This window comes from Calypte anna, chromosome 2 (assembly GCF_003957555.1).
Source record: "Calypte anna isolate BGI_N300 chromosome 2, bCalAnn1_v1.p, whole genome shotgun sequence".
In the NCBI taxonomy this organism is placed as follows: Eukaryota; Metazoa; Chordata; class Aves; order Apodiformes; family Trochilidae; genus Calypte; species Calypte anna.
Window position 1 is genome coordinate 116,261,685 of NC_044245.1, and position 247,437 is coordinate 116,509,121.

The following is a 247,437-nucleotide window of genomic DNA, read 5'->3' on the forward strand; positions in this document are numbered from 1 at the left end:
CGTTAATCACTCTCTCTACCGTATGCCACCTGAATAATCAACAAACCCCAATGATACATGTTCCTAGATCTTGTAGAGGGCCATTTATCACTGATGCACAGCCTGTTTATTCTTGACATGTCTTATTTGTGCAGAATAAGCAGGGGATTTACTGCATAAATAATGCTAGGTGGGTATCGTTTAAACCAAAATAGAAGGCTATCATGTAGAAGTTTGACCCTATTCAGAACCACGTATGTCTGAGAGAGGTAGAAAAGGTGCTAAAGTGGTAATGCTACAAATACATAGAAAAACAGAAAGAAATTATCATAGAAATACATTTCATTTACTTACAACTTTTAAGAATATTCTGGTGAACTCTTCAGGGTGGGTCCTACTACTCATGTTGGTCATCAAAGTTCTGATGTTGATAATCTCAGCTGTAGCTTGGGAGAAAGCCTCAGCCTCAGTGTTTGTGGGTTTGTTTGTTTTCTGTAATGCCATTTGCATATCTTCACCCAAGTGTTTAAAGATGTTTTTCTCTTCACACAGTTTTAGATGGTGTCAGGTGCCAAATGACAGGACAGGGGCTGAAGTGACAGTGACACTGCTCCCCAAGCTGAGCGTGCAGCCATACAGCCCCAGTGCTGGCCACATCTCCAGCCTCCTCCAACATACATCACAGCAGATGCAGGATCTTACACACTGCAGGTTGTGTCATTTCTTAATCTCCTGTTGGGTTTATGTTCCAGCCTGCAAACTGGTAACAGCAGTGACAACCTAGCTCCAATCTCCTAAAGATTTAAAATTGCATTTCAAGAAGAAATGAGCCAAGAGGTAACAGTGTCTGTCTTAATACTGAAAACCAGCAAGAGAGAATTATGAAGCTCTAGCAAAGTAGCACAAATCAGGTACATTTAGCCAGTTTTACATGCAAGACTGGAATCAACCTGTCCAGTAACACGGACTATTTGATTATACAAAGGTGACCCATCACACAAAGATGTGACAAAGGCACAAAATGGCAAAACACAGACAAATATTGAATAACACATGTCACCAAAACACCTCTAAGCAGTCTCACTCAGGCACTGCCATGCTTGAGACAAAAATTAAATATCTGGTAATCCCTCAGGGACAGTCTAGCAGCTGTGACTCTCACACTTCTCTATGTCATGTATTTTCTGAGGTGAAATCTTGATCAAAACATCAACCTTTTTGTGTCTGAATCATGATGTAAACCTACTAAGGTTACATGCAGTTACCAAAAAGACAGAACTATGGGAAGATAACCAGCATTTAGAGGACAGCACAGTACTTCAGAGTTTTGCTGGAAATGTCCTTCAAATGGTCTTGAAGAAGTCTTTCCACAAGCTCTGTAGCTCAGCCTGGGACAAAGTAGTTCATCCTGCCACAGATAAACAACTTTATTTAGAAATTTGAGGGCTATTAAACAAGGTGAATTTCCCCAGTGAATCAGCACAAATTTATTAATCCAGGTGTTACTCTAATTGTGATTCATTGGGGATAGGAACTCTGTTCAATGGTCCTCAAACTTACACTTCCATTTAGTGCTGTGCTGCAAACACAGGACTGGGAGTTGCAAGCTGGCTTAAAACCCTGTATATTTCCTTATATTCTGCCATTATTTGTACTTAACTGTGTTAGCAATTATGTTTCTATTTTTCCAGTTATAAAGAGGCAGTTCACAGGCAGGTTTGCCTCTCTACTCTCTTATACCTGCAGTATTATACTTTTTTCCATCCCTAAAACATTACTTATAAGGAGGAAAATCAGCACCTGATTACAAAACGGTATTGGGAGAGACCTCAGCCAGTCAGTGCAGATTTTACTATCATAGACAAATGTGTAACTTTAAGCTTTCACAAACTAATCCCACTCCACTCAAAAAACACATTTAGTGGAAGATGAAAAAAAACCAACAGCTTTGCACTAAGTAATTTGCCCAAGTTTCCATATACATCTTTCTCCCCCAGCGTTACCTCATTCTAATCTTCATCTTCTTCTTTTCAACAGTCTTTTTCTCCCTACACTTTTCTGCCATTCCACAGGAGATGGACCACAGGGTAGCTTCTTTCAAAATCTTCTTAAAATGCCACTCTAGATCAATGAACCTGCACAGACACAGCCACCACACCCCATAGAGTGGGACCAGATAACACAGAACATGGTTGCTCAGTGTGACATTGCTGCATATCTGTGCAATGCCAAGTGATTGTCTTATTTTCCACATGAAGTTGTGCATGTAGAAGCAGCAATGATGCTCAAGGTAAAAGTGAGTGGATCTGTCCCTGCATACACACACTGAGTCTCCTCTGGAGACATTCAAAACCCACCTGGACATGTTCATTTGTGACACACACAAAGTGGTCCTGCTCCAGCAAGAGGGTTGGACTCAACAGTCTCTTAAGGTCCTTTCCAACCCCTAACACTCTGTGATTTCTCTGATTTCCATTATTTCTGTGAGTGATATTTAAACTGAATTAAAAACAGTGGAGAGTAAGATGTATGTGACAGTTGTGCTCCATTTCCATCATCTATAAAATGCTACAGAGAGCTACAGCACCATGGCAGTGTCAAGTTATCACCCAGTGGGACACAAGAATTTACCTAATGGGCTGCAGGTATCTGTCCACTGAATAAACAGATATAGTCATGCAAGTGGCCTCTCAGTCATCCACCATCCATTTACTACCCAAGCTCCGTGTGGCTATGGGGTTAATTTTGTTTTCTGAAATCTTTAAACAAGGAAACAACTGTGTCTGGAACAAGTGTGAATTAAAGAGAGACAGAGATTTAACATCAGTGTGTTAAGGATAACAGACTATCCCGTTTTCTAATGCCACCTTTTACTCTACACAAATCTGTTCAGTGTAATTGTAACGTGCTTCTGGATATTGAGACTATGCTTCCAGATGCAGAGGTTTTGGCTTCCCAGTCCAAATTCCCCTGGTTGAGACGGGAAGTTTATTTCAGTATTATACCTGTCAGTCTCAATGACTCATCTATATTGCTTAAATGAGACGCCTGGGAAGTTTATTCAGAGTAGAGATACACCTATACAGTTTCAAGTCTACAAACAAGGCAAGGAAAACTAGTGATCTCTGATGAAATAACCACATGATTCTAAACTGAAGAAAATTCCATATTGATGTGCTGAGCTCAGTATGCAATGAGGGACTTGCAGCTCTCTGCATTTTCAAGCAGGTTAACACTTTCAGATTGTAGCTTTCCTTGTACTTGCTTTCAAGCTGCTATCCCACATCATGAATATAGTGAACTTTATCTTCTCCTTGCTAGAATCTTCTCCAAAGATATAAACCCTCACTTAAACTCTCCAGTTTACAAAAAAACCCAGAAAAACCCAAACAAACAAAAACGAACAAAAACAAGCAAACAAAACATCCAAACAAAAAACCCTAGCTGGTATGAATTATCAGATTGAAACTGACACACTTTGAAAATTATTATAAATCATATTTAATATAGTTCATTATTTATCATCAAAAAAAGTAAAAATCATGGAATTGTTTCTTTCCTTTAATGGCACCAAAGATCACAAGTGATAAGGATTCATTCCACATCTTTTCAGAGGACAAAGAATAATCCATTACATTCTGCTGCTGTGATTAGAGAGTGACAAAAGCACCCGGGCTAGAATGAGAAACACAAAATATTCACCAAAGTTGACCACAACCTCCCAAAAACAAGCACAGAAGTGAAGCCAGCTACCCACCACCTGCTCTGAATTTTGTCCAGCTGTAAGGCACCGGTTGTCTGCCCACCCATACCAGCCGTATAAGGATGAAACAAGAAAAGCCAAAGTTGGGGAAAAATTGGGGAGGAAGCTGCATGGTGGGACAGGAGATCTGTGTGTTTGAGCACATGCTGTTAACCACTGACCCAAAGCATTTCTGTGGTCATCGTTGTCATCTCTCAGTCAGCCATCTCCCCTTTGCCAGAAGATTGGTGGCTTCAGGCTCCTGCTGATAACCACTTCATATCTCATGCTTAGCCAAAAAAAAAAAAAAAAAAGGTCCTCAAGGTCCTCTCTTACCTCCTGGAAGAGTTTTGGGTTTTGGTTTTGATTTGGTAGACCCCACCCAGATTTGCAAAACAGGACTACAGAAGTCCAGCCCACAGTCATAGCCTCACTGATTCCATCAGATTAAAAAAAAAAAAAAAGATCATAGTGATGATGATGACTTATGATAAAGAATAAGAAAAATGGCAGCTTGGAGTTTTATACATCAATGGACGACATTTGAAGTGTAGTCTCCAAGCTCATATATAAAATTAAAAGCCAGAGGGCCTAAACAGAGAAAAAGACATATGATTTATCTATAATGCAAGGTTACTTTTTTGTTTTCATACAAAATCCCCAAAATCCTCATTGTAGATTTTTTAAAAAGTGGCAGTTTCTGCTGATATAATTTTCTGTGCATGGGGAAATGAATAGGACTTCATCTGAAGTTGTTTTTTAGTTGTATCTTTTTATGAATTTGTGTGGAACAGCCCACAGACAGAATTGGTTGTATGTTCATAGGATACTGCAAGTTTGTCTATCAGTGAAACTCTAATTGAAAATTCTTTATATGATATTAACTACTAAAGAAACTCTCATTTAGCTTCTTCCACTTTCTGTCATGAAAAGAAATTCCAGAAATGTTTCATGCACCTATGCCATTCTTTTATAGTATTAGTATAAATATTGGAAATTAAGGAAAAACTCGGTAGTTTTCCTTGTCACATGCCCTGTAATCTACTGGATAATAAGTGAATGAGGATATTCACTTCCATTTTGAACAAAAGCCAGATTCTAATCACACATTCCTGCAAAATTTTGGAAGTATTTCCCTTTTCTTAGCCACATAGTTCCTTTAGCAAGTTAAGCTAGTTTTACAACATTTTAGGTTGCTCCTAAGGATTAGTGTCAGACCAAGAGTGGAAAAGCCCTGCTTTCCCTTAGGTGTAAAGAAAAGAAAGTGGAAGAAATTCATGTTATTTTGAACATTTTCACCACAGCTAAGGTAGAAAGTTTGATGCCACTGTGATTGCTGTATTACTAATGACTCACAGCAACTCACAATTTTTTTGTTATGCTACTTAAAGTTAAAAAAGGTTTCATTTCCTAATCAAACTCACTATCACTGCAGAAGCTGAACAGCAACAGCTCTGTTGAAATATCAGGCAAATAAGGTTTAACATCCTAAAACTTGAGAACTTCATTAAGTGTTAATTTAATATGTGGGTTGGATTTTTTTCCAGATTAATTTCAGAGTACTTTGCATATAGGTATTTGTGCAATTCAAGTACTATCTTTCCTTTCTGTCAGTTCTATTATCTGATGGACAGTGGAAAGAAGAAAATGTATAGGGAAGATGTACAGTGATAAAGTAAGCTGAGGAAGATTTAATTACAGACTATTATTACATATTTTGCCCCTGCAAGCATGAAAAGGCATAAAAGTAACATAAATTTGCTAATGCTTAGAGTGATGGAAGATACTGGAACATCTTAGATAAATAAAGTGGGCCATTTGAAGTGGCAGAGCAAGGCACGTGGCTGTTATTAATGCTCCTGCACTCGCCGCTTAAGTTTAAAAATGGTTTGACAATGGAGCATACTTTATGCACATCTAATGAATTGAATATTTCTACTAGCACAGTTAAAAATACATAAGAAATTTCAGAAAGTGGGTTTATGGGTGTCTGAGGGAAATCACCACAGATGGGTATGGGAATTCTGAACTGCTGTGAAAATTGCTAGCACTTGCAAAATGCTAGCTGAAGGAAAACAGAAGAATATTCTTGCTGCTCCCAGCATAATCATTTATTTATCAGGGACGTGCCATTTATGTTTGGAACTTCTTCATATGTTTCCAGTAGAGTATGTTTACTGGGAGAAGTTAGCATGAAGCAAGTCAGGGATAAATATATAATACAGTAAGGTTCAGATCCACAGTCGTACTAATTATTTGTTTTGGGGATCTGTAAGTCTGACCTCTGTATTGTGGCTTGGATTTCCATTGGTAGCAATAAAAACCCCAATTATTGGAAGGTTGTCTTCCAATATACATCACATACCTCCTTGCATGTTCATAAAATGCTACCCATTATATTACTGCCAGATATTGTTGGCCTTCTGGAACTCATTCAGCACTTCATATCCCATAACAAGTAAATGACATGTTACTGACATATGTCACAGAAATGCTAAATGGACAAAACCTACAAAATTAGTGCTACACTGTACCCACTGGAGGTGTCAAGTATGGTCATCCTGCTCTCCTGAGCTTTCAAGAAGAATCTGGGTGTGATGGTGATCCCCCATGCTTGGATGTCACCACTCAGTTCTTCTCCAGAATCTTCTAGACCAGAGCATGAGAGAGCACAGCAGTGGCAGCCCAGAGAGCCATGCCATCACTTCTATGTCAGGATTCTTCAGATGTAGTCCCTAGGGCACAAGGAAGAGCTCTGTGAAGAGAAGAGAGACAATATGGTTTGCCCCTTAAGAGGAGCCAGCCATGTGTGATGGGGACAATGGCTTAAGTCACTGACTGCCAAAAAAACATTGTTTTGCTTGGAGGCCACAGGAGAGAAGCATAAAGCAAAAATCATTAAATAGCTAAAGCAAGGCAGTAGCTACCACAAAACAATCTGCAGAAAATGGCAATTCACAATAAATCATTCTTATCATCACACCCTAAGTGCTATCTCATCATAGCTCACAAAATAAAACATTTTCAGCCTGAGTAATAATAAAACAAACAGTGAAATCATACCACAATATTGACAAAATGTAAGATAATCAACAAACTATTAGAATGGGCCTGTTGACTCAAGCAAATGGAATGTAGTAGAACAGCTGTTCACTTTATCCTGCCCATAAAGGAAAACCTTGGTGACTCACTGAGGGCTTTATGAATTACCAGCCTTTTTTTCACCCTCCCTGGTATAAGTAGAATTTTGTATCCCTGTCTCTTGTGTTGGGCTTAACACCCATCTCAGCTCTGCTGCCATAGCAAGTGCTATGAAACACTCACCACCTTCAACAAGGAAACAAGATTAGAAAATCACTAATCTATTTTCAAAATTGTTAACAACAAGGTAAGTGATTTAGTTTCCACCAATGGGCAGAAAAGAGCCCAAGAGCTTTTGGGGGCCTTTTCAGTTTCCACATCAAAATGTAAAGAGATCCAATGGGAGCAGAAATGACATTCCATTGACTGATGCCAGAAAATATTCTTATTTGGGCTTTCAGGAAGATGCTATGGTAAGAAGCATGACTTAGAGGAAACTATAGTCAACTCTAGATCATTGCAGTTATCTCAATCATCTCAATCATATTATTTCACTCTTCAGGAACTTGAAATTATAGAGATGTAGAGCAAAAAAAAAAAAAGAGTAAGGGCACTCCCTAGGAACTGAAAACTTTCTAGAGCTTTTTAGTGTTGAGTCATGGCATGGTGCAAAGATATGTATTATTTTTTAAAAATAAATAAATTTTAAAAAGTTGTTTTTATGATTGGTTTCACTACTAAAATGACATTTATTATGCTGTGCATGAAAGCACTCAAATAATCTCTAAGACGTTGCATAGTAAAATAGAATATATCTAAATTGCTCCATCATTGCAATTATAAAAAACTACTCAAGGCTGGAAAGTTAAAATAGGGGAATACATTTACATAAGCATGACTGAATTTGGTTTTGGTGGCTGATACTGGATAACACAGCAAAGATCAAGCCCCAGAAAAGACAAGGACCTAGCCCTACCTTTTGAGACTGCTGCTTTAAAATGTAGCCCAACAGCTCTCATGGGGAGCTGTGAAGCTGAATTTAGCATTTTAAAAATAAAGGGAGAAGGTAAGAGACAAAAAGGAACAAAACTCATAAAAAAAGAGTGACTGTAGAGGGAGAAAATTCTGCTGGTATAGGAGGGACCAAAAGATCCTGAAAACCCAATGAGAACAAAAAAGCTCAAACAATTAACAAATACGAAAAGGAAAATATTTTGTAAGTATTTTTAATAACAAATGTAACATTTATAAATTTCCTTGTTCAACATGTGCAAACAACACACTGATGAGCAGCAGCACTTATGCTAAGCTTCTGTAAAAGTGAGGTGAGACCGGGTGGGATGCTATGTCCTCTCCAGAGCCACACCACTGTGACCATGGCTGTGATCTGTCTGCTTCCAAAACCACCTCTAAATAGCCAGTCTGAGCTAACAAAACTTATTTCTCTGGAAAACAGAGGTTCATTTCCAAGAGGTGATTCCCAAGAGGTGGGGAGGCCAGGCAGAGCTCCACCACCACTGGAGCCGGGTGGCCGATGGGGACACCACCGGTGGCTGTCCGGGAGCATCCGTCTGACAGTTGCTAAGAGACAGCCCATGCCAGCATGGCTTGAACAGGAGCCAGCCAAAACGGCAGGGATGCAGGAGGGAACGGCTCACACCCAGAAAACCAGCTCCTGGCATCTTTTTCCTCAGCTCCCACCGGCTCCTTAGAGTGGTGAGAGTCGCTTCGGATTGGGGAGGACTTTGGGAGAGTGACGGCTGCTTTGCCAGCTCTCCCCGGTCCTGCTTTATGGCATTTATTGATAATAGCAATGTGTTAACTACAGGAGGCTCGCTGGTGGATTGTGAATCCATCAGGAAGGAACACACTGTGGTACAAAATGTTCCCCTCGCACCAACGTGTCCCCACCCACCTATTTTCCTCCCGTTTGAATTACTTTCCATTTCTCTCCCAATATTGCCTCTTCTCATTCATGTTTGACAGGGAACCAGAGCTGGTCAGACAGCAGAATGGATCCTCCAGACAAAAGCTTCAAGTTCAGGTCCCCACTAGCTCTCTCATGAGAGAGCACTAGGAAACAGTCAGGCAGCTCTGAAAATAACCATGAAACTCCAGAAATCTTTGGAGTTTCAGCTCAAAGCTGGTCCCAAAAGATAAACTAGAAACTTTTAACTTCAACAGTTTCAGGCATGCCAACAGTGAGAACTCTGCTTTGTCCACTTTGTTCAGCAGACACATCCACATAGCCCTGATTAGTTACAGGAGAAGCATTAACATCGGTCCCTTGCAAAGACCTTTCCAATTGCTGCAGTCAGAGATTGTATCTGAGTGTTTTTTACACTCTTAAAAAAGAATTTTTAAACTCAGAGTCAGATTTCTGCCCCAGACTAGAAGACAAAAGACTCTTCCTTCATTGAATACAAATCCTTGAGCAGCTTTTTAGAAGCAGCTTTTTAGAAGCAACAATGGCCTCTACAAGGTGCGCAGAAAAGAGGATTTAAAAACAGGATAAAAGCAGAATTAAAAGTGTTACACAAAACTGATATATTTTTTTTCCTGAACAACCGTTCTGTTTTCTGAACACCCTTTTCCTACCCAGATGTTACCAGCAGTGATGGCTCTGCAAAAGACTCAGGTACAGCCCACCATGCCACATCCTAGCAGCTAGGAAACAGGGTGGAAGGAAAGGTCTCCTCCCACCCTGGATTCAACAAAAGCACAGTGAAATTTCACATCTTTCCATTTTCCACTGGGAACAGTATTAGATGTAGTCAACTTGCATTGATGACTGGGGAAACAAAAGGTTTCAGCACTCAGAAGTCAAATGTGAGTTGATTTCTGAATGCTGCCCTAAAGCTGCTGGCAGGATACTGAACTTCTTGCTTCCATCTTTTGTCAGGTCTCTTCTAAACAGTATTGGAGTCACCCTGGAAGAACACAGATGAGGCACTCCATAGGAGTGCTTATGTTCAATTGCATCAGTCTGCCTCTCAAAAACCAGCAAACAAAACATTTAAACATTTAGCCTCCTACTTGAATTAAAAAAAAAAAAAAAAAAAAAGGACACTTAAAGCACACTTGCAGAGTGCCTACAGCAAAATACCTGTTTGGAAGACAAATTATAAAAGAGCAAAAGGAGATTTTCCCTTTATTTATAGTAAAAGAAATCTTTTTAAATTTTTGTCTACCATTCAATAAATTTTTTGCTGTTGATCAAATAACGTCTTTGGGATTTTCCCCCACCATTATTAAATATTCTGCAATAACTACATTCTTCTAGGATGTTATATGCTCAAATGCAGCACACAAAACGTAACACAGAGAGTCTTAAAACAAAAAATAATAGATATTCCATTAACAAAGCTCAATTAACATATCTGTATAATCATACACCATTCATATGAGACTATCCAAAGTAAGGCTTCCTAGGAAACTCATCTTTCACTCACATACATCATCAATTTTTAGACTGCTTAAAACCCTGCAAAATAGAAGTTGTAAGAGCCTTAATAGGTATTTTTAGTAGTTTAATAAAATGTATTTTGAGGGTCACATACCATCTTATAAAATCAAATCTTAAGAACATAAACTAGAGGTCCATGCCTGCAATCTTTTGTAATAGCAGTCCCACTGAGATAAATGAAATGTTACAGTGACAGTAAGAAGACAGAACAAACTGCTCATATACTATGAAGTCTTGTCCTGAACACACATTATTTTCTAGCTTTATAGGGACACAATCCTTAATTCACTCTTGGTTTGGCAACTTTCACCAGTGAGGAGAGTTCCTGACAAAAACACAGTGGCAGGCTTATTTCTGAATTCACTGGTTTTTGTCAGTTTTTGTTACAATATTAAAATTATTCAAATCTGGGGGTAGTTTTCCTATGAAGCAGACAGGCTATTGACACTGTGTGACATGGGTGACTGGGGGAGATTTTGCATGTCACAACCTATTTGTGCTTTGATTGTTCTACCTATGGATAGATCTGTTTTTAAAAGCTTCAGTTTATACTGTGTTCCTGCAGGCCATCTCTTTTAGTTGATGAAGCAAATAATGGGTTTTTTTGTTTTGTTTTAACACAGCTTTTAAGGGATTCTCAGCGAGTGAGTGATGAGGGGTTCAGAGTTTCTTTTTGAAGTTGTACAGAATTACCAACTAATGAGTTGATTTCTTTGATGAGTCTTTTATAGTTGGTTGCAGCTGGACAAGAATCAACCACAAAGGGATCTTGATTTTGTTCATTGTTAATTCCAGCTCAACAGATGAAGCCTGGCTATCATTGTAACCTTCACAGTTTGCCTTTGTATTATGTGAAGGATATGTGTATTATGTGTACTCAATTAACAACCTGATTAGCAAGTTCCTGCATTCTTCAAGTAGTTTTCTTTATTGCTGCCAACGTATCAGGTCCTTCAAGCAGAATTATAAAACCTTATGGCAATGCCATGATTTAGAATGATAATATTTAAGATACTGAAGCACACAGGCCAGCAGAGGAAGTTAGCAGTGAACTTTAGAAAGACATTAAGAATCACAAAGATATGGAAAGAATTATTTAATTCCAAGTTCCATCAGAATTCATCATTTTTTCCTCTTTTGTAGAAAAGTGGTGTGAAATGAGGAGGTTTTTAGTTTTGCCAATTTCATTCAAATTCTCAAAATCTTACAGAAATAAGCCAGACAAGATACAGCTTGGCAAAAGGCCCAGGTGTCCTGGACTATGGTGCAAGTTTAAATCCTGCTCTGGACTTGAAACTGGTATTGCTGGCTGCTTCACCACAAAGAGAGGTCACAACCATTTTGAGCCCTCTTCTCCTGTCTGAAGCCTGGAAGCAGGAAGTCGGACCAAATGAGGAATGATGCAGCAGTGGCTGATCTCAACATGGTTTAGAGCTTTACTTCATATTTATTTGTTTGTCTGTTTGTTTTTAAATAAGAGTAAACATCAGAATAATGAATAACATTTGGTTGATGATTAAAAATGTTGTCAGATTTGTGCCTAGAGGAGGTACACTTGTTTTTAGTCAGATTGGATATGCATGAAAATATCCTGTTCCATCTTATAATTGCATCTAGCCCCAGATAAAAGCAGAACCAAATGGTGATTATGACTTTTTAAAACATAGTTTTTAGTAGTAGTTATCCTGTTACAAAGAGAGGAAGATAAAAAAGACAAAGCATGGGGGTGAAATCCATTGCATTTACAACTACATTTAGAATGATGTTTATTGACATTGTTTGGTTTTTTTCTATATCATATGTAGCAGGTACAAACCATTCCATTTCACCCTCCAGATTATCTGAAAGGGAAAGTCTTGCATTCATTTAACTCTACAAATATTCAGAAGCTCACTTCCATAAAATAACACATAAGTATGAAACTTTTCCCAATTCCCCTTATAGCATCCTGTCATGTTCCCATAGCACATTATGAGACACCCCTGCTACCTAAAAGTACAAAATTTGCAAAATTTTAAATACAGCACAATGAAAGCAGCCTCTCCCTCCTTTCTGTCCTATGGAACAGGTCCTTGAGATATGACACTAGACTGGACCCTGCTTGCTTCAGAGGATGCTGTATTCCCTGGAGAAACATGAAATGACAGTCTTTCTAGAAATATAAAGGTGAAAAGAAATCATAGTTTCTCAAGGAATCGCTAGCACTTTTATTACTCCTTCTAAAGGTTTATATAATGCTTTGCACTTGAATAGCACTCTACTCAGTGATCCCAAAATACTTTGTAGTAGTAGATTTCACTTTTTGACAGCCCAACGAGATAGGCAAATAACACCATCTCCTTTTATATAAATTGGTCAGTGAATCTGAGAAAGTTAAGCACCTAATTCAAAGCCCATTAAGGCAAATGAAAAGACTCCCAGCAGGCTTTTGGTCAGTTGTTAATGAGACATCTCAGGTCATACAAAACATTTGTGACAGAGAGCAGAACTCATGTCCTTATTCCAATTCATGTGTCTTAGGTAGACATCATCCACCTTCCATATAAAAAAAAGATCTTTCAAAGGGCACATTTGTGTCTGTCATCCTCATAGAGGAGTGTCAAACCTGTAAGGTGATATTACATGGATTAAAGAAATAGCTACACAGCAGAAGATCCCAGGTGGGCAGAGGGAGGTCTGGCAATGAACAGCACAGTTCCAGGAAATTAAGGCCATATTTCAGACCAAAGTGACCCAAGTGTGTGCTACCATTTTTATAAGCACAGGAAATTTTCACCAACTGAAGCATGGAGAACTAAGAGGAGGAATAAGAGGAGGAATAATAACCTGATGGGAGGGGGCAAAGAAGACATAGCCAGACACTTCTCAGAGACTTCCAGTAATAGGACATGAGGAGATGAACACAAACTGAAATACAATAAATTCTGTTTAAACACAAGAAAAAAATGTTTTGGGTTTTTTTGGTTGGTTGGTTGGTTGGTTTTGTTTTTCCTGTAAGGATGGCCTAACACTGGAACAGGTTGCTCAGAGAGGCTCTGGAGTCTCCATTCTTGGAGATGTTTGACACCCTATTGGACACCATCCTGGGCAACCTGCTCAGGCTGACCAGACTTGTGCAAGGTGATCAGACTAGATGGACTCCATAACTAAAATTACTGTCAGAGGATACAGTGGTAGCTGAGACAGGAGAAAGCCTCCTGGGCTGCTCAGAATGTCAGTACTCTCTGCAATAGCAGAAAGCCTCACTATCAATTTATGACCACAGGAAGTTGTAAAGAAAATGCTTTGTCTTCTGCTGGCCTCTAAGCTCCCTCTGCACCTGATATTGCTCCTCCAGGTCTCATTCCAGTATCCAGGACACTGCTGGGACTGCTGGGGAGCAGTGGGCATGCAGAGGTACCAGAGTACTGCAGTTTAGAAATGCTGTAGTTTAGAGATCCACCATACCTTGAGCAATAAATGCATTGCTCACATCCAGCAACAGTGAAATAACTCTTCATTCAGCACCTTTTAAAAAAGCATTAAAAATGGACAGAATGGACAGCTCTATTTTAAAGAATCATTTAAGAGACAGGTAAAGAGCTGGGTAAAGAGACAGGCACAGAGACACTGGTCACTGTAATGATTCTTAAGACACATATCTGACACAAGCATGTACATCAGTTCAATTCCTACCTCTGTTATCTCTTGGCTGGTACCAAACACAAGGGCTGCTGGCTTTACAGGAAACACAACAGGGCTTGAGGTAATTGACCCCATCAGAGGACAACTGCAGTAATGACAATTCGGGATTTCATGCCCAGTGTGTCTATGCCCCTCTCTTGAAGCTTAAGTCTTCTTCCTAGATGTATCCCTTAATTTCCTGAACCAAACATATGTGCTCAGTAGAAGAAGAATCTTTCATTTTCTTCAGTGTCTGATTAAAGTTTATGTTCATCAGCATATAGGTTAACAAACATAATCTACATTTATAATTCTCTATCCAACATAATACAACAAGAAAACATCAATGTTGTGTTTTATTTGTGGAGAGATTTACAAAGCATATATTTATAAAGAATAAACTCTGAAAAAGAACAAATTCTCCTGACATAGTATCTCCTCAGCTTTTAGATATATTCTTAAGCTTAGGAGAAATAACTTACTAAAAATATAACTAATTGATATACTTGTCTATATAAAACTAACTAAAGCCGTCCTACAGAAGCCAGGTCTTTGAAAGTCATGCCCCCACCCCTTACACGCATTTTAGTCACCACAATCCCATACTGAGTGCAAAAGGTAGAGTTAAGCAACACATTTTCCTGAAATGGCAATGAAGTGCAGCCAAAATAGAGATAATTATTTTAATTAATGGTAATGATTTTAACGGTTGAACATTTTAACTAATTAATTATGATTGATTGCTTGTTACTAATCAGGAATGTGATTCAAAGTTCTAATTGAAAACCTGAGAGCAACGGGCACTAAACTATGATATACTTGTGCTGAGAGAACAGGCATTTATTTTTGATACGAAACCCTTCAAACTAAAATTTATTCTGACATTTAAGATGGCCAGAAAATAACATACATCTCCTTCACAAGAAGCTTTTCACCCACAGACACAGGAATCTGAAAATACCCAGATAACCAACTTGAACATAAACAGTGTGGTCTTTCTGGTCTTGCTTAAAATCTGCTCAACCCTCCTGTGCTACATTCCTTGTATCAGGCTTGCAGACTTAGTACACGAGGGAGAAGCCAACTGCACAACATTTATTCAGGGTATGAACTCACTGAAGGAGGTCATAGATGTGAAGCTGTTCTAAGGATCTCCGTGAGGCATATATTGAATTAAATAGCCCCATGGTCTTTTCACATAAATACAATCCCTCACCAACACCCAGCATCCTAGTCCTGACATCTGCAAGCCTTCACTGGGGAGGACATTAGTAGACTAGCATAGAATCATAGAATCATTTATGTTGGAAAAGACCTTTAAGATCATTGAGTCCAACCATAAACCTAATACTACCAAGTGCACCAATAAGCCAGGTCCCTAACACCTTCAGTAAATATTCCATATCTCTCTGCAAAAGGAATTTCCATTAAAATAAAAAAATATGCTGAATGAAATAATGAGCTGGCCTCTCTCTTCTGCCCATAACTCTTCTTCTAACTCACAGTAGGCACTATGGGCTAGCAAAGGTTTGCATCTTTCCTACCAGAAAAAACTTCCAGTGCATCCATACACCAGCTGCAGCCCTGGAACTGTGAAGGGACCACACTCCCCAGAGCTGTAGGGCTGAAACCCAGGGGCCAGAGGCTGTGGCTCACCCACCCACCAGGACTCTGGGACAACTCTAGTTTCCCAGCCACAGCTCTCTGCCCCATCACTGCTCACCAGAAGGCTGGGATGCTCTCAGAGCAGCTGCTGGACCACTGCAAACAGCAGCAGGGTGTATGGAGGAATGGCAGCCCTGGTGCCAGGATGCTCTGGGATGCCAGGGGTGGCTTACCAGCTGCAGCATGGCTGAGCCATCTGTCCCACAGGCTGGGTACCTCCATGAGGATGGCTGAAGGAGGACCGAGAGCCCCCCATTTAAATTCTTAGACTGGAAGAAGTGGAAATCAGTGTCACAGAGGAAATCCTGGCATTGTCCTTTCATCCAGGTAAAGGCAGGTTACCTCTGAAAGGGGCAGTACACTTATTCTAGCCCCATTTTCTGTCCCCTTCTCCCAGCCCTGCCATCCCATTGCAGCAGGGCAAGTCAGTTCAGCAAGCTGATCCAGCAGATAAGTTATCTTCTGGGGAAAAGGAGGCTAAAAATGCCAATCAACAGCAGTCCATTGTCAATGGCTTAGGTGGCTCAGCCAAACACTGGCACAGAGAGTGATTCACAAGAATCAATCAGCCCCAGGAATGAGCCATCTCAGGCTGAAAGAGCCATCCCAGGCCACAGGCAGGAAATGCTGCAGAATAGGAAAGTTTGGAGGTCCCTTCCAACCCAGTCTATTCTATGATTCTATGATTGGAGTTGTCCCCTTTCCAGGAGAAGACCATCAAACTCAGTGCTGAAAGCAGAGCCTCTCTGAAAAATATATAGCCAGAAATATTCCCCTGCTACTGCTGTCTCCTTGCAGTGCAAGTTTTTGTAATAATAAAAAAAGAAACTAGGCTGGCTTAGGAAGAAGGGCATAAAGCAGAGCTGTAGTGCCACCAAAATGTTTATAGAAGAACCATGAAGCTGTTTCACAGTTTTGATAGAGGATTTGCTCTCTCGTTAGCTGATTCAAAAAAAAAGGAGAATCTTGAAAGTACCATTTGGCAACTATTATAAATAAATGTTGCAAACATAATATTGCGTTCTTCTTCCAAAAAAGCATTAATTTTCATAATAAATGCATGGGTTAGAAACATATAGAGCTGGATTAAGAGAAAGTGACATTGTTAACACATCTTTGATATTGCTGGTACCAATGACACCACCAGGGGTGGGCAGTGCCCACTCTGAGCTTGTGCTGGCTGTGGGGAGCTGAGATCCAGCCCCACATCAGTCAGTGCTGTGGGACTGCATGGCAAGTGCTTACAAGGGTGCTGCACATTAGGAAAGGATTAAGAACAGCATAGAAATCATCATCCCTCTGCTTCACAAACCCTGCATCTAGATTGGAGGAAGTTCTAGGCAGGGAATGGAAACTTGAGGACTCTGGACATCTTCATCATGTAGCTCAGCCCCCCAGGTCTGATGATGCCTGCCTCCCACTTCAGAAAAACCACTGCAGTGATTGACCCTGGTATATTTTTAAGATTGTTTTTTAAAGCTGAATGTTTTTTCAATCTAAACTGTTATTTTCATCATAGATTTTTAATGAACTGTGTTGAGGGGATCAAGGTGAAGCAATTTGCCCAAATTTCTAGATGTTTATATTCATTATATTCATTTGTTTCACATCTATTTCATTTCTTTATATTCATTAAAGACCTGAGAATCCTTGGGCACGTAAATCTAATCCCATACACATGACCTCAAAAAAGGCATGTCACCAAGTACTTTGTCATGATCCAGACTTAAGCAGCCATCCCACCTGAGGTCCCCTTAAATCTTCCCAAAGCCCAACTGTGGTCAGGCCTCTGCTTAATTATGACAGGAATTATCCCTGAGTTCAGCAGCTCCACTGCTGGCATCTGCAATGGGCATCCCATGCCCATGGTGCTGTGCTCACAGTGGGACATTGAATTCCCACTCCAGAACCAGGCAGGAACAGCAGCTCCCAAATTTATACATGAGTGGACCAGGCACCCCTGGTTTAGCCATTGCAATGCCCATTGAAGGAATGAGGGCAGGGAAAAATTAATTCACATTTATTTTCCATCAAATCAGTGCCCCTATTTCAGCCCTTAAAACAGTGGCTGAATTAGGGGCACTGAATTTCACCCCTGATCAATACTTATTTAGCTGCTGTTTTAAACTATTAGGTTGGTACTCGAGAAAAAGGAAAAAAGAAAAAAGAAAAAAAAAGGAAAAAGAAAAAAGGAAAACAAAAATAGAAAAAAGAAAAAAGGAAAAAGAAAATAGAAAAAAGGAAAAAGAAAAAACAAAAAAGAAAAAAGGAAAACAAAAAGAAAAAAGGAAAAGGGAAAAAAAGAGAAAAAAGCCAAAAAAAAAGGAAAGGGAAAGGGAAAGGGAAAGGGAAAGGGAAAGGGAAAGGGAAAGGGAAAGGGAAAGGGAAAGGGAAAGGGAAAGGGAAGGGAAAGGGAAAGGGAAAGGGAAAGGGAAAGGGAAAGGGAAAGGGAAAGGGAAAGGGAAAGGGAAAGGGAAAGGGAAAGGAAGCAGAGAGATTTACTGATCAGAAGAATGTTATAAGGAGTCAGTCTCAAAGCTGAAACTTCCATCTACCTCTTTTCACATCAGGCAGAGAATTTAACAACTCAGTCATTGATGCAAACACTTTAAAAATACAAAATATGTCTCTTGAATAATTTTTTTTTTCTTCCTGCTCTTTTTGCAACACGCTGTCAACTAACATATCTTTACTTCACCATATGCCTGACAGACACCTAAAAGATAAGAATGCTTATCAGGTCGTCTCCTCGAGGAGACAAAGACAATGAAATTAGCAGGACACCAAAAGACTGGAAGGTAAGGATAACTCATCTCCGGGAAGTCTGTGTGTATCAGTGACTTATGCCAAAAAGAGACCTCTCTTTTTTTTGCTGTATAAAAAAACCCCAGGAGAAAAGGAGAAGTTGCAGTTTTCCCTCTAGACCCCCCCTTCTTTCAGCACTTTGGTTTCCAGCTAAGGGGCAGCAACAGCGGAGAATCAGAAAAGCGGAGAACCCCAAACAAGCAGGAGCGATGGATCCTGCGCCCCGGGCCAGTGGACAGTGATAAAACTCCTTTGTTCTTTTCTTTTTTCTTTTCTTTTTTCCTTTTCTTTTCTTTTCTTTTCTTTTCTTTCTTTTCTTTTCTTTTCTTTTCTTTTCTTTTCTTTTCTTTTCTTTTCTTTTCTTTTCTTTTCTTTTCTTTTCTTTCTTTTCTTTTCTTTTCTTTTCCTTTCCTTTCCTTTCCTTTCCTTTCCTTTCCTTTCCTTTCCTTTCCTTTCCTTTCCTTTCCTTTCTTTTCTTCTCTTTTCTTCTCTTTTCTTCTCTTTTCTTCTCTTTTCTTCCTTTTCTTTTCTTTTCTTTCTTTTTTCTTTTCTTAACGACTCTCTCTCCAAGATGACTAACTGGTGCAAAAGCTCTCTTCTTGCATACTTGTTTTTCCTTTTTAAAGGTGCCATTCTTGTCTCCTCCCCTAAAATAAATCTTTGTAATTTGTTTAAATCATAAAGCTTGTTATTTTTGTAAATTCGGGCAACGTCTGTGAGTAGTGGCTGGTTTTTCCTCACAATCAAAATATAAAATAATAGCTCGGATCGTGATAGTCATGCAAACAGCTTTAAAGATTTTAGCATCCTTCTTCCTTCATTATTTGCATCATGATGTAGGTATAAATTCCCTTCCACAGCACTCCTACTGTATCAGCTCATTGATAGAGCTGATAAGCAAACACTGATACATTATCAAGCACTTGCAATTTTACTTCCCAGAAGAGACAAATCACAAGAGACTCTTTGCTGACATTACCCCACTTTACCTCCAAACAGTGAGCTGGGAGAACCACAGCTTCGGGGAGTATGTCTGCCAGCCTGAAAAACAGGACAAACTGGGGCTGCAGTGTGGAAGGGACTGTGCCCTTAAGTATATTGAGTTATTTAGCTGAGGGAGGGGGGGGAAAGAGGAATATTCATTTTTGCTGGTTGCATAAATAAGCCCCAAAGCTGCAGGCCTATGCCTTCTGGTCCCTTGCAGGACTGCCGTATCATATTAGCAGTCATCAGAGGGAACCATGCCTAGAAACTTCCCTGAAAAGCTGCAGCACTTCAAGAAGGATGAGAAAGAAACGTCACCAGGCAATATTTCCCTCTTGCTCCTTTAGTATAATGGCTCAGGAGAGGGAGACTACAACAGGTTTTCATCAAGAATATCTTGTGTTTGAGCAAGGAGCAATTTTCTGACAGTTTTGATTCCAAATTTCAACATTATGTCACTTGCTGAAGTATCAGACACATCATTAACCAGCTCTAGCAGGTTTTGTTATGATATGATGAGTCAATATCTGCCTAGAAAATTTAACCCATTTTTCTCTCACACATGTTTTGAACGAGCTCTATCCTGGAAGTAGCTGCCTTCCTGAACAACATTTTATCTGAATTAGAAAATACCCTTTGATGCCTTAGAAGTTACCCACGCCAGTGCTTTATTCTCCAGCATTGCCATGAAGTAGCTCTACACAGGTGCTATCTAGATTTAGCTTTAATTCTATCCCCCTGTTTAGGAACCTAAGCATTACCCTCCCCACTCCCTGTTTCAGGAAAAGTGAGAGAGCTGCAACATCTCACTGACTTCTGCTGGAGGGCTGTGGGGTCAGGCTTCCCAAATAGCTGTCTGTCTGCTGGGATGCAGAACAAGCTCAGACACCCTTGCTAGGCTGCTGTCTTTGGACTACCCTTTCTTTCTCACCGCACACTTTCTGTGCACCACCTCAAACAAAAAGAGAGCCACTAGTTTGACAAAAAGTGTCATTACATAGTGGACTTGAAGGATGGTTCAGATAGGCTATTAATTTATATGCATCATATTATGGACAGTGCTTTGCAAGACAAGGATCTGAAAGAGGGGTTTTTTATAAACTTTGATGTAAGTGATTTAAGTATGAAAAGGGGTATCTAAAAGCCAAGCACTACTCAAGCCAGAAGAAAAGATACATCATTGTAGCATTAATTCTCCCTAACCTTTGCATCAAGGGCAGAGCTGCACAGATGTTTAAAACCTGGTGGAGTTAAGGGGCAAATTAGACACTTCCCAAGTGTGCCAAAATCTGTCGCCTTTGAAACCAGCAGAGGCAGGTCAGACATCACCTGCCACTTGGTTCAGCTGAGTTGAAAACAACCAAATTATATCCAAGATTTGGAAATTATGTTGCAACATTTGAGAAAAGGAGTGTAAACTCATTACAAAACAGCTGCTCCTGAACTGCAGCAGCATGCTTGGGAAATATGTAGAGGACTGATAAGAAAGACTGATGTATGAAAAATCAGGAACTGCTGTTGTGCTGTGCACGTTACCAAACCAAACCCAGACCCATTCATACCTGACTGAGAAAAAACAGCTTAACCTGGAGAGAGAAACTTAAGAGACTCTTCAGTTACCCATAGTCTTCAAAATTCAGCTCCAGCCAAGCTTTCCCACTCATCTCTGCTTGATCCAGGAGCAGGGAGGGCCAAACCAGGCATGACTTGGAAGTTCCACACTGTGTGCATTTTGCTCATCCTTTCTCCAGAGCTACAACATGAAACAGTTTCATCAAAATATGTTTGTTTAAATGTTTTGGAATACACTTAAAGCAAGACACTTGGGTTTGTGAAGCTGTCAGCCCAATTTATTGTCATCAGGTTTGGACTATCTGGAGGACTGCTTCCTCCTTTCAAAGAAGGTTTGGGGAAGGAAAACCCATGAGGATCTTCTCCTGGGAATCTCTCTTACATGCTGTCTTCTAGACCACCATAGCAGGGGTATGTGCTGAGTTCATGTCATGGGTTTTGATCAGAGAGCAGGGTCAGCTCTGGACCAGTAGTTGTGAACTTTAATGCTAAATGTTTTTTCATAAGAATGTACATATTTTTTAATGAAACTGCCTGAAATCTGAATTAGATATGAATTTTGCTTCAGGTTCTCCTTGCTATTTCTTCTGCTACTTCTGAACAACTCGTTTATTCCTAAAATGTACCCAAATAGAAGATTTCTTAGCTTGTAGGATGAAATGTCAGTTCAACAAGCCAGGACTTGGGCAAATATTTTTCAAGGTGTTCATACATGTTTTCCTGGCTCCCAGTTAAACTGTTTTTCACTAGCACTGTGTGTTCTGTATTTATGAACTTGTTTGCCCTTTCTGCAGAAATACCAATCAGAAAAATATTCAGAGGCAGTAAAGCCACAAAGCTACTTGTAAGCTGAAACATCAGCTTTGCCAGTGTAGCATGTCCCACGTTTCTCAACACTCGGAGAAAAAGTGAGTAGGAAGTTAAAGGTACAGTGAAGGCTCTAGTTCAAAATTCATTCTTGCAAGGTGACACCTGCTTCTGCTCTGCCTGTTAATGATTAATTAATATCTCTAGAAACAGTTACCTACGTTAATATTATAGTTAGAAATATTATTGTGTAGACTCCTTTTAAAGTTGTCATTCAAGCCATCAAGATGTTACAGAAGAATAAAAATAGGTCAAGGTTCAACCTTTCAGGCTTGCAAAGCTACTTTGAAATGTGTTTGTTTCATATGAGAGCAGCTCAGGCCTCAGTTTCCTATTGCAAACTACCTTGGAAAGGAAGGTCAGACTGTAAAACCTTGGGGGGGAAAGGTGGAATCGAAACAGAGAAAAATCTCTGCATTCATTTGAGCATCAAACAGACACCAGTTCCTCAGACCAGAACATGAAGTGTTGTTATTTCAGCAAATGACTGTCTACTGAAACAGAAAACAACAACTGCTTGTTGGTAGCCCCAACAGAAACACTGAGTATTCAGCAGGATAAAGCTGCCTTTCAGCCTTACTGGGGACTCGTCAGGGGAAAACAGAGGTGGGAGGCTGGTTTTGCTGTCACTGCCTGCCCCAGTAAGAAAAAGCCTTTCCCAGGCAGTTGGTCTGACTCCTTCCAACACAACACTGGGTATTTCCATCCCTATTGCAGCTGCCCACCCCTCCAGGAGTGGAAGCAGCTCCAGCTGGTACCCAGGCTGCCACCCATTAGCTGAAAACAGATCCCAAAGGTGCAGTGGTACAAGTCCATGAGTGTGAACAGAAAGACATGTCCATTTTATGAAGCTTAAACTGTGAACTTGTTCCAATAGCTCAGATTTTTGGTTTGTTTTCATTGCAGGATGAAACAACATTGAGAAGCTTCTTAATTTCTGCGTAATTTGAAAATCATCTAGATCAGTCAAGGCTGTGATAACTGCATTATTAACTCAGTAGGATGCCACTGGCTTGGTTCATCTCTTCTGAAATATTCCAGTAAGAAAGGGAGGAAAGCAACACAAAGAAGGTGAGTTGGAAGGAGAGAGAACTTACTAAGAAGAATGCAGAAGTCTCTTTGACTGTTTAATAGATAAGAATGAATGCTGCTGTTTAACTAGATCCAGCCGCTGAAATACCTAATTAAAACTGATGTGCTTATTTAGTTTCCAATTCATCACAGGTGGGCCCACATTAATGTGAAAATGAAAGTAAATTACTAGCATTTGGCAATCTCACTGAATGTCATTCACATTATTAGCTCAAATCTCAGAATGCATTTTAAAATATGGTTCATAGGTAATAATGTGCCTGAGAATAAGTGAAACCTTGAATCTCTGACTTTTAAGCGTTTTCCCTGCAAGTGTGAATTCAAACTTCACTGGGAAGATGCTGATGAATGCATTTACTGTTCCGTAGAAAAGTGCCTTTATACAGAAGGTTCTGGGGGAGTTTCACCCACTTTCCTACCACTAATATCACTTGGGAATGGTTGTTTATATTGGCCCCATTCCTTCCTGCCCCCCTCCAAACAGAAGCTCATAATAACTTCAAGCCATTTAATTGTAACCAGATTTTAGGCTCACACTCAGATGACAAAGTGCCCCTGTAAGTCAATCACAATGTGTTCAGCTTTATAAAGGCACAATAGAAAGGGACAACCAAATGTGAAAATTCAGTGTCTTCCAAAAGTATTTGAATTTTTTTTTTTTTTGGTGAATATTATATTTATAAATTTTATCTGCTATACATGTCTTGAGGTAGTCTGAATAAGAAAAGTAAAATTCATTTCATTTGAGTTTAACTTAGAAAATCTATTAAAATCTTGCAAAATACGTAAGGATGCATTTAAACCACAGGTTACTAAGAGCTGAATGTTTACCCAGTGCTGAGTGGGAGACTAGATTTTATTGTCAAGAAAAATGCAGTTTGCAGGATTCTACTAAAATGAAACATTTTCCCATCTCAATTCTTGCTTGGGTGAATGTAACCAACATCTCATAAAATGAAATGCTGTACTCAGGAGCTTATCTCAGGTGCTTAGTGTGAAAGTCTACAAAACACAGTGATGCCAACCTTTGGATCAAATTTCTCAGGTTCAGACAATTATTTTCTTTCACACTTACAGCACTGTCTTAAATATTACTGGTAACTTAGAACTGTAACACATGGTTACTATAGTGAAAAGGGCAATTTGGGTTTCAAGACTGCAAAATAATTTTTCCTCTGCTGCTTTCAGAAACATTTTTCTTTTTTAAAAATCAACATATTCTTGGTGGATTTAAAAAATTACTGTGTTTTAACACTCCTACCTGTTTGCCAGTTAAAAAGAGGAAGAAAAAGTAGAGTGAGAAATCAACAAATTTTTCAATCTTGTAAGTAAAAAAAAAAAACACGCCAGAAAAAATAGCGAATTTATAACTATTATTGTTATTATTATTTTTAGTTCATATTCTGTTTCTGAAAACATAATTTTGTCTCCAGAAAGATGTTGATATTAAAAAAGAAAGAAAAGAGGTATTTTTCTCCAAGAAATTACTTAAAATAATTTATTAAAATCTGGAGTGACATATAGATAGAACAAAATGTAATTTCTTCCCTAATTACACAGACACTGCAGTCCTTTTTTTTACTAGAAAAAATGTTTTTCCCTTGCTCAAAAAACTCTGTCAAGGCACTGCAGTTCCATGCAAGCACCGTTTTCAGCTTAGTGTCACATTATCAACCACAACAAGCATTCTCAAGAGCTGCTTTAAGAAGCTGAGCAGGCTACAGAATCTTGTCTTCTTTATAAAAAGACAGTGAAGAAATATTGGCAGATGAGCCAGAGCAACCAAAAGGAGAGGAAGGGAAAGGAGAGAAGGAAAAGTGCTAAACATAAAAATACTGTGCCAAAAAGAAAACAAATTAGGCTGAAATTTATTTTTAGGAAAGAAAGACAGAAACATAGAAACAAGGGTGCTAAATCACCTAAACAGTCTGCAATTTAAAAAAATAAAATAAAATAAAAAATAAAAAATTATGTGACATGAAAAGCAAAGAAAATGAGGGAAATTAGAGGGTGGATTGCTTGTCCAAGGATGTGGTGGACAACCCTCCTGTGTTTAGGCAACCTAAAACTGACTGCAAGGTCAGGTGTTGCCAGCTGAGCCTTTCAGATCGTGGGCCCCTCCAGCCCTGAGGGGGTGAGAGCATCCTCCAGCCCCATCTTGGAGAGCTGTCCAGGTGCCACCAACCCTACATCAGGCCAAGGAGAGGACACTAAGAACCCAAGGAGCCCAGATAGGAATCATGGTTTCTGCCCCTATGCCACTGCAGAGCATCCTTTTGGAGACTCCTTTGCAGCACATGGAGAGCAAAGAGGTAGAAGGCTGAGAAACTGGTAGGAAATAATAGGAAAGAAGTGCTGTGGTTTGATGAGGGTAATAACCTTTCTAACTGGTGTCCTATCACATTAGGTTCCCCATGAAATTATTTAAAACAGCAGGGAATCAAACATCCCCACATTATTAACCTCTAGCTCGTGCTTATTGAAGAAAATCTGGCAGCTATTTTATGGGTCCTGCACAGCCAGTGAACCTGGCTTCCCAGACACTGCCACACAGCGAGGTGGGACCATGGGACCAGGGATTCCTGCTGAGGAAGGAACAACCCCATCACTGTGCCCCAGTTCCAGCAGCCTGGCCACCAACCCCAGGCTGTCCCATGGCCACCATCACCATTCTCTGCGCCCTCCGCCCTCCTTCCCTGTGTCTGGGGGTCTCCAGGCTTCCCCACCTGAGCTGGGAAGGCAAATATCAGAAAGTGAGAGTGTGCATTTCCAGTCACAGCACAGCACCAGAATGCTTGTCACCCCCCAGAAACTACGGTGGCTTCCGCACTATCGATGCAGCTGCTAATGAAGTATTTGAATATGGCTATTTTTGTACAAAAATTTGCCTAGATTTGCTAAACATTGCAGAGGAAATATTTTTCAAGGTGAATGAAGGCCTTCTCACACAGAAAAAAAAAATAAAAATCAAAAGCTGCAACCCAGAAACTGGCAAAACTGGAAAACCAAAGCATTGCATCATCTTCCTTACGTCACTTGCACATTTTGTAATGCATGAAAAAATACTGTACCACAGAAAACCAGGCAGCAACATTCAAAATCAGTTATTAGAGAAGCACATGAATTGATAGCATCTAAAGACAGAGCTGAATCATATGACTGGTGCCTGTGTTTAGGCTCTTCCCACCTATTCACAAATTGTTTTCGGGAATAATTTTAAGCGTTTCTTTTTAAATCATGATCATCCATCAGAGTGGTATGTTTGGCTGGGGCTTCACTGATGATATTTGGGTTTAAACATTCTATTTTGCTTAAATTCTTTGTGGGAAACATGGTGGGGCTTTTTCTGCTGCCAACAAATATCTTCTTTACTCCCAGCAAAACTCAAACAAATATATTTTTCAAATGCTTGTGCTTATTGGGTAAACCCCTACTTATATAAAACATTAAGGAATTTAGGACAACAGAAAGTCATTTAAATGCTATATTGAAATATTTAAACCTTTGGAGGGCAGGTTCAGATTTTTAAGGGTTTATTTTTGACATTTGTGATGATATACACACATAAATTATTGGTAATGCTGAATTCCAGCGCTGGAAATGCAGCGAAGGACCTTGGCGGCACCACAGCCAACAGCTGCTTGTGAAAAGCCTTCCTTCCTTCCCAAACACCCAGAGGAAGGTGGGGAGCTCTGAAGTGCTGACTGAATATTCAAAAACACTGCAAAGAATAGACCTCACCAAAAAAAAACATGTGAGGAACATACTTCTGCTTCCACGGCCCCCTTGGGCAACACTGCAGCAAGGGCCTGGCTGTACAGTTTGCACCTCTGCTGTGTGCTCATACATATATAAGTCTTAAAAAAAAAAGAAAAAAAAAAAAGGCAAACCAAACCAACCAACCCCCAAACAAAATAGCCTTATTGCCATTTCAGTGTCTTTGATTAAGTTCTTTATGAAAAGAAGTATTTCTTGGTACAATATTAGCTTGCTTCATGTTAGGAGGTATTTTCCATCTCCTGAACAATCACTTTTTAGCCCTGGTGGGCCCATGACTGGCAAAACAAAAATCAGGTCTGACCAACCAAGTAGTTTGAAGGAGCTGGGAGGAGATGAGCAGGCACCTTCTGCAAGTTCAGCATTTGAATGAGAAGGACAGGAGTGCTTTCTGGTGTGGTAGGGTAATTCCTGAGAGATGCATTATTGATTGTCTACTCACCTTTGTGCAAAGATGCTCTTGTCAAGATCAAGGACTACTGTGACGCTGGGGGCTGTGTTCACAAGCCATAATAAAGACAGATTCCTCCATCAAGAGTTTACAAGCCAGGTTTATGACCAGACAACATACAGATGTAATACACAAGCACAGGGGAAGAGACGAAAGCCAGTAACAGCAAAATGAACATGCATATTTCATAATAGGCAGTAATTTCATGGCTTAATTTAATCAATGGTCTAGCTATGTGCACTACCTTGCTTTTCTCCTGTACTCATAAGTTGTAAGGCCTCATTAACATAGGATGCATGTGGAATATTTTATGGGGACCTATCCCTTTTAAGTAGTGGCCCTTATGAATAGTAAATATTTACCAGCCACCATTACAAAAGGTAGGTGAGGTGTCCTGCATCAAATTACATTTCCTGTACTAGGAGCAATGAGTGACTGCCAAGTTTGGGGCTCTGCTGTGTGGGAAATGCAAGCCACAGCTCTTAAGGGTGTTCCCAGTGCTGTATTATCTGACTCCTACTTACCACTGTGTTACATTTGTAAAGGGCTCTGGGATCCACTGGCAAAAGAAGAGGTTTCAGCACTGTAAGTTGTGAGGTCTTGCTGAACTAAAACCATTTTCATGGAGAAGAGGGAAGGGCTATGTCTGTTTAAATGGTAAAGTTAAGTTTGGTCCAGAGTTTAAGCTGGAGAAGAGGGGAAGAGGGCTCAGAGTGCTTCCCTAGAAAAACAGGCTTGTACATGGCTTGGCAACAAGGTATTAACATGAATATATGCTAATGATAATTATAATGACCTTTTACCTTTGTATGCTGCCACTATTCCTCTTTTTACCTTCCATGTAAAGATGTCATTCCTTACAATGTAGTCTCAGGAATATCTGCACAGATTTGGCCAAGAAACTGGCTATTAATATATATGACTGCAAGGGTTTAATTGCACTTCAAAAGGTCACATAAGGCAGGAGGCAATTTTTAGTAGGTTTCCTGGTAGGCCTACAAGGCCCTTAAATATCAAAGGAAGAACAATCATCCTCCTACCTGTATTGAGACCAAAATACACACTGGTGCTGCCAGAACTGATTTGGGTATAATTGCAATTCGTCTTGCAGGTTCAAGTTTCAAAGAAATTGGAGCAAACTCAAAACTGGTGCCAGCTGAACAAGGCAGCAGTGTTAAAGGAGAAACTAACTTGGCCCAATTATTTTAATGTGAATTTATTGCTCTTGAAAGACACTGTATTCATGAAATCCTCTCATTTATCCAAAGAGGCACAACGTGAGTGACAGGGGCATTCCTCACCAACACAATTTAGCCTGCCTCTGGGGAGAGGCTCCAGGGAAAGTGTTTGTATCCCATGTATCACATCCACTGGCATCTCTGGGCTTCTTGGACTTGCTGGCAGAGCTATCATCATTTGTAACTGCTTTTCTTTTCAAGTGCAACCAGGCTCCCAGAAATGAAATGAGATTGACTGTTTCATAAGAGCTGCTGAAACATGGCTAGAGGATGAAGGCTCCCTTACAAGAGATCATAAAACTTCAGAGATAAACTCGAGGCACAGTTCTCTGCAGGCTCCCACTGTCAGCTGATTGTGTGACTCTATCTGCTACACCTTGCCATTAGTGAGACCTACAGCCTCGTGGCAACTTTCTGCAGAACAGCCTAAACTTCTAGAAGCTTCAGTCCAAACCAGATCAATGAGACTATAGTGGCAGGTCCTTCAACAAAAAGAATAATGTAGGTATTCCATCAGTCTGCAATGCAGCTTTTGGTAGAAACTAATTGAGTTCATTAAGTTTCATTTTTGTAGGAGATAGCACCACAAGATTCCTTACAGACAAGTCTATACACCTGACACTGGGTGTGCTTGATGTTTACATCCATGGTATAGTGCCACAGAAAAATGTGCATGTGTTTGTGCAAGAGCTCATGCAGTTGAGATCAGGAGAAAACCTTCTTATTGCAAGAAGCAATAAATCTGACCTGGCATTTGGGTATGAAGTTCAGCAAACTTTTTTGCACCTGTGACAGAGGAAAAAAATCCCAAATGCCAAGGGAGGCTTCCAGCCACTCGGCTTTTTACCATGGAGAACAATTCACCATCACTCAATGCTCAAAACTTTTGTTTCTGTGGGAAGTTGTGTTTTCTCTAAACATTTTCACTCAGCATTCAGCTCCAGCAGTGATGAGATTGCTTGCTGTTCAGTGAAGTGCTGAACAGTACAGACTGGGGTTTTTTTATATTGATAAATTTCCAGAAAGAACAAGAAGACTAAAGAAACCCAGAAGTGTTTGTCTTACGTTAACACTTCTGATGTTTAGTCATATCTTCCCGGAGGATAAAGTCCATTATGTAACCTTTAAATTTTCCTCCTTATTGAAAACATGAGATAGGATATATTTTTCACACTTACTATGAAAATAAAGTCTGGGATTATTACAATTTTGGCAGAGAAACCCAGATCATAGAATTTATAGAGAATCCTACATATTCTCAGTCTGTGCTTTCTGAAGTTTCACTCCAGATACTTCCCCAAGTATCTATACTGGTATTTTGTACCTATTCAGCATTCATTATCAGTTTTCATTGGTGAGCTACCATTATTATTATTATACAACTATAATAGTACTCATCAGCTGGAGCAATAGGCTTATGAGAACACTGTTTAGCTATAGGATTTTAACCTAATTTTTAATCAAACTTTGAATTTTTTGCCCTCCTTTTCAATCAGAAGGGTGCTATGTGTTTTGATTATGTACCAAGTAGGGTAGACATGGCAAAAATGGCAAGCACAGAATGTTTGTCTTTCTTATTTCAGCCACACATTTCCTCCCTCTTTTCACCTTACTCATTCACCACCATGGGGTGGAGCCCAGCGCAATGTATTTTCAATTAACACACACAAAAATGCACCATCAATAGCATCATCATTAACAATCTGCAATTACCACCTAGTTACTGTGCTTGTTCTTGCTTTGGGGTGGCTTTCACCCCCATGCTGATGATGGTGATGATTACAATAGGAAAGATCAGGCTTGCAGCCTCTCTGAAGCCATTCATCCAGACGATTACCATCATTGACAGTTTTTGCCAGAAGCATGCTCATTGTGAATGCCACAAGGACTGTGTATAAAAATAGAGGGAAATTGTCTGCAGTCTTCCCTCATCTCCTGGTTGCCAATTGTAATTAGATCTTTGTAATCAGCCATCAATTCCGCTGTATAAAGACCTCTGCAGCAGAATATGCACTGTACGTCTTTATCAGCAGAGTCCTTCAGTCACTCAAACAGTTTCCATTATAAATATCTTTTCCATATACCTTAGAACATCTAGAAGAAAAAAAAAAAAGTAAAATGAGTATACTAGATCTTCTTCTAGGAGGAACTGGAAAACAGTATTGATTGCAATAGCTGTGAAGCATTTCCCAATTCAAACCTATACTACAAGAGGTGCTGAAATATTGCCAAAAAAGAATCTTCATTTATACATGTAAAGCCCCACATCTTTTTACATTTTTTAATATATAGGTTTATAGCTTCTCATACAATGTACTGACTATCTCTAATTTAGTATTCTTACTATGTGCTTTAAGCAGTTCAGGCTCAATTTTGTTCTACTGATATAAACAAAACTATACAAATGAGCTCTAAGATCATATTCACCTACATGTTACATGATATTTCTGCATTATTTTCTCTCAAACAAGAAAGTTTTTTCATAACTATTTGGCAGTTGTTTTGAAAAATTGTATTAAAGTTGTATTAATTTATAAATAGGTATGTTCAGAATTAATTTTTGCTGTAGCAAGTTGTTAGAAGAGTGTCCAACTTACTGAGCTTAAATATATCCCCTTTGTATTAATTTCCCATTTAAGTATTCTGCATGGGAAAAGACTCTCATTTGCACCAGTTTCCTGTGTTTCATCATAAAGTATATTGAATAAACACTTTTTTTAAGTATTGAAAAGTTGAAAAGAAAAAGCCCCTCTCATCCAAATGCATTTTAAAATTCATTTAATATGGCAGAATTCTCTCAGCTATATGTATTCCACTAAACGACGACAGAATTTACAGTAAGCCATTATTTTCCTGTCTTTGAAAATGCTGCTCCATACTTCTCTTTGGAGGAACTTAATGTGAGCATTGAAAGAACAAGGAACAATTGTGAGTCGTAAAGCTGTAGACTAAAAGTCCAAGGTTTCAAGACCAGGTCTCAAAGGGTTCACAGTTCAAGAAGTTTTTCATCAGCAGACGACTTCAGGGTGCAGAGGAAAATTGTCTGTGTCAGCTGGACCTTGTGTCAGCAGGTCCCATCTTCATTCTTTTCCACACCCATCCATGTAGATGGAGTCAGAGAATCCTTACAGTAAGGACAGTTCTGGTGAATCTAGAAATAGGAGCCCACTGCAATTTTGAAATCTGCTTATTCCCCGAATAGGGATAATAATGACTCCAAGGAATTTTTTCTGGGATAGAAGTTCATGCAAAAAATGCATTGCCAAGAAAGCACAAGTGCTATATTCCCTAGATCTCACCCTGTCTCTCTAGATGAAGAATCAATCTCAAGTGAAGAGATGGGGGCAAAAGTTAAAAATGAGACATTTAAATAACGTTCTATGAACCTTAACGAATGTCATGCTGAGGTCCTCAGGTGGAAATTCAGTTTCTGTGTGTTCCAATCTTCTTTCAGCGTGCCCATCTGACTCTCCAGATTCATTAACTGAGCAGCCACATTTTCTAACAGGTTTCCTATAGTGATTGAAGTTTGCAACACATCTATTTCTGCATATAGCAATTCCAACACTTCTCACAATGATCCCTTAAAGTCCAGACTTGTGGCAGATTGTCTTTCCAGCAGGACAGCACAAGATGTGCTCTGCTATGCATCTTGGGATGTAATGGTAATGTACATTGAAATAAATTAACTATTTCTACAGAGCATTTAATCACAGAATCGTGGGAGCTATCTGCCTCCCAGACCATGTGTAAAAGCATCATCCTCCAGAGTCAGACAAGGGAGTTTATGCAGGTCAGAACTTGAGGTGCTGAACACACACCATGCTCAGGAACCCTGATGAACTTATGTGGTTCTGCTTATAACAACTCTGTTGTTCAGGTAACTAAATGTTGTGCAAATCAGTTCCCTGAATCAGGGAGCAATGTTTCAATTTAGTCAATGAAATGCAATTTTTTTTATATCGGTGCAGAATGGCCTTTCGGAAAGACAGCAATATTCTGCTTTTGTTTGTTAACAACAGTTTTACACAGCATGGATTTCAACATTCACAGAATTAATTAGAAAAGGTCTCAAAATTTTCAAAGTTCTCCTATCTTCTTTCATTCCTTTTATCTATCTTGCTGCCTGCTGCAACAGAATTATGAAAAATAGCTAGCTAGCAAATGTACTGAATAACATAAAGTGATAAGATTTTAATGGTTTTGTTATACCGTGATATCTACAAGCCCCATCTTGTGGGAAATGGACATAATTTGGCTTCAGTTTTCCACCTACCTTCTTTCACACTTACCAGCTAACTTTATGTTGAGATCAGATTTGTCTCTTGTCTAACTCCAGCCAACTGAACCCAAGTGGCCTTCAGACACATGAAATTCAGAGCAATAATGTGTGCAATTTCTTTTCAATTCTTGTGTTTCTGATATGAGAAAAGCAAAGCTAAGCAAGCTGTGATACAGATTTAGTGCTGTGCAGCACAAAAGTGATGGCACAAGCTGTGCTCTCAGAGAACTTCATGTAAATTGAACATCCAGTTCCACTTCTTCTTTGCTCTTTTTGTTGGGATTAAGATCATGAGCTAAGGCTATCATCAGCACTGCAGTCCACAAAACACGGTGCCAATTTACCAACTTTTTTTTATGGGAAATGACATTATAGCAGCAGCTTCTATATCTCTGGTAAGCTCCACATATTGTACAGACAGCTCCAGAGTTGCCTTTAGATCTGTCATATGGTGCAAACAGCTGCTGATGAGCCATGTGAACTGCTTTGACCTCCTGTATGCCATTTTCCTCTGGCTTCCCTTTGACTTTGAGTGTGCAGCCTCTTTTCTACAGCTCACAGGATTGCAATGCAGGGGTTCTTTTCCCTTTTGAAAGGATCAGTGATTTTTCTTGGACAATACAAATACAAATCAATAGTTTCTCATTTTGACATAAGGGAAATGCTTACTTTGAAATTAACTTGCTTTTCACCCCTGAGAATAGTACAAAGCAACAAGAAGAGGCTTCATTAAAGCTACACCAGGGATTTCAAGAATCTGCTAAAGTTGTCCCCATTTCACAATGTCAAAACATGTTAAAGAAAAGGATTTCATTTCACTTACAAAAGACATTTCAATAAGTGTACAACTTCAAAGTTCAATTATATGGTGTATTCACAGGTGACAAAGTGCTAGCACTGTATGTACAAAAACTACCTGAGCAAGCTTTCAGATGGATTTTTCCTCCAACACAGAAAAATTAGGGCTGCAATCTCTTACTCAATCTATTTAAGGTCAAGAACTCCACTCAGGTGAGTACCCAGTGCCTTAGAGTGGCTGAACTGGCAGCAGAATATATGCAGAGTATGTCCTTTGAACTGCACATTTCCTCTCTCCTCGTGGACATCATGGTGTTGGGTTTATGATGAATAATTTTTATAGATTCATGTTATCTATTTGATACTTGGCTGACGTAGCTAGGGAGTAAAGTCATCATTAAGTAAAATCCCTCAAAACCAAGTAGTCTGCTAAGCAGAAATTTCATCAGATGCCTCTATCCTTTAAAATCAGAAAAGACTTTAAAAAAAGAGGCAGCATGAAACCATGGGAATATAGTGGAGAGCTGTTCTGGGGAGACTTAACCAAGCTGTGCCCCTAACTACAGCTGGAATCCAAACATCTCCCCACAGGCACTTGGCATCATTACAGGGTAAACACTACATGCCCCAGCCCAGCTCCATCTTCTTCCATGAGGGGAAACACCCAAAAAAATTCCACTGCCAGAGTGCCCGAGAATTATCCTAAGCTCAAGGCATTACTGAGCAGGATATGAGAGCAGAGGCAGCTCTGGAACCTGAATTTGCTCCAGTACCTGGATGGCTTCTGAAATCCTGCAAGCCTTACACAGGGCTGTGCTACCTAAAACCAAAGGCAAAATTTGCTGTCTTGTGCTTAGACTGAACAAAGTTACTTTTCAGTTCACGTTCCTTATATGCACAGCAAAGAAGCAGATTGATATTTCAAAACCTTTTCCAAATGTTTATTTTAAGCAGTGACACAGGAACTCTGTATTTTTACATATGGTTAGTGATGCTGTTCACAAGTTACCACTCATTAGTTCAACTTATAATCAAAAATTTTAAAAGGTTTATGTATATTTGGAAGTTTCACATATTTAGTGGAAGCTTGGCAAGCAGCAATTTTTTTAATGAACAGGTATCCAGGGATGGAGGCAGACTTTCCTGAGACCCTTCAGGGCTACTGCTGGGGAGCAAGATACTGTGTGGCTGAGAAGGACAGGGAGCTGAGAGTAGGTGAGCTGACAATGCACATTCTTGAGTGCAAAATCTGTAAGGAAAAAACAAAACAAAACAAAAACAAAACAAGCAAGAAAATAAAAATAATAATATTTTTAAAAAAAAACAACAACAAAACAATAAACAATCAAAACATAACAATACTAAACAAAAGACAAAAAAAACAAACAAAAAAACCAAACAAAAACCAAACAAACAAAAAAACAAAACAAAAAAAACCCCACAACAAACCAAAAAGCAAAAAACAAAAACCAAAACCATCCCCCAGGAAGGGAGGACAGACTTTGCTGAGCATAAAGGTCACAATGATAATCCTTCAGGTACAGTTACATACTACCCATATTACATAAGTTTTATAAAGACTGTATATTTCTAACATTACAATTCTTTTTTATTCTATTATAGAAATCTTTATACATTCAAGTTCCCTGATTCTTTGTTTTATTATTGCTACCTTCATATGATTTTATTTGGTTATATTGCCTTGCTTAGATGACTGCTTATTCTTCTGCTGCATGAAACAGCAGAGAAGGATGCAAAAAAAATGCAGGGAAATAGTCTAAGGACGAGGGGTCTAAGAACAGAACCATTATTTCTGATTCCTGCTTTTACTTCTCTCCATTTTGGGGCACATATATAACACATAGGTACATGTAGCACACAGTCTTAGACACTTTATTCTTATTAATTAGAATATTGTAGATTTGCATGCATACAGATTACACATCAAGAGAGGTAGGAACTGGTACTATAAGTTCACAGATCATCACAGAAATAAAGTTTTAATTACATAAGAAGCTTTGAAGCCTTTGAATTGATATATACATACATGCACGTTCATACACTGAAGTGCAAAGTGGTATTAATACAGTATATCACACCATCCCAGCCAAGGTTCACAAGGATTATTTCCTAAGTGGCAGTTTTAAATAAGCATATGTCTGTTGTATTCAAAAGAGAGAATTCAGATCCTTTTAACAAGTTAAAATATAAATATCTAAAAAATAGAACCAAGCAACAGATTAAACACAGAAAAAATTTAAGAAAACTTCACAAAAATCAAACGTATAAAAGCAGATCTAATTATTTAAAAGTTTTTAAATATGTATAAAATTCTAAACTATTAATAAATATATCTGATAAATAATGATGATGGTCTCCATATTTCTTTGTTTAATTCTCAGTTTTCTTGCAAGACCTTCTTGAAGTTTGGTTGTAATGGATCATTACGTCCGTAATGTGCTCAATGTTGGAGTGAATTTTGAACAGTTTTTAGGCTGCATACTGTTTTCTTCCAGATAATTTACTGGATTAAAATTAGCAGTGTGAAAAGCTGTAGAGAAATCTAAATGCCTGCCAAATCAAAGAAATAATCACATTTTTATGAATATTTAATATCATAGTCATGGCAAATAAGGCAAGTAATTAGTACTTACCATAAATTTGCAAAGTATTATTTTATGTAAATGTTACATTCTACTAGTTTGATATGAATTATTCATTGTATTAGCAGACGCTGACACAAACCAGCAAACACTAAAATCTATGTGTTATTAGTTTACTTACCTTTAATGAAATTGTTTAGAGTGTATTTTTGTGAGATTACTATTTTTTCCCAAATGGGATGGAAACTAGAAAAAAAAGTCATTTAAAGTCACCTATTGCACATTCCAATATTGGAGAATCTTAAGATGCAAATACACAAAATGCAAGTTCTTTCATGTGTACAGATGAAGAGCTCTCAGCTATGCATCCAATTGCAAAGGCAGCACAGGGGATTACTGTTAATGAAGTATGGTAAAAGATGTTCATAAAAATAATCGATGTGGGAGAAAAATGAACACCTTTAAAGGTACCCCTCACAGTCAAGAGGCAGAGGCCTTAGGTCAGGGAAAGAAATGATGGAAAGAGAATCTAGACTTGACCATAGCACACAATATTCAAATAGCACTTCAGGACAAAAAAGCCCCTGTAGATTATCTCTGGAAGTTGGGTTGTCACCTGCCTTTCAAGGCTTGACTACTGACATTTCTTGATTCTTACAAAAATCAGTTCCTTTCCCTGATTTGTGATTGGCAACTGCTTACCCCTGAAAACATTAATCCTCTTCATGCTTCCAATACTACACTATATTAAATTACCAAACCCACTTTCAACTCTTGTTCCACCTCCCCTTGTTATTAGTAAGATCTCACAGAGAATCACAGAATATCATTTATTGTAACTGGCAAATTTTCACATTCTACTGGTATTTCTTCTTTGAAGGTACCAGTCTAGTGAGTGACTCAACACTAATTCCCCTAACACTCCCCTCTGCAATTACCTCATGATGTGAAAAATAAGCATTTACCTCCCTCATCTATCTTCCCCCTAACAAACTGTTTATAGTGAATGTTTCAAGAATAGCATCTGACTTTTTGATCATAGAAAATGAAACTTCTCCAAACAGTAAGTCTTTAGGTCTTGATAAATAACATACACTGCTGTATACTTCTCAGCTTGCTCTATTACAAACACAAGAAAATTAAAAGCTGCTTACTGTATACATCCTCTCCTTTGGTAAACCCATGTAAATTTTCTGCAGACAATTTTGATCTATTTTAATGCTCATCTATCCTAGTAAAAAATTATTTTATTGCTCAGGAGGCTTTCAGGCTAGCTGGTTTTGGAACCAAATCCTTGCAAAACTTAAGTTCTGGTATTTCATGCATAATAAAAAACCTGCTTTGGTCCTTTTGGATCATGGGTCAATTTTCAGGCACCACAAATTACACTTGAGGTTTACCAAGAGCTACTATAACCTTCAATGCCTACCTCACACTTCTGCTGTTTGGTAGCATCTTAGGGCAATGGGTTTCATGGTATACAGACAAAAGTACTATGTTCTGGTTTATTTTTTCAAATATGATCAAAGAAACAAATAGTTTCCATGGCCTAACAGAACTCTGAATGGTGAAAATGGGAACTATGTACAGTGAAAAGTAGACAGAGCTCAGAGCAGCTGCAGTAGTTGTTTTACTTGTGGTCAGTACATCAGTCTCAGATTCCAGGCTGTTAGAAATAGTTTTCTCTGAGCCATTGGCATCTCTGAATCAGGAATTTGCAAACACAAACAAACATTGGTCTACATTTAATTTATTTGACATAAACAGAGCTTTCCCCATGAAGCCTTAATTCCAAGTTACTGATGCTTTTCACTGGTGGCTTCCTTAATATTGTACCTGAAGTTTTCTAAAGAAAAGGCAAACTTTAGCTTTACCTGATACCACTACAATGCAGGTGTGATTTTGAATCACATCATGCTAAGGCACACAGACACCAAAATATCTCTCTACTTTCTGCTCATTATGAGAACCATCCCATACCCAGAGAACTGAAATGTGATGATTTTAGCTGGGGGAGAAGAGCAGGGTTTAAGGTGCCTATCAGAGTACAGGGAACAGGTTGAAACTAGAGCTCTGGGTGCTCTTATCATACCTCCTCACTTCGAGTCCTGTTTGCATATGTCTTGTGTGAGTGAGGTGGTGTTTTGGAAGCAGGGGAGACATAGAGATGGCTCCTGTAGGAACCTGTTGGAAGCTTCCCCAGCTCTAATCCTGGCCCCGGGGGAAAAAAAAAAGACCTGCAGAGCAGAGGAGAAGTGAGCGATGCCAGAGTGAAGACACCAAGGTCGGTGAGGAAGGAGGAGTAAAGGTGCCCGAGCAGAGATTCCCCCACAGCCCATGTTGAGATGGCAGCTGTACCCCTGCAGCCCATGGAGAAGCACAGTGGAGCAGGCCCTGAAGGAGCACAGTGGGGTAGACGTGGATTTGCAGCCCCTGAAGGATCACGGTGGGCCAACGTGGAGCTGCAGCCTGTGCAGAATCACGGAGAGGGGCAGACATGGAGTTGCAGCCCTGTGTGGAATCACAGAGAGGGTCAGATGTGGGTCTGCAGCCACGTAGGACCCCGTGGCAGAGGAGGTGACTGCTCCCGCAGCAGCCGTGACTCTGTGTGCAGCCCGGGCTGGAGCAGTCTGTGCCTGAGGGACTGCACCTGTGGGAGGGACTCATGTCCCAGGGGTTCCTGAAGGACTCTCCCCCATGAGAGGGACCCCGCGATGGAGCAGGGGAAGAATGTGTGGAGTCCTCCCCCTGAGGAAGAAGGAGCGGCAGAAACACGTGTGGGGAACTGACCCTGGACCCCCCATGCCCCTCTCTGTGCCCTGAGGGGGAGGCGGGGGTGAAGGGATCCAGGACTGGGGAGGAGGGAGGGATGGGGAAAAGTGTTAAGATCTGGTCATGTTTCCTCTTTCTTTTGATAGATTAAATTAATTTTTAATTTTTTTTTTTCATACGAAGTTGGATCCATCTGTTTTGCTTGTACCATAACTGTGGAGTGAAGCCCTCCCTTATCCTTGTCTCAATTCACGAGCCTTTAGGTGGATTTTCTGCCCCTTGTCCCAGGTAGGGGTTAGGGGTGAGTGAGCAGAAACCTGGTTGGTATCAGCTGGGCCTAAAAGTAACATCCCAAGTACTTGGGAAAGTCCATTAAGGTACTGGCAGCCAAGGAACTGGGAGCAAGTGTCAGAAGCACTTACACAGACAACAGTCAGAAGGCATTTTACAGACCACAACTCAGTATCTCCCATTTTAAATAAAAGTTTGCCAGCTGGCAAGTGGGAGAGAAGGAAAGTTCCTGTCCTTGTGGGTGGTTTGGATTTTGCACCACCAAACCTTCAATCTTTACCCTAACAAAACTCTTACCAGCCTTTGGGAGCTGCATGTTTTCCTTTGAAATTACCCTTGTGTAACCCAGCTTCAAATTTATTTCCACCTCCAAGTAAGCAAGTTAGCAAGGTCAGTAGAAAAACAGAAAGGAGCAAATTTAATGAGTAAAGGAGCATGCTCAAGAAAGCCTTCAATCCCTCATGACTTCACCCTTCCTCCTGTTTAGTGTAGGAGTATAGGCTCTCCCTTCCTCCTCTACCTCCCCCTGGCCTTCTCTGCCCTGACCATACCACTGGCACATTTAAAGTGATGGTACAGAAGATACAAGAACACAGCGCAATGGACAGCAAAAATGTGGTTCACATAAATGTTTGTTTTTAGCTTTAATATTTTAAACAAACATTTCCTTCCACTTAGACTCATCCGAATCTGCAATCTCCACCTGGTGTTTTTCAAACCAGATGGAAATGTAAATTATTTAAAATCATGAAATTCCATTAGCAGTTGGGCTTAAGTGCTTAAAAAAAAAAAAAAAAAAAAAAAAAAGTGGAAGGAGGAGAACTTTTCAGGGTGCCAGAAGGCGACTGTGCCACCCCTTCTGTGTGGCTGTGATGATGGCAGACCAGGGCCTGGGAGTGCTCTGCTCCCTGCGTGCCCTGGCTGGGCTCCGAGCAGTGGAGAAGAAGCACTGGATCCAGGCAGCAGCTGAGATTTGCACTGAGCAACACCTGCAGCTCACTCATTCCCACAGCAGAAAAAGTGAGACCCCCGGAGTGCCTGCAAAGCAGAAATCCATCTCACCTTCCAAACTGCTCTAAGCAATACTAACAGCTTTGCTTCTGCTCAATGGGGAGAAAGGATTTTCCCAAAACTTTTTTTTTTTCCTTTGCCTGTAATGAAACTGATAATAATATATATTGAAACTGAATAACTATAATGAAACTGAATAACTGATGCCTATAATGATGTCCATTCCTTCCTTCTTGTAGCATAAAAACCTGGGAGCAAACACCATACAAAGAACACACCTGCATGAACAAATACAGCAAAAAAAAATTAAAAGGACAATGCAGAAGAAAATACAAATTAAATTCATCTTTCTATATGCAGGGTTTTGTGACAATCATTAATAAGAGAAATTACATTTTTAGTCACTTCACACTTTTATTTTGCCTCTTTACTGAGGCTTTGTACATGAGGTAATAAGCAAGCAGCAAGTAGAGACATTGTTTCAGGGTACTCCCAGCTCTCGGGCACATCACAAGGCAGCAGCCTAAGGCCACAAGGAACAAAGGGGCTGGGACATGATGCTCCCGTCTCCCTTCCTGAAGTGAGGTGCATTCTGCCCCCCTCAATACCCTCTGCTGGGCTCCTGATCACCTCATGTAGCAAGAAATCAAGGAGAGACAGCTTCATCATTGGCTGGAGGGCTCTATTCATGCATCCTCAGTATAATTTATTTTTTTTTTTAGTTCTGAATTCTCTATTATTTGCTTGGTTTTCTTTAGTATTTGGCTACGTATATTACGAAAAATCTCTCTATGCTCCACTTTATCACTTAAATTACAATAATCTTAAACTCAGCAGAGGTACAGAGATAATCTACTCACACTCAGTGGCCATCTGTATAGATGCAGTTACAAAATCCTTCATACCCATTCTGCCTCCATTATTGATGCCCAGCTATTCACTAGCATAGTATTCTTACCCAATTATTAACCTCCCAATTTCAGCTGGACAGTAACCACACCTCCAGCTTCAATCACCGTTTCATCGAGCAAAGCAGAGTAGGTAGATTTAAGCTTCATGAACCAAACCCTTCAAAGGAGAGTTTGGTTCTGTAATTCCAAAACTCTATGAGCAATGCTTGGGTGGCAAAGCATGAGAAGAGTTTGGTCCTTCTGAAGGGAATTCACAACTATCAGCACACAGAGTGGGTGATAATGCCTCTCTTAGGTAATGCTTCAGGTCCACTGGAGCACTGACCTAGTGGTAGTGTTCCCCTGAGCTGGCTCAGGTCCCTCCAACAGCTGATTTGGAGAAGAGATCTGAATCTTGGTCTAGTCTACTCTTCTAGTCCAGTCTTAAAAGTATGGAATTTTGTATATCTAATGCCATATGATCAGAGGATACAGCAGATAATTCAGGCTATGGGTGCCAAGTGAGCAGGGACCCAGAGTCCCAAGTTTGGGCTTAGGTTCTGTTGTAGAAGATGGTGGCAATCTCTATCCTTATGGCAATCTGTCCTTATTTACCATTACCTAGTCCAGTATGTGTGTTCTCTGCTGCAAATTTGTACTCTCTGAAATTCAGTGAAACTGTGATTAACACTGACCAGCTCCTAAGTCACATTCAAAGAGTTACTTTTATTTATACATTATGCTTAATGATCACGATGGACATTTTTCTTGCTTAGTTCTTTCACACCAACATTTCTGCAAATCTTTTCATGCTTTTGGTGCTTGGGACAAAGTAACAGAAAAACTTTCCTAGGAAATCTTGTACCTTCCTCTTATCTCTACAATAATGACATTATGCCTAAGGAAAACACACCTGTGAGTCACAGATGTAACTCCCTACAGAGCACTGCCTACCTACAATTCCTAATATTTCATACTATTAGAAAAGGAAGCTCTGTTCATAGGGAAAAATCTTATCAAATGTTATAGCACTAAAAGCACCCAGAAGTGGCAATGTAAGTAACAATCCCAATTTCAGCATCTCCAAGTGAATTTCAGCATTCTGAGCAGCTGCCTCATGGAAAGGAGAAGGCTTGTTGCTTCTCACAGCTCTGCTCTTTTCCTCTCTCTCATTACATCATTTAAATTCTGGCACGTCTTGGCTTTTTCTTTCTCTGTTTCCAAAGAAAGAAGCTAGGGCTTCTGATTAGGATGGAGAAGCAAAGATACAAAAAAATGCATTTTTATAGCAAAGGGAAACCTTTGTGTCAAATCATATTTTAAAAGAAACAGTGTTTTAGGATATAGCTATACTGCATTTGTTGCAGTTTGGTCAAAGAGAACTGCATTCACTGTATGTGTCCTGGGGACAGGATAGCTCTTTTGGTACAGAAAACAGTGGAAATAAATGCCCCAGTGTTTGCTGAGTTCCTCAGAAATGCTTTACAGTCTGCATGGAGCTCTCTTGTTTATGTCTCTAGGAGCATCCAGGCGAGCTAGTCTTAGTCCAGCTAGGATGTGTCTGTCCAATACTGCAGTCAGCTCAGTTGCAGAGGAACTGCAGTGTTGTGTCCTCTCCCTTGCTTCTTCAAGGGACTCTTTGCTGTTAATTTTTCATAAGCTGGCATACCCCACAGGTAGTCCAAAATTATCCTACCTCATGGAAAGAAGACAACAGCCATCTGCACCACAGCAAATAGCATTCAGCATGATAAAGGTCCTAGTTGAGAGCAAGTCTTCCTCTTGATATCACCTAGGACTTTCCCTCTTCCCTTAACAAACCCCAGAGAAGCCATCAGAATAATTCTGAAACTTTCATAACTTTATATCCAGACAAAGCTTCTTTTGTGCTCCCTGTGCAGAACAGGTTGCAGGTTCTGGGTGTACACCCCTTTTGGGGGTAGGAGCTCCAGAAGTGCAGACACTTTTGGCCACAGCCTGGTGAGACAAACTCTACTATGGTTCCTTAGAACATCATCCTGCAGTCTCCTGGGAATAAAAGCAAAAAAGGAGGTCCAGCTGGGTTCATCTGTCTATCTGTGCCATCTTGGACTCAGACCTGCAGAAAAAAAAGACTTCACTGCTTTACGGACATCAGAATAAGGTAGAGATTCACCTCTATCCAGAAAAAATCAGAGGGCAGCTCAAGCTGGACAGGTATTCCTTCTTAAAAAGGTTCAGTTATCAGATCAGATGATGATGTTCAAAATTTCATCCGGACAGATCCTGTAAATCACCAAGAGAAGACATAGCACTCCCTCTCTGTGCACCTTCTTCCATTGCTTCATTGTTCTCATGGTGAAACAGTTTTTCTTTGTGTAGTCTTGGACATAACCTTCCTTGTTTCAGTTTCTGTCCATTGTCCTTGTCCTTCCAGCACACACTGCTGTAAAAGCCTGGCTCCATCTTTTTGATACCCTCCTCATTTGTTCTGGCACATTTTTGTTAGTTTCCACTGAAACCATCTCCTCTCAAGACTGAATAAGCCCACTTCCCTCTGCCTCTCTTCACAGGACAGCTGATCCATCCCTGACAATTTTAGTGGTCCTCTGCTGAATCTTGTCTAGTTTATTTGGTGTCCTACTTGTGTTGGGGAGTGCAAAACCAATTGCTTATCAGAGCCACAAGACAGGTGAGAAGACACCAAAGCAGGCAGACATTCCAAGAACATTCTGTGGTTTTGATTAGGCATTTCCCAGTCCCATTTTGCTTGTTCCAATATTAAATAATAAACAATTGAACTCTGAGGATGTAATACATTACTGCTTGCTGGCTCTCACAAGTATCAATAGCATGTACACTCCTGAGGTATCACAAAGGCAAAATGCAGCAAAACCATTCAGCCCTCCCCTCCTTGTGGCCAATTAGGAACATGCCCATAGCAGTTCCCACCAGTTGGCTGACCACTAAAGCCCATGAACCTCCTGGTCAGCTTTGCTTATCTGACCAATGAATGCAAATTTCCATTTTTTTACCCTGTCTTCTTTTAGCCTTTTCTGTTTGAGGTCTACCAGGTCCTTCCCTTCTCTGTTCCTCTCAGCTGGCCAAACTTTTCATCACCCTTCCTCTCCCATCTTCCATCCTGAGGGTATGGAGTTCCTATGGTAATTCCCATGGTAATTGTAAGCATACTCTTATTCCAGCAGTGATCTTTCTGGATCTGGGGCCACTAGCCACTTTAATTTTGACCAAAAAGCTAATGTTAGGGAGTTCTGTTCTTGACTGGCTCTTGACTATCTCCATTAATAAAAGAGATCACAAATTAAGTGTATACATTCCTAATATAGGTTATATTTTTAAGATAGGTTCAGCACAAGGACACTATGGGTGGATTCGTATTGAGATTAAGACACCTGAATTCAGGTGCTTACAAGTGCAACATTTGGGTTTTTGGGTATTTACCTGCTCTAGGTGATCCTGCTTTGGCAGGGGTGTTGGACTCAATGATCTCTCAAGGTCCCTTCCAACCCCTAGGATTCAATGATTCTATGAATTCTATGATTCTATGAATCACTGACCTAAACTCTCATGACAAAAAAAGGAGATGTAGTTAAGATCATGATCTGCCCACATACAGCTGCTCTGCTTAATAACTCTTCAGGCTCCACTGGCTGTAATGGCATCTGAGACACAAAGCTTTAATGTAGACACTTATATTTATGTGTTTTAGTCACATATCAAATCCTGCCTGAAGGATTCAAAACCAGCTTTATATAACTTGCAGACTTAAGGTCCTGCTGAAGACAGAGGAAAGAAGGACCTACATGAAGTAATTACATTAAGATTTGTGCCAATGCAGGGTCTGAATACCAGACTTTGCTTCCTTAAGATACTCAATGCAACAGCTCAGCTCCATTTAAAAATAATTCTCATAGTTCCCACATGTTTCGCATTGTGCCACAGGGAAACTGAGGCACAGGGTTGCAAAAACCTACCAAGCCTCTCAGGAGATCAGGTTCCCTGCTCCCAAGAGTACACCAGTGAACACAGATCCCAGCCTGGGAGGGGATCAGATTCCTAGTGGAGCAGTGAGTGAGTGACCCCTTCCACCAGGAGTTGTCCAGGAAATGGAGGGAGAAGAGAGCTCCCAGATGGAGGGGCCTGGCTGATGCAGTTGGCTGGGACACTACACCAAGGGAGAGAGGATGGATCCCTTTCAGTAGCCAGTGTGTCATCTCTTTTTGTTTCCCTCTTTGTTTGGATTCAGGACAGTGCAGATCCAGATGAGACTGGGTTCAGAGCCAGTGGACTGCAGCAGTTTCCAGTTAAACAGAAACTGATAAAGTTAGTAAGCAAATCTCTGCAAATGAGAAGAAAAATATTCATGCAATAAAGCTGCATTAAGAAAGAGGAAAGACAAAAAAAAATTCTCTCTGTCTACCACAACCTTTAACTAACTGGAGCCTATTTGAAAAGAAATGCTGCAGCCCCCAGTGCAGGGGTGGAAGAGGCAGGAAAGTTACGTGGGGAGAAGAAGAAATCACTTTATTTCTACTGCGATGCAGTAAGATATAAATACAATCAAAAGGGGTTAATCCAATCCTTTTGTGAAGCACTGAGTCAGAGAACAAGACAAAAACAAATCTGTGATCTGGAACTTCCTGAGCACCCACTCAGGGTGGATTAATGAGGAGTACATGGCTGTGAAATTACGTGCCCTCTGAGTCAGGAAAATGGTCCTAGTGGTGCATGACCTTGAAATGAGGGGAAGCAAACTTCACCTGATCCACAATTATAAAGACCTAAAAGGAGGGGGACTAAGAAGGAGGGAGAACACATTAAGAGCTGGGAAAATGTTTCTGAATATGAAACTAACAAAATACTAAACAAACTCAAGGCCTGAAAGACAAATTAAATGTAGCGTAAAAAATCCAGAAGCTTTAAAGGATACTGGCATTAGTGTTGGAGCATTATAAGGAAAGCTTGTCCTCTTTATTTAGAGGAAGTGGATATTTTGTTGCTGTTGTTATGGACTTAGCGATGTTTGTCTGCCTTCAATTTTCTCTTTGCAATGAAAAATTGTTGTGAGATGATTTCTAGTCTTAGCTGCTTTACATGACAGTATTATCAAGGATTCATCAAGACGCCATCTGTCGAATTTATGAAAAAAAAATGCAAAAACAAAACAGATGAAAAGGAAAGAGCAAGACAGAGACTGGTCCAGGGGACGATAGATGTGGCAGCATGTGCCTCAGTGTGAAAATTACAGCATTTAAATACTGTAGAATAAATTACCGCACAGAAAAATTAGTGATGCTCTCCCACTTCAGATTCTCCCCTTATGATGAGAACATAATGAAATAAATCACAGACCAAATCATTTTTTCCTATGGCTATTATTATATACTAATGAAAAATTAAAATTGGGTAAAGACATAAAACCTGCAATGTAAACTACTGAGTCATTTCTTAGGTACCCCCAGAATGTATGGATGATGTGGAAAGAATAAATTCCTGTCTTTTGTGTATGCAATTGACTGATCTGTTTTTCGTATCTTCTTGCATTGTTATAGCTGGCCTGTGTAGGCTCACATGCGTGCCTGTGACATAGGAAAGATAATGGAAGGGAAAAAAAAAATCTCTGTCTTCATTACAAGGTAGTTGAATTGCATAGCAAAGCAGAGTCAAAGATAAACATATATGCCTAACTAATATGCATTATATACAAAATTCACTGAGTAGCTACTGTTTGCTAAAGAGGTTGACACTTATGTTTACATCTTGTGTATGAAAAATAAATCTGATCAAGTATGTGCTTATTGAAATCAAGCTGTTTGGATTAAATTGGAATCTAAGAGATGAAATACAGTTTGTACTATATGTTAATGCTACAAGTCTAGTTCTTTCCTAGCCTCTCCCTTCCTCTGGCCTTCATCAGGAATGCATTTGAAGTTCTGTGCAAACTTGTGGCAAGCTAGCAGATAAAATATCCCATCAATAGTTTTACAAATCAGCAGATTTTCAACTGGCTTTCCTCAAAAGAAATTTGCCTTTCTCTTTCACTGACTATGTCAAAAGTTATGGAAAGCCAGCCACCAGGCTTTCCCTACAAAAGGAAAAAAAATCAGAGCGTGTTATGTTGTATCTTTTCAAAAATAACTGTATTACTTAATGAAACATTTGAGATCTTTGTGTCCTGAGTCTTAACTGGGAGAAAAAGTATGACAAAGGAAGGCTGGTACTGCTTTTATACCACATTTAGGAAGACATTCACAAGAGTTAACTCTGACTGGCTCCACCAAAACCTCCCACAAAAGTGAATGGCCTACAAGTGGTGACAGATCCAATCATGACTTTTTGCACCTGAGAGAAAGAGCTGGGGAAACTGCCCCTGGGCTCCTTTAAAGACCTCCCTAAACTATTCTGCTTTGCAGGACAGCTGATAACCATTTTCCACTAATTGCACTCATTTCCACCAGTCCCAATTTCTAAACTAACAAGTAGAGAAAGACCATATCTAGCAGTCCATCAAAGAGTCCTCAAGCACACTGTCCTTCAATTCAGATGACTGTATGTGATGCATGGAGAAGGCAACCTACCAAAATCGTCAGCTGACTTGAAAAGAACCCAGAATAACCATTAATTTTAATTTAATTGAATAGGGATGATCATCCTGATGCACTGCTAATTAAATGACACCAAACCTGATAAAAGCAAACTGTGTATATATCTTAATGGCACAGAGCAAAGCCGAACTACTTACAAGGTCTAAATTCTATGTCCTTCCAAATCTACAGAAGGGTTTCTAGCTAAAGATCATTGTATCATGCACTGTAGTCTAAGAGACTGCACTGGGGAGAGTTTATAGGTTTTGTTCTGAAAATACATGCCCACTTATTTAAATTTACTCACGAGACTGAGCTCACCATTTGCTGTTGTGCTTGACCCAGCTGTAAGGGCAAGCATATACTGATTCCTCTGAAAGATAGACCATAAAATTTACATTCTGCAAACTTAAAAAAAAAAATAAACTATGCAAATATTGCTATAATGATACCATGCTTTAATGACCAATTATTTAATTACATGAGTATCAGTATTTGGTTGACAACTGTGATGTAACTAAAAGCAAAAGAAGAGGTAGATATATTTTTGGGGGGAGCTTAGTAAAAGTCTTCTCTGAAGTCTTTTCTTTTGAATATATTAAAGTATCTGAACATTAAAAGAAGTCAGGAGAATGATTTTCAGACAAAAACTGTATAAATCTGCAGGACTTTGCTCCTGGCTTAAAATAAGATTGGTATGTGAGTAACAGACCTGGTGCCCTTTATGTAGGAGACTTCATGTAAATGCAGCAATCTGTAATCTTGCTTGTGAATATCAACAGAGAATACACCCACAGCATTCAAGTATAGTCCATTAACCTCTATGATATGACCAAACATTTAGATAACAATTGCACCATAGTAAATGGAAAACAAAAATACTTGTTGAGAGAGATTTTTGATCCTCACTTCACTGCACCTCCAGAAACTGTTCAGAAGCAAAACTGGCACCAACAAACCACCACTGTCCCCTGCAATTGGTTTTTAAGAATCTGACTGCCTTGTTTGGAAACCTGGCCATTTCTTCTGCTCTTTATTTTCTCAGATGCCAGGGAAAAAACCTATGCAAGGACTCCTTCACACTGAAATAACTTCTTTGAGTTTCAAGGGAGTGGGATTTTTCACACAGGTGCAGAGCTCTGCACCAAAGGGATGTCCAGCCTGATTCCTGCTATCACTGCATCATTTAAGTATTTCACCTATGCCAAACCATTGTTGCTGCATTGTTTAACAAAAAGCAACAGTCACAAGCTGTAATAATCAGAGACAACAAAAATTGTCAGGCAAGTATGGGAGGTCTCGTTGCATCAGGAGCAGTGAATTCTTTGTAACTCAATTTAATTTACTGGGTTCAGAGGCAGTTGTTTTGCTGGCAGCAGATTTACCACGGGAGCTGGCTCTGCTTGAGCCTCTGGCCCCATCTTTGAGAAATCAAGAGCCCTTTTGCCACTCTTCACCTGTCCTGAATTGCTGGGGCCCTGAGAGGAGAATTATGCCAGGGCAGGGCTGTGTGGGAGAACAGAAAAACACATTCCATTAAATTAGTTACTCAAGTGTGTAACACCACCGCACACGGGAGTCAATTACCCTGATAGCCTGGCTCTGCCCCACTCCCTATAACCATATGACTGAAGATCCATTGTGTAATAATAGCCTGCAATAAGGTGTCAAGAAAGGACATTAGGGGTCTCTGAAGCAATGAGCATTAACTGGGTGCAATATTTTCCCAGGTTCATTTTCCTGGGATAATCTTTGAACTATTCAAATACATGAACTCTCACATGAAGTGGATATCCCTCCATTTGCACAGGCTTGGGTGCTGACAATAGGCTGGAAATACATGGGAAGCTGCTTTATTTTAAATAACTGTTCCATAAAATAAATAGTAAGCACACAGCTCAGCATTTCAAGAGCCATAAAATAAATCATCATCAAAAAAACCTTATTTTATGAACCCATAAATCTCCTGAAAATAAACGTTTTCTTCATCTTCCCGTGTTTTAATAAAAAATTCCTTTTTTTACCCACTCAATTACAATATCACTATCAGTTCAAATTACAGGTCAAAGATACGGGGCTTAATGTATGTACAGCCAGTTCTCTTCTCCTAATAACCTGTCATTCCCAGGATTTGAATGTCAGAAGAGAGCCTGCTGCAGTAATGCTACTCGGCAGCACGGTGATGAAAACTTTGGACAAATCATGAAGAACATTCCAGATCCAAATCATCAGAAGGTTACTGGGGAGAGCCTTTCATCCCGTTCTGACCCCTTGATCTGACAAGTGACACCTACAAAATGAACAGCTCTCCAGCTTAAATTGTTTAACTGTAGCCTGATCAGTTTTATTATCTTGCTAATCCGGATATCAGCCGTTTCATCAGAATGGAAGATATGCATATCATGAATTATTTTGACACCAAGACCTTTTAATTTTTGCCAGCAATATTTCACTACACCAATCAGGGCCTGCAGTCAGTGATGCTGCTCGCCTCCTGGGATGTCAGAGGACAGTGCACTCCTGACAGCACCAAATCATCTGGGAGCTGTAACGAGCTATTGCTGCAATTATTATTATCTCCTGTAGTCATGCATTTCATTACGATGCGGGCAGACAGAGGTTTCAGTTTGGGGCCAGTCTTATTTAGGAATCTCTGCCATTTTATGGGCTGGAGGGCTCTGCAGGGTAATTTCTTTTCTCCTCAGTAGACAAGGATAGGTGAATTTCTAATAAAAACAAAACACTAGCCTAGGTACTGTAGGAAGAGGGAGCACAATACAGTACATTAACCAGCAGTGAAACAGCTTAAATGGACCACTTGTAGTTTATGAAAGCAGTGGTTAATCAGCAATATGGTTTGCTGCAGAGAGAAATAAAGAACAGTTTATCTTTAAATACATATATATTATCCTTTTTCCAAACTACCCACTGCTAAGCTTTTTTTGTAGGCTAGCACTAAATTCTAAGTTCTATGGTTGTTACAGAATTTTTTTTCTGCTGCTTCATAAAAGTAGTTAAGAAGAGATGAAGAAAAATGCCTGTTTTGTATCCCTAACCAACTCAGGGGATGATACTGCAAAACCTGTGTGTGCAAACAAACATGCTGGAAAAAAAGAGGAAAGGAGGACTCCCAACTAAAAGCCAGTACTGATAAACATTGAAAGATGGACACTCACAGGCAGAGTATGCCACAAACCCTTCCTGGAGAAACAACCAACAGTCACCATTTTACCTCTTCTTTTACATCCAAGGTTAAATGGTGGCCCAAAAGAGGTTGTCCTGCCAGCCATGTGTTGAATGGCCTTGGAGGGTATTGCCAGCTTTCACAAGCACTATAAAAGATAACAAAATGCTCATCATTAAAGATGTACATTGATGCAAACGCAATATTGTGCAAAATACCCAACACTTTCTCCCCCTGTTTTCCATCTCTCCTTGCTGTTCAGTTTTATTCTGAACATTGTTCATGTGCTAACATGTCCCTCATACCATATTTTCATTCTTAGCCTTCTCTTGCCACACTCAGTTGATTTCAAGGCATTTTCTACTTTCTTTCTCTTCAGGATTTACTTTCTTCCTTGGCTCCCTCTCTCCTTTGCAAGCTTGCTCCTCTTTTTCTCAACATTTAATCTACAAACTACTTGATTTCATAATAGAAAAATAAGCACTATCAAAAACCAGGGATAGAATCCTCCAGTTTCCATTCTCCTGTGTTTCCAGCAATGCTATGTAATACAAGGAGTTAAAAAAAAAAAGAAAAGTTTTTACTAAATATGAGGGGGAAAGACAAGCATTTGACTATCTGTGTACACATAATGAAACACAGGAAAGTCAACCGCACATTAAGAGTGTCTAAAATTAAGTTCCTACTGATAGAACAACAAATTGCTAAGATGTATCTATATATACATATAAAACATTTGAGGAGGATAATTTAAATGTCAGCAATGAAAGAACCACTTCACAACACTTTTCCCTCTGAAAACCATATTACGTCTTCTTCTATCTTGAAGTATTAAATTATGCACTTTCTACAGTCAGCAATCCCCTCCACATGTATACAATTTTGACAGCAAGACAGACTAAGTTCTGAATATTAAAATTAAAGTAACATATCCTGCCTCATCACTTGTGTAAAGACAGCTGATATTGCCTGAGAGTTTGGCACCAGAGGCCAAGCACCATATTTTCAACCACCCACACAAAAACCCTTTCAGTACAATCACTAGAACTTGACTGTGAAATTTCCAGACATTGATGGCTAGCAAAGACTAATAGCAATGCTCCTGTGATGGACTCCTGTCATGAAAAAGCAGCTCTTCAGCTTTTTTTTATCCCATCTGTGTGATGCAAAGAGAGCAGGAAGGCTTTGCCTCAGCAAAGATAGGACAGTGTGTCCAAAAAGGAGCAGAGCAGCACACCAGGGTCTGTGGTGTTGTATTTATTTACAGGTGCCATTCAGTTTTACACAGCTTCCATGTTAATTAAGGGCTGATGATCATAGAATCATAGAATCATAGAATTGGCTGGGTTGGAAGGGACTTCAGAGATCATTGAGTCCAACCCATGAACCACCGTTGCGGTTGCTAGACCATGGCACTGAGTGCCACATCCAGTCTCTTTTTAAATATCTCTAGGGACGGAGAATCCACCACTTCAGTGGGCAGCCCATTCCAATGCTTGATCACTCTCTCTGTAAAGAAATTCTTTCTAATATCTAACCCAAACTTCCCCTGGCACAACTTAAGACCATGCCCTCTTGTCTTGTTGAAAGTCATTTGGCGAAAGAGCCCAACCCCCCCCGGCTACACCCTCCTTTCAGGTAGTTGTAGAGAGCGATGAGGTTTCCCCTGAGCCGCCTCTTCTTTAGGCTGAACAACCCCAGCTCTCTCAGCCTCTCCTCATAGGGTCTGTGCTTGAGTCCCTTCACCAGCCTGGCTGCCCTCCTTTGGACCTGCTCCAGGACCTCGATATCTTTCCTGAACTGATCCTGATCCTGCAGACTCTTACACATGTGACCAGTTCCATCAGAGTCACAGGGACGTGCATGAATTAAGATTCCTCTAACACCACAGTCAACTACTAAACCATGTCCTTCAGGACCAGGTCCAAAAGCTTTTTAAATACCTCCAAGGATGGTGACTCCACCACAGTCCTGGGCCATCCCAATGCCTGATAACCCTCTCAGTGAAAAAATATTTCCTAACATCCAGCCTAAGGGACTAACATCTAACTCCTAGCCTAACATCTAACTCCAAGGGACTCAATCTGGCAATCCACTCTCGTGGTATGCAGCTGTGGAGTAGGAGGTCTGGGTCACATCTCCAAGCTGGTTAACATGGTTTAACACAGAATAGCACCAGTTTAAGGTGCTGACATGAAGTCACTGCAGGTTGCCTCATTGCCTGAGGATCATGGTGCTCCCTGCCCTGAAGAAGGTGGCACATGGGTGACTTGGAGCTGTGGGTATTAGTGCTGTGGGTCAAGATCAGTAACCACTAGCTAGGAATTTTAAATGGCAGGGATCCCTGCCCTGCTTCTCTCTTCAATCACAAGTTCCACTAGAGACTTCAGAAAACAGCTATAGTTACTGCTCTTTTTGCCTGTCTTTAACACCTGAGTTTAACACTAACTGTGGCTGTTGCAAGGAACAGGTGAAGACATTTATCAAGAGAGCTTAGCTCAAAATCAGGCTGGAATTTTCTGGATGTTCACAACTTTTTCTGAGCTTCCATGGAAGCTGTTGCTGGTGAGAGGAAAAACTCCTGCCAGGTCCTTGAGCCTGGAGCAGGCTACCTGCTCCACAAGCCTTCTGGAGTCAGGGAAGATGACAGGGGGCCAAGTGACAACATTCTGGAGTTACTCTGCTGAGGATCACACCAGACATGGCTCTGCTGACCTGAAGCTTGGAGTGAGGTGGCTTTGTCAGGCTGCTCCTGTTTGAGAATGGGAGGGAAGGCACAAGATTTACTTCAAATAACTGTAAAATTTTAATGCAAAAGAAACAAAATTTTGGAGAATTACTAATTTAGAAAAGTTTAAAAGGCTCCCCCACTCTCACCTTACACCCTAATACTGCTTTCAATGCCCCTTATTTTATTTATTTTATAATTATTTTTATTCTCTTTGGGCCAATGCATGTTTTCCTTAGTGTCTGTGAAATCCCTTTGGAAAATCAGATGAAAACTACTGTCATAGAATAATAAAATGGTTAGGACTGGAGGGGATCTTAAAGATCATCCAGTTCCAAACCCTCTGCCATAAGCAGGGACATCTCGACCAGACCAGCTTGCTCAAAGCCCCATCCAACCTGGCCTTGAACACTTCCAGGGAGGGCACAGCCCCAGCTCCTCTGGGCAGCCTGTGCCAGTGTCTCACCCATACAGGGTTACAGATTTCAACTGGCACCTTCCTTAAGATGCTTTTGAGTTCTACCTTATTGTCATTAAAAAATTCAGGCAATGTGCAAGACATATTCAGACAATATGCAATGATAATGTCAATGTAATATTATGCAATCATAATATCAAAATATTATGTAATGATAACATGAAAACCACTTGTATTTCTAGTGTGCAAAGGGTGCTTTTTTCCTTTACAGACACAAATACCTGACTATGAGCAAGTTAGACAACAGACTATAATCACTTGAGTTGATCCCTGTAATATTTTCAGACAATCAGTCCCAGAAATTTCAGAATCATCTTGGGCCATATTTGACAACATCCACCCAAATGGAACAGTGTTGCTAACTGATCTAACCCAGATCAGATTTCTTATATTTCCCATGGCTTTCAGCATGTATTAGAATGTTGTTCAATCCTGTAGTAGGTCTTGTTTCTTATTTAAGTATTATGTTGCCTTAGTAACACCTTAGCTTGTTTTATTTACCTGTAGAGAGTTTGAGCCAAGCCCTCTGTACTACTGTCTAAAGAATGTTCTAGTTTATAACATCAGAATTATAGCTTTTTTTTTTTCTCAGCAGTAGAACAGATTTGCACTAAAATAAACAGAGAACTTCATTACCATTAACATGTGTACAGACTTAGCCTTTTCTTTTTTAAGAAATCAAGCGTGACAGCTTCTTTACAATACGTCTTAAAACAGAGAACCTCTTCCATCTGAATCTTGATGATTAGCTGCAGTGCAACATTGCGGGCACAAAATACAGTGTGTCAGCATTTGCCTTCTCTGCTTATGGCTGCATTTAGGCATCTAAGTGATTCAACAATAATTAAGCAGAAAAACTGGAGGAACTTGTAAAAACCTGGCTCTCAACAGCCTGTCAAAAGCCATACCCTTAAATTCAGACCAGGAATTCAACAATTCATAGCTCTCATGTTTAAGCTTAAGCCATTAATTCATTCATCAGTGTAACTCATGTAAAATCTTTTTCCTGCTCCCTTTGTCTTCCTGTAGTGTATTGTAACTTTTATTCTTACCATGCTAAAATGTTGAGGATACATAAGAGTGTACAGCAGTAAGAGCATTTTTTACTTGCATACTGGTAACTTCATGTCCACCCAGGGAGTGGAATGAAACCTGCTTCTCCCTTTGGTTAATTTAATATGGAGACTGTAAAATATTCCACACTTTATATCACATATAAAAGTAATAAAACAAATTTAGAGAAAGGTTTCATAGCTCATCTATCACATGGACATGATCACCAGTTTTGAAAGCAGAGGCAGAAATCTGCAGTTGCAGAGCGACCTGACAGAGGTTGGACCGAAGTTTTCGTATGTAGTACCTGGCAGCAGGATCCCAAGCCCACATCACCCTTACATCTAAAAAAGGGGGTTAAGCCCTGTGCCAAGGAGCCTCACAGCATTTCAGGAGGCACCTGCTGTTACAGCAGAGAAGGAGCCAAGAGTTGCCAAAAACACTCTTGCTGGATCCTTGTTGTGCCAAGGTAGGGGCTGGGGATGGAGCAGCTCTGTCAGTCATGCCAGGAAGGGAATTGCTCTCAGCATCTAGGGAAGAGCTGCAGGAGATGAGGAGCCATTCAGCTCCAAAAGCTAGGTGCTCTGGAGTAACATCCTCAACAGGAGGCTTTAGGGGTAAAATCTTGGAGATTTAAAGCAAGATTCAGGAATAATTAAGTGATTGGTATCACATTTGGACCTGATGTCTGCACAAAAATGATCTGACTTAAAACCATTGAGTTCTTACATTTCCTATTAACATCAAAAGGTATAGTGGTTTTATTATGGAAGAGGAAAATTTGGAATGTGAAATTAGGCAGGATATTTGAAAACGCTGGCCTATAAACTTTGTGTGTATTGCCAGTCTAAACTCAGCTCCTAAATATTTAAAATCTTGTTTCTTTTTTATTGGACATCATTTTGTGATTAGGAAAAAGAAGAATGGAAATAAAACCTCTTAATTTTGCTCATAGGATTTGTTCAGATGGCTCCATGAGATCAAAGTTAGATCCATAAATTAAATTAAACTACACAAATAAGTGTTCTTTAGGCTTGGAAAGAAGGTAGAGGAAAGAAAAAATTACCAGTTTTTTCCATTTCTGTCTGAATAATTTTTAATCACCCTTCCTTGTGCAGAAACATTAGCTACCACTACCATTCACACTAATATTTAAGGAATTAAGAGAAAGGATGTATAACACACAGCTGCATTTACAATGACTCGCTTAATTTTAGTCTTTGTGTGTACATTTTAAATTTTTTTTTTTACAAAATTTTACACCTTGAAAACTTGCTTCCTACCCTGACAAGTGGACTGACTGCACCATTCTCACTTAGCAGCAGCTCTGAGGGAAGGTCTCAACATTTAAGTCAGTGTAGGGTAATATATATATAATTTCCTACAGAAAACCCAAATTTGGCTAGAAGTTTGATAAGTTTAAAACCAACCCCAATATTGGTGTTTACATGCCACAGAGAGCTAGACATGTTCCAACAACGCCTGTTGGCAACCTTCAGAATATTTGCATCTAACATACAGGGTGTGTTCACCCTTTCTTTTAAACCTAATGCAACTGAACAACCTACCTGTCCTGCTGTTTTTTTTAAGCCACCCACTGCTACAAAGACAATTTTATTTTAACCTCCATTATATGTTTCTTGTTAATAATTAAAAACCTTTTGTGTATTACAAATCTTGGTTGGTATAAATCAGTAGCTCAGATTTGCTGTTTGTTTTCAGTAGCCCTCTGAATTACTTGTAAAAGGAACTGACCCAAAAAGGAGAGAAAATCTCTTCAGTTGAGTAAAAAACTTTTTATAATGTATATTGGCATCCTGGGAAAAGACTATTTAAATTTTTCTAAGACCAAGTAATCAAAGTTTGAAATGGCATCAAAAGGTAATTCCACTCAAATCTTAATAAAAACAGTTTTAATAATGCATTTGTCTCAATAAGAGGCTGGGGGACTAGAGAACTCACACATGCTCAATTACAATACATCAAGGATAGGCCATTGCTTGTAGAGTCTTTGTAAGCAGATAGTGTGTTCAGGTGTGTGTTCATACCCAACCATACCTAGCCAGCTTTGTTCAGGAAGAGATGAAGCTTCTTTTAATCACAGCCCTCATACTGAAAGCTGAGCATTTACTTGTCTTTGCAAAACCATGGCCAAAAGGACTTTACAAGGCAAAAGAGGAGGCAGGTCACTCATTTCTCTAGTGAATATTTTTATGCTCCTGGGTTAGGTAGGCAAAACAATACTCAGCTGTCAAACTAAAAATCAATCATAATTTGCTTTGCCATGGGAGGCTTGCAGTTTTGCTTTTGGTATTTGTGGGTTTAGAAAGCAAAATGAAAATGAGAAACCCTGTCAATGTGTGAACTCAGAGCCCTCTGATATATTGGGCAGGCCCCTTATCCCACACAATCTTTGTTTAACAGCTGTGAGGAATTTTACTAGGCTAAACAGCTTTTTAGTTTAAGGCAGGGGAACTGGCATGTGTTAGCACAGCTACAGAAGGTCTCTCCAGTCCCTAAATGCAAAAACATATTGAGGACTGCAAAGAAAAAGTTACAGGGGGGACAGAGTTCAAATAAAATTTGTTCTCTGCTTTATGGCAATAGCTATCTATGCTCACAAACACATTCAAGCCAGGCTTATATGCCAAAAGTTTGCTTTTGTGAATGCTCAGTATGAAGAGCTCTCATCAAAGCCACTGGGAGCCCTGGCAGGCAGGAACACTGCTCCTCTCCAGAGTGGAGACAATTTGCACCAGCTGAGGATTCAATTCAAAGTATTTACAAGACAAGGCTTGAGTGTTGTGTTCTATTATAAGCAAAATGAGAGGCACTATCACTTCTGGTTTATTTCTCTCTGGGGATTCTCGCCAGAGCAATACCCGTAAAGCTCATCCTGGAATCTAACAATCCATTGGCACAGCAAGGCCCGAATACAGCAAACCAGAAAAGTATAACTAGACAAAATCTTGTTGTGGCTACTGTTTGAAGGCATCCTCAAGAGCAGCATTAAGTGAAATTTTCCCATTTAGAGTAGCAATGGAAAGATTACAGCATGTGAATTGGTATGTATATCTAAGAAAAGAGGAAACCAAACTCTCATTTTAAAAAAGGGGAAAAGATGAAGGCCTGGGAAACTACAGGCCAATTAGTCTTACCCCTGTACCCAGGAAGATCATGGATCAAATCCTCCTGGAAACTATGGCAAGACACATGGCAAATAAGGAGGTGATTGCTGAGAGCCAAAGTGGCTTCACTAAGGGCAAATCTGCCTGATGAATTTGGTGGTCTTCTATGATGGAGTCACAGCATCAGTGGATAAGAGAAGAGCAACTGATGCAAACTATTTGGACTTGTGCAAAGCATTTAACACTTCCTCACATGACATCCTGGTTTCTAAAAGTTCTGCTGCAGCATTTGATGATTCTACAGTCATCTCTCTGGTACCTGCAATATGGAAGAATCAGAAGCAGAAATACAGCAATCATAGAATCGCAATATGGTTTGGGTTGGAAGGGGCCTTAAGGCTCTTGTAGTCTCAGCCTTGCTCCTATGGGCAGGGACACCTCCCACCAGACCAGGTTGCTCAAAGCACCATCCAGCCTCGCCTTGAACACTGCCAGGGAGGGGAGGGGACATCCACAGCTACTCTGGGTGACCTGTTCCAATGTCTCACCAGCCTCACAGTAAAGAATTTCTTCCTATTATCCTATCTGAATCTACCCTCTTTCACTTTGAAACCATAACCTCTTGTCCTATCACTAGAAGCCCTTGTCAAAAGTCCCTTCCCTGCTTTCCTGCAGGCCCCTTCATGTGCTGGAAGGCTGCTATAAAATCTCCCCAGAGCTTTCTCTTCTCCAGCCTGTCTTCATAGGAGACGTGCTTCAGGATTCTGGTCATCCTCATGGCCCTTCTCTGGACTGGCTCCAACAGCTCCATGTTCTTCTTGTACAGGACTGGACACAGTACTCCAAGAGGGATCTAATGATACTAGAGCAGAGGTAAAGAATCACCTCCCTTGATCTGCTGCCCAGGGTTCTTTTGATGCAGCCCAGGGTACAGTTGGCTTTCTGGGCTGCAAGCACACATTGCCAGCTCATGTTGAGCTTTTCATCATCCAACACCCCCAAGTCCTTCTCCTCAGGGCTGTTCTCAATATGAGATTATATCAAAAATGCTATGAAAATATGGGTGTATCAGTATATCCTGGCACTGGAGACTCATTTTACCTTTCGAGTTCATCTGTACATGCACAGCTGCACTCCAGGGCATGCACAGCCTGGGCAGATCCAATAGCTTGAGCAGGCATCAGCCAACCCAAAACACTGAGCAAACAGCAAAGTGCCATTTTTCTACCAGCCTGATGAATAAAAAAAAAAATAAAAAAAAGATGTTCAAGGAAGTTGTATATATACTACCAATGAATCCAGATCATTTTCTCTGTCTGACTGCAGGACAACCTGTTGAGGCTGGAGCAACCTGTAAAAGTAGTCTATAAGTACCAACAACCTCTGTTGCTGCACAAGGAGGTGGAATGAACGCTTATGTGCTACAGTCCAAGAGTCAGAGAGAGAGGGATGTTTTCTTTCTTGTCGGTGGTGAAGGGTTTATTTCATTATTCTGGCCTTGACTGAGTTCCTCTGCCTCTTGCCAAGTTAAACTTCCATTATCACAGTAATCCTAGGTGCTGTTAAAGGCATTTGGTGAAGCATGAGGAAAGCTAATTGACGTGGAAAAGGAAAATTCACAGACCATGTTTCCTCCTGCGGAAATTATGTAAAATAGTTGATGCTGCGTTACACAAATAATTTTGATGCATTAACTTGTCTTTTGCTTGTCTTTACCTCAGTCTCACCCAAATACTATGTTTTGACGTGCTCTCTTTGCTCCTTACTTGACTGCTTTCCAGAGAACAATTCATGGAGGCATCCTAGAGAGAAACAGTTTCCTTTACATCACTCCAAACGCTGATATGCAACAGCAGTTGTTCAACAAGACAGTGACTTATTTAAAGAAAAGCAACACCTTTCCAAGCCAACTACCATTTCTCCAAAGGAACTGACAAGAGTAGCTCCAGTCAGGCTCTGCTCTGCCTTGCACCATCCCATCAGCTGAAGCTCTGCAGTGTAGCAGGGCTGCTGCCAGGTGAGGGCAGAGCCATGGCATGGCCTGATGATCTATTTTTCTTACTGTCACCACATGTGCCACCTCAGGTAAAATCCCAACCTAGCCCATCCTACTTGAAAGGCACATCTACTGCTCCTCTGGTGACAACTTCATGGGACAACAGGGTCACCTTCTTTCCCCATCACAGGTATAAAAAGCATTATTGCCAGAAAACAGCAACGTTTCTGAAGCATTTTGTCCTGCCTTATCTCTTTCTTTGTTCAGTGCTGAGCCACACTGACTCTGTCATTAGTTCCTAGCAATTTAAGGCGTTCCTGTTTTCTATTTTCTCTGTAACAACATTTAAGTCTCTGACAGTCATTTCAGGCACATCATGACAATCAGTGATTATCTTCTGTCATTTAGCAGATCTAAGTACAGATCAGAATCTGACTCCAAAACCTGGAATCAAAAGAGACTTTATAAATCCAACACTATTTCCACCTAATCGTTGAGGTGACATAGTATGGACTATTAGATTTTTTGTAGTGTAAAAGTATACAACATTTATAATTCATATATATTTTATAAATATATAAAAGCTTAAGCAATTTGCTTCATTGCAAAGTGCTGAAATCCATGCCCAACAAATTGTGGCCAAATATGAAGATGGCTATGAATGAGTCCCTTAGAAATTAAAAAAAAAAAAGAAAAGCTAAAAAGAACAAACATTGATGTTAAAATATTGTTAATTATTTACATCTCTGTTGTTTCATTGTATTTAGGTATCATTTTTAAAATGACACCATATTTTATCTTGATTACTAACAAATATTGTATCATTATTTTGCTATGGACTTCATATCCCTATTTGTCTTGCTAATGAATATATTCCTGTTTAGAGAAAATGAGAAAAATTCTACTTTATTTAGAGACCAATAATATTTCTGACTGTTCATCCTCACTGTTCTGGAAGAACAGCGCTTACATGAAGGATTTACTGTTATGTATGCCAGGACAAAAACAGATGGACAAAACAAGTTTAGACAAGTGAATCTGAAAAATTGGATGACCTTTATCTCACAAACAAAGTTACAGAAATTCAGAAAAAGCCAAAAGTTGTTTTATTTTCTTTGGTGCAGAAATTCCAGAATTTGTGCATGAGCCAACCACTTTAATTTAAACATGGTGATGTAAGTCAGCAGTTAGCCTTTATGGCCAATACATGGCATTCCTAAACCACAAATATCTCAAATGCCTTAAGGAAAACCCCACCCTACCCCCAGAAAACCTCAGCATTGTCTTACCTAAGGGTATTATCAGACCTAATAAAGGAGATGTGTGGCTTTGAGTTTGTTTGGTTGTTGGGTTTCTTTTCCCCCTCATTTGGCAGCATGCATGGACTCACAGCCAAGATTAAGTGACAGGCAGTGACAATGTCAAGCTTAGGCGACAGCTCCTGGCTCAGAGAGCTCAAGGGTGAGGATAAGGCAGAAATACAAAAAAATAAGGCACATATAAGGGGTGGGGTGCTTGGGAGGCTGCTAAAGAGTTGAGGTAGGAAGAGCAAAACATACACTTGTTAGCAATAAAGCAAAAGATTTGGATCATGAGTTTTAAGGCATACAAAAGGAAATTACTCAAAGGAAGTCTCCCCTTGATGTTTCTAAAGTATCAAAGCTTGACCTGTGCCTGAGATCTAAGAATTGAAGCAGGCAAGGCAGGGAGCTAAGACTGGTAAGGCCACTGCAGAAGGGAAGTTTTGAATGTATGCATGTATATTTCAGATTTGGAAGGGCTCCCTGTGATCCCACTCAAACTCTGTGAAGTCTCTTGATTACAAATATTGAATCCATAAAATTCCCAAGTGGATTTTTCACATTTGAGAGCAGCATTGCAAACTGACATCATCAAGAAAAGCTGATTTGCGTCCTTTCAACTTTAAGCACATCATGTTTTCAGAAGCCAGAGAGCTGATCTAAACAAAAGGAAAATTAAAAACATGATCCTGCACAGAATAGCCACAAAGCAAATAGCAAAACCTCTAGAGAGTGGAATGGCAGAGTTTGGGTCTCACAGATAATTTAACTATCAAATAAAAAAAATAAAGACTAGGTATTTGGTAGATTTGCAGGTGGGTACTTTCCTTTGTTCTATCTGATGTTAAAGAGGTGGGTGTAATGTTGATGCCCTAATATTCCCTAATATTCCCCAATATTCCCTAATATTTCCTGTGAATATTACTGCTCCTGGTGACACTGGAAACTGAGGCACCAAGATAGGCTCACGTGAATAGGCAGGTCCAGCACACACCTCTTACACATACATAAACTTGATAAATACTTGGCAAAACATGACAGGCAATTTAATAGAGAGGGGCATACCATCTTTAAACAAAGGTTTACGATTTGTTGTGTGAATAAGAGTCTCTTACATTCAATGTGGTTTTGAACTAATTCTATGTTTGTAGAAAATTCATGCTGGAGCATGATTTTTCTAAAAAGAAAATTTAAAAAAACCCTATAACTTTATGACAGCACTTACCCTTCAATCAGCTGCCTTTCCAATCGCTGTCTTCTCTACAATTGTGCCACCTGCAGAGTGTGAACCTACAATACCTGCTGGTATTTTAAAATGGACACTGCCCTGGCAGAATCTCAATTTAAGGGATCACCTCTGTCTGGATTCCTTGTAATTATGACTCTGTTCTTACTCCACGTACGTCCTGATGTCCCAGTTAGGCTCCATTAGTTTTAATGGGGCTCTGCCCTGGCTCAGGAGAGAGAGGATCAGGCCCCAGGTCCAATTGCATCTCTGCAGCTGCAACAGAACCAAGCACTTTTGCTTTCAAGTGAAATAGCTTTTCTGCAACCATTTTCCTGACTGCTTGAGTTGTGAGCTGGGAGAGATGCTGAGGCAGACCACATAATACTGTGACCTTAAGAATATCTTTTTGGCAGGGAATAACATTCTCTGTTTCCAGTCTCTCAGCAGTATCAGCCTTTGTTTCAGGGAACTGTTCAAAGATCCAAAAAGATAGAAACATCCTGTTCTGCCTATTGCAAAGCAAGCTGCTGTAATCGGAATTAATGCTTTGCAAAGATCCAGCTTTTTATTCTCAGCAATTCAGTTTTATCTCCTTTTTTCCCCTCCTTTTTTTTTATAGCACAAAATGGTTTAATTCTGTCTAACAAGCAATTAATATGTTCTTCCAAACAAATCAGAACTGGAGAACCAAATTAACACCCTTCAAGAGTGATATATCAGTGCCTGATTTCACAGAATGCTTTACGACCCTTACACCTAATCTAATGGATGGATTTGAAATATGAGAAAGCCTGAACAGGGCTTGAATTTGAACACTCTGACTCCTTTCAAGTATGTATCACTAATTACAGTTTGCCTTTATGAAACCAAGTAGTCACCTATGTATTTCCAAGACAAGAAAACCTTCTTTAAAAATAGGTATCATTAAATATTACATTCTCTGTTGGAGGTTTTTTTAAGCCTTACCCAGCCAGGGAATGTTTCTCATTTCAGTACTGCATACATATCAAGATTATTTGTAAATCTAAAATCAACTAAATATTAAATGTGTAGCAGCATCTAGTTCCAACTAGATGTATCAACTGCTAATTTTTTTCACTCGTCTTTCACTTACTTCAGCTCATAAACAGATTTAACAAAAAAAGAACCGTGGAATCAAAACAACATATTCATGGGGAGGTATGTTCATTTAAGCAACAGGCTGTTCTGACTTAGCTTTTAATAAGACAGATGAAATTGAGTAAGTGATAATTTAACCAATGACAAAAATATTTTTTTTCATACATGGCAATAATGCCAAGCTTTGAATTTTAACAAATCCTCTGTTTTTCTCAAAAAGCCCCAGATCACACAGTCACTTGGTTAGGCAGTAATTTCATTTTTCATTTGGGGGTGTGGGCAAAAATGTACAATTCTAGGTGTTAGATTTACAAAAGGTGGATATGAAACAAGTGCCTCACAAAACAGACAGCAAAGGGAAAACAACCCCCACAGTTTACTGGGTTCAAAATTATGTGTTTTATTGTGTTGTATGGCAGGCAGTACTTATGATGACACACATACTCAAAGTATGGCACCAAGATGTAGGTAGCTGGTGGGTGTTTAGGTGGTACCATTACAGCAGCATCTGCAAAGCAGATAGGGCAGACAGAGAATCACATGTGCTACTGAGCTGCTTGTGGACTAATATCCAGAGTATTATCCAGTGTCAGGGTATATGGTCCTTACAAGAGTGGTCCAGTGGTACACAGAGTTTAATATCCTTAACAAGTGGGCAACAGCAGGCTAAACTTCCTAATGATGCCTCATTCAAATTGGGTAACCTTGTTCTGAAGAAGTGCTTCTGAAAATGAGACAAAATCAATCTGTGTACAGTACAGCTCCTGCACTGCCAAATCTGGCAGCAGAGATTTCTGCCAATTATTTTTTGTTGAGGGAGTTGGACTGCAGCCTGTGATTCATTTTACATATAGTAGAGCAAGAGTTGGCCTACATATAAAAATTCACACGGGTATAACTGTGTCAGTTTGGGGTGTGATATTTTGCTGACAGTTCTACCTTTAAAAGACCTACAGTAGATCTGGTTAAATGTCTATCCAGATACCTTATACTCACTGAGGGTTTTTTTTTTTCCTTCTGGTTTTCAGCTAGAATAAACAGGTTAGACTATTTGACTATGGAACCTCACAGCAGGCTGCTTATTTACCTGTTCTTATCAAAATAATACAGATGACATACCAGGCTAGCCATATACCAAAGGTTCCCTTAAAAAGGGGTCTATTAATAGACCCTTTGCATCTCTTTACAGAATCACAGAATGGCTGAGGTTGGAAGGCACCCCTGGAGGACATCTTGTCCATCCATCCTGCTCAAGCCAGGCCACCTACAAGTGGTTGCCCAGGACCATGTCCAGATGGCTTTTTAATATCTAGAAGAGTAGAGACTCCATGACCACTCCATGATCACCATGTGCCAGTGCTCAGTCACCTTCACAGTGAAAAAGTGTTTTTTGATGTTCAGACTAAAGCTTTAAGGGAAGAATTATCTGGTTGAGTGCTGATATTTGACAAAATGTACCGATATACCAAACCTCTAGAGAAGTTAACAGGTAGGTATATGTAACATCCTGTGATACTAAAACAAAGAGTCTAAATATTTGGTTTGAAACTGGTATTACAGTAGTGGTCTCACTATCCAAACTTCCTAAAGATGGATATTTTTGACTGAGTAAGGGAATTCATCATGTTAATTGAAATGTAAAGAGGCCTGAAACTAAAACCCCTCCCTAGAATTCAGCAACCTCTGTCTTGTCAGAAATGCACAACCAAAACTTAGCTCCATTTTTAATGCAAGCTACCAATTTATCAGTCATGCTGGTTGTGGGGAGGGGGAGATCACAAAGTGATGCAAACAGTTTAAGAGGCAAGATTTACGTGGGGAAAAAAATAACATTTTTATCCAGGTATGGCTTGCTTTATTAGCATCATTTAGTCCTAAACAGACTGAGAAATGGAAAAAGAGTAGTTTTTCATTTCTTACATTTCCCTCCTCCATTAATACTCAACAATTTCAGTAATCAATATCACTTTTGCACACTGAAATTTTATAACTTAAGATCCAGAGGGGGAGGCTATTTTTTGCACCTTTTTCATGCCCTACTTTCTCCAACAAAACTAGCTTGGCAGCCACATCAGGCTTTTGGCAAAGGTTCTGACCACACCATTTTAAGCACTGTTTTCTTAATACAATGTTGACATATGGCTATTGTGCTCTTAATCTAGTTATTTTGTGACTGCTGTGTTGTTGCTATCTCATCCTCTGAATTTTCTTCAGGCAATTACTGTCAGAGGCATTTAATTTCTTCTGCTACATATTAACCAGTTGCCAACATTCTCCTCTGCAGCATGGAGAAGTTGGTTATGGGGCTAAAGGAATATTATAGGAAGGTGTCCTCAGTATAGCTGCATACCTGCAAGGTCTTCTAAAAATATTCTGATCACACACACCGAAGAATGGTAGAGACGCTTTGGAGAGAATAAAACTGTTCTTTTGGCCTTCACATGTCACAAAGCCAGAAAAAAACCCACCACGTTGCTTTCATCTCTAATATGTTGAATTGTTGCCTGTGGTTAATTGCACTGCATCGTGGAAGGTGCCACAAGCAGGCAGTAGGATTAAGCCAGTTGAAAGTGATGTGAGGAAACAGATGGAAGAAAACTCAGGTAACCATATAAAACAAGTACAAAGCTCTAGTTATAAGTAGGCAAAACACCATGTTTAAGCATTTTATGCTGTGCAAAAAGCAAACACCCACCCCTGGAACCAACAGCTATACAAGGTTACATGCGTTGTTCATTATTTCCATGTGTTGACAATATTTTGACCTTGAGCAAGCAAGACCAGAGGTACATATGAGAAACTGAGAAATGCAATAGCTGGCAGGCACAGATTCAGCACAGGACAGGGGAGGGGATGTTCTTCACATTGACTCTTACAGGGTCACAACTCCACATCCTGTGGTGAGGAGCAGCTCGCCTCCTGCAATGCTGCCCAACATCCATCAGGCTATCCACCGTCACCAGCCTGTAGTATTTATTAAAGCTTATGGCTGCTGTCTGGTTCTTGTGTTTTGTTCCAGTGTCCCTTAACCCTAAACTATGAAAAAGCTGCCAACAGAGTAAGAGATCAGAAAGTATTTATCCTACCAGGCTTCACAGGGCTAACTGAGCAGTTCTCCAAAGAGCTTCTCTCTCTTTTCATTAACTGCAAATAATTCACATTGCAGGCATCTAGTCTGGGCAGTGTGAGCACCTGCTCATCATCTCTATGTTACTGTGCTTTGCCCACATTCCCAGTGAAGAATGCAACTCCATTTTTCTGTCTCTCTACTTACAAAATGGGGATGACAAGACCTACTTCACCACCTGCAAGTATTCCAGCACGTTATCAGGTGATCAGCTTTCCCTTTGCAGGCATGACTGGTGGTCATAATGTTTGCTTTCCTGGAAAAAATTGCAGATTTCAAGAAAAACAGCATCTAAATTTGTTCATTCAGTAGTTCATTTTGAATGCAGGCTAAATACACGTTTTTATATTGTAACCCACAAATACTAAAACAATATCTTCTTGGGGGATGGAAAATAAACCCTGAAAAAATATACCCTTGATTTCTCAGGGAAGCAAGAGTAGATATGTGGACTGAAAGAACAAAAGGTATGTGATACATTCCTATATTTCACAGTTTGTCACATTCTGACTGAAATTCAACAAGCTATTAAGCTGTAGGGTAGCAGGTACTATTTACAAAAACTAAATATAACCACTGGTTTTCCTCACAGATGCCCATACTTTTCTTTAATGACTTCTAAAGAAATTTTATCATGAGCATAGGTTGCATAAATGCCAGCTAGGCAGACATGACAGGGGTATTGATAATCTCATAAAAGCAGACGTTCCGCTTTACTTGATCACTTAGATTAAATGGTATCTGTGGCAGCTAATCAGACAACTGGTTAACAATTTAGAAACCACCTTATTCATAAAATTAAATGTAGCATCAAAAACAATGTGGCAATACGACTAAGCTGCCATCATATAGGTTGAAGCATATTGGATAAGAGACTCATTTGCCAAGTTCATGAGAATTCGGCTGCACTGCAACATTCCGGCAGCCGTCATCGTTATCTTGTGTGGGTACCTGGTGGACAAAACAACAATCTGAACTACAGAGAACCTGTTCAAATTCACAGTCCACTGAAATGCTGATTACAGCAGCAACCCTCTTTTCTTCTCCCTGTCACTCCCTTTCTTTTATTCTCCTCTACTTTGCTTTTCTCCTTGGAACAGCAGAGAGTGGAAAGATGGTGTGGGTCTTATGAGCACTCATTTAGAATGAGCCCCACAGCTGCCCCCTTCCTGAACCACACCCCTCAGTGTCCCTCCTGCCAGGGCACACACCTCCCCTCTACAAGTGAGGATGCCTGCACAAGGGATTGGGACCCCTTCTCCTCTCACAGGTTGCCTTCTCCTTCTGTGTCCCAGGAAAGACAACCTGCTTTCTGTCTCCTTTGTGCATTTGAATGCCTTCTGGTTTAAATCAAATTACAAGCATGCATTCCAGCCAATCTCTGATCCCTATCCCCAAGCTCGAATGTAAAAGATAATACAATCTTTACCACAAACATTACTCTGCTCCATGACTGCAATTTTTATCTCCTCATTGAAATATGTCTTGTTTTCCTTGCCTTGGTGACCTACTTTAAGGAACTGTTGAATGAGATTGTATTGGGAAACACATGCAGAATTGCTCAAAACAGAGATTTTTAAATTTATTTATTTTTTACTGAGGTACCAAAATATACCACTTCCAAAATGATTTGAAAATCAATTGGTTGACAGGTATCTGCACTGTTAAAAATTGGCTTTTCCCTCAACTTCCATAGCCAAGTGATTATGAAAAGAGGATCCACAAAAATTTACCTAAAAACTCCCTTTATGTCATTTCTGGATGTAATCCTTGTGTGAGGCCTAACACAGGCTACAAAAATGTTCACCAGCTTAAAACTTCCTGCTGAACCCCACAAAGAACCCCTTGACAGGACAAGAGGAAGTGGGGTAAAGCTCCACCAGGGTAGGTTCAGGTTAGATACTAGGAAAAACTTCTTCACTGAAAGAGTGGAACAGGCTGGCCAGGGAGGTGGTGGGGGCACCATCCCTGGAGGTGTTCAAAAGGTGGGTTGGTGAAGAGCTACAGTGGATGGTTTAGTGGCTGAGGGTTGTAGGGCGGATGGTTGGACTCAATGATATTAGAGGTCTTTTCCAACCTTGATGATTCTATGATTCTAAGATTCTATGTCAGTGTTGCACAAAGAAGAAAAGGTCCCATTTTTGAGCACAGTGTAACATTCCTTAACCCTCAGCAAAACATATCTTTATTTCAAAATGAAACAAAAGACCCAAAACATTAATTTTCCTTCATTATCTAAAAATAGAAAACTATGATGGGGGAGGGAGAGACTTTTTTTCAGACAACAGGCCAGTTACTGAATGGATTACTCGATGCCATTCCCAAAAGCTGGTTCACAAAATCTCTGGTTCATTGGTCAGGGAAATGGGAAGTCTGGAGAGTGCCTGATCTATTATTCTGAGCTGCTAAATTTTTCTTCCCACCTCACTAGCCCTGAATCCATGTAGCACACGGTTGGATTTTGGATAGCACAACCAATGTGATTAACAAGATGTCCTGAGACAGTGGAAGTCACCTCGGAGACAACAGAGACAAGAAAGCAAGCATCAGGACAAGGAGCTGCTTTGGGGCTTGGATGGAGTTGCACCTCCATCATGCAGCAGGAAAAAAAACCAGGTGTCTGCTTTAGGACAAGGGAAACATTAAGAAAAATAAAGGTTAAAAAAAAAGGACAGAGGGAGGGAATCCAACTGATGAGTTTCCTTCTTCCTTTTGCTTTCCTTTTGCTTTCCTGCCCCCCTCTCTCCCAACAGAGAGATGATGAATGGAAAGATCTGGTGTTGTCAGTGTGTCAGAGCCCAGCCTCCATTGGCATCTAAAATATAATTTGAAATCATTGTGCCATTTTCCAGGTAATAGATGAAAAAGTTTCTGCAGGAGACAAAGTACTTGAAGTTGGATCACATCATCAGTTTTGTACTGATGAGACATTGGATGGGTTTTCTATTACATATCCAAAGAGTGAACATCTGTCTTACCAGAAAGCTTATTCAGGCTCAGCCAAAAGCTTTCATATTCAGGGATACATGTCATAATTTGAGACTACTGAACTGGAGATATTCTGGGAGAAGAAACATGCCGACAGGGAATATTTTAACACAGCCGATATTGGTCTAACACAGAAAGGACACTCAGAGAAAGATAACAGAATCTTGGGGGTTTCTATTCCTCTTTAATGATGAGTTAATTTTATTTTTTCCCTGTAATTCTGGTCTAGTAAATACCTACTGGAGACATAAGAGGAGATAAAGCCTCTCTCCAAAAATATTTTCTAACATTAAGCAAAGTAACCATAAAAGTAAGCTCTAAAATAAGTTTAAAGTATGTGATTTTTTTTAATGAGGTAAAGAAAAGTCCTCCTAAGCTAAGCAAGATCTGCTTGAAAACTAGTAAGCTTTTGGTAAGATGTTCTGGTATCCACAGAAGCAGAGATATCTAGTCTACAGCTTCACAGGTGGACTCTCTTCCTGCTGTTAAACAAATTATTTTCTCTTAAGGGGACATGGACAAATTATATGAAGAGAAAAGACTCAATGCACAGCCTAAGACTTCATCCCAGGTCCTCCTGCCCCGCTTCCCATATATGTGGAGGCTCACCTTCTTTCCTCATAGATTTTCATCTATGGCAATAGAGTGGTATGACACAACAAGAAAACAAACTTTTAGATAATGAATTCTTATTTTTTCTGATGTCACCTTGTGCCTTAGTTGGCTGCTCTGCCATTGAAGTTAGATCTTTTAAAAGCTAAACAAATCCTTCCAATGTATCAACTGTGCTTTAGAACTGACATTGCTTTACTTTGGTTTTACCTTGGAGAAATTGTCCCCTCATCCTGTCCTCTGGACTGCAATCAAGAATTTAGCAGGTGACTCATTTGAACTAGGAAACCCTCAAAATAGTCACCTTGCTCACTGCTTCTAAATGGTCATCTTAATTTTCCGTGCTCCACGAAGAGAACTGCTGGTAACTCATCAATATTTCTTGTCCAGGAAATAAGAAGCTCTATCTTGCAATGTAGAAATGAGAGAAAAATCAGTTGCAGGTTTTTGTCTGAAGAGAATAGGAAAATATAACCTTACAGGGCTATCTGTAGAATAGAAACTGGGTGTTTGGGGTTTTGGCTTTGGCAAAGACTTTTTATGTTTCCTAAGACTAGTCACACTGGCCTGTGTTTTCCATGGTGATACCTTGTTTTACATTGTCAGACACTGTAGGCTTGGTCTCCAGATGCACTGAGTGTTTCCAGATCCATGCTGCTTTAACTGGTTATCCAACTAAACCCTGCTTCCCTCAGAAGTGGTTTGCAGAGACTTAAATAGATCAAAGAACATAAGAGCCACGCATGAAAATTCACCACTGCTCTTGAAAACTTGGATAACAACAACCCTTCCTCTGAGTTTTCCCCTCTAGAGAAAAAAATGCTGTACTTGATCAACACACCAGGGCACTATGATGCTGAAATCAAAGCTTAGAAATAAGACTCTTGGAAGAGGCTGTCTCAGAGGGATGATTACTTAAGATCCCTCCTAGGTATGGGAAGGGACACAGGTTATGTATTACTGAGCCTGATTGTTGTAGTGAGACACCAAAGACTGTATGGTACACACAAAGATAAGACATTTGTGAAACAGACACATTCTTAAAACGCTCTTAAACTCACACAGGTGCTCACTAATTCTTTATTAGCCTGCTGATTCCTATGCATGAAAGGACAAAGACTACAGATTTTCCCACGAAGCCTGGGAGCCATGAGGTCAGCTTTATTGAGCGAATTTATCAGCAGAGTTAAAGTTTCAATTTCTCTAATATGCTCTACCTAATAAGGCAGCTCCCATCATAATTGCTGTTGTAGGGATAGGAGGTTAATCTTTTAAGTGATGGCACTGAACTCACCTGCTGAGAGATGATCTGGAGCACTCCAATAAAACATTCATGGCTTCATGCCTCCTCTGTTGCACTTAAATCTATGTTAACAGTTTCAAAAAGCTAAAAAGCCAGGCCTATGCTCTGCAGTGATCAATAGCACCACAGCTAGATATCAGCATATTCAGCTCAGTGGGAGAAATGTTCAGTCTTTGGTAGATTTAGTAGTGGGTGGAAATGACAGATGGAATTTGAGTCTTTTGTTCAAAGGCTTTCTTCTTCTCCTTCTTTAGTGTAAAGAATTTCTCTGTGATATTATGCTTTCTTTCCAAGAGACCTGAAGCACCAAGCACTTTGCTTTATTCTCCTTTTTTGCTTTATTCCCCTTGAGAGGTGAAAAAGCAAAGAGAGAAGAAAAACACTTACTTTGTAAAGATGTCATTAACAAAAAGCTTAGGTCAACAGAAAACAAGACTCAGTATCTCTGGCTGGTATCATTTCAAATTCGAAAGTGTACAATTAGCTAAAACACAATTTGTGATAAATGACCATTTGAAAGAGTATAATTTGGTATAATGTTGATGAATGATACAGAACAGGAAACCCCATGCTTTCACAATCAAACAATTATTGTCTTATAAGAACTTCAAATATAGTCACATTTCCAATGGCTTTTAGCCACGAGTTCAGTATGACACATAAGAAAATTGGGAAAAAAATTCCATCAAATGTAAATTTTGAAGGCTGTGAAGCATCAAAACTGTCACTGGAGGTGAAAGGAGAGAATGAAGAGAGCAGTGTCCCATTAAACTGTCCTTTCCCCCTTAGATTGGAATTTTCTGCTTTTAAACTGTTGTAGGAAAACAAAGGGCCATAAGCAAATTATAAGAATGGTAGAACTTAACAGGATGACTCTGCTGTGTAATCAAAGTTGCAGTGCTGTTGAGTAGCTCCTATTAACACATTACACCATACTATTAAACTGCAGGGGACAGGGGCTGGCTCAGTCTGTTGATGGTAGAGTTAAGAAAGATTATGGATAAAAGGTTGTGTGGTGAAAAGCAGTATTCTAAAGTGAATTCTTTCTTAAATACAAGAATCCTCTCTTCCACAATAGATGCATTGTTGGTATAGGTCAAGCACAGAACATGATTTAATGGCATCCTATATAAATATCATCAAATGGATGCTCAATGTTACACTTTAAAATTGCTTTTTATAAAAGTTAGGTAGTTAACAAAGATGTGATAGACATAATTTTAAATCTGTGATCCAGTCAAGGATATAGATACTCTGTTATATTTGAATGAAAAGAATGAAGAATATGCATTAATTCAAATATTTCCTAGATTGTCCAATCAGACCTGTATCAAGGATCTTTATAATTGATTACACTTCTAGAGAACACCTCCCCCACCACTCATGTAAGTCCTAAGCTAGTACACATCAGTAAACTTTCCACAGCACTGGGACTACAGAATCTTTTATTCAAACATTAGAGTCTGTGTAGCCCTGGTCTCAGTCCAATAACCCTTCCCATATGTTCTTTTCTTCATTGTGAAGAGGAGGTGTTAAATTCCCTGAATAATGCCAGAAAACTGTAATGTAATTATTTGTTACATTTGAGCCTCTCTCTTAGTTACCTCTGTGAGAGAAGGGAGCTCTGTTTCTACCACTTCCACAACCTGGGCCCTTTGCTGTCAATTTAGATAGAAATTCAAGTAGCTGTGGACATGGAAGTGGTGAATTCTCCTTTAGTGGTGAACATAAGTGGTGAATTCTCCTTTATCAATTGCTTCTACTTTTTTCAGACTTTTCAGGTTATTCCATGAAAGGACTTAATTTTCAGTCTTTCAGCATTTCCCCCTGATGATGAAATGTCTTTACGACCCCTTTTAATGCATTTTTTGTGCAGCTTAAGCCTGCTAAATATCTGCTTGTCCATGTGAATCAGTAGATTGCCACCAACAGGATTTTGCTGAAGAAGCCACAGGAGAAGAAATGCAGCAAATTCAGAAATTGAAGATTATAGCCCTGTTATCAGTGACAAGGACAACTATAGCCCTAGGGAATAATTTCCACAGAAGTTGGAACAAATCCTTTTTTTAAGGCCTTTTTAACGTCATGTTCACAATAGTGTGTTTGGTGTGCTTCTTCCTGAAGACTTGCAGTCAGCTAGAGTAGAGAAAACAAGGTTCCTCTAAGACAACAGAGATTTCAGAAGTGTGATATATTTTGTGGACAATAGCATGAGGAAGGCTGATAAAAGGCAAGATAAAAGTATCATTATTTCAATCATTAAAAGGCAACCCTTTTCTCTCATCAAGAAATTTGATTATGAACAAAACAGAACTCTAAAATCCTTGAAAAAGCCTACTAAAAAAAGGCACACAAGGGTTAGAATAATTTGGAAGCTGCAGCATAAGTAGAGCCATACTGAATATGAAGATGAGACACATTTAGTTTAAACCTCGTAAAGGAATTTTCTCAAAGGGGGATGAAACATAATGTTTGCTATGTGCAAAACATAAAGATTGCCTCACCATCCTTTTAGATACAGCATATGATCATATCCGCTGAAAGTCAAAAGTGAAAGACTCTAGGAAGCTGCCAGACCTAGGGAAAATGAATATTCTGCAAATATATTTATTTTCCATGTAAAGCAAAGCAAAGCAAAATATTGTTAAATATTTACTCATCACCCAATAGCTTATTAATATTTGTCACTGCAAATACAGCTGACTCCATAGTGTGGGCAGAAATGGTCCTTACCAATAAAACACCATGACTGAGACTCACAGGTAAGCAAAAGCCCTGACAGGAACAATGACTCAGCTGCATGAAGAGCAGCTGCACAGAAAACTTGAATGCAAGCATCCATAATAGTTGCTCCATTCTCTTGCTTTTTTTTTTTTTTCTTTCCACCAGACATCCCGTAATTATTACTCCAGCACCATTTTTATTGCCAAAAGAGGGGGGGCATTTGAAAAGCAATATGGAACTATCTTCTGACCACCTACTGCAGGCACTTTATATTAAGGGTTAAAACATCTGCAAAATAAAAACCTGGTCCCCCACCTGATGCTGCAAGCTGCCTATGTAAGAGTAGAGGCTCCCCAGCTAGTCCACGAGGAATGGGATTCAGCTTATCAAATGTCTTTTTCTCTCCTTGGTTCTCCAGGCTTCCTGAACACCCAACATGGAGCTGCCTGCTTTCAGCTGGCAGGACACATGAAGTTCATAGTGGATCTGCACAGGAGTTTGGGGTGGTTACACAACCCCACCTGCTCAGAAAGGACTCAGAAGTCTAAATACTCTTCTGAGAGAGGTGGCAGCAGCAGTCATGACCTGTCTTGGCACAACAGCATGGTGGGAGGTTCACAAACATAGGAAGTGGAGACCTAAAATCTGAACTCTATTTCAGACTGAGGGGAAATCAACCACAGCTCCCATTTTCCTGGGAGTCCTCCACTGTGCAGATTATTCATCGGGGGGTATGTTCCCTGTCTTTATTGAAGCTGTCCCTTCTTGATCCACCTAAATGCTTCAGTGCAAGACTAGAAGGACCAGAGAACTAATAGGGTATTTGCCTGCACCATCCAAAAGAGATCTAGTTCACTTGAAGGTCCTCATCAACTCAAAAGAAAACATGAAGGAAGGCTCCTGGAGCAGGAATTAGATTACCTTGAAAAAGTCATCTTCTCACTGGTGGTGTAGAGGAAGCTCTGATTAGCTTCTGATCAAAAAATTCAAAGAAAAAAACCCAAAACATTTAACCCAGCTGACATTGAAAAGACCACAAAATAGTTAACAGCTCCACTGCATAATGTGCAAAGGGGTTGTGGTGGGCTCTGGCAGTAAAATCAGGATTGTCTGTTTTCCTTAGGGACACAATGGCCTTCAAGTGTGAGTTATTTAGTGAATGTTCAAAGGTCTATGTCATGCAAGAAGGCAGATTAGATGGTCATGGCAGACCCTTCTGCTTTTTAGCAATTAAACTCTGATGTGGTGTCAGAAGGTTGGTTCATCACAGCCAAAGAAGGCAATTTCCTTGCTGATAAATGAAAAAGTAAATCAATTTTTACTCCAATATGAGGATGGGATTCCACCAGTCCCTGGGGGCTGTTCTTATGTAAAGGCACCAAGCAGCTGAGCAAGGGACTGATGCACCAATCAGTATGTGCTCTTGCCAGGATCTGCATTTATTCCTTCTGTTCCTAGCAAAATCAGTCACTAACAGGGACTTCTGGTCTCTGAAGACACTAATAAGTTTAGATGAGGTCTTCGTTTTCAAAGGAGTACAGAATCATCAGTGTCATGCAGCTAAATAAATAATTTAAATCAGGGAAGGAAAATGGGCTGATATTTATATTGCAGGATCATGAATTGGTGATAAACAGCAACAGCACAACCTTACTGACCAATCTTAGCTGTCTCACTTTTTGGTCTAAATTTTCCCCGTTAATTTGGTTTTTCAAGTCAAGATTGGATACTGACTGATAGGTTTCAGGAAGCTTTACCACAAGATTTGTGTAGATATTGAGTAATTAATTCCTAAATGGCTGTGTGACATGGGGGGCAATGCCCTACTCACCTCAGTTCACCAGAAAGGGAAGTAAAATGTGAGAGGACATGCCCAAGGGACAAAAATTGAGTAAGCAAAGAAGGGCACGAGAGTGAAATAACCCAGCTCACTGTCCCATATTCCTGTCACCAATTTTCACCACCCCTTGAAGGTCACTCCTTCTATTTCCAAAACTAGAACAATTTAATTTTCAAAAAAATTCAAGTCTCCTTTTAGATAACATTGTTTCTTGTTCCCTATACTGGCATCTTATGGAGTGAGATAATAACTGTGTTCAGAATCTGCCCCTTTTTTGACTGAGGAATGGCTGTAATTCAAGATGGCAGAGGGAAGCAGAACCATAAAATGAGTTATGCACCATCATCCACAAGGAATGAAAATAAGTGTATTACACTGCCTATCATTACATACTTAATGATACTACTGTCAAGAGGGATTTCTCTACAGTAAATGCAGATGTAAAGTTTGTGAGTGCAGAAATAATAGAATTCCTTACATTTTTAATTCCTCATTGGTTACTTTTAAGTATAAACCAAATAAATTAATGTACACATTTCTAAAGGAATCATATAAAGGAACCGCTCTGAAATAATTTGAAGTGGGGCCACAGTGCCTTTATTTTGTATTTGAGGCATCTCCCCAGTCAATGAACCCCTGTGAAAGATTAATGTAGTTTGAACTTTTATTGTGGAATATCATTCGTGCACTGTCACACTTTGCACAAATGGTGCTTCAGTCACAGTTCGGTAACATTCCAGCATATTATTTCCAAGGCATTTGAGAGTTTAGAGAATTATTGAAGGGCACACTGTACTCATTTGGTAATAAGGCAGAGTGCAGTTGCAGTCTCCATATGATTTCAACAAATGGAATCAACGTTAATTTCATTGAACGTAGCAAAATAGTTGTGATAATAACCTCAGCGAAATATTCCACTCGAGAAAAGAGATAGAACATAGTGTTAGAGGGTTTTATATTCTCTCTACCAAGGATTCTATAAGAAATACAGAAATGGATGGGAAAAAATAATCCAACTCATTTCTGGAAAAACATATTCATTTGCAAATCAAAATTGCTATTTCTCTCAGCCTTTACACCTCAGTTTTAAGAATGTGCTGCAGAGGAAAGAATTAAAGAAATTCACATCCTGTTTTCACCAGTGATACCCAGCTTAAAGGCAGTCTGGATGTTTCAGTTTGGCATTACTGTTTGTGCAAATATGTGTTATACTGATCCTCAAATATGTGTTATACTGATCCTGAAAGTAAACACTTCCCCAAAGCCATGATTTGTTAGCACTGCTTCACATGTTATAGCCAATTAGTCAATAATTAGACAAATAATTAAAAAATATAATTATGCAATAACGTTGCCTTTTTTAAATTAAGGACTTGTTCACAAGCTGATTCCTCTTTCTGGTTATATGTTTCTTTGGTGCTGCAGCTTAAGTGCATAAGCCTTGGTTGCTTTTTCTCCCATTTTGAATTATAATAGGATCCTGCTAATAAATGGTCAAGTTCTCACTAAAATGCTGTCACCAGAAAAGACACAAATATGCAACCAAATACTTATGCAGCTTCCACCAGATGCAAATATATCTGTAAGAACCATCACCAAGGTATTGGAGACCTCTAGAGATGTAACTCTTCTCAAGAAACTCAGTTTGCTGGTATTAACCAACTACTGGGGATACTGTTCAGGTATACAATATCAAGCTTTAATTAGGAAAATAAGGAGAGAATTATCAAAATATCTCCCACAAGTAAACACAAAGTCTCTAACACCCTAGAAACCACCATGTTTTCAGTATCTTTAGACTGAAGCAGGATACCAGCTGTTGGAAAGAGCACTGATGCCATACAGGGGATATGAGACCCCTGTTAGGAAAAAAGTGTCAGTGGTAGCCCCTGGCATCCAGAAAAATTCTTAAATCTGTTTTATTAATGTAGAAAGAGGAAACTATTATATGAACGCTCTTCAATTACTATGTTCATTCTTCTATCTATCTACCTGGTGTAGTCATGTTAATAAACCACTATTACTCTGAAAATCCTTTTCATCACAAAGTTAGCAAAAGGAGTAGCAATTGCATGGTGCTATCACACCCTCCATTTCAGCCATCTCTTTAATGTGCATACCTGTGGGGTGAACTGCTGGATGGCTGTGAAGAGACTTTATCTACCTGAAATCTGATGAAGCTGGACTCAGTTGTGCAATCAAATCAAACACAGGTGCACAAATACAGAAGGAAAAAGGGATCTCATAAAGACTGTCAACTGTAGATAGAAATGGCAGCTAAAAGCAAAACATTTAAACTCTGAACAAAACTCAACACCAACCATGTAATCTCTTTTAAAAATGCAAAATGGTTATTGCTGTTAAAAGCTCACAGAAGTCACATTAAATTTTTCCTTAAGGTTGCACAAAATTATCCCTATAGGCCCATCCAGCCTGAACTGGACCTCAGGGACAAATGTACCCTAACATTGGAGTGTTAAGTACTCAAGATATTAGTGTCATTCAGACCACTCAAGACAGGAAGATTCTTGCCTGAACAAGAACTGGGTAAAGAGATCAAGGCTTTTAAATATGGTTATGAAGACAAGCAAGTAATTCTAGACACATATAACTTGAAAATCTACACTAAACATATCCAGTACTATCAGAGTAATTTTCTTATATGGATGCTTTTTCCACAAAAACTCTCAACCATAATTGGTACCAAGATGTGGGTTTGGCAGGTGTATAGAAAACTTCAAATTTTGTCTCTTAATATGTGGTAGTAGAGATGGGAAACATTTTTGCCTTCATACAGGACCCAGATGGCAAACTGTGAAAGCTTAATTTCAAGAGCATCCGGGCTGACAGCTCTACAAGCAGCAAGCTGAATTTAACTTATGTGATTATGACACATACACAGGACTCTTCCACCAAGTGGTCCAATGCTCTACCTATTAGAGGCATGCCTACAAGATTTGCAAGTGATGCAAGGAAGCCTTTAATGTGCAAATCAAGCCTGGATTATGACACTGTTAACCATGCATGCACATGCATGCAATGTACTTCCATGGGCTACCCTGTCAACCAGGACATTAAATTCTATTGCTGCTTTTGTGAGGGGTACCAAAGAGTTTCTACTGTCCTGTGGGCAGGATCACTTTTAGCCTGTCCTTTTCCTACAGGGCTTTAGTCACATGTGTTCTCCTTACTCATCTTCATGCTGGCACACCACCTACTGACAGCCCAGCGTTGCTTTCTATATCAACTGGTTCTTAAAATCCTGTCCCAATCTAAGCCCATCAGCTCTGCTCCTGAGACGTCTGGCTGTGCACATTCAGCACAGAAGCATTTGTCATGACTCTGAGAAGGAAATGAGAAAAAGGGTCTTTAGGCCCTTGGTGGTATTTTCATAAAAAATAGTAACCTCACCTGTGCAGTGTTTCAAGCCAGGCAGTGAAAAAAAAAATTGTGTCCCCGTAGAATGAGAAGCAAGTAGACATGTAAACTTATCAGTAAATGGTTAATGAAACTCTGGTATTCTGAGAGTACAAAATTAGCAAAAGGAGTAACAATTGTATAGTGCCATCCCATCCTCCATTTCAGCCACCTCTTCATCTCCCAGGTGCGAGGGTTTCTTTTGACTCCTCATTATTTTGAGGTGTTAGTGTGTTTTAGCGTTTGCAGATTTGCAAGAGGATTGTGGTAAACAGAGCAGAAATGCATTAAAATAACATCTTGTTTTCCTTTCTGACTTTTCTTTATGTACCACTGCTACACAGGTCAGTAAGGCTGAACTTCTGTCCCTAATTTCAGTAATGTTTTATTTTCTTTCCCATGTATTTACTTTGATACTCCATAGGCAGCACTGAGAATTTTTTAAGAGGAAGCCACAGCAAGAGTTGATCCTGCTAATGAAATTGACCATCTAGAGAGAATTTCCTGCATCTAATGACCCCTTTTTTTCTCCAACTTACAACTGCCTGTATATTAAGTGAACAAAACCTTCACAAACACTATAATGCTGAGGTTTGAGAGATATACCACCTCATCCTGTCTTTTTTGGCATTTTTGACTGTACTCTGCTTCACTGACTTGGCCACCTTCAGCAATCCAGTGAAGTGTCCCCCTCTCTCCCTGCACTCCCACAGCATCTGTGGTTTGATTTCTCCAGAGCTCAGCACCAACTCACAAAACTTCCTTAAAAACCCTATTATGTGGAACTTCTGGAGCTAGGAAGATACTAGTGATAAAAAAGGAGGGAGAGGCTGTTACACGTCTGACTGACCTGAAGAGCTATGTGTCTATCCTCCTTTTCCTCTGCTCATAACACGAAGCCACACCATAGCCACGCCAGTGCAACTAGAAGAAAGAGTGTAACTTGCATCAATAGAGAGACCATCACTTTCTTGTCCCTGTCAGACAACATATATCTATTAAGTGTAATAAATAAAGAGGTATTGGCTATAGAAGAAGCCTGTAGTGTTGTGGTTTCTTGAAGAGATCAGTCTCCAGATTCTCTAATCATCTCTAGGGTCAATTGGAAAGAAGATTAAGGCTGGTCTGATCCAATTAGATGGGATTTGAGAAGGAAACGAAAAAAACCAAACCCTGTAGATTAACCTTTAACAAGTTTCAGATGCAAGTCTGAGGAATTTATAGAGATGCTGCATAGCTGTACAAGAGTGTATGCATTTTATTATGTGTGGTCTTACTGGGCACACTGCTGCAAGGGGCTTTGTTCTCCTACTACTACTGTTTCCCTGTTTGGTGTTCATACATCAGTTCACATGGCACAGGAACCACCGAACCACTCACCTCCCACTGCAGCTGCATCCACTCCTGAACACTGTCAGTAACCTCCATGTCCAGGAGGAAAACACAGCAACTTCACTTGCCCAGGTGAGAGCTGAAGTGTGAAAAGTTTGATGACTTGCTCATCACATAAATACAGCAAGAAATAAAGCCCATGGTCACTAACCAAAAATTACTGCTCACAACAACCAACTTTTCTACCTGGAGAGAGGAGAAGTAAGAGTTAATGCCAAAGTAGTACTGCAAAGACCATCAACAAACAGGACAAAGCTCCTGTTACACGAGGTGTTGATATTTGTAGAAAAAGTCCTCTCTTCATTTCAGTTTTTCGCATTGCTGATAAAATTTGTTGAAATCAAACCATAACACTTAAACTTATGAAGATCCAACAGATGTTGAATCTGTGATATTTTGCAGCATTGTTTTGTGTGGGAAATAATCCAGTTTTGCTAAAATATTAATGAGAAAATGCTCGTTTTGCTTCTGGATTCACTGAACGACTGCGTTTAGTTTGTTCCTGTTTTCAGTTCCCCCTGTTGCTTTTTCATCTTACTAGTAAGACAGCAACACACATTAATGAAGAGCTAGTATTCTTTGTGCACTGAGCTGTTAGATGCATGCTGTGGAAATAAAAAGGCTGATGTGAACATACTTTTTCCTTTACTATTTTACCCCAGAAGCCTGTCCACTTGAAGCCAAACTGAATTTAGATCACTCAGAATTCCTTTTGATTATGTCCATACAAGATGGAGAGAGGCCAGAGGAGATTTTCCATGTCTTGAGCTGCAGACTGTAAATCTCATTTTAAACAAAATACCCAAGAGTCTATTTCTTCGGGTAAAGCATCTTGGAGGTTTTCATATAGTGACTAGGTTTGACTTACTATGGAAAAAAAATTTTTAAAAAATCAAAACAAGCAAGTATTGCACTGTGAAACTCAACCTAAGTCACTGGATTTCAACCATTTAGGCTTGCCGTGAGTACTTGCCACTTGGGATATTTCTAAGGGCTGAGACTGAATTCTCTTTTCTGCCTGGCTGCCAGGAGAAGATCTCTTTTCTGTCCCCACAGGAGAAACCTCAACTTCTGTCATCTCCGTAACACGCAATTCTGTGCCTGTTTTTTCTGAATCACTCTGCTATACATGCCTCTCTGCTGTTATACATCTGTTGTGGCACAAGCTCATATCCCCACTGTCATTCTCTGAGTCAGTATTTGTACTTCTGTCTCATATTGTGATGAAAACATCTCTTGTGGCACTACACTTTAATTGGTATCAAAATATTTGGTAGCATAGTCACTAACACCCACAACTTTCACTTATTGCTTCTCTCTCTCTCTATGGAATATTGGTATATTCATCCACTTTTACATTACGTTATTCTATTCCTATTTTTTTATTTCAGTGATGGGACTGCTGGTTTTGAGCAGTCCATTTGGGTAATATTTGTCAGACCTTTTCCAGGAAAGTCTAGAGACCTAAGAAGGGTATTTAATCCTTTTACAAGCATCAGTAGTCTTCACACCAACAGTTGCACTTAGAACCAGGGTCAGTGAGTCTGACACACGACCAGCAAAAGGCATTCCTAAAATTCCTGAAGGTCCATCTTCTTGGTCAGCAACTCTATCCCCACAATGCACTGACTTCTGTTGGAACAGTCCCATGAGGGAAATCAAGCTAACCATGATGATGTGCCCTGTGTACTACATGCTGCCAGAGTATTAAAGCATTTAGTGCTGTAGCAGTTTGAGAGGTTTTTTCTTTTACATATATTGCATAGCATATGGTTGTTGAATGTTGAATGGTGGGTAGGGAGAAGTCCATAAACAGACTGTGCAGCCTGTGCAGGAAAGTTCAGGTAACAAGGAGGACTCTTTGAATTAAAATCTATAGCTTTTCTCTCTGACATGCAAATTCATCTACATCCACCAAGTCAACTTATCTTTCAGACAACCCTATTAAACAGGGCTTAAAAAAAGGAAAACAATATTTGTTTCCACTTGCTGCCTTTTGGAATAAATTGCATACAGGGTATTGTGCAAAATCTCAGTGTGTCTTTTCTGGGTTCTAAATTGAAATATCTTTTTTGGACGTCCTCTACATTGATGGTGTCAATAACATTGGGATTAGTTTCCTCTAGTTTCTCAATTAATTCTTCTATTTTTTTGAACTGTGTGGAAGGGCAGCATTTTCTGAAGGAGCAACTTGACCTCAAATTTTGGTTATGTTATCCTGGAACTTAACTTTATTTGTACCAGCATAGTTAGAAGCTGCAGACCCTTACCCAGGCATCTCCTATGCCCTGCTCACTCATGGACCAGCCCCCCAGATGCAGCAGCAGAGAGGCATTTGTAGCATCAGTGCCATGGTGACAAGGGAAGCATCTCCCTCTGGAAAGGGGCAGGATCCAGGCTGCCCTCCCAGTTCTCTAGGAGGCACAGCACAGTCCAAAATACGAGGAAGCACATGCAGACTAAACCTTAACCACTTTTCAGGACGCATTTATTTTGCACCTTCCACTAAATTCTCACTTCATGTGCATGCTTTCCCAATATATATTACCATGAGAAGCAGTGGAACAAGAGAAGAGGAGCATTGCTCACGTTTCTGTATTTTAAAGGCAAGGGAACTTCAGGGGCACTGGGTGAAGACCTGTTGTGCAGGGCTGGGAGCCAAGAATCAGCTTCAGTGACTGCTTGTATGAACTAAAACTAAAATCTCCTGGGCAGTACCTGAAACCTGTACACAAACCACTGCTCTGGAGGTTGGAACAGAAGGAATGACTATTCATCTGTAACTAAAGCACGACCTTGAAAGAGACACTTATTTGCAAAGAGCCTGGGCTAAATTTTTATCACAGTTACACCAGGATCCTTCGCATTCAAGGAGAAAACTGAGATGCAATTTGCCTATGCTTGTACATCAGATCAGGACCTCTGTCACTCAAGGTGGTACAGGGCTGGAGCAGCTCTCCTATGAAGACAGAGTGAGAGAGTTGGGGTTGTTCAGCTTGGAGAAGGCTCTTGAGGAGACTTTACGGCAGTCTTTTGGTACCTGAAATGGGCCTATAGGAAAGCTGGGGAGGGACTCTTTATGAGACCATGTAGTGCTAGGATGAAGGGGAATGGCTTTAAACTGGAAGAGGGTAGATTTAGGTTAGATATTAGGAAAAAATTCTGAAGTATCAGAGTGGTGAGACACTGGACCATGTTGCCCAGGGGACTTGTGGCTGCCCCATCCCTGGCAGTGTTCAAGGCCAGGTGGGATGGGGCTTTGAGCAACCTGGTCTGGTGGGAGGTGTCCCTGCCCCCGGGAGGGAGGGCGAGATCAGACGATCTTTAAAGTCCCCCTCCAACCCAATCCATCCTATAATTACATTTCGTGGGTCATTAAGATTGTCTGTGGCGCCGTATATGCAGTTACGAAATAAATTCGTTGTAAAAAAAGATAAACGGGGGCCAAACGGAGGTAAGTAAAGACAGGGGAAGGCATCTACCACATCACACCCCAGCCGGGGGATGGAAGCCTGGGATTCCGGCGGCAACATTCCCGGCGGGCGGGAGGCAGGGAGGGAGGGAGAGAGGGGGGGAGCCCGCCCAACTCGGGCGGGCTCCCCCCCTCTCTCCCTTCCTCCCTGCCTCCCGCCCGCCTCGCCGTCCCAACGCACGTCCATGCTGCCATCTAGCGCGGCCTCCCCGCCATGCAGGACGCTGCCTCCTCCTGCCCGCCTCAGCCCCTCACGGCCGCTGCCTGCCCGCCCCGGGGCGGTAACGCTTGGGGCACCCGGGTCCCAGGAGAAGGGAAGGGCAATGAAGGTGGGGAAGGGTCTGGAGCACAAGTCTTACCGAGAGCTGCGGAAAGAAGTGGGGTTGTTCAGCCCTGAGGGAGAGACGATGTTCTCTAAAACTGCCTGGGAGGAGGTTGTAGAGATGTGCGGGGGGGAATCGGTCTCTTCTCCCCAGTAACAAGTGGGAATGGCCTCAAGTTGTGCCAGAGGACGCTTAGGGTGGGTATGAGGAAAAAAATTCTTCATCAGAAGGGCTGTCCCAGGGAAGTGGCAGAGTCACCATGCCTGGAGGTATTTAGAAGTTGTGTAGATGTAGTGCTTGGGGACATGGTTTAGGGGTGGACTCGACTGTGTTGCTAGGTTAAAAGTTGGACTTGATGATCATAAATGTCTATTCCAACTAAAACGATTCTATGATTTACTAGCAGTGCCAAGGCCTGGGGTTACCATTTCCATGTTTGGTACAAGATCAGAGAAATAGTACTGGGAATAAACGTAGACCATGGTAGCCAAGGCAAGTGCAATGACCTGAGGTGTGGTAAAAGTGGAGTTTGTTCCCAACCCATAGGCAACCTGCATGTCCAGGCAGGGAATTAAAAGTCCTTTTAAAGGGCAAAAAGACATGCCAGGACTCCAAATGCTGAATCAGAGACTTGTAGAGAAACCACGCTAGGGGAAGTTTTTGCTGCAAGTGCCTGGTTTTGGGGCAAATTGGCTGATCTCACTTTCCCTTTGGTCCTTCACACAGATGGTGGAAGCACACAGAAATGCAAGCTGAGCCTCAAGTCCAGGCAGAACTGCAGGTTCAGAGCCCTGGCAGAGCTTTAAACCACCCCTTTATCCAACACACAACCAGGGCTGGACTCTCCCCTTTTCCTCAGAACTGCAGGAAAAGCCCTTAAAAAAAAGTACCTGCTTAGAAACTTCACAGCATTTGGACAGTTGTAACCACTGAGTAGCAGTCTGGGGAATAGCACCACATCAGCAACTACTAAAAATACCTGGATTGGTAGTGGTAAGAGCAGCAGTCCTTCCTGTTAGGGCTGATGGGTTGCACTGGCAGTCACCTAGATCCCTATCAGAGGGATACTTTGAACCACAGAATAAAGGAGTTTCCTGACATCCCACACTTTAGTTTATGCAAGAATAATCAAGGAGGGGAGGAAATACAGCCTCTCTTCATAATCTTCACATCAACTTCTTGCAATTTCATAAGGTGTGAGATAAGATTTGCTACCAAACTGCTCCATGTCAAGTATCTCTGACTTGATACAATCACTCTATTTGATTGAATCCCAAAAGAGCAGAGAGAAACTCTGCCTGTTACCCTGTTTTACCTGGTAGAAAAGTGAGATACGGAGTTATTGTAAGCAAAGCAGGGGGGAAAAAAATACAGAAGACCCTGAACACTTCACAAAACCACTGAGCCAGGAGAACAGGAAAAGGTAGCCTGAAACTGTAGAGCAGAGTCTAGTGAGGAAGTGGGTAAGTTAGCAAAGCAAGAAGAATGGAAAGCTGTTTTAATATTGTTACAGGTTTAGAGGGGTTTTTGCCTTGTTTCACTTTGTTTTTTTCCTGATGCTTGCTTTTGCAAAGCCTGAGTTGTAAGGGAAGCAATCCTACAATGTCTCAATTTGCATTAAAAAGTGAAACAATTCATACAGCTGCAGAAAGGGTGGGAAAAAAGGTAGGAACTGCATTCTACCACACCCAAATGGGTGAAGAAAATTATTGCAGTCCTCCAGGAATCTAACTCCAGTTCATGGTGAGACTTTGTTAACTAGCATTTCATATCTAGTATTACAAGGACTGAATGGGTGGAAGAGTACAATGATGACCACAACACAAGTATTGTAATAAGAGCAAAAAGAAAGGAGCAAAGTGTGCAGTCAAGGTTTGCCCAAAAGAAAATGCCTGCTTGCTTATGGATCTCACACTCTTCACTCTTCAATGCTGGAGTAAGATGATAAGTCTAGGCATAACAGTACTGAATTTATTGAGCTCTGTGAAGGGGACTGTTAATTTAAAGTATCTAGAATTAAGGTCCCATATAGTGAGCAGCTCAGGTCCAGAAATCAAGCCAGTTTCCCCGCCTTATTGACGATTAAGCCAGTGTTTTACAGGATGGCCCAGCAAGAAGCACTGCACAATTTTGGTGAGTGTCCAGTTTGCTGATCAGCTTTCCCTTGGGCAGGAGAGAGATTTGTTTCTCAGTTCTTCATCCTGTTGTCTTACACAGAAACTTAGCATTTTCATTTTACAAACAGCTTCATCCACCTTCTGTAATGCTCAGGTTCAGAGACTGGAGGCCCCCAGTTATGCTTGGGTTCAGTTATGTTGTAGGACAGTCCTAGCACCCTACTACAGGAAAAAGGAGAGAAAACTCCTTTACAGAGGCCTGTAGCAGTCCTTTCTGAAGAAAAGCTGGTACAAAAAGCAATCACTAATAAATAATTTCTTCAAGTTGTAACTCTTTCCTTTGCCAGGAAAGGGTCAGCCTCAGAAAGACATGGAGAAGTATATTCTTGCCAACCTCACAGAAGCATGGAATGGCTTGGGTTGGAAGGGACCTTAAAGATCATCCTGTACCAATCTCCCTCACATAGGCAGGGACACCTCCCACTAGACCAGATTGCTCAAAGCCCTATCCAACCTGGTCTTGAACACCACAACCTCCTTGGGCAACAGGTCCAGTGTCTCACCACTCTTATACTAAAGAGTTTCTTCCTAATGCCTAATCTAAATTTACCCTCTTCCAGCTTGAAACCATCACCCCTCATCCTATCAGTACATGCCCTTGCAAAAAGTCCCTCCCAGCTTTTCTGTGTGCCCCTTCAGGTACCAGAAGGTTGCTATAAGGTCTTCACAGAACCTTCTCTTCTCCAGGCTGAACAACCCCACTTTCCCTGCCTCTCCTCCCAGAAGAGGTGCACCCATCCTCTGATCATCCTCACGGCCCTCCTCTGGACTCACTCCAACAGCTCCATGTGCTTCCTGTGTTGGGGGGTTAAGACAATGCACAACTATTAGAAAAGACTACTCATGAAACAGTGATAGCTTTGGGGTATTACTATGGAACTGTAAAGAGTTACTACAAGTAATATATGGCTTATAAGAGCTGAGTTTTAGAAAAGAGAGACCACATTACCCATGGACAATATAAAACCATTTTTGTTAAGATTTATTTCCATTGAAGGAATTTTTGTACTAATAGGAGTGGAAGATGTTGATCAGCTTGCAGACTTCTTTAAAATCAGCTTTAGGACAACATTGCAATCACAACAGCATTATGTGGGGGCATTTTTGTCAGCATTGACAATTTTTATCCTGTACAAATGGTGGTGTTTAACAAAGACATATGTTTACACAGATGGAGAAGGGAGGTTGTAGTAATGGTGTGATTGAAAGTAAATTGGATTGGTTGAATAGCTGATGCCAGCTGCCGTTTCTGTCTAGGAGTAGGTGGGAACTGAAGATGGGCTGTAGTCTCTGGGACTACATATTGAAAGTTTGCTGGTTTCCTTTTATCATTCATTTAGGTGAGCCCAAAATTATCACCCGGCATCTGCTGTAAGCCCCTGAAGTGCTTTAGATACAGCTTGTGGTGGTGCTCCACTTGGCTAAGCAAGGAGGTTTCTTCCCAAGAAAGCCCAAGAAAGAGAGCTATCTCAGGATCCAGAGGGGCACTTGGCTTCAAGCATTCCCATCCTCAAGGAAAAAACCAAAACATTCAAACACTCCACTGGCAGCACTTAAGCACAAAGCTTTAGAGGTGGGCACGCAGCACACAGGTGAAAGCAGGACTCAAGTATCCTTACAGCTCTACAGGTGAAGAATTTGCTTAAAGACCTCTCACCTCTCCTCCTGCCATGGTGTTTGACTGCACAGCCAAGAATACTAGGACATCAGTCTTGCACCAGAAACACCACTCTTGGGAGTGCTAACACCCTGACTGGTCAGAGGTGCTTCTAAAGACTGAAGTCCATTTTCAGGAGCTGGTATTTATGAGCTATCATTATTGGAATACTGAAGTACTGTAGAGCTGATGGGAATGACTCCTCTGGACCCTGCCTTTTTTGACTTAATGCTAGTCTGGCATGAGGAAAGGGTCCACTTCCCCCCACATCTCTCAGTTTGCAGACCTTGCAGTGGCGATGGTGCTGGGACAAGGGACAGCAAAGGACCAGGGAGGGCTGGTAGTATCTGTGTAGACAATAAGCTACATTCAAGATTTCACTTCATTTTGTGGCATTAGGTTTTATTCTTCTTCTGTTCTTCATACTCCAATTAATTTAAGTCATGCAGGGAACTTGTACACATTGAAGGTCTTCACAAGTAGCAGTTGGGTGTAGCACTTACTGTAGTTTACCAGAGGCCAGTCCATTCTACAGAGCACCATGCTTCCTTGGGTATTATCTTCTATATTATGAACATCTCAATAAAGCTTTCTTTTAAAATATAGATACTACAGGTTTTTGAAAGTCCTGAAACTATTTTTTTAGGTGGTTATCCCTAATAACTACTATTTCCTTTTTATCATTTATAGATCCTTGTACCTGATTATTTAGCTATGGCACTAGTAACATCTGCATCAGGGCTCATTATACTGAGGGTGGTGTGTGTGTGTATGTGTGTATGTACATGGAAGGCTACAGAAAAAAGAATGTTACATTGGCAATTTATCTACCCAGCCACACAACTATAAACTGCAAACATAATAAAAAAGAGGTCACAACTTTTGAGAAGATCCACTTACAGAACTAGGCATCACCAGCTTTCATTCACAGGTTGCTAGCTTTGAAATTATAGCACGGACCTCTCTGATAATCAGCACTGCAAAGTTATGTTTCAAGAAGCTGTTTTCACAGTCAAGGCTTATGTACTATTTCTTTTTTTCTTAGAACAAAATTTTGCAGGAGATCACAGAGCATTTCCATTGTTTCAACTACTGCAGTGAAAAAGATTTCAAAGCCAGTCATTATTAGCAAGAGTGGCCTTCCAGCACACATAATTTACTGTTACAAATGGCAATGCATTTTATACACCAGAACACCTACACATATGGAGAAACAAAACCAGCTACATTGGCTATAATAAGAAGATTGCTTCAGCAGCCTAAATGACAGAGTTAATGCTCAACTATGTTAAATGGCTGCTATTTCCCTATTATAGTGGGTGATATATCTTCATTGTTTCAGTAATGCAGCCAACAATTGAGAGCTAAGTAGTAGCCACCCTTCACCTTCAGTAAGCTTTACAGGTATTTTATATGCAAAGAAATAGACTCCTTAAAATACACCGTTTACTACATCCCACTGAATTACAGTGTATAAACAATAATGGTTATTTGCTAAAACAGTTCAGCACATATTTGCTGTAGGAATGGAGGCAAAGCCGTGAAAACCAAGGACAATATACAAGCTTTTAGTTTTATACCAAGATAATGAAAGCAAATGGCTTTGTCAGCATTAAATGTGGGGCTTGCGAATTAACGATACAGGCTTTTATAATCAAAAATCTATAGGGGTAGTTTAAGTTTTTATTCAGAACAAATTTAATCTTGCAATAATACAGAATAAACCATCACCTTTAGGCAGTCTTTACTTTAGTAATGTTAAATGAGTGCTGTTCTCTAGCCAGGAGGAACAGCCTTTTACAGATGGAAAGCCTTTTTCTCTGAGAACCAGCTTCCAGCTTCCCTCCCCTCCTGCCCACCCTTCCCAAAAAAAGGAGTCCCCATGCTGCACTGACTACTCGCCCTTCAAAGTTTATTACAAACCAATGCGCCCTGGATTCTCCTCCAATGATGGCAGCGTGGTCAAGAAGCCACTCAACAAGTGAAACATCTTGTACTTTCTTATTCAACCCATGAATCAGGGGGAGGAGGGGTTTAACTAATCATGCTCTTGAAATGGAACTAAAAAAAATACCAGGCTCGTATCGGCTATACCGTGATGTATATATGGGGAATCTATAAGGGGGATCATACCTTCTTAAGGAATTGTTAAGGGATCCAAAATTACTAATTCCATTAATTGCTGGAAAGTGTACACATGGATGCTTTGACATATGTGAAGACAGCAAATGCCTTGTGCATCTTTGCTTGTTTATTTTGGCAGTTCTACCTGTATAAGCTTTTGAAATATACCATAACATAAGCAAAGACAGATAAATATTTTTAGAAAATCAACTAGAAAGGGTATTTGTTATCAAACGTTCTTATTTACCCAGAACTTCAGCAAGGACTATTTTGGGAAGAAAGCTGGCTTTCAACCATGCCTGGCCCATGATGCCATCCTTTGGATAACTAAATAAAGAAAGTTGCTTTTGATAGATGTGACTTCTCCACTTCAGGCCTGAAGCCTTCAGACAGTGAAAAGGTCACTTCCCCTTCTTTTTGTAACAAAGCATGAACTAAAAATCAGAAATATCTCAGAAAATTTTGCACTCCCCAGGATTTCTGAACTGTTTGGGTCAACAGACTTGAGTTGCAGTCTGTAAAATGAGGCTGGAAGAAAAGCACCTTTGTAAAGACCTCACGTTACACGTTTGTGTTTTTGTGGAATAATAAGAGTAAGCAGTGGGCCAGCTGCTCCCTGCTAGCCCTCCATGGGCTCATGGGGTAGCTCACCCTTCCTTCCATGAGCCAATATCCAGAGGGGCAGTTCCAGTCGAGAAGGGGACACAGAAATTCCCCACACCCATGGGGTGCCCATGTCCCAGAGGACCTCAATGAGCAGTATGGAACAGCAAGTCACTGCTTCAAACCAGCAACACTGCCTTCTTCTCAGCATTTACGCTTGACTCAGTGCTCTGATAGGAAATTAATCATCTTCTCATATGGTATCATAGGATCATAGAATTGTCTGGGTTGGAAGGGACCTCAGAGATCATCAAGTCCAACCCTCGATCCACTACCGCTGCAGTTACCAGCCCATGGCACTGAGTGCCACATCCAATCTCTTTTTAAATATCTCCAGGGACGGAGAATCCACCACTTCCCTGGGCAGCCCATTCCAATGTCTGATCAACCTCTCTGTAAAGAAATTCTTTCTAATATCCAACCTAAACCTGCCCTGGCACAACTTAAGACTGTGCCCTCTTGTCTTGCTGAGAGTTGCCTGGGGAAAGAGACCAACCCCCACCTGGCTACACCCTCCTTTCAGGGAGTTGTAGAGAGTGATGAGGTCTCCCCTGAGCCTCCTCTTCTCCAGACTGAACAGCCCCAGCTCCCTCAGCCTCTCCTCATAGGGTCTGTGCTCGAGTCCCTTCACCAGCCTGGTTGCCCTCCTTTAGACCTGCTCCAGCACCTCAATCTCCTTCCTAAACTGAGGGGCCCAGAACTGGACACAGGACTCGAGGTGTGGCCTCACCAGGGCTGAGTAGAGGGGCAGAATCACTTCCTTGGACCTGCTGGCCACACTGTTCCTGATCCAGGCCAGGATGCCATTGGCCTTCTTGGCCAGCTGGGCACACTGCTGGCTCATGTTCAGCTTCCTGTCGATCCAGACTCCGAGGTCCCTCTTGGAGTAGCTTTGTGGTATTGCATTTTTCGTATCCACTACTTAAAAGACCCTTTTAATGCCAATCAACCATATTGCCATACATTGTTGGCATAGGTGTATTTTGTAGGTGAGAAGTTTGGTTCCAGTTGCAATTTTATGCAGCTCCTTAGAAATGCTGCTCAGATGAACAGAGGCACTGCTGGCTGATTTGGACTGTAGGCACCAGGCAGGTATTAAACACTGGGCATTTTTTAGCTGGAAATTATTTAGCTACCAAGTTCTGTGCGGTCTTCCTGCCATGAAGAGAATGAGCTGCTGGGAACACGATCCAGATAGCAGCCTTCAGAAACGAACATAAATAAACAACTTCTGCCACAACTGGCACAATTATACGGAAAGAGTGTGTGCATCTTCTCTGAGATGCTTTCGAATCTCCAGACAACTCTGACTGCTTTAATAATCTTAATTTATGCCACAGAGGAAACTTTAACTCATCTAGTTGCTAACAAGCCTTGTACAACTTGCACATATATGAACAATAACATGGAAAATTTTTAAAAAAATGTAAATTCTGACATAGCAGAGGCATCAGCTTACAGAATTAGACCTTGCTCTCCATGTTTCAACCAATATACTTGCAAAGTACTGCAATTTTAAATCATCTTTTTCAACCCTATTCAAAAGCCTACCTGTAAAGCAGGCTAAATAAGTAGAACATTGCCAGCTCCATGTAAACTACAAGAAATAGGACAATTTCCTTTTTTTAACAGCTTAACATAAAGCTTTAGAGCAGGAATCTTAATAGCCACTCTGACTCCTGTGGCTGATTAGGTGTCACACCTCACTCAAGAAGTCTCAAGTGACACTCCCACTCACCCCTTTGTGCCAGAGTGCTCTCACCTTTTCCTGAAGAACTACAATCATAATCTGAGATGGGTTGAGAGGTTATTCTCATCTCTATCTTAATGTATTTTCAGTCCTCAATGTTAACAAACACATTCGTTCACATTTTAGAAACTCAGAAAAATTAGGTACAGATGAAAATCAGGACAGCCTATATGGTCCACCTTTGTTCAAAATGAATACAGTAAGGAATGCTGCTGATTTTTATTAGGGATGTTTTAAAACTCTGCTGGTTGACAGCTGGAGCATTGTTCACAGGCAAAAAGGAGCACCCACGTTTTATTTTACATTGCAGGCAGTTACAGAAGTACTTCGCACCTGCCAGTTTGCATCTGCCTAGGTATTCTTCCACATTAGCCCCACACAGTACCCTCCCCATCAGCTCACACAGCCCATGGCAGAACTTGGCAGCACCAGCTATTTTTGTACAGAATAACCCATAGGTGATTGCGAAATGGGAAAGCTGAGAGTATATTGCATTTCACAATCCTGCAGAATGCTTACAGTGCTTTGACAGCTGTTCACAGAGGCACAGTTATGAGCCTCAATTTTGCCTCTACCCTTATTGTGAAGAAACATGGTAGTGATTATTCTGTTATGCTGTACATGGCTATAACCCCAGGACAATTCAGAAGCTGAAGCCACGATGTATGCAGCAACTTTGTTGGCAATCACGTACTTTACAGCCAGTGCAACACAATATCAGTGCTCTGTCTCAGAGTTCTGCTTCTTTCTATAATCCTCTATTTTTTAATTTATTTTTTTTTTGTCATCTCCTTAGGTAGAAGTGCTTTCTTACCCTTAATCTAACACTGGAAAAACTACAGGCACAAAATTAATAACTGCAATTTTTTTTTTTTTACTTTTTCAAAATAAGAGGATTCTTCAGGAATGTTAATTCTTCGTAATTTTCCTAATAAAACATGGCCTACACAGCTTCACAGTTATATATTAAAAAAAAAGCTAATATAAAAAAATTTATGTCCTGACTTACCTACTTTTTACAAAAATTTTGTTTCCAAGCATTTTCTAAAGATGTACAAAAGCCCTGTTGTGATATGCAACAACAGTCTGTAACTGGACATTTGCTTTCTTCTATTAAATTAAAATGAAAAAGATGTTCTAATACCACAAATAGTTTACGAGAATGTCAGAACATTTAAAAAGGCACCAGCCATTGTTTAAACATTTGAAAAGGTACCAGTCTTTTTGTTTAGTTATATTATTCTTTATTATTTTACAATATATTTCAAAAAAACTTTTACAGATGTCTTAACTGTTCTACAAGAGCTGCAATACTGTCATAAAAGCACACCTACAGACCAAATGCACAAACAAACTGTAATACCTACTGGTATTGAACCATTAATATCCAAAGGGTGTAGTCTTTTAGTAAATAGATGTGCAGTAATGCAATTGCAAACAGATGTTAATGCAGAAAAACAAAACCTCTACCTTCATGGCTATAGAACAGAAGACTTTTCAAACACATTTGGTACTGTAACATTCTAGACAGCAATATGAGTAGTATTACATATTTAAAGCAATACATGCCCTGAAAAGCCTGTATTTTCAATCTGTGCGTGTAAACCTGAATCAAAAATAAACTAGATATATTAAAAAACATGAGACATCTAGTCTGCCAACAAGCTTTTGTTTCTTTTTTATGCTAGAATGACAATTAACTTGGGTGGGTGAACTCTGACCTGCATTATTATTTTACATTATCGTTTCCTCAGCGTTTCTGCAGTATTACGACAGCCTGTGATTCTTTTTGTGTTTCTTTGTTGTTTTGTTTTTTATTTCTTGTGCATAAGGCACACGGGAATAATTCTGATCCATTCATTATTTTTTCCCTCCATCTCTGAATGGTAATTGTACTTAATATTATAGCAAATACATTCCCACAAAAAAAGCATTGCATAATGATGTTTATAAGTTCTCAGCTGTATTTCTCTGGTACAGCAAAGCAGTGGCACTGCAGTTTTCAAGCACTGTGTATTGAATCCTCTTAGGCACACAGTGCTTACTAACAGCTCACATATATATTTATATATATATATATTGTTCTCTGTCTACAGAAGTTTTGCTTTTATTCTAATTTCTGGTCATAGAAATTACCAGCACATCTTTAAACCTACACTGTCTGTAAATAACAAGGTAAAGCCAATTGTTTACATTTGGTTTTAAGCCTATCCAAGCTGATGTACTTTTCAAGGGAGTCTCATGAGAGACATCAAGAAGGAACAGTAATTACTTGTCAGATTTGTTAGGTAAAAAAACAAAAAGCATTGAAGTCAAAATTTATGTGGCACTGTGGCAAAAGAGGCATTCAGTTCTGCATTATTCTTCAAGTTCATAAAGTTTCAGTTACCATCAAAGATCTGCTAACAGTGAAGACCATTTCTTAACCAAACACACTCTACATCCTCCTATTCTCTGCAGACAGAGCTGCAATCACTACATTAGACCACAGCTTTTTCTGCTAGTCTTTCCAGCTAGCCTAGACAGCAGTCAGTGGTATTTATTAGTTATATACATGAGTCAGTCACACCCATCATTACAAATATGTTCTAGTTTATTTACTGTACAATGTATGTATACATATTTTTGTTTAATCCATCCCTTATTTCCTAATCTCAAGCACTCCAATGGTTAAGGGCAGGCTGGAAAAAAACTCAAACATAAAAGGGTTACAAATGTCAAGTCTGTGGTGATTCTAGTTTAATAGCAAAAGGGGAACATCGTGCTTGTGCTGTGAGCATGGTTGGCAAAAATAAAGGCAAAAAAGAGGCAGATTGTATTTTTCTCTGGGGTCAAAATCTAGAAAATTAAATGAAATAACTTTAGTCCCAAGGGTTGCAAAAATAAAAAGAGCATTTCATCCAATGCACAGCTAGAGCTATTAGAGTACTTTTGTTTCACAGAGGCCCTGAGACTTGAGTTAAATGGACTCTCCCTATCATGCATTTCATGTGAAGTCACTTAAAGCTCTATACGCATAAACATTTGGTATACATAATAGTGGACCCATTTTTAAAAAGTGAAGCAATAAAATCCACATGAAAAACAAATGAAAGAACAATTTGATTGGAGGCCTCTGTCCTTTGACCCCTGCCCTATCAGGCTAAACATCCAATAAAATGTAAAATGCAGCATACATTTGCACAATCTAAAATTTTTTGTGACGAGTTATTGCAAATTGCACTTGGCAGTTCACCACACCTATGGAAAACTGGCCCCCCTGTTGGTTCATTCACGCAGTCTTTTTAACACCAAATACAAGTCACCAGTAGAAAGACCTTGATAGAAAGTTTGCTGCTGTGCTGAGCCAGCTTGCTGCACCTTCTGGATGTGACCCAACACGAGACACCGCTTTGTCCTGTTCCTTAGTAGGGCTTTCATCTTCAGGTAAATATTCAGGTAGATCTGTATTCTGCTCCACTTCCACTGGAGTATCTTGGAATGGAACCAGCATCTGATAAAACATAACAGATTAAAATTATGTCAGATGCTGGAACTTAAAGGAATGAAAGTTACACATATATAATACATATTCGTGGTGATAGGCGTGCATGTTGCCAGATTCCTCCCCATCCTGATATATAGCAAAAATATAAATGAGACCTACTATATATTTGGAATCTACTATGCTTAGAAAATGTACAAGAAAAGCTTTGGCTTAACATGAAAGAAAAATAGTAAAATAAATAAGGAAATAACCCTTTTACTGTAATTATGAAATAAAACACTTCAGACTTTTTTTCTTGACTGCAGCTGCTATCATTAAGAAGAGATACAAATTACAGTAACTTTTTCCTGAACAGTAAGTTCTGTAAAACTGTTGTGTGTCTACATATCCTGAAACAATAATACAACAATAATACCCTTTATATTCTCCTTGTATTGTATGTGCAGCACTCCTCTTGCCTGGCATCAGATTTTGCCTGGCATCAGATGTTTTGGGCAGAGAGGCACTGGTATTTTAAAGGTAAAGATATCCTACCTCCTCACCGCTCTCACTTTTCACAACTTGCTGGGCCTTCATAACTTTGGTTGATGCTATTGCTGTTGCCAATGCCTACAAGTACAAAGGGAAAACCCAGAGCTTAGTGTGACAGGATGCAATAATGTAAAGGTGGGGAGGGTTCTGAAGCACTTACCTCTGCTTTTAAGTCTGAGCGAATTCGGACCACGCACCTTTGAACAGCCATTTGAAAGGTAAAACTAATAACACCTTTGATTTTCAACAAGGCTTCTTCACAAAGATTCCTTCGAGACTAAAAAATAAATTAAAACCACACAACTAAAGTACTTGCATAATACACCACGGGAAAATGCTAACAATTGTTAAAGAATTCCTGTACGTCTAAAAAAGTTGGTTACTCAAGAAGCTTTTTATAAAAGAACAAATGAGATTTGTATTTTAGTGCAAACATCAGACTCTCTTGCCACAAAGAAAAAAAAAATTGCTTACACTTTAGAAGTCAAAAGAAGGATGGAATCAACTGTAAATAATTAGAGAAAAGTGCTGAAAAGCAAAGAATGTTTTTCTCCGTCTGATCAGCTAAACAGTCCCCTCTGGTTAAGTTCTGATTGACTGAAGTGCTCATTGATGAGTAGTTAGTGTTCAAGTTGCTATTTATCAGACACCTTGCCTCCATACTGACTGAATGCATCAAAGCAGCTGTTGTATCTTTCAGCTGCTTCATCTGTGGCAGCCCACAGACATCACTGCACAGCATAAGCTTAACTCTTCCTCCAAAGGGGAAAAATGTTTGGTTGATGACCCACAGAATGCTACATTTAAAGGAAGTGACATCACCTACTGTGCTGCAACATTACACTGACCTGTACTAGTTGCATCTGTTCTACATAATCCTACATAAATCTACATAAACCTTTTTTTTTTCTTTTAATATTTGCACAAGATGGTTGTAACAAAAAAGGATCAAAATATACTTGTAGATACTGAGAGCAGAGAAGAGGAAAAAAGAAAAGATACATTGTACTAAACTGACAGCTTTATCCAGTTCAAAATAATGATATATTTAACTTCTACTGCAAGTTTCTGCAAGGTTTAAAATAATAAGCTATTTCAAAGCATATTTATATCAGTTATCACATAATGACTGGTCAGTAACTGAGATAGTTTCATGCATAAAAACTAAATTAAAAGCTTTTAATATCCAGAAGAACTTGCCAAAACAGTTCTGAGGTTGGTTTTTATTGGGTTTTGGTTTTGTTTTTTAACAGTTTTGCATATACAATGAAACAATTTGTGTGAATTTGTGTGTACAAATAATTAACATTTTGGGGAGTTAAAAAAAAGTAACATTGCTGGATAGGCTATACAGTAAATTCTTGATGCAAAGATGACAGGCTGCCTGACATGAATTAAAGTCAAAACTACTTTTGGACACTAGAAGCAAAACATTCACAGCTTATTAGCCTAAATAACATGAATGCAAAGCAATTCAGTGACAGACTTTGGCTTTTTACTCTGAAATCCCAGGTTAAATCACAAGCACCTCAGTGTAAACTGAAATGACTGTTTCAGTGATCAGATAATAGGAGAAACACTTTTTAAACACAGAACTTACCAAGGTTCATACAGACTCTGTGAGAAGCTGGAAGCTTGGCAGCCACTTGTCTTGCTGCACAAGCATCTTTCACAGTGTCTAACCACAATAATTATGCACAAACCCCAGCAATACACACCTAGGCATCTTTCTGCATGGTACTACTGAAGCATGGGCACAGGGTAGGACAGGTGAAATTAGGTTATTTTCTTCCATTCTAGCAAGTAGACCTGCTAGACTACTGAACATTGACTTCCATACCCTAATAAGTATCAATAAAATGTACTGCTTAATTTATAACTCCTTTTTTTCAAACCTTGAAATCAAATTGGATAATTGGATCTTAAATAAAAAATCTGACCCCACACTAAAACAACAAGTGACCTTTCTCCTCCCTTCCTGAAAGAATCAATATCTACTATTTGAGGTTTCAAAATCCACAAGCTTTAGTAGGACTGGCAGTCATTCCTAACAGTGGCTTCTTGTTCCAAATCTAAATGACAAAACACAGATGAGAAAAGAGCATTTACAGCCCTACATTTACTTATTGTGCCTTTTAACACTCGTGTGCCACCTTTCTTTGCAAGGTAAGTGGAGAACAAACTGTTTAATGGAACTAAGCAGGTTTTTTGTTCACATTCTTCATCCTCCTCCCAGTCCCAACTTGTTCTGACATTTAAAACTGCATTATAGGAATGTTTGACTGGGGGGTGGTCAGCTGGAGCACAACTAACATTTCTTTAATCTTCAAATGAAATACAGAGCTATCTATGTACACTAGCTACCTCCAGCCAACACACAGCCAGATTTTTCTTTTCCTCAACAACAACCTGAGAAAACATGCTGGCATGCTCTAGGCAACTCTGGAAGCCTACAGTTTTGCCCCCTGGAGCTGAATACCTGAATATCCTACACATTCTGAGAATCCCTTTGCCTTAGCATTTAAGAGAGAAACTCCACACGTCTCATGAAATTCCATTTGTCCAAGAACAGAAAGAAACACTTTCAAGATAGAATCAGACTACAGCCAGAATATCTAAACTGCCAAAGTAGAAGTGGATGAAATTTCATGCTTGGAGATACCTGTGAACAAACAAATGAACTACAAGCTTAAAAACAAAACAAACTTAACAGGAGACAACAAATTGGAGTGAACTAAAAACAAAACAGTACAAAAGCCAATGGCATTGACAAAGTATTGCCTTTATAGACAGAGCAAATGCTGGAAGGACAACTGTAAAAAATATTTACTTTGTATCAAGTGAGCTAGAACAGCATGTTATTTCTAAAGGAATTAGCTATGGTCTTATGAAAACAGTACCACGGGTCTGCTGTTGATAAACTGGGCCTGTGGACACGCTTACTTGGCAAAATGTAAAGCAACAAAGCAAAGGATCAGGTTTGATCATTTAAAATGGGTACAAAACTGAAGATACAGAGTCCGGAGGGCACTTGTGGATAATGTGCTTAAACAGTCTACATGCTGTTTGGCAGCCGTAAAAAGGCAAACATGGCCCTGGGGTGTTATCTACAGGGGTATGGTAGATAAATCCGTAGAAGTTATTCTGACATTACATAAAGACTCAGTGAGACCTCATTAACTCAAATGCCATTCTGGTCACTACAGTAGAAAAGATCTCACAGACAATGAAAAGATGTAGCAAAAACAGCTTGAAGAAAGAAAAGCATTTCTACAATAAGGATAATAATTTTTAAGTGTTAAAAATATCTCTTATCTAAATTGTTTTTTTTTAGTTCAACACATCAATATAACCACATAATATGTTTAAGTGAAACTGCTGAAGGTACCTTGCTTATTCCATTCTTTCTTCAAAGAAACTTAGGAGAGGCAGACAAAGAACAGGGTTTTCTTAGAGTAATTAGAAAGCCATCAAGGCAACTGCTGTAAAACATCAGCTTTAGATCTTCTAAGTAAGCTCAATTTATGCAAGATTTTATATCTTGTGATTTTTATATCTTGTGATTCAAAATACGATTCACAGAAATTGATGTGATTGATGATGCCACACAAGTACCCAGAATACATTATTTTTGTGGGCAACATACAACTCAGTACAGCATGCCTTAATTTACATAAATGCTGAAGGTTTCCTTACCGAATCATCAAGGCCATCTATATGCAAAACCACTGTCTTGGCACGCTTGTTCGTGCTGCCGAGGAAGAACTGTGCTTTCCGCCGACGGTAATTCATCTCGTTCACATTGTCCATGTCTGACATGTTGGAAGATTGAAGGATATCGTAGACTTCAGAAGCTAAAAGTTTAGTCTCTCCTGGTGTAGTGGTTCTTAAAGAAAAAAGGGATTAGATTTGTAAATTTATTTTTTTTTTTACATTAGTACTCCAAAGAGCTGCCGGTAATGTGCTTGCACCTGAAATACCCAACACACACTAAAAAAATACAATTATACAGTCAAAATATAGCAAAAAATTTTAAAGGGTGGAGGGGAAATTAGGTAAAACTAATCCAACAATCCAATTTTATGTGGAACTTCTAACTTGAGCATTATAAACAGGTCTGTGTTCTCAAACAACACAAATACAGTTTATACCACTTTGACAACTATAGACAAAACATAGTGGCAAATGTTCAGTATGCTGCTGTTGAGACTGCCTTGTGACAGGTTACATTGCCCACTTCTTACTGAATAATTTCTGCTGGTCTGTAAATATTCAAAACAGTTTTCTTCTCCGAAGTTACTGAGCATCAACAGCAAAGCAGAATCCCTGATTTTCTTAAAGAATCAAAAGGTTTTGATTTCTGATTAGACTAAAATTTATAGTATTAACTATATGACAGGATTTTTTAAGATAGTAAAAAGCAGGTAATAGACCAAATATATTAATTTTTAAATTAATTTTAATAAGGTACTTATAAAAGCTGTTGTCCAAATTGAGCCCTTTTGTAGTTATGGCAGTGATTTAAAGCTATGTGCAGAAACAAAATTATTACTACAACAACCTGCAATTGATCTTAAAATTACGAATGACAGCTGTAGTGCTTCATTTAGCAAATCCTAAGTAACTAAAAGTACCTCTAGATTTACTTTTATTTTTCCCATTTGACTTCCTTCATTACTATACATTACACACATTATCCAGAAAGCATGTTAGTAGTTCTGGTGTTCTCAACTTGTAGGGGTCCCAGCTTGCTCTCCCTTCCTCCTCTTTTTTTAGTTCTCTGCACCTTCTTTTGAACAGCACCCATTTGGGGGAGAAAAAGTGAGTTCTTGTTATCCCTCAGTATGCTGATTGCATTAAAAATAAAAAAAGCAAAGAAAAAAGGGTAGTAAGCAAACAACCAACACCTAAAATAGCAAAGCATGTCAGCATATGTTCAATTTTAAATATACGCTTACATTCTGCTTTCTTACCGTGAAAAGTATTTATGTTAATTCACAGGAACAATTGCTGGGAACTCACAAAGATGTTAACTTCAGCCTTCCACAATTTATTGATAGAGTTACAGAAAAGATCACAAAGCTGGGCAAGATCATGCAGAAGTCTTATCAAGATACTACAAAATTTATCCACCTGTTAGTTTTGGCAAATTCTTTCAACAACAACTAAACAACCCTGTCCATATCAAGTGACTTACAATTTTTTTTCTTTTTTTTCCTAAGTTTAAATACAGTTAGCACTGTATTGAAACAGTCTCTTTCCCACTGTGCTGTTGGACAGAGTTTATCCTTTAATATACTATTGCATCCCAGAATTAAAAAAACAAAACACAAACCTCAAACAAACACACACAAAAATCAATGCAAAACAAGCAAAGACAAGTGAAAAATATACCTAATATTAGTCAGAATATATAGAGAGACATACAAAGAAGAAGGATAATTTAAACTTATCAATATCAGCAAGTATAAAGTATGCAAGTGCCAGAACAGTGATGTCCTCATGGGAAACTAATGACCTAGAGATTAACTGTACTAAAGAAACAACCTGTTGACCTGAAAACACAAATTCAAATTGGCTCTTACTTGATACAAGTATTCTAAGATAATCCTAAACAAGTCTATACAGGCAAATGTTATGCAATTCAGATAATATCCTCTATTTTTCCAAATCTAGCATTACTATCTGCCACCAAGTTACTGATAATAGCTCTAGCTATCCCTCATATTAAAAAATCTGTTGCAAAGTGAGCAAAGTGAGATTGTGTAATAGGAAGCAGCATGAAACTCAGATGCTACACTACATGTGCACATAAAAATATACTGAAAAACTATCCCAAATAATATTTAAGCCAGTTTTAGTCTCTAGTAATGCAATACTACACTTCCAGCAACTCGGTTAAACCAAAGATACATAAAATTCCACACAAAGCTTTCCACACTTTTTAGTCTACTGGTAAAATGAGTAAATACAAGTTTTGCATCAGTTATTCTTTCACTGAAGTAATTTATACAGCATCTATAAAAAGACCAGAAAACTTAATATCAGATGACATATAAGGAGGATTTTTTTTATTATTGTGAGGGTGGTGAAACACTGTTGCAGGCTGCCCAGGGAGGTGGTAGAAGCTCCATTCCTGGAAACATGTAAGGTCAGGTTGGACTGGGCTTTGAGCAACCTGATCTTGTTGAAGATCCCCCTGCTCAATGCATGGGGGTTGGACTAAACCTTTAAAGGTCCCTTCCAACTCAAAGTATTTGATGATTCTATAATGAATCTGTGATCTTTAAGAAAAAACAAAAATCTATCTGGAAGTGAGTATAGTAAACCCTCTTTATTGTAAAACCAAGGTGACATTCAATGCTGACCATTTCCTTATACACTGTATTGGTAACACAAAGATGAATACAACTAAACATCATGCAAAATTAAAACAGCAGAATTGTGGAATTTGCTTTTAAAAGTAAAGATAACAAGAGGTTGTGGTTTTGTTGCCTGAAATGAGAAAAAACCCACAACCTTCAGAGGGTTCTGAGGGCACTTACATAGGCCCTTCCAGCACCTGCATGTCAAGAGTTTCAGATATCACTGCTCTGTCCAACCCAGCTTCCTGCCAACATCGAAAGCAGAAGGGAACACTTGATCATTTTTCTACCACTTAACATCCAGAATTTATCTACTGTAAATTCATTTTACAGTTAGAGACTGTTTGAGAACACTCAGTCACTGGAACAAACTCCTCATGGAGGTGGCAGAGTGCCTCGATTCCTTAATGGTTTTCAAGACACAATTGGAATGCAATGCTAAATACTCTCACCTTGGTTCCCTTTCACAGGAAAAATTGGAACAGATGATCCTTCAAGGTCCCTTCCAACCTGGGCTGCTCTATGATTCTGTGATAAGTGTTTTGCTACCCTGCTATTGAAATGGGAGTCTCTAGGCAGAGCAAAGTAACAGTTGGTAAGAGCTGGTTACCATCTCTTTCAGAGGCAGTAACATCTTACATTACTTCAGCAAGATTCAGAAGATGCCTGTCAGAAAACCAAATCTTTAATTTTTACTGTCTTCTTGAATTGCTGTCATCCTAGATTGCTGCCTGTCCTTCCATTATGTTCACCCAAGGCTGGCTGTATAAGTACTATGAACACAGAATCCAAGTGACATGTGCTGTATCTATCAGAAAAGGATGCAAGAAATATCTCATTTTCTTCACAATTAAAAATAGCATTGTAAACGTGGTCCAAGTAGCAGAGAGGTTTTATTAACAAGACACCTTTTAAAGTTTAGCTAAAATTTAAAGGACACAGAACAACTCCAAAGGTGTATGTTATGTGGGTTGAGTATGCATACTTGGAAGGAATGTGTAAGCAGCATTACGGCTGCAGAGCCATCATGTGATTTAAGAATACACAGAGCAAAGTGATAATAGAAGGGCTCTGAGAAACCATTTAGCATAGCTGCACCTACATAAAGGTAACACAGAGAGTTATGTTTTTTCCTTTAGAAAAAGCACAAAGGCTGAGAAAGACCAATACAGTGAATTTTCCCATTAGAGAAAACCAAGTTATAAATACATTAATAAAAAATATATATACACATACACATATATATACTCACATATACACACAGGAATGTTTTTCATGTGTGTTCATGTGTACAAGACTAGCTTATCCTTTTTAAAGCTATATATATATTTTAAGATAAAAATATATGTACATATACATATATGTACATTACATACAAACTGCTATATCAGAGAGAACAGATGAAGCCATATCCTTGGTCAGGGTACAGCAGACCCTATGCAAAAGCACAGAAGCTATGTGCATTTTCTTAATAGCCAACACTGTGATCTTCACCCATGTTAGCAAAACAGATAACATACTGTAACAGCATTCAACTAGAGTGTTGCTACTGAGTTTATAGCCTAGAGACAGGAGGTTTTCAAATTAAAGAGATTACCTTTTTTTACCACAGATTCAATTACATCCCAAATTCTATCAAAAGATTTGTGTAATTTAATTTCAGAATGTTCTCTTGTACTGCTGCTTACTACTTTTGGTTGTACTTGCTCAGTTTGTCCATTACCCACAATAAGTTAATTACCCATTAATGAAATTTCAAAGCTCCTGATAACTTTTGAACAACCACCCCAACCCCTGGGAAGGTGACAGAACAAATCTGGAAATCATTTCCTCCAGCCACATGGAGAACAAGGTTACCCAGGAAGAGTGAGCATGGATTCAACAAAGAGGAACACATGCCTGACCACACTGGTAGCATTCCACACTTCATAGCTGAAGGGAGAGCAATCCATACTGTCTTGTGACATTGCCTCCTATACAATCCCCATAGAGAAGCTGAGGGAGCACACAGAAAGGTAGACTGAAAGCATAGAAAGGATGGCCAGGCCCAGAAGGTGGTGATCAGAGAGATGAGACGTGGTTCAAGGGGGATATCTTAACAGTGTACTCCATAGGCTGACACTGGGCCCAGTCTGGTTCAGTGTATTTATTAACTATCTGGATGGTGTGGCAGAGTGGACCCTCATCAAATCTGAAGATGACACAAAACAGGAAGGAGTGGCTGAAGGTCATGTTACCACGAGAGGGACATCCCAAGCTGGTGAAGTTCAACACTGAGAAATGCAAAGCCCAGTCCCTAGGGAGGCAAAATCCCAGGCACCAGCACAGAGTGACAGCCAAATGGCAGCTGGAAAGCAGCTTAGTAGAGAAGGTCCTGGGGGTCCTGGTGGACATGAAGGTCAATTATTAGCCAGCAGCACTCCCTGGCAGCAAAGAAGTCTAATGATAGCCTGTGCTGAATTAGGAGAGGCACTGCCAGCAGGTGAAGGAAGAGGATCCTGCTCCTTTATTCAGCACTCTAGGTCAGGCCACACCTGGAGTGCAGTGCACATGCCTCTGCTCTCCAGAGATGGGTATGATGGAGAGAGTCCAAAGAAAGGTTAGGATGATGATTAGGGGGCTGAGGAGGAAAGACAGAGAGCTGGTGCTGTTTAGCCTGGAGATGAGAAGGCTTAGGGGGGGCATCACATCAATGTATAGGATACCTGAAGGGAAGGTGCAAAGAAGATGGAGCCAGGCTTTTCCTAGTGGTGCCCAGTGACAGGACCAGAGGCACTGGGCACAAACTGAAACCCAGGTGGTTGTCTCTGAGGATCAGGAGACAGCTTTGCACTGTGAGGGTGACCAAACATTGCCAACGTTTGCCTCCAAGAGGCTGTGAAGTTTTCATCCTTGAAGATATTCAAAGGCCACCTGGACATGGTCGTGGGCAATGTGGTTTAGGGTGACCCTGCCTGAGGAGAGGGGCTGGACCAGATGACCTCAAGAGGACCTTTCCAACCTCATCCATTCTGTGAGTCTGTGAGCACATATTAGAAATTTGTAAGTCTTAAATAAATTAGAGCAGCAACCTACATGCAGCATGTTCATTTTCATCTATTTGTGGATGTCTATTTTTTCAGGTTAAGAGCATTTTATAAGTTAGGGTTTTATTTAAATAAAGCAAAACCATTTAAGTTTCCTGTCAAGTATTTTTCTTACATAGTGTTTTCCAAAAAAATATAAGCAGCTGAGCAGCTGTGTAATTTTATTTTCATTTTATAAATTTCCTGTTCCCATATATAGACTTACTGTTCACTTCTCTGCCCTGAATTGTTTTATCTTAAGGCATCATGAACTAAAGGCAGAACTGGATGGAAAAGGGGAGGCTTCTTTCTCAAAGTCAATAAACAAATTTCTGTATTTCAAGTGTTTTCACCTTCACTTATAGCATGATCTTACTAGCCACAGTCAGGAAAGTTATTGAGCTTACTGCACCTTCTCAACAAAATTTAGAACCTTCTAATAGAAAATTTAAAAATCCAGTAATTGACAGGTTCAGATATGACCTTGATTTTAAGAAAATACTGCTCCAAGTTTTCTCCATCAATCTATAATACTTGTGAAAATATTTTACTTAGGACAACAAATGTATTCAGTAAATTGAGTATAGAAAAAAAATGAGATCACATGAATACTAAAGAAAACTTTTAAACTCCAGTCAATTCACAATACAGATAAAAATGCCAATATAGGCATTTTTTATAGTGAGTCAATATAGGCTCATTCAGGAGTTTACAGTTTTACCCCCTCCTAGCAGTACAAGAGTATTCAATTTGTAATCTAGAGACCAATGGACCTTTTCCCCCAGAGTTACCCAGGAATAAGGCAGACATTCTTAATTTTTAGCTTTAGAAGTGGGCATCACACCTCAGGAGACATAGAGAAGAGCTACATTCCCTAACCAAAGCTGAGAAACTTCTCTGAGAATAGGACTAGACATAAGACTTACAGAGTTACAGAACAGCTTCCCCCTTGAAACTCTGTTAAGATCCAAGCCAGGAAAAGGACATACAAGAACAGTACATTTGCAGGACACCACCTATACACTTTCACATACAGAGTGTCTGTACTGTATATATTTTCAGTATGCATGGCCCCATAAGGGAGGGGGCATGGCATAGAGCCTTACATCTCCTGGGAAAAGGTTATGTTACAGCCCAGCAGAGAAGGCAGACGTGTTGTATGACTCACTGTGCTCTTGCTCATGAGCACTCAGGAAACCAGCACACTGAAAAATGAGCATTAAAAGCTGGTCTGTAAAAGCAAGTAAAGCTAACAATGGTAAAGATTAACCCAACCAAAAAACCTAAAGTAATAGATCTCAACATTTTAAAGTCACATCAGGCAAAATTTCCTGTGCTGACATCCCAAGGAGTTTGTATACTAATAGAAAAATGGTATCTTAAAGAGCAGATCTTTAAAAAACAATAACCACCAAACCAAAAAAACAAAACAAAAAAACCCCAAACAAACAAACAAAAAAATCCCACAACCCAAACAAACCCAAATAATTCAAGTCTGATAAAAATTGAGCGGTAGAAGAATAAAAGTGTCTTTGCCATCCAAGCTAAGACTGATATTTGGCAAGGCCCCAGATGAATCCCATACTAAATAACTTACTTGTAAATTGAAGTAAAAACAACTCTCAGATTTAACTGATTTTTCTGTAATAAGACTTAAGCAAGTCAGTGAATGTAACAAAAGACTGAATGCATCATTTTTTCTTCAAAATATATTAGTTTGAGAAGCTCCATTTCTAGAATGACCCATGAAAAAAAAAAAAAAAAAACAAAAAACACAACAATTTTGCAATCACATAAATGAGGTATTTTCACTTGATCCTAATTATTTTCAAACATGAAAGTTTGGCCTCTGTAAGGCAGAACCAGTATTTTTCCCTAGGTTCCTACATGGTATTTTCAACCACCATTTCACTTCCTTTATGAACCTCATTCATTGCAAGAACCATAGTATCCTATATGACACAAAAAAGCACAAATAATTTAATGGATTGGCATGAATTATAATTATTATTGGACAAATGCAGCTGTATTAGAAACAAAAGCAAATACTTGGTAGAGATTTATAATTTGATTTAACTATCGTTAAAATGTCTAAGACATTAATATTGGTGTCAACTATGCCTTAAGACAACCAATGTATTTGCTTCCAAGTGTTCAATTTCTTTCAGAGCTCATTCATTCTGTCTTTAAAGACAGAAACAATCTCTAACAGTAACTAAAGGGAGCAGTAAGCTTCAAAGAATTGCTACACTCTGTAAGAGGGGGGTGTGGGGAAATCTCTGATCCTTGATTCTAGAAGTGAGGCACTGTGATTGACGTGGCTTTGATGAAAACTTTGAGCATGAATGACAAGCCTAAAGAAAGAGCATGGTATTAGAGGAAAAGCAATCTGTTTCAAGACAGTTATCTGATCTGGCTGTTTTTATGGCTTTTCTGCTCCAGTGCCAGGGCAAGACTCTTTCTTATCTCTTAAGAATGCTGCTCTTTCTTGTGAGCTTTTAGTGCATCCCATGATATGGTGAGCTCACAAGCACATAGTTGCTCTCCTGACACATCTGAGCAACAGGCAAGCTATTTGAAAATGACAAAACTGCATCACTTCAATGGACACTTTCCTACAATCCCAGTACAGTGCTATTACAATGCTACCCATTACAGTACAGCTCAATTCCCTCTGGCCCCAAAACACCAGGAAAAAAAGACCAGAAAACATTATACAGAAGCTAAAAAAGAAAGGATCGCCACCTGCTTTCTTAAAAGACAGAAGTAAAAATCCTCAAGAACACAGACAGCAGGATACTTACACTGGCCAACTACATCAAGTGTAGTAGTGGGTTAACATTAGGGGAAATAATTCATAGGCATAAAATGGTGAAGAAACCCAATAAAACATGTAGGCCTGGGAAAGTTGGAAATGACATGGAGCTGCAGCACTGTGAATCTCCAAACTCAAGCAGCTGGAGCACTCGATGAACCTATGCACAGCCTGGATGCAGTTGTGTTACATGACTGCACTCCAATGGTATCAACCATGTGGTAGCTACACATCACCTCTATTCACTCCGTAGCTGTCACAAGGCAAGGAAACAAGGGAAGGTCTTTCCTAGACTTTCCGAGAATGCTTTCTAGACCTGCAAGACTCTGCAAGTCTTCCAGACTCTCCTCATACTACTAGCTGTGACAATTTGACCAGGAAACACTAAACTAAGTAAAGTCTGGAACAGAGGAAGGACATCTGATGTCTTGAAGCTGATTTTGTACTAAACAAGATACCTCAGTGAAACTGGAAGTCAGGATTGGATTTCCCAGTGCCCCATTCAGATTTATGTAGGTCATATCACTGCTGACCATGGAAATTTAGAGAAACCCCATGTAAATGCTGGGATGTTCTAAAGACTGCTAAAAAACAACAACAAAAAACCCCAAATGCTAAATATTAAATATTAGTTGGAAATCTGAGTAACATCACGGTGCAATCCCATTAACTGCTGTGAAACTGGTTACTGTGATCTAATCTTACACATTTAGCAAACTGAGTAATTACCCATGCTTAGAACATTTCCCTGATTCATTCTATTGTCCTCTGATGACAAGAAGAGAATGAACTTTCAAGAATGGGATAACAGATTTGAACATATGCCATATGTTTAACCCAGCTATTCATCCAATTTTGTTTAACTCTTGCTATTTATATGCTAAATGGAAGATCAACTCTTGATCTTCCACAGCTCAGTATCTACCATATGGACATATTCTCCAACTCAAAAAAAAGAAAAATTAATAATCAAGGCCTGTTACTCAACAAAATCTAAAAGCTTCAGAATAGCATTTGCTAGGCAAGAGTCTGCATAACAGACACAAACTTCATGTGGAATTTCACAGTAGCCATTTCCAACATCTTGCCTGCTAATGAACATTAATAATTTCATTGATTTATATGGCAGAAATCATGTTTATTATATAACTTCAACAAATTGCATCAGGGTTAAAAAAAAAAAAAAAATGTTCAACAGTACCAAACTCCTTCTGGTCCTTTCTAATGAAGATATCAAATACTGGCATTAAGAAACCAGCCTTTCCCACACGTAATACTGTAGCAACCAAGTACAAGCATAGGTAGTCCTGGACTTAGGCTCTGTAGTGAAACACTGAAGGAACATCATGAAGGTAGCCAAATATCACTTGTATTGCCAGCATGCTCATAGCATTAAGTATATCATATAATAACATAGGATAATAGTATATATTTATCTGGAAAACCATTTTTTAACTTAAAAGAACTCCAACAGTTTAATTTTGAGAAGCAAGTTTCATCTGATTATTTCCTTCCTGAAACCTACTGGAGAAAGTAATTTAAAAAGGGCTTCCCTAAAAATAAGCCAACAAACAAAAAACCCCAACACCTCTGTGAATAAAACTTATACTACAGCAGCAGCCTGCATAAGAGGGAAAAAAAAAGTTGTCTTAGTCTGTGTGTAAGCTTTGTATTTGACTTATTTGCTAATATAGTTAGTATTAATCTACTCAGCAGAGACTTGAAGTAGGTAACTTGGAAAACAACAACTGTTTAAACATCTTGTTTTCATACTCTTGAACTACTCATTTGTTGCCAATGGATTTAGGTTTTTTTAAAGCAAGCAAGTATATGCAGCTTCACTGATAGTCAAAGGGACAGCAGTCATGCAAAACAGGCTGAAGCATGCACCAAGGCTTCAAAAAATTGTGTGAACTTACGAAGTACATTGTAATTACAGAATACACTAATAATTTTAGTTTGTTCCAAGTTATTACAGAGGACTTCCTACCTGCTAAATTCAATGGAAATCTTGCAAAAAAAGATACTCTATCATGTACTGCAAAACCACAAAGTATAAAAACACATTCCTGAATAAAAATACAACTAATTCAGAAGAATGTATTAACTTTGCATAAGTTGTTCCTGAGTAAAATTCACTTTCTTCTGAAATAACAGCTGCTCCATTTGGAAACTGCTACAGAAGACTTTAATCAGAAATATTTTAATGCATTTCCCTTTTGCACATTGAAACATGCAAACACATAGAACTAATCTAATAAAAGCTAGTCTATTAAACTAGTTTTGTACCAAACCAGTATACTAAAAACTTATGGATGTATAGTAGCCAGATTAAACTGAGACAGACAGAGGATGAAAAGACCAATCAACAGCCCGGATACAGATGCCAGACACCAAGTGGAATATTAAAAGGTAACAGTAGTAGCTTGGAAATAAAAAAAGTGAAACTGTATTTCTGATTGCAGTCAAAAACATTGTTATAGGCATTACACATGACAGTGAAAAAAATAACAATACAAACACACAAAAGCCAAACCCAGAGCTTGACAACTGCCTAAACTGTTGAGTACAGAAACAGCAGTGAATGTGCAGAGCTCTCTAAGCAAGGAAGATGCATGCAGGAAGAAACCATGACTTTGTAACACTTCTTTTAACTACAGAGAGGTACCGAGATACAAAAATCCAAACCAACAGAACACCCAAAATACATCAAGAGAACAATGAACACTTCTTGTAGGGCACAGGACAGACTTTTCCTTTGGGCCATGCTGTCAGATTTTTCTCACTGACCATTTCTACACACACTACCAAAACCAGTAAAATCATTCTTAATTGCACCTCTCATAAAAAACCTTTAGAGTAGTTGTTTATCTGGTGGCTAGTTTCTATTAACCCCTGCAAAATATAAATCCAAAGTAATATTCAACATTTAAATTACTAGTTACATTACAACTATAGGCAGCGATGTCTTGGACTATTACAAATGAGCCATCTTTCAAAACCTTTAAAGCTCATTTTCTTATCTTGCAAAAACCATAGGATTCTCCCAGAAAGCCCATTACATCATGACTGAAGTCCAGGTTAACACCAATACTGCAAAAGTAGGGTTTTACACCATTTCACTACTTCATGCTTTTTGCATTCTATACATTGTTACCATTTGTCCCTGTGCCTGCACCTCTGTTAAGGACATCATATGTCCTTTGTAGGACTAAATATACTTCAGGAACATAAAAAAAGGTCTTGAAACATTTTTTAAATATTGATAAACTGTGAGAAAGTCTGAACTCTTGTTAGTTTGCCATGACCCGCAAGCAAAAAGAGCAAGAACTTTTACTGATTACATGACTTAGTGATGCAGGTAGCCCATATCACAGAACCCATCCTCACCACTACCCCTCCACTCCTTCCTATATCCATCTACCCATCTATCTCTGCCAAATACCAGGAAGCTGTTTGACACACAAAAGGAGCATCAGGCCACTTAAAACAAGTAACATAGTATATAGGAAGAGGATAGTGATGCCTCCTTCATAAACTAATATTTATTTGTTTTGTTTGGGGGGGCTTCTTTTTGTTTCTTTTTTTTTTTTCAGCAGAGGATGCTTTTTCAAAAATAACTTCAAAACCCAATCTATTTCTGAAACTTGCCAGATTAACAAAATATACAATAAAAACATTCCTTAAAGAAATTAGGGGCATTAAGCCACTTTGCTTAAGAATGCTGAATAAAACACCCTGCAGATGTCTTCTTGCTGTGACCATATTGTTTACAACCATATTGCGACAGCACTGAATAGACTGGAGCCCCACAGTCCAAAGAGCTGCATCAGTGACCACGAGTGTGATTTTCTAGAAGCACTTTACTAACAGACAAAAGGTTACAAAGTGGGTAAAACACAGAGGCTTGGAAAAATAATAGAAAAGGAAAGGCCAGGAAATAGAGAGAGATATCTGTATTACTCTTGTTGCAGGTTATACACTGTAATTTGTAAATAATTTTGGATGGAACCTCCTGCTCAAAGGAATATTTAAGACACTGGAAGACACGACTTGACAGTACAGAGTCACAACTGTGGTAGAGTCCAAAGATAACCATGCAATAGAATCATGCTTCCCGTTACCCAATCTCAACTATTTCTGAATTTTTATGTGTTAAAAAACTCCACATACCAAGTACTGCAAAAATAACATCGTCAAGTGATTCAGGTATAGAAAAATAAATCCTCTACAGTCTGTAAAAGCTATTTCCTTCTCTTTTGCAGAGCAGAATTTAAATATTCTGATCAGTAAGAGTAAAAATGCAGTAAGTGTGAAATCTAAAAAAATTTTAGCTATTATTTATCAAGGTATTATCTTGAAGCCAGTTATGATACTGAAATATTCCCTTCATCATCAGACATCCCTGTAAATATGTAGTTTGCTTTCCTGCTAATTAATACATAGCCTTTGCCCTGCTATCATCTAACCACTTCTTTCTCACAGAAAATGTAGTATGTAACAAAATAAAATAAAACTGTAGTGATACTATATCCCTACTATTTTAATTTTAATAAGTACTACCTGAAACACTTGGCTTTTGTTTTTTGGCCAGGCAATATAAATTTAAACTTTGCTAGTTTCAACACATAATTAAATCTTCAAAAAGTATAGGTAATTAAAACTACCAAAAATTAAAATTGAGAAAGAAGTCAGCAATTATAGACTGCATGTATTTTACCAGATCTGCAAGGGACTCTAATTAAACACATATTAATTGCCCTAATCTTCTTAGGCGAGTAATAAATTGGAAGAGCTGATTAATGCACTGGATTTAGTTCAGCTTGTTAAATCTGACACCCTGGCAAAGGGAGACTATCTTGAGAAGCTCTTTTAGCTAAGTAATTGGAATTTTACTCTCAGTAATTTGCTGTTCCATAATAGGAGCTATTTAGTGTATTGACTGTTCATCAGTTTTGTTTAGTTTCTTGGGTTTTTTTTTAGATACATTATACTTAAGCAGTACCATTATGCTGCTTATAAAATTATAAAAAATTATGAACTTTGACCTTTACTGTCCATCAAAAGTCACTTTCACTCTGAACACAAATTAGTATTTTCCTTGTAGGCTATAAATCCTAATTAATTTTAATTCTAGGAGCTGCTAATAACATTTTATAGAGTCCATGCGGGCACATTAAGTCCTCCACACAATTTATAAAGCCAGCAACGAAACTGGTTTACAATATTAAATAACTGCTGATGACTGCTGGAATACAATGAAAGATCATTCTCCCACCAAGCCTGAATTTCTACTCTCCTTTCCACCTATTTACTCAAACACTTCTAAACATACATTTAGAGTTATTCAGTTATCTGTCAAGAGAGTGAAACATCTTATGATAGCAATAAAACAGTATCAGCCATTAAAAAAAGAAGCAAAAGCCTGCAGGTAGGGATTTTAAAGATTTGATTTCTCTCCAACACAGTTTCCATCCCTAGCTAATACAATGGATAGTTGCATCAAGCTTCACTTAAAAACAAGATGTGAATGAACAAAAATGAAATCTCCCCTGCTCAGGAAAAACCCTGACAGTGCAAAACAGGGCAACAGAATTCTTTGTATTTGAAAGACATGTTAAAATTCTTCATGAAACCTGAACAGCTTATCATATGTCCTAGAAAATGGGGAAGCATTTAAAGATTTTAGTATAAAGTATCTGCAGAACTCATACATGTTCCAAATCAAGTTCTGTCTGGAAAAAATCCTAAACATATAAATATCTCCCTCCCTTCAAATTTTTATGCTGTATTTCATATTTCTGCTCTAGAGCTTATAAACTCCAGTATCTACACCAGAAATGTGCTCTCTTCTGTTAGAAAAAAAATGTACTTGTCTATCTTGAAACTCACTGTGAAGGTGGATCTACAACCTCTCAACTGTTCCTTAGGTAAAATGTAGTATCAACTAAGGGGTCAGGTCACCCAGACATTTATTTTTAAGCAGCAAAATGATTTTCACCAGTTAACAAGTATTGCAGTCTTCTTCCATTGGTTGTGTATTACTCGTAACAAAAGGGTTTTGGCCTGTGCCTTGCATGTACTAATTAAAAGAAATTTTAAGTAGCAAACCAACAACAACTATTCTGCAGCTGATGGCATCAACTACTTAAAGATCTGTTAAACTGGTTAGATCCAGGCACATCATGACAAGAAACTCCACACCTGGACTTGAGGCCTCTAATACAGAGAGACATCCAAGGCTTGTAAAAAGACACTGATGTGATGAGAAAAGCCCTAAAATTTCAGAACGTATGTAACTGAAAGCAAAGAAGAACTGAATTCTAAACAAACTCTTGACTCTTGTCAGCTCACCACTACTGAAAATCTTACATCTGAAATATGACAAATACTTAGTTTGCAACTTGCCTCTGTACACACTATCTCCATGTCACTGCTTGAAAAGATGTCATGCACCTTCATCAGTGGCAGAATACAATTTTGTCATAACTCAGTATTTGAGCAGGGAAAGCCACTGTGTATTATTTAGTTGATCAAGAAGTCAATGAAAGAGAATAATAACAGTTACAAAACCTTTGATAAAAGGCAAAGAATGAGACCACAGGATGTGTTTAACCTGTCAGGAGCAAAAAGCCTGTGATACAACTCCTGGTCCAGAAGATACTGGGTTCTGCCTCACTTGAAAGAGCTGTGCAGTAACTGGAAAAGCAGACTACTGACTGAAGTTCATATCTTTTTACAATTTGTTTCCATTTTTATAACACATCACCAAAAAATAATCTAAAACCCAAAGCACATTGTGGAAATAATAAAAATACTTTAGATTAGATTGAGGAATGAACTAGTTGTTCAGATTCTGGAAAGTACACTGGAATGCACAGCATGAAGTCGTTGAGACTAAAGCATTTATTATAGCATTTATTAATGTTCAGTTCCAGTTCAAAGAACCAATCCCTTCTGATAAACTGAAATCAAATTAAAAGCTAGAATCTGCATTTTGTAAAGAAAATCTGAAGTAGAACCCTTTCTCCCCTACAGACTTTCTAACAAAACAAATTCAAAACCCTACGAACCCATTTCATTGGGTTTTTTGTGACAAAAATAATTCTATATTTATCTTCTCAGCACTTTTCTACCATCTTTCTCCATATTTCTGCAGGCAATACAAAGCTTAGCTTCAGCATTTCCTGTCAACATTAAAGCCTGAAATCCTGACATGCACATGACAAAGTCTTGTGTTTAAAGATGCTACGTATTGAAATTTTCATGATATCACACTTTCCAAATGTTACAAGCATACAAATCAAATGCATGTTCTTACTCTTGCCAGAGCTTTCTTAAAAAAACAAAAAAGAAAAAAGAAAAAAAAAAAAAAAGAACACCTACAGGATCAGCTTTTACTGATTTATCTCTCCTTTTGTGCATGTTTCTGAACTCTACACTCTTTCAGTCCTTGAAATTGAAATGTAGAAAAAATGTTTCCATGCTTTCATAAAATTATTTTAAACAAAAATTTTAATTATGGCTGCTTCCCAAGTAATATTTGTAAGCTGCAGAGACTGATAATGAACTAGCATTCTACTTTCATCAACTTCTAAAGGCTGTCTCGGTGCTTCAAATAGACACACAATCTATATTAAAGCCTCTTCTGAAATACATGCTTCTGTTATTACCTAAACAGATCAGTTATTATTATAAAAGTAACAAGGCTTCTGTACGTTTCACCTTAATTATGCTTGTCCTTAAAAATATGAATACTGTAAGACTTTTGTTTTCTCCCCATACATTGTACTAAAACCACCTCTTTCTTTAAAAAGTTAAAATTATTACACTGTTCAGAAAACTTGAAAACTATTCAAGGGTGAGCGGAAGCCTGGTTGATACCAGCTTGGCCTAAACCACCATAACTCCTGAATTCTAGTCACTTAGTTCATCATCCTAGGAAAATATACATTTTAAATCTATGTGTTTTGGTTAACTGCTGAATGACAGGACAACATTTAAGCATAATGTTGAACTTCATAGCAATGCATAATCTTGGTACTTCCAGCAGAACTAATGAAGTATTTAAACAGTTTTCATCTTTCTTAGACCACATATCGTGTAGGACTTGAGAAAAGATCAGAATTTCACCTCCAATTTTGCAGGTCCACACCTGCATATCAATATAAGCAGCATCAGATAGATAGATACAAAAGAAGATATGCCACCAGAAACTGGTGGTGAAGAAACTAGCAAAGTTTAGCTTTGGGTTTTTTTTCTAAAAGAAACTTGTAACTTATACCACAATTTATAGAACCACAAAAGTTTTTCACCCAGAGGGTGATTGAAGCAGTGGAACAGGTTCCACAGGGAAGTAGTTATAGCACCAAAACTGAATGAGGTCAAGAAGCATTTGGATGACACTCTCAGGCCCATGGTGTGATTGCTGGGTTGCCCTACATTGGGACAGGAGCTGGACTTTCAGGTCCCTTCCAACTTCACAGTCTGTGATTCTAACTGATAGAGATTTAACCAGTATATTAAAAATTCAAAAGCTTTCCACTAGAAACTATAACATACAATTTTATTTTCTATTGTTTTCTAAATAATTGATTTAAACACTCATCTGAGATACATCCCAGTAGAACAGTGACTTCTCCCTCATGGAACAGTCCATCACATCTGAGAAGTGCAGTTATCCACAGTGCTATCAAACCGTGTAAAATAATCACCTTTTGATCACCTGATAGTAAACTAAATTTTGCTCTGACAAACTAATCTTTGAAAGAAGTTGGGAGGTTGGTTGCTTAAATGATTAATTTTAGTTCATCATATTAATTTCTATTGATAAACGCACACGTACATCTTCTCCAGTGTGCATTTAGCCACACATCTTCCAGTATTCAAGACTCAACAATTAAGAAATTAAAACCCAACAGTCACAAATTTTAAAAGACAAAAATCCAGTTGACACATTCCAGAAAGACAGAGATCACTACAAACCTCACCAAGTTCTTGTATACCTGCAAGATGTTTGCCTGTAGATACATACCTTCAAAAATACACCAAATCACATACATTGCTTATTGAATTTCACTTCCCAAAAATGACAAAGACTACCTGTGGCAGATGTCAAGCAATTTCATTACATATACTAGTGCAAGGCACCCTTATGCAATTATAAGGACTGTAAGACACCTAAAGGGAAGAGCCAAAATCAGTTATCTGTAACCAGGACAAGAAATCTGTTGTTTGGCAAGCAACTTCCAAATGGGTATTTCTTATAGACTGTAGCTTAATAATTACTTGGCTATACTGTAAAGTGAAAAGCATTAATTGCTTGCAGCCATTAAATTCAACAATAAAGAACGCAGTATTAAAATTCATTACACAGATTAATAGTCAAAAGTCTTACTTTGCATCAGAATGTTATGCTTACATGGTCTTTGAATCCAACAACCCATCATAAACTTACTTTTGTATTACATTCTGCAAGCTGAGCATCATCCCCAATTCACTTTTCATCTTTTCTCTGTTGGCACGGCACTCTGCCAGGTAGCGCAGAGCCTGAAAGAGAGAGGACCACAGCAAATCAGCAATAGGCCCAGGACATTATCATTCTTTTTTATTATTGCACATCTGCAAAACATTCACAATGTGAGTTCCAGTAAGAAGATAAATAATATCATCACCTACTGTGAACATTAGAAAAATTATTTTATTCTTACAAATACATAGAAAGCATAGAATAACTAATCTAGGAGAAAAAGTTGAGGGACAGAGTGGTTGGAGAGCAGCCAGACAGAGAGGGACCTGGGAGTTTGGATTGACAGGAAGCTGAACAGGAGCCAGCAGTGTGCCCAGGTGGCCAAGAAGGCCAATGGCATCCTGGCCTGGATCAGGAACAGCATGGCCAGCAGGTCCAAGGAAGTGATTCTGCCCCTGTACTCAGCCCTGGTGAGGCCACACCTTGAGTACTGTGTCCAGTTCTGGGCCCCTCAGTTTAGGAAGGAGATTGAGGTGCTGCAGCAGGTCCAAAGGAGGGCAACCAGGCTGGTGAAGGGACTCGAGCACAGACCCTGTGAGGAGAGGCTGAGGGAGCTGGGGATGTTCAGCCTGGAGAAGAGGAGGCTCAGGGGAGACCTCATCACTCCCTACAACTCCCTGAAAGGAGGGTGTAGCCAGGGGGGGGTTGGTCTCTTTTCCCAGGCAACTCTCAGCAAGACAAGAGGGCATGGTTTTAAGTTGTGCCAGGGCAGGTTTAGGTTGGACATTAGAAAGAATTTCTTTACAGAGAGGGTGATCAGACATTGGAATGGGCTGCCCAGGGAAGTAGTGGATTATCCATCCCTGGAGATATTTAAAAAGAGACTGGATGTGGCACTCAGTGCCATGGTCTGGTAACTGCAGCGGTAGTGGATCGAGGGTTGGACTTGATGATCTCTGAGGTCCCTTCCAACCCAGCCAATTCTATGATTCTATGACTGGGTTTGTTTACAGGAGCTAAGAGAATCTAAGGGACAATATAATAGCTGTCTGCAGCTATTCAAAAAGCCTTTACAAAGATGACTAAGCCAAACTTGCCTATACAGCAGCAGACAATATAACAAACATGAACAGCCACAAACTGCAGCTTGGGAAGTTCAGACCAGGTATTACAGGATGTTTTTACTATGAAGGTAGCTCAGCATCAGAAGAGATGACCTAGTTGGGACTGCAGAATCAACGAGACAAAGCCACAACTGACCTGAGTGTTGATGACAGTCCCAGTTCAAGCTGTAAGTTGAAGTGGACTACTTCCATTAGTCCCTTTCAACAAACATTTATGTGATCTGAAATCTAATACACTATGCTTCTAGTATAATGTAAATCAAATCTATAGGCTCCAACCATACTGAAAAACTTACCACCACCAAGTTCTACTGTCCACAGACAGAAGTCTACCACATTTACAAGTTTCTGAAGACTAATTGCAATATTTACCATTCTAAGCACAATTACTCCAAGCAGCAGCAAGCTGCTTAGGTTATTGTTACCTAAACAGGGAATTTACAGTTATTTGTTGTCCAAAGTTTTGTTTACTTGACTTTAAAGGCAGACTCCTTGCACAACCTCACATTGCTGATCCAAGTCAGCAACTGTGTATTTGCATGATCCTCCTAACATAATACTCTTCCAGTTAAAGTGTCAGTCCTTCTTTTCATCCCTGTATCGTTAGAGCTGACAAAGTTTTCTTAGGACTTTCCCAAGGTGTACTGTACATTGTGCTTTGATCAGTGTTTTATTGATGTAGGTAAAAGAACTGCACTAGCAAAATCCTGTAATACATGAATAGAATGAGTTATAAAACATGTTTTGTGATAGCAAGGTTTAGAAGTGAACCAACTCTTTAAATATAGCCATATAATAGCTATGCTGCTCAATAACTGCTTTAAAAATAACATGCTCTTAAATCCCTTCAGAGATTGAGAACTAATTATCTGGGGTTTCTTTAACTCATCTTCAGCACATATTAGGTAAAATTCAGAACTGCCTTTTAAGAAAGCTTGGCTACTGCCTGGCAAGATAAACTCTAAATGTGATTTTTGCAATTTTCTGATATGGACCAGTACCAATAATTGCAGTTTATAGATGGTTTATATGCATTTATTTACTTACTCCCCAGCTACAAGAAAATATCCGAATGACAGATCTGAACTACCAACTTCCATGCAAGACAAGTGGAAAAATTCTCAGTTTTACTACTTTCTGTTCAGGCAACTCAGTAAGTAATCAATGTGGCTGGCCAAAGAAAAACCCTTTCTCCCCACAGCTACTATTTGAATCAAAATGTAGGTAGTCTCTTTTCCATCTGTTACATGCTCTTCAGACACAAATGTAACTTCCACTAAAATAAGACCAAAGAAAAAGTTACCAGCGCGACTTAAATGATCTGACCTTTTAAACACCACAAGTCCTATTCCTTCTGCCCCTCCCCCAGGAGATGCAGAGGTCAGCACCTTCAAAGTAAGGCAATCTATGCTGATTAAATCGTTGTCTACTGAAGCCACAAGGAAGATGACTACTTGGGACTTTGGCTCAGCCTCTGTTCAGCAAAACATGGTAGATCTAAGTAATTTCACAAGTAATTTCATCATAATCAACAGGACTTGAATATAAAAAGAACACAGTTGTCACACTTAATAAAAAAAGACACCTTTGATATTTTAGAATTGAAATGTTAATGTAGTTTCTTAACTTCAGAGTCCTCTTTTTGAAAATTTTAGTCCAAATTAAAAAAGAAAAAAGTAGTTTTGCTTTCTAGTTTAATTTTTATTTAAAATTTGCAAAACTTTTAGCATTTGAAGTGTAATGTAATGCAACAATATGCCATTCCTAGAATCAAAACTAGAGAAAACTACAGAAAAATACATATCTTGATTGGACAGAAGAAAAGACCTAGCTGAAACTGCATATGGGAAGGAAAACACCCTCCCTGAAAGATTCCACAATATATCAAAACAGTTAAATATAGAACTACTGCAATTCATACAAATAAATCATAATTTCAGCTATGGGAATTGCAGAATAATACAGTAAGAAATTGTAAGCCAGTGCTGCACATCCTTTTATTATGTGAAATGTAATGGAAAATAATTACATTTAACAACTCCTGTTCAAACGAAAGTAACTTTTTGACCAAAGTGATAGCTAGAAAAAAAAAAAAAGACCTTTCAAATTGAAAATTTAAGAATAAAAAGATACCAGCAAGGATATTAAAAACTACAAGATTTAAGAGGTTCAAGAACTCATGAACTACAAGGAGTAGCAGACAAAAGCATGTTTCCACAGTAAACTGATCCATTTCTGCCTGCTGCCAGGGGTTCTGAGATACAGCCTGGTCTCCTCTGAACCCTGACTCCTAATGCACTTTAACCATAGTTTCTTGCTAAGGGGAACATCACAGCTGCCTCCCATTCCCACCCCACTGGATTAGCCCTGACCAATCTGACAAAGTCAGTCCTTTTAATGTAGATAATTTTTGTAACATGATCACAGACTAATTACTGAACCTTGTGCAGGCAGAGAGACTGTGCAGCCCAAAGAAACAAAGGAACAGAAGTGAGACATCCAAGCAAGATCCTATTTAAGAGCACAACTTAAGAAAATTGCACTGCAAAATAAACCAATGCAATTTATTGCCAAGAGCTGCAACCTCAGCTCAAAGTTCCTCCTGTGGAGAATATTATAGTCTGGTAAAAATATTATGGCACAGCTAACTTAAAAAACAACAAGCAGGACACAGGTCTCCTGGATTAAGGGACCTCATTCCCTGAATCCAGACAAGTATCAGATACACTGAAGTAATTCCAAGAAGCCCACTAACATCCACTATGAAAGTAAAAAAAAAGAAAAATACAGAATTGTGGTACAGATGGTTCTTAATGGTATAAATAAAAATTTATTCTTTTATATACAAGTCAGAGATCTTTATTCTTTACTTTCACATTGTTTAGAATTCAATAATAACAAAGTTTCAGTAACTTCAAATCTTATTAGAGAAACTGAATTAGACTTCTAACAAAATCAGCCTTTTGTTTGCCCTTAGCAAGACAATCAGCCTTTTGTTTTGTTTCTAAGCAAGAAATACATTTTTTAAAGTTAGAATTTAGATGCAGAATGAGAAATTGGGACCTAGTGTTCATGATTTAGAACAAGAAGAAAATGGGAAAAACTGGAAAAAATTTATTAGATACGAACAGATTCTGAGTTGGCATTTTTGGGTTATGAAAGCTTTTGTTTGTTTATTTGTAATACTGAAGGTGGTCACACGTCAGCACAGGGTGCCAGAGAGGTTACAGAATCCCCATCCTTCAAAGTGTTCAAGAATCAAAGTGTTACCACTAAGCCATAATCTGAGTATGCTTAATTCAAGCCTGGGGTTGGACTATATCACCTCCAGAGATAATTTCTAACCTAAACTATCCTATGATTTTTTTAAGTTAGTTGCTTTTATAATATGAGTGTCAAATCACTGTGCACATTTACCAAGCTCCACAACTTCAACTTATGGAAGTGATTTAAAGGCTCTTACCTCCCTCCACAAAAACCTGAAATAGCTGCAGAAAAAATGCATAGTAAATTATTTGCTTCCAAAAAGCATTAATTACCCTGCAATAATATATGATAGCTAATCAATTTCCTGATACACAAGTTTTTTTATTAAACATGCATAATGAGTACCAACATAACATAAATCAAGAATTTATTTTTTACATTTCTACTTGATTAAAGATGTATTACAGTTACAAAACATCCCATGGAAATGAAAGGTATCTCCAGAATACTTACTAGTAAAGCTGAATGAACAACTGGAGGGTTGGGATGGTCCAAAAACAGAATAAGACCTGGCAGGCATCCTTGATCCTGAACAATGGCCCTTCTGTTCAATGGGTCAGCTGCTAGATCTCGGAGCTGGTTAACTACTGAAAGTGCATCTGGTTCCTCACTCATAGTGGAATTCATTTTCCCTGCACCATGCATATGAAATACCTGCTTGGAAAAAAAATAAAGAAAAATCTGCACTAGTAATACCACAACATTTATCAAAACACAGATAAGACAAAAGTACAGAGGCACTGATCTGTTGTAAGTATCAAAGTATAAAAAAACCCCAAAGATTAGGATTCATGGAATTTGGATGGAATTGGTAATGATGTGCACTGCTACATGTATAAACTGGAAATCCAGAACTTCTGATACAGAGAACAGGTAGGTTTAGTTAGTAATATTTTTATTTACTTCCTATATATAATTTCAGACCAGTCAAACTTTATGGGATTGTGTTAGGGTTGTTTTGTTTGTACTACTCAGAAATACTTCCCAGAAATCCATCATTTGCTCACAGTAAGGCACCCTAGAAGCCTATACACATCCTTCTCTATGAAGATGTAAAATCACAAGTGTGTCTTTTCAAAGTACCTTTAACAATAATGAAATTTCACATAAAAATGAGCCAGAAAAGTCAGCAAAAATATTAACACTGCGTCAAGAACAGTGAAAATCTCTTTTAATCTGGATCTATACATCAAACAACCAATGCAATGCCATACTCAAGGACAAAACGGGCTTTAGGGGGTGGGTTTGAGTTGTTTGTTTCTTTTCACTAGTATCCTCTTAGTAAAAAAGCAAGCAAGTCATTCCTTGCTCCAGCTGAAGTCCAAGCCACCATATCAGTTTCAAAGGAGACACATGTTAGCTTGAGAGTATCAGGTTCCAGAGTTATTTAATAATGAATGACTACTTGACAAGCTACAAAAGGCTAAGTTTACTCATAAAAAATACAACATCTTAGTGCAAAAAAAAAAAAAGTTTCTTCAAAAGACTTCTTACATGCCTCAGGAACTACTAAATGCTAGCTGTGGCTTTGCTGTTGCCAGCACCAACTCATGCAAGCAACTTTTCTTAAGGCACTTACTTGTAAATGGTCACATCCTTTTAATAAGGTTTCCCAAACCAATAACATTGCACAAACATTACATTGTTTTCTAACTGAGGAGAGGCCTTTCAGCAACACAAAATAATCATACTCATCAAACCCAACAAACCATAGATTAGCATTTTGGTTATGATAATTTCTGACATTTTCATAAAAAAGAATGCTGCCAATATCCACACCAGTGATCCTTTCTTCAGGGAAGAGAGTGATAATGTAAAAAGTATATGCTGCTGATTAGTCTCCAGGCTATTTTTCTTGACTGTCACAAGTCCAGAAGAGATCAACTGGGAGATATGGCAACAATAAACAATCATTCATATTTGGAAAGCAGATAACCCTAAATTAAAACAAAAAACAAAAAACCTCAAACCAACAAACCCCCTCTCTGTTAAGTCTTTGTAGAGCTGGCAAACGCACTCACTCAAAACTTAAAAAAATCAAGCCAGCTGTGGAGCTGATGCTCACCTCTGACTTGCAGTTCTGCATCCTGAGCACCAGGTCATCCCTACAACTCTCCCCATCCTGATCATGCTTTGCCTTTTTCCTTCTTATCTTCTGAGAAAGCATGAAGCCAAATTTTACCCCCTCCTAGCCCACCAGGACATCCTCATGCCCTCTCCAGAGCCTTCTCTCTCTTTTCTCAACTCAAGGAGAAGAAGAGGCAATTCAAGTCCTTCCCTTTGCCACTACCTATAACAGCCAATTTTAGGAAAACTTAGGAACCCTGGCATCTTTTTCATGAAAACAAAACAAAAAACAAAAAAACCCCAAACAATTAAGCTGTTTTAAAAGTTTTAAGAAGTCACCTACAATTTGAGGCCCTAGCAGAGAACTTATTCGGGTACCGTCTTTGTTTCTCCTCCTCGCAGCTTTACTATAAAAGCTTAACACAGGCAGGGCAGACCTACAGGTCTCCGCTTCCGCTCCGTGCCCTCACCGGGGAGGCCCGGGACAGGCCCCGCCAGAGCTCACACCGCCCCTTGTCAGGCTGAGCCTTCCCAAAGCGCCGGAGCTGTCAGTCCGGCTGCCACAAGGCCCCGGCGCTCAGCTCCCAGGCCTCTCGCCCGTCGGAGGCACGACCCTCCGGCGCTCGGCCGACGGGTGACACGGGAGGGCAAGGGGGAACCTCCGCCAGCCCCGCCACCGCCCCTCCCCTCACCGCCATCCCGCCCGGCCCCAGCGTTCCCGCCCCAAAGCGCGGCCTGCAGCCTTCCCCGGCCCCGTACCGTCGCAGAAGATGAACCAGGCCGGGAAGCTCAGGCCGGGAAGCTCAGCCCCGCGCCCCCATCGCCCGCGGGGGCGGTGTAGCCTGCGGAGGGCACCGGGAGGAGCCCGGGAGGAGGCGGCAGCAGCGCCCGCCGCACACCCACCGCCCGCCGCTCTGACCCCGGCACCACCCACCACGCCGCGACCTGATTGGCCAAAGCCCAGCAGGGCCTTTCCGCCACTCGCAGAGCGCTTTGTTCCTAAGCGAAGCGCGATTGGCTGCCCCGGCCCCCAGAGGGTGCGCCGCTGTGCACGCCGGGAGTTGAAGTTCGGAGGGGGTCGGCGGGCACCTTCTGCCTCTTTCCCCTCAGCAACCGCGGGCGTCATCGCTGGAACTTCGCCTTATTGGAGGGGAGAGGTCACGTGTCCCTGCGCTCACACAGGGCGTGAGGGGCGGGGCGGTCCCACCCGCACCCTCAGTGCCCGGTGGCTGCCGGGTAGGTCGCCGCGCCGCAGCCGCCTGGAGGACAGGCGAGGTCCCGCCTCCCGCGGGCGCCGCCGCGATTGGTCGGGCTGGCGCCGGGACGGCCGCGGATTGGCTGCCGGGGGGGGGGATTCCGAGCCGCGGTGGAAGAAGCGGGTGAGAGAGCGCGGCGGCGGCGGACGGCGGGTGAGGAGAGGCGGGGAACGGCGGCGGTGCCTTCCCCGGGAGGGCCCTGGGCCTCCCCTTCCTTCGGGAGACAGCCGGGTCCTGGGTGGGAGGCGGTGCGGTGTGTGAGGGGGAGCGCCAGCCGGGCCCGGAGGCTGCTGCGCTTCGTCCGCCTCGCCCAGTCTGCTCGGGGCCGCAGCCACCACGGGGCCGGGCAATGCTCCACTCCGTTCTGCTCCTCCGGCTCAATTGGTGACCCCTCCGACCGGGGGGTGCGGAGAGGAGGGAGCTGGGGGTGTTGAGGGGGTGTTCTCCGGTGGGTTCCGCCCTCAGGAATCGATGCCCGGGGGGGAGTGTGGGTGCTACTCGCGTGGTGGTGGGTGCAGGCGCTCCGGGCGGCCCCTGGGTAAGGGTGACGGGAGGGGAGGGGAAGGGTGGGAACCGCCGCCCCCCGGTGTGAGAGTGGCAGGGCCGGTGCTGGGCAGGGCAGGTGTGGAGCAGACAGAGGCCTTGTGGAGGTGCCAGGCTTGGTTCGCTTTTGCCGAGGAGCGGAACAGCCTGGAAACGTCTCGAGGTGTTGGGGTCCGGGCTCTCGTGTCTGCCGGCAAGCTGACTGAAACTGGAACCCTCTTACGTTGCTGTGATGGGAGTGAGAGGTCACAGGAAATCATGTAAATAAAAGGTAATCGGGAGATAACCTGGAGAGGCTTCGAGGAAGCTCTTTAAGGAGGCCTTAAAATACCGAGGTAGCACATAGAGTGCCTAGCCTTAAGGGGTTTTGTGCTTATTTTCCTCCTCTGTAAACATCTGGTGCTTATTTTGTGCTTAACAGCCTTTAAGTTATATTGCTGCTGTTTTAAGGTTCTTCTGTGGTTGTCGTAAATTAATAACTTGCTACATGCTTGTTATTATTTTGTTTAACAAGGTTTCGAAATTCCAAATTCTGAGTGCAGCAGAGTTTGAATGCTGACACCAACCATAGTGTGTAAATCTCTCTTAAATGTCAGCAAGACTTCATTAATACTTGCATGCTGTCCTCAGACAGTCTTGGTCTTCCCTAGCACTTCTGAAAGCAGGACTCAAAACAACTACATGAAGATGAAATAATTCTCTCTTCTGATACCCACTACCTTTTAAGTAGGTGATAAAGAAAGGAGCTGATTTTTCAGCACATCAGCTCTGAAAGGTCAGTTAACTGTTGCTGCATCAAAATCAATTTCTTCATGAAGGTTACTAGCTGAAATAGGATTTCTGCATGTAGGAACTTAATGTAGTTACAAAAGGAGACTTCTGGGGAAAACTATAGAACATTTAAAATGCTTTTTCAGACAAATGCACCCTTCTAATGAAATTTTCATGTACTTGTTTCTCAAATATGTAGTAGATTGACTGGAATCCAGAGGAATGGCTAGGGAGGTCTGTATGTCTGACAGGAAAATTGTAGGTGTATAGTTCTGCCTGTATTGTGTAATATTGTACAGTTCAGAGATGCTGGAGAATTTCAGTTACCTCTCCATGGTATTTTATTTCACTGTTCAGGTATCATCTTGGCTGAGCAAAGGCTTTTGATTAAACCAGTGTTTAAACAGGACAGGGATTTTTTTTTTTTTTTGTTCTCCATTCTTGGTTGGCAAAACATGGTAACATGGGTAAGATGTGATGAATTTGGTTTTACTGTAGAGGTATATATGACTAGGCTGTATTTTAAAGAAAGCTTTAACTTTTTTGCAAGTAGGTATTCTTTTTAGTTCTTGCTTTAGATTTCATGCTGATGTTAGCTTAGATAAACCCCTGATTTTCTCTGTAGTATTCACTGACTTTTGTCTCTCTTGGCAGGTCTTCCCAAGTAAGTGTTTCTGAAAGCAATAAGGCAGTTTCTTACTTGTGGCTTCCAAGCCAAAATGTAGATCTCTCTAGTTGGCTCTGTGATCTTTGCCAAATACTTGTATAACCAGACTGATGATCTGGGGGAGGGTCTAGCCCTTTATCAGAAGACTCTTCTTGCCTGCTTGGCTTGCTGTTGCTATAAGAATTTTTTGCTTGCTTTATCTTTCTTGGTTACTTCTTTAATCACTTTCTTGTGGATATAATCCACTTTCTTGTGGATATAATTTCATTAGATGAACTTGGGTTTTGTCAGTCTAAAGACCAACTGAAAATCTGTGTGCCCTCCTTTCCTGCTAAAATAGGGGGAACCTACTCTTTTTGTGTGTGATTGTTTAGTGTAGTCAGTATTCCTTTGAAACCATGCTGCTTTGAAAATTTTGTATTTCTTTACATTATGCATATCCTTTCGATTTAGAGACCAGACATTTGATTTTCAGATTTCATGCATGTCTTTATTCTTTGTGGAGGCTGATCTGATCGAGGCTATTAAGCCATTCTCTTTTATTACTGTATGGATGAACGAGAGAAACTTCCTTCAGTAAGAACAGTATGAATATTGTATTTCTTTTTAAGAGCTAGAACTCAATTATAATTTGAAAAGGTCTTGGAGAAATACAACATTGGCAAATACATGCAGAAGAATTTAAGTATGAAAGCAGTTACACCTGATTTTTCTTTCTTCTCATCCCTCATGGGTAGGACTCACTAGAAGGCTTGGCAGAGGGCTTTATTTCATGTTTACTGAGTGGTGTACCTTCCATGTACAGCCTCCAGAGCCTTTATATTTATTTCATGAACACTCTGTAATCTATAAGTGGTATTATCTCTCAGCTCTGTTTGGCTGTTATTTGATATGACAGTACTGAATGAAACCTGTGAAAGTGGTTGGGAAAAGTGGGGCCCAAAGAGAGTTCCAGGAGGCTGAGGTGGGAACCCTGACACTCAAACATGTCATTTCTCACATCATTCTCCTCATTTCTGAACCAGGGAATTCCTGCACATTTGCATATCAGAAGGTAAGTTCTTCAGCAGTGCTGGTTTCTGCATAAATAGAGTTTTATAAGTGAAAAACTCATGAAATTCTGGTCCCACCTACTTTATACAGTGAAATGCAATTCTTTATGTTACTACTCTTCTAGCATCTTTTGAGAATCTTGCATATGACTACTGCTCATCATTTGTAATAGTTTTGCTTAAGCACAGCAGAAGGATCAAGGTCTTATACCAATACTACTGTCACCCAGGCTATTTTATGGTAGTAATTGAGTTGTGAAAGCTGTAGGAGAATCAAACTACTGTTTCTAGTTCAGGTAGCATAAAAAAGATAAGGGATAAATAAAGCATGCATCAGTATTTTAAAAGAAGTATAGTTTTAGGTTATTAAAGCAGTAAACCTTTAACCCCTGATTCTGAAATTGGCATGTATGTGATTCTGTGATTCTACATATGCAGGGCATGCTAAAAAATTTGCTAATATTTTTATTCTTGCTGTCCAGCAGTTTCATTTGGAATGAATCTCTTAAATTTTTGGCATATAAAATAATTGTTAAATAACTGAGATTTATGAAGAAAGGTATAGTGCAATGTAGTCTGGAAGAAATGAGTATGTAATTTGAAGATTATTCTGGAGTTCTATTAGATCTTGTAAGGTATCAAGCTGATGGGCTTAGAATAATTTTCCTTTTAGATAACAAATTAGTGGGAATTTTTCTTTAGTGCCAGGAGCTAAGGAAACTAATGCAGGAACTGGTGGCTACTCCTCACTCTTGCAAGTTGACTTTGGTCACTTTCTTCTGCAAAATCAGGTAACAGGTTTTTGGTAAGAGCAAGGAGTTGATGATCTCAGTATTAGGTCCTTTAAAAATTTAGGATACAGAAGAAATTATGATTTATAATGTAAACCATAAGTAATCACTTTACCAAAGTAATTGTTTTGTTCAATGAATGCTCTTTTGTGTTTGTTCATTGAAGTCTTGGAATCTGGAATTATAAAAGGTCATCTAAATGTTTCAGTGCGGGATAAGTATTTTGGACTAATTCCAGTGCTTTGCATCATCAATCTCCTTTTATTCCTGGGGTTTTTGGATGTTGTACAACAGGTTTCTGAAAGTAATCAGTAATATTTCTGAAGTTGCTTAGGCTACTTCCTGAGCTGTTCAAGGTGAATTTGATTAGACACCATTGTCTTGGTTGCTTATAACTTTTCAGAATTGATCCCATTCTAACATCTGTCTCTGCCTCTCCTACCATCTACAAGTAAAGGCACTGAATATACTGAATATATCACTCACTGCTTGCTTTCTTCTGCTGTTACATCACGGTGCTCTCTCGTCTTCCTCGTTACTCCCAATACATATGCAGGTTTTTTTCTGTGTCTGTAAGCTGGAATCCATTTTGTACTTAGCCTTTTTAAATTTACTTGTTCATCTTTGTACTTTCTGTCATCCTAGTATTATGCTACTTTCTTCTTCATCTGCTTTTGTGCCTTTAGTTTGTTACCTTGACAGCTTTTGTGTCATTCTTTCTTTGCCTCTTTGTTTCTTGAGTTTATGGAAGCTTTCTAGTCCTGCTCTGATATCCTCAGAGAACTTCCTCAGAGGAAGTTGTATCACTCTTTCAATTCTATTCCAATTGTCTCTGTTATTAAAACTCAGTCCTCCCAGTTGGTCAGAAACAAAATAATACTTCACTTCCTGAAACAAAATATGCCTCTGACTATGTCTTGGGATTTTTAAACTAATGACATGGCTCCCTTTGGAAAGAGCCACATATCAGGGTACAGTCATCCCTTTATAATCCCTGTCTTCAGAGATTCAGGCCCTGTCTTCACAATATCCCAGCAATACAGATGCTGCCTTTTCTTCTCTTTGATTTCCACTCCATATATCCAGCGAGTCTGAACTTTGGAATGAGGCAGAGTGCATGACATGTATCGTGCTTTTGGAACAAGTTTCCCCTTTTAGAGGAGCCTGACCACCTCTTTTACGTCACTGCCTGGCTGTGGTGCCACAAATGATGCCAAATCTAATAGGGGGTGTTTAAATAGACTTGTGTTCATCCTGTTTTAAAAATGCATCAGGTGCATTGTGATCCAAGATTCTTACAGTCCCGTGGCTTGTCTGTGGGCGGAATAACAGATACCTAAAAGAAGAGTAGACCAAGTAGGTGGTCATATTCCTTAACAGACTTTTCCAGCTTTCCATAACTAAGTCCATGACCTATGTGTAGCATATGCCAGTAACTTGTATTCATGACTGTTTGTTAGGTAGCCCATTAGTCTTCCCCACTGTTTTTCTTATAATAATTGCAGTTTCCATTCTAATCTTGTGGTGATGAGAAACTAATATCAGCTTTTTCTTTTTCTATTAGCCATGTCTATTAAAAAAAAAAAAAGATAAATGTAAAGTTGCACTGTTCCTGCCAAGTTTCCACAAGAAGTAGGTTATTACTCAAGAGCTGTAAACTGTTGAAAATATTTGTAATGGAAACAGTTATGGTTTAACTGTGATGCTTTTGGGAACTTTGAAACAACACAGTTTTTCCACCTCCTGACTCTCAGACTTCCCAAGTACCCATCCTTTGCTGTTAAATTGCTTTAGTCATCATTCTATATATATACAGTGGCTTCAAGAAACACTGTTGTTCATACTACAAATTGTTGTGCAGTGTGGTTCAACAGAGTGTTGTTTCTAGCCTGATGCACAAAACAAATGTAAACTTAAATCTATGGCTTCCTTTGTGGGTTTGGTGGCATATGCTTCTCAGTGGCATCCCAGTTATGACTGCTATAGGACACAGTTAAAGAAAAGCTACACTATTTTCACTGGAGGAGCAACAAAACCATACTTTATTTGGGTGGTAGTACATGTAAATAGACACAATTTGAAATCTGTCCAACTTTATAAATCGCTTGAATATTCTCAGGTCCCACATCTATGCTGTTTCCTGTCATTTTCTTGCATTAGTCATTTTTCCATGTTTCCTTTCTCTCCTCGGCTATGGGAAAAAGGAGGAAACAACAAAGCTGTCAGAGAATATGAATTAAGAGACGTGATCAGCTTTCTATAGTGTGTTCCTGTATAGAAATGAGATTTAGTTAGGAGTGTGGCCCTTAAACCTTAGTGCTGGTGCTCAGCTCCATGTATTCCACAGCATTTGTTGCTCACTTTATGTTGTTGACCACCATCATCTGTCCAAGCTCAAATGAGCAGTCATTTCCCCAGATTTTTAATTGTGAATTTTGGAACAGCTTTGATTTCTTAAAAATGACACTAGTAAAAGTTATTGTCACCTGTATTATGTAAATGCCTTCTGAATGCCCATGCTGTGCAGTGCTGGCAATTACTGTCACCTAACGTTTTGTTTTCAGTAATTACTTCTAAGATTTGGGTTAGGTTTCTTTTTAGAAACGTGTAGCAGTTTACTTCTTTGTATGTTCCACAACCTGCATCTAAAATTCTTATTTTTCTTCTTTCAGAAGTACTATGGAACCTCCGCAGCCCTGTAGGTCTGGAAGGCTTAAGTCCAAGGCTTTTTCCATTCCAAATGATTTGCTGGCTTAAGCGTTTGATTAGGATGGCTTTTGAACAAGTTGGATTAAACATGGAATCAGTAAGTGTTTTGAACTTGCTTCATGTTTTCAGAAAATCAGGTATAGAAAGCACTTCATATATTGTAGCTTGTGCTTATCTCTTTCAGCAGCACACTTCAAATGTACTCCATACTTGGGTAAATCTTTATTTCTGCAAAAAAAAGTATGAAGCTTGCTAGTTTGACACTGAAGTATTGAGTATGTTCCTTCTAACTCTAATAACAAACTGTTTACATTGTAAACATTGCCCTTCATTCTGGACTTCTACCTGTGCTTTGAAGCCAGAGGAGGATTTTCAACTTATTTAAAGTTATATTAATTCTTAAATAATCTCATTTCTGTTCTCTTACCTTGGAGATGTGAAAAGCTCCATGAAACTGAGGTTGTAATTGTGCTCTACTTACCTCTCCAGAAAGTGCTACATGAGAGCAGTATCCAGTGTTCTCTACTGGGGAAACAGAGGGATGTGCATGTGTAATTGTCTTTAGAGGAAAGTGTTTGAATACTTAGCAGGGGGATACCTACAACACTTCAACTGTTTTGTCACTTGAGACTTTTAGGAAGCTATTTTGATTAGAAGTATTGACCTCAGTGCTGTAAACCCTTTAAATTGGCATAGTCTTTTAATGTTTTAACAACAGAGAAATCCTTGTCATCTGTGTACAGTACTTAGAAGGGCAGTTCTTACTCTGGATTGTTGTAGTAGAATTTTTTATCGATCTTGGGAATTTATGGAGAGCAAAATGTTTATACATTGTAAATGAAACTTATCAGCAAGAATCTGTATTTTAGGATTTTATTCAAACTTGGATCTCAGATTTTGTGCAGTATAACCTAGAAAACACAAAGCATGGGAGTATGCTGGGTTACCATGAATGTTGTGGTAATTGTCAGCAGCATCTTTCAGTCTAAATAGGGGTAGGGGGAACAGACTGAAAACTTCTTTCCCCCATTCTCGATGTGTATCAAGCTTATGATACTGCAATTACATTCCCAAATGCTAGCTGTTCTGGACAACAACAAAGCACTGATGCAATCAGAGGGTATGACTAATTAATCTTTTCAGACTTGCTCTGCAAGTGGCTCTAGTCAACAAGAAGTTTTACGAACCTTGGCAGAGCAGTGCTGGAGAGTTACTGGCTCAGCTGAGCAGTGTGCTGACTTCATCTGCATACCTGCTGGCACTGCTTGCATGCAGTTTTTTTAAAATATTGTTTGGCCATATCTTGAATTATCAAAACTGAGTCATTAGAAGTTTTGGTGCACCAAACCATTGTTACTCAAAACCTCAAGGGCATTTGGGCACCAAATATTTTTGAGGAGGTAGGTACTAGTCAACATCTTGTCTGTGCTTTGAGCAATGTCTAAGCAAGTTTTACCACTTAAACTGCACTGTGTTAATACAGCATGTAGTCTAGGCTCTTTTTTAGAATTCCTTCTCTAACTAATTAAGCTTTCTCTTGACCTGTATTGTTTTTTTCCAGTGCAGCATTGCCTTAAGTCAGTGACCAATAGTTCTGCTTGTAACATCAGAAGCTGTTGTGAATAGGGAGGTGGTATTACTACAGTAATGTTTGTCAGTGAATTTTTTGTTGAAGGCTCCTGATCTACATTATGTTTGCTCAGATGTATAGACACACAGTAATGTGATAGTCATGAATGTGAAGACTTTGAGGCATCCAAAATACAGGATCAGTGGGATACTCTGCACTGAAAAAAACAAAAAACAAAAATGTTTTAACTTATCTTATTAGGCAATAGAATGTGTGTTTCATAGAGTGGAAAAAAATGGGTCCGAGTGGATTAATGGCAAAATTGCTGCTCTGATGTGAGGATATGGCACTGTGTATATGCAGTGCACATTTATTTTATCAAAATTTATGCATTCCAGTAAAGCCAGAGGAAGATGTTTGTTTAAAAAATGGCAAAATGTTTGTGTGAAGTTTCTGAGATAATATTATCTGGAGATAAACACCCTGGAGCATAATTTTTTCCTTTTAATAGAACCTTCACATTCTAGGCATACTGATCTTTGCTTAGTATACAAAAGTGTTATTCAGCTTTGTCTTGTGAAACTCCCACAACTCCACTAATCACACAGGCAATATTACCATGCCTGATGAGGGTTGTTTCCACATTAAGAACCTGGATTTTATCTAAGTTTTGTTTGTGGGGCAACCTTGCAATGGGATGCTAAATCTGCTGAAAGCTATAAACCTTTAAAAGCTAAGATCTGTTTAGTAAATTGGTATCTATAGCCATAAGTAAACACTGGCCAAGTTTGTTAAATTGCCATGCAGTGTCCTAGTTGTTCACTAACAATGTCCTCTGTGTTAAAGTCTTCCCATAATTCTTTTTCCTCTTTTCATTGTTTTTGTTGCCTTTCCCTGTGCTGAAGAAACCTTTCCTACTTCTCTCTGGGCTTTGGGTGTGTTTTATATGGTTTTGTTTTGGGTTTTTTATTGGTTTGTTTTGGTTTCTTTTGCTTGTCTCATAGCATGGTTTTCTCCTACAATCTCATGTTATTTCATACAACTGTGGTAATTGGTAGAACAAACATTCCCATCCTTAAGTACAACCAAAGAAAGTGAATTGCAGTAAAAACAGTTCCAATGAAGCCAGGTTTGTTGAGGTGCTGTGTGCAGTATTTGCTAGTTGAATGTTTTGGCTTTTGGTTTTTTTTTTTGACAAAGCTTCGTTCTCATGGATTTACTTTTCCTCTTTTCACAGTTATGTTTTCATGATAACTCTTAAGACAGGTAGACACTGCTCTTGTGTTAGAGTTCTTAATAAATAGATATTCTGGGAAATGTGGAATTACATAGTTTTATTGACTTACGTGATGAGTGGCTTTTCTTGAAACACCTTAAAAAGAGGTGTCTGACCCAATGCAGGTTCTTCAAAATCGACACATTAGTCTTTTTAAGCTGTTACCAACTCTTTAATCCTTCTGTGTTACCTGATTCATTGCTTTGAATTGAAACAATGCAAAGGCTGTCTTGAACTCAAACAGCTGTAGCTATATTCCAATAACAAAAGCAACTTTTGTGCTAATTTGGGTATAGAAGTAAGGAGTTCAACAATACAAATTTCATTGTATTTATTTTATCTTCTAGCACAAAAGTAATAACTTTAAATATGTTTAGCACAAGCATAATATGGAAGGATAATAGAAAACTATTCCAATATGATACAAAAATCAGTTCCCTAACAGCTGACTTCTTTTTCCTTCCCATCTAGGTACTCTGGTCAAGCAAGCCTTATGGTTCATCTCGAAGTATTGTAAGAAAAATTGGTACTAACCTCTCTCTTATACAGTGTCCAAGAGTTCAGTTTCAGGTAGGTGTTCTCAACAGTTAAAAATAAGTTTTTCAGTATACTGATAAAGATCTGCTCTCGCATTAAAAAAAATTAACCAAATATACATTTAAATAAATTACTAGAGGGTTTGTAAAAGCAGAACATGAAAAAAATTGACATGTAGGAATATTAGTTTACTTCAGTTCTTCTGAATTCTTCAGGTTTTGTACTGACAAAAACTTAAGTCCGTGTTGCTGTACCACACATAATGAAATTAGAAACATTTTTCCCTAAGCAAGATGAAACTTAAAGTGAGGCAATACAGTATTAAAAATGTATTATTAGACAAAAGGATGTTCATGAAAGAGAAAAATGTTTGAAACATTTCTATGAACAGTACTTAGAAGCTAACTTAAGAGGCATGTAAAGATGAACAGTCACTTAAAAATAGTTTGGAAAATAAACAACTTTACCAAAAAAAAAAACTAGTAAGATAACCCTGTTTGCCTTTGTTTTAAATACAAGGGTAGCACAGGTGAAAGGGAAGCATCAATTCTGTGCAGCTTTCTGCCTTGCTTGTAACTTCAACTGCATATAGTGGGAGGGTATAGGAGTGAGGGGAAAAGCTTCAGGAGGAGAAAAACTGTTGCTTTTTATAACAAGTCTTTAAGGAACAGATGGGAAAATGTAAACTGTTACACATAATCTCTTCAACTCCATGTGTGTTAGGGGTAAGGGGTGGGTATGGAATTGGAGAAATTTAGTATTTAAAACTCAAGCTGAGGGAGGGCTGTTTCTTGGGCTGAGCAAGGGTGGGGAACATAAAGACGAATGGTGGGACTCATCACTCACAGCAAGACAGGGTAATTTCCACATAACTACATTTTTCTCTGTTTAAATTAATTTCTTTATCCTGTATGAACTATATGAACAATATTTAGACTTGAAATTTTAGTAGTAAAATCAGATAGTTCAGATTACCATAGAAGCTTTCCTAGAGTGATAGTAAAAGCCATGCAAATATTTTGGCTTTCTTAAATAATTACAGTGAGAAACTACAAGGGCAGCCATCTCCCACCTCTAGTGGCCTGGTGAAAATTAAAAGATAAATCTGTACTTGTGGGGGTGGGAGTTTGAGCGGGTGAGAAGAACAGCAAAATTGCATGCTGTATTTGAACTTGTGGTTACATAATTAAAAGTAATTATGCCACCACTAAGGCTCTGTGTGCCTCAGATTTGAATGAAGGGGAAGTCCTTCTGTAATGTGTCTGATTCTCTGAGCTGTAAAGGTCATGCAAAGGAAGAAGATGCTTATTTGCAGGTAGCTAGCCAAATACTGCCCTCTCTTAATATGGTACATAAAAGAAGACATTTCTCTTTTATGTACATGCAAAGAGTTGGGCAATCTGCTCCTGAATACTTTTAGTGTTAAAAATATGTATATGTCTTCATCTGAATTCTGTGTCACTATAAGTAAAATATTTGCCTTTTTTTTGTCTTAAAGAGACATTCAGTCAGCTTTACTTAGATTTTATGCACGCTATATAGAAACATTTATTTTCTATTAGATGAAGAGAAAGGGTCCTGAAAATAGGTGTACAATCATTAGGGTTGATTGAATTAGAAATACGAATTTCAGAAGGTGACCCTTGAAACATAGTAATATATGATTTATGCAGGCCTTAAACTATTTTAATATATGAACATTTAAAAGTGTGATGCTAACATCTGTTTTTATGTCTTTATCTCAGCATTAAGAATTGCAGAGAAGTTCAATACTGTTCTCAATTGAGCGTTTTTATGCTTTTGCAGCTGACACTTTCCTATAGCTGTCTCTTCCTCTCTCTTTCTTGCCAGCTTTAGCTATACTATGAAAGGACCATGCACTGAACCTTGCTGTAAGTCACTTTATTTAAAAACCAAAGCAAACCTTACGTGCCTTATTTGAGGGTGCATGTGTATCATCAGTGTTTCTAACTTTATGTAAGAGCAACAAGCTTTCCATGGGTCTTCATTTTCCTTATGATAAATGGGTAAGAGATACTGAAAGAACCTCTCTGTTACTTTCATTCTTCTAACAAGCTTTTGTTCAGCTAATCTGAAAAAAGTAATATCCTGACATTTTGGGTTTTGAGCTCTGCTGACTGTTGTAGTATGCATCTTGCCACAGTCAGCTTTTAAATTAATTGCTAAATGTTGCTTATGTATTCAGTAGGTAGTGGCAGAGCTTCCCAAATATACTTTATATGGCATGAAAAAATGAAAATCATTCATATTTCTGTAATGTAATTTTTTTTAAAGTTTTTCTGTAGTCCTTAGGACAAAATGAAGTTAAACTTGCCAGTATAGCCTAGGTAGATTCAGCCAAACCTACCATACCGTTTCTCAAAGCATCCTCCAGCTAATGCATCTCTGTTCTATTCCCATGCTTCTCCTGTTTGTTTCATGGACCCAGTAACTCTGTGGAAGCCTCCGAGGGAACTGATGTGCATGTAGCAAAGATCAGAGTTTACTGAGCTAATCTGAAAAAAGTGTCACAAGTTTGTCTTACTTGAAGAAGTATTTAATACCTAACTGTACCAGTAACTTGAAACTGGAATTCTTTTTCTGTCCTTAAAAGCATACAAGTTCTGCTTGCCACTTGCTGGAGCAAACTAAAAGCCAGGATCCTGGGCTGCTGGGCCAGGTGGTTTGGGTTTGGCATCCAGATGTGTGCTGCATTTTTTACTTCAAGTCTGTGACCTCAGCCAGAACAACACAGAGGGCATAAATCTGAAAATACTTGTGAAGGAATCGTTTTGTAAACCCACAGGTGTGTGTGTGCAGCATACATGTGCATTTATGAGGCAAAAAAACCCCACCCTGTGAAGCAAGAAAATCCATCATTTACCAAGAAAGAAAAGGGAGCTGCATTTATGTTTTCAGTTCCTTCCATCTAGTAGAGCTGGGACTCTGTTTTCAGCACTCTGCTCTCCTTTTTGTGTGCTGGCTGAGCAGTTGTCCAGGTTTTCTTCAGCCGAGTTTGGCTCGGAGGAACTGGGTAGTCACAGAATTGTTGAAGCAAAGTTCTGCAGTCATGCAAAGGTTTTGAGAGATAGGTGTTGACTTTTAACCTATAAATTAAAGTACAAATCTTGTATTAACTTGAAATTTGAAATCCACTACTGTGGAAGGCCTTGTTTTTAGGGACAGAAAAAAGAAACATCTGTATATCGAGTAACAAGCAGATTCTGTTTACAAATAAATATGAATAAAAAAATATGAAGAAACTCGCATCACAATATAACAGAAGGCTTGCTACTAAATTAATTAGAAGTTATTTCTCTCACAGTGTAGGAAACCTCACAGTGGTAAATGCATTCCTTACTGTTGATTTCTAAAATTATTTTTCATGCAAGTTTGTGTAGTGCCCTCATTGAAATGTGCCTTCAGTCTTTCCACGGTAATAGTTCCTCCTGTGGCCATTACCATGAGGAAAATCTCTCACCTGCAAGAAGTGACTGATGTATGGATTTTTTAAACTGCCATTAACATTAATATGGGGGCTGTGATCATGAACATTTATTCTTAAAAAATAAAAAAATCCAGGGAAACCTTAAACAATTAAAATCCTAACATGCAATATAGTATTCTCTAGACTGTTTTAAAGAGAGGCAGACTGTGATGGTATTAGGCACAACTGTTAATGTGATAAACATATTACCATCTGTGCTGATGCTACCTGGAAAAAACCCTGTTGTTTCCAAATTGTCTGATGGTGCCAGTACAGACTCCTGGGAGCTGTGATAAAGGCTCACATACAAGTTGCTAGAGTGTGAGGTGAGGATGACTAATCTTCATTTCCAAAGCTGTTTGTAACAGCTCCTGAGGAAAAACAACCCCAAACCCACAACTTCTATCTTCCTGGGATTTGGGTATCAAAGGCTGAAGCTGAAATATCTGTGAATGTTCTTCAGAAATGGTTTCACCTCATCTGACCTGCAGTCCTTCAGTGATAGGTCTGCTACAAACCTGGGTTAATGCTAACCTTTCAGACTTGCTGCTGTATAAAAGTTGCCTCTTACAGAGGAGAGGTGCCTTGAAAATTTCATGCTAACAGGGTGGATCAAAGCTGTCATTGTAGACTATTACCAACATCTTTCCCATTATTACCAGCTTCTTGGCCACTACCAGCAGCAGGCAGCACTTAAACAGCTGCTGTGGCTCATGAGCATATTTGGCCTGTGAATTCAATGTAATGCAAACAAAAGAGGTGATGGTTGCACTGGAGATCAGTAACTCAAGGTGCCAGGCTAAGCAGAAGAAAATACTGAAAGATGTTTTAATAGCATTTATCTGCTAAGATACTGGGGCCAGGCTGCTCCTGTGACTTGAGGACACTTGCCCATGTCTAACCTGGAGGAGTGGCCAGTATTACAAAGTAGATTTGAAAGTATTTTGTATAGTTGTGGCTATGGAGCATGTACTGGTGCTCCAGACAATTTTTCAAATCTTCATTCAAATCACAACGCTAAAATTGAAGAATGGTTCTGGTCTCTGAAACCCTACTCACCTTTGGCTTCAAGCAGCTATAAAACTGATGGCAGAACCATCCTGGGAAATTAACAATTTGCTTGGCATGCTGTAAATGAGATTGCTAGCCAATAGTGTGAAGACTTTGTGATTACTGAGCAAGTAGAAATAGCCTCTTCCCTCAGGATACTGTACACTCTTTTATTCTTGTACAGAAATTCTGGAAGTTATAGGGGAAGGGAAGCACACATCAACAGCATCTCACTTACAAAATAATACTAAATCAGAGCAAAAGACTTAAAGAGGTACTAGTAGTATTAATTACTCCTTTTTTAACTACTAGTTATTTAAATAATTTAAAAACAGAATCACACAATCATTCCAGGTAGAAAAGACCTTCAAGTTCATGGAGTCCAACCATAGCCTGATTCGACCCACCATTAACATAACTCTTTCAAGTCCAGTGCTTAAGCCCCAAGTTCCCAAGCACCACATGTGGTTGAGGGTGTCCCTGCTTACTGTGGGGGGATTGGACTAGATGACCTATAGAGGTCCTTTCCAACCCAAATGATTCTATGATCTGCACATCTTTTAAACACCCCCAGGGATGGTGATTCAACCACCTTCCTGGGCAGTCTGTTCCAGTGTTTAATTACCCATTCAGTGAAAAAGTTTCTTCTAATATCCAATTTAAACCTCCCCTGGCACAACTTGAGGCCATTTCCTTCTGTCGTCTTGCTTGTTACTAGGAAGAAGAGACCAACCCCCACCTTACTACAGCCTCTTTTTGATGGTTGTAGAGAGCAGTAAGGTCTCCTTTTTCTCCCGTCTAAGCAACTGCAGTTCTCTCAGCTACTCCTCATAAGGCTTGTGCTCTAGACCCTTTCTCTGACTCACTCCAGCACCTCAATGTCCATCTTGTAGTGGAGGGCCCAAACATGTTGAGTAAATTCAGCCAACTACTTGTAATGTTGATGTTTGTCATTAAGATAAAAATTTTCTTTGGATTCTCAGTGTTCAGTGCTGTGATGTGATAGCCTGTGTAGTTAGCTGTCAACTTTAAAAACAAAAATAGTTTCTGTAAAGTGTTCAGCAGACTAGAATGAATGTTTTTTGAAGTCAGTAAAATGGGTTCTTGACCAAGTCCAGGACAGAAATAAGTGTGCTGTGTCTACAGATGTGTTTTGTGCATGGATGTGTCAGTAGTTACATGAAGCCTTCCTAAAAGCATTGGGTGAAATAACTGATGGGGCTGGGAAGAACGGCTTTAAACCCTTCAATTTTGTCTTTAAAATTTAGCTTACTTCTTATGGGACAGAAGGAAACACCCCAAACCATCTTAGGGATGATGCAGTGGCCTCCTTTGCAGATGTGGGATGGGTTGCTGAAGAAGAAGGTGAAGTCTGTACAAGGCTCAGGTATGCTGCTCAACTCTTTGAACTTCTGAACTGAGAGGAAAAACCCAGCTCCTTTGCAATGAGAATTGAGTGTGCTTTGCAGTTAGTGGGGAGCACGGGCACGCTGGGAGGAGAGGGAAGAATCATAAAAAGGTAGGGCCTGGAAGAGGAGTAGTTGAGCTTAGGCTAACAGGATTATGAATGAAAGACTGATCTGAGAACATGTAGGAAATACAAGAAAAATTGTTTTTTATTTATTTACTTATTGCAGAAAATAGCATGTGACAGCTTCAAGCAATCTTGTCCCCAGGAAAATGTCTGCACAGTTGCTAGCACTGATTCTTTAGTTCTCCTGAGAGTTTCATTAGCATGGGGTAGTGTGACCTTACAGCTTTTCAATCAGCAGCAGTGGTCACTCTGACAGCCCAATAATTGCCATGTTGTTTGTCACCTTCCTGGGTAAGGCTCTGTAGTCTGCTAAAGACAATTTAAAAATTGTGTTTTATAAAAACTATGGTTTATATTTTGGTTTTCATCTTATGAAAACTGTCAGGAAAGCGTGTGAGCACCAGAATGATGAGATAAGACTTGTGTTGGACCACAAGTACTACATAGGACTGTAACTGCACAGAACAGGTTGGCTAAAGGGATGAAGTTCTCTTTTCCAGCCTACCCAAGTTGCTGCTCAGACTAGCCAGAAGCAAAGGTGCAGTTCTGTAGTGCAGAGCAAGTTTTTCTTCTCAACAAACTAAGCTTCCAGGAAGAGCCCAGATTGTTGGCTTCAGAGGTTACTGGAGGATACTGCTCTTGATGTGAAGGCACGAAATAGGTTAGTAATGGCCTAGATGCCCTCCAACATGACTGGCTGTAGTGCAGCTTTGCATAATAAACGTTCTGGCACTGCCACATTAACTTCACCATCTCAGAAGGGAGTCACAGAAATTAATGCTTGTTTGGGAAGCACTGTTTGTAAAGTGTAGTTGATGCGAAGGAAATGAACTGGCCAGTACTGTTTTGCTTGCACAGAAACATTTTGTTTGAAGGATTGAACTGTAAAGCTATTATGTTTAATGGATACAACAGGGAGAATAGCTCTGTTGCTTCAGAGAACCTGTTACAGAGGATTTAAGACTTGCTTATTTGCTGAGACATCTCCATGTGAAGGAGGGGAGGGGGACAGATGGATGTGGGATGGGACTAAAATAACCCTCCAGATATATAGTGACCAAACAGCTAATAATGGAACATGGTAAGTGAATAACTTTACAAATATGAGTATTTCAATGTGCAACATTTATTACATCTATGCAGGATGCTAAGTAGTGGAGCTAGTATACATTAGGTGTTTTCCAGACTTCTGAAATGGACAAGATCACATAGGTGTCACTGTTAAATACGTATTTACACACTGTATAATTCAGTAAACAGTCTTGCATACCTGTTTGGGTTTTTTTTTTCTGATAATGCTGTTTTATGAAAGAAGCAACTAAATGACAAGTAGGGGGAAAACTATCCCTAGTCAGATCAGTAGTGATAATTCAGGCACAGTATTTTTGCACAGTGTTAGATTCCAGTGAAGACATTTACTTAAAACATCATTACTGCTCTGAGCTGGAAATATCCCTTTTTATTTAGCTATTCTGCTCTGTTAAATTGTTTCTAGAAGGCAGATTTTAAAGACTAAAGTGACCATTGGGTCTTTCCAACCTACTTATTTAGTGAGATCAGGGAGATGGCTGCTGGGGGATGCATCCTCGTTTCTTCTCAGATTCAGTTGCTCTCTATTCCTGTCTACATGAGGGCATCTGAATTTTAATATCCTTGATATTAAGTAGATTCACATCTACTTGATGAAAATTCTACAAGTTAATGCTGGTGTTTTCTTGTCAGTGTTGTGGAAGACTTAAATGTATAATCCTGGGCTGAGGTGGTAGTAGCACAGGGCTCATTCTAGCCCTAAATCTTGGCTCTTGCTTTGGGTCTACCACAACTGAAGATGCACATCCAGAGTGGTTTAACCCATGCATCCAGAGGGGCTCTCAAGCTGTGTCAGTCTTCACATGTTGAGAAGTTGTTATCTCTAGCCACACTTCTTACTGCCATGTTCCAATGAACTATGGAATCCTGATCTGCCTGAAACGTTTTGGGGTTGAAGTTAAGGAGGACTGAGGAGTTAAGGCTGTGCTTGGATCTTGCAGTTGTAATGGTTATCTACTGTTTTTAGTCCTTATCAGTTCTAGTGTCTAAAAATGTTGGTGTCCTCAGTGAATATGTAACCTTTTGTACATTCTTACTTGACTGCAGGTACTCTGGAATGCCTCAGTGTTTGCATAGCTTGAGCTTTATCTTGTGATATTTTTGTTACAGGTCAGAAGTTTGGGCAAAAACAACCCAGCCTCTTTCAAGTGAACAGCCTCATTCAGGAAAGCCCCCACAAAGACAGATGTCCTTACAAAGCCCATTGGAAGAATCAGTGTCCAGGAGCACAATGATGGCAAATGAGGAAGCCCTGCAAAAGATCAATGCTCTGGAAAATGAACTGGCCACTTTAAGAGCACAAATAGCCAAAATTGTAATCTTGCAAGAACAACAGAGCCTGACACCAGGTATTAAATTTTATGTCTCTTAGGACAGATTAATTAATGAATTTGTCCCATTTATAAGTAATAATGTGCTAATTAATTTTTTTTGTGAGATACTGGAACACTGAGCACTCCTCCATATTGTTTTGGTTAGTTTGGTAGGTAGACAAAGCATACTAACCAAGGGATGCAGAACAGCTCTTGTCTTGAAGACAAGAGACCTGCCAGATTTTCTGTATTTTCTAGTATTTCAAAAGTCTTCATATTTATGTGAAAGTCAGCCAGAATTCTGAATCTGTGGATCAGTAAAGATGTATTAACAGCTTTTTGATCAAAGCTCATGATAAACATGATGGCTTAAACCAAACTGAAGGAATTTAACTTAATTACTACCACTGAATTCTTCCCATCAGTGCTGAAGTAGGCTCTTATACCTTGAACTAATCATACAAGATGCTAATGTTGCTTTTGGAATTTGTAATAATCATCTCAAGCTTATGGAATAAATCACATAAAAGGAGATTAATTGTTTACCTGAATAATCTCAGGGGTCAAACACATTGTCCAGATGGAACCAAGAGTGATGCACTGTTACTGGTAGTAAACAGAGTAATTTTCTTCCCAAGTTGCTTTATCCTCTTTCCTTCACCTCTGTCTGCCTTACAGTTCTCTAACTACCATCTCCAAAGATTAGTGGGAGATGGCCCTTGTCAACTGGGGATGACAGCTCCTTGGTTTTTCTCTTCCTAAGGGCACTCAGCAAATACAGTTTTGCCTATGTTTATATATGGTCATATCCTGATTTTTTAAATGCTCTTATTTAGCTGTTTTCTGTCAACTGATAGCAGTTTCTGTATTTTTCCTTAACTGTTCATATTCAAAACTATGAAACAGTTGTAAAGATCCCATTACTCTTAAATTATAGTTAGTGGGAGGTTGTGAAATAACTAGTAACTTGTTTTTTATCCGTTTCCATTCATCTGTTTACTCAGAAAAAATTTATTTTATCATCTTTACCTCCCTCTTCTGGTAGAATATGGTAATGACATTGTGCATGCCTGCATATACACACAGTAGACTCTTGTATTACCTACATACATATTTTCACACACTTCAGGCCTCAAAACTCTCATTTGATTCGGCTTTGCTGATTTATTTAAAGGTGCATTTGAGCAAAAGTTTCTTCATTTGTTTGTCAAGTTACTAATGTTAAAAGTACAGGAAACTTGAAATCAAGATTGTCATTAGAATCTCTATAATCAGACAGGTGGCCTGAAAACATTTGACCTCAGAGAGATGGAGCAAGCTTCAATTTCAGCGCTATTAGAGCTCTGAAAGTTATGTTTAAAAAGCTTGTATGTTAATTTCTTATTTGTGGTGATAAGTAGGAAGAAACACTGCTGACATGGCAGGCTGTGTGCAGCTTCCATCCTGGTACCTGCCTCTCAGAAGAATGTGAAATATTGGTAACATTAGGAGCAGAACACAACTAAAAAGATGTGGTGCCATCCATCCCATCACAGTGAAGAGATGAATGCACCTACAGGTTTCACAGGAAATTCAGAGAATGCTTCTCAGTCTTTGAGAAGGATTTTTATGTGGCTTTTCACTTGGGTTCACTTCAGGGGTTTATGAATGAGGATGTTATGTGATAATAAAAGAAGGCAGAGGGCGGGCAACTGAAGCTATTAAAGTTCTATTCTTACCTGAGCATATACAGGAAATTTGCAAGTAAACTGACCTGTAATGCATGTGGATTTTTTTTGTAGTTGGGTCAAGTCCAGTTGCTCCAGCTGCTGTACCTGTTCCACCTCCCCCACCACCACCTCCTCCTCCTCCTCTGCCACCACCACCACCCCCAGGTCTACAACGAAGTATGTCTGCAATTGAGCTCATTAAAGAAAGGAAAAACAAAAAAATGAACTCTGGGCAGAATCTGTCAGAAAATGGGCCAAAGAAGAAGTCTGAAATACCAAACATGCTAGAAATCCTCAAAGACATGAACAGCGTGAAGTTACGCTCAGTGAAAAGGTAATAAATGTAAATAAATCTCTGTGTCTTAACATTTGCATTCATTATTTGGTTTTCTGATTCAGAACTATTTCAAGGTCAGACAGATGCTGTTGTAGCACCATTCACAGCTTCTAAAGCTTTGTTTTGGACAGTGTAAAGGCTTCTTATTTTCTTTTCTAGATCACCAGAAGGTAGGAAATCCAAAGTGGCTGACCCTGCAGATCCTGCAGCATTAATAGCAGAAGCTCTCAAAAAGAAATTCGCTTATCGGTACCGAAGTGATAGCCAAAGTGAAGGAGAAAAAGTTACTCCAAAGGCTGAAACAAAGACAAAGACTGAAGTAGTGCTGGTGAGTATCGTGGTTCTGAACACGTTTGGGTGAAATGGCAGTGTCAGGAAAGCCAGGATGTCCTTCTGCCAACATATGCAAGTACTTAGGAGTGAGTTAGCACCCTTGCTCACTATGAAGCACTGCTGATAATGCCAGCTTCGACAGGAGCACCCTGTGTTGGGTTAGGAACTGGCTGGAGGGCCGGGCCCAGAGAGTGGTGCTGAATGGGGCTGCATCCAGTTGGCGGCCGGTCACTAGTGGTGTCCCCCAGGGATCAGTGTTGGGCCCGATTCTGTTCAATATCTTCATTGATGACTTGGATGAGGGGATTGAGTCCATCATCAGCAAATTCGCAGACGACACTAAGCTGGGGGGGAGTGTGGATCAGCTGGAAGGCAGGAGGGCTCTGCAGAGGGACCTGGACAGACTGGAGAGCTGGGCTGATTCCGGTGGGATGAGGTTTAACACGGCCAAGTGCCGAGTCCTGCACTTTGGACACAACAACCCCATGCAGTGCTACAGGCTGGGGACAGAGTGGTTGGAGAGCAGCCAGGCAGAAAGGGACCTGGGAGTCTGGATCGACAGGAAGCTGAACATGAGCCAGCAGTGTGCCCAGGTGGCCGAGAAGGCCAATGGCATCCTGGCCTGTATCAGGAACAGCGTGGCCAGCAGGTCCAAGGAAGTGATTCTGCCCCTCTACTCAGCCCTGGTGAGGCCACACCTCAAGTACTGTGTCCAGTTCTGGGCCCCCCAGTTCAGGAAGGAGATTGAGATCCTGGTGCAGGTCCAAAGGAGGGCAACTGGGCTGGTGAAGGGACTTGAGCACAGACCCTATGAGGAGAGGCTGAGGGAGCTGGGGCTGTTCAGCCTAAAGAAGAGGAGGCTCAGGGGAGACCTCATCACTCTCTACAACTCCCTGAAAGGAGGGTGTAGCCAGAGGGGAGTTGGGCTCTTTTCCCAGACGACTTTCAACAAGACAAGAGGGCATGGTCTTAAGTTGTGCCAGGGGAAGTTTAGGTTGGATATTAGAAAGAATTTCTTTATGGAGAGAGTGATCAGGCATTGGAATGGGCTGCCCAGGGAAGTAGTGGATTCTCCATCCCTGGAGATATTTAAAAAGAGACTGGATGTGGCACTCAGTGCCATGGTCTGGTAACTGCAGCGGTAGTGGATCAAGGGTTGGACTTGATGATCTCTGAGGTCCCTTCCAACCCAGCCAATTCTATGATTCTATGATTCGTGAAAGCCGCAGGGTTTTAGTATCAGGTCATAAGAGCGTGTGCTTTTTTTGCCTGAGGTTTAAAAAAATCCCAGTTTTCCTACTCTTTTAAACAAAAATCTCTTCTGTTACCACAAGAATGTAGTTTTCTGCAGTCTCTGTTCCTAAGGGCTCATCCCAGAAACTAATCTGAAGTGTGTTTGGCTGCTCTTTAGCTTTACAAATCTGCATGTAACATTCAGAAACAAAAATCCTGAAATGCTGTTGGTAACAATGTTCAGAAGGTGCCTGCTGGACCTCAGTATAGAGAATTTCTTTTTAATAATCGAAAATGCTGAGTAAATAAAAGCAGTTTCTTTACAGTGTGAGGAAGTTAAAAGGAAATTATATTTAAAATTCACATCATGGCATAAGTTAATGGCTTGTGATTTATTTCAGACTGATTTGAAATTGAAGGAAGGGCTTTTTAAGCCATGAATGCCCAAGATGAAAGTTAGCAATAGACACTTCAAAACCAGACTAATGTAGATCAGTTTTGTTAGTAGGCAGTTCTTGACACCTTCTGCTATAGAAACAGAGAGGAAAAATAGAGAGTAATTTTTCCCTCTGTGCATTAGCAAAATGCACATAAAACTCCAAATCTGGCTGCCCTCTGTATTAAAGTCCTGAGGAAAATAAGATTCCCAAGCCACAGATCTCAGGACTTCTGAGTATTTCAGCTTTATTAATACTGACTTCCTTGTCTTCTGGTTTAGGCCTTTTAGGTATATTCCTGTAGTGTTCAGGGCGTTCTTCATAACTAAAAAACTAGATATTCCTCAAGAATCAATCTCTTTTTTTCCAGCATCTCCAGGGCTTTAAGAGAACAAGTTGGTTCTTCACATTTTTGGTTTTTGTTTGTTTTTACTTTACAATTTTGAAATTTATGGTCCATTTTTTGAGATTAATTAGGATCATCAGACTGAAGGTTTTGGTGTGTTAAATGGTAAAATGCTGATCCATAATGAGCCAACAAACATCAGTTTATTGTCATCAGTTACTTATCAGTAGTCTTCATGTGATAATCTTGTGTGATACGGATTTAAAAAGGCCTTGCACAGAGATGCAGGCGAGGGTAAGAACAGAAATACAGTTGCATTGCCACTGCAGCAACTGCTTGTCAAACTTGTAGAGGTAACTGTGTCTGTCTGTCTGTCTGTCTGTCTGTCTGTCTGTCTGTCTGTCAGCTTACTTTGCTGTGGTAGAACGAACCATCTCCAGCCAGAGCTGCTCCAGCAGAGGGTTGCTGCCTCATCTGAGTTACTTCAGTTGATTGCTGATAAAAGTTTTCCTTTTACTTTTTGGCTGTCAAGTGTGTGAAATCCACACGTGGGGAAGCAGGTTGATAAAGGGAATTATCTCTGCCCAGTTCTAGTTCTGCTTAGAGCTTGGGTGGGGAGCAGTTCCAGTAAGTTTCTGTGGATAGCAATCTGAACTTGTTTTCTGGTTTCCTTCTCAGTTCGGACCGCACATGCTGAAGTCTACGGGAAAAATGAAGAGTTTAGTTGAAAAATCTTAATGTATGAAGATGACTACAGAAAAGACTGTTCAGCTGTTTTGCTTGAAGTCTTTTATGTTGCAAATAGCACTAGTACTTGAGTGGTCTCTTAAAAAAGACAGGAAAAGTCTAATGTGAAGTGTAGAATTGAGGCACTAAACATGTTTATATGTGGTTTATCAAGGGAAATAAATTTGACCATTATACTCAGGTATTAATTCTGTATTCAAACCTGGCTGTCTGCTCAGACTTATGTGGTGGTTTTAGTTTATCAACACCAAGTTATATGTACAACATTCTTTGTGCATAACTGACCACCTCAATTTTGTGTTAATAAAGAGAGCGATACATTCTTAAGTTAATAAGGATGCTCTAATACATAGAGCTCTAACTATAACTTGCACTACAATGTTTGGTTTGATACTGAATTTTTCATGTCAAAGTCTTTTTCTTAATTTCAGCAACATTTAGCTCAAAGAAAACCTGAATGCTTTCTGCTTCCTACTTAAAGTGAAAACCTATAACGTGTTGCAGAGGTCAGCTGGTAGGAGACATTGTAACTAACAGCACATTTTTGTGCAGGATTTCTTGTGTGGGTTTTGGTTTTTCTTCTTGTTCCAAATGAGCTTGCAAGGGTAAGAGCACCAAACCATCCTGTGGCCAAGATAAAGAGTGCATGACGAGTGAGTTAAATCATGCTGTGAGAGCCTTGGTGAATAGGTAGACAAATGAATTTGAAATAACCAGTAGATAGCAGCAGAGTAAAATAATTCATGCAAGAGCGTGTGTTAACTAGTATAGGAGTGGTGTAGATAAGAAAAAAATGTACAAATTACTGTTGGGTGCAAGTTGCCAAAAGTACATTGCTCATCTCAGCTGTGCTGAGATGCTCACGGAAACCTTTGTATCCCCAGCTGTCTCAGGTCCCCAGATGGGTTACCAGCAGCTGGGGACTGCACAAACCCTCACAGTCCTGTTTGCAAGGAGGAGACAGCACAAGCTGTTGCACACAACCTGTTCTCCAGGGGAATGGGGTCAGCCCCATAGCAGCTCTTTGCTGCCAAGACCTGAACAGAGCTCGTTCATTAACCAGCCAGCAGAGCTCAGGTCTCCAGTCACAGATGCAGGAAAGGCTCAAGCTAAAAATAAAAATTTCAGGCTGAATAAAAAAAGCTCTGTAGGAATTGGAGAACCACAAATAAAGCTAAGGGTTGATCTGGCTGTAGATGAGTGTTAAAAAAAAAATAAAAAATTGAGTCTGGGTATTTCAGTGTTCTAAGTTGGTCTGGCTGCTGGAACAAGTACAAGTGCCTCTTCGAGCTTCTCTTTTCTAGGAAAAGAAAAAAGCAGCACTTCTTAAATGAAGAGAGGTGAATGGCTCTGACCAGGTTACTGAAGATGACTGAAGTTTTGCTGCTTATAATTGGAACATAGATTGTATGATCAAGGAGGATCTTTTCTGGTGCAAAGCTTCAAATGGAGTTCATACGTACACAACGTAACTTCCTTCCAAAATGCTCTGCTGTGTCTTACTGATAAGGCCATTAAAGCTTAGTGTTCTTTTAAATGCCTTTAAAACACCTTTTTAAAAGTTAATTTTGGTTTCAGGTTTTGTATTTAATGCTTTATTGCCACTATATATAAAATTAAAAGCAGTTAAAATAAACTGTGTGTGATTTGTGGTACTCTGAACAGAAGACAGCAGCCACGATACAGGGGCAGAATACAGAACACAACTCTGTTCCAGTGACTTGTGACAGCTTCCTGGGGTCTCTTCCAGGACTGGACTGCTGCCCTCCCTGTGCAGCAGGGGTAACAGTAGAATCAGTCACAGAGCAACACAGTGCTGTGAATTCAGGTACAGTCAGATAAAAATGATCAGGAACCAGTGAGAAGTTTATGCCTCGCTCACAAGAAAGGTGCTTGTTCAGTTTTTTCTCCACCCCACGGGCTCTCCCCAGCGAGTCCCTTGTGTGGCACAGCTCTCCCTCACTCCCAGAGGGCCACAGCTTCAGAACAGCTGGCCCAGAAAACCCAGCCTTGTTTTCTTCTAGAGGCAAAAAGCTCTGTTAACAAGTGTGTGGAGTCACATTATTTTAAATGGCAGAGGTTAAATGAAGTAACTCAGTCCCATTAAGTCATTAGCTTGTGAAATTTAAGACATCACTTGACCTATTAAATTAGGCTAAAGTGTGGGGGGAAAAAAAACTTATACTAAATGTTTCCTGCTCAAACTGTTGGTGTTACATGCAAATACCCAATACCCCAGAAATAAAAAAAAAATATGGCAAAACTTATTTATATGTAAAAACCACGAAGAAACTTCAGCTACACAAGAAAAACACAAAGCTGCTGTCAAATGATCTATTTGATACTTTTCTGGACCCCAGGGGTTGTTCCTTTCTACTCAGAATCTTTTCCATACCCACAGCCCCCAGGAAAACATCACAAGCAGCACAACTGCTCCAGCTCAGGGCACCCGTGTACCCTGGGCAGAGCCCTGGGACATAACCTAAGGTCTCTTTGCATCTGCGTGAGCAAAAAGCCTGGCACAGGCCTGTAGCTTAAAACAATTTAGGGTGGTGACCCTGGCCCCCTCCATCCTGTGGGACATTTCTGGACTCCAGGGGGGTGACTGCCAGCAGCTGTAGCTCACAGGTGTGGCCCTGGCCTGCACACACCCTCAGCTCGATTTGTAGAAGGCATTCCTAGACAGCATGCTTAAAAAAAAGCCAAAAATTGTAGGTTTTTTACTAAATTCAGTCAAATGCCAGGAGCTTCCATGTGCATTAACAGGTGGGATTGGAAGCAGTCTTCCTAAAGTCCTTCTGATAGGAAAAGGCAGAAGCCCTTTTCCAGGAAAGGTGGAAAACTACTGTTTTACCCTGACAAGCTGTACAGGTTCCTGTCAGAGCAGGTGACTGCAAGACTACACAATGCTGAAGAATCACAGGCTGCTCATAAATACTAGATTGAAATATTCTTATACACATAATTGTGAATTCATTGATTTTATTCTTCATTAAAATTACATATTAAAATATGCTTATCAATAGCTGGTAACTAGTAACAAAGTTCATAGATCTGCTGAGGCCCTGTCTGAAACCAATTTTAAAAAACTGTTATCCCGGAAGACATCAGATGCTGCCTTTAGGTGTTCTGACTACAGCTGCAGGCTTGGAAGAGGCTTTGCTCCAAAACCTGGAAGAGGAATCCGTGCTTTTCCTCACACCCTTACGTATCTGTACAGGCTGTAACGCAGCTCAAGCTGCAGCCTGCCCAGGGTTTAAGTTCCTCGCAGGCAGCCCTCTTGTTGAGGCCATCTCTGTCCTGATGGGTCCAGAAAGGCCCTGGCACGGATGGACCTTTCCAGGGCAACCTGTGAGAGGCTTTCCTGTGCCTGCCGGCTGTAGCCACAGCTCCTGACCCTTCTCGGCTGTAGTCAGACAACAGCCGGAGCCTGCGCTGACGGCAAAGGAAGGAAGTTCACGCAGCTTCAAAAAGAGGGTTTCATTACAAATTTATTTCTTTAAACATGGCCACTTTGAGATTAATGATACCACTTCAGGGAACATGGAAGAATAATAAACAACTGAATTTCAGAAGGGAAACAAACCAGGAAAGTCAGGATTTGCCTTTCAAACAGTAAAAGGCCGGGTTCCAAGAGGCAAGAAGTTTTGGCATACGAGGACCTGTATTTCCAAATCCAAAAGTTGGCTTAGTTTTACAGTGGAAGCTGACTGCAACCTTTGCTCTCCTTCCATAACGCTGGACTCGGACATAACTTAAATGTACAGAAGCGTAATGTGAAAAGGGTTTTGTTTTTGTTTTTGTTTTATTAATTAAAAGTTAACAGCAACAGGCACGTATTAAAACGAACATGGCAAAGCCTTTACAAATGGCTTTACGCTGAAGTTCTCTCCCAAAAATGGCTGTTGCAACAAACTGTAAACAGAATTAATAAACAGTCTTTTACAATAATAACAGGGAAATACAAATGAACTAAAAGAAAGCACCAGTTTCTCAAACTAGATTACAGTTGTGCTTACTGTACTTAAACCAATGTAAAACAAATTACAAAAATGGAATGTTTAAAGTTTAAAATTAGTCCTTTAATTTTGTCCTAGAAAACATTTTCTCCTTTTTCCATCAAAAACCCATTAGCGGGTAATGTTTCAGTAGAGGGAGGAATACGTAAACAATGCACTTCATTGTTTTTTTTTTTTTAACTATTTTTCAAATCAAAAACAAATTTGGTCACTTAGCTTCGTGTGCATAGTTTAAGGCATCTGTAGCAATTTGTTACAGTTTCCTCCCCAGTTGTGGCTGTTGATGATGTCGTCACATTCTAAAAGAATAAATAAAATTAAAAAAACAAAACAAAACAAACCAAAACGTTGCCGCTCAAACCCTTCCCGGTTCCCTCCCCGCCCTCCCCTGTCCCAGACATACTCACACACCCACACGTACACACACGCTGCAGCGAAAGGGGCATTTGTACCCTTTTGTTCTGAAGGACACGCTTCCCATCCCACTTGGATTTCAGATTGGCAAATACCCTGAGCTGATTATGGTGTTTTAGACATTCCACCTTTTTCTTGCATGTGCAGTTCAAGTGTACAAGAGTGGCAACAACATGCGATGTTCCCACTGCGGAATCGCGATGCAGTTCGGACGCTTCCCCCCTCCCCCGCCCTCCTCCCCCAGCCCCTACACCCCACCCCTTCCCTTCCCAAATTCAGAAGTTGTTTTTCTGCTGTTAAAAAAAATTGCATTCCCATACAGCACTGGAGTAAAGCTTGGCTGTGCTCTATGATGAATGCTCAGTTCCCAGTGCACAACAAAACAAAATTATGGCAAATGGGAGGCTTTTCTGGCATCCAAAGAAACGAGAGCTGCAGTCTCAAATTTGATCTTTTTTTTTTTTTTCTTTTAAAAAAGAAAAAAAAAAAAAACAAAAAACAACCCAACAAAAAAGCAACCAAACAAAAACCAAACCCGAGTTAGTGGTTCCTTCACAGCCATGCGCAAAGGTTAAGTCTAGAACCAACAGTTTCAGAGTACATTTGTAAACATCAAGTCTTGCCAGAGGCAGCAGAGGATGGGCACTTCACATTTCCGTATTAAAACAGGGACTGAGTGGAAGGAAAGTATGCTTTGAACACATTTATGCAAGTCTTGCTAAATTCCAAGAAAGTGGAATAATCCATCTCAAGTCTTAGATTTGAAGACCATATTCCAAATGTCACAAAAAAAAAAAACCCAAAACAAAAAAAAACAACAAAACCATAAAGCCAGGTGGCACAATGAAGCTTTCGTGCTGTTCCTCCAAGGCTCGGTCACTGCTGTGCTTTGCATATTCAAGGTTCCGAACGAAAACCAACTGAGGCATATGCATATTGCTCTATGTTCAGATCTTGCAGTCTAAAAAAATTCTGGTTCAAATGGTCTGTGTCAAAGGAAAACTTGGAAATAAATAATGCTGGCATCATTTTACCATTTTACCAAAAAAACCTTGAGCTGGCAAGTTATCTCCTTTAATCCAAACCGTGCAGATACCAAAGAGAAGAGGCAGTTTTGTCATGAAGATTGAGGTCAGGACAATCGAGGTTCCTGAGGTAATATGTCTGAGTCCATTTCCTCAAAAGTGGGGTCAACATCATCACCGCTGCCAGACTGTTCCCTCTGCACTCCCTTCCAGCTGGCCTTGTTCAGTCCCAGGTGGCCAAGCATTGTCTGCGACAGCCTCGTGTTTGAAAAACGGGCCCACTCCCCAAACAGTGGCTCCACTAAGTAGGTCATAAAACCTTCAAAAACAAGGAAACAAGTATGTCCAAGTAAAAACAAACCAACCAAACAAAAACCAAACAACAATATAGAAAAAATCCCAGTCAAACTAAGTATTTTAAATAAAATTAAAATCAAAAATCAACACTGCATTAGTGCTCATTTTAAAATTCCTTTCAATATTTGGGGCATCTTTACAAGATAATCTCTCAAAGGATTTTGCTACTCAGCCAAAATAACAGCATTGTGCTGGATTACAAGTTAACCTCTCTCTTTCACAATGGCCAAATAAAGGAAAATATTGGAGAATGTGAGGGGGGAATCTAACCAGCAGCAACTAACAAAAACTAATGCAGAAAACCTAAATTCCTGAAAGATCTTGTAACAAATTACCCCACAGACAGCCTGAATGATATTACACAGGAAAAAAGAACATTATTTTCACAAGGTTGATTAAAAACACTGAAAAACACAAATCAGAAATCTTTCAAAAAAAAGGCCACAGACCATCAAAAGATCTGTATAGACATTTTTGTGTGTGTGTGGGTGCACGCTTGACTTTAGGGTCCACTTCTATGAACCAAAAACGCAATGGTAAGACTACCAAAGCTGAGTCTGTCAATTACAGAAATGTAAGATTTTCTAGCACTCTAGATTAAAGCAGTGCAGTTGACTGAACGGATTAAGTTTTGCCTCTAATTTAAAGCCAAAGAGAGGTGGAGCCCTGTTGTGGCAACCCCACAGCAAAAGGCACCTGAGACTGCATGAGGCAAGGGGAACAAAAACTCTTCCCAAAGTGGTCACTTGGGGGGAGGGAAGTTCTGGGCAGCAGTGAGGGAGAAGTCAGAAGCTGCTTCCCGAGTTGCACCATGTGTTCCTCACCTGCTCTGTGAGGAAACTGAGGCATCAGGCTCAAGGACTGCTGCCAGTGCAGCACCTTTTGTGAGCACTCAAGGGAGAAAATGTCACAAAGCAAATTGAAAAAATATTGCTCTTTGTAACAAGGTGCTGCTGCACACACACAGAGCAGGTACAGCCTCTAGGAAATGTACCTAAAGAGTTGTTTTTTCAGATTGAATCCTGAAAGAAATCTACTAATAGGAATTGAACTGAGGTTACCGATCTGGATGTTGGCAATAGTTTCTGTCTGTCGGTCACAAAGCGGACTCACACCCAAGTGGTATTTTTTTTCAATATCTCCTAAAGAAATAAAAATATTACACAACAACTGTTAAGTAATCAACTCCAAACCCCAAACAGAATCATCAAATGCTGACAGGGGCAAGTTGTGCAGGCTGCTTAACAAGGGTAGTATTTGCAGCCAGTCAAATGCATTTACTTCCTTCCTCCATCTCCCAAAAAAACACAAGTAGGACAGTGTAGTAAGACCAACAGTACTTTTTATTTTTCATCAGATAATAATTAGTTGAAAAGCATGAAATTTTAGGTTTCTGAAGGATTAGCACACTTCCTTGCAAAAACTGCTGTAGAAATGACAAACTAAGATGTCCCCCCTTGGCAATACGGAAGAGAACAGCGTAGCCTTCACAAATCTATCACTAAATGCAATTTGTTGTGCTGCTTTCCCCAACATCTTTATCTAGAATATGTTTCACATGATTAGCACCAAATAAAGCAGTCTGTTCCCTATTTACTGCATCCATGCTGAAATTAGCAATTCTCAAGCCAGCCAAACCACCCTTAAGAAAGGAAGGAAAAGCACATTATATTGCTAAAACAATTTAATAATAACTGAGAAAATTCACTCTATTTGTCAATGAAAAGCTTTGCAAACTGCTTAAGTAAGTAGCTTTAACAACACAGTAACTAAAAATCTCTTCTCTAGCTCTTCATTGCAGGCCTCATAGCCAAAGTTTAAATAGTAAAGATACATGATTAATATATTTCATAATTTACTGAACCACTACAAAAATGTAATGTGATCATAATTATTCATCTGAAGCATCTTTTGGGCTGAAGTATGTATTGAACCAGCCATTCTACATTCAGATTCTAAGCAGATTCTTTGTTGAGTTTTAGTAACCACCAACCTTTTTGCAAAAAGTACAGCTCATGAAAGTAAAAAAAGAAAATCCCACATTGTACTGCAAATATCTACTAGCCCTAAATATAAATCCCTCTATTTGCAAGCAGCTATGACACAGAGTCACCCTCTCCACAGTGTAAACACATACATTATGTACCAACAGATACTTCTACTCTTACTTGCCTTGATGGAAGAACTCTTCTGTTACTTTTTCACTCCACTGCTTACTCAGCTCCCACGTCCGACAGGGATTACAAATATCAGCACACTTCAAAGCCATCTAGTAAGTTAATATAGAGTGTTAGATCACCTCTCCCTCCAACAGACCCATCTGTAATTATTGATTTCCTGACAGCAGATTAAATTTTACAGTAAATAGCAAACCTACCTACCACTTGTGCTTCTCCCTGAAGTTATGTTCTATAATGATTTTCTAAAAATGCTCAAGGAACTATCAGATCTTATGATAATCTCTGAGTAATATGGAAATTCAAGGCAAAAGTGTTTTGGGGCACTATATTTAGTATAATCACTAATACAGGAGACAAAAATAAATTCAGAAAAATAAACATTGAAGTAAGCAAATGGTATTTTGCATTTCTGGCTCTCAAGTTCTCATATTTAATAATGGTTTGCACAGGACTGAACTTACCTATCCACTTCCTTTTGCAGTCCACAATATGAACCTATAATAAAAATTTCTATAAACCTAAGGCTTTTGTTGTTGAAGCTTGCTAAACCTCTTTCTAGCACAGATGCAAACTGATTCAGAAGTGTGATTTTCTTTCCTCAACCAAGTTCTGACAAAGCATTTCACAGTTCTGAGACTGCACTGGAGTTATCAAAAGAGCTATGCCTGGTCTTGGAAACACAACTCTCCTCAGTTTGACAGCTCTAAGTTATCAGACTTACCAACACATCAGCACTGGGAGAAGTGCTGAAGAGGGCAGACTGAAGCAGAGGGAACAACATTTTTGTAACGAAACAAAATGACTAGAAGGTATTTCTGCTTCATTTTGAAAGCGGGAGAGATCCTCCAGAAGTATTAGTTAGCATTTTAAATACATGTTTTGGGGGTACTTCCAAAAATACTACCAAAAAGATCACCTGTAAAATGAAGTGACGATGGTTGGCGTTCTCTAAACATAGGTCTCCTCTGTCCAAATGGGATCGAAACATGGACAGATACTCGTTTTGCTGACTGATGTCTGTGGCAAGAATGAGATCACCTATCTGGCTTTCCATCAGCTGCCTGGAATTAGTGACACCAAACATTCAAAAAGCATAAGAATTAAAAACAACAGCCATCACTACGCTTATATCTTTTCACCATGCTCACTATTATCCAGCTCACAAGCTTTATAATCAGCATTTTCACTGAACTGATTCTTTTTTGTTTGTTTTCCCTCTTTGAAAAGTTCCTACAATATCCATAAAAATATTAAGATGTTTCACTGGCAGCTTTCAGGAAAACTAAACCAGCTTTTAGCTCTCCCCACCTCCCCCTCTTTTTTTTCTCTCTTAAAATGCACATGCTAATTGTTTAAAGCTTATTTCTTGTTCAAGTAGGTGAAGAGGGTCTATTTTAAACCACAGTTGTGGTGGCAGGATAAGAAAATGCTGCCAAGTTTAATCAAAATAGGTACATGACTGTATGAATACACTTCTTCAGTGTGCCTGCAGTAAATGTGATTTTCTGAATATCACATTGCAGCACGAACTGCTTCTACTCCAACAGCACAGTATCTGGGAGTTCTTAAAATACACCACAAATCTACATTTTGTATTGTGCACTGCCATACAATAATTCAGCTTGCTTTGCAAGTCTGCCTTACTTAGGTGACAGCTTGCTTACATCTTAAAATAATCTATGATATTTTATATCAACATACCTGTTTTCTAATGACATGTGTGCAAATAAACCAGACTCTCTCAGCAACCCCACTGCTGATCTCCAGTGATGGTTCTCTAATACTGAGGTATTCTGCAGATGGAAAGGGTATTACAGGTATCAATCAGTGACTTTTTCTTAAACTGAAGAGCTATATGCTGAGTGGTACAGTTTCAGTGGGGTTTGAGATAGAAAAAAAAAAAAAGAAAAAAAAAGAAAAAGCACTTTTTTTTTTTTTTATAAAGGGTTTTAACTTACAAATCCTGAGCACACTGTTAGCTTGCACAATTTTTCTATCCAGGTAACACAGAAACAATGTCCAACCTACCACTAGCTAAGCACATCACAACTTATATTCCTTTCCTGTACTCTTCAGGCATTCTCCAAATCTGGTTTTAACAAAACAAGTTATTTTGTCCTTACCTTATATAAAGTTGCTAAGTAATGGTTTGTTTTAATTAGGAAAGGTTGGTTAACGCCTGGGTGATCCAAATCATGTGTGGCAGCTGCTATTAAGCTAAGCAGAACATCCCATGGAGTTAAGGACTTTGAAAGCTGGAAGATAATAACAGCAAATGTAATTTTAGCAATGCAAGTATGCCCTAGGAAGAAGTGCAAGGGTGTTGCTTTTGTTTTTCTTCTTTAGTAATTAACAGCCAACAGAAACTCGAGGGAAACTTTTCGTAATGGAAAACTAATATTCCACTGTCTTTTCACAGTCATTGCCCATAAAAAGCTACCAAATTTCAACAATGGTTTAAGTGTTCTTTTCTCTGAATTAGAAAGTTCAGTCTTAAAAAATGCTGGTGCACAAAATGCTACTTTCTTGCTGGTAATGAAGTACTATTTCCAACCAGATCCTGTAAAAGCAGCAAATTCTTAAATTAGCTCTCCATCTCTTTTACCAAGTCAGTCTGTGTGTGTCAAAGCTGCTTGAAATACAGAATTTATTTTAAAAAATAAAAAACTTTCACCTTAAAAGGAAGAAACCAAAGCAAGGAAGACTTTTGAACTGTTCGGAATTACTCTCTACGTTTAAGCAAAATAGTATTTCAAAGGCTCTCAGGAAAAGAACCAAAGGATGAAAATCTGTCAAAACCAAGTATTTTCAAAAACTATGTGTATGTTGATTAACTCAGCATGAAACTGCATGGACTTATTTTCATTGCTGTTACTACTTCTGGTTGGGAGACTTACGAATTAAACTCAGTAATAAAGGGCACTAAAACAGAGCAGACGGTTCTGCCAGTGTAAAAGTGAAAAGCAGCAAACACCTTGTGAGGACTGAAGTTCATAATATTCCCCATTGCAGCTGCCATCTATCATGCCTCACGTGTGTGTAGCATACTTTGGTGCAAAAGAACCGGTAGCTGTATACATTACTAAAAATACAAAGTCTATACTTGGATCCGAAGCATTACAAAACTTCCATCACGAGTATTAAATGAAAAAAAAATGCTCAGAGCTTCCAAACTGTAAGCCACAAAAAAAGCTCATCGTGTATCAGCTCTGGTTTGGCTCACTGCACCAACAATTGATCTGAGAGCAGCACTGAGAAACTGAGTGGGAGGAGTGGGTAAAGAGCCTCTGAAAAACATCCACGCAGCCAGAACTTACTTGTTTTTACCTTGGAAGCAGAATAAAGAGCTATTCTATTCAAGAGAATATCACTTAAGAAGAAAGGCACAAGAAAACTCCTGGCATCTTGCTCTAAGGTGCCTCTAGCAGAAGTTGCCTGTTCATTAACACCAAAGATAAGCAAAGCAAGGGAAATGGTAGTTTCTGGAGGGAAAGAAAACAGCACCAAACAAAAAACCCTCCTGAAAACCACAAACACACCAGGTTTACCATTGCCAGCTCTCACCCAGGCTACAATTCTATGTTAAAACAGCCACAATCTTCATCAATTCCCTACTCAGGCTCAACACAAAGTGGTTTTAGGTTTGTTTTTAATAATAAGTGTGCATATACCCATATATACATGCACACAAGCCATTCATATGCACACACACAGATACATGTATTTCTGTACGTATGGGTGATGTAAAAGTGAAAACTCTCCCTTACCTTGGGCTCTTTTAAGTAACAGTGCATGGCCTGAGTCACATCAGCAGCATGAACTGCATTATGATAAGGGTTTTGACTGTGATAATCTTCTTGAACCATAACTGCAGGAAAGAAACAAATATCCAAATTTAAATAAAACAGCAATTTCTTTTTCCAAGGGCCGTTTTAGATGTCCTTGATAGGCACAGAAATATTCAGTATCACAAGTTACACATAAAAGCATCAAAGTCAATAAATCATCAGCTGAACCAAGACTAAGGTATAAAAGATTTTTATAGGAAGAAACAGTATCTTCTAGAGGAAATCAACTACATGTAAAGTCATCTCATAACAAACATTAGACAACTTGAAATCAATGTATACTCTGAGATTATTTTGACTTTGAGAACTTCCCATGAAAGCCCCCCTGTGACAATCTAGCATGCCTAACTGTTGAAGTAACCCAAATACAAGATGAAGACAGTCCTGTTTACCAAAGAATCAGAATGACTTCATATCATGCCTTGAAAACAGACAGGATCAGAGGAATTAGGCACTGTTTTCCTGTCAGATGAAGTGCTTTCCTTTCCCCTTCAGGAAAGTGGTCATGGGAAGTCACCTCTCTATAGTTTAGGCATCTTTTCATACTTCTACTCAGGCAAATTAGAGCCTATACATCATTTAGAAAAGAATGTCCTTTAAACAATGTTAACAACTCCTTCTGGGCCCCTCAGTTTAGGAAGGATATTGAGGTCCTGGAGCAGGTCCAAAGGAGGACAACTAGGCTGGTGAAGGGACTCAAGCACAGGCCCTGTGAGGAGAGGCTGAGGGAGCTGGGGGTGTTCAGTCTGGAGAAGAGGAGGCTCAGGGGAGACCTCATCACTCTCTACAACTCCCTGAAAGGAGGGTGTAGCTGGGGGGGGTTGGTCTCTTTTCCCAGGCAACTCTCAGCGAGACAAGAGGGCACGGTCTCAAGTTGTGCCAGGAGAGGTTTAGGTTGGATATTAGAAAGAATTTCTTTACAGAGAGGGTGATCAGGCATTGGAATGGGCTGCCCAGGGAAGTAGTCAATTCTCCGTCCCTGGAGATATTTAAAAAGAGACTGGATGTGGCACTCAGTGCCATGGTCTGGTAACTGCAGCGGTAGTGGATCAAGAGTTGGACTTGATGATCTCTGAGGTCCCTTCCAACCCAGCCAATTCTATGATTCTATGATCCTAGACTTGTTATTTTTTATTTAATTTCTTCCATGCTTTCCCTCCATCTTTCTGGCTGTCATGAACCATCAGAGGTAGAATACTTTAATGTATTACACATAGGAATGAGTAAGAAGAGTGAAATAACTATAACGTTAAAAAGGATGGAGGGAAAGAAGACCTGATGAACAGCAATGAAAATATATTCTAAAGTTTTGCCTTTATTTGAGACATTCGCTCTTTAAAGCAAACTTCAAATGAATTATTTTCCTGGCTGACTACAGTCTGTCCATCCCATGCAAACAAACATGCCCACAACCTCTTTTCCTACTCAGTTTACAAGCCAGTAGCCTCCAGGTACTGTAAATTAATTGTGAGAGTAATGATAAAGCATTACTGCCATAGCATCTGTGAAGAGCTGTGGCTCACTCCAAGTAACCACTGTGCAATCTCAATAGCACTCAATGCATTGCTGACATCCCATATGGATAATAATGAAAATAAGCATGCCCGGGCTCTGTTAACCTGCAGTAAAACTCCCTTTCATCTGTTCCTCAGATCCACTTCATGAATGAGGATGTCCTTGGCTCAACTTCCAATTTTTTGTGGCTTCATTGGCTGGTCCAGCTACCTCAGGTTTACAATTCTTTTATTTTAATAAAGCAGATTTAGGATAAGATTTTGATCACAATTTGCCACAACTAGAGAATGGCACAACAACCCTATATTTCTAGGCATACAGTAACTTTGAATTTTCCCTTGTTTTGGAAACTGCAGAAAGATTTTGTTTGTGTATAAACAAACATATATAAATGCACAAAAAAAAAAAAGTGGAGATCCTACTGAGGACTCAAATCAGATTTCTCTCCTTAAAATGATTCCAGTAAGTTCTCAAATAAAGAGAGTTCTGTGTGGCACTACGGACCACTTGACCTGTCCTAGTCTTCCATTATTTGATCCTCAGATTATTTTGGACTAAGGTTTAAGAAGCAGCAAAACAAAATAATTAATTGGGTTCATGCTAAGAAGCTGTTTTGGAAGAAAGTTTTCTAGATTGGACAGATGGGGTATGACCAAGATAACTTTTTTTTTCTTATTGCTAGTAAGTAGAAGGCATAAACAAAAACACAAAGGGGGTGAATTTCAAAGCTAGAATAAAATTTTGCCTCCTTCCAAATCTAATCTCATTGTGGTGATTCACAGCACTGAGTACTCATAGGTAGTTAAGGCAACTGTTATCATCTGGTAACCACTTAACTAATCCAGTCATTCCTAACTAGTTTTAATTTCAAATACTGTTTTTTGCTAAATCTCAACTAACCAGGAAATAAGATGAAAAAACTAGAACACATTCAGTTATTACTTTAGCCTTAAATCACATTTCTATACTAATTTTCTTTACATTCCATAACAGTCATCAAGGTAAGCTGATTTACCTTTCTCAAACTGGAAAAAAAGTGAGCCCACTTTAAAACAACATGAAGTGCAAGACAAAACTGAAAGTGAATTAGATGAAACAGAAAATATTCCCACATTTGAAAGGGAAGAAAAGCCTTCCAGACATCATTTCTCCCCTAAATGGCCAGCTTTGGAACCACAAAACTGTCTTCTCTGAAACTGTGAAAGGCTGCTAAGAAGGGCCCAGAAACTTATCTCTCCAGATTAATTAAAACAAAACAAAACCACACCTACTCCATAAAATTAAACAAAAGGTACTGTCACACAGAAGAACTGAAAAGCAGCTCTTTCAGCTGTCCAGTGAAAGTACCACTTGATTTGAGTATTTACAGTTGTTTCTGTTGAAGCACACCAGGACCAAACATTCAAGTAAAATTGCCTTGTGCTTCTGGAGACAGCGTACCCACAGCACAGTGCTTATTGTACCAGAGTCTGAGCAAGGAAGAGAGAGCATCAAATTGGTACCATTACATATGGCTAAGGTGGCAAATTCAGTACACTTAGGAAACCATCATGAAATTCAGAAATTAAGAGAACTGAAAATTAAACCAGAAAGGAACTGTCTAGCCTCTGCTAATACGAGTGTCACATAATTTCACATATATTCCCAATTCTTTAGATTCAGTAAAGACAACACAGCATTTGCTAAGAAACTGCTAAACTTGTTAATACTGCTTGGATTTTACCTGGAGATTTCTACACTCAAACTCTGAGAGACTGTCTCAATCAACATAATTTAAATCACTGCACAATCTGGACTGCATCAGCACTCTTCAAACCTTATTGCTAAACTACAATCAGCACTTCAGTTAAGGTATAAAAATGCGGATAAACAGCAATATTCATCATAATAAAAAGCTGTATTTACCCAAAAATCTACGAAGTTTCATCGTATCTAACTGGAAGTGTTCAATTAGTCCATGAAGATTAAACAGATGAAAGGTTAAGCTGACTAGACTGTTTCCTAAAAATAAGATGAAAATACTAATTCATTGGAAGCCATTAAATCAGTGACTCTTTCATAAGAAATGTATTATTTCACACAAATTGGTCACAAAAATTATACAAGCAAACTTCACAAAACCAATTTATGATAAATATTCAAATCATATTGCATGACAAGATTCTGTTAGCTATGTCCCCTAGTAGCCACCAGTGTTTTTGCAAAATTATAATGCATTCACCCAGTGTCTATCCACTGTCAACTGATAGAAGGAAAATGTTACTGCACATTAAAAAGAAGCAACAGGTTCCAACATGCAAACCTGTTGCAATGGTATTCAACTTTGTGGTATGTTTCATCATGATGTTTATAAAACAGATACACATTTTAAAACCAAATACAAAGATAATTAGGCTAATTATGCTAACCAATGTTATTGGTTAGCATACAGTGTACATATGTTATCTCTCATTTTCATCAATATATTTTGCTAAACTGCTCTTTGGTTTACACAGTATGCAAAAGTTTTAAGTTTCCCTATTACAAGCTTAACAACATACTTCACCTACTCATAGTTATGATATTGTAATCACTTGCAGTGGTAAACCAAATAAAACTGTAAGAGAGAGATAAATAGCTTGCAAATGTTTACTTGAAATAGCTTGCCAGTTATTACTCTGCAAACAATATGTGGTGGCAGATAATTCAGTTTTGGTACATTGACTCTGACAATCTTCCTTTAGCAGGAATTGAAGAACCTATCACAGACAGAAACTGAGGTACAAAAGGATAAAAGTTTCTGTTAAATCCAGCTTATTACTAGGCTTCACATACTCACACGTGCATGCCACTTCCTCACAATAAAATAAGACAATTCTTCAAATGACATTTACTGAGTAATTTGTTTCTCAGGCTCAGCCAGTAGAGCTCATCAAGCAGAAGTTTATATGCAGCATTCTCCCCTTTTAAACTTCCAAGAACCAGACTGCCTGTTCAAAATATCCTCCTGGAATGTCTAAATTAGGATGCAAAGAGGATGGTATAGGAAGGCTTCCACAATAGAAGCTGTAGCGGTCGTAATTAAAATATATTTGAAAAAAAAGAATATTTAAAAGGTAGAGACAGCCTTATATAAAAAGGATTCTTTCAGATATACTCCCATCCGATAAATTAATCTGAAATAAGATATGCTTACAAAGAGGTTAACATGCACACAGCTTTTCTGCATTCTGTTATCTAAACTTTATTCTTAACTTCATAAACATTCTACTTGCAAAACCCCTCACTGTTTGCATTTTTTATATCCATTTGCTGTATTAAGTCAAACTGTGAGGATACTACTTTTACACTAGGTTAAGCCAAGCATCCCTTGAACAGAACAAGGGAGAATATCATCTTTTGGTGCCATATTTTCATTTTTGAACTTAATTTCTCTTTCTGGCTGCCAACTTTAAACACTCTGACTGCAGCTCTGCTACCAGCTCCATCTGATGGATGTCAAACCTGCAAGAGCTGCCCTCCAGTCATCTCCCACACTTAGACAAATGTCGCCTTGGTGCTCAACTTGATTATCTCCTCCTTCTATTCTATTCAAAACTCAGCTTCCATTGCTGCAGATTATTATAATACACAGCTTCATTTTTATATCCACTGCAGCAGTCCTCAAACTTCCTTTCCAGCACATTTACAGATCTCTGTCTGTCCATAGTTAACCAATGCTTTGAGATTTTCTTATACAGCAATTACTTCTTTACATCCTAATGCTATTTGTAATTAGTGCACAAAATTAACCATCATCTTGTCTTCCTTTTATTTTTTATTTTGTGTAAGCTACATGTACAACAATTTCTGTCTGCTCAACACCTGATCTTTTAAGGTATTCTGCTAGGCATCATAATTATAATGCAGTCATTCCACCTTGCCTCCTTACGGTACTGTAAAGTAAAAGAACTCTTCTACCTAACATTAAATTTATCAGAAAAATACTTGTTCAATGTAACTGACCTTGGACACAAGCATCTATATTAACAGCATTCCATAATTTTATGAAGAAGACTGAATTAGAAAAATTACTTTTAATTTATAACAAATTACTACTTAATAATAAGAACAACAACCTACAAAGGACAAGAAGGGGCTCTTCTACAAATCAGTGGTTATTACCAGTACTGATAGTGATGGCACATTAACAGAGTGGCCAAAGATTTAAAGACTTTTAATCAGAAAATACTATTTGATGAAATTTGTGTTTTTCAGTGAACAAGCAATCACATACCACAGCATAAGAGCAATAGCTAAGCTATGCTGAAAGAGAAAACAGAAAATAGCAAAAGTAAACTCACCATTTGTCAGTCTATCAAAAAGAAAAATATCAAAATTCCAATTTCCAACCTTCTCCAGCATACACTGAAAGAAAACACAAAAGCTGTCACTTTTTTTGCTAATCTCCCCATATCCCAGAGGAGCATTTAAGATTTCAGAGACTGATGCAAGTCTTAGAATTTCTATACAGAAAAGATAGTTTTAATTATTCAATTTGTCTGATAACTGAAGGACTTTAAAATATATGTTGCAAACTGAAAAACTGAAATACAAGTTGTGTCCTGATAGTACTGGCTTGAGATTCTCCCTTCATCCTCTAGTAACTTTTTTAAATAAAAATTTAAACTATTAGGTTAAAACCTGAAACAATATGACAGATTAATGGTATTGAGGCTTCTTCCACTTTTAATTTTTGCAATGAGCTGGTAGTTAATCTCTGTGTAGTCCTTGCCCTCAGTTTCTCCCTTTCCCATGTTGTTCATGCAAGAGAAGTAATACCTACCTGCTTTACTAGACATGAGCCAAGCTTTTAATTTCTGTAAGAAACTAGCTTTTGACTTTCCACCTCACTGAACCAGCACTTCTTCACAGCTGCTCCACATGAATTATTCTTCCAGCAACATGCTGCAGACACCACTCAAAGCCTCACCAGAGTTTCACCATCACAGTCCTTGCTTCCCCTCCCTACCTCTATCAGAAATACCTGCCCAGCACATTACAATGGACACTTGCCTTCTCCTGCTCAGATTATTTTGTGATCCAGTTACTACATACTAGATTTTCTCCAGCAGCCTCTAAAACTCATCTAACAGAAGAAACAAAGAGCAGCTAACTAGATCTTTCTGCTGTTTGATTAAATGTCCATCTTCAAAACCCATCCTCCAGGTTATTGGTTTATTTCTACACTGAAACATGGATATGTGCTCTATGGACACATGGCTTTATAAGTGTATTTGTTTTCAGCATCAAGCTTACAAACAAGGAGCTTTACACACAATCATTAAGATAACACAGCCTTTGGGATCCTGAGCAACGTGGCAAGCTTTGTCTGCTCATTCCCCTTCAGCTCTATCCATCCTCTGTCCCCAATTTGCAAGCCTGTCACCCAACTAACTTCTCCTAGCACTGCCTGTCTTCCCAGGGTGCTTTACTGCAGCATGACTATATTACAGCAAACCCTCTTTTCTAGAAGCACTGCCTACCAAAGAAAGAGTCAGTTTGGCATAATTATCTCCTGATAAATCCATTTATGTGTTTTATTGACTTTTCAATTGTTAGTCACTCTTCCAGATGTTCAGTAATGAGGTTAGGCTAAAAATGACTCAATAGTTCTCCAAATTGCTTCATTACATTTCTGAAATAGCTGCATTATTATTTCTTTACTTTCTTCCCAGTTATTACAGTGCATCCTCCATTCACTAGAGAGATTTTTTTAAAAATGCTAGTTGTATAACCTCTAAAAATAGTCTAAATAAACTTGTGGGAGGCGAAGCAGTTTGTAAGAAACCAGGTAATTTTTTCTGGACCTTATTAAAGACAGAAATATATACACACACACATGCAAACAAACACTTGTATATAAGAAACACATGCTTAAAATTTGTATTTGGCTGTACTCCCACAACTTAAGATACAGTTACACACTAGCCAACATTTAAAAAAAACATAGTTAGGAAAAAACAAGCAACCAACCTTTGCTTGTCCATTATAGTCATCATCTAAAATGTTTGAAGAATTTGGAACAGTGATACCACGGAAAAAACGGGAAGATCTCAGGTATCGCTGGAAACTGAGCAACCGCCTCACATTTCTTGCAGAAACAGACACCTCAATTTCAGAATTTGCTACAAAAAAACAAGAAGATAAATACTCTCTCTAGTAAACCTTTTAGAAAAAATTATTTAGGGGAAAATTGTTTGGGTACAACAAAGACGATGCAATTTTTTTTTTTAATTGGTGTATAACATGTTTCAGCCACAGAGATTTTTATTAATAGGAAGAACAGAGCCATGGCTCAGGAGATAAAGTTTTCTAGGTTAGCATCCTGTGAAGAAAAATGAGTATTTCAATCATAGCTAGAACGTAAGTTCTAAGTAACATAAGTTCATAAGTATTTTTAAGGAACTTTGTTATTGAAAGGTCAGAAGTATTACTGGAATTGCAAAAACACAATATTCTGAAAAAGCTCTTTCTGGAAAACTCCTGTCATCATGTATATACATCCAATCCTTGCCTCTAAAAACATCACATAAGAAATGTACAACATCAAGAGAGTATTGGTAATTGTGGTAATACAGGAGTTACAATCAGGTTTTAAACACATACAAATAACTTTTACACTGGTTTTTAAAGCTCAGAAATTCTCTTAACCTTACTGGGAAAGTTTTACCTCAAGTGGTTTTGGTGCTTTTGCAGGTAATTATGCTCAGAACCTCTCCTCTGCCAAACAAGTATGACATTTACTTTCATAGCATGTGATCCCTTTTCCAGTGCTGTGAAAACACTATAGAGAATTGTTTTAGCCTGTTTTCAAAGATCAAACTAATGTTTTGATTTACTCCTGTAAGGTTAACTGGTTTATTCAAATGACTGATGCTAGTTTATATTTAATTCCATTTGATATGCTTGAAGTGTTTAAGAAACGTGAGACCAAACTCCACATACTTTGCAGTGGGACAGATATTTTCATTCTCAAATACACAAGGCCAGACACTGCCTTTACCTTCTTTTCAGCATACTCGGAACAGCAGTTTTATACAACCAAGAGACAGTCATTAATCTCAATATTCTGCCCCAAATATTCTCCCATTCTGACCAAAATTATTTATGTTTAAAGAAGAAAAAATAAAAAAAGGTATCAGAAAGGAGTTAACGCAAACATGCTCCTTCCAGAGATGCAGATCTTCAAAAACAACATGAACCCAACTTTGTAGTATAGACCTCTTACCCTTTGAAGAACAAGGTGAAAGTAAGCAGTTAAAATTGTTCCTAGAAGCAGTCTAAAATACTATACAGAGGAAGGTGTACCTTTATTAACACCTCAACTAAAAACCTCATTGATTTCTAGTGAAAACAGTGGAATTCTACATAAGATAAATTTTTATCCAGTTAAGGTCTTCCCTCTGAAGAAGTTCCAACACATTTTCTGTTCTCCATGGTTTCATCAATATATTCATTTCCAATCTACACTAATAAAACACCTCTGAATAGAACTAACAATTGCACAAACACAGAGTATCTAATGAAATGCAGTTGTGTTTCATATCAACAGTCTGCACTTAACAGAGATTTAATTTACAAAACTGGAATACTGGCAGATGTGCCTGAAACCCTTCATCAAGATAATGAAATTGCAATCAGCTGCAAAGGGCTACCACAGACAACTCCATAGGAAGCACCTTTCTTCAAGGCATATTTAAGGCCAAGGTCACGTCCTCTGATGACAACAGCACATTTGTATCTCAGTTATATAAGCAGGTGTACTACATATGATAGAAGTTGCTTATAAAGCAATATTCACATGTACAGCAGGCAAATAAACACATTCTGTCATGCTGTATTACTCTACTATTTCTAAGCCCATTTGTTAACATGACCTTACAGCCTGAGCACTGCCAGCATGCAGAGCAGAGAAACAGGGAGTGATACAGATGCTCCTATTAACACAGCGTAGGTTTCAGGTAAGAAGTTTTTCCCCTTCAAATCTTGATCCAGTCCATTAAAAACCCAAATTTCAGAACAGAATACATTAGGTTTAGGTCATAAAATAATCTAAAACATCCAGTCACATACAAAATCCAAGAACTTCACTACATCTCAGTAAAACAAAGTATTTTCATTAGGAGAAATCAGCACTCTTCTCAGAAGTACAGAGTTTTCATTATCACAAATAATCTTTTACAGATCTATAGTTAACAAAACCTACTTCATTGTCATGCTACAAATAACTCTCACTGTCACAGATGCCACCTGGTAATTTTTAGCAAAACAGTATGATGTAGGCAATGTAAGTAAAAGAACAGCGTTTGTCAGCAGAGCGCACAACAGGACAGGGAAATGCGATGATTTGGCAGCATAGGGCTGTGTTAAACCTCTGTTTGTGTTCCTAAGTCACCTGGGTGGGGGGTGCACCTGTTTTTGCATCAGTATTTTTTCTGATGGTGATGTAGGTACAGAGGCAAATGAATCACTGGGTCTACTCTGAAGCTGAACAATCATGACTACACTTTCCAACATGCTGTTGAGACATTCATCTTAATTTTTAAACTCTCTAAATTATTGTGTAGTTCATGAACCACCACTCTCACACATCGATCCTACTTTTTCCCTCCCTTACTTAAAAGAAAGAAAAAAAAAAAAAAAAAAAAAAAAAAGAGTACTGCTTCAGCTGATGTAATTCAAACATACTACAATAACCAAGCTTACTTCATTCCAGCTTTTCTGGCAGCGATGTTTCGATTACAGAACCACAAAACAGCTGAGTTAGCAAAGGACTTCTGGAGGTCTCCTGGTCAAACTTCTCTGCTCCAGCTTGGCCACCCAGGCCACACTGCCCAGGACAAGATGTAGACAGCCAAGTATCTCCAAGGATGGAAAGACCACAATCTCCCTAGGCAAGCTGTGCCCAGTCACCCTCACAGTGCAAAGCTGTCTCCTGATCCTCAGAGACAACCACCTGGGTTTCAGTTTGTGCCCAGTGCCTCTGGTCCTGTCACTGGGCACCACTAGGAAAAGCCTGGCTCCATCTTCTTTGCACCTTCCCTTCAGGTATTTGCTTCAGTAGGTACACCTACTCCCTAAGCCTTCTCATCTCCAGGATCTCTGTCTTTCCTTCTCAGCCCCTTAATCATCATCCTAACCTTTCTTTGGACTCTCTCCATCATACCCATCTCCGGAGAGCAGAGGCCTGTGCACTGCACTCCAGGTGTGGCCTCACCTGGAGTGCTGAATAAAGGAGCAGGAACCTCTTCCTTCACCTGCTGGCAGTGCCTCTCCTAATTCAGCCCAGGATATCATTAACCTTCTTTGCTGCCAGGGAGTGTTGCTGGCTAATATTGAACTTCATGTCCACCAAGACCCCCAGGACCTTCTCTGCTCAGCTGCTTTCCCGCCACCATTTGGCTGTCACCCTGTGCTGGTGCCTGGGGTTTTGCCTCCCTAGGGACTGGGCGCTTTGCATTTCTCTTTGCAGCTACTATTAGTTGCACACATAGAGCTCAAGTTAGGTAATAACAGCTTGACCAAATGTCCCACCCTTTAGATTTGCAATGATTAGAACCACTTCCAAATGAAAAAGAAGATTTTGATCCCTGCCAGCCTTCTGCAGTTCCAGAACATCTAATAGAGGAGGACTGCACCAACATAAAAAAGTAAATTGCTCTCTCTTCAACAGCTAAAAATTTTCTATGGGACAATTCAGAATCGGTGAGTCAGATGTGGAGGTTTGACAGGTAATTAATTTAAAAGGCAGGCTGAAAAAAGAAAATAGCTAGCTTTCAAGAATGGGGGGATGACGGGGGACAGAATAAAGATGAAAAAAAAGGTTTTTCAGCTACAGAAACACTGACAGCATCCGTGCTTGCAGTTTTCTTTCCCTCACAGATTAATTATTATGAAGTATACAAAATTCAACTGCTTTGGGGTTCTGACAGACTAGCAAAGACAAGTTCATGGGAAGGACAGGTAAACTGAATGATACAGTTGTGCAATGGAAACTTGGTATTTCCCTCCTGGCATCAGCAGCAAACTCATTCCCTTTATATGCATGATTAATAAGAGAATGTCAGCCTATCCTCTGCTATCATGAGTCACAAAATGAGATGCTAATTTCAGACTATACCAAAGCAATGTTCAATAATGTATTTATAATGGAAAGAAGAAGGTGAAGAGTGCATTACATTTGCTCAAGAAAAATCATACTGCAAAAACATTCCTCCTCCCAGCCCAAACGTCCTTCATTTCATTTGAAACTTTCAGTGTGCTAAATGCCTTTATAATACCCAATAGGGACCCTTTGCTCTCAAGATATGAGGACAGTTTAAGGATAAATTAGAATATGAAAAAAATAAATGTATATGACATTTACCATCTTGAGAATTGAAATGGAATGAAAGCAAAGTCAGGATGCTGGGCATGTTAGGAAGGAAACTACAGCACTCATTAGTGCCTTCAGTGTAAGGAACCAGGGGACAAACCACAGACCTTTGTGCCTAAGCAACAGCAGCTCTGCTGCCACATTCTTCTTCCCTTCTTAACTCTTCATGACCTCCTAGAGTATCACCCAAAGTCTTATTATTTAACCCGTGATTTTTTTAATACTAAAAGTTATTATATTCCTGTTTATAAGAATCACACTCAAGATGCTGGTATAATAGTAAAAAAATCTCTAAATCCCTCCCTAAAATATAGAAAGAAGAAAGAAATCTTTTAACTAGCTTCAGTTACTTTCCTAATGTTATGCATATAGAGCAAGAAAATAATGAAAGCTGTTTTGATGCAACAGATTTCATCTGAATTCCAAGACACTTATTATAATCTCTCTTCCTACTCCCAATCTTTCAAGAGAGTTGTACTTCATTAAAATCTAAAAAAATAATTATCACATTTCACAGGGATTTTAAATATTTATTTCTGATGCTGAAATAAAATAGATATATATATATAAATAGACAAAAGTAATAAATATCTTAAAAATTATAATGGACTTACCAAAATTCTGATAATAAATAACTTTCAAATAGTAAGGACAGACAGCAAAAGGAAGAATGACAACTTAAATATGGTTTGGATTAGTATTTTATTAAAAGAGACCTTAGATTCTAGCAAGATGCTTCAGCTTTCTTTTAATGCAAAATAAAGACTCACAGCCTCTCACAGGGTCCTGGTCAAAACCAGGCTATCCAGCATAAGAACTAGACCTCCATTTCTTCTTTCCTACTACAGCCAAAAGGAAAATAGGAAATTAACTATGATAAAAATAATGTTGCTATTAAGAATAGAAAGAGTTTAACTGAGGAACTCCATTATCACAGCCATTAACAGTAAAGGGAATTAAAAATGCTTATTTCTTATGTTTGAACATGACATCTTGAGCTTGAGATGTGTGGGTTCACCAGAAAAGAGGGTTTTTTTAATCTCTCACCATTTTTCTTTATTGAGCACAACTACACATTTATCATTTTTACACAGGAGATACCATCACCAAACCTGACATATCTGAAAGTTTCCACTACATGTAAATACATGTTTGAAAGAAATACTCCATTCCACATGCCAATGAATTCCTATGGCTCTCCAGTATACAAGTAACTTTATATTTATGAATATAACCACTAGAGGGACCCATAAGCATTCTAATTTCACATCTATCCCCATTAAACCACCTCAGTGGAAGATGCAAATTTAGCAAACTGAACAATGCTGTTCCTGTGCTGGACAGCATAATTACCTTATAAATAGGAAACAGTAGATATGAAACTATTTTTCACATGCAGAATGAAAGAAAAATTCAAAAGCAACACAACATGACTGTGAAAACGTATATTCCCTAAGAACCTGCATCACTGTCAATACACAAGTCAAACTGGAAGCAGAGATGAAAACAAAAGTATTCTCACATACTTTATGTTAAATTGTCCAATATTTAAAGGAAAAAAACCAACAAAAAAACCCCTTTCAAAATAAGTTACTTGGAAAACAAACACAATGGAGAAGTTCAAAATAAAACACCTTGATTGTGGCTGTGTTTTCCTCTAAGGTCAAACTTACCTCTTCATTACAAAACTCAGTGAGCCGTATCAGTGCACAATTCCAGAGCACACATGCTTTTTAATAGAAATTTGAAAAGACATTGTAGGTAATATAACAATCTAGGATATCAAAAGAATTAAAATAAATTAAAAAAAATCTGTCCTGTATTGTCAACAGACGTTTTTAACCTGAAATCTTCCTTAACCAAATTTACTTCAAGCTGACATTTCACTACACCATTTTCTTTTAGCCAAAGCTGTATTTAAGACATTTTCTTTGATATTCCCTTGTCTGACTGCATTCTTCACACTGAACTGAAGTCAAATATCTGGGTTGTGAATAATCAATGACAATTTCAGAATGCATCCTTCACAGAACAGCAGCTTTTTGAGAAATCTCTTGACTACAAGCTTTTTTGCTCAGTGCTGATATTTTCACAGGGAAAAAAATACTTAATTCAACCTATGACCACACAGAAATCTTCTTATATGACCTAATCAAACTTGTCCTTCTTCACAGTAGGCTGTTGAACAAGACAGACAATTACTCTTAACCAGATTCAACTAGGTAATTCCTCTATTTTCTTGGAAGAAAAAAGGACATTCAGCTTCATCTGGACTATGCTCATTTCATCTCAACTTCTAGATGGCATTGTCATAAGCACGATGAGGTGCAGTCACACAAAGTTTTCCCAAAATGCTTAAGGCAAGCAATTTGGATCTGAACCCTCTTCTTTGACTTCTGTCCTCTTATACAAGGCAGTCTATACCCACGGTTCTAGTTCTAACTTTTCCACTGATCTGCAAATGAAAAACTGTGAAGTTCAAAACAACATTGCAAACAGTTGACTCCAACATCTTTGCCAAGCCTTCCCCATGAAGGAGGGCTACAAGAAAAGTGAGGAGTGACAAGACATGGGGAATGGCTTTAAACTGGAAGGCAGAAGCTTTAGTTTAGATATTAGGAATAAATTATTCACTATGAGGGTGGTGAGACACTGGCAAAGGTTTCTCAGAGAAGCTGCGGATGCTCCCTCCCTGAAAGTGTTCTAGGCCAGGCTAGATGGAGCTCTGAGAAACCTGGTCTAGTGGAAGGTGTCCAGATCATCTTTTAGGTCCCTTCCAACCCAAACTGTGATTCTATGATCTCAAAGTACCAAATGTTCCATGAACTGCAAATTCCAAGTAAACTGTCTGAAAGTTATATATTTTAAAACTCTGCAATTTCTTCATGTGCTTGCACTCTTAAAGATAATGAGATTTATACATCACCTATAAAAGCCACCTACATTCTTCCTTTCTTTCCTTTTCCCTGCTTAGAAGGCTCCATACACAACTTAGGAGAAGAACCATCTAAGACTTGATGACATCTTAAGTTCCCATCATACCTTCTCAACAATGTGAAGCATTAAACTACACACAAGGCATGAACTTGATTCAAAATTGAGTCATTCATAAATGTTTCCAGAAACACTATGATTATATCAAAATACTCTTCTTTCAAAGGTATCTTAATTCACTGATAAGACATTTTCAGTTATCTCTAAAATGAAATTGAGCCACACGTGTTGGCAACATCACCATCTCCCCACAGGAGCATGTTCAGACTAAACTGACAGGAGAGAATTCTAAAAACCTTTAGACAACATATTTGATTTTGGTGCAGATACAACAGAGTCAGTAAGGAGAAAAAAAGTTTCCTCTTCACAATACCAAAGCATTCATTTTTTATCTGGTTCTCCCAGCCTATATCCAAGAAGCCTTTCCTAAAATGGAGTTTGAAGGTATTCATTTAAGTTACGTCTGCATAAGACTCTTCCCAATATTTTTGCTGTTAACTTAAATACTCTCTGTAGATTCACTTTATTCATTTTGGCTTAACTTCCTCACTACAACATACTGTACATGTCACCCAGCACATATGTTAATTTTATTTTTTTTTCTGAAACAGTAAGGGACTGGGGCATATTATACATTCTTTTGTTTGTGCATGCCAGAAAATCCTCACAAATATAACTGAAGTTTCTTAAATGTGTGTGTAAATATATATACATGGAAACATACATATAAAAAACAACAGACATTACTGACAACCTCTCAATATAAAGCAAACAAATCCCAAAATCCTATTGCTGCTTTGCTATTTCTGAAAAAGGGAATATTTTTATACTGTAACTTAACAATCTACCAAAGACTGTTTTGCATTAGCTTTTATCAACATAATCTGACAATATTGCAAACTGAATTACTATCTGTAATGTCCTTTAGTAATGTAAAAAAATAAAAGTAATTACACTTACTATACTCTGTAAACTAACAGAGAAGAGTTAATAAATATAAACATTGTGACTAGTTTTTAAAAATCTTCCCTGAAAACTGAACAGTACATGGTGGGATTTCAGAGAGTGAACTGCCTAACTCCCTCCTTTTTACCTGAGGAGTGAAAAGTATATTCAGTGCTCTATATTCAACTTGATAAACTATTAAACTGTGTGCAACCTAGTGTTGCAAAACTGAACAAAATCAGACCATAGTATTTAAGGTAAAAATTTACTTCTGAGGATGAAAGTCACGTGGTTGCTCTCTCCAGAAATGGCAGCTTCTAGCTGCTCACTTGAAATTATGCCCATGGTCCCACACATAGTCAGACCACAGTAACAGGAAAACTAATTACCAACCAGCATGAAGAATACAATCTTGACTTTCTCCATTTATCAGAAGACAGTCTCAGAAACAAAATTCAGTGAATTATTCCTACTGGCTGGTTCCTCGGATAAGCAATAAAAATCCTAGAATAACAGGAGAACTACTACCCAACAGTTTGATCGTCAGTCAAATCCTGTATTTAATAGTTCTCAACTACAACTCCCACACCATCACCTCTAGCAATAAAGACATTTTTCCAACAATCACTCTAAAATTTAATTTCCTAGAAAGAAGTTAACCTTAAGACTACTACAATTCATGAACTTCAATATCCATTTGCCAGTTACAGAATTCTATGATGAAGATGTACTGAGCTTAAAATCCTTAAAACTTTACTTTGGTAACACTAGTTGAAGTTGCAAGTAAATGTAATGTGAAACAGAAGAGATTATAAAAAAATAACTACCACAGCAGCTGCCTGAAAAGAGAGTAATGTATTCAAAATTCAATACTCTTGAAACCTACAAAATACTGACTTTAGAGCCTATTAAAAATTATTGGAAAAAGAAAAACTGGTCAGCAGACTACTGGCTGGACTTCCTGAAAGACATTTAATTTCTTCACAAAACATCGACTTAAATTAAAATAATGCTAAACAGCAGAAATTGGCTAAGCAAAATACAAAAAGTCAATGATGGTTCAACACTGAATTATGGCTAATAGGTAAAGTCAGGTAAGCAAACCAGGTAAGCAACAATCATTGCAAAATATTTCAACTACAGAGTGAAGTCAGCATATAGCAGAAGAAAGTTATAGTGGAACTCAAGGAAGCATATCCATGCATTACTGATGTTCCATACAAGCTGGGTCAGGAGGGAAGCCAACATGCAGGTGGTTTAAGTCTACTGCAGCTGAATAGAACTTTTTCAGGCCTTTATTTTTTTCTTGAAGTAAGGGAGACCCAGTTGGCTGGGCTGGTTCCTCTCACATGCTGTCTATTGCTCATACAGGTGTAAATTTTCCAGCCACGTAGATATATGTGGCAAAATCCTTCTGGACACCAGGGGAGGGTGGGGATAATATCCTAAAAATTAGATGAAATACAATTCCCACAACTTCTTTCTCTCCACAGTCTGACGGTACTACACATAAACTCTTTTGCCATAATTAAGGAAATACTGATCAGGACTCAATTAGCATTTCAGAGAAAAATATTTTACTCGTTTGAAAACAGAATAAGTATTTCTGTAAATCAATAAATAATCTAGTGATACGGTGAAAGATAGGTGCGAATTCCTTACTGACATTAAAAGAAACTCCACAAAGTAGCAGGAATCTGAAGTCAGAGCAATGCTGTAGCAGGCCACAATCCTGAAGTGCAAAAAAAAAAAGCCTGACTATAATATGGCAACTCTGAAAAGTGCCACAGCAGCTGACTCGAGTGGGAAGTTATAGCCAAAGAATTTTTTGGGCCTCCTAGCAACATTCTTTGCTGTCATCAGACACCACAGTTGATGTTGCTAAAAGTTGGTGCCTGTGCCTGAACAAGCAGGGGCAAGAAGAAAGGGTGTGAAAATCCTTTTCCTGATTAGTCATGATCTGACTGATGCACACTCATCAAGATGAAAAGAAACAGCATGATGAGTACCACAGAAAACACAGTTAATTTGACAACAGAAATACTACCATAGATGACTGCCTTTTAACAGGTAGTTTAAAATGCTTGTTAGTATTTTCCCCTATCAACATGAAATGCCACATATATAGATATACAACAAGACAGTTATGTAATCCACAAATTGCTTGCTGTTTTCACAGAGAATTCTTATTATACTCAATAGAACTATCAGGACTCAAGACAGATTTCTTAACCTCTCAATTGAAAAAAACCAATATAGTATACTCTTCAAACTTTGTTTTCTCACCTATTATTTATTATACTAACTTTTGAATGAAACTAAGAGTTTTAAGAGTTTTAAATTTAAGTATAATCTACTTTTCAAACAAGTAACTTCAGCTACTATCTTAATAATAATTAGTACAATATCTGCCACTCATTTTTAATAATAAGGTCATTACAACAACCACACTCGTTACCATAAAGTAGTTTTTCTAAATCTCTCCACTGCATCCAGAATACTTGGAATTTTGTTCACACAATGTCAATATATATACTTTACAACACTTAATACATTAATATTATTGACATAATTTAATGAAGATTTAAATTCCCTGCACTACTTCTGCATATTGGTATGGTGGTTACTTAAGCTTTTGTATTTAGTTATAACAATACAGACGTAAAAAAAAATTCTCAAAAAATATTCTTCTTGTAACTTTTCTGAGAAAAAATGGTTTGTAAAACATGGAATCAAAAAACTTAGTCTGCTGTTTCCTTTTAAATACTTAATACTTATTTAACATACATCTAGGAGCTAAAAAAAAAAATAAAGTTCCAGCTACGTGCTTGAGTATAAACAATGTAAATTGCTTATGCTTATTATGACACCTAGTTTAATAGTCTTCAAAATTCGTCATAGACAAGGCCCCTCTGCTGCTTTTTAAAAGCAGGAAAATATTCCTTTCAGCTCATTGTGTCTACTAAGTAAGAAGTCTGTGCACACATCAGCAGCTGCGTGTAAGACAGCTTTCATTGCCATAGGGATTCAGATCTAAATTCAGTGAGTTTTAACTTATTTTTTCAAAACTAAAATCTAGCAGTGAAGATTTTCCTCTTTTATTTTTGGTAACGAAGTAGCACAGAAGATTTTGCTAAGTAGTATTAAAAAATGGACTGCTGCTAACTTTATTTTAGAGGCCCAGCAGTTAAAATTAATGGAAGCCTTTGCTTATTTGTCATTTATCTGCTTTTAAATACTTACAGTGAAAAATACGGAAATCAATGTATGGATGAGAACCTCTTCTCTCTGTTTCAAATCCTGCCCGACTTCTTACTCGCACATCTCCTAGAAACAGGGTCAAGAGTGAAATAAAAGTGTGGAAGAGTGGCAGAGATAAAATGCAAATGAACATAGCCTGGGGGGGTAAAGATTCATGTACTTAATGGGAGGAGGGTTATTCAAACAATAGGCCTATTTCAATGCTTTTTCTTCTAAAGGTGAAATTCAAAACAAAGTTTGAAGACTTGTTAAACATGCAATCGCATGCTTTCTTGTCAAAATCTCTCCTGCCTAAGCACACGTTGCCAGAAGCATGTGATAAGCATTCAGATGAATTTAAGAACAGCTTGCTACACCAGTATGGTAAGAATGCACTTTAATATGACAGAAACAAGAACATTAAAAGTTGATTTGATCCTCAGTAACACATATAAAACGATAACATTTTATATAATACAGAAAAGTCTCAGCTTCTAGAAATGGTAGCTTTCAGCAAATAAGCTAGTTACAATGTGGTTTTATATTACATAATAGAATATTTTCCCACTAGCAATTACTTACTTGTGCTCAGCTGTTTGAATATTACACAAGAGCCTATTAAAATACCAAAACTCAGTATTAAAATTTTATCAAACTCTTTTGCACTGCAATTAGCTTCACGCTGAATCTTTTAGCATGCTAGTTGATTCCTACTTATGCATTTTACCAACTGAAAGCTGATCAGTATTCTTTTGTTAGGTATTTGTACGCAGTAATATAAGTAGTTCACCTAGATTAAAAGCTTTCACTTAAAATCCTTTAGCCATTACAAATTTGGGCAAGCCTTTGAGGATAAGATGCAGTAGTGTTAACCTCCTCAAATCCTAACCAAAATAAAGTGAAATTTAAGATGTGGAAACGTCCTGGTTTCCAATTATGATAATTCTTCATGTGTAGTATTCTCTCCTGACTCATTTTCACATGAATCAAAACTTAGTATTTAACACAACGAACTAAGACTCATTTTGTAAGAACAAAATAATGATGCAACTATTTAATTTCCAGCAACTGGTAACACTAACATCCTCAGAGGGATTTTCCTTTTCTTCTCAAACCTGCTAATCTATAACGGTGAAGCAGGAAACTTCTCAGAAAATAGCTAAAGATGCTAAAACTTCAGAAATATACTTTTAATACTCAACAGGTATCTTACTAGAGATACATATCTATAAGCACTGACATACCTTTAGTGACCCACTTAACATGAATGTCATCTTGCGAAGCACACTGGAAGAACCACAAGAGATACACAGACCAGGGCTCCCCAGATATTAAGTCTAAAGCTTCCAGTGAAAACATATCAAATAGATGTGGGTTTCAGTTATTACTCCTTTCAGTTTTTGGAAACTGAAAATCTTGAGAGTTGCATGGGAAAGTAAGTCAATTGGAACCTGTAAATATTATTTTTCAGATCACTGACACTATATTACTCAAGTTTCAAGCATTCATCTGAGCAGAGTGCAAAAGGCTTGTCTTGTTCCAAGCAATACAGAGGCAGCAAATTGTAGAACTCTTCTGTTAGGCACAAGCAACTGGTGAATTTTATTTTAAAAGTAAGTTAATAAGAAAGATATGTGGAGGAAATTTTGGAAAAGGGGAGGCAAATTAGTAGTGGAATATGTAAGTATTAGTTTACAGGGAGGAAAATGCAATTTTCATTACCTTTCACTCACATTTGTCTGTGAAAAAAGTCATAGCTACAGCTGTGTGAATGAGTTCACCAGCTGAATCAAAAGAAAGTTTTTTCTGTTGAGCTAATTTCACTACAGAAAAGGTGATGCAACTTTGTGAATTATATTTAATTTTTCAATGCAGTCTTAACTTCTAAAATTTACCAACCACAACCTGAATTAGCATATAGTTTTAGTGTACAAGTAGGTTTTAGTGAACAATCTCCTTCTTCAGAGTGTCAAGAATAAAAAAAGTTCAGAGAAGATACCCGAAGACTAAAATGAAATTCTGCAAACAAAAAAAAAACCAAAACAAAAAAACAGGTTCACCTGATAAATGATATTCAGAAAATTTCTCTCTACTTCGTTCTTTGTTAGTTATTAATACCTGATTTAGAATAACAGTATCATTGTTACCCCTGAAATGCTTGCAGTACTGTGGATTTTTGAGCAGGAAACCAAGAAAAACTGTCTACAACCGAAATGCAGAGCTGCAGCCAACCACATTGCTTTAAACAGAAATTATTTAATGTATTTACAGAAACGGCCAAATTAAGAAATTTTATCCTAAAAATGCACATGGCAAGCTAAAAGACAAATGCAGTAATATGAAGGTAAAGTGAGTGTATTTACTTGCATATATATGAAATGAGAAATTTTCAACAAAGCAAGCAAAGTAATTTTGTAAAATAGTTGTTAAAAAAAATTCTTCTTGGGTTGCTGTAGAAGCAAAGGGAATCAAGTTCTCAAGAATGGATTGATTTTTTCAAAATACATTTGGATTTATTCTGGAAACAGATACCAGTTCTGCAGGACTGGAATTCATCACAGTAAACAAAGCAGAAATGCTTACTGGGGCCAAGCAAAGGCAGGATGAGCACCAAGCCATCTCCATCATCGTACAGAACTACTGCATTTTCCAACATTTCAGACAAAAAAGTCCTTGGAAAAATCGGTACAAGTGGATACCATGCATCCATCTGAAGTTCCATGTGTACAGAAGCATAAAAAGGAACAGGATTAAACTGGCCTCACACTAGCACATTATGAAATGATGTGCTATTAGCACAGCAACGTTAATCTCTACAGCATATGTACATTTAGTCCCAAAACATCCAGAAATTCTGGACTACCCTTCTGCTGTTCAGTTAAAATGACCTGCAAAGACCAATAGATCCCAAACACACTCACTTCATCGTTCTTTCACACAGCAGAACACATTTGCTTGGGAAATGCTGCAGAAGCTTTTTTGTAACCCTATGACTTGGAAATGACACCAAATATAATCTAAGGAAGAAAACATGTTTATCATCATAGGTAAGTTTAAAAAAAAAGGCACAAAACATTTCTGATTTAAGATAATCTTAAACAAAAGGACACTGCTACATAATTCCTTCAAGCAACAGGAGTCACCTCAGAGCCAACTATTATCATGGTAGCTGAAAGAATTAGAACTCAATTTCTAAACCAAATGAACTTGTGGAAAGTTTTCATTTATTTAGACCCTCCTAAAAACTATCAAAGTGGTTCAAAACCTCTTGAAACCGTAAGATTTTGCTGTTTTATTATAGGTAAAATTTCCTTTAAAAGGACGAAGTTGTAGCTAGCTGACAGTTTTTATCTCAAGTTTTTATCAGTTTTTAGCCACTCTGAAAAGACTCCTCTGTTTCCTTGAGGGAACACATTCTACAAGTCTACCATCTTAATGACAGTGGACTTCCAGGAACAATTTCTTCCCTCTTTGAGAGTTTCTGGGAAACCAAAGAATCAAAAGAAAGATTTAAACAATGTGAAACCTGCCGTTCAAAATCTGGTTTTGTGCACAAACATGGCAAAGCTAGGCAAGTATTGAACTGTAATTTTTTCCAGAGTTGCTCCACATGACCAAGATTGCTTGCATTTGTAAGACAAAAGCCATAAAGGCAAAAACTCAGTTGAAGGCTAAAAAATAGTGTAAGAGGGAAGTATGTGCTACTGAAAACTGAACAAGAATCAGGGCTGTAACAAAACTTACCTTGAGACAGATTGTTTTGATCCTACCCCTCTCAGGTTCCTACTCACACTGCAAGGACAGTTCTCATACTTACGAGGCAGCTGAAATACCACAGCTGACATCCCTGCATGTTAGGGTTACACAGCACATACTTGGTGCTACCCTAATACTCTAGTGTGGCACAGTAACAATGCAGCAGCTGCTTGGGGAGCTGAGGCCTTCTGGAGTAGGGGTAGAAATCTCAGATCACGGAGGACAGCTGGAAGCAGAAATTAGGGCAGCCACCTCAAGGTAAAACACTCAAGTCAAAGCCATGAAGTTGTGAAGAGCTGGATTTCCAGAATGAACTACTAGCTTCGTAGATTAAAGTTCCTATTAAATTTGTTGGAGAAACAGATGACAGGTCAGCTGAATATACCAGAGTTAAAGCAAAAGGAATGCAAAAGAACAACCATACCAGACAGGAATGAGCATTTCCATTACACAGTAGCTTGCCTCCATCACTTCCTATTTGAAGTGATAGGACCTCTAAAGGAGGGTAAAATGCTCCATTTTTAGTGGAGAGGTGCACGCTCACCAATATAAGCAGTCAGTGCCTCGCACTTTCTATCCTGTGCACTGCTGCAAGATTTAAGGCAACATAAAACAACAAGAAAATGAAACCAGAAAAGCAAAGGAAACTCAAGAAAGCATCAAGATTACACAGAAGCGCTTACAAGAAGTATTGAGAATTCCTCACAGTTGCTGAGAGATGTAGCTGAGTGAGGTGATGCAGAGATATTAGCCCTTCCAAGGTCTTAAAAGAAAAATTCTACAATGCTGCATCTGTATCTGTATTTTTAAATAGTAGATAAGCCACTTGGGAATGGCTTTGAGTATATTTTGGGAATGGGGTATGCAAGATGAGTCTTTAGAGTCAATGCTGTTTATGTCGACACTGATGAAGACCGCTAAGAGTTAGTTGTTCATCTCATGTGCCCTTAAAATTTGATCTTTTAAATACTGCCATACCACAGGACTTTCTATTTACTTGGTGCAAATGAACTTCCACTGGATTCCCACTGGAACAGCCTGAAAGCATTATTGGAAGCAATGCTATGGCCAGCATAACTTAATAGAGGCAGCGGGATATGTCCTAGATACACTTAGCTTTATATTTTTGGTCTGCTAAAATAAACACCTTATCAAAATACAGTTCATTAGTAGATATAATCTGTTTGGAATAATAACCAAGGTAAAACCTCTCATGACTGTACCTCATGTTCCATTAAGTTACAGCTGAAGACTCCTTACAGCTTACCCTGCTGGAACGAACAGTAAACAAACAAAAAACCCCACCCTCACAATTCTTTATAGGAAATACAACACATTTCTTGCAATTGAATAATTGAATATATTCATTCTTGGATCTACTCTGATATGAAGATTTCTACATATTTGTATGTCCAACTGTTCAGCTTTCAGGCTGGTGGTTCTTAATCCATTTATACAAATACAGCAGTAATCATTTTGTAAATAGTTGCTAAGTTGTACAGTATAATGTATGAAACATTTGAAAAAAACAAAGATATCACTAAAAGTGTGAAAATAATACAACACTCTGATTCAAACATCCAATGAGCAGTTTTTTGTTTGTCTTCCCCCAGCCACAGTTAGAGAAGAGATTGATCTTTCTGACTGCTTCTGAATAAGCAGCATCACTGAACAGCAACCACTGCCAGCAAGAGTTACGCTACTCATAACAAGCAGCAATCACAGCCTAATAAATTAATCCCAATTAACGAACAAGTGAAAATCATGTTCTGAATATACCCCAGTTCTGCTCATGAGAACAGCCTAAGAAATATTTCCAAACAAATGAGATTTTTCCCTCAGTTCAGGTGCGTATACCAGGAACCACAGGAAGTCAGACTTCACTTTCCTCTAGACCTCCTACGGCATTATCACAACCCCTTCTGCAGGAATGATGGGCCTAACTACTTCATGATACCATTAAACTTCCAAAGCAGCAAAGAAATCAGGTTATTTTTAAAAAGTTTAAAACACAGACATATACTTTTAGTACCAAATTCAAAACATATCAATGCATCTTTAAAATAAATACATATGTGTTTCCCCTGTCAGGGAACTAAAAGTACCCAATTCTGAAGCAGTTAAAGAATTGTATTTTCTAAGCATGGCACAAACATTTATTTTAGAAAGTATCACAAAATCAAGGAAACAAAACTACCCCTGACCTGAATTTACTTGCTTATTCTTATGATTGATTCTTATTTATGAAAAATCATATTCTGAAGAACTCTACTATTTATCCTGAAAAAAGGATTATTTTAAAAGTTACTTTACTACTTTACCTTCTGAAAATGAAATAAGTCTATTTCCAACCATATAAAAACCAACAGCAGCTTTTTCAATAAACATTTAGAAGCCAGCATGTTTCACCTTCATCCTCTTAAAAAAATCTCCAAAGCATTCTCAAAAATCCCTCAGTAGACAATCAGTGGTATGGTATTAACAAGCTCACAAACTTTAAAAAAATAATAAAAAATCAAAATAATTGAAAAACAAAAATGCAAATATACTAAGTTGGAAGTAAATTTATAAATACATCTGCACTCAGATGCCCACATATGTAGGTTATTACTATAAATTCATATATATACCCATGTGTACACACACATATAGCTCACAACTTTAAATTCATACAGAATGCAGCTATGAATTTCTGGGGTCTTTCAATACATACAATGTACAACTAAACTGAAAAAGACTCGGGGCATAAAAAGACATGTTCTGGCTGATCTAGTTGGAGCCAGTTAAGAATTAATAATCACTGCATGTTGATGTTCATTGAGCCGTGCGAGACATCAGGCAAGCATTCATAGTCCATTTCAACACAAACTCATAGCTCAAGATGGCTTAAATTAAGTGGCACAATTTTGCAGTGGAACAGACTGAGAGTATCTACACAGTCCCCGTGCCATCTGCACCACAGAGCCTCCACAAGAGGTGAGGGAAGCACTGAATCTGGCAGCAGAGCTTTGTATATTTCTCCTCTCAATAACCCACCTCAGTTCCTCCTCCCATTCACTCACAATCACACAGGGTGCCCCTTCTTACCCCTCCCAACATTGCTCTTCCATTTTTATTTGGCTTTATCCTTTATAAAGTTGGTACCTTGAGCATTTCATAGCCTCAGTATCAAAGTTGCAGTGTGGTTAACACTCACACACAAATGCTCTCTAAGCTGCAGTTTAAAGCAAAAGGATGCCATGCAGAGGTGATGAATTCCATCGCATAAAGCTCAATCCTACTTCACTTGGAAAACTAAACTTCTACCAAATATTCTGTCAATTACAGGAACTTTTAATTTGTTTTTAATATAGGCGTAAAACCATCTGACACAATGGTTAACTCAGGAAAGGAAAAAAAAAAGGCAAACAACAAAAAAACCCAAGTAAAAAAGAACCCAAGCTTTTCCGAAGAATTTAACCAGAATATTATCCAAGAGAAAGGAAGTTATAAATGTAAAAATTCAAAATCAAGTGTAAAAAATCATTACTTGAAATCAATATAGAACTGGTATGCTTACCTAGCATACGAATATACAACGCAGTCTGATCAGAGCTGTCATAGGAAATTGCTCCACGTCTCTGAAAAAAAAATTATGCAAATTAGAGTTAGAACAAAACCATTTTAAAATAAAAAATCAAGTACCTACTGTCCATTTCAAATTTCTAAGTCTCAAAATTAATTTTGGAAGTTTGAATATGCATCTTTTGAAGTTGCAATAATACTGATTTTTGGTAGTGACTTGAATTGGTAGTGTTGAGATGATGAAAAACAGGACCAGAGTGAGGGGAAAAAACATTCCCTCCCCCCCAGTTTCTTTACAAATGCTCCTCAATCATTCCTCACAACAAGAGACACAGAAAAAGATTAAGTAGACACACAAAACAGTGCTCCTCACAGCCTTCATACTTGCAGTTCCTAGTTTATTTATTTACTTTTACCTATGAGATATTTCCATCTTCCAAAGCTAAAAGTAGTTTTAAAAGAAGTAAAAACTCAACTACCACCATTAGGGATTCAACATACGTCCTGCAGGGTCAGGACTTGGCTGTCACACGCAAATTTCTCTGCACCCAGTACCTTCTGTAGGCAAATCAAGATATCACTTAAGCAGGATGTAATACATAAAGGTATTTTAAAGAAAATAAGCAAGTGCTTATTCATCACATTTGATGATAAAAGCCTAAAAGCATCAACAAGCCACCTGTGCACAACACTCAGACTCCCATAATGGCTGTATCTCTTCACTCTTCAAAATATATGTGTTCTAGATGTATTCAGCTAAAGCAATAATAGTCGTAATCCAGTCTCCCACAAGTGTGGTGAACTGGTCTTCTAAAAGCTAAGAACTAGGAGGATGTTCTCACAGTTCTACACCACTGGCATGACCTAGGGTAAGCCTCATTCCTTGCCTCTGCTGTATTTAACCATCTTCTGCTTCTTCCTAAGGTCTTCATTAATGTCATTTCTTAACCCTAGGATCAGAGCTCCACAATCAGACTTCAGTTTCACCAGTTCACAACACTTGTTCTTTAAAGAAGTTGAGACATTTTGTGTGTGCGCAGATTAAAAAGTCCCATGACTTTTTCCTGTCCACCACACTTCTCATTTACACTGAGGACAGTGAAGCCCATGGCGCCACAAAGGGCAATCAAATCCCTTCGAGAACTTCAGATGACACATAATTGTTTTAATATTTTCCATGCTAAAACAAACAAAAAAAAGAAAACCTTACACTTAAACTCAGAGAAGTGTTTCTCAAGGTAAACTCAATATTAAGTTACAGAAATGACCAAAAACCTAGCTCCAAAAGGGCTCCAATTATTGCAGTTGTCATAAAGATTACAAGGAAGAACTCCCTAGACAGCACTTTTATGTTCTTAGCTTGTGTTCTCTATTTCCTTGGAAGATCATAAACCATGAAAATAATCCTTCTCTCAAAATGCTTGTACAGCATTTCTTACAGCAATGTGCCCATGCTGATGGCAAAGGCAGCAATACAACTGCAAAAGGCAAGAATACAATGATCAGCCAGAAAATGATGCTGATTTCCCACTAACATTTTCCAATTTCTTCATATCACCTTTGAATTTCATCATATTTCAGATGAATATATTTTCAGTAGCCTGGAACACTTCATATCACTGACTAGGCACAATCAGCGACGTAATTTAGTGCTAACTTGCAATTTGCACCTGTCTATCACAGATTTCTGGACATGTCCAGTACAGTTCTGTAATCTAATACAGGAGAAGGCAAAACATACATGCAGCTAGAAGAACCCAACTGGAGCATTAGTCTCTGAGAAGGAAAACAATACAGAGAAAATTCAGAAAAATAAAACCTTTTGATATGTTGGTTCTAAAATATTACTTGCTCTCTAAAATACTATTTGCTAGATGAAGCAGTACATCTATGTATGTTATCAAACATACTGCACATTTTAAATAACAAACTGGTTGCTTATATGAACAAGTATATTCATTCTGCAACAACTCTCTCTGAAAGCTCTCATAGAAATCTTTGAACAATGAAATGCTTACAAATTTCTTTTCAAGGCCTGATTTCCTAAGGAAAAAGAACCAATTTATTGTGTAAAGTTTACCAATAATACTTCAAAAGTACTAGGACCATTTCAACTAATTTAGCTAAAAGGGTAAAATTCCTGGAGATATTTCAGTAACTGAATTTTGTTAAATAAAACAGATAAAAGGAAAACACTTATTAACAAGTTGAACTAAGGGAAAGATGAGTCAGGTGATGAGTGGTCAGACCTCATACATTTATACCAGCTAAGTAAGTGTGCTACAGACAGAAGCACTGTGGTGGGCAGAGAAAGAGGAAGGAGATAATCAGAGATTTTTAGTAAAGTAAACAAAATAGGTAGGTAAATTAAATAATACTATGCTCATTCAGCCACGTTTTGCTTTGCGTCATCTTATGCTCCAAGTAGGTAACAAACTGTGTATCACAGGTTAAGGTAATGAATGCATCAGCTTACACTGAAACATCAGCTGTCACATTCAGCGAATTCATAAGCAAAAAGACAAACACATTTTGAAGAACTATAGCTTCTGTAAAGCGCTCAACAATTCATACAATCACCAGGATTCTTCCCTTGTTGACCAACAAAAATGCCTCCCCCCTAATTATTAATCAAAGGCCCACTCTCTTTAGCCTACACCAAGGCATCAAGTCTATACTTAAAAATTACCCTGCTTACACAGTTGAGATGACTGAAGCATACACTGACTCAGCCCACCAGAAACCTTCACTAAAACTTTATGGACAGAGCTTTACTTCTGGCACTTCAAATTATCATTGTTTTATTATTATTTTTAACTCATTTAGCATAAAATTTTATTTCTAGATCTCTGCCACCTATTTGTTCTATCTGAGGCTTTGTGCCTGTTAATAACCATAAACCATACTGAACCCCTTGACCCTCTGTGCAAATCTCAAACAAATAAACATCATTCCAACAGTCAAACAGAATTTCTAGTGCTCAAACTGAAGACAATCCTAATGTGTTTAGGCAGGTTCCCTTTTCAAGCACAAGGACCACTTGTTCCAGTGGGAATATCTGCTGTACTCCAAGTGATTCAACGAATTTCTCAAATTATTAGGCGAGGTTCTTAACCACTCCACTCCTTTCCAGACATTAGCACAGCCATCTGAACTGTGTGGGCTGTATTGCTTCAGCAGGGAAGACAGACTTCAAAGATGACTGGAAGCTGAAGGATTTACACTGGACTTGTACTCTGAAAAACTCATCTTAAATTTCCGTTTCATATTAAAGTGGCACTTATTCTTCTGAAGGGCAAAACAATAACAAAAGCTGTCATTTAACCTCTTTTTTTCACATCTTTTTGAAAAGTGAAGAAGTTCAAACTAAAGCAGAAAATCTATTAATGCTTTAAGAACAACTGTGTCACAAGGACTCCACAAAAACAGGTAAAGGGAGTATCTACCAAGAGACAGATTTAAGTCAGATCTTCCTGAAAATCTTTTCACAAGAGTACAAGTTATTAGAGGCCATGCAATGGGAATGATATGCCAAAATAGCACAGATATATCTTCAAAGGGAAACTGCCTCAGTGATGCTTGGGAGCAGAGCATACCCGTGTAACACTTGGAGACAGAGCACCTGCTGCTGTTTGTGCCAAACACAAATGTTTCCACTGATATATCAGTTTTATCCCTAGGACTTCCCCATCCCGCTCAGTGGGATTCCTGTTGGGCACTTCATTTAAGCAAACAGCAGCTAGCCAGCTTCCAGACTGGTGAGCAGAACACCTTCTTTTCTGCTGTTGCTGAATGAAACAAAAACTGATGGAGCTGTTGGCCTCCAACACTCAGTGCCTCTCCTTAGGAAAAACCATCTCTGCTTTTGGTGGACTGCACAAACCTCATTTTGCAAGTCAGTTATTCAGAAACTGGGAAAGAAAAAAGGAAAGCCAGAGGACAGCAAGACAGCGAGTCCTGTATTTTTACCTACTTGGCTTTTCTGCCCAAGTTACTTGCCCAACCATCAGAAGGAAAAACTGAGAACAAGTCTGGAGAAATTGTTATGTGATGGCAACTGCAATTTGCTGGTTATGCTGCCTCAAATACACACAATTGGAACCAATTTAAGATTCTAAGAGACTTTATCAACTAGAAGCCCCCAGAAAGACAAACTAGTTAGACCAGATTTCTCCAACTATTACTAGATTCCAAAAGCAAGAATGTAATTTATCATAATTCTTTTATTTCAGTACTTAAAAGTAACATGCTAACATGTCACCAAGATTTTACTTACTAAAGCCCTAGAAAAATGTTACTTAAGTAACTTGTTGAACCCAAGACAAGCCAGGGCAAAGCAGTTCTGCTACTATTTTCTACATATTTCACTGGAGTTCAAAGCAGTATTTTGAAATTTTATCAAACCAGTGATAAGAAAACATATCTAACTTCAGGAAGGCAATACTAATCAGCCCTAAGACAAACACACCCCCTTCAAACATCTGAATGTCGCAATTTTGCTATTTTTCCATTCAAAGCTATTTCACATGATCCTCTCCCAAGATGGATGGCAATAATTTATAAACTAAGCTATTGGTTGAATGACATCTATCAACATTATTGATAGTTATACCTAACAAGCATCTTTAAGGCTTTTTCTCTCACACACTTTAGATGTAGATCATGTGACATCATAAAATTTACCCCAAATTTAAGCAACATAAAAACCGTAAGACTTAAAAATATGCAAAACAAAAGCTTGAAAATTGATCAGAAAAGCATAGTCAATAAAAGGATAAGTGACTGACTTAAGTGAGGACAGAAATACACAGGAATACTGAAAAACAACAGAAAACCAGCATTACTGGATGTATCAAAAAAAAAAAATTATTCCTTGAAAGAAACAATAGTTAATACATTTTTATAATGACCATAAATATGAGGGTTTTATGCTTAACTGTATTATGTCAGCTACCTGCATTTCATATTTTTTTTTACCTTAGCAGAATCTTTGAGCAAAGTGAATTACAGACATAATCTTTAAGTAGGCTTTTTATGTCAAGTTTCAGAAAACCAGCAATTCAACACTACAGCAATAAAATGCAGGTGACGTACTAAGTTAGCACACTGGCTGTAAAAGTTTGGCATTTAGAATCTGCCTTCAGGCACAAGTAAACATCCATTAGGGAATCCTGGTCTTGGTCTTGATGTGACAAGTTATCCTAAGTGCTAGCAACTCAGCCAGGTTTTGCTTTTAGTAAATTCAGAACTCTGATATTGGGAATGATTGAAGAGCATGGGAATGGATACCTGGCAAATCTTCTTTTCACAACAAATTGAAATTTTGATTTTTTTTCAGGTTCTCCTGTTAATTGCACAAAAATGTTAAAATTGAGTAGTAACAAAAAAACCACCTCTATATAAATGCATGAGCTCTGATTTTTTATTTATAATTATTTTATGATTATTTATTATTAGAATGCCTCATTCTCTCCAGTAATTCTGACCCTCCTTAATATTAAACTTAAATTTATTCTTTCTTTTGGAATTAGTTCAAGGTAAGGCAGGGAGATAGGCTGTAAGGAGGCTGGTCTCATTTCTAGGCACGAATCCCACCTGCATTTACTACCACTATATACATCTAGACAAATCCTTTAGGATGGTAGAGTGGGAATTCTTAATTTTGTCTAACATTAACACATTTTTTCAAAGCACAAGCATTTCAAATGGAAGAGCTACAAAGCAAGCAAAGTGGCCGGTATTTCACCTAAGCAAACAAAACTGGTATTTCCACTCCTGTAACCCTGAAATCAACAATACCAAAAGGATATCCTGTCCAGGAAGCAAAACACACTAATTTGTATTATTCTCACTATGTTTAAATTTGTTTTTCCGTATTTTCACAAAGCCTCTAAAACACTATAAAACTGAAGACCTGTTAGAGAAAGAGGCAAATAAATCCCTGCCATTCAGAAGCCATTCCAGATCCCTTTTCCCCCGACTCCTAACTGGCACTGCTACGAACAAACCCCAACTTCAGAACAGGCAAGAGTCTGGACCTCCAAAATCATGTATGTAGACTTAAGAAACACAAACAATCTTAAATGACAAATGATGTGTTTTCAAAACAGATTAATTTAGAAAAAAAAACAACCAAAACTTGCAATGTTGTGAATGACTTTGTTTTCTCCTAGGCTACTAACAAACCCGGGTACAGTCAAAACAGAATAATATAATAGCCTACCTTAGCAGCAATGCATTTGATCAGGATCAGAGCTAAACACCAGATCAGTGCGATTCCCATGGGACCCACCCGCAGCATACTCTCCCCCCGGTTCCCGGCCAGCCCTGTGTCCGTCCGGCTGGCAGCCGCCCGCCCGGGAAGCACCAGGGGGGCCGGGGCCGCCGCCCCAGCAGCTGCGCCGAGGCTGCCGCCCCAGCCATTCCCCGGTGAGGAGCCCCGGCCCAGCTCCCTGCTCAACCAGAAAACTTTATTTACAGACACATAGGAAAGCCTTGCTAAGTCCTACAGAAATGCTGAGGGGAAGGGAAAGCCAGGCTTAGTGCTGTTGCAACAAACTCTTTGGATGCGGCAGAACGTTGCAGGGCTATAGGATCAAACTCTCACTCCTCAATCCACCTGAGCTAATTCAGGATCCTGCCTTGCCTTTAAATACTATCAAGACCCTGTTTCAATCAGATTTTACTGTAGCTGATATTCACAAGTTCCTTTTCTCTCCGAGACCTGGAGAAATGCTATAAACTAAACTGCAAAACGTTTTCCAAGGTTCTCTTACAGCAACTCGCTATAAATAATGAAAGTTAATGCACTGAATACCTGCAACCACTGAAACTAATCATGCTTCTGTAATCTCTTCTTCTGTCTACTAAATACCAAACCATCCTTCACACTACCTCTCAAGCCACACATACTCGTATCTCAACTGGCATGTTGCTTCATTTTATTGCTGCAAGGGCTGAACTTGCCTGCAATCCCCCCCCACACCTCCCGCATTTTCCCAGGTTGGAAAACAGACAAACCCTCTAAGAGGAGGTTATGCAGCCAAGCAGGTGTACACAGGTGGTGCAGCTTTGAGATTCATTTTAATTTTGGTCATTTTAAGATTAAAAAAAAACCGCACACCAAAACCAACAAAGAAACCCCACCCAAACGTTTCATTTCAGAAGTACAAAAAAAAGTCAAATAGTTGAGGAAAGCAGCAGCCACGGAGGGGGAAAAAGGAAGAGAATGTGGGACACTGAGCTTAAAAGGATGAAGCTGAATAACTGAAAGGAAAATTATATTAAGATTCTGATCTTCCTGTAATTATTATAAGAAAATCATATTGCAAACTCCAATATGCACAAAAACTGTGACAGCACAGATAGGAGTAACTTCAGCACTGAGGAACAAGTTTCCTCCTGTCCACAGGCAATGGACACATATAATCACAGAATGTTAGAGGTTGGAAATGACACCTCTTAGAGATCATCTAGTCCAACTCCCCTGCCATAGCAGGTGCACCTGGGGCAGAACACAGAAGATGATGTCCAGATGGCTTTTGAATGTCTTCAGGACAGAGGCTCCAATGGGCAGTCATACCCCAGTGATCATGTACTGAATGAAGGAAGGAGAAGACTCGGTAACTGGGCATAGGGATCTTGGTTATTAGGAACCATAGTATAAAGTATTTGTTCCAGCTTTTAGCATACAATCATGATCTTAGCACCAGCTGTAGGTTACTACAGCACCATTACAATTCAAATGTCTATCTTCTACTCTCTCCCTTCCCACGCCCTGAAAAGCAGTCAGATCAAAACCGTATGCAAAAAGATTCAGGACGAACCTTTTGGTACTTCTGTGAATATAGGACTTATCTAAGCGTCTGTCAAGTTTGATCCAAAATACAGACTCTTCTTTTTAAAGAAGAGTATCTTCTTTTTAAATTACAACCATTTACCATCTCCAAACACCTGACAACATTAAGACACCCTGAGTCACCACCGGTCTGCTGTTACTTTAAATTACCCCCCAATAAATGGCATTAGGCTATATCTGCATTAGCAATATGGCAAGAGGGAAGCAGATCAAAACACAGCTGCTGCCGAGGTCTTTACACCTATAATATATGAAGCCCAGGAGGTTTATTTTGCAAGTTACATTTACTCAAGCTTCCTGAACCAGACACTACCACAGGAGGTTCAAAGCTGCCAAAAATGACTGATAACTGGTCAAACCTCTATGAACCTATCAAGCAGTAGAATACATGTGGTGCACACAAGGAGTGGAATGGCCTTGTTCCTTCAGAAAGGAGCCTGCTTTGCTCCTATGAAACCACACTGGAAAACAAACAAACAGACATGATAAACAGGGACAATGAGGTGATTTGCTTCAAGACCAAACTCTCCTCCAATTAAAACTCTAACACAAATATAGCCTAATACTCTATGAAAGGTCAACCATTTCTCTGTCACAACTATTTTCAATCCCTGGTTAGTCTTCTCAGTTTTCCTGTCTCCAAACGCTCGATGTTCTTTAAGTGTGTGGATGGTCTTACTCCAGGTGCATGAAGCAAGCCTTTCTCCCACCAATACTGGAAACATAACTTAGAGCATAGTAATATAAAATAATCTAATTTTCCTCTTTTTTCTTCCAATATCAAGAGGTTTAATTAGTAGCCTCCACTTAATGTTATCTTTAAAACATTCTCATGCATTAATTTAATACCAGGACATCGGAATAAAAATATTTGCCTGTCTGTTAGGCATCACTACAACATCATTTGTTTTAATTATGGCTTGGAAATTGAAAAACTGCTTCAGAAATAGGATTCCAAATCTGGAAACAAAGGAAGAGCAAGAAGTGCACTGGTTTGTGTGAGAAGTATAAAAAAATCAACAAAAGAGCTGAAGTGCTTCTTTTGGGGAAAATACTGCTTTGAATAACCCCAGTTTTTCTAAAATTCATTTTTCAAAATATATGCAGAGATACCGTGTTTCATAAGGTAAGGTTTCTAGTACTTAACACTCAAATATAGTATACAAGTCATTATCTTGTTACTCTGTCCTTTGGAGTCAGCTCAAATACACAAGTACAATTGCTGTGTCTTATGATTTTCAAACAAAAACTGATATCCCAATGACTTAAATGTAAACTTAACAGTATACTGCATTGTAGATGCACCTAAGCAGTCAAAGGAACACTTGGCTGCAATTTTTGCATTTGATACAGCAGAGAGCACCTGGGGTCTGGCAACTGTTAATAGAAAGATTCCACTAATAAATTTGCTCAAGATACCAGTTTGTTCTCATTGTGAAATTGGCATAAAGCGGGACCAACTCCTACAGATTCAAAGTAGTTCCCCAATTAATATACCATGGTGATCTGCAAGGATCCAATTATTTCCATACACTCTCCTAGAGAGCTGCAAGGCTCAACAGAGACCCATTATTTCCTATTAGAGTGCTCTGCTGAAGTACCAAGTGCAGGGTCCCAATTATACTTTTGTATTTCTAAATACCCATCTGGTCCAATAATTGTCTTTTTTTAAATACATTTTGGCAGTCCTTTAGACTGAGTCAGTGATTCCTCATAAACCTCAGTAACTGTGCTATAGAAGTATCTTAAAATGCTTCCCCCTCCCCAAACATTTCAGTAACACCCACGTGAAATCCAGAGTTGAAGCAACAGCACCATATTTCAGAGGCATTATTTGGTCTCATATGATACTCCTGTTTAAATGCAGCAGAGGCTCACAGATTCTCTATCACCACATGAGTTTTAATGCAGAAGTTTGAGGCCCATTGCTAATCACTCCTACTTTCCAGAATGACCTGATTTCACATACACGCACTTGTACACCTGACCCAGAAAATGAGATTTAGGGGTGATTTAGGTTTATCCTTCACCCTTCCAGAACAGGCACAGAACAGTGGCTTGTGGCACACTGATTTCTAGGATAGTCTCCTGACTAGCATATTACTTGTTACAGACCAGGGAACTTTACCCTATTTTTATTAACAGCATGTATAGATAGCAAAGTAGTAAGCCTATCATTTACCAGCTCATCAGCATATAGTGAAAACAAACCCACAGCTCAAACTCATTTCCATCTTTTCTTCACTTTTCTCCCCGTCTCATCATCTGTTTTGTGCAATCAATCTCTCCAGCAGACTTCATTAACAAAGAACAATTAAATGGTAATCTATGAGAAGTATGGGATGCAGCCCAGCCCAACCACTAAGTACTGCACTCAAGTCAAAAATAAGAGAATACACCATCATTTTTACAGCTACCAAGAAGAGACTTTATAGAATTTCACACTGCATAAACAGTGACCAGCTTTTATAAATGCTATTTCTGTCTGTGTCTTCATTTCAAAATGTTATCTAAGCATTTTAATTTCATTCCAGCATATTTAAACTGTTTGCCATGCTAGCCTATGTTGCAACTGGATACAAGATTCCAACTTTTCTAGCTGCTTATTTATAATGCTACATACCAGCTAGGCAAGTAAGCAATAAGCAAATATGAAAAATAAAAGAGGGCTAGCAAAATTCACCTCTGTTATCACATATAAATCATGATTGACCTAAGTCATTGAAATTAAACTCGAAAAGCTGGCTGATTTCACACCAAGGTCTTAGAACTCCAGATCATGAACTCCAAAGCTACGGACAGCTGCAGGATACAGAAAACAGAATTTAGCCCTTTCCCTGAAGACTTTTCATTTTTAGAAATCTACCATTTCAGTCCTCAATAAAATAGAAAAAGAAAGAATCCCTCCTCAGGAAAGAAAGGATCCGATTGTAGTGAATGAAAAGAAGCCAACCCTGTATTTCTATACAACCACTGATTCATCAGTAACTCTCAGGCAGCAACACAAAACTAGCAGGATCATCTTATGTGCACTGCATTTCCAAAAGAGGCAGGAGGTATTCTGTATTTTAGAAGCAAATCACATAAATCTTTACCAATGCAAGCACTTTATTAAGCATTATCTTTTTCTGATGGCTGTTTTGAACCTTTCATTTAATTTTGCTCAACATCGTGCTTAGGCAGACTAACAGAAATGGCACTGTAACACTGAAAAAGTGATTTGGCAAAAATGCACATTTCTTACTTAAGGGGTGGGTGGGAATGCATTTTTAATTTCAGTGCACAGATCACATATCTAGAAACAGATTACTTCTTTCTGAAATGCTTCTTTTGAAATAGAAATTAGAATACTCTCAATGTCTCTGTCACACCATGAGTGTCAGGTAATCTGGTGACTTGTTTTACCTAACATAGTGAATTTCAGAGTTTCTACAAAGAAGATACCATTTTACATTTCCAGAATTTCAATTAATTCATTTTTCACTGTGCCACTTCGTACCACATTATACTTGTTCTTATGAAAACATTTCTAGACAAAAAAAAATAGCCTACAGTTTTTCTCAATTTTTTTCAGACACACATTCTTCTAAGGTTGCTTACTTACATTTCAGGGCTTTGCTTAAATCCACAGAACTTAAGATTTCTGATTCTCTCCATAGAAGAGATGTCGGGAAAAGGCTATATGCCAATTTTACCAAACTCTCTTTAAAGAAAGAAAAATTCTACATACATACATTTGTCATTAATTACTTGAGAAATATTTATTTTTCAATTATGTCAGATGTAGGTTTATTACCTTGGACAGAGAATCATTTTACCATAGTCTGTACCAGCTTGTACCTATCCACACCTGTTTGCAGATACTGTCATCTCCTCATTGACAAAAGATGTGCAGCACAGCAAGCAACTGAACTGCTTTTAGAGTTCAGTGTGAATGCTTTCATCCATGATTTTGAAGAGCTAAAAAATGGTACCATTGTTAAAAGACAAAGCACCATCAAGGCCTCAGACTTCAATCCATTCACTAAAGAGAGACTGTTCTTAAGGCAAGATGTAAAAAGATGAGTTTCAGCTCCTCTGAGTTACCATGTTTCACTATTAAACACACCTTCAGCAGAGACTGAATGGTAAAATAAGGAGCCGTTTCAATTCTCACATACTTCACATATTGCAAGTAACCTGGCTATTCAAGTGAAAACAGATGAATAGTGATATAGGACAAGCTACAAATATTGTAATAAAACATTTTGTGTTTTATTTCTAAAGCATCTCCTTTAAACAGTGAAAGACTATCTTATTGTATGTCTTATCTAACTGGAAACCTAAATAAAAACCAATCTCACAGAAGGACAACGTCACAAATATTAATACATCACAGAAAAAGAAGGGGACTTAGAAGAAAGATGGGGTGGGGCTTTTTACATGGGTATATAGATAAAGGACAAGGGGTAATGGTTTCAAAATTGAAGAGTGGATATTTACATTGGACACTAGGAAAAAATTATTTCCTGTGAGGGTGGTGAGATGCTGGAACAGATGCCCAAGGAAGTTGTGGCTGCCCTATCCATGGGAGTGTTCAAGGCTGGGTTCGATGGGGCCTTGAGCAACCTGGTCTAGTGGGAGGCATCCCTGCCCATGCAGGGGGCTTGGAACTAGAGGATCTTCAAGGTCCCTTCTAACCCAAACCATTCCATGATATGATTCTATGATAAATTATCTACAGAGGAAACAAGAAGTTTGTTATCTACATTCAAAGGGCTTATGCTTTTCTCCTTGGAGAGAAGCTTCTCTAATATTTTTTACTCTTATATGAGCACTACTAGCTCACCTTTGCAGCTTCACAGCTTCTACAAGTGTGTGTGTAGAAAGGGGGAGCACAGGAAGCAATCCCAGCCTCCCCAGCCAGCAGCTGTGTGTCTGCATTTCCAGAAATGTCTCTTTCTTGCTTATGATCCCCAAGCAGAGAGCAGCACAGTGCAATGAATGAAGGATAAAAGGCACGGGGGGGGGCAGGGTACAATGTGAGCTGCTCCTTTTGACTTGCTCCCTGAACTTTCTCATTTAGACAGTAAAAGCAATGGCAAAGACTGAATAATACATAAATTTAAAAATATATAATAAGAGCTTCTATTGGCTACCAAGAGAGGTAAAATCTCCCATCTGGTTCTTGACCAGAAAGGTTCTGCTACTCCAGCACTACTAAAAAATACTTTTAACTCCATGACACACACTTCAGTTCACTCTGTAGGAAGAATTTAAACATTCATTTACTCAAAATTACCTGTTGAGGACACCCCTCTCCCCCCAAGAAACAGCTCCCATTTGTTATAAGCAGGTATTTATGCAAGGATTTAAGATATCATTTTCAAATTGAATTGCTGAAAAAATTGAGTTCTCACAGAAAAAAAAAATATTTCCTTAGGTACACAGGCATATACTAAAAACAATTATAAACAGTAAAAAAGCAGTAGTAAAATCTCTTCTTCTGGTTCCTTGATAGGCATCACATGAAAATATTATGCTGTCAAAAAAACATTAAATTTCCAAGGGAAAACTGGAACTATCACATTAAAGATTAAGCAGAGATAGCAACAGAGTATCTGAAATAAATCAATCCCAGCTTTTGTTTTCCTATTCTGTGATCATTGCCATTAAAATAACTGAAGGGCTACCCAGGACAAACACTAAAACTGAATGCACCATCTGCTGTCAAATCCACAAACCAGAGTAGCGTTTTGTTTATTATATGATGACTTTACAAACGAAAATAATAATTAACTTAAATAGCCATCAGAGAGTTTATAAAGATTAAAGAGATTCAAAGAAAGATCATATTGGCCATGCCCAAGCATTTCACAAAGAAGCAAAGCACATAATTAAGAAGCAACAGTGTCTGAAATACAAAAAACAGTTAAGAGAACTTGCATTGGCTAGCTACATTCAACTTCTTTCACCTCAAAAATGTCACATTTCAAGCTTGCAAAAAACCCCAAACAAACAAACAAGCCACCAAAAACCACAAAAACAAACAAACAAACAAACCCCAAACCTCCCATTAGCAGAGCCTTAAGTTTCTGCTACAGCATTCTTTGGGGAGAAAATTAAACTGAAGACTCATTTGCACTAAACACTTCTTTCAGAACTTGCTTATGCACCATACCCTAAAATGCCTATGGTCTTCCAGGCATTTTCCCAAGAACTAATTAAACCTATGCCCATTAAGGTTAAGCTGACCAATTTTAACTGGACAGCTTAAGCAGACCAATTTCAGCAGAACTACTTAAACTTGGAAAGGCTCAAACGAGCCAGGAATCTGGAAGCCCCAGCCTTCCAAATGCCACAGTTCAACACCTGCCATTGCAACACCATCTCTCACTTTCCATTAGTATTGAATAATACAATATATTATTGCCAGCTTCCCCCCTTCTAGTGCATTGAACTACCAATACAACCATGTCTTACTTGTTTCCAGATTCTTCTTCTCTCTAGCAGATGCAATTGGCTTATAGCAAATGCTTTTAAAACTCGATTAGCAAGTTTAATACAAATATTTTAACACAAAACTGATATTTTATAGGCATTTAGAAATTTGTAAGACATGCACTTATTTCCCTCCATTAATATTCTGCTAGCATGTGCATTCCAGCAATCCATGCATCCAAAGACTGTTCATCAAAATAATAACCTATTTATTTCAGTATCTCACCCATTATAGATAAAGCTGACCCAGTAACAGAGAGCTTTTCATTAGTGTTATGGCTTATGTCTGCAGGTGTTAAATTGACAAAGCCTAGTGTTTGAGACCAAAATACATTGAAAAGATTCAGCCTTCTATTACAGAATGTCAGCATAATATATATATATATATATACACACACACAAAGAGGTGTTGGGTTTTGGTTTTTTTTTAATACATCAGTACGAAGGAAGAGAGAGCTGACAAAGGAACAGAATTAAAAGTTCAAAACTAACATAAAAAAATTCCTAGGCAAAAAATTCCATATGACTGCAATCTCCTATTAGGGGGAGGCATGGAAAGAGGTATGGAAACAGGCATATATAAAGAAAGTCTTCTATTAATAGATCGACACATTTTTTTATACACTTCGCAGCTGACGCATTCACACAGAAAAAAAGATAGAAAGCTAGTAGAAAAAGTTTAGGGACTTCATCTACAAGTAATACCCTTTTAGAGCCATCTCAAAAATAAAATATCCTTGCATAAACTTCATTATCTAACCTTATTGTGCATGTTATTGCATTTACAGTATTCCAAGACCTCCTACAATTAAAAACCATTTTCAAGTAATTTTTCTTGCAGAGATTTCACAGCAGCATGCCTCTGAACTTAATATTCCATTTTTGAAGGTTAACAAGATGCTACTTGTTGAGCGTTAACATTAAGCAGAAATTGGAGAAACCAGCGTAAGTTATTTCAATTGGGTTTAAAGGATTTGTATTTGTAACGTTAAGTTTCATTTCCATTTTACTTAGTTATCCTGCAGGGATACTGGAAAAAAAAAAGTCATACAATTACTTAAAGCAGCATGAATTGTAGCAGCACCAAGAAGAATGTTTATCTCTGAAGCTCCTTGCCACCCACTGGACACCTGTCAGTCTTGGCACTGGCCTTTATGTGCCCATGTAAAGAAGATTTTGCATGGCATAGCCCTGTCTTGACCAAATTAGGCTAACCTCATCTGCATTGACATCAGTGCCTATAATTTTGGAATCTCATCGACAGAAATAGCTTTATCACAGGGCCCGGCATACAAATTAAGCATCTGTATAGGGCATGCTGAACTTGTAGAAGTGATGAAAAGATGTAGTGGAAAAATCTTAGCATATGCTTTGAAGTTATATCTAATTAAGGTAACAGTTAGCTACTTCGGGTAAATTTATTATTTGAAATCTTGGGTTTTAGTCCACTTGCAGTGTTCCCTTGTTTGCACACAAACTAGTGTTAAAACCTTTCATTTTAACCAAGAACCCTGAAGAGTAGTTCAGCTTAGTATATTCAAAAGTATTTAGTATTTCAGGTATAACGAAATCACACATTTTTACTACCAGATTCCAGTTTTGTCTTCAGTGTCACTGATCATTCCATTGTTCTCTGAGACACAATTTCAACTTGCTACAGCGTTATCTCCAGTGCTAAATTTGTGCTTTCCATGCACTAGGAACTAAAGATACCAAGACAATTAATTTCATTGATGTTATGACTTAAATCTGTAAGGGGAAAGCCTAGTATACAGGATCACAGTTTTCTTATTAATGCGGTGTTCTAATTTTATAGAGGGACTTTTGGAAAGAAGCAGAATGTCGAAACAGTTAAGCCATATAAGCAACCTGCAAATGAGGGAAGAAAAAGACAGGAGTAACTTGCATGACTGTAGCATAATTCCAGGTTCCCCAGCATCCCGTCAGAGCTGGGATTTTACAGATCAAAAGGCATACAGCACTGCTCACCCTGTTGTCTGGGGGAAGGGAGGATCTGCTGTCAGTTACTTCTCCAAATATGATGGAAGACAGACACGAGCCTCAATATAATTAAAGCCTTTCTCACCTTATGAAAGAATTTAAAGATTCATGGAAATATAGATGAGCATGCCAAACTGAAGATCAGAACAAAAGAATAATAGAAAGCCCTAAAAACATTCTTTACTTTAAAATAGCTACTGAATATGGATGGCGTTGCTCCTGAAGGGAACAGCATTGGAAGTGCTGAGTCTAGCCCCAAAAGATTTACCTAGGCAAACCACTAAGAAATGCAACCCAACTCAGCCTGTAGATCAAGATCCCTGTTTTGGGTTGGTTTTTTTTTTCAACAAAGCAATTCAGACATTTTGGAAAATATCCTCCACTGAAAGGTATTCATGGCAATATTTATTATGTTTATAATCCATATTTCCAACGTCCTTAATCTTAACCTCAACCCAAAAAATACATAAAAAGAAAACAGAGCTCCCAAGTCAATTTCTGCACATAGGTTGTTGTTCCCATAACTAAGTCATAATTCCCAAGTTAAAAAGTGAAAGCTCTGAAATGGCAAGACTCTTCACATATTGCTAAGTACTCAAACTTCAAAGTCAGAATTAACTTTCTCGGTGACTTCTCATCAAAAAAATCAGAGCACTTCAGAAGTATTCATCTTCAAACACACACACACACACACACACACTCCTCCCCAACACAAAGAGATCAGAGCCCAAACATCAGTACTTCTGGGCATCCAACTTAAGGCTGCAGCAACTGTGTTCTTCAATTTTTTTTATCACATACACCCCTCATGTAAGCCCAACTCCCCAACCCCAGTTTTTTCTGCTGTTGTGAGTAGTTGGAGGGGAGGAAGAGGGCAGGGAAGGCTCATCAAGCAAAACCTTACATCAAGCACTTAACAAATGAGAAGCATACAATCATAACCTAAGCAAAGCTTGATTTACATGTCTGCAATAATAAACAATTACAAGATGGGAGCATGAGAAGTATCTTTTTCTCCAGAGTGGCATTTAACTGCCTTACAAATACACACAACCCTCCATTTGTCTTAAGACGAAAACCACAAGGAATTATTATAATACTTCTCACAACACAAACAAGTATATTTTGTGCAATAAAGGAGGCAGATTTCCTGGAAAATATTATAAAATTAAAATCTCACAATGCATTAGTGTAATGGTTTTAATAAGGATGGCACAGCCAATATGTATTCCCTAAAATGCTATATTTCTCTTTAGAATCACATCCAGGAGGTAAGAAAACTCATGTCTTTTTATATTATTATTTTCCTTAAATTAAAAAAAAAAATCAAAAATCAACAAACCCACCATCAAACTGTGAAATTCTACTGGGTCAAAACATACTTTACCCATGTCATTTCCCAAAGAATCTGCAAATCCTATATTCATCTGAGATACCACTTATGCTGTTTTAAGATATAAACCAAATACATAACTCATCACATTCTAACAATAGAAAACAAGTTAAAAATGTATTATAAAAATAGAAGTGAAAATACATCTGCAGCAGTAAATGTTTATCTAGAGATATATATGAATACACACAGCATATAAACTATATTTGGAAACAAATGCACAAATTTAAAGCAACCATTCTTAACCAGTAAGTACCAACTTTTTACAGCGAGCAGTAAAATAAAAAAAAAAAAACAAAAACATTAAAGTAGTTGTGTGCATTGAATGATTTTAATCCTTCTTGACCTGAACAGCTACTTAGTTGTCTGAACAACTGAATTTCTACACTGGATTGTCAGCTTCTATTATCTACAAACCCAAAAATTAAAAAAAAAACCCCACCAACAAAAAAACCCCAAAAAACCCAAAAACAAAACAAAACAAAAAGTAACACTAAAAAAAATACTTTAAAATTCCTTGGTTTAGAACTTGCCCAAAATTGCTTCCTCTAGGCAGGTTAGTTCAACGCGCAACACCTACCAGAACTATGTTGTAGTAATCAGGGCTAGGTGTGGACAGAGTGTCAGCCATTATGGAATCTGACCTTAATGCTGAGAGTAAGTTTTCAAGTGCACAGTTCACATCTAAGTGCCTTTGACCCTGAAAAATTTAATATTATACAAAGCTTTGAAAATGTTAGCCACAGGAGAACAACAGAGTGTTCGAGAGCCTCCTAAGAACCTCTGCAGTAATTACACTGAGACTGAACATCACTATAATAAAGTTTCCTTCTTTAATAAAAATAATTGCTTCATGGTTTTAAATCTACAGGTACGAGGCAGTTTATCTGTAAAACTGACATATCATCAGGTTATGACTTGTGTTTACTGGTACAAGACTACTACTCAGCGCTGGTGAGGCCACACCTCAAGTACTGTGTCCAGTTCTGGGCCCCTCAGTTTAGGAAGGATATCGAGGTCCTGGAGCAGGTCCAAAGGAGGGCAACCAGGCTGGTGAAGGGACTCGAGCACAGACCCTATGAGGAGAGGCTGAGGGAGCTGGGGGTGTTCAGCCTAAAGAAGAGGCGGCTCAGGGGAGACCTCATCACTCTCTACAATTCCCTGAAAGGAGGGTGTAGCCAGGGGGGGGGGGGCTGGGCTCTTTCCCAGGCAGCTCTCAGCAAGACAAGAGGGCATGGTCTTAAGTTGTGCCAGGGGAGGTTTAGGTTGGACATTAGAAAGAATTTCTTTACGGAGAGAGTGATCAGACATTGAAATGGGCTGCCCAGGGAAGTAGTGGATTCTCCATCCTTGGAGATATTTAAAAAGAGACTGGATGTGGCACTCAGTGCCATGGTCTAGCAACTGCAACGGTGGTTCAAGGGTGGGACTTGATGATCTCTGAGGTCCCTTCCAACCCAGCCAATTCTATGATTCTATTCCAAGTACTTCAAGATCACCTTGAACAGAGAGGTTGCTATGCTGCCTGTTACAGAATGGACACATGGGGTACAACACCTGGGATGAGCACTGGTATCAGATTATCCTCATACTCCCTTTGTAAAACAGGTTTCAATATAACAACATTCAACATTAGAGAATCAGAAATGAGTACAACTAATAAGCCCAACTCCTTTCCTGGCTCCAGCCTCCCACATACCATGGACGTGTGATGCAGGAGGCTCATCACCCTTCAGCTGCACACCTCCCAGCCTTCCACCCAGGGATGGCTTGCTCTGAGGCAATATAGAATATCAGACTTCTTCCTAATACCAGACATGTTGTGAAGAAGTGGGATACGGTCATACAAATGCAGGGCTCCTAAAGAGAGGCACTGGAGTGAAAATCTTAATTTTTTGCATGTAGGTGCCTCTTATATGCTGGAATAGACCACAGAAAAGACAGCTTTGAAATCAGAATTGTAACTTCTTCTAGCCTGAGAAAGGCAAGTCTGTAATTGCATTAGAGAAAAATAGGGTTGCCTTTTAAAAATAGGACAGAACTCTGAAACACTCAGAGCAAATTTCAGTTTGCCTTAAAGAAGTATACTTTTTATGTAAACTCTATAGCATTTTCCTTTTTTTAATAGGAAAAATAAAAGATAGTTAGAAACTAAAAAGTTATAAAGGTCACAAAAATATCCTCCACAAAGTCAAAATAAGGGACAATAAACTATTTTCCATGGCAGATGAGATGAGCTGGATACTATCATATTTTCATGGAAATCGTTCCATATAAAATGCAAGTCTATGAGAGTTTCTGAATATGGAGCAGCCTACATGTATGCACTAAATCTGTGCTCAAAGCCTGCTACATGTGTGCAGAAGGCCCCTCAGATTCCTAATCACTTTCTCCAAAGGATACTTACTGTGTACATGCATCATTTCCATGTAGATAAGGGACTTTATTATTATTATTTTTAAACTGCAGATGTTATCAAACTCCATCAGACCAAATCAAGATAAACCAGTGACAAACCTTGAAATGAAAATAGTCCTGACTAACAATCACTTGCCATAACTGATATTAACCCATGTTCCAGAAAAAAAATATTTTTTGAGAGGAGGGGAGACAATGGGGAAGTAGTAGAGCATTCTAGATTAGTAATTTTTTTGTACCTATGGTCAAAACTGATGGGCAAGCTATCAGAAAGTATTGAGCACTAAAACCACAGTACATCATAAGAATAGGAGAGAAAAGAAATTAACAAGAAGCAACAACAAGAACCAGAAACAATGTCAAATATTAGACATCAAGCTTTCCAAATATCCAAGAACTGCAATATACATCGATTAAATACCAATTCTGTAATGATTATCAATGAAGTAACAAGCCCATTATATCTGTTGATATAAACACAGTTTAATCGTTAACAAAACCAATAAAACCATCCTCAGCATTTTGTTTTAGGTGCTCTCTAAATTTACTATCCATTAGGTTTCTTTCATTGCACTCCTGCCTAGATTTTTGCAAGATATATATAGTCCACATCTTAATTTTTATGTCACAATTAAGGTCTGTAAGATATCAAGGATTCCAGACTCTGAATCCGTGTCATGATGATTTTACATTAAGTTCTTTATTGTGCTGGTAAAAGAACAGTCTCTGTTGACTGAACTAAAACCATTAATCCACACAAAAAGTTCCTTGTAACAGTACAGAAAAAATGACTGGTGAGGCTTTCTCCATCCCTCAGCCATCTCTGAAAGACCAGATCCTCAAGCTCTCTTTCAATTCCTGTATCAAGAGATTGCTTTCAGGAACAGCACCAATACATGCCAAAACACTACTGGAGTAATATATTTGGTAAAAATATAACAGGTAAGATAAAAAAACTATCTTAGAAAGCACAGAACACCTGAAAATGTAATAATAATCCACCATTTTATGATGCAACATCTATCAGTGTTTTAAAGACACTAAATTACGACTTTGACTTCCCCTTTTTTGACCAACAGAAACACACTAACCAAAGTTAATTCTTACACAAATACTAAGCATCTGATCTGAACTCTAACACAATCTTTAAGTGAAAGTTGAAAAAAGAGGGACTGACTAAAAATAAGATGACAGCATTCTCTTAGCTTTAATGCCCTCCATTAGCAGGAATAAAAGCCTGGGAATAAAAAACCTTCTGTATTCTAATAGCTCTAATTATAATGCTTCACCTGTTTTACTTGAATGAAAGCAATAGGACACAAAAATAATTTATTTGCCCTGACTCACAAAGCATTTTTAAAACCAAGTTATTTAAATCAATACTATCTGTAATTTATAATGAACGTATCATACTTGTATAACAGTTAACAGAAAGAACTGAACCAACTTATGTGAAGTTGGAAACTGAAATGGTAGAAAAATACTCAAATTGCAGCTGGATTTGTTTACATTATTCAGTATGGATACAGCTTCTGGTGTGCTGCTCTGTAAGCTATCAATAAGCAGACATGCCTATACTCCAGGCAGCTAGTATTACCCATAATATCAGTTATTTTGCGAAAAAAACCAACACAGACCCACTAAAAATCAGCCTAAAAGTTCACTTTAGAGGAGAATGCCGTTAATCACTTAATCTGCACACCCTGAACCAAGTTTGTAATAGAGACCCAACACTAAAGACTTCTTGTAGGTCTCGTCTTCCAGAAGGGAACTTAAATCACCCACTTCTTCAGCTTCCAATCCTCCTTCATTTCTTACCACCACGGTTTCCTTGCCCATATGGGAGGTACCGCAAATTCTTAAGTAACTGACATAATTTCCAAAGACAAATCACCTAGATGGCCAGACAAAGCTGATTAAGAAGATACAGTACAGCCATCCCAGCTTCATTTGAATGCGTGGGAAGAAGTTAAGATGATGCCAACACATTTATGTAATGTGGTCCCTGCAGATGTTCAGCTGCTTTGGGTTGTCAGCTGCCTTTGGAGATATGCATCACAAAGCCGACCCACAAGTTAAAGAACCCTCCAGGTGGTGGTGTGTGGATTTTACCATGGCAAGACATCTTGGGAAACATGCTGAGATATCTACCTTATAGAACAGAAAAGCTTAAAAACCTCAATGACACATTCCACCATGGGCTAATTAAAATTAATTCGTGCCACATGGCCTCAAGTGTGGCTCTTGGAATACTTAAAACTCCTGAATCATCTTCAAGAAGGCAGACTTTTAGCATAATTTAGTCTGCAATCGTAGGACAATTTAAAGTAGCAAGCTTGAGAAATCTTAATTCCAAAGGTTGTCCATATACACATAACATTTTTCATGCTTTTATTTCTTGCCAATGTGTGTGCCTGACAGAAAGAATGACTGATTCAGTTTGCCCCTTTACCACAGAAACCAGTGGAGTGTTGCACTTGGGCCAACTTAACAAGCAAAGGACAAAAGGAGCAAAGCATGCATAGTTCTTAAATACCACTATACAGGAACTCCTAACTCAAATATTTGAAAAATCTACAAAGGAACATCCCCCTCCCTATTTTAGTTCCTTTTTAATTACAGGCTTTGCTATGCACTTTACCTATCTTTCCTGATAGGGTTTTTTGGTGGTGGTGGTGGTTTGCTGGGTTTTTGGGTTTTTATTTGTTGAGGATTTGGCTTTTTGGTTTTGTTTTGGGACTGGATTTTTTGGGTAGTAGTCTGGTTTTGCTCTGTTTTTTTAGGGTTTTGAGGGTTTTTTGGTGGTTTGGTTGTTCTATTATGTTTGGTTTTTTCACACAAAAAGCTTTTTTTCTCCTTCAAAATACTGTTCAGACACCTCTATGTATTTAACACCAAAAAGCACAGCTTACACTCCTCCGAAGCACTACATATTTGCCTGATGACTGAAAATTAATTCCAGTCAGTTGAGGTAAAATTAAAAAGCATTCTTCCTTGATGAGACAGCAGAATATGCAAATTTCTACGTGCTCCATTTTGTGAGTATGAAAGACTGATTATTGGAGTTTTCACAAAGTATGAAGTATCAGCATAACCAAGCCCAGCTTTACACTAGCTAGCTTCATTCAAACACTGCTTGAGAACCTAAAAAGCAAACAGCTTTACAGCCCTTCAGTTTCCCCTCATCATAACACCTATTAAGAAGAGTCAAACAGAAATGTGATACTTAATAAATGTTGATGCCCATGGAATACTAATTAAAAAAACACCTCGAGGAGATGGCTGCTTCAGCAGCACCTTTCAGACATATCACACAGGACATGAGAGGTCACTGCTATTAGGGCAGAGGTGACTATGACAAAGTCCCTTATCACACCTACAACCTCTGTACTCACCTCAGCCCCGGAGCACAGAATTAGCAGTATTTTGATTCCTGATTTTATTGTAACATTATTTTTCATACCAGTGCTGAGAGAGATTAAAAACACAGACAACCCTTGTACCTTTCAGCTAAGTGTGCATGATAGCTAGTTACACATACATCTAGCTCAAAACTGAAAACTGGGGGGAAAAAAGTTTCGGTTTTTTTTTTAAAAAAAAGAGGAAACTCACATAATATTTAGACCTGCATGCTACTGAACTCAAGAACATAAATAAATTCTCTAAAAAAACAGTTCAATTACACAAACACTTCACCTGCCTTCAGGACTGCAAATCTCCTACCTTTCTTGAATCCAAACACCAATGAATTTTCACTAATATATTTCTTTTCCTGAACTAGAAAATGTAGGACCATTGACTGATAAAAGAGTAAAAGCCTGCTGGATGGATGGGACTGAATATAAAACAGATTATTAAAAAAAAAAGTACTGTACTAAAAAAAGTACTGCAATGATAGGGTATTAACTCCTTTGCCTGCATTTAAGGTTTGTTTTTGTTTGGGTTCTTTTTTGCCAGGTCAGTTTGTTCATGGGATGAAACCTGACAATTATTTCAGTTTGTTCTGGCTCTAATTAACCCACATTAGCTTCCTTGTTAGTCTTCTGAATATCATGTCTCTGGTGCTTTTATCAAACCTCCTCCAAATGCCTAATTGTGGACTAAGGACAAAAGCAAATTTCATAGTCCCCCTTCATAAACTATTTCAGGCCTATGCTCTTTACTGGCTGACCTGGGTGTTTAGAAGACTCAGAGAAGTAAAAGGAAGAGTGGGGTTTTGGAAAAAAATACAGAAACTAGAAACTGTAACCATACTCTCCATCCATCCTAAGTAGAACCAGACTCACTCCAAAACCAAGATTATTTATTTGTCCCTGTGTCCTTCCTTTTTCAAGTCAAATCACTTCAACTTTAATCAATAACTACCTCTCTTCTCCAATTACTGAGCACTTAAACAACCTCAAAAGGCACTATCACTCCATAGTTAGACCACAAATTCTTCCGACTAGTATTGTACCCTGTGCCCAGTGAAACTCAACCTGCAGTCCAGAGGCAAGGTCACTGAAACTGCAGGTGAATTATGGGCTAGGCACACCTCAAATGCAGACCCTTTATCCCAGCTGCCTGCAGGCAGCAGTCCTGGACCTCCTGGAATTACAAGGTACAAAACAGCAGCACAGGGAGCTCAAACCGATAATTTTATCATCTGTGACACAATACAACTGACCAGGCAGATGGTGAAGCAGCTCGCATCCTTGTGAGGCCTGAAGAGAGGCTTAAAAGCAAATGCAACAAAAAGAGTAAGAGCTGTCTTGACACTCTGGCAGTGCTGCAGGCCACTATATGGTTTCAACAAGGGTGAGAAAATTGATAGAGACAGTGTAGAAGTGATTTTGAAGCAAGCTGAAATGTTGGAAACCGTAACTCAGCAACTATTGCCTCACTGGAGGCCTCTGTATTGTGTAGGCGCTGCCATATTCTCTGCAGCATGATTTTTTTTTTCATCCCCTGCAGAGAATTAGTGACACAGCCCACAGCCAGCAAAGAATATCACTTCATGAGATGCAGGGATGAAAGTATACACCACAGTGCCCTCACTGGGAGAGTGACAGGGCACTGGAACAGGCTGCTCAGGGAGGTTGTGAAGTTTCCTTCTCTGGAGACATCCAAAGCCCACCTGGATGTGTTCCTGTGTCACCTGCTGTAGGTGGCCCTGCTCTGGCAGGGGGGTTGGACTCGATGATCTTTCGAGGTCCCTTCCAACCCCTAACTTTCTGTGCTTCTGTGTGACAACATACACAAGCCTAGGTGTCCATGGAAGCCCCAGAGATCTACAGCTTTCTCTTCCTGACCAGAATGGCTTCCTTCTTTTTCCCACAGCAAGAAAATCAGCAGAATTCATAAAAAGCAAAGATCTGCTTAAAATGTTATTACATATTACTATAATAAATAATACATATTTTTGCAATAGATCCATTTCCTTTATTCACCAAACTCATTTTCACTGGCACTTTTGAAGTAAAGTACTTTTTTGGAGTAAGTATTGGGCCCCATAAAGACACCTGAAACTTTCACAGAGGGTTTGGAAGGCTGAATCTGGGCCTGGGCCACCATGTAGGAACATGAAGAAAGCAATGCCACAAACCAGGCAGTTGAGGAAATACAACAGATGAAACAGATGGGGATCAATGTGTGCACTCAACAAAAGCATATTGCTTTCAAAACAATATCACTTAACGCAAAGGTAAAATTCTGCCATCAAGCACTTTACACAAATTATCTGATCTTTACCTTCTCCCATGGGAGAGAAACCCCAGAAGGCACTGGCAGCACAGCAATCATACACTGCCTTTAATCAGTCCTTGTTCTTTCGTTCTCACAAATATGACAGGTAAGAGCACAGTGTCTTCTACAGCAAACGTGAAATGCTACTAAGAAAGGATGGCCATGCACATCACTTTTTTCATCCTCAAGTTTTACTTCATCTCCAGAACAATCACCTGCTACTGAATTCTCTTCTCACAAATGATGGCATGCATGAAAATTAGAAACCATCACATTTCTTGTTGCAGCTTCTTCTCCTCTATCATGATCCAGCAAATATATCAGCAGTATGGCCTTATCTTACCTCTTGTCTGTTGATGGTTCCCAGGAATGTTGTTATGGTGCTACACTGGGCAGACCAGCTTATGGCATCTGAACTCCCTCAAAGGCACTTCTAGGGCAGGAGTTGTGTTGCACACAGGCCCCTAAGGAACCCCCCCACAAATACCACCACAGAACTGGATGCACTACAGGCTGGGCTTGAAAATAATTCTGCCAATCAACATAATCAGCATATTGTGTGCTCTACTAAATTCAGCAGAAACGGATGGCTGAACAACTGTGCACACATGCACTCAGTCAATCCAAATTTGTTTGACTTGGCAACTCAGTAACATAGAGAAAAGCTATAACAGTAAGACTGTCTTTGGCCTAATACATGCTTCAGGGCAAGCTCTACAAAGCTTAAAGGAGATATCTAACAACTAGAAATCTGGAAAAAATTAAAAAAAAAAAAAAAAAAAAAAAAAAAGAGGGTGAAAGACTAAAAGGAACAGTATCAACAGTTACCAACACCATCCTGAAGCACTTACAATAGTCTAAAGCTATGTTTCTCTGTCCTTTAGAACCAAGTGCTTCTAAAACCTCACTGTAAATAACAAAGGCTAGATAATGTAATAAATAGACTCCTAACTTAGAAAGACCAAGGGAAAGCAACAAATCTTCCAGAAATTTATATACTGAGCATATAATTTTGTCCAGTAACGCGCCAGACAAAGGATAACATAGTACCAAGTGGTACAAGTACTGTTGTTTGCTCTTTTCTGAATCTATGCAGCACCCACCATACCTTTATTCAGTTACCACATTTTCATCTATATCTACGTATGTATTTTCACATATACATATATACACACATACACAGTAGCAAGCCTTTGAAACTATTCTATGCAATGCTCCAAAGACAAAAGACAGGACCGATCCTCATGTTCTGATGCATTCCATTTATAAACTCTAACTACCATAGCTGCTTTTCAGTAAAAATTGCAGAAAGAAAAGACACCTTCATAGAATCATTCAACTTCATGTGAAAATAACCTTTCATTTGTGCATTATTTCTAGGTGTTCCATTCATACACATGAAAAAAACAAAAAAGAAAATTTCATATTTTGAACAAGTCTACTAATCCAAATGTTCTTTCTACCAAGTCAAATATATTCAGTATCTGAAAAACACAGAAGTGCAGACTTACCTAATAAAGATGAAACCACAGATTTTGAAGGTATATCAATACTAAGAGTGTAAAGATACAGGGTGTACAATGATTTTTAAGAATGGCAAACAGCAGTTACAAGTGTAGTGGGCCTCACATTGTTCTTGTATCAACAGCAAGTGCAGCAGGGAGCAGTGAGTCTAGATAACTGGGTGCCTTTTCATCCTACTGCAAATACAGTGATTTGGGGTGATTAAGCACTCCTATACTATACCTGAAACTCTGTTCACAAAATGCACCCAAGACTCATCCTGCTCAGAGCACAGAACTCCTCTCCAAGATGCCAAACTTGACCTAACCCATATCGTGGCTATTTTGGAAAAAGCACTGACCAAAGCCAGTCAGTTGGATCCTGTAAATATTGGTCTTAAAAGAGGAAGACCCTTCAGACCTGCCCAGGACCATGCTGAGCTGAAGCCCACATCACGTGTCTCACAGAGGCAGCTGGTTCACCTAACTGAATATCTAAGTTGCCAACCACTTCTCTTAGGTAGAGGGGGAAATCATATTATATCAGGCTGGTATAATTTGACCCCACTGGGTAATCAAGGGGGGAAGAATGCAACTTCTTTTGTGATATTAGGTACCAAAAATTTAACATCTCAACAGGTTAACCTCCTTATCTGCATGTGGGCACCCAATTTAGTTTAGAAACTTAATTTTTTTTTACTTGAACTTCTTTACTGATTATAACTCATTATTGATTATTGATTTGTTGAATAATCTTAATGTACTGCTATTCCAAATCACACCGGACCCATAATTATGCATTAAAGCACTCCACTGAAATCCCTACCCTTCAACCCCTTGGTTGTAAACCACTGAGCAAATCTGGTATGAGAAGATCCAGCTGCATCCAGACTCTTCTTTGAGAAGGAGTTTAGAAAGCAAGAGGGTTCCACTCTGAACCTTGTGACTTAACAGGAGGGTCTTCCTCATTCTTTTCCCTGATCCCTGTGCAAATCACTCGAGGCGGTTCCCAACTCAGACTCCTCTATCCCTGTGGAAGTCATTCCCATTCAATTCCAACCCCTACACAGTCTTTCCACATAGGAAGTAATACAGCAAACCTTGCCAACAAATTCTGTTAAGCTGCACTTTCCTAAATATATATTAAAAATTATCTTTTCCTGATACCTTTGTTGGTGATTCTTCAAGTGACCTTAAGACCTTCCACTGTCCTCTGCAACAATTAGTTAAGTTGAATACACCAGGAAATTATTCAGCCCACGCTTGTTTAGGGATAAACCGAAACAATTCAACTCAGTTGTCACTTGTTCTGGACATTCTTCCAACTGCAGAGGAAACAATTTGAGTCAGTGTTGCCACAGATTGTGCTGCCTCTGACTGCACTTCCCTGTCCCTTCCCTTGCACAAACGCTCCTCAGATCGTAAAAATAAAAAAAAAAAATTAAAAGCCAGAGAGAGCCAAATTAAACAGAAAATTACTGCTACAAAATTCTGCTTTCTGTGGGGTCAGAGGAGTGCAAATTTCAGCTCAGAAGGAGTAAAAACAGGCAGCTAAAAGCAAGCAATACTGCTTACATTTAACACCAAAAGCACCTTGGAACTATGACTGCAGACACTAAATGAAATTTTTATCTTTACAAGAAGAATTTCTGATTAAAACAGTATTAGTAATGAAAACTATGGCTCAGTCAACTGTAATCATCAACCACTACGCCTCTCCAAGCGCTAAGCAACATCACAGTGTCAAACAAGGTAGAATTAGAGAAATTGCTCTCCTATTTTCATGACACATTAAATACAAAACCCATTGTACTTGACTTTAAAAAGGTTAATTTGAGAAGTGTCAGGAAAAAAATTTCTGTAACACGTGTATTATTACATTAAGAAATGAGCTTAAGATGTTTTCTAGCTTACTGATCTCTCTCCACTCACCCTAACCAGAACCTCTGCTACATTCAGCATAAGAAAAAAAAAATTACTTTGTCGCTCCCAAACTGGTTTCAATGCAACCAGATTTTTTAGTCTATATACTTTTTTCTATGCTTGTGTATGAATACAACAGTATTAAGGATAAAGAAAAAAAGTCTTAAACTTTATTAGCTATAATAGTCTTTCCTATTTAGTCAACCAATCATGAATAATAGTTTCTCATCTAATCCTCCCAAATCAACTTTCCTAAAAAGCTCGTGAAAATGGATTAGCCTTGTACTTCACCAGAGATTATTTCACTTACAGTCTCTTGTATCAAGAGGTGGTAGGAAAACTATTTTACTCATGGGGCATCTAGTAAGATACAGAAAAAATGCCTTTGGGCCTCAATTTAAGCTTTTTTTTTTCTTATTTTAAATTCATACAATAGATCAAGTTCTATGATTTCTTCTGTCAGCCTGTGGACTAAATACTAGATGGTTTATCTGCACAAAATATTATTTCATCCAAACAAAAACAATCTAGGAAAAGGTGATTCAGTACATTGTTAAGGCCACTAAAAAAATGTACAAATGCCTATTAGCACCATGCTAAAGGAAATGTAACTCTGACTTTACAACAGAACAAAACTCTCTGAAGTTACTCTCTAGATCTCTCACTATACCAAGAACATCACAGAAAACTCCTCACGTCATGTTTGCAGCTATAAAAGAACATTGTAAGGATTTTTCTTTGCCCAATACCAGGAGAAGCTCAACTATTACAGTTGCTGAAATCTAAAGTCTAAAATTCCACACTTAACAATCAAGGAAATTTAAATACTCCACAGTTTTTGAACACTGCTTACAGGCCTTTACCATTCCAGAAGAGAACACTACTGACAAGGCTGCAAACCACCACCACATATACACATTTCATATTACTGTTGCACAAGTGCAAGTTCATGCCTGACTAAATTAAAAAGCTCCTCAGTACACCACCAACTACAACCTCAATATATTGGGTACAGTAGCTACTAACATAAAGCAAGAAATAACACAGGCCAGTGTCATTCCTGTCATGCCAGCTATGGTCCCTCCGCTACTGGACCATACGACTAAAAAAGCAGAGTATCTTTTGTTAACTTTTTCTTATATATACATAAAACTGAGTTCCTCAAGGAATCACTTGCATGTTAGCAGCCCAACATTATACACAACTCCATTTCTAACTAAGAACCATTACAGAGATGCTAAACCTTTCCTGTATAAAGACTGATCTACCTACTGAAGTTTCGAGCTTCCCATTACAACCTTTTCCCTCACAACCCTGGAGTAGGTTCCTGTACCTTTTCCTTTGTTGGTGGTTTGGTTCTGCTGGGTTTTTTTTCTTGGAATAAAACTGACCCCTTGCCCTGAGGCGGGCAGCAAGTTGTATTTTGCATGTATAAACCAGCCAGTTTTACTAGGCAGTCTGGCAAACAGCTATGTCAGCTATAGGAAAAAAGAAAAAAAATCACTGGCAGAGGAAATAACCTCATTCTCTCCACGTATGTCATCTAGCAACAAGAGGTGGCAGAAACAGTAAAATCTTCTGACAATACAAAGCTATCTTTGTAATTCTCATTGCAGCATATTCTTCCTGATGCTCAAGAAGGCAGAGAACGAGGGCCTGCTGCAAATTTTGGCTCTTTCAGGCTCTCAGCTAGAAGCTGAGAAAAGAATTTGCCCTCTACCTTGCGATCAAAAGCAGACTCCAGGAATCTCTTTAATTATAATTATTGTGGGAGTGTGGTCAGGAAGATAATGCATCAGATTGCTTTATCACAGGTGTACAAAGCACAGGGGAAGTGGGAGGAACACAGGAGTTAGACTACTGTAACAAAAATAAAAATTTCTTAGGGTACGGAAGGGAGGAGGGCAGGGAAGGTGAGATAACAGCCACAAATTTATTTTCAAACAGAAAGAAAACAAAATATTTGGCTACAAGTTCCTTACAATACACCTAGGATGCAAACATACAAATAAACAATTCCCCAGCTAACCCTTAAAAATCCAGTTTTCCAGAACAGCATTTTTATTATAAAATATTTTGTCTTTGGCAGGCTGCCTAGCTGGGTTACATGGGTGCTTATTTACAAGTGCAGTTACTTGCTAATGACATAATCCAAACAAACTAAAGAAAACTTCACATCTAGTGAAACACAGACTCTTCCAAGTTCTCCTATGAGGATTTTTGTGATTCCAGTTCAAAACACTGAACTGGAATTGTAGAGTTCTATGTTCAGTTCCTGGTCCCAGATAAACGCTTCCTGTAAGACTATGTGTGTGCACAAACCAATTTTCTCAAGTAGAACTGAACACTTCATTTAGCTGTGAATGCACACAAAGGAGTATTTGCACTAAATGCCTTAGCATGATTTCCCAGATTACTCTTGAAGTTTATAGCATGTCTTAGCCTCAAGTCCTTCACTGACAAGGATAGGACACTCTTAACCAGCAGAATACACTGCATGCCTTCAATTGTATGGCAAGATACCCAGCTGTACAAACTCACAGGTGGGAAGTATGGATGTGTGTTAACAAAGATTTACACAGTAAAGGACAACACCAAGTTCCTCTGGCTTCACACTTCTGAGGAAAAAAAAATTAAATCTAATTTGAGCTGCCAAATGATTCACTATTTCCATGCAGATTCAGTGAATTTTTAAGAAAGGCAAATCTATGTTTTGTCCAGTCTAAAAGTCAGTTCTTACATGTGAGCCATAACCTGACAGAACCTGGAAAAACAGTTATCAATCTGAGATCCTCTATGCTAGAAAATGACTGAATATATTCAGAAGTCTACAATTTCATCAGAAAACAAGTACAAACTTGTAGATACTGAGCAAAGAGGGAAACACACACAAAAAAACCCAAACCAAAACCAAAAACAGTAAGCCAGTGGTCACTGACATGACAGAGAACTGTTCTAACAAATCACTGCTCTACTACCAAGACTTTTTCCCTACACAGGATTTGAAGAAAAAAAAGAACTAAAGAAATAAGGATTCAAACTCCAAATGTCTTCAACACTGCTTTACAGATGCAAAAGTAGCAGAAACGTCAGAAAATTACATTATTTTTACAATACTTTATCTCATAATTTAGCATATTACCATACTGACTCTGAATTAACCTGCTCCTTTTGTCAAGCAATTTAAAAAGCCAGACTTACTTGGCAAATAAAGGAGTCTTTTTTTAAAGAAAAGCTGCATGCAAACTGTATTTGCACTGCATTACTACATTTTTACTTCATATAGAATATTGGATATTCTCATACTACTCGAGTTCTTGTTGTTTTATGGTAAAAAATTCAATATTTCACAACTTAAGGGGTGCATAGCTCCAATCTTTTTTCAAACCAGTTTCTCTTTAAAGATAGCATCAGAAAATTGAGGTGTCTACAAAGCACGAGACATACTATTACACAATCTGGACAAAGAAGAATTGACTTCTGGTGATTTAAGACAATCTAATTAATGGGGACTTTAAACTATTATTCTGCTTAGATCTTACACAGGCAATTACAGGCCATGAAATAAGCTTCTATGACCTTTCGCTGAACGAAAGCACCAATGTTGCTTTACACTACAACATATGAAAAAGTTAATTGGTCATAAAACTCTGAGAGCATTTTAGGCATGAACTGCCACATAAAATTACTGCAGTGCATGAAATCCCCAATCAGAACTTGCCCGTGCTATGTGTAGAGCAGGAGCCAGTCTCTGCTTCTCATATGAATAGATGCAATCGCAGCAACCAGACATGGTAAATACAAGATGAAGGGAATGGCAAGCATAGCAGCAACACAGAGAATTAATTCCAGAGGCTAGGAATCACATAATGAAAATTATTTCATTATTTTAACTTGTTAATTATTCATGCAGCGGAGAGATGGGAAATGGCAGGAGAAAGCTAATAAAAGAGGAAGCAGCTGAGAGGCACTGATGGAGAGGATTAGAAAGATATAAAAGAAAAGTTATTAAAACAGCAGATGAGGAAAGAGAGGGGCTTAGGATAAGGTTCCACAGTTAACAGTAGAGAAAACTTAAGGCATTTCTCCTGCCTCCCCCAGCCCTCATTGCTCCTGGTCTAGCGTTGTAGCTTACTGCTTCCTCCTCACCAACCGGCACAGTCATTTGTGGAACAAAGAATCTTCCAGGGCTGAAAAATAACCTGATTTAAAAGGAAAAAAGGAAAAAAAAATAAGGTGACAACTAAGAAGAAAATGCAGAAGCAGAAATTAGCAGCTGCAAGGGAAAAATAGGTCATGCCAACACATCTCCCAGCAAAAAGACAACATCATGGGATGGATTGAAGACCAATGCCTATGTTCAGACCATAAAAATACACCTTTCAACTATGCCTTGCCACTTGGAATACTATGTGCAGAGTGAAGTATTTTTTGATCCCATCAGGTGACAACCACTGAAAAGAGAAGTCACAAAGCAAACAGTGGCCAAAAACATTTGGTCATTCTTGGGGGATATATTTTTCAGAGGCATCATGTACCCTTCACTGAAGAATCCACTTGCACAGTGCACTGCCAGCTGCTCTTAGTGACTTTTTTCCCCCCACTGTGTCCTCTTTAAAAGTCAAATCTAGGGTTCCACATGCATAATCTGTAGTCTACTGTTCAGATATATGTAACACAAACAGACACAAATCACGATGCTGTATTGCTTAAATGCCTGAAATGGAGATGCAATAAAGAGATGGAGATGCAATGGAGATGCATCATCAAATACCAGGAAGCACTACATGGCCTTTCCTGGCACACAGTAATACTTGGAACTCCAGGTGTAGATGATGTAGTACCTACATTTCTGAGATTCAAGTGGAGTCCTCTATCATATGCTCCAGTCTCTCTTCATGCAGTTTCACCCTTGGGAGATACCTTTCTTTATCATCATCAGTGACTAATATCTAAAGACAGAAGGCCAAAACTCAATCTTTACTTCTACTCAGACTCTGTTGCTAGATACTACTGATGACATTTCTGGTGTTACTGGATATGCAGAATGGATATTAGATGGATAGAAATGAGACAAAAATAGCAGGTAAGGCATTTTTTCTCACTCATTTGTGATATGTCATTTCAACTTTTGAGGGAAGGTGGAAAGGGGAATTCATTGCACACCACATAATACAAGTGCTCACAGCTACATCATAAACTCTTATTCATTAGCGAAATCAGACCAAAAGTTTTCACACTAAATACAGACAGTTTTATAAACTCTTTTTTATCACTAATAACAACACAGGTTAAAAAACTGGCAAAGAATTCAGTCATCCTCTGAAAGCTAGGCTTTAAAAAAAACATAATTTTGTAACATTCGGAATAAACATAAGAGCCAAAGTACTACCTAACACATGATCTCACAGTGAGCCTAAATTCAGTCTTACTAGTATGACATGTCCTTATCATTCCAAAAGTTACCCACTACACTTAAAAAAAGCTTTTAACAGGAGCATTTTAAATAATTTCATGTTTAAGTAGGATTATTAATTCAAATAATTGCCTAACCCCATACAAGAGCAGCTTTTCACTTGACTTAAACAATAAATATCACACTTAAGTTCCAGGTAACAGATGTCACTTATACTATTTTTGCTGTTAATACTGCAACATCAAAGAAAAGAGGACTACAGGGAAAATAACACACACAGAGAATAAACTGGTAAGAGAAAAGAAACAAGGTCTTCTATACATCTACTGGGATAATAACAGGTGTAAATCACCACAAGGAAGATCTAAATTGAGTATTAGGAAAGAAGTCTCTTACAACAAGAACAGTTAAGCAGTACTAGCTAACAGTTATGTTGCCTAGAGAGGTTGTGCAATTTCTATTATCTGAGGCTTTCACATATTTCAAAAGCCTAGTGGTACCATCCTTTCCTTTAAATCAGTTCTGACAAACTTCACTAAGTCTATTTTATTCAAAGAGATGGTAGGCAGCCACCCAGAGTTTTCTGCCTGTATTAGTTTTCTGCTGTTTTAGTGAGCAAGAATCAGCAAACACCCGACAAGCATCAGAGATGGCATAAAGGAAGTTGTAACAATGCATGCCCAATGTCAGGACTTTAACCTTCAGCAACAATGAGTTATGTCAGCTCACCACATCTTATAAGACTTTATCTTAAAAAACAAATTATGCAAACAGATTAGACAAACATCAGCTAATAATACTGTAAGTACAATTTATCCTTCCTGAGGCTGAGAGGAGTAGACCAGAATTCTTGAGGTCATTTCTAGCGCCACTTTACTTAAGCTTTAAAAAAGCAACACGGAGCCCAATATCAATTCATTTAGTGATACTTTAAAAATTATTATAATGAAATGCTGCTAAATATATTAGAAAGATAAATACTTGCCTACTTAGCACTACCACAATTAACTGCTACATCTAATGTAGCATGTAACACCTGTGCTTCCCCATTTAAAATACCTTCTTAATGAAAGGATAAACCTAAAACATCTTATGCCTAAATCATTTCATTTTTCATCTTTAAGTGTGAATTCAGTTTTCAAGACCTTATACTTTTTAAGAAAAAAACTGATAAACCTGTATTAACTGTTAAATGCTGCCTATACATACTGGCTTCTTGAGTCTGCCAATACACACCTCCAGTTTTACTCCTAGCACTGCAAGCCAGCCAGAGCCAAAGACTGAAATCAACAGACTGGAAAGGGTTTGGACTTCTTTGTAAAGCAATGGATCTGGAATACCAGGAGTCTTACAGGAGGATGAAATTAAGTCCTGAAGTTACATGGAGACATTAATCTCTCTGGTGACGCTTCTTAGTCCATCATTTACGCCAGGCTGTGATTGCAGGTCTGGTAGACATGCACATCCTATTATCTGTAGGAGACTCCAGGGGGGAAAAAAATAAAAAGACACCAAAACATAGCTCCTCTACTCTAATCAGCTGGGTGATATTAGCAATATTTCATCACTTAAATATCCTAATTCCCTTTTATTAATGAATACATTTATGTATCTGGTTTACTCAAAGGAAATAGTACTTGGTCGAGCTTTGATGTATTTTTTACTTTTTTACAAGTTTTTCAAGCGCCTCTCTCTATGACTCACTCTCATATACCTGCAGCATACCAGTTCGAAAGCAAGGAATCCATTAGAAGCTTGGAAGTTGGAAAAAAAAATACTTAAATGTCACTACCATATTTAATTTGATAAGCTTGTATACACTTCATGCATCACCTGCTCTGGATTCCACACAGAAAAGGAAAAAATACAATATTTCATCACCTTGACCATTTTGCCTATTCCTTTTCCCAGAAGACCACGAATGCTTCAAACAAGAGAGAGTCTTTTCTTATTTGTAGGTGATAAATTAGCACAGGATAAAGATATTTGCACACACTAAATTAGGTTGGACCTTCAAGAAGATGTAGACATGTGGAAAATACACCATCACCAAGTACAATTCATATCAGGCAGCAGAAATGGAAAACTTCCTCCTCCAGTTGGTACATGGAAAACTAATTTGTCATAAAAGTGAAGATTTTGCCAATTACTATATTCATACTCAGGGAAGGGAGGGTTGTCAACATACATTCATCTTCATTTGTCTATTCATAATTATTTCCACGTGCATTCCTGGTCATTACACTATTTTATTGATTCTTCCTTCCCAAACATACACAAGCCTAATGTCTGTAGACACACAGAGGTTTATTACTGCCAAAACAGGGACAAAGCCAAGAGACACCGACTTTCTGCAAACGCATAAACGAAGCAAAACAAGTAATTAAAAAACAAAGCAACTTAAAAGATACCCCAAAAACATAAACAACAAAAAATTACCAATACACATGTAAAGGGTGAAGACAACATCATCTGCAAGGACAACATCGTTTCGAGATCTGAAATGGACCCTTTTATCCAGACATTATAGGAAATCACTAAAAGCCAGTACCAGCTGACTTCCCACCATAATTCCAAATTTTCCTCCACATTCTTCCACAAGAATACAATTTTTTCACTGTTTGCTGGGAACCCATACTATTCATATTCAAAAACTGATGGCAGTGTTCACAAGAAAAACCTCCCTTTTGTCCTGATAATGAACCTTTTTGTAGTATTTAACAGGATCATATGTAACAAAACACAGTATAGTTCATCTTGCGACTGATGTAATGCAAGCAAGGAACAATACCGTGGAAATGAAAAAGCCAAGGATCTTTGTCTCTTTCTGGACGAATTGCCAAGTCTTAATAGTTGGAGGGAGAAATAGCTTAGCATCCCAAATAAAACACTGCAGTGCATATTCATTATTTCAGGAAAGTCATCGTAGCTTTTGGCAACCCCATAGGAAAGTTAGACCCTTCACAGAGAGCCTAAGCTAAAAAGCTAGAAAACAACCCTATTTTTAAAATTACAGAAGAAACAAATCATTCCCTGGCTCTGGAAACAAACCCCAAGGAGTTCACCGCTCTCATTACAACTGATGCTAAAAAGATAACCTCGACCATAACTAGACATAAACCTATAAAATATGTATTTAGTCACCGCCACCGGTATTTGGCGGCAGGTGGGGAGGGCGCGATGAACGGCCCGGCCGGGGAGGCAGGCACCGGGCCGCTCGCTCCCCCCGGGAGCCCCGCAGGAGCAGCCCCACCGCCAGCCCACCCCCCCGCCGGCACCGAAAGCAGACCCCGGAGCCCGTTACCGGCACGGCGGGGGCTGGCCGGGGCCGCCCGCCCTAGCAGGGGACCGGCGGGACTCCGAGCCAGCACGGACACCCGGGCCACCGCAGCGGAGAGGCAGGAGCCCGGGGGCCCGGCGGCGGTGCCTACCTGCGAGAGCTGCCGGGGGTTGGGGCAGCCGAAGAGCGCGGAGCTGGAGCTGAAGCTGATGGCCCCTCTGCGGCTGAGGACATGCTGCGGCACCGGCCTGTCCAGCGGCAGCACCGGCAGCTGGTAACATACTTCCATTGAAGAAGCCTCCGTGAGCCGACCCCCAGCAGGGCAGCGGCCTCGCCCGCCGCCGCACCTGCCCGCGCAGGGCTCGCCGCAGCGGGTCGGCGGGGGGAAGCCGGCGGCGAAACCCTGCGGGGGCCCGGCGCCTCCTCACCGCCCCCGCACCCCCCGAGGGGCCGGGCAGGGCCGCGCCGGGCCCCGGGCCTTTGTCCTCCGCCGCCAAAGCCTGGCGGGAACCGCCGCCGGGAGCGAGGGGGAGGCGGTGAAGCGGGACGCCTCTGTCAGCGCCCGAGGCGGCGAGTCCCGGCCCGGAGCCCGCGGCTGCTGCTGCTGCCGCCGCCGCCGCTCCCTCGGCCTCGGTGCTGCCGGCGGGAGCCGCTGTCAGCCCCGCTGCCCGGCGCCGCGCATGGAGGCAAGGCCGGCCGGGGGGGCTGCTTTGGGTGAGACACACGCCGCGCTCGCCCCTATTGTCCGGCACGGCCGGCAGGACCAGGAGGAGGAGGAGGCGCTGCCGCACGGCCCCGCTCCGCCGAGGGGAAGGGGCCGGGCCCTCGGAAAGGGGACCGAGGGAGAAGGAGGGAGAGGAGGAGGAGGGAGATGAGGAGGAGGAGGAGAAGGAGGCAGGCAGGGAGAGAGGGAGGGAAGGAGGCAGGGAGGGAGGGAGGAAGCCTTTGCCCCGCCCGCCCCCTCTTGGCGCAGCCCCGAGCGCACTGGCCCAGGAGGAGGCACGAGCCCGACGGACTCTTGCGTGGGTCGCGCGACTGGCGACACGCAGAGCGTCATCACGTCACCACCCACTCTCCCCTGCCTGCCTGCCTCCCGCCCGCCCGCGCGCACAGCCCGGCCCGGTGGCGCCAGCGGCCCCCGCGCCACGCACCGGGCGCATGCGCCCTGCCCTTCGCGCCTTCGGTGGCGGCCGCGACCGAGACCGAGGCCGGAGCCAGCGCCAGGGCCAGGGCGGGCGCCGAGGCCGGAGCGGGCGGGCGGGTTGGGGTCACGCTTGCAGCCGGCGGGCACTCCCTTGCCGGGGCGAGAGGCGGCACCTCGTTCCCTCCCTCCTTCCCTTTCCCCCGGCGGGCTGAGCACGTGCCTTGCCCGCTTGTGGTCGGGCGAGGCCTGAAAGGACCGGGGGCCCGGCGGACCGGAGTCTCCGGAGGGGCGGAGGGAGAGGGGGTGTGACTGGGTGAGCAGGGTTCCTGCTGATCCGGCTCTCCCCCTCGGTGTGCCTCTGGGGAGCCCCGCTGGGGGAACGGCGGTGGCCGCCGAACGGGATGCGGCTTCCCCGGCTGCTTCCGCGGGTGGTAGAGCCTGGATGTGAGCACCCAGCTTGTGCGGCTGCTCAGGCAGCGAAGGTGGCAAAGCGGCTTTGTTTAGATCTATCAAAATCAATACATGGGGGAGCTTGTGTGTACCTTGGAGTCTTTGCTGCTCGTTTTTTTAGAGGGTAGAGGGGTGTACTTTTGCAAGATGAAGAGGTAAAACCATGTAGTTTTGTTATTAAGGTTAAAAAATGAGATTTTCTGGGGTTGGACTGTAAGGAAGAAATGGAATAATTCATGAGGTGATCTTGTCCACAGCTACATATGCATTATCTGGGACAGTTAGGGCTAAAATTCAGTTCGTTTCTTAGGACCAAGCCTCCTTTTGTCTCTCCCTGACATCCTTGCATCTTTTATTTCTCCATCATAAAAAAAAAAAACACCTAAATATAGCATGATAGGTAAGCAAATGTTTCTGTTCTTTGAATAATAAATGAAGTGCCTGTACCCACTTAAAAATCAGATTTTGCAGAATGATTCATATGGTTTAATTTTGCATAACACATTGTTCTTCTAAGTGCTTGCTTACTGGCAGAAAGGTTTAGATTTCACATGATAGTGGTTATTTATAGGCAATGACACCGCTTTGGAGGAGCCCATTTGGAAAGAATAGGTGGTTTGTATGGGGGATTTTAATCTGTTTTAACTAGCTGTAGAAACAAGTTTTACAGATGGGGACCGATAACCATTTTACTCTTGAGCTGCAAGGTCTAACAAACAGCACCTCCTTCTCTTGCAGAACTGCAGTCCCACTTGGTCTCTGGGATAGCCAGAAGAATGTGTTGACACACAAAAGAGGACACTGGATCCACCCACCTCATCTTAAAAGCTTTCTTCAGCTGTTTTTCTCATGTTTTGTGAAATAAAAACGTCACAAGCATTCATGGTATGATTTTATAATATATTGTGCATTCAATAATACACAATATATAATAAGCACATAATAATTCACAGTAAAATAACACAATGAGACTTTTTTTTTTTTTCCAAGTAACAGGGTATGTCAGGTTTTCTTCCACATTGTTCAACACTTCACTCATATTTCATAGAATCATAGAATTGGCTGGGTTGGAAGGGACCTCAGAGATCGAGTCCAACCCTTGATCCACTGCTGCAGTTACCAGCCCATGGCACTGAGTGCCACATCCAGTCTCTTTTTAAATCTCCAGGGACAGAGAATCCACTACTTCCCTGGGCAGCCCATTCCAATGGCTGATCACCCTCTCTGTAAAGAAATTCTTTCTAATATCTAACCTAAACCTCACCCGGCACAACTTCAGACCATGCCCTCTTGTCTTGCTGAAAATCATTTGGCAAAAGAGCCCAACTCCCCCCTGGCTACACCCTCCTTTCAGGGAGTTGTAGAGAGTGATGAGGTCTCCCCTGAGCCTCCTCCAGGCTGAACAGCCCCAGCTCTCTCAGCCTCTCCTCATAGGATCTGTGCTCGAGTCCCTTCACCAGCCTGGTTGCCCTCCTTTGGACCTGCTCCAGGACCTCAATCTCCCTCCTAAACTGAGGGGCCCAGAACTGGACACAGGACTCGAGGTGTGGCCTCACCAGGGCTGAGTACAGGGGCCTGTTTAGATTAAATCAAGGGTGCATTTCACTTACTGATAGAACTCCAGCGGCTTCACTGGAGTCAAGCTTTTCCTCATCATTTTTCAAACTTAATTTTGGTTCTTTCCTACTAGTAACAAGTTAGTTCTCTGTGCTCAGGTAGGATAGATTTTTGCTCTAGCCAATCTCAAATTCAATTTATGGACAATATATGGGGGGGGTTTCTAGAAAAAAAACCCCACAACAAAGACACTCTCTTACTTTCACTGAATATGTGTAGTACATACTTTATTCTGCAAGGTCAGAAAATAAAGATTATTGATAATGCATTGCATGGTTTCTATCAGTTCTACGTACTTCCCATCTGAGCAGGTTCTTTAAGGTCATATTTGTGCCCAGTCTGAGCCAGTATGTCCTTAAATAATCAGCATTTTCCTTCACTAATTATCAAATTATCTTTGATCTCTAATTAATGCTACATAAACACCTTTAAGGAATTTGAAATTCATTCTTGTGAAGTAAGCATAGATTTTACAGGCAGTGACCAATGCCCGAAGTGCTCTGCTTTTTAATAAGAACAGAAGGTATTCATATTAGCCAGATAGTGATTTCTTCTATGAGTTTAGAAGATGACAGGATGATAGACTAAGCCTTAGAACTAAGTGTAAGCCATGTACTTTCAGCCTAAATAACATTTGTTACAAAAAGAATACATGTTCTATGTATTCTATCCTGCCTATTCTGTCTGCTGTCTTGTCTTGCTGCAAGTTAACAGTTTATAGCACAGGAAAGAGAATTTTTTACTTATTTTCTACAGAGGTGTAGTGACACCAAAGTGTTTATTCACAGCAAGTTGTTTTATTTCTTTTCCTTGTGAACCAGGGAGTTCTTTGAGCACCATGGTGCTGTGGTTCCTAAATGCATCACGAGGTGCCCCAGTTCACCTACGTAAGCCCTGTGTATTGTGGCTTCCTAATCATGGCAGATACAGCCTTTTGTAGAGACTAAACATCAGAATTTGTTCAAATTTAGGGTGCATTAATAAAGTTCCAGTGATTCTTTACACATTTATTGGTATTGGTCTTTTGCACATCACTGTCCTTCTCAAGGTGCTGTCTAGCAAGGAGGTGGTTTTGACGACTGGGTTTAACACAAAGAGAGGCACTCGTGCAAAATTGGAGAGATGGGAGATCAGAGAGCTGCACTTCGTTTGGTTTCCTGGTTGCTCTGAAAAGAAGAGGAAGTCACACAGGGGTACACAGCACCAAGACATCCTGCTGGGCTAACCACGTGGCACTGAGTGCCACCCCGGGGTACAGCCAGCTGACACAGTCAGAACTGAGCAGTCTGAACAGAAGAGGGTGTTTTTCCCATATTCTTGCACAAAATGGAAAATAAGATCCCTCAGAGGCAATGCATTGGGCTTGTTTGAATTTTTGTGTCAGTATAACATGACTGATGTGCCATCCCCTGCTCCCCCAGGTCATTTTCTGCTGAACTTTCAGCCCCCCCCTCACTGCATTAGTCCTTCCCAGGTGGAAAAATTTGCACTTGCCTTTACCTGAGTCAACTGTGATTTCTGCAACCCATTTTTTTTTTGAGTTGGTCAAGATTGAATCTCACTCCTGTCCTTCAATGTACTCGCAGTCTTTCCTGACTCTGTCACCTGCAAATTTAATAAATGTGCCCTCAAAACAATCAGGTCAGCAGTGAAAATTCTGTGATCTGGAAGAGATCCGAAGAATGGCATTTAGTATAACCTGTCAACCCTTGCCGACTCCTCTGGGAATGGTTTCCAGTCATTTTTGTACCCATATTGGAGTTGCTTTATCTGCTCTGTGACCCAGGTTCATCTTTCCTGACTTAAGCTAGAGAGCAGTTGCCTGAGGGTGATTTCATAGTCAATAATTAAGGGAAAGACAGCAGGCCATTTAAGTTATCCTTTGAAGTTGCCTTTCTCTTCACTGAAAAGAGTAGTGCACAGTGCAGCCTTTCTCCTAATTTAGACGATTTGGTTTCTGTCTGTGAAGCTAATCAGATGAAGTCAGATAGGAGATTTTGTTTACAGTGGTGTCAGTACAGGGCAGTGTCAGTGAAGACAACCTGTGTCATGTGTACCACGTTTCCATTAGCTACAGGTTTTGTCAGTCTGCTGCAGTGGCAGATCATGTTGGTTTGACCTGCTTGGGCAGACTGCTTGTTTGCTTTTGCTCCAGTTTGGGGTATTTGGAATATTGTATTGAAACGTGCTTAGAATATTTTCCATATTAGTATTAACTTCAGTTTCATTAAACTGATAGTGGCCAAGGGACAGGTACCAATTCCCTACCAAAACCAGAGGATTTCAGTTTTCTTTTGCTTCTAGCACTAAGAATCTCGCTCTCTACAACTCCCTGAAAGGAGGGTGTAGCCAGGCGGGGGTTGGGCTCTTTTGCCAGACGATTTTCAACAAGACAAGAGGGCATGGTCTTAAGTTGTGCCAGGGGAAGTTTAGGTTAGATATTAGAAGGAATTTCTTTACCGAGAGGGTGATCAGACATTGGAATGGGCTGCCCAGGGAAGTAGTGGATTCTCCGTCCCTGGAGATATTTAAAAAGAGACTGGATGTGGCACTCAGTGCCATGGTCTAGCAACCGCAACGGTGATTCAAGGGTTGGACTCGATGATCTCTTAGGTCCCTTCCAACCCAGCCAATTCTATGATTCTATGATTCTATGAATCTGCATCTATGCTTAATGCAAGACAGGAGTTTTACTGGGCAACTTGTAGCCTGACTGTGGAAACAGGGTAACAAAGGTCAATTCAACACAGCTGCAGGCTGCCAGAAGTTTCATATCCGTTCAAAGAGAGCTTTTTGTAACTCCACCGAAGGTAGTATTAGGAGTAACAGAGTGAAAAGGTGATTCTTATGCTTCCTTAAATGCATTTCTAGAAAACTTCTCAGCGTATGGACAGTTTAAATGGTCTCAGCCACTGAAATTTTGGTTTTTCTCAGTGATTACAGTTGCCTGGAAAAAAATTGTCATGCTACAGTAGTGTTAAAATGACTAAGGGTGTCAGTGTCAGCATGAGCCTATAGAGAAAGCTTCTCTTTGTGTCATTTTTATATGCATAATAACAGCTGATGCGCAGAGTATTTTTAATACCAGAGTGGGAGGATATGAGAACCCCAGGTGCATTTTCAGAGGTGCAGCTTACAAGTTTAATGGTGTTATTAGAAGCTGAAAATTCAGGTTTTTGTGTTGGTAATGGAAGTGGGTTTGGACCCCTATGAAGAGATGCAGTACTCATTTACCAGCTGAATAATTTCTCAACAAACTGTTCAGGATATGGTGCCTGGTGGCCTCTGTGATAAGCTGCAGAGCATCAGTCACACTTTCTGCCTTAAGAAAATGTAGTAGTTGGTTTTGGCTTCATTTTATAACTTTTTTTTTAATGTTTGAAATGTTGTCCCAATGCCTCATTGTGTGTAATTTTGAACATCCTTTCTATATAGCTTTGAAGGTGCAATTTTCAGCACAGTCTTCACAAGTTTTTTAAAAGCAATTTTGACTTGTATTTTTTTTTTTTTTAATAAATATGCTGTCCTGTAGTTAAGGACTGAGGGTTAAGTTTGGATTAGGAAGCTGTATTTAGGTTCAAAAGATTCCTGGTGGCCCATGTGATACTTTAATGGCCTGTTGACATATGGAAAATAATGTAATAATGTACTGTGGTATTAAAACTGAGAATATCAAATACTGCTAGAAATGAAATAATGAACTACAGTTCCCATTTACCGATGAGGCTGAAGTAAAAGTGTCTTAATAATCTTACTTTGTTGTGTTGTAAAAAACTAAAGGAAAGTAGTTTATTATTTAAAGCTAGATTTTTTTCATACAAAGAAAATTTTAATTTATTTATGGCCATTTTAAAGATGAGTATACCCTCTTGTTGTAGAAGCTTATTTGTATGAGAATGTGGAGTAGTTCCTTTTTTTATATGTGCTAAAATTACTGGAAATTTTCTAGTAACCAGAAGGACACATTTACAACAGTCTCCCTTTGGTGGATGATGCAATTAAGAAATGGGAGCTGGAGTAACTTGCAGCATTTGCACTTTTGATAATTTGGATTACTACATCCAAGAACCTAAAAGCCTTTCTCTTGCACTTTGGTGGGTTTTTTTCTGTTCAGTTTTGGTTTTTCTGAAGTGTCATTCTCTGCAATTATTCCCTCACAAAAAGAGTTAAGTTGAAATAAGTAGTAATCACAATTAGAATTAACAATTACATTCAGAGGATCACATATAGTTGTAAAAAATGTGCACTAATTAGAATTCAAATTAAATTTCTCCATTATATTCCAAGTAGTTATTTTTTTCTGGCTTTTCAAAAGATGCTCAAGTATACTACTTCAGTTTCTCCACTAAATCTGAACGTGCATCAAAAATTAATCAGGTAATTTCATCTTTTGGTGCTTGCTCTTTAACTAATCAGTGGGACTGATCTATCAAAACCTTTGGCAGTAGAAGGTAATCCCACTCAGGTGAATAGAAGTGAGCTGATTAAATACACTCGGTTTTCCACCACGTAGCATCCTGACATTTCTTTGTGAAGAAAAGAATAGTGGCAGGGTTAGCATTAACGTGACTTCTCCTTGAAAGCCTAGAAAAACACTGTCATTCTGCCAGTCTTCCCGTTACCTACCTGAGCAAATGCTGCAAGAATCTTTCATCAGTTTCAAGAGACAACCTCTGGTTTTATTTAAGTTTATTCTTTGCTACACTGACTCTTTTCAATGATAGCAAAAAGGTAGCTGGAATCCTGTCTGACTAACAACTCGCTAGATCTCTATGTGCTTAATTTGATTAAAACTGGAAGAAACGTTGCCAATATGTCAACAAAAATGCAACAAAGCGTGGGGAGGGTTAGTTTACAGGAATTCCTGAATTCCTTTGTCTTGACCAAATGAAGGAAAGTTGTAAGACAAGTGCATGCTAAAAGGATTAGCTCTGATAAACTGACTTTTATGTTCAGATAAAAGCCAGTCTGAGTACTAGGAGAACATTTTTCAATGTCTTAAAAGCAGCTTTGCATTTAATTAGAGACGAGTCACTTGTTTAAAAGCCGAGATGGGGAGGGAGGGTAACAGTGAACTAAAAACACAGGGGCTGGGCCTCTCAATGGTGCAGAGTGCACTGGAAATGTGATTTTAAAATACATTGATTCTATGCTGCTATGCAGAAGAGCTGTGCTGCTCCATCTCACTCCTCCTGTCTGTTTTCTGAGCATGGATGCTCAGCTCTAGGGTAAACCAGGAGAATTTAGAGATTTAAGCTGGCAGAAAATGAACCCCTAGCCTCCCCCCAGAATAGTAGGACCAGCCAAACAACACAGGTGCAGATATATAACTGGAGATGGGAATCAGCCCACCATTAGACCACATCATCTGTATCACAAAAACTCACCTACGTGGTGTAAATCAGTATTATGTAAAGGATTACTCAGATACTATACGATTAAAAATATAATTCATTTTGCAAATTCTGGTTTTAAAATCTCACAGAAAGATATTATTTGGAATATGGTTATGACATATGTTGAAATAGGCTACAAATATATGGAATATATAATATATATTGGACTTTATAACATAAAATAGACATGTAAAATGTTTATGGTAAATGACAGGCACAGCAGAATTTGCAGCAAAATACAGGTTAATTGGCATAAAGTTTTAGTGGTACAAAGTATATATTTAATTTTATTCACGTTCTTACATGCTTTGCTGAGTTGGGATTATGGAGATCACCCTTTAGTCATGTGTCAGAACATCAGTTAAATCTACATAAATCAATACCATGCCAGCATTTTTCTCTTTTAAATTGCATGAGTAGAGATTTGTAGAATACTTTTTTCAAGGACAGACCTAAGAAAATAAGCAACTTTTTTCCTCATGCTTAATCTCACCTTGAACTCTGAATATTTGTTAGTATAATTATGTACTAAGAATTTCTAAAACGTAAAAAAATATGAATAAATATACTAGTTTGCAAATTTTTTTCAAAACCTGCCATAAAACATATTTTATAGAATGCCTAAAAAACAGGGAAACCCATGATATCTGCTCAGCTGTATGCACAAGGTTTTACTTCCACACTCAATTCATGATTACACAAACTAAGTGGAAAAAACTTATTCTATGATACTTGTAATTTGTCTAAAACACAGAGTATAAGGCTTCTGAAGAAAGATCCTGTTACTTTACTGCAGAGCATGAAGACTTGAGAACCACTAGGCCCAAATAAAATCATAGAATCATAGAACTGGCTGGGTTGGAAGGGACCTCAGAGATCATCAAGTCCAACCCTTGATCCACTACTGCTGCAGTTACCAGACCATGGCACTGAGTGCCACATCCAGTCTCTTTTTAAATATCTCCAGACACGGAGAATCCACTACTTCCCTGGGCAGCCCATTTCAATGTCTCATCACTCTCTCCGTAAAGAAATTCTTTCTAATGTTCAACCTAAACTTCCCCTGGCACAACTTAAGACCATGCCCTCTTGTCTTGCTGAGAGTTGCCTGGGAAAGAGCCCAACCCCCCCCCCCCTGGCTACACCCTCCTTTCAGGGAGTTGTAGAGAGTGATGAGGTCTCCCCTGAGCCTCCTCTTCTCCAGGCTGAACACCCCCAGCTCTCTCAGCCTCTCCTCATAGGATCTGTGCTCGAGTCCCTTCACCAGCCTGGTTGCCCTCCTTTGGACCTGCTCCAGGACCTCGATATCCTTCCTGAACTGAGGGGCCCAGAACTGGACACAGTACTCGAGGTGTGGCCTCACCAGCACTGAGTACAGGGGCAGAATCACTTCCTTGGACCTGCTGGCCACACTGTTCCTGTTACAGGCCAGGATGCCATTGGCCTTCTTGGCCACCTGGGCACACTGCTGGCTCATGTTCAGCTTCCTGTCAATCCAAACTCCCAGGTCCCTTTCTGCCTGTCTGCTCTCCAGCCACTCTGTCCCCAGCCTGTAGCGCTGCATGGGCTTAATTTGGTGCAGGATTGGTTATATTCTTGCTGAGTTTTGAACTGGATGGTCTGTGGACACATCATTCTCTCTATAGCCAAGAGAATCAATTCCCAGATAATGAGAGAATTGACCTGAAGTTGTTAGAAGTCAAAACTAATACTAATAGACTGCAAGTCAGTACTGTTTGCATTACAAGGGACTGGTTTATTGCTGGATATAGAAAAAAAAAAAAAAAAGTGCAGTGCCAAGCTTTAATCCCAAGCAACATATGAATTCACAGCATAATAGCTTTGTAGTTCAATTTTCAGATATATCCTTCTTTTCATGTTACTTTATTATGTCTATGTGCATGAACGTCCATTTTTGGAAACAATTTATGAAACAGATCTTTGTAAATTGTGGAAATGTTCATCCTGCAAGCTTATTTATAATTGCTACATCAACATGGGAACAAACATTGTTTTATATGTAACTCGTAGCCACATATTAAGAAAAGTTGCATGTGACTTTTAAATAATCATAGAATCATAGAATTGACTGGGTTGGAAGGGACCTCAGAGATCATCAAGTCCAACCCTTGATCCACTACCGCTGCAGTTACCAGCCCATGGCACTGAGTGCCACATCCAGTCTCTTTTGAAATATCTCCAGACACGGAGAATCCACTACTTCCCTGGGCAGCCCATTCCAACGTCTGATCACCCTCTCTGTAAAGAAATTCTTTCTAATGTCCAACCTAAACCTGCCCTGGCACAACTTAAGTCCATGCCCTCTTGTCTTGCTGAGAGTTGCCTGGGAAAAGAGCCCAACCCCCCCCTGGCTACACCCTCCTTTCAGGGAGTTGTAGAGAGTGATGAGGTCTCCCCTGAGCCTCCTCTTCTCCAGACTGAACAGCCCCAGCTCCCTCAGCCTCTCCTCATAGGGTCTGTGCTCAAGTCCCTTCACCAGCCTGGTTGCCCTCCTTTGGACCTGATCCAGGAAATATACAAATAGGAAAGGGAAGCATTAGTGAAATACATTATTGCAGATTTTCTAGTTTGAATTATGAAATGTTGATGATGAAAGATTATGAAGCCAAGTGCCTAGCACCAGTAGAGGAGACTGTAATATGAACAAACACTAGCAGCATACACAGACTGTAATACATACTGTGGATTCTATACTGCTCTGATCTGACATGCGTACCACAGCAAATAATTTTCCCTTTCTACTGCACAGACTGCACACACTGGGAGCCTTTATAATCCTGCCACATTCCAGCCAGAAGGTGCTGGTGGCCGATTTCTGTTTTTTGTAAGGAAAAGGCTCTTGCCCAGCTTCAGGAAAAGCTTCACATCTCTGGGTTTGTGATCTCAGAATAGAATGAACGTGTAAATAATTCAAATTTTGAGAGTTAGCTGTTATTTGATATTCTAGTTTCCATTTGTCAGAACTGTACATAGCCTCATGGATGAGCTGATGCAGGGTCAGCCTTGGCTGAGGGATGGGTGTGCAACAGGGCAGCAGCACTTCCCAAGGACCACATGTGCCTTCTTCAGTTGCTTAGGTACTCCACTGCTATGGTTTGGGACTCCCTGTGTAATCTTTGTAAATTGTTTTGAGATAATATTTTGAAATAACGTGTAAAAGTTTGAAGAGCTGCTCTTTAAGGCAGGCAAGGAAATAAAATACCTCGCTTCCCCTGAAGTGAATTATCCTCCCCCTTTTGAAAAAAAAAAACAAACAACCCGTAGAATTTAATATGAATAAAACCCATGAGGTTCCCCAGTCACACAGAGTAATTTATGGAAAAATTTATAAGTAAGAGCTGCTAACAATTGAGTGCTCATTTTCTGTCAATCTCAATTGGGAGTTTTGCCTCTGATTTATAGTGGGCCGGGATCTTACCTTTTGAATCAAAAGGACATTTAAAATATTTTGTAGGTTTTATAGCAGCCATAAAATCCTTTCTTGAATTCTGTATGATCTCCATAAAGACCATAGGACTCATTGATACAATAAAAGCCTTGTAATCAATTTGCCTGAACTAAAACAATACAAGTTATGCCAAGGCCTGTGAATATTTTCTCCTGAAGATTGTTTTTCTGACAAAGCATAATTCTTCATTTACTGATAGCAATTACCACTGAATTTTATGGCCTGAATTTTCTATTGCAATGAATAAAGTTGAAAAGTGCATGTTGTTCTTTAGCAGGGAACAAATGCCAGCACTCCATACCTTTACGATTATATTGGCCTTCTGAAGGACATATCAGCCAACTTGGAAATAAGCAGCTATTAAGCAGGGGCCATAATATTAATTCTTGTTTCTTGCTCCCAAAGACAGCCTGGGCTCTGTTGTCACAGCTGCCTAATTGAAGTTTGATCACACAGCTGGATCATGCACCAGTGACCGCTCAGTGGGTTTGGCAACTCTTTGCTGTTACACTAACTTTTTGTTTCTCAATCATAAGCAAATTAAAGCAGGCAGCTGCAAAATCATCAATAGGTTAAATTCATTAGCTGTTCTCTGTATGAAATAAACAGGAAAATGAAGCTCTCCTTGGTCTTAATTAGTTCTTATAAAAGTTGGCAGGGAAACAAAGACATTTGTACACTCCTTTATTTTTATAAGAGACTTGCCTGAAAGAAAAACCTCAGACGTGTAATTTCCGTTTTGTTTTTTTTGTTTTTTTTTCCCCCCTCTGCCTAATGCTCTCAGTCAGAGGCTAACCCAGCACCCTCCCTCTGAGGGCAGAAAGAAAGGTGGTTTGGCAAGGCGTGAGGGTATGTCTCTTTTGTGCAGATCAGGGCATGTCCTGGAGAGCCTGCCCAAGCTGTTTCCACTGCGATAGGGCCACGTTTTGTATTTACAGTCTCCTGCACGGGAAATTCATCTGCAGGAGAAGCCTTAGCCGAGCGCTGTGGTTCCACAATCATTACCGCTGGCGCCGGGCCATGCCACATCACCCAGCAGTACAAATTTGATCTGGATCAGGTGTGGGCACATGATTACATTTTTGTCAAATTAGCAGAGCGCTTGGTGAGGATTTGATGCTGCCTGTCTGCTTTTATCCTGGTTGCAGAGCAACAGGCGGTGCCTGAACCGCAGAGGGTTGGGGTTGTGTGGGCAACCGATGCCTGTTGTAGCAGTCATCCTGCCAGGGCAGAGATAACCTGTCAAAGTTTTGTTTGAACAAATTGAATTGGCAGAGAGCTTTCCAAAGAGGAGAACAGCACGTTGTGTCACACACCCGTGGCACTGTAAAGCCACCAGCAGGAGCCTCCATAATATTTAGCGTGGTGTCAAACACTGCTCCCGGCTGGAGGAGTCTTAATTCTTCCAATGTGCACAAAATTCCACAGAATTTCCTTGTGCTTCACACTTGTATGGTAGTCTAGCCCCTATATAGTTTCCTAAGGTGTGGTTTTGTGCTGAGCTGAAGACAATGTTAAGTTTGCTGCTGCTGCTGAAAAGGTCTGATGTCACCACTTCCATTTCATCAGCTCTGGTAACCATGCCAGCCATGGAGTGGGGCTGGCTAGCAAGTTAACTGAAAACTAGGAAAAATAACAGCAAAAAGGAAAACAAACAAACAAAAAGTCAGTGAATGTTTGAACTGCTCCTTTGCTGGCAGCCCTTAGATTGACTTGAGCCAACTCTAAACCCACAGGTTCAGACTTTGAATTTCCGCTCTGACTGCTTTGTAGCTGAAAGGTCTTGTCATAATAAAGCAGGGGGAAGAAGGGGGGAACCTAAGAAGGGGGGAGTTGTGATAAATGGTTAGCAATGAGGCCTCCAGTGCACTGAAATGTTAATCTGCTGAATTGGGAAATATTTCCAGTGGCTTTTTCTGCACCTACTATATGGAGAACAGCATTCACGTTTACATTTTTGTTTATTTACTTTATTGTGAGGTTCAGTGAAATGTGTTTGCTAGTTAAATACAATTTCAGTAATTTTAACTTTTTCTTAGTAAATTACGTTAAAAATATATGTATTTATATCTGAGACTTCTGTCTTCTCATCCACCAATCTGTAATTCCTCTGTTCCTGGGACTGCATATTATTTTTGTTACACAATCACAGAATGGTTTGGGGTTGTAAGGGACCTTAAAGGTCATTTTGTTCCAGCCCCCCTGTTTCAGGCAGGGACACCTCCCACTAGACCATGTTGCTCAAAGCCCCATCGAACCTGGCCAATCAATGATTTGATCTTTAACTCAACCATTGACCAGACATTTTTATCTGGATCTAGATAGGGAGATAAGATAGTTAATCATCAGCACTTTAGAAAGATTTTGCCTTTCTCAGCCATCGATTAAGTGAGAATTTCTAAGACAGGGTAATAAAACCTCTGTGAGGATTAATGAAGCTTTAAGCAGAAATAGCTACTGATTGTTATCTTCCTTGCTGCATCCCCTCCCTTCTGAGAACTATGTAACCAAGGAACCGGCTGGTAGGAATTTGGGAGAGAATAGTTAGGGAGGAGGGTTGGTGCAGGATGGAGCTGAGGACCATACTGGGGATTTTAGGAAAGAGCTTGCTGAGACAAAGACTGCAGGAGGTGTCAAAGGGTGATTTAAGAAAATTGTGTGAAGGAGAAACATGTGGAGAGAACTTAGGTGCTGGACAAAGGTTGTACCTGTTGGGAAGGACTGAAAGCAGCTGTTGATTCCCAAAGGCAGGTGCTGAGAAGATGTGATACCACCATTTCCTAATCTGTTTCTGGTAAAATGAGTTTTTAAATAGTTGAAAGCATTGCTTTATACTGTTCAAGCTAATCTTACCGATTCTTAGCTGTAGCTGATTAGGCTGTGCTAAAATGAATAACTCTGCTGCCAAAACTGTCTGTTTGTTAACTTGTGGTAAGTGGTAGAATAATGCCTTAAAGTGCTACAGCTGCTTGAAAAATAAATTACCAAGGCACTGCCTAGATAGGAACTAGGGGATTGTCTTACATCACTTTTACTTGAAGTCTTAGATAACTTGCCTCTGAGTTGTCAAAGCTATATAAACTAGGAACTTTCTATCCTTTGCTTTTCAGAAAAAAATAAATTCAGAACCTGAGAGATTAATATGGTCTACATCTTAGTTATGGCTATCTCCATGGCCCACTTTAAATTAGGGAGGATAGACAGAACTTTCCTCTAAAGCACAGGTGAAACTAAAATTCCCCAAGTTCCACTGAATATCTCTTGTTAAAAAGTTAAATATATTATTATTACTATTATTATTACTTAGAAATATTTTTAAGCCTCAAATTTAATGTCTAGGGGAAAAAATATTTGTAATAGAAATGCTACTTAGGTAATCCACCAAGCCTTTGAACTAGATTTGCTGGAATGAGTTAGGAAGTTACAGTTCTGGATTGCTTCTCTGTGTCAAAGTGACCACACAAAATGTGAGTAATTTGGATATGCAACTGACTGTTCATTTAAGTTTCATACTTCTTAAGTTTGCTACTTTTTTCTAATAATGCAGATATTAAAAACCCCACATATATTTAAATTGAGATATTCTATGTGAATAGTAACAGAAGGTCGCAATATGTTCAGAGAATTCAAATATATGAATGTTCTCTTATGAATACTTACTTCTTGCATAGATGGAGTTGCAGATGGGTGACCAGATGGAATGCTTTCCTTACAGTATAGTTATATGTATTTAAAAACGGATGCAATGCAATCATATTATTTAAATTAATTCTGTTATTACTTTTAAAGCTGTAACGACAGTAACTATTCTGTAAAGAGAGAAATGTGGCAAGAGGAGTGTGATTTCTGGCTGTAGAGTTTGGGCTTGCCTGAGATCTAAAAAGGCTTCCCCCAGAGAAAAGGACCCTAAAACAATTCTCTTCGCAAGGAGGTTGTTTGAATATCTGAAAAGCAGCATGCGATACTGTTCAGGCAGGATGTCCTGGGTTAGTGCTGCGGTGGAATCAGAGCAGCCCTCAGGGTTGGCTCCTGTGAGGAGCTGCGGGAAGCTCCTCCCCCAGCTCCGGTTCTGGCCCTGCCTCTGCCCCAGGCCGAGCATCCGCCAGTAACGTGTTCAAGAAAGGGCAAATAAAGCTGCAAAAAATACCTGGAGAGAGGGAGAGAGGGAGGGGAGAGGGAGAGCAATGCCAGAGCAGAGACACCAAGGTCAGCGAGGAAGGAGGGGGAGAAGGTGCCCGAGCAGAGATTCCTCCACAGCCCGTGTTGAGATGGCAGCTGTGCCCCTGCAGCCCACGGAGCAGAGTGGAGCAGTCTCTGAAGGAGCATGACATGAGCAGACGTGGAGCTGCTGCTGGGGAGTGTCACAGGTGGGCAGACATGGAGCTGCAGCCCTGTGTGGAATCACAGAGAGGGTCAGATGTGGACCTGCAGCCATGTAGGGCCCCGTGGCAGAGGAGGTGACTGCTCCCGCAGCAGCCGTGACTCTGTGTGCAGCCCGGGCTGGAGCAGTCTGTGCCTGAGGGACTGCACCTGTGGGAGGGACTCATGTCGGAGGGGTTCCTGAAGGACTCTCCCCCATGAGAGGGACCCCGCGTTGGAGCAGGGGAAGAATGTGAGGAGTCCTCCCTCTGAGGAGGAAGGAGCGGCAGAAACACCGTGTGGGGAACTGACCCTAAACCCCCCCTGCCCCTCTCTGTGCCCTGAGGGGGAGGCGGGGGTGAAGCGATCCGGGACTGGGGAGAAGGGAGGGATGAGAGTGAAGGGGAGGTATTAAGATCTTGTGTGTTCACTTTCTCCTGATAGATTAAATTAATTTTTTTCTCTCCCCAAACTGAACCTGTCTGTTTTTTCCCTGTTGCTGTAACCGGGGAGTGAAAACCTCCCCGTCCTTGTCTCCAGTGGGGTGGGAGGTAAGAAAGAGGAAGCCTGGTTGGTACCAGCTGAGTCTGAACCGTGACACAGGACAAGAAGAACATTTTGGGACGTAGCTGCCTCAGAAGTACTCCTTGAAAAAAATGAAAATTTTTGCCTGAGTCAGACGCCCAACGCATCTTGGCAGAAGCATCTTTTTTCCACTTGCTCAGTCTTTTGCCCTTGTTCAGCTGGGTGTTATTAATGTTGACATCACCATAGCACTACTCAAAAATAAAAATAACCTAGATCCTGCCAAAAGAGTGAAAAAAGTACACACTACCACTCTTTATACGCTTTCTCAGTGTACATGTTCTCTGATCTTATCAGCCTACTGTACTTTACTTATATCCTTATGCTGTACTTGTTTTGAGCCTTTTTTTTTTTTTCAGACTTCCATTCATTCATCTGTGAAAAGTCATCAATTAGCAGAAGCTCTTCCAACATGTTTCCAACATCCTTGCTGGTGTGCTCACCACCTTTTTGGCAGAGCAAGGCTCAGAAATTAGTGATAATAGTGATCACATTAGGGAAGACTGGGGGAAGGGATGCAAAGCCACCCAGAGCCACTTGTCCAGGGCCACGTCCAGGCAGCTCTTGAAGATCTCCAAGGATGGAGACTCCAAGATCTCCCTGGGTAACTCTTGACAGTGAAATACTTTTTCACCCTCACAGTGAAAAATTATTTCCTGATGTTCAGAGGGAGCATCTTGTGTTTAAATGTGTGCCCATTGTCTCTGTGCCTGTCACTGGACACCACTGAAAACAACCTGGCTCTGTCCTCTTTGCACCTTCAGCTATTTATATACATTGATGAGATCCTCCAGAGCTTTCTTTTCTCCAGGGTGAACAGCCTCAGCCCTCTCAGCCTGTCTTCATAAGGAAGTTGTCCTGTGAGGAAAGTCCCTTCATGATCTTCATGACCTTCACTGGACTCTCTTGCGTACGTCCATGTCACTCTTGTACTGGGGGACTCTGATCTGGACACAGCACTCTAGGTCTGGCCTTGCCAGTGCTGAGTAGAGAGGAATGATCATCTCTTTAACCTGCTGGCCTTAAAAAACCACATAAACAAGATAATTTATTTCACTCCCCCAATTCCTCTGAAGTAAAATCAGAGGTTTTCTTTCCCTGTTGGTATTGGAAGAAAGAGTCAGAAGCTGCAGGTTGTCCATGAAGGTCAGCAGTGCTCCATCTGACCACTTGAATCTCCTACAGGCTTTGATAATATCAATATTAACATCACCCAATTCAACAAAGAAAACCACTCACCTTTTAAAAGTTGTCTTTTCTTGCCTTGGAAGCTAAAAGTTCACACCTTTATTGAGCAATGATGCCAGTACTTTCATGCATGTATGTGTACCTACCAGTCTTTCTGCTCCAGGCTTTTAGTTCCTGAACTTGCTATGAGCCAGGAAAAGGAGGGAGCAGTGGGAGGAAGGAGACTGGAGTGACTCACACTTCTTCAACACTTAGCTCTGCTTGTGTGTAACTGTAGGCTTCTGAAGTAACCCTGGACCTCCTGTTCTGACTGGGCCATGTTTCAAATTTTTTATAGGCTGATACGCAACTTTACATTTCCAGACGTGTTCTGATTTGTCTGTTTTGAAATACCATGCAGCATATAAATGAAATGTAAAATGGAATACTTTTCAGATACAAAGTCCTTTGGGACTAGGAGTGTCTTCTAGTTTTGCATTTTCTGCCACAGTGAGGTTGTGGTGCACTATTATGTGTTTAAATGAAAAAAAAAAAAAAAAAGTTAATGAGAAGAGTGAGTAGGTATTAAATTATATATTTTAGTCTTCTAAATTATAGACCTGACTTGATGAAAGAATTATGACAGTTCATTAAAGTTTGAGTGTTTTAAATATTCATCGGAATGTGCTTAGGTTACAGAATCTCCAAAGGGGGAGGAAAAAAAAAAAAAAAGGGCGCAGAGATTGTGTTAATTTCCTTCAAACAAAGGATGAGTGAATAGAGGTTACGGAGCAGTGTTAGCTCAACTCACCAGAGGGAGCTGCGCTCACACAGAACTGAAGCTCCGGGAATGTGACCAGACTGCAGAACAGCGATGGTTGTCTTTGTAATAGGATGTATAGAAGTATTTGGGATCACTTCAAAATAATTTTATTTCCTTCCTTTTATATTATCCCCTTAATTTATTATTACCACTAAATTGTGTACTTTTGGGTTTTTTTCATTTGTAAGAGCAATAAATTAATTTCAGAGCTTCAGCTCAAGGAAGACGTTTGAAAAATCCTGTTCATTGTGTTCATGCAGCATATTAGAATTAGCTATACCTACCCCGTTGTTATCCTGGAAAAAAATATTTTTATTTTATTTTCACTATGCTATTATGACTTCACACAGCTATGAAAGATTATTACATTTTAGGTTGAAATGTGCCTTTCCTCGTTCACACCCAAAACTGGAATTTGAGGGAATGCTTAAATTTAAAGAATATACCTAGGAACAAGTGAAATGTTAAAATCACGTGTTTCAGATTAAAAATCATCCACTTAATTTTTTTTTTTTTTATCAGCTGCTACACTCTTCCTTTTGCATAGTGTTTATATATGATTGTAATTAATTATGCTTTTCTTTTAAGAAAAGTATTGAATTATGTTCCAGTCTTGCAGTAGAATCCAAGCTCAAACTCACTGATTCTTGCCAAGCAGTTTACTGTCTTATGGGGCTCCATGAATCTGCTTGCAAACCTCAGTCTACACAAAATTTTATGGGATAGTGGGGGACTGCAGGAGGATCCCTGTGGGATGAGGTCAGAGACTGGGTACATCCAGCTGCACAACAGACCCACCACAGGACATAGCTGAGCCCATCAGCCAAGCTGGTGGCACCTCTGGGAAAATGTATTAAAGAAAGAGCAAAACACTTCATGGCAGTGAGGAACAAGGGAAAAGAAATGTGAGAAACCCTGTGAACATCAAGGCCAGAGAAGAAGGAAAAAAGAGGTGGTCCAGGCACTGGAGCAGAGATTTCACTACAGCCCATAGAGATGACCATGGTGGAGGAGGTATTTCCCTACAGCCCAGGGAGAGGACTACAGCAGAGAAGACAAAAGGTGAATATTTCCTGAAGGATCCATGGTCTGTTAAGAGAAGGTCTGTTAAGAGAAGCCTACACACATGCAAGTTCTCCTGATGGGAACTGTGGTCCCTGTAGGACTCCCAATGGAGCATCCCTTGAAGGACTGCAGCCCATGGGAAGGGCCCACGCTGGTGCTGGGGGGAAAGTGTGAGGAGGAAGGAGCAGCAGGGAGGAGCTGTTAAGAACTTGCCACATTCCCTGTTTTGCCTGTGACAGTAACTGGTAAGTCATCTCTCTACCCCATCCTATCTTATTCCGTGAGCTTTTCAGCTTATTCTCTCCTCCTGTGCTGCTGAGGAGGAAGCAGGGGTTTGGCAGCCAGCCAAGGTCAACCCACCACAAAACATATAATTTGTAATTGGGTGGTCTGGGAAATACACTTCTCGAGTTCAAAGGATGAACTATTTGGTTCCAAGAATGACATCCCAAATGTTTTGGGTTTTTTTTTATTTGGTTTTGGGGTTTTTTTGTTGTTTGGCTGTTGGGTTTTGTGTGTGTGTGTGTGTGTGTGTGCTTTTGTTTGTTTGTTTGCAGATTCTTTTATGTCTCTGGAATTTATAGTCTTCTCTATTCCAAACAGAAAGGAATGGCTCTCCAGAATTTTCATGGTATAAGTTAGAGGAGAAGCTACATTAGAGCAAGAGGATTCACCCTTCACACACTCCATCTTCTGCTTTAGTATAAAAATTTACAAGAACTCTGGAGGATCTTTTCCAG

General features: G+C 39.4%; 3 protein-coding genes across 7 annotated transcripts; 1 reads left to right on the top strand and 2 right to left on the bottom strand.

Moving 5' to 3' along the window:
* Positions 1–94,618: 94,618 nt before the first annotated feature.
* ARMC1 (armadillo repeat containing 1) lies at positions 94,619–126,499 on the bottom strand. The gene is made up of 7 exons (XM_030445137.1): positions 126,347–126,499; positions 123,974–124,174; positions 119,118–119,209; positions 101,112–101,301; positions 97,576–97,692; positions 97,419–97,493; positions 94,619–96,890 (listed from the first exon to the last, which is right to left on the bottom strand). Exons 2-7 carry the CDS (start codon positions 124,163–124,165, stop codon positions 96,699–96,701), a joined length of 858 nt encoding a protein of 285 aa, XP_030300997.1. The 5' UTR covers positions 124,166–124,174; positions 126,347–126,499; the 3' UTR covers positions 94,619–96,698.
* Positions 126,500–126,930: 431 nt separating this feature from the next.
* On the top strand, positions 126,931–152,010 carry MTFR1 (mitochondrial fission regulator 1). 2 transcript variants are annotated; one of them, XM_030445770.1, is made up of 8 exons: positions 126,931–126,996; positions 133,340–133,473; positions 136,694–136,792; positions 142,565–142,683; positions 145,030–145,268; positions 147,014–147,275; positions 147,438–147,606; positions 150,306–152,010. In XM_030445770.1, the coding sequence occupies exons 2-8, from the start codon at positions 133,408–133,410 to the stop codon at positions 150,363–150,365; spliced, it is 1,014 nt and encodes a 337-aa protein (XP_030301630.1). In that variant the 5' UTR covers positions 126,931–126,996; positions 133,340–133,407; the 3' UTR covers positions 150,366–152,010. The 2 variants fall into 2 exon arrangements, with proteins under 2 accessions (XP_030301630.1, XP_030301631.1); XM_030445771.1 differs by lacking the exon at positions 126,931–126,996 and adding an exon at positions 127,538–127,657.
* Positions 152,011–155,098: 3,088 nt separating this feature from the next.
* On the bottom strand, positions 155,099–226,993 carry PDE7A (phosphodiesterase 7A). Of its 4 annotated transcripts, XM_030445142.1 has the most exons (14): positions 226,774–226,993; positions 188,623–188,683; positions 181,890–181,922; positions 181,311–181,394; positions 169,727–169,878; positions 168,055–168,118; positions 165,638–165,733; positions 162,137–162,237; positions 160,493–160,624; positions 160,071–160,162; positions 159,286–159,430; positions 158,362–158,458; positions 157,251–157,331; positions 155,099–156,151 (listed from the first exon to the last, which is right to left on the bottom strand). In XM_030445142.1, the coding sequence occupies exons 1-14, from the start codon at positions 226,909–226,911 to the stop codon at positions 155,940–155,942; spliced, it is 1,488 nt and encodes a 495-aa protein (XP_030301002.1). In that variant the 5' UTR covers positions 226,912–226,993; the 3' UTR covers positions 155,099–155,939. The 4 variants fall into 4 exon arrangements, with proteins under 4 accessions (XP_030301002.1, XP_030300998.1, XP_030300999.1 ...); XM_030445138.1 differs by lacking the exon at positions 181,890–181,922; XM_030445139.1 differs by lacking the exons at positions 181,311–181,394; positions 181,890–181,922.
* Between the last annotated feature and the right edge of the window lie 20,444 nt (positions 226,994–247,437).

What these genes read in the sequence shown, in the direction of transcription:
- ARMC1 (XM_030445137.1), bottom strand. Translation starts at nt 124,165, where the DNA reads ATGCATGGTGCAGGGAAAATGAATTCCACTATGAGTGAGGAACCAGAT. An exon ending in TTGTTCATTCAGCTTTACTA is followed by an intron (nt 119,210 to 123,973) that starts GTAAGTATTCTG and finishes TCTCTCTTTCAG; the next exon opens with GCTCTGCGCTACCTGGCAGA. An exon ending in GCTCAGACTTAAAAGCAGAG is followed by an intron (nt 97,494 to 97,575) that starts GTAAGTGCTTCA and finishes TTGTACTTGTAG; the next exon opens with GCATTGGCAACAGCAATAGC.
- MTFR1 (XM_030445770.1), top strand. Translation starts at nt 133,408, where the DNA reads ATGATTTGCTGGCTTAAGCGTTTGATTAGGATGGCTTTTGAACAAGTT. An exon ending in TTGGATTAAACATGGAATCA is followed by an intron (nt 133,474 to 136,693) that starts GTAAGTGTTTTG and finishes CTTCCCATCTAG; the next exon opens with GTACTCTGGTCAAGCAAGCC. An exon ending in CAAAGACTGAAGTAGTGCTG is followed by an intron (nt 147,607 to 150,305) that starts GTGAGTATCGTG and finishes TTTCCTTCTCAG; the next exon opens with TTCGGACCGCACATGCTGAA.
- PDE7A (XM_030445142.1), bottom strand. Translation starts at nt 226,911, where the DNA reads ATGGAAGTATGTTACCAGCTGCCGGTGCTGCCGCTGGACAGGCCGGTG. An exon ending in ATTCAAACAGCTGAGCACAA is followed by an intron (nt 181,395 to 181,889) that starts GTAAGTAATTGC and finishes CCCTGTTTCTAG; the next exon opens with GAGATGTGCGAGTAAGAAGT. An exon ending in GTTACTTAAAAGAGCCCAAG is followed by an intron (nt 160,625 to 162,136) that starts GTAAGGGAGAGT and finishes ATTATCTTCCAG; the next exon opens with CTTTCAAAGTCCTTAACTCC.